General features: G+C 40.0%; 1 protein-coding gene and 1 pseudogene across 5 annotated transcripts; one reads left to right on the forward strand and one right to left on the reverse strand.

Annotated features, from left to right (window-relative positions):
- The first annotated feature begins 1824 nt into the window (after positions 1 to 1824).
- AKAP7 (A-kinase anchoring protein 7) lies at positions 1825 to 144755 on the forward strand. 5 transcript variants are annotated; one of them, XM_087444119.1, is made up of 10 exons: positions 1825 to 1897; positions 5814 to 5945; positions 19046 to 19185; positions 26848 to 26984; positions 33316 to 33476; positions 56668 to 56780; positions 83500 to 83647; positions 108755 to 108823; positions 142744 to 142858; positions 143614 to 144755. In XM_087444119.1, exons 1-10 carry the CDS (start codon positions 1879 to 1881, stop codon positions 143819 to 143821), a joined length of 1242 nt encoding a protein of 413 aa, XP_087300245.1. In that variant the 5' UTR covers positions 1825 to 1878; the 3' UTR covers positions 143822 to 144755. The 5 variants fall into 5 exon arrangements, with proteins under 5 accessions (XP_087300245.1, XP_087300243.1, XP_087300242.1 ...); XM_087444117.1 differs by lacking the exons at positions 108755 to 108823; positions 143614 to 144755 and having other exon boundaries at positions 142744 to 143609; XM_087444116.1 differs by lacking the exons at positions 108755 to 108823; positions 142744 to 142858 and having other exon boundaries at positions 1827 to 1897; positions 143616 to 144755.
- Positions 144756 to 280785: 136030 nt separating this feature from the next.
- Positions 280786 to 281663, reverse strand: LOC101405733 (small ribosomal subunit protein uS2 pseudogene; annotated as a pseudogene).
- Between the last annotated feature and the right edge of the window lie 6695 nt (positions 281664 to 288358).

Below are 288358 nucleotides of genomic sequence, written 5' to 3' on the forward strand. Positions count from 1 at the left end.
GTTTAGTAAGGTTTGTTATGCAGGTAAGAGTTACTTTCCTCTTCTTGGTCTGGGAAGAAGGGAAAACTTTTACAAACGGAAATTTGTCAGCTTTACAAAGGGAAATTTATGCCCTTTTAGGCCAAACGAGGGGGGCGGAGTTCTTCCAGTGTCTGCTGCTACTCACTCACCTGCTACCAGCTCAAAACAGTCCTCGCGCCAACGGGGCGTGTGTCAGGGTGGCATATCCTGATCCCCTTCAATATTAATACGGATTACTTTCTTTTTTGCAGTTTTTAGTTCACTACTTACTGCAGTTACTCACGTTTCTTTCTCTGCTACTAGGAGCAGCTCCTTAGGAAAAGGACCTGTCTGATTCACCTGCACAACCTCAGGACAGAGCTCAGGCCTTAAATAAACGTTAGGGGACCCTGTTGTCCCTCTCTAATCAGCCCATAATTGCTATGGGTGTGCAAACCAAACACAACTTGAGAGAATTATTTTAAAATCAGAGCAACAAGCTTTAAGACTTCTTGGGTTCAGTCTTTATATCAACTATCCAGAGCTGGTGCAGAGGTCTGCTCCCATCCCCCTTCTAGTGTCACCTACTAATTGCCCGTGGGTTCAGAAGCATTTAACTGTTCAGGAGGTGCAATCACCAACCACCAGGAACCAGACCAAGCCTCACCCCAAGAGCATGCCTATGACCTTTGCCTTATTTTTAATGCTAAGACCTCCTCTCCTGGGAGGAGCTTAGGCCTTATTACTATAACTGGCAGCATAGGTGGAAGCATGTTTTCCAACTGAGCCTGCGCAAGGGAATACCCACCTCTCCCTTTTGAATGTTCATTCTCCATCCTAAATAAAAAGCCCCTGCTTTCGCCTGTCTGGGAACTCCACGACTTTGGAAATGATTCCATGTGGCCTCCTATTTGCTGCAAATATGTTCACTTCTTGTGACAACTATTCTGGTCCCGAGTCTGATTTTAACTCCCCATTTTTGGTTCGGTAACACTAGGATTCACTCACTCAACATAAACCAAGTGTTACTATTGGCAAAAGAGGCCAGATTAATTTGTTGAGAGATGGAACTAATTTTCTTACTGCACAGTTTCTTTGCACTTGAAAGAAAAATCCAGGAGAATTCTGTTCCAACGTCAACAGGTTTGTTTTTTTTTTAAATTAACTAAATTGCTTTTTCTCCCATTTTATTCACATCAGTGCTTTAACCTGCAAAAACCAGTAGCTGGTTTCCATTTAATTTCTAGGCATAAAACTATTGTTAAAAACTTGAGACTTCGCCGCAATTTGGCTTTTTTAAAAAAGCAAAGTAAATAAAACATCTAATTACACAGACGGACAAGGTCTGCTTCCTGTGCCTCTTGCTCTTTCCAAATATTTTGTAATCAGAACTCTGGGTTTTGAAGCTCTTGGCGAAAGGAAACACGCGGATCCTCAGGCGCCCCCGGGCGGGGCGTGCGCTCGGCGGTCCCCATGTCGCCCCTGCAGCGTGGGCCGGGCGGAAGGCCGCGCCCGGGAAACGACCGCGGGCTGCAGGGGCCGCAGGCCGCCGGCGCGGGAGCGGAGGGCCCGGGGCGCCGGGCGCGGAGCAGCCGCCAGCTCCCCGCGCCCGCCCCGCGCCGCTCGCCGGATCCGGTCCCGCCGGCGCCTCGGCTCGGCCCCTTCCGCCCGCTCGGGCGCCCGGCCTGGCATGCAGCTCCTGCGGGGCCTGCGGCTCGCGGGGCTCGGCGCCCCCGCAGGCCTGCTCGCCGCGGCCCGAGCCCCCGCCGCCCGCCGGCCCCGCCCGGCCTCCGCCGCCGCCCCGCGCCCAGCCCCGCGCCGCCGCGCCGGCCGCCGCCGCCCGCCCGCCGACACGCGCCGCCCGCCAGCGCCGCCGCCATGGAGAGCCCCGGAGCCGGTGAGCCCGGGCGGCCGCGCGGGCCGGGAGGGGCGGCCGGAGCCGGGGCCGGGGCCCCGCTCAGCGCCCGGCCTCGGGAGGGCCCGGCCCCGCCGCCCGCCGCCGCCCGCCGCGCGCAGCCGCTCCGAGGAGCCCGGGCCCCCGGCGCCATCGGTGCCCCGCGCCCTAGCGCGCGCACGGGCCGTGAGCTCACCCCAAGTTTCACTTTTGTTTCCCCTTTCTGCTCTTGTGACCTTTAGTACAAAGTTCATGCCCACATCCCCGCTCCGACAGGGATTGTGTGGTCAACAAACCCCAGAAACTCTCAATAGTTATCCTAGGTCACCAACTTGAAAGATCTGAATCGCTACACTGTTTCGTTTAGGATTTTATTCTAGGTTTAGAATGACCTCTTTAAACTGGCGCCAAATCTATAGGACCGCCCAGAATTAATGTCCAGCTGAGGTCAGCATTTACTGTGAACTGAACTTTGTGGATAGAGCGAGTTAGGGGTTGGATTTTGGGTGAAAGGGATCAAAAATCTATTAGAGAAAAAGTGCTTTTCTGCGAGATTTTTGTAGTATAAACGCATAAAAACATAAAAGAAGCATTAAAATGTTAAAGTGTGTTATAATAGCTGTTGCTAGTGTAAATGTGTTTACAATTGTTATGGGAATGAAATGAATAAGACCTTGTGGGTGGGTGGGTGCGGAGGGCGTGAGTTTTTGAGCGGCATTTATAAAGGAGAAAGAGGGTTGCCAGAGAGAAAGGATTCACACCCCAGTTCCTTGCCTTAGTGTGTGGCCTTGCCATTCAGGATGCTGATAGCATCTCTAGGTCTTTTCCTTGCTCATATTTACAAAGATGTTTGTGAAGGCTACTGTCTTCTTACATCCCTTTTCAGATATTAACTTATTTTGTCCATTTCTCTCTAGTAATTTGGATTGTACTTCTTTTCTCTTTTTATGATGAGGAAACCAAAGCATGGAGGTCAAGTGACTTGTTGATTATCACGCAACTCTCAACGTTTATCCAGATGTAGGACGTTTCCATTTTTGGTAGCTAAGGCAGGAGGAGCATGGGTGGCATTGACCCTTTCCATTGGTTCTTGGGGAATATACATACTATATGCCTAGTAGAGTGAGTAGAAGAGAGGCTTGCTTAATAAAGTCATATTTTATTATCCACATAGGAAACTTGCATTTTCTGTGACAAAGGGCAAATTGTCTATCTGTGTCTCCTCTACTGGGCTGTATTTGATGAAGTCATTTGCAGAAGTGCCCATATATTTGAATATTAGCATATGTTTAATGTAGGGTTTTATTATATAATTAGATGTATGTGTGAATTGTTTTCTTATAAAAGTAGCATTAATTCCATTTAAAATATTTGAATAGCAGAAATGGGAAAAATACAAAAATACTGAGTACAGCTATGTCAGCATTTAGAAATAGTTTATATCCTTTAGCCTTTTCCTGCATGTTTGTAATCAGAGCATATGCAGTGTTATATCTGCTTTTTAAAAAGTCAGTATTTGCTACAAACTTTTTTCGGTCGTTGGAGTCTTATTCTTCGTTGTCTAGACTGAGTGTGCTGTGTTTAACCATTTCTGTTATTAGGCATTTAAGTTGTTCCACGTTTTCTTTTTTGTTTAAGCAGAGCTGTGGTGCATCTATTTCAGCATATAGGATAGATACCCAGATAGCAGTAAGAAGAACATTGTCATGGCTCCTGATCCTGGGGACTGCCTCAGTTTACAGTGCTGTAAACTGTGTGTGAAGAGGCAGCAAGGCGTGTGCTGGAAAGGGCAGGTTTTGGCAGTAGGGTCACTGGATTCAAATTCCAGCCGCAAGACCTTCTAGCTGTAACCTTGGACAAGTTACTTAATGGGCTAGTCTGTAAAACGAGTATAATAACAGTAGCTCCCTGATGGTGTGGCTGAATGAGTTACTATCTGTACAGCGCTTCTGGCTGTGCCTGGCGTGGGGTTGGCTCTCCAGTGTTAGTGCTTCTGTTATTATTAGTGTACTTTATCAGCTTCACCTCATCTTTATGCTGTTAATGCACTTAGCAGCCTTTTTTCTCCCCTCAGCTTTATTGAGGTATAATTGACAAATAAAATTGTATATATTTGAAGTATACAGTGTGGTGATTTGATAAAAGTATACATTGTGAAATGATTCCCACAATCAAGTTAATTAACTCATCTATCACCTCACATAGTTACTTTTTTTTTTTCTTGGTGAGAATGATTAAGATCTATTCTCTTAGCAAATTTCAAGTACAACAGTATTATTAACTATAGTCACCATGCTGTACATTAGATGCTTAGAACTTATTACTAAGTTCTTAGAGTAAGAATAAAATAGAGAAGAACAAAAGTTGGATTTATTTCATTTTGTTCTGATTTTTATTTGGCCTTGTGCATATTTAATTGCACAAATACTCATTGTTGCTTACTTTTCAAGTGTAAGCTGCCTGGTCAGTGATGAGCCTTTATGTGTAGCTGCAGGTGCCTGACGGTACAAGATATGTATTGATCTCTTAAAACTTCTGTTTGAGTAGAAGCTGCATTTGTATTTTTCAATGCAAGCATAAAAATAGAAGGGAAACCTTTACTTGGTCTCACATCTTTCAAATAGTTGTGAGTTTATGATGAGACTAACATTTGTTGAACACCTGGGTGCCAGGCACTCGTACTTAATAAAGTTTAAGCTGTAATATAAATAGCAGCGTTATTAAGAATGTACTTTTCCTTTTTTTTCTTTGGTTTTGGGATTGAACACGACTAATTGACATACAAAAAAACAACAAAACAAAAGTTTTGTTGTCGTTTTTTGCTTTTATCTAGAAGATAGATGTGTATGTGTGGTGCGTGTATGTGTGAACAATAGTAGAGAGTGTTCAAATTGCAATAAAAATTAAGATTTTTTTGGTATATATGTTAACTGTGACCTATCATGATGGTTATTATGTTGTGTGTTGTAAACTATATTCTTAATGGAATGAGTTTTTTAGGTATTATATTTGAAAACAGAGGATTACAGAAGAATGGAATAAATGACTTCTTTAATATCTTCAATGGAAAATTAGTCTTTAATAAATGCATACAGTAAAAATTATATAAGTATCCCAAGATTTTGTTCAATCCTAGTTTAAACAACGTTTGCTTCTGTCAATAAAAGCATGGAGAATAATGGTATTGGAGAGCCCACCTACTGATAAATTTAGCAATTAACTTTATCAATTTAAACAGACATTCTTTCTCTTAACCTCCACCCAAGGTGTATGATTGTTCCACCCATAACAAGAAAACAAAACAAATCAAAGACCAAATGTGAAATGTGGCTTTAATATAAGTACATGCCAAGGGAGGGCTGTCATAAGATCTTTTGCTTTTTAATCACTGAATTTCCAGAAAAGCATATTTAGAGCCGTGTATTTTTAACTGAATTTCCAATGTTAATATAACAATGGAGAGAAAAAATTTAAAAGTCTTTGTTGAAAAAAAAAGGTCAGAACTTGTACAAATGAGAACACATAAGTGATATTGTTAAAAATATACATGACAAAGACTGACAAAGTCTTGTTGGTTTGTTTTCAAAAGTTATGTGAAAAACCTGTAGTTTTAGAATTAGGAAAATATAGCTATAAAAGATCTTGAGGATTGTTGATTAACTCAGTCTTCATCTAACCCTGAGTCAAGTACTGTGCTTCAGAAAATTATTAAAGCTGTTTAACATAAAAATGCATTTGTAAAAATGTAGAATATTTTGCAAATAGTATTTATATAGATAGCTTTATAATATATCTGAATACAATTTCTTAAGAGATGTTAATTTATATTGAATTCAGTTAGTTGAGTTGTTTTAGTTTAGGATATGCGTTAAAAAAATAAGTTAAATAATACATTTTTTCTTTTTGCGATACGTTAAAGGAGGAATAAATTCCAGTGAGTGTGAAAATGTGTCAAGAAAAAAGGAAATGTCCGAAGACATTGAAGCCAATGCTATGGATTCTCTGGCAGATATGCCATTTGCTACTGTAGATATTAAAGATGATTGTGAAAGTAAGTACTTCATTAAATAAATATGTATTTAGATGCAATGAATAGTAAATTTAGTGATATATATATATTTTCTTAATAAATGACTTCACCTTAAATACTTGTCATGTTTTTGAGTTTTGGTTGTTAATTAATAGTTATCTTTTGGTATTCTATTGTCAAAAGTATCACAGATATTATTAAGACATGTCTCACGAAATTTTGGGCCAGATCATTCTGTAGTTTATAAGCTACTTCAGAAAATAATGGGTCAGAACATTCCATGGTTTATAACCTCCTTCTTCAGTTATTCTGGAACCACTGCTAACGTTGGCAGTACCCATTCATCTGACGAGTGTTGACTGGCCTCTTGATATGAGCCAGGCACTTCGCTAGGCATTGGGAGGGTGACCAGTGAACAAGACGGACATTGTCCCTGCTTCGTGGAGCGTAACAGGCTGGTGGTGAAAACAGTTAAACTTTTAGTCTATTATATGTTTATTTGATTGATTCAGTCTTTGAGAGCGCCATTTACAAACTTTAGAGAACCGATGCTTACTTGATTGACATACTGCTGGAACTACGTAGATATCTAGATCTGAATTTCATGTCATTGTAAAAACAGTACTGTACATGATATTTGGGGCTACCTCCACTGAAAAGGTGACAGATTTGCCTATTATCTGCCTATTATCTGCCTATTATCCAGGTTACTTGTGAATAGGAAAAAGGAGGAGCACCTGTGTATACCACAAATGCTTATTGACCGCGTGCTCTGAGCCACTCGCTCTGCGGTCTTATATGGAACCCTGCTGTGATTTGATATAGTTTTCTCTTGACTGGTGTTCTATAACTGGAGGCTCCATAAGAAATTACCTAGTTCAGTCTCTTCGTTTTTCAGAAGAGAAAATAAGACTCAGAGAAGTTAAGAAAACTAACTAAATTCACACAATTGAAAAGAACTGGTTATAGAATCTGGGATTTCTGATTTGTTCGTCATTTCTTTGATGAACATTGATTGGATGCCTAACGGTTACCAGGTTTTGGCACCAGATAGTGGGACTGTTGAAACACATGACAATATTGAAACATGTGATCAAGAAACTCACGGCTTCCTTGGGGAACCAATTCGTTAACAGCTATAATCCCATAGACGAATGCCATACAGGATGCTGTGGGAGTACATGGGGCGAGGGTGTGTCGGGGAGGCGTCTAACCTGGATGTCCTGGAAGGCTTCCTAGAGGTTTGGCAAGAGTAGAGGCCTGGGGATAAGTGTGAACTATCCAGTGTTCTTTCCTCAATACTAACTGTCCTTGAACTTAACTAATCATTAGAATTTTCTGTGGAGTGATGTAAAAGTACAGATTCCTCTTTTCCACCTTTGTGTCAGGCCAGGGAATCTTTTTTGTTTTTGTTGTTTTAAACATCCCATGAGACTCTGGTGCTCAGCCAGTCTCAGAAATCACATTGCTCTCTATCTCACTGTCTTCCCATGATTTATGTTTTGGGGAGATGTAAGGAGAGAGGGATACTTACAATGTATTAAATCTCTGGTGATTTATTAATCAGTTTTTTCCCATTCCAAAAACCAAGGAGAAAAGGGAGGATTAAGAGGGGTTTGCTCAGGCAGGGTAGGGTTTCCCATCTTTTCCTTCTTAGCTGGCCTTTAGAGAAGAACAGCTTTTGTGGGTTTCACAGCTGTTAGAGAAACCTTCCTTTGAAGAATTAGTATACCTGTTAAATAGAAGAACATACCCTTTGGAAATGATAGGCAAGAATAGGAAGGATTTACAGTCACGCGTCACGTAATGACAGGTATACGTTCTGAGTAATTCGTTGTTAGGTGATTTCGTCGTTGTGTGCACATCATAGAGTGGACTTACGCAAGCTTAGATGGTATAGCCAACTATGCACCTAGGCTACATGGTACTGATATGGGACCACCGTCCTATATGTGATCCGTGGTTGACTGAAACGTCGTTATGCAGCACATGACTGTAATCATGTTTTCCTCTTAATTCCCTAAGTTGCTCAAAAAGCAACTTTCTGAATAATCGTGCCTACATGCCCATGGTGGGTATCCCCTGTCCACCTTTCTTCCCTCTGAGTTCTGTTCCATCTCTGAATCTATCCCATTGGAATGTTCATAGCTGGACTGGAACAAGAGGTGGAAGTTGTTCACCAATCCAGGTATAGGGGCTTCTGACTTATACACTTCTTACACATATCTAATCTGTATGAACAAACAGCCGTACGAGGGGTTGAGAGCGAGATACCACCAGAATCCCAGAGAGCAAATACTGTTTCCGTAGCTGCTGTGTTCTTATATCTCCACTGATGAGGAGAAACAATGGCCCCTGGGACCAGAAAGAAGGAAGAGGATGTGTTTGTGGCTCTGCAGGCCTTTCCTGCTCTGAATGGGGTAGCTGCTTCTTCAGTGGATGGGCATAGGGAAGATTGGCCAGTCCTTCATACGACTGGGATCTTTTCTCTGAGGTACATGGTATGAAATCTTACCAAAGAAGTGACCTTATCCATGTAAATTAGGGGCTGAGATCAGTCTACAGAAGTCCGCTTTTAGCTGTATAGGATTATACCACTTTTCGATAGTTGAGACTTGGTGAGTTAAAAGTCTTTGTGGGTTAGTCTAGACTCCAAACCAGCATGTATAATGTTACTTTTGTGGGAAGATAGATTTCAAATTCCAAGCTCCAACTTATACACAGTCAGTGTGGTATAATGAGAGAAACGGAAAACTTGTGTTTTAAGTTTTGGTTATTTCATTTTCTACTTGTGTGACCTTGGACATTTAACCTCTATGAGCTGGGCTTCTTCAACTGTGAAACACAGATAATTCCCTCCTGCCTACTTCTTAATGTTGTTGTACGGATCAACAGAGGGAATATGTGTAAGAAGGCAATTAAAAATGTGTGTAAATAGTGTACAAAAATAGTGTACAAAATAGTGTACAAAAGCTATTTGTGAAAGCTTTGAAACATATCCCTTGGTTATTTGGGGCCAACTTGTTCTCTTTCATTTTTATAATAGCATTTACTAAAACACTAAGGAACAGATACTAAAATTCTTTGCAAACCAGAAAGTACTGACTAGCTTTTGGGAAGTGAGATTTTTATAGAAATGTGCGAAAACTGGGAGTGTTGTTGTCAACCTTTAAACTTAAGATAGATACAGTAATGGTATTCATGTCCAAAACACAGGATAATTAGTTTGTGGCTTGAATGGTCTTAATGCGGCTTTCTCTTACAGTTAGTAACAAGGAAATTTTCAGTCTACTTGCTCCTTGGTAGACAACAGCCTTAAACTTCTCCAGTTGCTGGTTGTTGTCTTTGGTTCTTTCACAGAATTCTTTGCTTTTTTTAAATTTGTATTTCTTTTTTCTTTTTTGAGGATGATTGGCCCTGAGCTAACATCTGTTGCCAATCTTCCTCTTGTTTTTTTTCTCCCCAAAGCCCCAGTACATAGTTGTATATCCTAGTTGTAGGTCGTTCTAGTTCTTCTATGTGGGATGCTGCCTCAGCGTGGCTTGATAAGTGGGGACTAGGTCTGTGCCCAGGATCTGAACTGGTGAACCCCTGGGCTGCTGAAGCAGAAGGCGCCAACTTGACCGCTATGCCACCAGGCCAGCCCTGCCTTTGGTTCTTTCATTTTCCTTTGGTGGGTGGAAATTGTGAGTTAACTGCGAAGAAATTCTTGCTGATAGAAACCGTGGCAGAGTGATCAGGAAAGTAGCGCTAACAAGGAGAGTGTCATGGGAAGGGTATCTTTGCCGGTAAGAAAACTCCTCCCCGAATGTTTGGTTCAGTGTCTCAGCTGTCAACTGTGTTACCATGGGGGTGGGGGAGTAGTGTCATCATCGGATGTCGTGGAGTCTGGTTGGCTGAAATGGGTCTTTACATTTTTTTGTTAGTTTTGTTTTTAAGAAGAGACAATTTTACTAGAGTTATATGATAGTGTATAAAATGTATTAGAATATTATGTTAAGGTTAAATATGAAATGTATTAGAATTATATATATTAGAAGTAAAATATCCAAATGTATGTACAAAAGAAAATCTTTTAGAAATTTTGAGGAAGCAATACACCCCGAGCCACATCTGGCTCTACAGGTAGACATGTTCAGGGAGAAAATCCAGCACTGGTGAGTTGTTGACCTGCACCTGGGTGGGTCTTTTCTCTTCACAAGGGGAAGTATCCTTGGTGAATTGGTTAGAAACGCAGTAAACTTTCCAGAAAATGTTTGGGATTGCCGTTAGACCTGCCTCTGAGAGTTGAGTGAGAGTTGGCAATGGTGAGTCACTCTGCTGCTGATAGGAATAGCTTAGTATGCTTTCCATGGGGTAAATCTGTGGAGCCTTTAGTTTCACTGACTCTACTCTTTTAAGAGAATCACAGTCCTGAACTATGAAGCCACATTTAAATCAAGATTCAAAATAAAATATTTGAGTAACTTTTTTTTTTTTTTTTTAGTTACATGTGTTTCCTAAGTGTGGAATTCAGTTCTCCTCATACTGAAAATTGTTATAATTCTGTTCTACCTTACATGGAATTCTTTTTTTTTTTTTTTTTTTTGTGAGGAAGATCAGCCCTGAGCTAGCATCCGTGCTAATCCTCCTCTTTTTGCTGAGGAAGACCGGCTCTGAGCTAACATCCATTGCCTAATCCTCCTCCTTTTTTCTCCCTCAAAGCCCCCCAGTAGATAGTTGTACATCATAGTTGCACATCCTTCTAGGTGCTGTATGTGGGACAGGGCCTCAGCATGGCCGGAGAAGCGGTGCGTCGGTGCACGCCCGGGATCCGAACCTGGGCCGCCAGTAGCGGAGCGCGTGCACTTAACTGCCAAGCCACGGGGCCGGCCCCTACATGGAATTCTAACCTTGTAATTATTGGATGTTTTAGAGATATGGGAAATTTTCATTTCGTTACTTATTTATTAGCTAATACTATTAAGATATATTAAATACTTCAGCTCTTAAGTATTTTAAAATATTGATTGAAACTACCTTTACCTGAAAAAAATTTTTTTATAGAAAATGCTGTATCAAATAAAAATTGAATCTCAATAACCGCTGTAGTAAGCGATTATCCCGAGTCAGTTTTAAAAAAGGATAAATTATGTTCTGTGTCCTCTCTGTAATTGATTGGGGAAGCATATAATACATAAATTTTATTATGAAAGGGCTTGAGGCAAATATTTGTCCCAAATACTACAAAGAGTTGATACCTTTAAAAAAGGAAAACAAATAAAATTTAGAAAAGACTAATAGGTACATTAATTCATTCAACACATATTTAGAGAGTGCCTGCTATTACCAGGTGCTGTTATTGGTATTGGGCAAACGATGTACAAGATAAAATTTGGTTAATAAATAAATATATGGAAAGTTATTCAACTGCATAAGTATCAAATGCTGTGCATTGAAATATGATTGTAACTTATCAGATTGGTAATATCTTTAAAAAATAATACTCAATGATTTAATGTCATATCCACATTGCTTCTGACAAGGTACTGTTATAGTCATTTTAGAATGGAGTTGGTTGGGCTCTCCAGCAATGTTCATACTTGGGATAGAGCCACTCAAGGGATTCTTAATATAAGGACATAATCTGACTTGTTGAAAAAGTTTTATTCGTAAACGTGTGTCACAATGTCTTTTAAATGGTAAAAATATTGGGAAAAAAATGAAAGGCCCAAGGTTAGGAATGGTTAAAGCTATACTAGTGCCTTAAATTACATATTATGCATTTTTATATATTATTAAAATAATATTTCTGAAATTTATTTTACAGGGAACATTTCTTATCTAAAATGCAAAGTGAAAAAGTAGGGGAAAAATGTATGTGTTATTTGTTTATGGTTGTGTAAATACTTTATGTAATCTGTCACCAAAATTCATAATGGTTGTGTTCAGATAGTAGGTTTATGAGCAATTTTTTTGTTCCTTTCTCTGATCTTCAAATTTTATGAATGTTCTTCATTCTTTTTATGAAAAAATACAATGAAAATTTTTAAATGTGGTGAAAAGCTTGCTTTTAAGGGTGTAAGCCTCGTTGACTCAGTAAACGGAGAGCTGGATAAAGTGGTTCTTCTTTGATGCTGTCCCCTAAGGTATCACTAATAGTCTTAAACTGTGTGGCTAAGAGTGAGGACTGTGGAGTCAGACTGTCCAGGTGCAAAATTTGCTCCGACACTTTCTTAGTGTGTACTTTGAGCAAGTGTGTAGGCTCGATTTCATTATCTATGAAATTGGCATAATAATTGGTAGCTCTCTCGTAGGATTGTGGGGAGGTTTCAACTCGTTAATACATGTAAAATTCTTACAACAGTGTGTGGCACAGAACTAGCATCTGAAAATTTTTGTTAATTTAATCTCACCCCAACTTTTTGCCTAAATATATTTGCTAAATTAAATATTTAAAAACATTTGCCCCTGAGAGCAATATTTTGTAACAATATTATTAAGTCAATATTTTGTAACAATATTATTGAGTGCTTCCAGCATATTGCTAAATGCTTTATATTTTCTTACTAATCCTCACAGAAACTTAATTAGGGAGGTAAAATTATTTTTTTAGAAAGCTTTAGTAACTTGCCAAAGATTATTCAGATACTAGGGGGAATAATTCTATAAAATGTAGAAGGTAATATTCTAAGTCATATAATTAAGGAGTTTTAAGGATGGTTACTTCAAAGATTTTGGCTGCTTAAGTAACAACAAGAAGAAAGAAAAGATTAAAACAAAATCTAGTTCATTCTCAGCCTTTTGGCTAAGAGCAAGTGTGCAAACAAGCAACCAACAACAACAGACGGATGACCTAATTAAATTAATTTCTCCCATAATTCATTCCCTTGTAGTTTCTTGAAAGAATAAATAAAACTTTAGGAAAAATTAGATAATTTATATGATTTACATAAAATGACGTGGTACTTTAGGTGAAAAAACAAATGCATGGATCAGAGAGTTACAGCCTTTGTCAACAAGACCAGATTCATTAGAGCACATTAAAATGGCTACTGAAATCATTATGAAAATTAACAAGTGTAATCAATTAAGTTTATGAGGTGGGTTTACAAGCTCTACTGCAACTAATGAATTTTTTTTTGCTAAACAATAAAGTTACTCTAAATAACCCAGTGAAAGATCCAGGGCGCAGGGCCGAAGCGTTCTACATTTTGCTTCTGTGGTCAGTGATCTTTCATGTTTTTATTGGTAAACTGATATTATATGAACACTTTGCTCATTATACTTTCATATGAACTAAATAAAAAGAATAATAGCAAATTGTATTTTAGAACTTAGTTTATGATTTCAAAGTAAGAAATAAAAAAGTTCAGTAGCGAGAAAAGGGATTTTGTGTTCTGTTCTGGCTATACAAGTAAACTTTACAATTAAAAGGCAAGAAACATGCAAAAAAGAGAAAAGAGATATTGGAATCAGTGTGTCACAAGGTGATCATAAATCGGCAGGACTCACTGAGTTAAAAAAAACATATTACAAGGGTAAATAAAACTCTACTATAGCAATAAATCTAGGATTCTTTTCCTTTTTTGCCCAGCTCTCATCAGATAGTTTTAAACTTTGCCTTGTCTGTGATGCCCAACAAAAGAAAATTTTATTTATTTTATTTTATTTATTTTTTTTGTGAGGAAGACCAGCCCTGAGCTAATATCCACGTCAATCCTCCTCTTTTTGCTGAGGAAGACTGGCCCTGGGCTAACATCTGTGCCCATCGTCCTCCACTTTATATGGGACGCCACCACAGTATGGCCTGACAAGGGGTGCATTGGTGCGCACCCGGGATCTGAACCCTGGGCCGCCAGCAGCAGAGCGCATGCACTTAACCACTATACCATGGGGCCGGCCCCAAAAGAAAATTTTAGATAAACCGGTTTGAAGAAAAGTTAAATAGTTATTGATAAGATTAGAGAATGCTAAGGGAATTTAGAAGAACCCTGTATTTTTTAATTTTTACCAAGGGGTTGTGTTATGAATTGGGGTTTTACACTATGTCCTTCTCTTGACAGCAGAATTGTTAGAGTTGTTATACATTATAACTAATACCTTCAGAGATTATGATTTTTCTTTCTCTGGATGTCCACAAAATGGACTTATAGAATGTTTGAAATGGCAAAAATAAGTTGCTACAGGCAGGAGGACAGTTTGTTTTAAACAGATAAGGTATAAAACAACTTAAAATGCTGAAAGCTGCAGCAATCTTCTAAATACTGTGTTAGTAAGTCTGTTCCTCTTAGTATTGTTCATATTGAGTAAAATACAGCAAGAGTGATTCTATGTCTCATGTTCACAGTAAGGAATACATTTCACATTGCCACCCAGTATACTTGTGTATGCAAATAACTCGGATTTCATGAAGCATTATTTACAGGAACCATAAGCAATGTACTGTCTCTACTACTTCTGTTCTGTTCTATTCCATCTACCCCACCCCACTCTACTCCATTCATTTCCATTCCAGTTTTTAAAAGCGCTTTTTTATTATCTTCTAAGTTGATTTCGTAACCCACTGGTAGATTGATACTTGTAGTTTGAAAAGAGAAAAACTAGATTATAGGTTCAGGATCTCTTTCTACTATGTTAATTTTGAGATGAACTAAAGGTTATGAAATCAGCTGGATTATTATTCTGGACACCATTCTTTATTCAATTTCACCATGAAATGTCCTCATTGGTACAGGTTAGTACAGTTCAGTTAGTACAGTTAGTTAACCGTTAGTACTTTTATCACAGATCACAGAAAACTAGAACTAGAAGAGACCTCAGATAGAGATTATCTAGCTATCCCTTCCCTGCCCGTGGGTTGTTTTTTTTTAAAAAAATATTTCATTATAGAAACTTTCGAGCATATTCAAAAGTAGAAGAGTAGAACGAGCCTCATATGTTCATCACCTCTTCCTTATTGGATTATTTTGGAGTAAATCCCAGATCTATCATTTTATCTGTAAATACTTTAGTATGTATCTTTAAAAGGTAAGGAATCTTTTTTAAAAAAAGCATATCCAGAATATCCTTACCACCCCCCAAAAATAACAGTAATTCCTAATGTCATCGAATATCCTGTCAGTATTCACATTTCTCTGAGTGTGTCATAATGTTTTAAAAACTAGTTTGCATTAGGAACTGAAGTCTATGCATTATATTTGATTGATACATCTCTTTAGCCTCTTCATCTATAGATCTCGTCCTTTTTTTCCTTGTGTGTGTGTTTATTGTTGAAGAAATCGGATTGTGTAGAAGTACCCATATTATGGTCATTTAACATATTTCTCTGTCCTTTGTGTTTCCAGTAAACTGGTAGTTAGATTAGGAGGCTTGATTAAGTTTTGGAATATTGGCAAGAGCGCTACAAAAGTGTTTTGAATTTCCTCTTGTGTGACATCAGGAGGCAAAAGATGTTTGGTTGTCTTGCCTTTTTGTGATGTGAAGATTGATTGGTGACTTCCCGTCTTGTCACGTGACCCATTATTAAATTCCGCATTGGCTTTCCATCTCATGGATCATCCATTGATAATATTTGGGTTGATCCATACTCTGTTAAGGGTTTCAAAATGCTAATATTCTAACTCTAGCCTTTTGTATTTATTAGCTGAAAATTTCTATAGAGAAGAACTTTACCTTAGTTAACTCTTTCATTGCCTGTGTTACTATTTGGTTGTAAGGAAAAGCAGGATAAATGCATGACTATTTTTTTCCCCTTTATCTTCAGATTTTTAGAATAATAATTCTTTAGACTCCTCCAAAGGTGACCTGTGAGCTTTTGGTTTTAATTTTTCTTTTGAGTGTTATTATGAACTGACGGATTTAAACATTTTTGATGGACTTCACACCATTGAGGTTATTATTCTATTTGATGCTCAAATTATCCTATCTTTGGCCAGTGGAGGGACTTTCAGATTGGCTCTAGAGACCTTCTGACATGGTCCCAGGAGTCTTTGAAACTCCAGGCTCCTCTAGCACATTTTAAGCCCCAGACCCAGAATCAGCTATGTCTCCAAGGATTGCCCAGCTTTTTGAGTTCTCAGATGAAGAAATGAAGTGACTTGATGGAAAGATGCTCGTTGGAAGACTAATCTTTGGGTCAATGCCCTTTTCCCTATCTCCTGCTGCCTCTACAGGACCGAAACAGACATTGCTAGTTGCCTTCCCAGCAGCGGACCCCTCCCCTTTTCCTTTTGTAGATTACTTTTCTCATGTAGGTATAGGTTCTTAACTGCCAGATACTATCCCAGCTTCCTGTGATGCTTGGGGTTAGCCCTGGGTCCTGATTTGGACAATGAGATATAAGAAGGATGCTGGGAGCTTATTTAGAATTAGTTTGTAATTTTACTTTAAGAAATGGGTATTTTTCTTTTGAATTTTTTTTTTTTTTTTTGCTGAGGCAGATTCGCCCTGAGCTGACGAGTGATATAGGTCCACACCCAAGAACCAAATCCCGGCCGCTGAAGGGGAGCGCGTTGAACTCTACCACTAGGCCACGGGGCCCGCCTCTGAAATTTTTTTCAATATTATATTTAATTTTTAAAAAACCATTCAAGACTGCTCTTCATTTTCCATGCTTATGGAGACTACAAGTGGTCTAGATGATGAAAAACAATGGATAGTTTATAAATCATCCAGTTTCTTTTTGGAGTCCTCTAAATGATCTTTGCAGAGACTGATGTATCTCTCTAATGATGTTTAGCCCTGGGTAATATCTAATAATTATAATAGCTAATAAATAGTGCTTACTTTGCACCAGGAAGTAGTCTAAGAGCTTTCATCTATTAACTCACTTAATCCTCAAAATGACCCTATTTGGTAGCTATTATTATTGCCCTCAAATTATAGAGGAGGAAACTGAGGTAGAGAGATTTATGTGACTTATCTAAGATCACACAGCTAGTAAGGGGGAGCCAGGATTCCAAACCAGACACTCTGGTTCCAGACTAGATTAAAATTGGCTTCCATTTCCAGAGGACCAGATAGAAGATCAGATGGAAGTGGGCTAGAAATGTATTTAGAACTGGTTTTAAAATATGTGGTACTTCATTAGCATATTTTGTGGCTTCTGTTTAAAAATAGTACATTTGGTCATGTTGCTACAATCAAATGTAGGACCATTTCTTAGATATTTAAAATTACAAGCAGCTCAACAACATGTTGATTTGATGTTTCATATTGAAAAAATTGCATGGGAAATAAAACCCAGTGGCATCACATGAGGCAATTCAGATAATTTTCCTAATACAGATGAAAATGCGGCATACACTTTCTTAGCAATAGAAATTTGTAAAATTCTGACAAGCTCACGAGTATAAAAGAAGCTAATAATACTATATATTTCAAATAAGTGTTCTCTGTGAAGATATATCATTTTAACCACCTTAACATTAGGCACATTGCTGAGAAATGTGGTAGTGAAATGGATGACAAGCACACCAGGTAACTTTGTCTTAACTTGTAATGATACAGGCAGACTTACGACTCAGGTCACCTTGCTCTTAATTTACCGCTGTCTTCTGGGTCTCACAAATATGTGTTAGTCCTAGAAAGAAGGCATGTCTCTTTCCACAAACCTTCAGTTTTTAAGTTTTAAACATACTCTACTATTTTTCTTAGAAGTTAGCATTAAAATACTATTTGTGGTATTCATTTAAAAATTATGTACTATTAATATTTTCGAGAACAGCAGAATAAGGACAGCTACTTCTGCTCTTTGGTTTTGTGTGTGGTAGTAACTGCTCACGCAGAACCTTGAGAGAGAAGCGTTTTGACCCAGCAGAAAGTAGTGGAAAGAGAGAGTTAAGAGGTCCAGATACCAGACTTGACTCTGGGACACTGAGCAGGTTTTCCAAGTTTTACTGCAGTTCTGTTTCATCATATGTAAAGTAAGGGGTCTGGTCAGATCAGGGTTGTGTACGCACACAGGCCTCATGCTGTAGGTTCAGCTCAGACTTTCCCCACAGTTCTTTTCGAGGCATTGTGTACAGGTGGTGCCCACGGTCTGTTAGGGTTGATCCCAAAGATGAAACCAACCTCATAGGACTGAACGTAAGGTAAGGTGGTTCCTCTCTCCCACCCCTTTCCAAAATCTTACCTCAAAAAATATAATTATATTTGAATTGTTACAAAGTCTCCATGAGGCACTTCATTTTGAACAGTAAGCTGCTGTTCGAGAAGACACAGCCTGAAAACTCAATTAATGGTAGTTTTGCATGCATGTGGAAGGCCCTGAAAGAATCTGTAAAAAAGGAGACAATGGCATTTCGCACTGATTTGGTAATTATTTCTGGGGGCCTAGCTTCATAATCTGAATTGTTGGGTATCATAAATGAGTCTTTTGAAGATGACTTTAAAAAGCGGCAAAAAAGTGGCACGCTAAGGGCTTCTCAAATTATCTATGGTCACGGACCAGTTTTTTTTTTTTTAATTTCCTATTTGTTGCCAAATGATATTTTTGGAAAATACAGTAAAAAATTAATTATTAGAAAAATGTTGTAAAAAAATGACCTACAAAATAGAAACCAAAATTCAATAGACAAAGTTAGTTTGCCTAATTGTTACGAAAGCTTCTAAAATAATCTCTTAATTTTTGCAACAAATAGTTTGTAGTTTGACATTGACCACCAGCCAAACTGAGCGGCACTCTGACAAGTGGTTATGTTGTAGAAGTCACAAATGTACGTATACAGGATGGGGGAAAACGTGATCTTTCCAAGTATCCTGAAAATCATGGGGTGGGGGAGAGGATGGTGGTTAGTTATGCTTTAGAGCAGAGGTTAGTGCGCTGTGGGCTCTGGGCCAAATCTGGCTAACGATCTGCTTTGTAAGTAAAGTTTTATTGGAACACCGCTATACCTGTTCATCTGTGTTTTGTCTACAGCAGACTTGGGTAGTTGCAACGGAGACCATATGATCTGCAAAGCCTAAAACATTTACTGGGAGGTCCTTTATAGAAGAGTTTGACAACAGCTGCTTTACATTTGAAAATGACTATTGTGAATGATCGCTACGTATATAGTGCTTGCTTCCTTTTTGTTTCTGACTAAATTATCTGTGTTTAAATGCATTATACATGTTATTGTTTGCCTTTTTCCCTCCAGTCCCTGATGTACCTCAAATAAGTTTGGAGAGAAGTAAAGAAAATGAACGGATCGATAAAGATCAGAAAAAGAAGAGGAAAAAAAAGCAAAAAGATTATCAACCGAACTATTTCCTATCTATTCCGATTACCAGCAAAGAGGTGCTTTTCTTAAAAACTATTTTTGCTATAAAGTTTTATTCTAAATTATATTTAAGGTACACTAAATGCTTGTGAGCCCATTTGTTCTCGGCTTTTAAGAGTCGTGGTGGCGTTTTAGCTGGGCCATATAGGGAATAGTCTTATTTAAATAATAGAATATATTTAAACAATAATTTTTTTCTTTTTTGAGGAAGATCGGCCCTGGGCTAACATCTGCCAATCCTCCTCTTTTTCCTGAGGAAGACTGGCCCTGGGCTAACATCCATGCCCATCTTCCTCTACTGTATATGGGACGCCGCCACAGCATGACTTGACAAACAGTGTGTCTGTGTGCGCCGGGGATCTGAACTGGCGAACCCTGGGCCGCCCCGCCGCAGCAGAGCACGTGCACCTAACCGCTTGCACCACCGGGCCGGCCCCTAAACAATAATTTTGAAAAACATTGTTTAAACAATCACATTTAAACAATTTTGCAAAAGCCATTTGAAAAAGTGTTGCCAGAGGCATGCTGAAGATTCTAAGCATTTGTTCACCATAATGGACGAGCCTTTCAGAAGCAGAGAGCAGTGACCAGGTAGGAAAAGAGGATTCTGAAATTCCTGCTGAGAAAGTAAACTGGGATTTCTTGCTGCTTAGTCCTGTTTATGGTAATGATTATTGCAACATCGTTTCTGTAAAAATTACTCATTGTACCAACTTAATATTGCATGATAAACTTGGTAGAACTCTATTAAAAATCTGAAAAATTAATGTGGTTTGAATAACAGGAAATGGGAGCAGCCAATTGGCTCACACTAAGAACCCCTCCTATGTGGCTGAGAGAGAAAACTACAGTATCTAATTAAATTTGCAGTGAGGTAGGAATTAAAATGCCTTAGGAAAGAACTCCTCACTTGAAAGACTCTTTTTACATCTTGGCCCAGTTTAAGATCCAGATCTGAATTCTGTTTGATTGTGGGCTGTGATCTTTTTTACTAGGCACATTTTCAGGTTGCTTCTCCCCTTAACTAGAATGTTCCTATGGAATGCTGATGAATTTTTAAAAATCAAAGCAAACGAAATTGAAATCAAAGAAAGAAATATCAAAAGAAAAAAAATAAATTCCATTGGAGCATTCTCGGAAATAATCTAGTGTGTGAGATACAGTTTAGCTGGGGAGAAAAGATACATGGAAAGAGAAATTGTGTTACCTAGCAATACCAGATTTTAGAATTTGTTGCAGTAAAGAGTCATATTCTGGGGCTGGCCCAGTGGCGCAAGCAGTTAAGTGCGCACACTCCGCTGCGGCGGCCTGGGGTTCGCCAGTTCATATCCTGGGCGTGCACCAATGCACCGCTTGTCAGGCCGTGCTGTGGCAGGCGTCCCATATAAAGTGGAGGAAGATGGGCATGGATGTTAGCCCAGGGCCAGTCTTCCTCAGCAAAAAAAAAAAAAAAAAAGGATTGGCAGATGTTAGCTCAGGGCCAGTCTTCCTCACACACACACAAAAAAGGCATATTCTGATTTTACTGGTACGTTCGGGTTGGCTAACAGTAGAATAGTCCTTAAAACTGTTTGGGTGATACAAATTTTAATGTAATCAGCAATTATATATTATATTAAAATACTTGTGAGTTGTTTGGACAGATTTTCTTTGAAGTATAGGGACATGTGTGCATTTGGGAATTAGAAGAGAGCGGAAGGCAGAGGTGGTGTTGCTTAGCTGAGCAGTCAGACGGAGCAGGTCCTGAGGAGACTGGATGTGAAATAGGCCGAGTGACTTCCCCAAGGACACGGGATTTGTGATTGGAAGAGACAAGAGGTTCTTTATTTTGATTTGTTGCGTAGAGATTGTTCCAGTAGAGTCTATCAGTGTAGAAGTTTGGTAGACACTTCTGAGTTGCTGTGAGTAGGCCCTTCTCTGTCTGTCTCCATCACACCTCCATTCTGGCTCCCAGGGTAGTCTCAACAGCAGCTCTGCATCAGTCTTTCAGCCTGCCCCACCCCCTCCTAGTCCTAGTCTCACCTCTTCCAGTGAAGACTGGTGGGGTGATGTGATGGGGTAGGGCAGGTGGGGAAGGGGACTGAAAGGAAGGAGGGTAGAGAAATTCTTTCCTTCCCCCACTTCGTTCAGGATTGGGGCCACAAAGGTGAAGGGAGGAAGGGGATGAGAGAGAACTGTCTGTGACTCTTAGTTTTCTCCCTGGAAGCTGCTGTAGCCTTTGTTTCTGCTTCTCAACTCCTGGGAGGTTGTGTAGAAAGTGGGAAGAGTGCAGGATTTGGAGTCGAGCAGACCTTGTTCGAATACCGGCCTGGTCACAAACTCCACTGTGGCTGTAGGTCAGGTTACCTAATTTCTGTAGCTTCAGTTTCAGGTGTGAAATGGAGGTGATCATGACTATTTTCTCAGCCCAAATCTGGCCATGTCACCTACTTGCTTATATGCTTCAGAATTTTCCCATTGATAGTAGGATAAAGACAAGGCTGTCCCGTGTCTGTGAGGTTCTGCGTGCTCTGGCCTTCTCCACTTCAGCCCTTGTTCCTTCTGCTTGAGCCCCTCTTGGCCTTCCTTGAACTTGCCAGTTCCCTCTGCCCCAGGGAAAGCCTTCTCTGACTGGGAGTTTCCTTTCCTCTCCTCTTGGTTTTGTTAATGCCAAAATCTCAGCTCGAACCTCTCCACCCTGACCAGGTCACCCCCGCCCCCCAAAAAAGACTCATAGTTTTCCTTTTGTCATTTGTCATCCTTGCAGTTTGATGCTTGTTCGTCCTCCTCACCAAGTTTTTTAGCTCATTCCCAGTACCTAGAGCAGAGCTTGGCAAGAGGAGGCACACACACAAAATGCTGTCATTTCAGAGTGGATGATGTGTTTCTGGCACACCAAGTTACAACCAGAGCATTACAGATAATAAATCCAGTGTTACAAATGCTCGTTTCATAATATAGGTTCAATGGCAACTTGTTTTCCGGGCGACAGGGTGACTTGTAATAGTGGGGAATACAGTTTTGAAGTAACCTGGAAACCAAATAATTTAATGTTTCCCTCTCAGAGACTTGTTTGTGGGTAACAGAAAGCTTGGGTAGAAATATGGGAGGAGAGGTAGGAATGAGACAAGATTAGGAGACACAGTTTATATCTTTTGTATGAGAGCCTTTTTTGTTTGTTTTGAAGTATCTGATGTTCATTTGCTTTGTAAACTACTTATGAGCCACTGGGGGAGGGCCTGGGAAAGTAGTGGCATTTATAACATTGTTTCAATGGGAACTGGATTCCAAGTTCCACCAGCGACCTGCAAACAGGCTCTGGGAGCCCGCACACTCACAATGAGCTGCTCTACTTCTGGCTGCCACTCGTTGGCATCTAGTTTTAAAGAAAAAAAGTGTTCAGACTGACATGGGTCTTTGATTTTTAAACACATTCTTAGATGTTTGGAACTCCTTATTAATGGAAATTCGTGATTTTTAAGAAGTAGAATTGGAAAATGAATTATGATGGCTACGTAAAAATATTCGAAGTGCAAATATGTGAACATATTTACGCTCCATTACCTATAATTACCCATTGGTTTAAAAATAAAAATAAGAAAAAAATTTAATGGAGTTATGATAAATCCTAAATGGTTCTTAACTGGCTAGAATTGTTTACTTAGTTCTGGTTGGATTTACTCATATGTTGGTTTTATACGCTTTCTTACGAGAAGTAATAATATAAGGTAAGTCAGTATTGAAAAAATGCACGGGAACAATCAGAAGCTGATTGAAATTAGGAGTGTATTAATTTTTTCTTTAAGATAATGTTGTTATACTAATGGCAAAATATGATTTCCTTTGGGGTTTTAAAAGGCATTTGTTACATTTAATTCTGTATTTTGCTATTTTGTAACGTGAAAATTATTGGTCTTATGAAGATATGAAAGTAGATTTGTGCATTCTGTTCCTTTCTGGGGAATGTAATTGTGAAAGTATTTGATATCATGTAAGCTGAGCACTTTGTAGATATACAAAATTCTCCTCCTATTTCGGGATGATTTTTCACTTTACTCTAGTTATTGCTATATCATCAAGTTTTCAAGTTCTCTTCATGATTGTAGACAAGCAAGAAAAATGAGAGTGTTCAGCTTTGAAGAAAAGTTAGGTAGCAAATTGATGTGATAATTCTATTAAATCTTAATGAGGCAGCAAATTTAGGAACAATATGTGTTAGTTTAGAAGAATTCTAAAAATAATGTCAAAGGATGAAGTCAAAGACATTCTTCTACTGTGTGCTGAAATGAAACGACTCACCCTCAGGCACACTAACTTTAAGCCATTTTCTTTGAATTCATATATGCTTTGAATCAATTAGAAAGCTTAAAAGATAGGAAAATGAATTTTCTTACTGTGTTATTTTTGGGCATGTGGAATATGGCTTAGTGGTGAAGTTTAGCAGATGGGTGTCTGTTTTTATTCTCTAAATACAAAGAAATTACTCAATGAATGAAATATTTAAGATTTTAATAAAGCTTTTATTTTTGAAAGTTTCTGTCAATGTCACATTTAAACGTTAAGTTTTAAAAATGTGCGTTATGCGATACTGCCAATGGCTGGGGATTATGATCACAGATAAGCTTTAATGGCTTTATAGAATTTTAAACAGTGGCTGTAAAAATTAGTTTCCTTTGGCCTTTAATGACAGTGGAACTTTTTAAAATGACATACAGAGAAGACTCTGAAGTAGTTTTCTTTTTATCTTTTAAGCATGTAATTAGAAATAAAAAGCACATAAAAAAATCTTAAGATGATATCAAGGAATATATAAATTAATCTGCAGCATCAAAGCATAATTAGAACTATATTACTTGATTAGATTAGTCTTTAGAATTTTCATAGGTTAAGGTTAATCCTGCATTATAAGTACTGTGTGACTTCAGAGAAATAGTCTTCAAAATGTTTTACAGTTTTTAATTTGCAATTTTATAAGCTAATGGATAATTCAAAGATACGAATGGTCTAAAACTATTTTACCATGTAGAACATTGCATTAAAATGCTGACTATACAAATGGCTGGAATTTTTTGAGCTTTGCCCTGGATTTATATATAGTTAGTATTTGAGCTTAGAATGAAGACTAAGTTTTCATGAAAGTACGAATACTCTACCCACAAGCTGCAAGTATAGCAGACTCCGAGTTGTGACAACCAAAATGTCTCCAGGCATTGGCACATGTCCCCGGGAGGCAGAATTGCCTAGAGTAGAGAACCACTGACTTTAACGATATTGGCCATATTGCATACCTTATATTAGGTAAATTATATTTGTAGAGCTTACGAAGTACTTTCATGTAGCATGTCTACTTTTAACACAACCCTGTACATTTGGCAATGCAGTTTTATTATTCCTGTCTTACAATTGAAGAAACCAAGAATCAGTGAGACTAGAGACTTATATGGGGTCACACCTGTGGCCGACCTGGAATTAAAATCCCAGATTTCTGACACAAGTCCAGCACCCTTAATTTGCATCACTCTGTATTATAGAAAAAAGTTCTAATCCTAAATCACTTTTTCATGATCGGTTACACTGGGATTACCATTTGTACTAGCTAACATTTGAAGATGTAATAACATTGTTTTGAGGTGTGACATTTTTGAGCACCTGTGGTTTCCTTGACACTGGGCTACGTCCTTTCCGTTTGAACCCAGACTGTCTGGCTGCTTTGTTATTCCTGAAAGCCAGTCTTAGCACACTTCATTGCACCTGGAAAACACTCAAAAATTCAGATTTAAAATAATTGCAGAGTAATATAGACTTACAGTAAGGGCTTTTTTGAGAGGGCCAGTGCATTCCATTCCACAGTCTCTAGTCAGACTTCCTAAAAATCTCCGTTAAATGTCTTCTTTCCGTCGACGTTTCATTTCTTGGTCAGTACCCACATCTCTGCCCCTCTCCTTGTCCCCTCTTGAAAGCAAACAGATTCCTTGTAACTCTTACGCCATCGCTCTCTAGCTGCTTCTCCTCCTCCTGCTCTCCCCTCCTGCGTCTTTTCTTCCAGATACTTCCTGCATTTTTTCTCATGTGTTGAATTTATTCTCTTTGCTGTTTTGGGTATATAGTCTTGAAGAGATTTTTTTAGTCTTCTGTCTTTCAGTTTATTTTAGTGGAGATAATACCAGTGTCTACCTCATAGGATTGTTGAGAAGCTTCAGTGAACTAAGATATGTAAAATGCTCACTGTAGTCCCTAGACCCTAGTGACCACACAACAAAGGTTAGTTACTGCCCCTGTTGTTTAAATATTGTTTTTATTTTTATTACCAGGCACTGTGGTGAGTTGGTGGGTAGAAGAGATAGACGTTGCCCTCGAGGAGTTTACAGTTTAGTTTTATCCATATAGAAGAGCGGAAACAATAACTCTATAAGATCTTTGTGTGCTGTTGTGTTAGGAGTGTTTTATTAACAGGCTATCAATATTCTTCTGTTGGGCATCATAGAAGTAACTTCTTGCCTTGGGAAGTATTGTGTGAGGTGATATTGTGTAACTTCCTACCAGGAAAACTGCTGTATGCTGTGTTGCTCGCCTCCAGATGGCCGGGAATAGAGAAACGCTGAGGTTGTTTTGGGTTACGTGGACTTATTGTGGAGACCCATGGGAAATCACATCCAGGACAGCATCTCATGATTTGCCCAGTCACATTCCACAGATAATGGGCACATTGTTCAGGATAAAACAGCTACTGTGGTGTCAGAGCAGTCTGCTATGCTCAGGATTCAGTTTTTTCTCATCTCTGCTGTCTTTTTATGGACTCTGCTTCTATTGCCTGCCCCACCTCTTCTCCTTTTCTCTCTGGCTAATTCTGCTGCCTCTGGGCTTCTATGACCTCAGGGTTCTATTCCCTCTCTTTTCTCTGGGTGTGGCTCAGTTTGCTATTTCATATTCAAACTGTTTTCCAATACACTCACATTTAGAGGTTGACTAGAAATGGATCTCACTGGAAATGGAGAAGGGAAGAGGCCTCCTTCCTCTTGTTGGTTCAGAGTAGACAGGGGAAGGCTGCTGAGGGAGCAGGGAGCTCCCCTTGGATGCAGACTTTAATGGTTTTCCTAACATATGTGTTTGGACTTCTTTGCAACTCTCCATGGTTATTCCGCTCCTCACATGTCTAGAAAAATGACAGGAGTCATTCCTGTTGAAATTATTGCTGTCCTAAAAAATCTTAAAGGCCACTAAGAATGGGTTCTCAGACACATTCACTTGGGGACAAATAAATATTACTTCCAACAGAAAGGGAATGTTGTCTGCTGGTTTGACCTTTCTGTGGCAAGAATAAAGCTTTTTTTTAGGAAAGATCATAATTATAGTGAGTCATACCATGTATTCCAAGGACAAGTTTCTGAAAAGATGCATGGCCATTGAGAGTTTTTCCCATCAACTGGTGACCTAATCTGTAAAATAAGGGTGTTTGGCTCAGTGCTCTTAAGATGGACAAGCGTTGTGTGCCTTTTTATCTTATATGTCCTATCAAGCTTTCCATGTTATCTATTCAGGATATTTGAGAACAAGTAGACAATTAAACATTGTTTGGTTGAAGAATCTTGACATTGTTCTAATTTTGGTTGTTGCTTATTTTTCTTCTTGATTTACATTTTGCCATAAGGAAATTTTGCTTACCTAATCTCTGTTTTGTGTTTTTGTGTGTGTGTGATTAGATTACAAGAGGAATTAAGATCCTACAAAATGCAATAATAGAGCAAGACAAACAACTGGCCAAAGCCATGATCAGTGATGGTTCTTTTCATGTTACCTTGCTTGTGATGCAGCTGTTAAATGAAGATGAAGTATACAAGTGAGTAATATGTTTTTCTTGAGTGTTGTTTTCCAAATTATTACGTTAGTATGAGTAAACATAGCAGAATCCAAAGAGGCACTGAAATTCTAAAGAAGTCTTCTTGATTATAATTTATTCCAGTTGATAGTCAATGTGCAGAATTAGCTATATAAATATTCTTCTTAACCTAGACTTTTTAACTGTGTTGTTACAAATGGTAGCCCTTGCTCATGTGGTTGTTTTGCCCATGTTAATTATGTAAACACTCTGGAGTCTGACCGTTTAGTTCAGGAGTCTAGCATGGCACAACTACCTCATATTAGCTGCCTGATTTTGGGCAAATCATTTACTTTTTCAGTACATGGAGAAAATAATGGTACCAATACATGTAAGAGCTCTTAGTCTAGGGCCTGGCACATAGTAGCCAGTTGATATTATTAGCTGTTAGAAAGCTGCCGTTCCACTAGGCCAGTGGCCAGTTTCAGTTTGATCTCAGTTATCTCACGGTACGTGAACGCCCCGCTGCCGAGTCCAGAGTTGTCCAGAAAGGTTGAATGTAAGTCATTGATTGCTGCTTTTCAACCCAGAGTGGAGACACTTTGCTCCTACCCAGTTCTCTGGGATCCTCCGTCTGTACTCAGGATTGCTCCTTTCCCTGTTACCCTCTGTAGAGCCCTCTTGGTTAAGCTCAAGTTTATGCTCTTTGGAAAACCCAAGCTGGAAGGGGCTGCAGTTGCTTCTGTTTTCCATCCTGACGTGTATGTCTCCTAGGGAATGAAGAACAAGGCTTGAGTTGGGAAGGGGGTAGGAAAAGGGAAAATAAAAGGGAGAAAACAGTACATTAGTACCTTGACATGTACAGCCACATTATGATTCTTGTAGTTATGTCTTTTAAATGGTAGAACCTCCTGTCTTTAGAGATCAGTCTTCTGGTCTGTCCCAACCTGATCTCCCCAAGAGCAGGTCTGGAGCACTCTGCAGTGCCAGAGAGGGCTAGAAGATTTTACTTGACTCACTTTCACGAATCACTTTGCCAACCAGAAGGAAAAAGAAATACTCTGATGCTCTTTGAAGAAGAGAAGCCAAAGAAGACGTGACACAAGAGGATGAAAGCCTGGGAGAAAGGAGTGGTGCCCTGTGTGTGTTAGAATGGTGTATCAGTCAGGGCTCTCCAGAGAAATAGGGCCAATGGGGTGTATATCTACATAGATATGTAGATATATCTATATCTCTGTATAGCTATATCTATAGTTTTAGCTACACTTAGAGAGATTTACATGGAGGAATTAGCTTGCGTGGTTGTGGGGACTGGCAAGTCCAAAATCTGCAGGGTAGACTGGCAGCTGGAGACCCGGGAAGAGTTGATGTAGTCTCAAGTCCAAAGGCCATCTGGAGGCAGACTCTGTCTTCCTCAGGGTACCTCAGTCTTGTCTCTTAAGGCCTTCAACTGACTGGATGAGGCCCATCCACATTCTGGAGGATAATCTGCTCTACTCAAAGTCTACTGATTTAAATGTTAGTCACATATAAAAAATTCCTTCATGGCAACATCTAGACTGGTGTTTGACCAAAACCAGGTATCATGGCCTAAGCTGACAGATGAAACGAACCGACACAGTGGCAAGAGCAGGAGCAGATACTGAGCTGGTATAAGGGGCGGCAAGTCGGAGAGACCGAACCAGCAGTGAATTCAGAAGAACTTCAGTGTGGCCAGAGAAGCACAGACAGCATGGAGGAGGTTGTAGGTGGCTACTCTGAGGCTTGCTGTCCAGTGTGGGAAGGAGGATAAAGCCCCTGTGGTGCTGGGCAGAGTGAGCAAAGGCAGGGGAAGAAGCACAAAGCCAGCGTGAAGCGTGGCTCCCCTTGGGGTTGACTGTTCTCTCCACCCCCGGGCCCACCCGTGTTGGAGCCGAGAACCAGGAATGACAGAGACGCTCACATTGGTTTGGGGTTCTCAGGGTGTTGCTGGGGAAAACCTTGAGCTCTTCAGAAGTTCCTGTTCAGCTGATGCTGGAAGAATGTAGTGCCACCTACGTGGCAGGTCAGAGTCGGGGAAGATTTCTAAGAGATGGACCCGAGGGGGTTCCTTCAATTCCCCGTTGCCTATCAAGACATATAGATGGATCCAGAAATTTCCTTGTGCCCTGGTGGGTGGCCTTGGAAGTTCCGAGGGAGTTGGTGGAGAAGAAGAAGGTGGCTGAGGGACAAGGACACTGCTGAGTATCCGTGCTTGTTGATCAGAGACTCTGGCAGGGATCTGTGCTTCAGCAGAACATGCCAGTACAACGTCCAGAAAGAGGAAGCGTGCTTCCGTGGACGCCAGCGTGGGGCACCCTGGGATACAACCAGACGGTCCCCCAAAACAGGGATCTCTGAGAACCCAAAGAGCAAGCAGACCAAAGACCTTCTCCAGGTCTCTTACAAGAGTGTGCCGGATTCCCTGGGAAGGAGGAGGGAGAGGGAAGGGAAAAACAATCCTGAAAGGAGGTTTGAATTAACTGAATAATGTACCCCAAGAAGACCTTTTTAAAGCAGAAAAGACTGTTACTATTGACTGGTAAATTTAGTTTTTATCTCCATCATCAGAAATGGATCTGGGCCACGGTGCGTATATTTCAGTCCATGCCCCTCAGCCACCATCCCCCACACAAATGTTATTCATTTTACTCCCTTCACAGTGTTGTGAGTCAGCACAGAAATGTCATCTCTCACACATATGAGGAAACCGAGTCCTAGGAGTTAAGCAAATGCCGGTCAGTGGAGAAGCCAGAACTAGTCAGTTTTCTTTGTTACTCCATGGCGCGGGCGCGCGAGTGCGTGTGATGGAGAGGCAGGGAGAGGGGCGGCCTGGGGCCAGGTATGTTTCTGATGTAATGTTTACATTTCTCAGTGGAGGTGGGACTGCCTTTTCTAGGAGATTTTTAGAAGATTTGGGGGGTATTTTTGGGGTCACATTACTGATGAGTGCTGTGGGCATCGTATGGGCAGGCGGCAGTGTTGCTAAACCACCTGCTGAGCAGGGGACAGCCCTGGACTGGAAGCATTATCCTACCCTAATTGCAGCCTCACTTGTTGAAGTTCCTGTGTAGAGCACAGGGACTCCCTGAGGTGTTCGGCCTGTGTTCCACCTTGTCTGTCTGCAAATACATTCCAGATTTGTGTAAGAATCTAGATGCTTAGCAAATCTACTTTGTGTTTGAAGAGATCCTGGGAGTAGTGTTTCTACTGAAAAATGATGGCCGGATACTTGCAGTTTAGTAATGACTCTTGACTAAGTTATAATGAAAAATCTAAGAAATAATTAAAGTTTGCTATACAGATAAGATGGTATTTTGCAATTCAGCCAACATTAATTATCAACCATGTGCAAGATATTGAGCCAGATGCTTTGGGGAAATAAAGACGAATCAGGAATGGATCTTGTGCTCGTGGATTGTACAGTTTAGTTGGTGAGATACCATATGAACCCAAATAACTATAGTAGAAGGTAAAAAGTGATATGTTTCATAAGATATAAAATATTAATGGAATTTCAAAAGAGAGATTTGCTTCTAGTTTGGGGAACCAGGGAAGTGTTTGTGGTGTCAACTTTTGAGTGATGGTGAGATTCAATGTGTGGCCTCACTTTGGGTGGATGTGTAGTGAGAGTGACATGGGTTGGGTTTTCTGGTAAGACATTGCTTATATGATGGATTTTCTAAGTCTATTTTCTAAGTTATTATTTTCATAATCTTTTAATTTTATCTTTCATCCTATTCTGTGTAGTATGCTAGATATCTAGAGTATCAGTTTCTTATTCTATATTCTTTTCAAAGTCTAGTATCATATTTTAGGTGTTTGATAAAGTATTGATCAATGGATTGGATATGGTGTGTGCAGAGACATTTAAAAAAAATCTATCGGGCCGGCCCTGTGGCTTAGCGGTTAAGTGCATGTGCTCCGCTGCTGGTGGCCCGGGTTCGGATCCCGGGCGTGCACTGACGCACCGCTTCTCCAGCCATGCTGAGGCCGCGTCCCACATACAGCAACTAGAAGGATGTGCAGCTATGACGTACAACTATCTACTGGGGCTTTGGGGGAATAAATAAATAAATAAAATTATTAAAAAAAAAAAAATCTATTACCTAAGGTCCTTTGTGTCCTCATGGTGTAGAAGACAGAAATAGAAATATATCAGGCCAAACTCAGCTGCTGATTTGAAAAGATGGCTGTCCTGTCTCAATTTGAAATACAACCTTTGGGTCTGAACTCCAGTTTCAGAATTCTTTTTCCCACAAGCATATACTTTTTAGTCGTTTGATCATAAAGAAGTCTTTCTATAAACTGCTCTTGAAAAGATGTTTTATTCACAAGAATTTGAAAGTTAGTGATACCAGTAGACACTATGACTCCTTCTCACTCTGTGATCAATGATGTCTCCTTAGGACAAATGTGTTGATTTATGCTACTAGAGAGCTGAAAAACTAGACTGAGTTTTAGATCATCTATATTTCTTTAAAGAAAAATGGGATATAGAATTCACTGTCTCTGAAAAGCCCTAACCTTTAGCATGGTCTGCTTTAAGTATATAGTTTCATTTAAAATGAACATCTTGAATTCCCCTAGTTTTTTTTATTTTTTAGGATTTCTTTTTTTTTTTTTTGAGGAAGATTGGGCCTGAGCTAACATCTCTTGCCAATCTTCCTCCTTTTTTCCTTTTTTCTCCCCAAAGCCCCAGTAGATAGTTGTATGTCATAGTTGTACATGCTTCTAGTTGCTCTATGTGGGACGCTGCCTCAGCATGGCTTGATGAGTGGTGTGTAGGTCTGCACCCAGGATCCGACCCGGCGAACCCTGGGCCACTGAAGCAGAGCATGTAAACTTAACCGCTGCACCACCGGGCTGGCCCTCCGCATCCATTTTTGACAGATGAGCCAGAAGTGGCTGTTCTGTTTTCACATGCTTTAACTCATAGTACATACTGAAGGACAGTACTGCAGTAGAAGTGTGTACACTGTGTCTTTTCAGATGAACATAAATATAGTTAGGAAAGATTGGATTTAGGATGTGGATTTGGAGGTACAATGAGAAATGTTGACGTTTCCAAAGCTATTTTGAAGTATTGTACATTATATTATAACAGAGAATTGAGACTCAGTATGGAAGCTATGGATGAAAATCAGTTAAAAACTTTATATAAAGACTAAATTTAGAAATATGAAAGATCTAGAAAAATACAGAAAATTTTTTTTCACACTTTTGACATATATTTACTGGTGAACAAGTGATTGATCAAGATAATTTAAATTAATGGTGGTTTACCAAAAGGGTGTTTTAAAGCCATCTCCATAATGTAAGAATGTATTTATTTCTTTTTTGAGTAATTGCTGCCCTCTAGTGAGATTTTAATTTTTTGCTCGTAATAAAGTACCTATACCAAAATTCTCTTCAAGATGGAAATAACTGATCCTAATTTTCAAATATTTCAAACCTGATAATGTCTAATTCATTAATATGGTAAACATTTGGTTTTATAAAGAAAAATAATGCATTTGAAACACACAGTAGCCCTGTAGTCTCATAGGCTAAACAGGTATAACAGACTTACATAGCTGCAGTTGGCAAATATAAATGTGTTTTATTTGAATCCAAGTATAGTAAATTATCTTATTATGGAGACTTTTATATGTATATATATTTTTGGGGGGTAAGGAAGATTGACCCTGAGCTAACATCTGTGGCCCATCTTCCTCTATTTTATATGTGGGACGCCTGCCACAGCATGGCTTGATGAACAGTGTGCAGGTCTGTGCCTGGGATCTGAACCCTTGAACCCCGGGCCGCCGAAACGGAACAAGCAAAGCCAACCACTACGCCACTGGGCCGGCCCCGAAACTTGTATTTTAAGAGATGACGTATATTAAGTTTTAGTAGAGTGCCTCGCAAATAGTAAATACTGTATAATATTAGTACTTTTAGCAAGAATCTAGAACTTTCCATATAATCTAAGCTCTTGTAGGTATTAGGTTTTTTGGAACGTATTATCAGTAATTTTTTTTTAGTTGTCCATGCGGTGTTTCCTTGGTTAGAAACTTCCTGGTGAACTATAAAATAGTATCTTCTTTCATGTCTTTAGTATAAGTTATAATTAGGTAAAGATGTAATTCACTTCTCCCATAGTTTTTGTATAAAAATGAATATTAGTTTAATTTTAATCATATAGATTAGATTTTGAAGGTATTTTGAGCTTTAAAATAGTACAAATATCAAAATTGAATTATCTTTCTAAAACTGATGACTTTGTTTCTTGCTTGGTTTTGTATATCTTATGACTTAATATTTTACCGAAAAATATATTATCTCTTCACAGTGGTATTGATGCTCTATTGGGATTAAAACCATTCGTAGAAGAAATCCTCCAAGGAAAACACCTGACTTTGCCTTTTCAAGGGGTTGACACTTTTGGGAATCAGGTTGGATTTGTGAAGCTGGCAGATGGAGATCACGTAAGCCCGCTCTTGCAGATAGCAGGTAAAACAAACAGCAACGCCCTCAGCAATGATGAAATCTCATCATTGAAGAGGCAATATTTTTTTTTCCAGTTCTTGTAATAGAGATTTGACTTCTTTTGATTTTTTACTCTATAATTGAGCTGCTTCAGCCTTTGCCATGTATGTAAGTAGCCACATAAAAGGCCTGAAGAGTTACCTTGATTCTTAGGTCTGAGGACTGTGTTGATCCCAGGGCTGTCTGGAAGGTGATGGGCTGGACTCAAGTATTTGTTGAGACTGTCCTACTCATAAGTCTGAAGGATCCCAGTGGTTATCTTGACATACCACATGCAGTTGACATTTGAAAAGTATTGAATGAATGAACAAAAATCACCAGTTGCCCATTCAGAGCCTTGTGGGTATTAGCTTCATCCCAGAGTCAGTCGATGAAGCAGCAACCTTTTCCCCTGGCTACCTTCTTTTCTCCCTGTTTAGGTATCACTCTCTGAGCAGAAGGTCCACTGGTGATGGTAGAAGGTCTCACCTCCATTGGAGAACACATTACTCTGTGCAGTACCATTGAAAGTGTTAGGGAGGTAGAAGCAGAAAATTATGTCACCTGGATGAGTGACTTGAGAGTTTGATCCTGAGAGCATAGTTTGGATGTTAGCCTATATGCTGTAAACAGTTTTTATTTTCATTTCCTTTCATATCCTGTGAAGTCATTTCATGTCATCTCATTTTGGGTTCAATAATCTTTGGTTTGTAGCACACTCTCATCATTGGTCCATGCTTGGTCCACTTTTATCTATTATCTATCTATTTTAAAATAATATAATTATCAGCTAGGAATCCACCACCCCAAACAAAAGCTAGGACCTTGGTAGTAATCTAATCACATTGTCCTTTTTATTAATCTATCCCCTGGCCTTCCTTCATTCAAGCTAACCATTATCCTGAAGTTGGTATTTCTTATTTCCTTGTATTCTCCCCAAATATATGTGTTTTTAATTGGTTTTAACTTTATAAAAAGGGTATCATGTTGTATGTGATCGTTTTAGACATACTTTTAAAACTTAATAATGTCTTTATGCAGTTTTGTAGTTACCCATCCAAAAATACAGCTCTTTTTGGGGTTGGGAGTCATAAGGATCAGGTTTTATTTCATTGTTTGTTAAGTTTTTCTTTTGTGGAGCAAAGTATGCATAAATAAACAGACAAGCAAACAAACAATATTTATGGGTCAAGTAGAACTTAAAATCATTAGTTTGCCAAGGAGAAGGCAACTCTAACAGTTTTGATGGCAAATCATTTGGGAACTGCTGCCCACGTTAACAAAATTAATCTGTTTTTCCTGACTACTCTGGAGAAAACGCTAGATTCAGGTCTTCTTTTGTCATATAAATATCTGTGAGCTCAAGAAACATTTCTAATTAGTCATTCATTCATTGTTCTTTCAAATAGTTCAATGGGTGTTTGCAACATTGAGAATTCCATCCATTCTTAGCAAATATTCTCACAAAGGCAGTTTCCAATATTGATGAAAGGTCCATTGTATGCTGGGGAATGTGAAGTCTCACCAACTTTAATAGGACTGTGAACCCAAGGATGTTGGTTTGTCATTTGAGAAAAGGCCACTGCCCCTGTATGTAATTCCTTTCTTGATGCCAGACTGTCGCTTAAAAATATATATACTTTCCCCCAAATTTAAACAAAACATTACAAAAAATGGAAAATAGGGAAGAACAGCACTGTGTCCTCCTCCTATAATCACTGTTATATTTGCTTTTCATCTTTTATGTGTATATTGTCCTGTTGCTTTTGGTGATAGTTTTTATGCACTTTTATAGGAAATCTAAATATTTGAGTATGTATATGGAAAATTTTCATTGAAGTTTAGTTGGAGCCTCCATTTGTATAGTGTTCAGGTAGTCAGAATGTTCAATACACAGAATTTTTGTCAATATTGTGCTTCATTAGATTTATTTTTAAAAGAATCCCCCAGGATTAGTATTGCTTTAGTCCAGTAGAATCAGTAAAATAATTTAATATTTGTTTTTGTGTCATTTTATAAAGTATCTATTCAGATAATATATTCTAATTTTCAGAAGAATATATTCCATTGACCAGGCTACTACATTCCTTAAAACTTTATAAAAACTATATATATGTATCTGCATATACAGTAGTATTAAAATTGTATTCATTCAAAATAGTGGAGGCAGAGCCAGTTTGATTTAATGGAAAGCAGGAGAATTTTTAAAGAAAATAAATTTAATTATTAAAGTATTTATAAAGAAGTTAAGTTTAAGTACATGTGATGAAGTAAAACTAACTTGAAAAATACTTAAAAATTATAATTCATGAATAGTCTGGCTTTCCTAATTTGCGTAGAGTTTTTAGATTTACAGGTTAAACGAAACAACTTCTTGGCCCAGCCCAGTGGCGTAGTGGTTAAATTTGCCCGTTCCACTTTGGTGGCCTGGGGTTCGCAGGTTCGGATCCTGGGCACAGACCTACACACCACTCATCAAGCCATGCTGTGGGGGCGTCCCATGTACAAAATAGAGGAAGATGGGCACAGATGTTAGCACAGGGCTAATTTTCCTCAGCAAAAAGAAGATTGGCAATGGATATCAGCTTAGGGCCAATCTTAGGGCCAATCTTCCTCACCAAAAAACAAAAAACCAAATTCTTAAAATATTAAATAGTTGTTATGAAAAAAGGACAGAATTTTATTTTATTTTATTTTATTTTATTTATTTATTTTTTTTAAAGATTTTATTTATTTATTTTTCCCCAAAGCCCCGGTACATAGTTGTCTGTCATAGCTGCACATCCTTCTAGTTGCTGTATGTGGGACGCGGCCTCAGCATGGCTGGAGGAGTGGTGCCTCGGTGCGCACCCGGGATCCGAACCCGGGCCGCCGGCAGCGGAGCGCACGCACTTAACCACTAAGCCACGGGGCCGGCCCAAGGACAGAATTTTAGACACTGATATTTAAACTCATTACTGAAAATTTGCAGGATAAAAAGTAATTTAGAATTTTTAATGTGTAAAATTGAAGAAAATTATTGTACATTTTAAACTAATAGAGTCTGAAGTGATGAGCTTTGACCATCAATACTTGAATTATGCATCCGGAAATGCTGCTGTGAACTGTCATTTTTGGTAGATACTGGTGGGCTGGAGACCAAGCCCATCTTTGCACGGCATGTGCATGTAGGTTATGGTGGAGCTGCCCGAGGGGGCGGGTCAGGTGGATGGCATCAGCTTCCTACCTTGACCTTGAGTGATCCTGTTTTTCCAGAGTAAAGCGGCCCCTTCTTCTGTCCCAGCATTACACAGTAGCTCATAGAGCTAAGAAGAGATTGGAAATTATGCATTTATATGGCACTTCTCCACATTTTACAGTGATGAAATTGCACTTAAGAGCTTTTTGCAAAGAAATGAATATGTGATTTCATTCATTTTTTTCAGCGAAATGTAATTTTGTTAAGACGTATGTTAGATCAAGAGATTGCTAAAAATTTAGCCTGCTGGAATTATAATGGTCCTTGCAAATCTTTTTTGTAAAATGAGAAAAGTGCCCTTGGTTAGCATGATAAAAGATTCCAAATGCATTTATCTCATAAAAGGAAAAATGAAAGGTTTTTAGGATGTTCATTTGAGCATTACACTTTCTCTTATTTTGACTGTCATTTCCTCCGAAAGATGGAGAGAATATGCCTTGTGTTTTCTGAGCCTTATGGGCCATCTGTTCGGTTGCTGGTACCTTTGGGCCCTTCTAGACTGCTCGGTTACCACATGAAGTCATGGACCTCTAACCACCACAGGCGGGTGGGCGTCCCAGCAGCCTGTTGACCCCTCCCTTTAATGGCCTGGACTAGGCTCTCTTCAGAGACAGCAGAACACCTTAGCCACACTTCATCTAGAACTAAGCAGAGAGCAGCTTTTCTCCCCGACCAGGATGTCTGAATCACAGTCCTGGACCGTGGAGGACCGTCAGAGCCTCTGTTTCCCGCCCTGCCTCTGTGCAGGCCCTGGGAGGTGCAGGTCCTCCACACTTCCTTCCCTTTCTCACCTCTCTTTTAACCCTTTCCATTGTCCCTGTAGGGGAGGAAAATTGTTTTTCCTTTTACCCTCCTAGCTCTCCTGTTGGGACCCTGTAAAATTAGACTGACAAAAGATTACCAAGAGAACACAAACAATTTGTTAACACGTGCAGCTCACATCACGTGGGAGAAACCTCAGTGAAGAGTATCTCAGTGGGCTTAGGACCTGGGCTAACACAGCGTCTTAACAAAAGAAGGGTACGTTTGTGGAAAAGTGACAAGACGAAGGAAAGGGCTCTAGGCTTTGGAGGGCGTGGCCTGGGGCAAGGTGAGTCTGTGGGGGCTCTAGTGGAGCAGGCTTTGTTTGCACTGGGCCGCCTTGGCCGTAAGCTTCCCCAGAGAGGGCGTTTTTGGTAGTCTTCATTGTTCAGAAGTTTCTGCTTTTCGTCGGGTGAGGCTGCTCCAGGAAGCTTTCTTTCTGCGTCTGTGGATTCCATTTGCCTCTAGCTCAAAATAATTCTCATGCCCAAGTGGCATATTTAGGGGTGGCGTATTCTGATTCCCTACATCCACTCTCTTATTTTACTTTATTTTCAGTCAAACACTTAAATGAATTTACTTGGTGCCAGACGTTGTTCTGATCATCTTACAAATATTAACTCATTTAGTCTTAACAGCTCTCTGAAATAGGGACCGTTATTGTCACCCCCATTTCACAGATAGGGAAACTGAGGCACAAAGAGGCTAAGTAATTTGTTAGTAAGTCGTAGAGCCAGGACTCAAATCTAGGCAGTCTGGCTCCAGATTCTGTGTTCTTTTTCTTTTTTAATTGTTATTATTACTTGTTATAATGCATATGTGTGTGATATATAATATACATAAAGAACAATATTTGATACAGAGTAAATGCTCAATCAACAAATGTTAGCTGTCCTTATCATCGTCATGAAATAGTCTCCAAAAGCATTACTTTTACTGGTTGTGTGATATTCCATTGCATCATAATTTATTTTACTATTCCCCTGTCGTTAGACTTTTTTTTTAAATTGAGGTATAATTGACATATAACATGATATTAGTTTCAGATGTACAACCTAATGATTCTATATTGGTATATGTTGCAAAATGGTCACCACAATAAGTCTAGTTAATATCCATCAGCATACATAGTTACAAAATTTTTTTCTTATGATGAGAACGTTTAAGATTTATTCTCTTAGCAAATATGCTATACAATTCAAATATGCAATACAATATTATTAACTATAGTTACCATGCTGTATATTACATCCCCAGGACTTACTTATTTTATAACTGGAAGTTTGTACCTTTTGGCCCCCTTCATTCATTTTGCCCACCCTCCACCAGATTCTGTGTCTTAATCACTATGCTTGTCTGTTACACTGTAAATTAGCAGCTGGACCCCTAAACAGTGTCCAGGAACAACCCCTTTCCCTCTTTCCATTGCTGCGGCCTGGCTCTAATCTGAGCTCACAGCTTCCTCTGGGTGAAGGCTGCTCATCCCACCAACCCCTCACGCCCTGGGGCCCAGAGATGTCATCCACATTCTTAGTTCTCTGTTGCTTTGTTCCTGTTCTGCCCTCACACAAAAGCCTTTTCTTCTTGGTGGTTCATGCTATTGGGTTTTATTACTCTCTACCTTTTGCTGTTGTCTGAATATTCCCTCTTGCTTTTTGAGGACTTTGTTCCCTAGCTCACCTTGTGCCCCTTGCTTGCTGCAGCACCATGAGCACAACCATCCAACCATCACGCCACCCCGGCTCCAAGTGAGCTGTGGAGTCGTCAGAACTGACTCTGCATCCCTGTGCAGCCTGTACCAGCTGAGTGACTTTAAGCAATTTACTTAACCTTTCAGTCCTTCAATTTCCTTATTTGTAAAATGAGCATAATAGTAACTGTCCTCAAAAATAAAATGAAATAACGTACACGAAGTACTTAGCATGTATTTGGCACATATACAATGTTAAATAGATGGTAACTATAATCATTAATACCAATAATAATAAATACCCTCCCACCACTACTATCATAACTATTACTTTTCTTAAAATCCTTTGACTTCTTTGATGGTAGCCTCCTACGCCTGTACTCTGCTCCAGCAGTTCGTAAGCATAGTGAAACCTTTGACTATTCATCAGCCAGAGCTATTGTTAGTGAACCAGGTTTGTTTTACTCGCCAAACGATTATGCCAATCACTGAGATGAGTTTGCAGCAGAGAAAGGGTTTATTCACAAGATAGCCAAACAAGGAGACAGGAGGATGAATCTCAAATCTGCATCCTTGAAAATGGGGACTGGGGATATTTATGGGGTGGGGGGTAATGTGGTGTAAAGATGATTGGAGGTAGGGGAAAGTGAGGTAATTGATGATCTGTTCAAGCGCAGTCAAGCTTCACGGCTCTTTGTAGGATGCACGTTCACCAAATGGTGGCATTGCCGTGATCCGAGGGTGGAGTTTTCAGCTCCTTGACATCAGAGTGTCACCTATCGGTCATCCTTGCAGGCCCAGTTGGTGAGCCGGTGGTCTTAAGAAGCCTGAACTGGACAAGGAGTCGACTCTCAGTTCCTGAAAACTGGAGCACCCGTTACCGTGGTGACCCAAGCATCATACATGTTATCTATAAGATGGGCTTTAGTAATGCGTTATCTAACCACTTTTGCAAATAGACGACTAACTGCGTATAGTGAAAGCAACTTGGCCCCTCCCCCCTGGCTTCACTATTCTGTTTCTGAGACCTTCCGTTGGATATAGCCGTCTGTTGCCACAACTTCCCACCCTTCTTCCTATTTCATTTCCTCTCCATTACTACTCGTGCTCTGGAAGCTCATCAAGGCCTCTGGTCTCCTCTTCCTGGCCAACATGGTTTATTCCTTCTTAAACTGGTCAAGGCCTCATGGTACATCACTCTCTTGGTGGCTCTTTCAGGCGTTCTGTCTTCTGTTCTTCTGTTTGACCTGGCTAGCAAACACCAATCGTAGATCAATGCAGTCATTTGCTTTTTTGCCCCAACACCTGGGCAAAATAAAATCCTAGACCCCAGCTTCACTCATTCTAGATATTCAGTCATCAAATGCTGTAAATTTTCTCTCTTACATATCCCTCCCATCCCTTCCCTCCTTTCTGTCCCACTTGCTGTGCTTCAGTTCCAGCTCTTTTCATCTCTTATCTCTATTTCTGAAGTAGTCTTCTTGTCTCCAGTCTGTCCCTTTGCTTCCACGGTATTTTTCTACTGCACAAAATGAATCATTTTTATGTTCCCCGCTTAAAAGAATGTATTGACTTTCTGTTGCAGATAGGATAAAATCCATTCTTCTTACTATGGCATTGACGATTTCAGCTCTTTGACTCTTCCTGTCTCTTTAGCCTTATTTCTTGTGCTGCCTTATACCTCACTCCCATTGTGGATGTGCTGAACTGGTTTGTCTTTATGTCAGTACCATATTGTTTTGATTACTAAAGCTTTGTAGTAAATTTTGAAATCAGGAAGTGTGAGACCTCCAACTTTGTTCTTCTTTATCAAGATTGTTTTGGCTATTTCAGGTCCCTTGAGATTCCATATGAATTTTAGGATGGATTTTTCTATTTCTGCAAAAAACACCATTGGAATTTTGATAGAGATTGCATTAAATCTGTAGATTGCTTTGGGTAGTATTGACATCTTAACAATGTTAAGTCTTCCAGTCCGTGAACATGGGATGTCTTTCCATTTATTTGTCTTCTTTAATTTCTTTCAGCACCATTTTGTAGTTTTCAGTGTAGAAGTGTTTTGCCTCCTTGGTAAATTTTATTAGGATGTATTTTATTATTTTTGATACTGTTGTAAATGGAATTGTTTTCTTAATTTCTTTTTCAGAGTGTATTACTGATCTTTTATAAGGACTCATTTCAAGTGTCACTTTCAAAATAAAGGCTTTTACTCCTTCTTCAAAGTAGAAAGGACCATTTTCTCCTCTAATGCCGCCTGTACCCTACAGATGGTTATCTGCTGTAGAAACTGCAACACTTTACTGCATACTGCATTTGGTTGTTTAGAAGTATATCTTTTTCCATTAGACTGAAAGCTCTTTGAGAGACTCTTTCATCTTTGTGTCCCAGAGCCTGCTACATAATAGAAGCTCAAGAAATATTTTTTAAATTAGATGTATAAGCCAATGAAAAAAATGTGTGCTGTAACATAAGAGTCTGATTGAAAGAACATTTATTCCTAGATAGTCTCTCTTCCCTCATTTACATTCGTGTCTAAATCTTTGAATAAAATGATTTTATGAGAATAAAATCCAGTCCTGATATCTAGAATTCCCTATGGATGAAGTACCAGAACTCTCTCTGAAAGTTCACTTGGACCAGCTGGTTGTTAGGATAAGAAGGGGCCTGAGAGATAATCTGTCATGGCCTTATCACTTTTACTGTCAAAGTTAAGTGTCCTGTCCAAGAACCTAAGTTGAATCGTAGGAGAACTGGGCCGGTGTTAGAGTGCTGAGTCTGGTTCTCTTTCTCCTCAACTGTGGAATGAATGGGATTCCTCTGGTATTGAGGTGTAATTTTAAAGACTTATTTTTAAGAATGAAACGTTTTAAAGTTCTATTTGACCGTTTTACACAGTAATCAATTTGAAATGTCTATTTAACATAATGAGTATAAAAATTTTAAATCGAAGGTGGTTTCAACATTATGTCAGCCTTTATGTTGAAACATATAGTTCAAATGACTCGCTAAAACCATATAAAATGAAGCAGTTTAAGAAGCATAATGAAACAAGAATCTTTCAATAGTAATAACATAGGAATGACAAAAACAGTTGTCATTTCTTTAAAGTTTTTATTTCTTTAAAGTTGTAGATGACTAAAAAGTGATTCTGAAATTTTGTTGAGATTTTTCGTATTATATGTGACATACTTTCTAATACCATTTTAAGTTATAGTAAAATTATCTTCCAACTAGAAAACATGAAGAGAACTTATCACCTGCTGTGGTATGGTGTCTTGTTTAATCACAAATCAGTCTTTTTAAAACTGAAATCTAACTTATTTCTGTTGCGTCCACTTACTGAAATATAATATATGTTTAAAACATATTAGGGTCACTTAATTTATATTTAGTATTCTAGACTGTTCTTATTAATAAACTTCTTTGTGATTATTCTCAAATTATAGATCATGCTACTATATAAACATCCCTTACAATTTTAGAAAAAGGAAGAAAATGGCAAAAGGGAGAAAAAATATTTGCTTTGCAAGAAAGTGTGTATAATTAAAAATACATGATTTTATTAAAATTGATCTGTTACAGATTACTTTGAGACAACTTTTAGTAATTTCTTTACATTTTAGGTATACAGTTATTGTGCTACATATTTAAAAGAGTTCACCTGAAGAAAATGTCTTATATGAAAAGAAATATATATATAAAACTTAAAAAACAGATAAAACTTCCCAGTACCTAACGTGTTTAGTAAATGTTTGTTGAATAAATCCAAAAGACAAAGAAAAAAACAGATAAAACTGTATGTGTTAGGGTTACAAAAGTATTGTTTCTTTATTAAATTATTCATTTCAGTGTTCTTTTATATAGCAAAGTCTTGTAGTGTTTGAAATGTATTTTTAGGAAATTGTTCTTTAGACAATTTGCCTCTTCAGCTATGAGGTAAATGATACTATGTAGGAAGCATTCTTAGCTGACTTTTGAAGAGTATTGGATGTATTTCTCTTTAGTGCTTGAGGAATGTCCATGGTACTAGGAGGAATTCAGCAGTCTCTTAAATTATTCATAAGCTTCTCTTCCAGAACATAAGTTAACAGAGATGAAAAATGACATGTGGTTTTCACACTAGCAAAAACTCTTCTTATCTCAAGAAGGGTATTTCTATAACCATTACCTAGTCGTCTGGCTGAGCAAGAGATTGTACTGATATTAGGAATATAAAATCAATACTAAGAAGTACTTTTCAAAAAGAAGGCAGCATTTTCTTCTTCCTTATTTCTGGGTACTTAGAGAATATACTGGACTGGAAAAACACATTAATAAAAATTAAATGAGCTTTGTGACAAATATTTAAAACACTATTGTGAATAGATAGCCATCATCAAAGATTTCAGGCCTAGGGAATAATGAGAACTGGTTGGGTCAAAATTTTATGTAGCTGAAACCAGTATATTTAAAAATGTTGTTTTTTTTTAGAATCAATTGATAATAAGATTGTTATATCAAATAAGATAATATGTAAAAACTAATATAGATAATAATGAACAGTACACATGCCTATTATTTTAGTTTCTGTTAACAGAAACTATATCTTATATCTTATATCTCTTTGATTTTTTGATAACTTGAACATTGTTAAGTCCTTCTCCTTATTGGGCTGAATTCTGTCCCGTGAGACTGTAAGCTCCGTGAAAACAGGGAGGCGTTTGCTGTCTGCAGGTAATGTGCCTGCCACATACTGGGCACATTTGCTCAGTAAATAACTGAGTAAATGAATTTTTGCTTTCATACCTTCATGCTATTTCTGTTTTCTGGGTTGGTATCCACATGTGGCTAAGTTGCAACCAGAAGCTCTTCTAGGTGATAATTCTTCAAATGCTTGAAGACTTAGAAAATATGCCCTAATCCCTTCAGTTTCATCTTATGAACTTAGTAAGTTAGTCCACCATGGTATGTGTTAAACCATCAGACATTGCCAATATTTGACTGTTTTTGAACCATAAAAATGACAGTCTGGTATGATTCAGCCTAGTATTTTAACTCTAGGTCCATTTAAGACAGTTGAGAATATGCCAAAATAGAGAGGGCCAAAGCTGGGTTATGACAGGGTAGTTGGGAAAAGATATACCTGTTTGTAATTTATATGAGTTAAAAGTTGATATATAATAGTACTTGTTATGAATACACTCCTATGCTGGACTGTTGTCTTTCTTTTTTGGCTGCCCAGCATCTAAACTCTTCCCCACCATCTCATGTCAGATACAGTCTCTCACAGATTCCTGTGCTGTAAGGGCAGGGGAGCACAATGTTGCTTTGACCCAGACTTTGAATCAGAAACTAGAAGTTTGAACAAAAAAGGACCATGCAGAATCCATTCTGGGGATAGGTTGTGTCATCAGTGGTAGCTGCCACCAATCTAAGGCTGTTGGCAGCAGTTCTAGCCCTTTCTGTGCTCTGCGTGGTTTCAGTAATGCCAGCTGGAAGAGGTGGTGGTGTCACTGGATCTGTTCTCCACTGTAACTTTGGATGTCTCCTTGGCTTCACAGCCTTCAGCCTGGTACTCTAGTCCTCCCAGTGTTCTTATATAAATTCCTTTTCTGCTTCACTCAGCCAAAGTTGTCATCTGTTGCTTGCCACGAAAAACCAGTGTTTTCTTGTTGTTTCAATGGTCTCTTGCTTAGCTTTCTTTACCGTAGAAGAGAGAAGGAAAACCTTTTGGTGGTACTGACTAGCAGCGAAAGGTTTTTAGGACATGCTCCAAATTTACAAATTGTGATTGAAGTGTCATATTTAGCACATATTAGCATTTGGTGGATATTACAAAAGTAAAATAACAAAGTAAGATTTTGAAAATGTAGTGGGATAATATATTGAGACACTGAGTTTTTTCTTTGTATTTCTTGTATCCCTTGTTCTATGCCCAGCCTCCTTCCAGGCAGTGGTACCCATGTTCTCAGAAGAAAAATAATACAGCAGAAAAAATAGAAGGCTTTGGGGTTTCAACAGCTAAGCATAAGGATAAGTTTTCCTGCCGCAATGCTAGAAAAGATTCCCTGGGTTGGGTGAAGAAGAGAGTTAGAGGCCAAGCCAGAGTGTGAGTTCTTGCCCCTCCATCATCCCATGAATGAAACAACAGAAAGCCACATAAGTCTGACAGCAGGAGCAACATGTGCTTCATTCCTGAGAAGTGTCTGTAGAGGCAGCCAGGCCAGAATGTGTGCTCCCAGAGTGGCAGTGGAGTCCAAGAGAAGAGAGGATGGTGTCGTGTAGCCTTATAGTATTCTGACGCTTTCCACTTTGGCTAGAAATTGCTATTTCTGTGTGCTCAGGGGTAGCAAGGAGATGGTAAAGGACCTCAGCAGCTCCATTGAGTTCCTGCTTGCCCTGGTATGATGTGGGGAGCAATAGAATGAAATCCTGTGTACCTGAGAGAGCACCAAAGTTGCAGAGAGTCATTATATATGGGAACAAGGGGGGACCCAGCGGCAAAAACCACGCATGTTGCATGTCTCAGGAGATGCCAGATGGTGACCCAAGACCTAGGTGCCACCCCCTCGACCCCCCACCATGTAAAACGCTATGATGCTCTGTGAGCTGCATTCCCCTTCAACTGAAATACAGTCCCAGGGAAAAAGTTCAAATTGCCTGACAGTAAATTTCTTCCACCAGGAAGAAATGTATATTCTAGTTGATATATGAGTAGAGAAAGTTACTCTCACACATAAATTTCCCCTTGCTTAAAACCCTCAAAATTTCCCACCAGACATAGAATAAAATCCAGAGGTTTTGCCATGCCCCATAAGAGCCTGCATACTTCTCTGAACCCATTTCTTACTTCTTCCCCAAATCCCCACTCACTCTGCTCCACTGGTCCTGCCCTTTTGCTGTGTTTGGATCTACTGAACACTCCGCACCTTAGGAGACAGACGTTCCTTCTGCCACGAGTCCTCTCCCCCAGACACGCACTCCATTCTCTTCTCCCCCTCGTTCAGGGGGGCTGCTCAGACAACTCATCTTCTGAGCAGGATTCCCAGACCACCATGTCTAGGAGAGCACCCCCTTTTCTTCCACATCCCTTTGTGTATCCTCACATCCTGCTTTATTGTTCTTCATATCACTGATTGAGACCTGACATTATTTTATGTATTTGTTTGTGGCACCCCGCATATGTGAAGGCTCCACGAGGGCAGGGGATTCGTTTTGTTCATTGTATCCCAGCACCTAGAACAGTCCCTGGTGTATAGTAGGCTCCGGATAATTACTAGCTGAATGAATGAATGATCAAATCTGGGTGTGTCAACTGAAATGCATATCTGCTATACAAGTTTTAAGATAATATAACCACATTTTACCTTTTGTTTGAGAATATTTCTTAGAAGGGAGAAAGAAGATTGTGGGTTCTTTGTGTAGGAGGCAGCATGAACTTTGTAGTCACTCAGATTTGAGTTCAAGTTCTAACCTCACCACTACCTAGCTGAGTGATCTTTGAATAAACTATTAACATTTCAGAGTCTCAGTTTCTTAAATTTTCCAAATAGGAATAATAACTTAATAATGCAGACGATAAAGGATACATAAAACACCTAGCACAAAGGTGATGTGCAATTCAAATTCAGCTGGTGCTGTTGAGCACCCAGTAGATCCAGGCATGTGCTGCAGGCACCTGGGCACTGAGCTGGTTGATGCACCTGCTCTGCTCAAGGGGCCTCTTCTGTGACCGCAGACCCTCTTCCCGGCTCTGTGTCTTTCATGCCAGCCAGTGCAGTAGCCCCCACACCAGGTATAACTGGCAAGACTTACAGTTATGTCATTGGTAAATAAAATGCAGCCATTTAATTCTTGTCTTGTGCAGGTATTTCCATTTTGAAACTCTGCTCTTCTCTGTGAATTATATTCATGCTATTTTATTCTTTTCATACAGATCAGTCATTTTAGAAAAACCCTTCATTTTCTCAGAAAGGATAACATGATATCTTTGTTCTGTTCATTCCCCCATCTTTTCTTTTTTTTTTTGGTTGATTTATTTTTTCATTTTTTTAATTGATGTTTTAATAGTTTTTAACATTGTGAAATTTTGGGTTGTACATTTTTGTTTGTCCATCACCATATATATGACTCCCTTCACCCCTTGTGCCCACCCCCTACCCCCATTGCCCCTGGTAACCACAATACAGTTTTCTCTGTCCATGTCTTGGTTTATATTCCACATATGAGTGAGATCATACAGTGTTTGTCTTTTTCTTTCTGGCTTACTTCACTTAACATAATACCCTCCAGGTCCATCCATGTTGTTGCAAATGGGACGATTTTGTCTTTGTTTTATGGCTGAGTAGTATTCCATTGTATATATATACCACATTTTCTTGATCCAGTCATCAGTCGAGGGACACTTAGATTGCTTCCACTTCTTGGCTATGGTGAATAATGCTGCAATGAACATAGGGGTGCATAAGCATCTTTGGATTGTTGATTTAAGGTTCGTTGGATAGATTCCCAGTAGTGGGATGGCTGGATCATAGGGCATCTCTATTTTTAATTCTTTGAGGAATCTCCATACCGTTTTCCATAGAGGCTGCACCAGTTTGCATTCCCACCAGCTGTGTATGAGCGTTCCTGTTTCTCCACATCCTCTCCAACATTTGTTGTTTTTTGTCTTGGTGATTATAGCCATTCTAACGGGCGTGAGGTGATATCTTAGTGTTGTTTTGATTTGCATTTCCCTGATGATTAATGATGTTGAACATCTTTTCATGTGCCTATTGGCCATCTGTATATCTTCTTTGGAGAAGTGTCTGTTCATTTCCTCTTCCCATTTTTTGATCGGGTTGTTTTTTTGTTGTTCAGTTGTGTGAGTTCTTTATATATTATGGAGATCAACCCCTTGTCAGATGTATGTTTTGCAAATATTCTCTCCCAGCTGGTGGGTTGTCTGTTCATCTTGATTCTGGTTTCGTTTGTCTTGTAGAAGCTCTTTAATCTGATAAAGTCCCACTTGTTTATTTTTTCTTTAGTTTCCCTAGTCTGGGTAGGCATGTCATTATGACCAATGTCAAATAGTGTGTTGCCTATATTTTCTTCTATGAGTTTTATAGTTTCAGGTCTTACCTTCAGGTCTTTGATCCATTTTGAGTTAATTTTTGTGAATGGCAATAGCAGATGGTTCACTTTCATTCTTTTGCATGTGGCTGTCCAGTTTTCTCAACACCATTTATTGTTTCCTTTCTCCATTGTATGTTCTTAGCTCCTTTGTTGAAAATTAGCTGTCTGTATATGTGTGGTTTTATTTCTGGGCTTTCAATTCTGTTCCATTGATCTGTGTGTCTGTTTTTGTACCAGTACCATGCTGTTTTGATTACTATTGCTTTGTAGTATGTTTTGAGTCAGGGATTGTGATGCCTCCTGCTTTGTTCTTTTTTCTTCGGATTGCTTTAGCTATTCGGGGTCTTTTGTTGCCCCATATGAATTTTAGTATTCTTTTTTCTATTTCCGTGAAGAATGTCACTGGGATTCTGATTGGGATTGCATTGAATCTGTAGATTGCTGTAGGTAATATAGACATTTTAACTATGTTTATTCTTCCAATCCACATGCATGGGATATCTTTCCATTTCTTTATGTCATCATCAATTTCTTTCAATAATGTTTTGTAGTTCTCATTGTATAGGTCATTCACCTCCTTGGTAAGATTTATTCCTAGGTATTTTATTCTTTTTGATGCAATTGTAAATGGTATTATCTTTTTGAGCTCTCTTTCTGTTAGTTCGTTATTAGCATACAGAAATGCAACTGGATTTTGTAGATTGATTTTGTACCCTGCAACTTTGCTGTAGTTGTTGACTATTTCTAATAGTTTTCCAATGGATTCTTTAGGGTTTTCTATATATAAAATCATGTCATCTGCAAATAGTGAGAGTTTCACTTCTTTGTTACCTATTTGGATTCCTTTTATTCCTTTTTCTTGCCTAATTTCTCTGGCCAAAACCTCCGGTACTATGTTGAACAGGAGTGGTGAGAGTGGGCAGCTCTGCCTCGTTCCTGTTCTCAGAGGAATGGCTTTCAGTCTTTCCCTGTTGAGTATGATGTTGGCTGTGGGTTTGTCATAAATGGCCTTTATTATGTTGAGGTACTTTCCTTCTATTCCCATTTTGTTGAGAGTTTTTATCATAAATGGATGTTTTATCTTGTCAAATGCCTTCTCTGCGTCTATTGAGATGACCATGTGGTTTTTATTCTTTGTTTTGTTGATGTGATGTATCACGTTGATTGATTTGCGGATGTTGAACCATCCCTGCATCCCTGGTATAAATCCCACTTGGTCATGATGTATGATCTTTTTAATGTATTGCTGTATTCGGTTTGCCAATATTTTGTTGAGGATTTTTGCATCTATGTTCATCAGCGATATTGGCCTGTAATTTTCTTTCTTTGTATTGTCTTTGTCTGGCTTTGGTATCAGGGTGATGTTGGCCTCATAGAATGATTTAGGAAGTGTTCCATCTTCCTCTGTTTTTTGGAATATTTTGAGAAGGATGGGTATTAAATCTTCTTTGAATGTTTGGTAAAATTCACCGGAGAAGCCATCTGGTCCTGGACTTTTATTTTTTGGGAGGTTTTTGATTACTATTTCAATCTCTTTACTTGTGATTGGTCTATTCAGATTCTCCATTTCTTCTTGGTTCAGTTTTGGGAGGTTGTATGAGTCTAAGAATTTATCCATTTCTTCTAGATTGTCCAATTTGTTGGCATATAATTTCTCATAGTATTCTCTTATAGTCCTCTGTATTTCCGTGGTATCCGTTGTAATTTCTCCTCTTTCACTTCTAATTTTATTTACTGGAGCCTTTTCTCTTTTTTTCTTAGTAAGCCTGGCTAAGGGTTTGTAGATTTTGTTTATCTTCTCGAAGAACCAAGTCTTTGTTTCATTAATCCTTTCTACTGTTTTTTTGGTCTCAATTTCATTTATTTCTGCTCTGATTTTTATTATTTCTCTCCTTCTGCTGACTTTGGGCTTCGTTTGTTCTACTTTTTCTAGTTCTGTTAGGTGTAATTTAAGGTTGCTTATTTGGGCTTTTTCTTGTTTGTTAAGGTGGGCTTGTATCGCTATGAGTTTCCCCTCTCAGGACCGTTTTTGCTGCGTCCCATATGGTTTGGTATGGCATATTTTCATTTTTGTTTGTTTCCAGATAGTTTTTGATTTCCCCTTTAATATCATCAATGATCCATTGGTTGTTCAGTAGCATGTTGTTTAATCTCCACATTTTTGTCACTTTCCCAGTTTTTTTTTCATGGTTGATTTCCAGTTTCATAGCATTATGTTCTGAAAAGATGCTTGTTATGATTTCAATCTTCTTAAATTTATTGAGGCTTGCTTTGTTTCCCAACATATGGTCTATCCTTCAGAATGTTCCATGTGCACTTGAGAGGAATGTGTAGTCAGCCGTTTTGGATGGAGTGCTCTGTATATGTCTACTAGGTCCATCTCGTCCAGTTTTTCATTTAAGTCTGCTATTTCTTTATTGACTTTTTGTCTGAATGATCTATCCATTGATGTAAGTGGGGTATTAAGATCCCCTACTATTACTGTGTTGTTGTTAATGTCTCCTTTTAGGTTTGTTAATAGTTGCTTTATGTACTTTGGTGCTCCTATGGTGGGTGCATATATATTTATAATTGATTTGTCTTCTTGGTGGAGTGTCCCTTTTATCATTATATATTTCCCTTCTTTGTCTCCCTTAACCTGTTTTATCTTGAAGTCTACTTTGTCTGATATGAGTATGGCAACACCTGCTTTCTTTTGTTTGCCATTGGCTTAGAGTATTGTCTTCCATCCTTTCACTCTGAGCCTGTGCTTGTCTTTAGAGCTGAGATGTGTTTCCTGGAGGCAGCATATTGTTGGGTCTTACTTTTTAATCCATCCTGCCACTCTGTATCTTTTGATTGGAGAGTTCACTCCATTTACATTTAGGGTAATTATTGATATATGAGGGCTTAATGTTGCTGTTTTGTCACTTATTTTCTGGTTCTTTTGCATTTCCTTTGTTTCTTGTCCCATTTGTTTTGGGCTGCCAGTTCAGTTTGGTTGTTCTGTCTTATGACTCTTACTAGTTTTCTCTTTGTTTATCATATGTGATTTTGTTTTGGTTATTTGTTTAGTGGTTACCTTGAGGTTTGTGTAAAAAATCTTGTGTATGAGATAGTCCATTATCTGATGGCCTCCTATTTCCTTATACTAAGTCAATTCAATCACTTTCCTCTTCCCCTTCTAATTCGTTCTTGTTATACCTTATTCTATCTTGTGTTGTAAGTGTATGTTTACAGTGATGAGGTTAAATTTATTTTTGGTGAATTCCTTCCTTTGATCTTTGATTTTGGTATTTAAGTGGTTGCTAACCTATTTCGGTAAAGATCTACTATTTTTCTCCTTGCTCCAAGCTTTGTATTCCCTTTCTCTTCTTTTTTTCAGGCCTGAGGGCCTTCTTGAGTATTTCTAGTAGTGGGGGTCTCGTGGCCATGAACTCCCTTAGCTTTTGTTTATCTGGGAAAGTTACTATTTCTCCATCATATTTGAAGGATATTTTTGCTGGATAGAGTATTCTTGGCTGAAAGTTTTTGTCTTTCAGTATTTTGAACATGTCATTCCAGTGTCTCCTAGCCTGTAAAGTGTCTGTTGAGAAATCCGCTGAGAGCCTGATTGGAGTTCCTTTGTACGTTATTTTTTGTTTTTGTCTAGCTGCCCTTAATATTGTTTCTTTGTCATTGACTCTGGCCAGCCTTACCACTAGATGTCGTGGAGTGGGCCTTTGTCTGCTAATATATTTAGGTGATCTGTTGGCTTCACTTACTGGTATTTCCTGCTCCTTCCCCAGATTCGGAAAGTTCTCAGCTATTATTTCCTTGAATAGGCTCTCTGTTCCTCTTTTCCTCTCTTCTCCCTCAGGAATACCTATAATTCTTATGTTACATTTCCTAATAGAGTCATATATTTCTCGGAGACTTTCTTCATTTCTTTTTAGTCTTAGTTCTCTTGCCTCTTCCATCTGGAGCATATCTGTATGCTTATCTTCTAAAATGCTAATTCTTTCCTCCATATTGTCAGCTCTGTTCTTTAAAGATGCCAGATTCTCCTTTATCTGCTCCATTGTGTTCTTCATCTCCATCAGCACTGATTGGTTTTTCTTTATGATTTCAATCTCTTTTGTGAAGAAACTCCTAATCTCATTGAATTGTTTGTGTTGTCTCGTATTTCGTTGAGTGTTTTTATGATAGCTATTTTGAAATCTCTGTCGTTTAGGTTATGGATTTCTGTGTCTTCAGGGTTGGTTTCTGGGCGCTTGTCGTTTTCCTTCTGGTCTGGTGATTTCATGTATCTTTGCATTGTGGTTCCTGTATTGGCTGTTTTTCCTCATCCTGGAAATCTCTGGTTGCAATTTCCACCCACCACCACTGTGTGGGGGTAAAGGGCTGTGTAATCTGAGCCCCCTGTGCTCTGTGGTGGTTTTTCACTGCAATCCGCTGGTGGGATCGCTTGGTCTGGTCTGGTTGGCTGAGCTGCAGGGTCCTGTTTTCGGGGAGGGGGGCTCTCTCTTTTGCCCGCTGGGTCCCTGGCGTGGAGGGCTTCTCCTTCACCCCTCGTTATCCGCTCTCTGGGGTGCACAGATGTTGATGGTACCCCGTAGCAGTTCTGAGTCCTCTGTGTGGGAGTTTCCCACTGGCTGAGAGAGCCCGAAGAGCTACGGTTTCCCGCAGAGGGCCACCCCTCCCCCCTCTCTGGGAGCCGCGTGGATTGGAATAGCTGATCTGATGGGGAGGGAGAGGAGTTCTCCTTACCTCTCCTCACTTCCTCCAGGGGCCCAGCATGTTCCACTCTCAGATGTGCGGCAGTGTGGATCTTTCCGATCTTGCTTTTCACTGTCTAGGATTCCGTTGTAGGTCTGTGACTGTTCCTTTTGTTGTATCTTATCGGGGGAAGAGTTCATGGGAAAGCTCACTCCGCCATGACGCTGACGTCACCCTCATTCCCCCATCTTTTTAATTTTAGGTTCACATGCAAAAAATCTGAAGTCATAAAGTATTAAAAAAATTCAGGTGTGATAGAAATATATTTGTTTTCAGCTAAGTATTTCTGGTTATAATTATGTACATCATCAGTAATGTACAGATTCCAGTAGAATTGTTGGTTAAGACTAAAGCATTCTTATGACTCTAGTATTGCATTAAAACATCTTTTATTTTTAAGGACAGATTTTCTGGAAACATTAGATAATCTTTTATTAGGTTTATGGTTTTTAATTGTTAGAAAAATTGGACATGTAGCACTGATAAGAAATAACTAAATTTAAAAGGGACAATTTCTCACTAAATATTTCGATTGAATATGGTCTTATTTGAGATTCGAAGTCCTGTCCTGTGCTCTCTATATAACAAGTTTCTATTTTTTTTGTGGACAGTATTAGTGAGATTATTACTACTGAAGGGACCCTATATACGTTTTTTGATCACTAGTTTTTAAACTTTTTTTGGTAAGTGTTGGAATCCTTTTAAAAAATGAAATGGTACTCAGAAGCTCAGTGTGTAGAACAGGGGAGCTTCTCTGACTGAAGCTGATGTGTGTGTGGACCTGGCCGGAAGTGGCAGAATTCTCTGCCTTCCTCTTCCTCATTGAGTTGTTGAGGTAGCTCTGTGCCCTTCACTGACCCCAGGGGTCAAGCTGGGGTCTCAGACCTAGAATTGAGGAGTGAAACATGGCCAGAGTAGAAGTGAGGGCACCTGGATTCCAGGTCCTTCTCTACTACCAACAAGCAGTGTGACCTTGAGCATCAACTACTTATATTTCATTTTTCTTATCTTGAGAGTTGACTTACGCATTAGCCCTACCTGATTTTGAGATAAAGAGACCAGATGAGGAGCTGTTTACCAAAGGCCTTTGAAGTGAATTGTTCACATAGATGGCCAAAAATTCTGTCCTCCTATTTGTGCAGTCTAGTATGATGCTCGTGCACTCGTAGCAAGGTCATATTGCTAATGTAGAGTCAGTTTGTTATTGTACTTACTTTATTTTTATATATTCAAAAGTCATATATGCTCATTGTAATCATTCAAACAATAAGCATATGTATAAAGAAAACATTACTAGACTCCCCTGCTTCTGTTCAATCTCAACTCCCATCCTCAGATATTCTATGCTAATACAAACATAAATATAGAGAATTATTTTCTTTCTTTATCTCTCTCTGAAAACAAACCGTGGAATCGTGTTATAGATACAGTAACCATGCAACTTACCTTTTTTTGCTTAATAGATCCTGGACATCTTCTCAGGCCAATATGTGCAGCTCTGAATCACTCTTTATTCTGATAGTCCTTAGTATGGCCAGATGGCAATTTAGCAACCATTTCTTTATTGATGAACGTTATTTCTAGTTTGTGCTGATTCAAACAATGCCAAATATCTTCTATATAGAATTTTATGTGCTAATACTTTTATTTTTGTGCTTTTTACTAGAATTGGAGTTGCTAGTTCAGAATGCTTGTGCAGTTTAAATTTCAATAGTTACCGCCCAGATTATTTTCCGTTGTTGTTGCAGCAACTCTCGTTCCTCAACAGCTGTTGTTTCTTCAAGTATTTTCTCTATTTCCTTCTCTCTCGCCTCTTTTTCAGGGACTCCGGTTACGTATATATGAGGCAACTTGAAGTTACCCCACAGCTCACCAATGTTCTATTCTTTTTTCTATCTTTCTTTCTTTTTCCCTCTATGTTTTATTTTGGGTGATTTCTATTTCTGTGTTTTCAAGTTCACTAATTTTTTGTTCTGCAATGTCTAGTGTGTTGTTCATTCCTTCCAGTTTGTTTTTCTCAGACATTGCAGTTTTCATCTCTCTAGGTTTGATTTGGTCTTTTTCATAGCTTGCATATCTCTACTTAACTTTTTGAACATAAAGAACACAGTTATAACAACTATTATCTGCTAATTCTAACATCTGTGTCAGTTCTGAGTCACTTTTGGTTAATTGATTTATCTCCTCATTATGGGTTGTATTTTCTTGTTTGTTTGCATGCCTGGTCATTTTTGATTAGACGCCAGGCATCGTGAAGTTTACCTTGTTGGATGCTGGATAGTTTTGTATTCCTGTAAATATTCTTGGGCTTTGGGTTTTTTTTTTTTTTTTTTTTTGGTGAGGAAGATTGGCCCTGAGCTAGCATCTGTTGCCAATCTTCCTCTTTTTGCTTGAGGAAGATTGTCCCCGAGCTAACATCTGTGCCAGTCCTCCTCTATTTTTTGTATATTGGACACTGCCACAGCGTGGCCTAATGAGTGGTGTGTAAGTCTGCACCTGGGATCTGAAGCCATGAACCCTGGGCCCCTGTAGCGGAGCACGCAAAGTTAACCATTACGCCACCGGGCCGGCCCCTCTTGGGCTTTGTTTTTGGACATAATTAAGTTACTTGGAAACAGTTTTTTCCTTTTGGGTTTTGCTTCTAAGACTTGTTAGGTGGGACTAGAGCGGTACCAGTCCAGGGCTAATTTTTCCTACCACTGAGGCCAGACTCTTCTGTCTGTTCTACCCAGTGTCCCATGAATCTTGAGGCTTTCCAGTCTGGCTGATTAGAACAGGCAGTTTCCTGCTGGACACTGTTCTCTCTAATCCTTTCAAATGTGTTAGCCCATTCTCAGGTGGTTTGCTCACACTTATGTGCTGGTCAGTACTCAGCTGAATACTGTAGGGGGACCCTTTGCAGATCTCTGGAGTTTTCTCTGTGCAGGTCTCAATTTTCCCGTACTGTCCTGTGAGCTCTAGATGCCTTGGTCTCTCCTACTTTCAACTCTTTTTCCAAAACCCAGTGAGATGACTGGGCTCCATCTGGGTTTCTCCTCCTTGCACAGAGGCCCAGACACTCAATGATGCAAGCTGGGGCAATGAAGGGCTCACCTTGTTTGTTTCTCATTTCTCAGGGATCACTGACCTTCACTGCCTAATGTGCCGAGTCTTGCAAACCATGGTTTCATGGACTTTGTCCTTTTTTTCATTGTTTCAGATGGTAAGAGGGTAAATCCAATTCTTGTTATTCCATCTTGGTCGGAAGCAGAAGTTTTAGATATGAAAGATTACAGATAAGCTAGTCCTTTTTCATACATATGGATATCACTGGGATGTTCAGTGAAAATCACACCATATGAGCCAAACAATTATTTTATTAAATATTCCCTTTTCAAATTATTGCTTTTGTGTGCTTTATCCAAAGTTTAAAATCACTGCAGATTTAACTGTTATAACACGTTTATCATACACATTGTGTTTTTTTCTCACTTTTAAGAAAAATAATATTTCAAACAGGTATATAAAGTAATCTTCATTATAAAATAATTTATTATTTTTTGAATTGCCGTTTTCATAATTAAGGACAACCATGTGTTAAACAGTAGCATTTTTGTGTTTCTTTTCATTTCCTTTAGAGGCTGCAAAGAGGACATTTCAAGAGAAAGGGATCTTGGCAGGGGAAAGCAGAGGTTTTAAGCCTCATTTGACCTTCATGAAATTGTCCAAAGTTCCATGGCTCCGGAAGAAGGTGAGTGGACATTTTTATGACAAGCCTTGTTTTACTGGCCACACCAGCCTTAAGCATGGTCAGGGGCATGAGTGACGTTTGTAGTGGTTTTTCCATACCGTACCGCTATTGCTCCTGGGGTTCCAAGTCAGTTTGGTTCCAATTCCCAAGGACGCTGAGTTGGCTCACAAGCTTCCATGGAGGCTGTTACAGCTGTGCCCTCCTTTGCCATGGTGGCTGCCAGCTGCATACCCGACCATCATTTATTTACTGCTGCTTCATCTGTTGCCACATCTGCTTCATCCTGTGAAGAGCCTCGAGGCGGTGCCAGGGTTCTGTTTTGTTGCTTTCTTTGCTCACGGTTGTTTGCAGCCTGCTGTTCTCAGAGCTTCCTCCACTGGCCTGCATACCTGGTGCTGCTCACTGCGACTGGGGTCTTCAAGGCAGGACAAGCTTTTTTACCCCCCTTTACATAGCTCTTTCAAGGTTTCCAGAAGCTCACCATCCTCTTTCATCAGTGGCCTCTGTTGAGGGCTTGGAGCAAGTGTTCCAGGGACTGGGCAAGAGGGTAACTGAGGGTTCCCCCCACCCCAGGTACTTAAAGAACTTCTCTGAGGATGGTGAAAAGTGACACAAGCCAAGGGACATGTCTCTGGACTCCCCTGTCTCAGGGTGACTTTCTGCCTTCCCGGGCCACCCCCTCCTCCCTCAGAGGTTGGAATAAGTTTAGACTTTCTTCTGGATTCATGAGCATTTCTCCTGGAAGCCTAAGGGCACCCTTCATTGTTTTTCCCATTTCAGCCTAGGGAGTTTCTCATGCCAGTTAAGACCCCTGCCGACTGCTCTGATAGACCACAGTTTTGGCGATGGGCATGCAGATTAGTATTTGCTCCTGCTCTCCATGACCCTTTGCTGCACTTAAGACTGATTTGCAGCTCTATAAGTGAAGGTCATGTTTATTAGTAAGTAGATCTTTTTTCTAAATTTGGCAATTTTGTATTTAATGTCTCTGTGCTCAGAAAGCCTTTTTGGTCCTTTAAAATGTGTGTTTGGGTGATTGACCACCCTGTGGTTATGAGTTTTCTACAAACTATTGTAAATTTCTCCTCAAAAAGATATCTTGCATTTCTTTTTAATAACTATGCCACAAACTCAATAATAACTATATTAGGTGCCATCCAGAAGATTTAGGTAAAAATAATTTGTGTAAATAATGGATTTTGAAATTTGGAATGGTAACAACTGACCAAATTCGTAGACTGACAGTTTACTTTTTTGCTCGTTGTCTTTCCTGTTTTGCTTTCAAATGGATTGTCATCTTCCCAGTGGTTTCAAACTTAATCACAGAATGACAAATCAGTGGTGAAGGTAATATCCGCCTTTCATAATGTTTCTTTGTCTTTACAATATTAACTTTGAGATGAGAGCACCCAAGGACATTTATCAAAGGAGTGTTTAAGCTGCTCTAGGATCTCTATTTCAACATTTCAGACTGCGTTCAGAAGATTCCTAGGCAGTTAATGTCACAGAATCTGCTCCCTTCCTTTATAGAGAATGGAGATGAGACTTGGAAAGGTTAAGTGATGGAATGAGATCACGTTCTCCTCAGTTGCAGAGCCCTGTCTAGAATCCATCTCATCTCAGTCTCAGTCTCATATTCTTCCCTCCCTCCCACTGGCCAAGTCCACTTCCTCCATGTTCGTTTCTATATGTGAGGAGCTCCTGGGCCCAAATCGTATTAATTCAACAAATATTTATTGAGGCCTACTATGTGCCAGATGCTGGATGCTGGGCCTGGAGTGAAGCTCAAAATAGAAACAGTCCCTGCTTGAATGGTGTAGAAAATCTAAATCAGATGGCATTTTGTTTAGATCAGACTGGTTAATCTTTAGAAAATAAATTATGGTCTTACTGTCTTTCAGAAAGCCAAATAAGAATTTTTTCTTTTCGTTTATGGAAAGACTCTGTTCCTGATTACTACTGTGATGTTCAGTGTTTCTGAATACGTGTGAAAGTGTATCTTGAACTTTGGGATCCGGGAGTCGCCTCGGGCGCTTGTTCAAGCTGCAGATTTCCACCCTCTGACTTTAGATCTAGAGTGGGGTCTAAAGACCTTGACTTTGATGTGCGGTCAGTGCCACAGGTGATTCTGATCCAGATGGTCTGCTGAGTAGTATACCCTGAGACTGCAGGCTTAAATAAATATCCAGCATTTTCTTTATGCAGCAAGTCATTAGTTCCATTGTAAAAGTTAAAACCAGTAGGAATAGGTGGCATACAAAAAAGTGGATTTTTATTATGCTTTGTGGTTTGGAATGCAGATGATTCGAAAATGGTAGCTCTTCAGTCTTTTTCTTCTTAATGCTTACATTTCCAACTATCTAGTCACCTCTCTCAGCACTAATTCTATTTTGGGTTTTTATTCTGGGTCCACCATTTACGAGGGAGTGGCCATTGGTAAAGTCAGTAATGGAATGTGTTGCTAGCTTTCAGTGTTATTTAGATTGACAACGAAATAAAAGGAGAAATAATAGGGTTTTTTCACTAAAATATTAGGAAGTTTGTCTCATTTCAAGTACTTTATTTTAAGTTATTTTAATGATAAAAGTATTAGGTGAGTATATGCTCACTGTAAACAATCCAAATACATACAGACGTATAGAGTGAGATACAATTTCTCCCTCATCACCTCCCTGCCACCCCCTTCCCTTCAGTATAATTTCTCTCTGTAGGTAGTCTGTCCTCCTGACCTTTTCCTATGCACGGCAAATATGCATAGACTTAGATACGTGCACATAGTTCCTTTAAGACAGAAATAGTGTGATGTTCTCTATGTTATTTCGATTTATCATAATTTAAATATTCTCCCCTTGATGAATAATTACGTTGATTTCTGTTTCTTTGCTCCCACAAGCAGTGCTGCAGTGAACATTCTTATTCATTTTTCTTTGGGTAGATATGGCAGTATTTCAAAGAACCAGTTCCCATGGGGCCGGCCCCATGGTGTAGTGGTTAAGTGCACACACTCTGCTGCTGGCGGCCAGGGTTCGGATCCCGGGCGTGCACTGATGCACCTCTTGTCAGGCCATGCTGCGGCGGCATCCCACATAAAGTGGAGGAAGATGGGCACAGATGTTAGCCGAGGGCCAGTCTTCCTCAGCAAAAAGAGGAGGATTGGCGTGGGTGTTAGCTCAAGGCTGATCTTTCTCACAAAAAAAAAAAGAACCAGTTCCTTGAAATGGAATTCCAAGGTCAGAGGGTATTGTGCATTTTAACTTTTCAAAGTTAAGTTTTGCAGTTTTCAAAAACACTGCAAATTGCCTTTTTTGGTGGGGGGGGAGATTAACTCTGAGCTAACATCCGTTGCTAATCCTCTTCTTTTTGCTGAGGAAGATTGGCCCTGGCTTAACATCCGTGCCCATCTTCCTCTACTTTATGTGGGATGCCGCCACAGCATGGCTTGATGAGCGGAGTGTTGGTCTGCGTCCGGGATGGGAACCTGAGAACCCCGGGCTGTGAAGGCAGAGAGCATGAACTTAACCGCTACGCCACCGGGCCAGCCCCCGCAAATTGCCTTTTAAAACAATAGTGCCAATTTATATTTCCAACCGTGTTGTATGAGAGGAACATTTCTTAGGATAAATTTGAGGTAGAAGGACCATCAAAGATTATGAATGGTGGCTTACAAATTGGTATTGCCCTTTGAGCTGTGAATTAAGCAATTCACATAAGAAAAATTAAAATATTCATATTCTTTAACTAAGGAGTTCATGCTGCTTACATTATCCTAAAGAAATAATTTAAAAGAAGAAATTCTTTATGTCTAAAAATGTTTACTGAAGCATTATCTATAATAGGGAAAAGTTAGACATGACTTCCATAACAATAAAGGAATGTTTAAGTCAATTATGGTAAATTATATCAATGATTTAAGCAGCTATTAAAATAAATACTTATAAGGACTGTGTAACAACATAAAAAGGTAAATAAAATATAGAATCTATACTATAATTAAAGTTATATAAAAATAGTTTCCTTGGATTTGCCTTGCACACACGTTAAGGTGCTTCAATGTATTTCGGAGGCAAAAAGTGGGTTCCCACAATTGCCCCTGATTTCCTGATTTTTCTGTTTGATCAGTGAATAGAGCTGACCTTAATGTCACCCAGAATATAGTAAATGCCCCTTGACATTCTCAGGATTCCTATCTTGGTTGATTGGGGGTTTGCTGGATTCTGAGGAAGAGTGGAGCCTTGGTGGCCTGAGTGTAGAAGGAAGTGGTGATGGGCAAGTTAGATGCTCCATACAATTCAGGGATGAGGGGAAGCCACTAGATGCAGAAAACCTGAAGGTTTTCCATCATCTTGAGCAGTGTTCCCTGAGTTGATGGTATGGATGTGGGTGCACAGTGAGAGTCTAGAAAAGAGCAAATGATACCTCCTGCTAAGCTGCTTGGTTTTGAAGGCTGGTGCTAGTTGGTGTACTCCTTATATTTTGATTTGACTTGCTAGAGGGTTGTCTGGAAATCATTTTATGTAGTGAGTAGATACTAGTGCACTCCTAAGATACTGGTGGTACTTACTGTTGTTGCGATAGAGATGATAATTATTGGTAAAAAGGGGTATTCTGGGTAGAAGAGTGCTCTGGATTATTGTAGGCAAATTCTGAGACAGTAAGATAGATGATCCATTCATTATTATCTCCAGGAGGTAAAACCAATCATTCTGTAGTAGTACCTCAATTGATATTTTTGTCACCATATAATGTGTCATTTTTAATGACCTAAAAAGCTGTTATTCGTGCTGACATTAAAAAAAAATTCAAAGTTGGAGCCATAATTGGTCTGTTCATGCAAGTAAAACATCTCATTGACTTAAAAGATGTGGACAACCGTCTGGTGCAGGGGAGGAGTGTTCACCACTACTGGGGTGGTCGTAGAGATCTAGTGTGAAGATTTCCCAGTGATGTTCAGTGTTGGCTACAGGAGTCCTTGGCTTCTGGGGTACCATCCTCTGGTAGGCACCTGTTTGTGGGTAACAGCGTTCAGCAGAGGTAACCAAAAGCCCAGTGGAGTAATGGAAAGTTCTATAGATTGTGTTCAGAATTTTGAAAGTATAGAAACTGTCCCTCAAATTTCCTGATGTGGAACTTCCTTGGCCACAGCATGATATTCTGCTTCCCACGCTAGAGAACTGAGTTCTCTAGCTTAGATTCTGGGAAACGTAAGAGTCTTCTTGGCAATTCTACATTTTTCTAACACCAGGAGGCATTTAGTCAACGTGTCAGTTTTGCATATCCTTAGTTTCATGAAATTATAGTGGGGTATATTGCATAAGGATATTGAAAGTGGTTATTGTATATTTTAAAGCTATTTTGATTATCACTGTGCTTCAAAGTTATAGTTTTTTCATCAAATGAATGAAGCCTCAGAAAATCTTAAGTTACTATGTCTCTGAAAGAGAAACTGAAATTCAAGTTATTTGTACAGTTTCCTTAGAATGTATTTGTTTCGCACGGCGAATCTGCTCCTTGTGCAGCCCCATGCTTTTTATAGTGCATTCTTTTCGATTTATTTTTCTCCTTGAGTGACCTTGTGTTTCTGTGATTTAAACATTGCAGAAGCCGGTTGGTTAGAAGTGTGTGTTAACACTTGGTGGCAGAAGAATACCAATTTCAAATCAAGCAAGCATCTTAATGCAGATCTAGATTCCTCAAGGAATAAATGTTTCATGGATAGATCAGTTGTTTTTAAGCATAAATTATTTTCTGGGCTTCTTAGATATCTTTCCTGATTTATGACTCTTTTCAAATTACTAACACAGCACTTCACTGTCAAAGCTATGGTTTATTAATTGACGCTTCCTTGCAACAGCTTTTCACAGAGACAGACAATGAGAGAACTTTAGAATGAAAGAAATGATCTTGGAAATTGTTAGCTACTGCTTTCACTTAGACTGGTTTGTTTGAGTGCGGAATTTGATACGTACATAGCCCGGGTGGAGAGGTGGTTATCCGATCATGTGATGGTGAGTCTAGGGGAGGTAGGGAGTGGATATAGGGCACTCATCAGTAGGAGTAGCAATGGGAAGTGGAAAAGGAGAGCACTTGCTGAAAATTCTGTTCTGATGGTACAATTAAGGGGAATCGCAGGCCTTGAATTGTTTGGTGATTGAATATACAGGACCAAGACTGTAATTACTAGGTTGGCCGAATCCCAACCTTCCTCTATGCCCTTCACCAGCCAGGAGCCCCTACTGTCATCTTTCCTCATCCACTACCATTATTTACTCTAATATATCTATCAGGTAGCACATTTTCTCAGGATTTTGTTAACTGGCCTGTTATAACTTGGCTGCCACTCACTTTCTTGGGTCTGCATGATAAGTGGGCACTTATAAACCATTTCAAAACTCAGGAGTACTAGACTATTCCTTCTCAAAGGAGTCTCTGTAATAAATTTGAAGGAGTGTGAGTTTTCTTGTTTTAGCTCTATTGTTTAGCCCTGGACAAATCTCATACCTCTCTGTTTACTCGTAGTGAGAGGACGAAACTGGTCTTAATGCCTCTTGACTCCTGTGCTATTCTGAAATGTCTGTATGGTAAGCATTTTGAGTCATTAGGCTAATTTGGCTTCACATAGAGAATTTTTTTTTTAGACCGTAGTTTGGCTTTCTTGTATAGATGGAAGGAGAAGGACAGAAAGCAGAAAGATCTTTAAGTCCTGATAGGAAGATGGTGGCAATTTAGCTCCGAATCTTTCCAACTTCCCTCCTGGAAACCTACAGAGCAATGAAGACAATGGGGAAAATATCACAAACGACATCTTTAGTGAAACTAGGAGATAGAGACATCGGTAAAGACCAAATTATGTGCAAGTGTGGCCAGCAGGACTTGCATGAGAAGCTACTTCAGGGTGGGGAGGGCTGTAGAGAGAGGACCGGGCCTATGAGGACAGATCTGAGAAATCACCAGCAAATTATTGTTCCCAGCAGGTGAGGGCTCTGCTGTAAGAGGGCACAGGAATGAGAAAGGGGGCCAGGGAGATGTAAGCACCAGCTCAGAAAGGGAGGGGAGGGCCTCTGCAGCGGGGAAGGACGTCAGAGCTGGTGGTGGAGAGGCAGAGCGGGCCACCTGTCACAGGGGCTCATGTTTTAAGGAATGGTCCATCACTGTAGCCGAAGAGAAGCCTGCAAGACTGCCCTGCACTTCCTTTCCTCCAGCCCTAAAGAGGCTGCTTTAGATGCCCTTGGTATCAGTGAGCCTTTATTATTCCAGACAAAAGCTTGTCTCAAAAATACCCTTGGTAGAAGATAAAGCAGGCTGTTTCAGTGACCCATTTCTCAGTCTCCCAATGCCAAATGACTTAATTGCTCACAAGTTTTAGTTGTTTTTGAGTCTCCTTTCATATTACCAGGTGCACCTAGATCTAAGGCTGGGGTATAGAATTCTCCTTGGATTTTTCTTACTTAAAAATCAGTAAATAAAACACAACAACATATCTCTTTTTATTTTAATGATTTTTTTAAATTGATGTCATACTAGTTTATAAGATTGTGAAATTTTTTTTTGTGTGTGAGGAAGATCAGTCTTGTGCCAACATCTGCCAATCCTCCTCTTTTTTTGCTGAGGAAGACTGGCCCTGGGCTAACATCCGTGCCCATCTCCCTCCACTTTTATATGGGACACCACCACAGCATGGCTAGACAAGCCATGCGTCGATGCGCGCGGGATCTGAACCGGTGAACCCTGGGACGCCGCAGCAGAGTTTGCGCACTTAACCTCTTGCGCCACCGGGCTGGCCCTGAGCATTGTGAAATTTTAGTTGTACATTATTGTTTGTCAGTCACCATATGAATGCATCCCTTCACCCCTTGTGCCCACCCCCGCAAGCCCTTCCCCCTGGTAACCACCAAACTGTTCTCTCTGTCCGTGTGTTATTTTATCTTCCATATATGAGTGAAATCATGCAGTGTTTGTCTTCCTCTGCCTGCCTTATTTCACTTAACATAATACCCTCCACTTCCATCCATCTTGTTGCAAATGGGACGATTTTGTCTTTTTTTATGGTTGAGTAGTATTCCATTGTATATATATATACACACCACATCTTTATCCAATCATCAGGTGAGGGACACTTAGGTTGCTTCCACTTCTTGGCTATAGTGAATAATGCTGCAATGAACATAGGGGTGCATAAGCCTCTTTGGATTGTTGATTTCAGGTTCTTTGGATAAATACCCAGAAGTGGGGTAGCTTGATCATAAGGTATTTCTATTTTGAGTTTTTTGAGGAATCTCCATACTGTTTTCTACAGAGGCTGCACCAGTTCGCATTCCCACCAGCAGTGAATGAGTGTTCCTTTTTCTCCACAACCTCTCCAACATTTGTTATTTTTTGTCTTAGTGATTATAGCCATTCTAATGGTGTAAGGTGATATCTTAGTGTTGTTTTGATTTGCATTTCCCTGACAATCAGTGATGTTGAACATGTTTTCATGTGCCTATTGGCCATCTGTATGTCTTCCTTGGAAAAACGTCTGTTCATGTCCTCTGCCCATTTTTTGATCAGTTTGTTTTTTTGTTGTTAGTTGTGTGAGTTCTTTATATATTATGGAGATTAACCCCTTGTTGGATATATGCTTTGCAAATACTTTCTCCCAGCTGGTGGGTTGTCTTTTCATTTTGATTCTGGTTTCATTTGCCTTGCAGAAGCTTTTTAGTCTGATGAAGTCCCACTTGTTTATTTTTTCTTTTGTTTCCCTTGTCTGTGTAGACTTGAAATTCAAAAAAATCCCTCTATGACCAATGTCAAAGAGTGTACTACCTATATTTTGTTCCAGGAGTTTTATAGTTTCAGGTCTCACCTTCAAGTCTTTGATCTATTTTGAGTTAATTTTTGTGTATAGAGAAGGAAGATGGTCTACTTTCACTCTTTTGCTTGTGGCTGTCCAGTTTTCCCAGCACCATTTATTGAAGAGACTTTCCTTTCTCCATTGTATGTTCTTAGCTCCTTTCTCAAAAATTAGCTGTCCGTAGATGTGTGTTTTTATTTCTGGGCTTTCAATTCTGTTCCATTGGTCTGTGTGTCTGTTTTTGTATCAGTACCATGCTGTTTTAATTATTATAGCTTTGTAGTATATTTTGAAGTCAGGGATTGTGATGCCTCCAGCTTTGTTATTTTTTCTCAGGACTGCTTTGGCTATTCGGGGTCTTTGGTTCCCCCATATGAATTTTAGTATTCTTTGTTCTATTTCTGTAAAGAATGTCGTTGGGATTCTGATTGGGATTGCATTGAATCTGTAGATTGCTTTAGGTCGTATGGACATTTTAACTATGTTTATTCTTCTGGTCCATGTGCATGAGATGTCTTTCCATTTCTTTATGTCATCATCGATTTCTTTCAATAATGTCTTATAGTTTTCATTTTATAGGTCTTTCACCTCCTTGGTTAAATATATTCCTAGATATTTTAGTCTTTTTGTTGCAATTATAAATAGGATTGTATTCTCGACTTCTCTTTCTGCTAGTTCTTGTTAGTGTATAGAAATGCAAGTGATTTTTGTAAGTTGCTTTTGTACCCTGCAACTTTGCTTTAGTTGTTGACTGTTTCTGATAGTTTTCTGATGATTTTTTTTGGGTTTTCTATGTATAAAATCATGCCATCTGAAAACAGCGAGAGTTTTACTTCTTCATCGCCTATTTGGATTCCTTTTATTCCTTTTTCTTGCTTAATTGCTCTGGCCAAAACCTCCAGTAGTATGTTGAATAAGAGTGGCAAGAGTGAGCACCCTTGTCTTATTCCTGTTCTCAGAGGAATGGCTTTCAGTTTTTCCGCATTGATTATGATGTTGGCTGTGGGTTTGTCATATATGGCCTTTATTATATCAAAGTACTTTCCTTCTATACCCATTTTGTTGAGAGTTTTTATCATAAATGGATGTTGTATCTTTTCAAATGTCTTCTGTGCATCTATTGAGATGATCATGTGGTTTTTATTCTTCGTTTTGTTAATGTGGTGTATCACATTGATTGATTTGCGTATGTTGAACAATCCATGTGTCCTTGGTATAAATCTCAGTTGATCATGGTGTATGATCTTTTTGATGTATTGCTGTATTTCGTTTGCCAAAATTTCGTTGAGGATTTTTGCATCTATGTTCATCAGCGATATTGGCCTGTAATTTTCCTTCTTTGTATTGTCCCTGTCTGGCTTTGGTATCAGGGTGATGTTGGCCTCGTAGAATGTGGTAAGAAGTGTTCCATTTTCCTCTATTTTTTGGAATAGTTTGAAAAGGATAGGTATTAAATCTTCTTTGAATGTTTGGTGAAATTCTCCAGAGAAGCCATCTGGTCCTGAACTTTTATTTTTTGGGAGGTTTTTGATTACTGTTTCAATCTCTTTACATGTGATTGGTCTATTCAGATGCTCTATTTCTTATTGACTCAGTTTTGGGAGTTTGTATGAGTCTAAGAATTTATCCATTTCTTCTAGATTGTCAAATTTGTTGGCATATAGTTTTTCATAGTATTCTCTTATAATCCTTTGTATTTCTGTGGTGTCCATTGTAATTTCTCCTCTTTCATTTCTAGTTTTATTTATTTGAGCCTTTTCTCTTTTTTCTTAGTTAGTCTGGCTAAGGGTTTGTCAATTTTGTTTATCTTCTCAAAGAACCAGCTCTTTGTTTCATTGATCTTTTCTATTTTTTTCTTGTTTCAATTTCATTTACCTCTGCTCTAATTTTTATTATTTCCCTCCTTCTGTTAAGTTTCGTCTTTGTTTGTTTTTCTTTTTCTAATTCTGTTAGGTTTAGTTTAAGCTTGGTTATTTGGGATTTTTCTTGTTTGTTAAGGTGGGCCTGTATTGCGATGAGTTTCCCTCTCAGGACTGCTTTAGCTGCATCCTATATGAGTTGGTATGGTGTATTTTCATTTTTATTTGTCTCCAGATATTTTTTGATTTCTCCTTTAATTTCTTCAATGATCCATTGATTGTTCAGTAACATGTTGTTTCATCTCCAGATCTTTGTCACTTTCCCAGTTTTTTTCTTGTAGTTAATTTCCAGTTTCATAGCATTATTGTTGGAAAAGATGCTTGTCATGATTTCAATCTTAAATTTGTATAGGCTTGCTTTGTTTCCCAACATATGGTCTATCCTTGAGCTTGTTCCATGCGCACTTGAGAAGAATGTGTAACCTGCTGTGTTTGGATGGAGTGCTCTATCTGTATCTATTAAGTCCATCTGGTCTTGTTTTTCATTTAAGTCCACTATTTCCTTATTGACTTTCTGTCTGTATGATCTGTTCATTGATGTAAGTAGGGTGTTAAGATCCCCTACTATTATTGTGTTGATGTTGATATCTCCTTTTAGGTTTGTTAATAGTTGCTTTATGTACTTTGGTGCTCCTGTGTTTGATGTGTATATATTTATAAGTGATATGTCTTCTTGGTGGAGTGTCCCTTTTATCATTATATATTGCCCTTCTTTGTCTCTCATTACCTGTTTTATCTTGAAGTCTACTTTGTGTGATATAAGTATGGCAACACCTGCTTTCTTTTGTTTGCCATTAGCTTGGAGTACTGTCTTCCATCCTTTACTCTGAGCCTGTGTTTGCCTTTAGAGCTGAGATGTGTTTTCTGGAGACAGCAGATTGTTGGGTCTTGTTTTTTAATCCATCCCACCACTCTGTGTCTTTTGATTGGAGAATTCAATCCATTTACATTTAGAGTGATTATTGATATATGAGGACTTAATGTTGCTATTTTTTTGCTTATTTTCCGGTTCTTTTGCATTTCCTTTGTTTCTCGGCCTGTGTGTTTCGGATTGCTGATTTAGTTTGGTAATTCTCTATGGTAGTTTTCTTAGCTTTCTCTTTATTTATTGTATGTGTCTCTGTTCTGTTTATTTGTTTAGTGGTTACCATGAGGTTTGTATAAAAAATCTTGTAGATGAGATAGTCCATTTTCTGATGGTCTCTTATTTTCTTAGACTAAGTTGATTCCATCCCTTTCCGCTTCCCCTTCTAAGTTATTATTGTCACAGTTTATTCTATCTTGTGTTGTGAGTTTGTGTTTAAAGTGATGAGGTTATATTTATTTTTAGTGTTTTCCTTCCCTTAATCTTTGATGTTATAATTAAGTGTTTGCTAACCTATTCTGATAGAGAGCTGCAATTTTTCTGATTTTGTCTACCTATTTTTCCCGTTGCTCAAAGCTTTGTATCCCCTTTTTCTTTTTTTTTGCAGGCATGAGGGCCTTCTTGAGCGCTTCTTGTAGTAGGGGTCTTGTGGCAATGAACTCCCTTAGCTTTTGTTTATCTGGGATAGTTATTATTTCTCCATCATATCTGAAGGATATTTTCACTGGATAGAGTATTCTTGGATGCAAGTTTTTGTCTTTCAGGATTTGGAATGTATCATTCCACTCTCTCCTAGCCTGTAGAGTTTCTACCGAGAAATCAACTGAGAGTGTTATTGGGATTCCTTTGTATGTTGTTTTTTTCTGCCTTGCTGCCCTTAATATCTTTTCTTTATCATTGACTTTTGCCAGCTTTACTACTATATGCCTTGGAGAGGGTCTTTTTCTGTTGATATATTTAGGCAACCTGTTGACTTCATTCACTTGTATTTCCAGCTCCTTCCCCAGGTTTGGGAAGTTCTCAGCTATTATTTCTTCGAACAAGCTCTCTGCTCCTTTTTACCTCTCTTCTCCCTCTGGAATACCTATAATCCTTATGTTGCATTTCCTAATTGAGTTGGATATTTCTCAGAGAATGTCTTCATTTCTTTTTAGTCTTAGTTTTCTCTCCTCCTCCCTCTGGAGCATTTCTGCATTCCTATCCTCAGCAATGCTAATTCTTTCCTCCAGATTGTCAGCTCTGTTCTTTAAAGATTCCAGATTTTTCTTTATCTCCTCCATTGTGTTTTTCATCTCCAACATTTCTGATTGGTTTTTCTTTATAGTTTCAATCTGTTTTGTGAAGATGTTCCTGATTGAATTGTCTATCTGTGTTTTATTGCAATTTGTTGAGCTTCTTTATGATAGCTATTATGATTCTCCATCATTTAGGTTATAAATTTCTGTGCCTTCAGGATTGATTTCTCGGTGCTTGTCATTTTCCTTCTGGTCTGGAGATTTCATATATTTTTCTATACCGCTTGAGGGTGTGAGCTTATTTTTCTTCATTCTGAAAATATCTGGTCACAGTTTCCACCTGCCACCACTTGGTGGGGGTCAAGAGCTGTGTATTCTGAGCCTGCTGTGATCCGTGGGCACTCTGGCTGACTCAACTGATTGTGCTGGGGCACCCAGCGGGTGGAGAGGGGCTCTTTCTTTTGCCTACCCGATCCAGGGGGCTTCTTGTGCTTGCCTCTCTATCTGCTCTCCTGGGGTGTTAGCTTGGTGAAGGCACCCCCACAACAGTTGAGTCCCCTCTGTGTGGGACTTTCCCATAGGCTGTGAGAGAACTCGGAGAGCGATGGTTTTCCTATGGAGGGCCACCCCTCAACCCCTCTCTGAGAGCCTCCCGGTCCCGGTCCCAGGGTTGCTGTTGTTTGGGAAGGAAAGGTGTTCTTCTTACCTCCTTCCACTTCCTTCAGGGTTTCCAGCACCTCCACCTTCAGACATATGGCTGTGTGGGTCTCTCAGACGTCTTTTGCGTTGTGTGAACATCCTCTGTTGGTATATGAATGTCCTTTTTGTTGTATCTTAGTGGGGGAGAGTCTACGGGGAAAGCTCACTCTGCCATGATGCTGATGTTACTCTTTTAATGGTTTTTTAAAATGAAAAATTAAGTGAAATCTGCTGTGACATGGAATTGTAATTTCTTCTGAGGCATTCTAGGTGCTGTTAGTCAACTGTGTCATCTAGTGTGTCTCAAAGAGCACTATTTATAGTAAGTGACTTATGTTTCTAATACATTTTTCAACTTCGTGCTGCTGTGTTATTTCCATATATGGAAAAAAACTAAATAAGTTTACACTTGTTTAATGATTGGAGGTATCTAGAAAGTAAACAAGATGTTCATTTGAAACCTTTTTGTACTTTATACATCTTTAAAAATTGAAACATGTGGGAAACAATAAGCAAAAAGCTGAATTATTTTAAGAGGATTCTGGAAATTGAGTAATGTCAGAATAACAAATGATTTCTGGTTGACCTTGATTCTATTAGAGATTTTGAAAACTTTGAAAAACCGTAGAAGAAATGACACAGTCAAGCTAATATTAAATCTGTGCAGAGTGGAATGGAGACTTGAAGCAAGTATTTTCATTAGCATTTCCTGAAATTTTTCTCTCAGGGTTTTATGTGAGGCAAGGATTCTGTGATCAAATGAATGTTAGCAACGGTGGGTTAAATAAAATTGATCTGATCCTTTATTTCAGGACTTCTTAGGATCTCTGAAATGCTTATGTTTACTGTGACTCTTAAGAGCTTACGACAACAAAGGTTTATTTTTATGCTCATGGACATGGTCATGGGGGGCTCTGGTCCACATTGTCTTTATTCAGGACCCTGGCTGAGAAGCCTCCTTCTAGGACCTTGCTGGTGTTTTGGCAGAAGAAAAAGAGAGTTGGTGAATCACAAACCGATTCTTAAAGCCTCCACTAAGAAGTGACACTACATCATTCCTGCTCGCATTTTATTGGCCAAGTTACGTGGTCCCTTCTGAGCTCAACAGAGCAGGCTGTATAATCCTCTTGCAGAAATGGGCACCACAAGGAGGGGCAGTGAATACTTTGAACAGTTACGTAGTCGACCTCAGCATCGTTTCCCATATGTACGTGACCAGCAAGTCCTTTTTTCATCAGCCATCTTGTCACACTAGTCTTTGGCAGAACGTGGTTTAGGAAATGCTGATCTTGATAATTCAGGCTTAAATGATATTTTTGCTTCAAACATTCAAACTCAGTGCACGTTTTTATTTATTTTCTGGCATACGTATTTACAGACAAAATTCTGATTTAAGTGTAATTTAAGAAACAGAATTTTAGAACTGGTGTTAAAAGATGCAGTAACAAAGTATTCAAATTAAAATTTCATGGGTTTGCCTTAACTAAGTTAAAATATAAATGTTCTATCTCAACTATTACCATAAGTGATGGGAAATTTTTTTTCTCAACAAGTCATTTTTAGACATTTTGAAACCTCTATTAAATTCATTTTCCTAGTCAAGGACAGAATGGAACATAATGATCTTGTGGGAAACTGGCAGGCTCCACAGTGGATTGATTATGGTTAAAGGCAAAATCGAACACATGCTCAAGAAGAGTATACTTTATTCCAAAATAGTGTTGATACAATTAGCTTGTTTAATAAGTGACAGCGGCTAATTCCCGACCCACCTGAATAGTCACATAAAAGCAAACCAGCTAAAATTATTTGGGTGACAGGAAGATTTTCCCTACCACTGGAAAGAGTGGCCGAGCTCACTGGCCAACCAGCTCTTGTTAATTATAATGAACTGCATAATAAAAGAAGGTAAAGTTTTATTTTTCCTGAGAGCTCCACTTAGATTTAAGGGGAAATTAAGGTTACAATCCAAAGCCATAACTAGTTTGCATTGGAATTTTACTTTTATTCCTAAACATGAGCTGATTTATTTGGGCTATTCGTTAGAATCTTATTCTCTATAAGGACAGGTACCTTAAAAAATAGAATAATACTGATTCTTTGAATTTCTAAATTGCTCAGTTCTCTTTCTGTTGGTTACTCCAGTAAATTAAAGAAAAAAATGTTGTTGACCTCTTCCCAGGACCAAACTTCTCATTATCTGTAATTGAAGACTAACGACTTGCTCATATCACCTAAGGGACTAGCCACCCTTGGCTATAGGAACTCCAGCTTGGTTCCCGCACTAAGTGTTCTTTCTCTAAAACCTACCTGGATGACAACATTTTTAATTGTTGGCAAGGTTAGTGACACCATTTTGGAGACCCATCTTTAAGGCCTTCTAAGTACAACTGTATCTGTACAATGTCCTCAAGCTGATGGCTAGAGCATGCAAGTACTTCTCTTCCTTCCTTGGCTACTGCCTTCCCTACAGCTGAATTTGATTATAATATTTTGTTATATAACCTTATTTAGACCAGAACATTTCTTTCATAGTAATTTCACGTTTGGTCTCTAGTACTGCTGTGGGATCTTAATCAGCCAGTACCTGGGAGAATGTTCTCTGTGACTCCCTCTACCGGTCCTGCACCCTTAGCTGCTTCCCCTCCCTGTTCATACTCATTCTATTTTTCATGATTTGGTCCTCTTGGATTCCCTCTTGCTCCTCAGTCTTTCTGCTCCTCCTGAGAATTAGAGAACGGTAAACCGAGTACTTTGTGCTCTCTGACGTCCAGTGCAAATATCTCTAGAACTTAATTTGGTGGAATTAAGTGGGGGGAGTGGTTACCTGGGCATAAGCTAAATAGTTAGGGAAATCACGTCAAATACACTTCTCAGCAGGTTGTAAATTTCTATCACACATATCCCTATGGCTGGTGCCTAAAATATACAAGGTGGGGTGGACACGGAGGGGATGGTGTCAGGTTTGGCTGGTCTAGCTTTTCTGGGGCCCTGCCCACTATGATAGCACATACTTGGAATAGCAAAAGAGGAATATGCCAGTATATATAAATTTTTGCATACTATCATCCTAAAATACCAACTCCTTGCTTCCTGTTAACTTTTCTATTTTTAATTTTTTTTTGCCTACCAAACCCACTGCTTATTTTATTAGTTTAGACATGCTTCTGAAATTTTGAAAAGATCCTTAATTTTTAAAATCTCTAGAAGAGAAAGCTGTTTGAAAATTACTGGCTGGTCTAATATCTTTTTTTACTGTACTTTTTTTTTTTTTTTTGGTGAGGAAGATCAGCCCTGAGCTAACATCCATGCCAATCCTCCTCTTTTTGCTGAGGAAGACTGGCCCTGGGCTAACATCTGTGCCCATCTTCCTCCACTTTATATGGGACGCTGCCTCAGCATGGCCTGACAAGCGGTGCATCAGTGTGCGCCTGGGATCTGAGCCCGGGCCACCAGCAGCGGAGTGCACGCACTTAACCGCTATGCCACGGGGCCTGCCCCTTTACTGTACTTTTTGGAAGCAATATGGAATCTAATATTTGTAGATATATACTGACTCTGAGTTCATTAGAATAATGATGTAATCCCTGTAATTCTGTGTTTCAAAAGTAGTACCAAGAGATTTCACAATTAAATATTTGATTAAGTTTGAAATGTGGACAAAAGAAAGATTCCAACTGCATGTTATATATAAAATTATTTTGCATAGCAATGTGTGTCATATTTAAAAAGAAAGTCTTTGGATATATTTCTTGCTCTGCCTGGAGAGAAACATTCATTTCGAAATTGGTTTAAAGGCTACACCTGATTCCCGGGTCATATGTTTAATGACTGTTCGATATCCAATTAGTGTTTTTTTTCTACAAACCCTCTTTTATCTAAAATGATATCTAGGGAACGTTTCTAACCAAATAAAGTGAAAAGGCTTGTATCATTGAGCACTTTTTTCCTTGTTCCATTTCCTAACCTATAGCACACTCCGTGTAAATCTTAGTGTCATCCTTTCTTTTGCACTCCCTCATTCACTTCTCTAACATCCTTGTTGGGACGCCTTCCTCTGTTGGGTAGGGGCTTCTGTCCTAAGTGGTGTGCAAGGAATATGCCTGGGTAGTTGAAAGAGGGTGAGTTAGGTGAAGTAAGGTGTTCTGTTCAGATTGGGGAGTTGGGGAGAGGAAGGAAGAATGTTGAGGGGAGGGGCCTCAAGGGAATTGATTAGTTCATAAGAAAGTGGGAAAAGAAGCAAGCGCTAGATGCATAGGAGCAGGATGAGCTACAACATGCTCTAGGTCTTTCTTGCTTGTCATTTCAAGGCTACAATTCATGATGTCTGTGGATGCATCTAAAATATTTTGCCCATGTACAGTCTCTTCCACACTGTATAGGTATTTAACTTGCATTTGGATGGTATCTAAGGCTACAGTTAGGTCTGAAATTTTGTCTGTAGATAATCTAACCAATTTAGGTGAATGGCTCCAAGCTTTTGACCTCTAGGCTATAAAAGTAGAACACGTTCAGTCGTAATGTATGTGACAGTATGTAGGCCAGTGTTGTAGGACAAGTTAAAATTGATGTTGGGATTTTTCTATGAACTTATTTCTGAATGATCTGCAGAACAGCTTCACTCTCCTGTTTCATTGTTGGGATCCTGAGAACTTTTTTTTACTAGTGGCTTGCTGGCATTATTGACTTAATGTCGGGAAGTGTTGATTAGAAGGGAAAACTATTGCGTTGAAGGAGGAAAACATCTTAGAGTAAGTTGTCAGTGTTTAGACCATATTTGGTGAGAAATTTGGAGGTGGTGGATATTTTATGTTTTATCTTTAGTTTATAGAACTAAATGGTTACGTTGGTGAATTCAAGAGAACGTGTTGTTATTTGCTCCAAAAAGCAAAATATTAGGAAAACAGATGTGATAGGGAGGAGTAGGCTGTAGTTTGTTTACATAAGTGACCACAGGACTGTGGTGAGCCAAGAACACAGCTGGGGCTTGGTCAAGGGGATCTGAGAGTCCAGCTGAGTTTGAGCTGATAGGAATCATTCTTGGATGCCACCATTAGGAGACCTTTTCTTTGTTTCAGTTTAATGAGAAAAGCCACATGCAAATATGATAAACAGTTATATGGCCAAACAGCATATGATGTTTCATTCTATGCTTGAGAAGGCTTGAGGAGGAGTTGAGAAGAGGGTTGTTAAGTAGACAGAATGAGCTTATATAGGAACAGACTGTATTGTAAGTAAAGGTTTTGTAACGTTCCAGTACTTATTGTATTGACCCTGCAACCTTGAGAACTTCTTGAGTACCATTGACCTGTTATCTCTGGTCAACATGTCATTAGTCAGTACAAATAAACTAAAACAAATAAACTAATTGTGGACCAAAGCCATGTTTCTTCCTTTGTTCTGTTTGATGCCAGCACCTTGTGGAAAGAAACTCCAGGCCCAGGAAGCAATATGGCATCTTCTCTTTTATGAAGTGGCTTGGGCTGTGAGGAGTGGTATGTCACCTTCTCTCTGTGACTGCTTTCCTTGCCACTTGATGCCACAAGAGCATCCAGCTCTTCTCAAAATGGTCGGATAGGTAGAAGGAGGTGTCAACAGTAGATTAAAAACATGTAGCTCTAGCAGCTATGTTTCTACTTATTATTTGCTGGAAGGTGTAATATTATAAATGTTGGATACAATGCTAGGGTAAAGAGATGCTGCTTTTTCTTTCTCTAAAGCCTCAAGATTAATCAAGGCAGTAGTGGTAAAAGCAAGTTTGTAAGTAGAGGGATTAAGGAGATGGCCTACCTAAAAAACCCACGGTGAGCTGTATAGAAGTTCCAGCATTAAGGAAAATGAAGAATTGAGAAATACTGTATACTTGAATAAAGAGCTGCCTTAGAAAATGCAAACAATCTCTACCAGTATTTTACTTGATTTTTTGGATATTCACAGTAGAAGAAGAGTTCTATTTACAGGCTGGATTATTTGAATAATTGTTTCTATGTATAAGTAGCATCTGTGAATTCTTTCTCATCTCCCTCTATGAAATTCATTTACTATGGACATATAATTATCACTTGATTTGTTAATGTTAATGCAGCATATTAAAGGAAGGTGTTTTAGAATGCTAGAGATTCCCAAAGTAATTTTCACATTGCTTTTAGAAATATGATAGTGTATATGGTTCTATCTTAAGAATGATTAATGTTCTTAGAATTTTAATGTTTTCAACAGTGAAGAGCTTGAATGTTATCCATTCTGTTCTTTTCAATTTATCTGTGTTCTCCACTTATTCTGAATCTCAATCCAAGCTCTACCTCTTACTAGCTGTGTGTCCTTCAGTAAGTGACCTAATTTCTCTGTGACTCAGTTTCCTTATCTGGGATAGCAGTAGTACCAATCTCATAGGGTCATTGTGATTATTAAGTGAGTTAATAAAAGTTCTGAGAGCAGAGCCTGTGCATAGTAAATACTGTGTATTTTCTATTATTGTCATTATACCGATGATAGAAGGCATCATTTTTTCAGATTGGTCCAGAATAATGGGCAAAGTACCATTGATTGTCTTTTCTATTTTCCATCACTCCTTCCTTTTTCATCTCTAAATTTACTGACAGGCATGAGGCAGGGTGTCAGGGCTGCAGCCAGGCAGGAAATGGGCATGATGGACAGGGGGACCAGGCAGAGCCCAGCCCCATAGGCTGACGTGAGGGGCAGGAAGAGGAGATGGAAGGCTGCCAGGTGGTTCTCACTCGGGGTTGCTGGTCCTGGATCTTAGATCACCATGCCCTTCTAGGGCCCATTGGCTGCTGCCATGAAGACTCCTCTTTCCACCCCTGTCGGGCACAGGCTTGGGTGGAACTGAGCCTGAATGGGAAGAGGCTCTGTTATCCCAGCTGAGAGGGGCTGAGGGAAGAGCAGCCGACAAGGAGGTGATCAAGGGGTCTGTCCCAGGAGGAAGATGGAAATGAGACAGTGCAAATAACAGCAAAAAATGTAGTTACACCAAGAAAGGAAGGGGTCATTCAGAATTGTAAAGTAACATTTGCTTTTGAGAAGTCCCGCGTCAATATATATATATTTATTTACTTATTTTTTTGTGAGGAAGATCAGCCCTGAGCTAACATCCATGTTAATCCTCCTCTTTTTTGCTGAGAAAGACTGGCTCTGAGCTAACATTCATTGCCAATCCTCCTCCTTTTTTCTTTTCCCCCCAAAGCCCCAGTAGATAGTTGTACGTCATAGTTGCACATCCTTCTAGTTGCTGTATGTGGGACGCGGCCTCAGCATGGCTGGAGAAGCGGTGCCTTGGTGCGCGCCCGGGATCCGAACCCGGGCCGCCAGTAGCGGAGTGCGTGCACGTAACCACGGGGTTAGCCCGCATGTCAATATATAGTCTTTTTATAACTTTCAATCACCAATATATAACTTTTCATTAGGGACAGTGATCATTAAGAATGATTTTAGTTTTTTAACCAATATTGTATCACTAAAGATATGGAATTTTTTTCCATTTATGAAATTGAGTGTAAAAGATTACCATTCCTCTTGAACCAACTGATGCCCCTAATGACAAGCCAGTTTGGTTCGGCTCTTAATTTACATTCTGAATTTTGTCATTATCACAGGAAATGTACATTTCTTTTATAGCCACTGTGTGACAGGAATGAACTATTGGAAGACACAGCAGAGCCGCAGACATGTCAAACTTACCATCCGTAGGACGTATGATTTCTTTGTCTGAGATGCAGCCTTCTTGTATTTTCATCATGGAAGTTGTGATTATTGTAATAAGATAACAAGTCAGGAGAGGAAATCATTTTCTATTATAAAAAAAGCCTTAACCTTCTTAATAAAACTGGCATTTCCTCCTTCCTCTGATCACAATAACTTTGTCATAGTAGTTAAAGATGAATAATAAGTATTTTATCCTTCAGAACCTTAAATGAATGATTTTCACATTCATATTGTTAAGTGATGTGGATTTTCATATTTCTTGGCTCTCTTTACTTCCTATATTGAAAATAGAGTTAGATGCGTGGTAATATAATCTGAGTCCTCTTTGGTACATATTAGATTATACACATCATTTAGCTAAATGAAAATGATATGGTGAGTGCTTCCTGGGTAAATAATTTCCATCGCTTATCAGATGCAGCCATTAGATGATTCTAAAAATACTCAGCATGCTCTCAGTGACATTTTTCCTGTATTGGCTGTTTGGGCTCCAAGTTACAACAGAGAGAGAAGTTCCTCAGGGTTTCATGGTACATTATATCAAAGGTTATCAAGTGGCTTTGAACATCAGTGATAATTCTCCCTAAACTGTGACTAAAACTAGGCTAAAAGGAATTAAAGCTTCAGTCATTTCTGGTGATTAATTAAGATAGTCTTGAAAAGTTTTTCTGTTTGATATTTCTTGCCACTAATTTATTGTTTCAAAGTCTGACATCCTGTATTTTAACTTCCTATTTTCTCTGTGAATGTTATGTTGCATAATGGATAGGTCTGTTGTATTGGATACAATTATAAAGATGAATCTCTTAAAAATATACCCTGTCCCTGTTAGGTCCAAGGCAAGAATAATTTTCAAACCGTACTAGACCATCACCAAGCATATTCAGAAGTCCAGAGTTGCGATACCCTTAGCACGGTTTTGTTGAAGATATCCTACATATTGTTTCTCTCCATTTGAAATAATACCAACTCTCTTACCCTTTACAGGTCAGATTTTCCTGGCTTTAACCATTTTTGTGATTTTCTTTGAGCTCTCTTAACATGTTATACCTCCATCGATCTTTAAATGACAAGGTACCAGGGAAAGAGTCTGGCCCATGAAGAAGGGAACCAGAGAGTAATTTGGGGATCCAAAACCTGGAAATAACGCCGTTACTCGGCCTTTTTACCTTTAAAATATAACCTTGCATGGCGATGCCTCTGGGACTATTTTGGCAACCCAACAGATCCACTCAGAAAGTAGGAGCCTTGGAGCCGGCCCCATGGCTTAGTGGTTAAGTGCGCATGCTCCACTACTGGCGGCCCGGGTTCGGATCCTGCGCGTGCACCGACGCACCGCTTGTCCGGCCATGCTGAGGTGGCGTCCCACATACAGCAACTAGAAGGATGTGCAACTATGACATACAACTATCTACTGGGGCTTTGGGGGAAAAAGGAGGAGGATTGGCAATAGATGTTAGCTCAGAGCCGGTCTTCCTCAGCAAAAAGAGGAGGATTGGCATGGATGTTAGCGCAGGGCTGATCTTCCTCACACAAAAAAAAAGAAAGTAGGAGCCTTCTTAGCCTAACCTAGAGGATACCCAATTTTGATGTACTCATTTATTTTCTTAGAACAATAGTCCTTTCTTTTATTATGAAAGAGAAACACCACCTGCTGCGGCTGGATGGTGAGACTACTTCAGATAGATTTTACTAGAAAAGAAATATATTGCCATGGGACAAAGAGCTTGAAAAAAAGAAAGGAGAAATATATTGCCAAACAAAAAGTTCTCCAGAGAACGAAGATCATAATATTACATATCAGACAAAAGATTTTTCTGAACAGAGCATGTCATTTCAGTGCCTCCTAAGGCCTCATGCCTCTTTGAGCCACAGCTCTTTCTATAAATTGAGTTCAAGAATTAATTCCATTTCACTCTCTAGTAAAAATTAGCTTGTTAAGATTCATATTGGAAGTCAACTGTGAAGAATTCTTGCAAAATAGTTGGTGTTTACTTTTTGTAAAATTAAATTAATTAGCATAACAGATTAGAGTCATTCTTGTTTTTTTTAATTTGTTTGTTTTATTTTATTTATTTATTTTTGTGTGTGAGGAAGATCAGCCCTGAGCTAACATCCATGCCAATCCTCCTCTTTTTGCTGAGGAAGACCGGCCCTGGGCTAACATCTGTGCCCATCTTCCTCCACTTTATATGGGACGCCGCCACAGCATGGCCTGACAAGTGGTGTGGCTGTGCGTGCCTGGGATCTGAACCTGGGCTGCCAGCAGCGGAGGGCGCACACTTAACCACTACGCCACCGAGCCAGCCCCAGATTAGAGTCATTCTTATGTTTCCCTTATTTCTTACTTTAAAAAAGTAATGACATCTTACAAAACTGAAATGGGGATTATAGTGGCTAGCCAGTGCCAGCATTGGTATCTTGAAAACTGAAGGCCCTCCTTTTTCTGCTAAGTTATCACTAATCTTCTCCTGTTTGATCTAAAAGAATTCCGACGCCCCCCCACCCGCAAACACACAGACACACATGAAAAATCATTTAAAAGAGAAATAAGAATGGTCAGCTTCCATTTACTCAGAACTTTTTTTTAATTTCTGAAATCTTATCTCTACGGAAATTATTGCCTAAAGTTCACTAATGATAATTATACACACGCACACGCACACATTTTAGTATTTACTATATTTCAGTGTTTTAAGCACTTCTATAAATTCACTTATTTCATCCACATAACACTCTGAGGTAGGTACTCTCATTAACCTCATGTTTCAGTTGGGGAAACTGAAGTGAAGCCACATGGCTGAAGGTGTCAGAGCCGGGATTTGAGCTCACATTCTGACTGCTCCTCAGCGTTACGCTCTGCTGCCTCTCTTGAGGCGTTCTACTCACCAAATCAAAGGAAATCCACTTGGTTTCGTTCTTGTTGAGTTGTGAATGAACAGCAATTGATGTAAACCATTCTCATCTTGAAAGTCTTCTCCTTTGCGTTGGTGACAATTATTTACTGACCCCTGCTCCATGTTGAGCACTGTCCTAGGCCCGGGGATATTTCAGTGAATAATGATCAGACAAAAATCCTTTCCCGTGTGGAGCTTACGTTCTAATGGGGAGAGACGGATAATGACAGACAATGAAAAATGAACAGAATAAAATAATTACACAGTATGTTAGAAGATGATAAATGCTATGGAAAAATAAACATCAATATATAAAGAGAGAAAGGTAGAGAGGGTCTGGGACTACCTCTTGGGGTAAGAGTACAAATTAAGTGGGGTGGTCAGGTGAGGCCCTATTAACAAAGTACTGTTTGAGCAAGGAATGAAGGAGATGGGAGATGGGCCTGGGCGTCTCTGGGGGAAGAACAGTCCAGGAAGAGGGAACACACAGGACAAAGGCTTTGCACCTGGCATGTTCAAGGAAGAGGGAGAAGGTCAGGGAGTCTGGAGGGGGTGAAGGGGAAAGAGCAGGAGACAGGGCCCGGGAAGTACAAGGGGGCAGAACAGGACCTCGCGGCTGTGCTGGGGAACCTGGCTCTTCCTTGGAGACAAGTGGGGACCCTCTGGAGAGTTTTGAGCAGAGGAGTGACCTGATCCGATGTGTGTTTTATGGGATCACTCTGGCTGTAGAGGAGGCAGAGGTGGGAGAACAGAGGGCCCTGGGATAATCCCGGTGAAAGACTGGAACAGGCGGCTTGGACAGAGGCAGCGAGGGGCTGGTGAGGACGGGGTATGTTTTGAAGGGAAAGCCAACACGATTTGATTGCAGGTGGGGTTGAGAGAAAGAGGGGAATCGAGGATGACCCCAAGGCTCTCCGCCTGATCAGCTAGAATGGAGTGACTGTTAACTGAGATGGGCAAGTCTCAGTGGAGCAGTTAGGAAAGATGAGGGGCTCAGTTTGGACACAGAACAAAAACATATATCAATAAAAACATGTTAAATATAACATTAAAAATCAAGAGTAATGTAAATGTACAGTAGTAAAGAATTGGAAGAATAAATTATGATATCTCCATACAGTGGAGTACTATGGAGACATAAAGATATTTTGCACATCTGTATATTATTTATTGATGTGACATATTAACTGAAAAAAAAAGCTGGTTATCAAATAGTACCCACGGCCCAACGACATTCCTATAAAGAAGAAAAAAGTACTATTTTTTCATAGGAAAAATAGAATACATAACAAAATTATAGTAGTAGCAGTTTGGGGTGATTTAATTTTAGTTTTTTAATATTCATATCTATTTAAAAAGTTTTGTAATAAATTTTTGTGACTAAAAAGGGAAAATACGTATTCTATTATATTTTAGTAAGATATATAAATATAATCTGAAAATAATTTATATGCGCAGAAAAAGACCTAAAGGATACATGTCCCACTGTTAATGTATTTTATGTAAATAGCAGGATCATGAGTGATTTTTATTGTCTTTTTTCTAGATTCTTCATATTTTCTCATTTTTAACAAATGACAAGTATTGCCAAGGTAATATAAAAAAAATTGTAAATTAAAAGGAAAAGTTCGCACATGGTCAGCCGGTAAATTGCCCTGTGAAGTATTGTGCCTTCATCTTACAGACTGTATTTTGGGACTATGCCACTGAGTGCAGGACCATTGTGTAGTAAGGGGAGGGGAGACCTTCTTTCCCCTGTGCTGGAAAACTGCAGGTGTACAACCAGCCCTCTGCCTGCTCTGAAAGGCACTGAGAGTAAGGAGGGGCAGGAGGAGAAGGACTTGGAAGATCACTGACCCCCTATTCCAATTTGAATAACCTTTACTTATCTTTCAGATGGTTCTTACATAAGGAGTTTAAAAGTTGCATCCTTCTTATTAAAACATTCTAGGGCCAGCCCCGTGGCTTAGCAGTTAAGTGTGCACGCTCTGCTGCTGGTGGCCCGGGTTCGGATCCCGGGCACGCACCGCTTCTCCGGCCATGCTGAGGCCGCGTCCCACATACAGCAACTAGAAGGATGTGCAGCTATGACATACAACTATCTACTGGGGCTTTGGGGGGAAAAAAAATAAATAAATAAAATCTTTAAAAGTAAAAAAAACATTTTACACACTATAAAACGTTAGGATCCGTATCACTTTTTGAAAATTCACCCATTTCTCCATTCTTGTTGGAGATGATTACTTTTCTCTTGATATCTCAAATTTTAACTTGATATACTTCCTTATTTCTGAAGCTTAAAGTATATGAAGTTTTGAATGCTGCCAAATTTAACCCAACACTCTTCAATGATTTTTTTTAATACAACTCATCCTAGGCAGAGAGGCTTTAAAAACAACTCTACAACAAGTCTGTGGTATCCAGTTTCAAATGCCAGTAGGCAGTACTGTATACGAAAATGTATTATCAGGTTCTAAGAATGTGATGTAAATATGAACTGACTGCCTAGGTGAAATGATTGATTGATGTGATTTTTGTTTTGTCATTTCAAGGGAGTGAAAAAAATAGACCCCGAACTCTATGAAAAATTTATCAGTCACAGATTTGGAGAAGAAGTGGTACATCGCATAGATCTTTGCTCCATGCTGAAGAAGAAACAAAGTAATGGTTATTATCACTGTGAGTCTTCAATTGTGATTGGTGAGTGCCATTGAAAAATTATTTATTATCTTTATTTTTGATTTCTTTAGCATCATTTTATTTTGGCAAATATTTAGGGCTGGTTATACTTTTTTTTCAATGACATTTTCCTAAATATTGTGTTTTGGGAATAATACATTGAAAATTTTGTGTTTAGAATATATTTAGTATTCATAATTATCAGTCAAGATTTAGAACTATAGTTTTTATACTTTCGTGCTTTAAATATAGTTATAATGAAGTCTTGAAATATTGATTCAAAGTGTATTTCAGTTTAATTTTATTTCATGAATATGAAGAAAGCATTTTCTCCAGTGAAGTCCTGTGTGACCACACCATCCACACCAGGCATTTTCATGTCTGCTGCTTTTAATTAGGAATAGAATGTTCCAGGCAGGAAAGTTTTACTCTGAGAAGAAGCAGCATTTGTAGGTGACCTGCAAAGATTGAAAACCTGTCCTTCAATTTCTTCCCTAAGGGAAACATGTTTTGAGGCGAAACAAAGATTCATACATAAATGCTTCTATCGTCTTCTCAGGGATATGGTGTGTGATAAGAAAGACTCATACACAATTATGTTTCCAAGTGAAAGTGTGTACACCAAATGAAGATTTTTTTTAACCAGAACAGGGCTATTCCCCTCATTCGCAATGTGAATGTATTTCAAAGGAGCCTGATCTGTTGTGATTCAAATTTACTGTTTCAAACCAGGCACTATTCTTATTAAATGTGAACCTCAAGACCACCTGATTTGTATACTTTTGAAGTAACATGAAAATACTCAAAGAAGATAAATACATGTATCTAAATATTTCAAGGTCTTCAACCAAGATATATCTCTCCACATCAGCTTGAAGAAAACCTATGGAAATATGCATCCTGAAAGAATCTTAATACTGAAGTTTATTCAAGCATTTACAAAAATGTTCAAGAGACACAATTTTATTTCCAAATTCTCACTAGAGATCTTCAGAGAAGTCATCATTTGACCCTCCAGAGATATTAGTTATCTTAAACAGAAGGTATTCAGTATGTTGTTTGAACTTTATGTTCTAAAGCATTTCAAGTCTATTTGTAGGAAGACTTTTGTGTTTTCAGAATCTCTGTAACAGAGAGATGTCTTCCATGGAAGCTTTGATGAGGACCAAACATTTCTGCTTAGGTTCATTGTAAAAGGCAAATTTAATCCTTCTTGTGTAATACAGATTTTGTCTAGCTTTCCATATCTTCTCTGTAATTACTTTAAGCCAACCTTGAAGGAGAACTCAGTGCTTCATTGCCTCTCCCACTAAAAATCAAAATAAAGAAAAAAGCAAGCAATGTGTAGATTTTATGGAAGATGCTGTAGGACTGCATTATGCAGCCTATAGCTTACATTATCTGTGCTGCCATTAGACAGCTCTGTTCCGCTTCCCCCAAAACACTATGTTCCAGCCACTGAATTTTCTCTTTTATTGCTCTTTTCCAGCTTAGTCTCTAAAATTCCCCTCATTTTAGTCAATTTCTGTAGATTTTCCCCTCAGGCTTCTTTGTCTCTCACCTTTTCTAATTCAGAGCAATTGAGCTTCTTTCAGACTCCACCAGTCTTGTAGCCCCACACCCATCATTTAATGTTATTTAAAAAAAATGGTTTTTGCCTATTACGAATACTCTATTTTTTTCTGTCGTATGTTGTGATGCCAGTATGAGCTTTAAAATAATATGTGCCACTAAAATGATAATGTTATGATTACCAATTTTATACACACTAGAGTTCTTTTATTTGCTATGGATAACTACTGATTTTTTTGATCTTACCTGAATTTTGTAACAGACAATATTTAGCAGGATTTGGGACTCTTTTCTTTGTGAATTTCATTTCTTAATCAGATTTAATTGGTTTACGTTGGTTTGGCTTCTCTTTGATTGGATCCTAACTCAAATTTAGTGTCTGTTTTCTGAATCTTGAACCAGCGTTTTACTGTATGCGTTAATAGAGGGGGACAGATTTCAGATCATGGGATAGTTTGTAGTCAGAGTGCTAGGGTTGAAGTTGGGTGTCAAGGACTATGGGAACCTCTTGAAATTGTTTATGAAACTTTGTATGTAGGTGCATATGTGAATTTTTCTGGGGAGAGAATTTATTTGATTTGCATATTTCCTATCTCTTAATTTGTTAATGGTGCATTCTTGGAAAGTGCTAGATTCTAAATCACCGATTTTCTTTTCGACTGTCTCAATTATATCATTTAGGGCATCTTTTTTTTTTTTAAATATCAATGACTGTATGCTTCATTTCCAAGATTTCCATTTGATTCTTTTTTGTATTTTCCTGTTCTTTCTTTGCTCCATAGGTACTGTTCTTTCATTTATCTCTTGGAGGATTTCAATATAGTTAATTTTTAATGTTCTTTTATTATTTTTTAAATCTCTAGTTCCTTGGATATGAATTCTTCTATTGTTGGGTCTTTTGTGACACTCAGTTTCCTCTGGTGCTTTTTAAGTTTTTTCAAGAGTGCATCTTATTGTGCTTGTTTCCCCCTCCTAATCCCGTGTGTGGCTTTGCAGCTGTCTCAACCCCAGTCCCACAGGGCACACTGCTTTGAGCTGGGTTAGGGACTGGAACAGCAAGCCGTCCTCGTCCGTCAAGCATTGGAGTTCCTTCTTCTTCTGTCTCTTACCAGTTTGTGAGGTTTTTTTAGAGTAAAGATAATTAGCCCTTTGCTATATTGGCGTCACATATTTTCCAGGTTTTATTTTGCATTTAATTTTGGTCACAAGGTATTTTTCATATTAAATGTTTTAAATTTTTGTTAAATTATGGATTAAAAAATGTTCTCCTGTGATTTCTTTAATTATTATGACTAGAGTCATCTCCAAGCCAAAGATTTGATATGTATTCATTCATATTTTCTTCTTGTTTTTGCATTTGAGCTTTTAATCTACCTGGTTTGTTCATTAATATGATTACTAAGACACAGAGGATTAACACAGAAATCCAGTTACAAATAGTGAGTGTGAAGTAGGGGTTTCGTTTTAGGAATAGATTTTTATAATATTTTTTACACCCCACTAACCTTACTGTGTGTTCCAAGGATTGCAAATTAGCAGCCATTCGTGTTGTACTTGACTTGCACAGGGTTTTTTGTTTGTTTGTTTGTCTAATTTGAATAACTTGCCAATATTGGGCTGATTTTATGTAAAAAAAAATCTGAGTTTCTGCCGCCTTCCAAACAATAGGAAATGTAGCCACATTGATCCCACATTCTTGCCTGGCAGTGCTTTCCTGGATGGGCAGTAGGCACAGTGACCCTTTATCACTCCCCCTTACTCTGTTGTTCTTCTTATACAATTTGCTGGATTTGGTCCCCCTACCTGCTTGGCTCCTGAAGGCATCTGAGTTTGGATGCCCTGATAGCTGTTGCTGTTCCCTGTGCCTACTGCACCTGTCCAGGCTGAACATTTTCCTCTCCATCTGCTGCCATTGTACACCTTGGTGTGGAGTGTTGAGGGAGTTTGCTAGGATACGGAGGCAACATTCATATTTTCAGATACAAGAAAAGGTACTACATTTTAGTTCTCTTATAATCAAAACTTTGGGTGATATTATGCCTACTTAATATTGGGCTACAACTCCTTGCAAACCTAGCTGTACTAACCAGCTAAAATCCCCCCCCCCGCCAAAAAAAGTAAAAAACCAATTCTTCCTGGTGAAACCAGGAATGAAATACGGGTCAGATAGCCTAGAGTGGTGAATGCTGTTCTCTGTGAGCTACTTACTGGAGTTGGGTGAATTACTTTTTCTCAGGCAGCTATGTTCCATTTATATTTCCTTAGGGAGGGTAATTGACTAAAGGACACCGTTTGTAAAATTGATGAGCAATTTACTGCTTGCAAAGACTGGTTTACTGTCAGCTGTCAGACATATCTTATAGGAGGCACTGGGGAATTTGGAAAGGTCTAGAAGGTGCTTTTTTGCAGGCCAGTATATTTCTTTATAACTTTTGCAAGCAGAAGTGGAATGATTTTCTGGGGACCCCAGCTGTTTTTCGGTTTAATAATAATTATTCATCATTAATTTAGTGAATGTTATTGAGTGTGTACGATGTGTGTACTCCTCTCTTGGGTATCATGAGATACAGAGAAGTATAAGATGTAGTCCTTAAGAGTAATGCAGAGTCACTGGGCAGCTAAGACTACATCTGAGAAATGAAGAGGGAGGAGGAATAGATGAGTAGGGCTTTGTCTATAACAATAATGGGCTTTGATAGGACACAGTGGAAGAAGCTTATAGTTTTACCTTTCTAGAAGAGTGTGGGGGTGAGGAATGGCAGAGTTCAGAAGAATAGGATGAGAGTGAGGAGCAGACTGATGGTTAGTAGAGAAAGGACACTTTCCAGGAGCAATAGGTATGATTTGCAGAGGGCAATAAGCAATGGGTTAGGAAGCAGAGTGGAGGCAATATTAGTGACAGGAGGCACCCTACAGAGACTGTAGTGGTTGAATGTACAGTCTGGTTAGCTAAGGAAGCCATGGAGGGGGAGATTGCTAGGTTTGTGTACGAGGAGTTGGTGAGGGAGGTAGGAAAGGAGGTGGGCTCAGTCACGTATACCAAGGCAATGAATATGTCATAAAGGAGACTGAGTGGATAGATGTGGGATAAAAAGAGGGTGAAGTTTAATACTCGACTTAATGACACAGAATTGGATCCTAAAGATAAGACTTTCAATTAGTTTCAGACTGTAGCACAGAGGCAATGAGGGGGTTAGTGTTGGGCCAACCATTGGCTCAAATAGAAGTATACAGGTCTGCACAGATATGGTGACAGAAGAGGAAAAGGGTTGTAGTCAAGTAAGTAACAGTCATTGTACCTATAGTCAATTCAGTCTGTGTCCAATGCCAAACAGCTAGAAACCAGACTCAAGACTTTACGGGCTGAAATACTATAAGATTCTGAGTGACTTAAGTCAATGAATTTGTTCTATCCGAATGTCCCTGCTTTTTGGGACTCACCCTTAAGAGACCTGGGCAGTTTAGACCAATCCTGTCAGTCTTAAGGGCTTGTCCTGGTCCACCCAGGGATTTAAGTAGTTGTATCTAGGTGGTAGTTCAGCCAAAAGGAAAGGACTTTTGGAGTTGCATCTGGGGAAACCCTCAGCTCTGACTTTGGTGTCCGAATCTTCAGTGCTCCTTTACCCTTAGGGGCCAGGGCAGAGCTCTGAGAGCTCTGGATCTTGCCCAGTTTCAGTGTGTAGGCATGAAGGTCTCCTTTATGGAAGATAATACTGTCAATGTAATTGACCCACTGGTGGTTGTGCTAGGAGGGGGTGGAGGGAGAAGGAAGTCAACAATTTTTCTTCATTGGGTGAAAGGCACAGCTAGGACAAAAATCGAGCTTTCTAGAATCCTTAAATCTGAACCTTTGTCAGATCAATGATAAATAATAAATTTTTAGAATGTTTAATTTGAAAATGTTTGTATTGCTTAAATGCCATATGCCCACTTGAGGGTCCACTTAGTGGAGAAGGTTATTGGCAATAGATATGTGCTTGAATGTTTATTTTTCTCAAGTGAATCATTTACTTTTTGCCATAGAAAAATGTCCTTCACAGTGCTTATCTTACGAATTATTTAAGATTCTGATAATTTACAAAATTTACAAGGCTACACTTTTGTTGGGTTTTAAATCCTTTTAAAATATACTTTAGTTCAGTAGTTCTCCAAGTTTGGTCCATGAGTCCCTCGTGGTCCCTGGGGTACTTTTAAGGGTCTGGGAGGGCAAAACTATTTTTATAATATATACTAAGACATTATTTGCCTTTTTCCACTGGGTTAACATTTATACTAATGTTGCAGAAACAGTGGTGGGTAAAACTGTGTGTGGCCAGTATGGATCAAGGCAGTTGCAATTAAAAAATTTTTGTTAAAAAGCCAGTTTCGTGTAAGAATATTCTTGCTGAGTAGTAAGAATTATTAATTTTATCTAATCTGTCTCCACATGTGTCCTTTGATATTCTGTGTAACAAAAATAGGAAATGCACAGGGCGCGCTCTGCTGCATGTTGAAGCAGGGGTCTGGGGAAAAGCACTCGCCTTATTGTTTCAGCTACAAGCTACAGTAGCCACTTGCTTTCATGGAACACCATTTTTTCTTGAAGAATGACTCACAGACTCTCCTTTTCACACTTGGGTATTTGGCAGACAGTTTCTTGAAAATAAATAAACCTGTCACATCAAGGACAACTGACCTTATTTACTACTAATGGTAAAATTCAAGCTTTCAGGCAAAAAATAAGAATTTTGGAAAACTCTAATCTATGACCATGAGTTTGATAGTTTCCTAAAACTTGAAGACTTTTCCCACTTTTTGTTATGGATAATTTTCCATACATAAAATACATAAAATTTTCCATACATAAAAGTAGAGAGCACAGAGTAGAATAATGAACTCCATTTTCCCAGTTTGTTTTTCATCATCACACTACCTGTTTTTACTTTACTGAAGTATAACTTATATGCAGATCCTGCACGTATGTAAGTCGTGAATTTTTAACATATGTATACACTGTGAAACCATTATCACCATCAAGATATGAACATCTCCATCACCTCCAGAAGTGAACTTGTGCCCCTGGGCAATCCATACTTAGAGACTTTCCTAATGAGATGGGCTGATATTAATGAATATTTTTTTGATGTTGCATAATTAAATGTGTCAAAATATGGAAGATCTGGAAAACTTAGTGAATCAATATTTTTTAAATGACCAATATATGTTGTAATAAAGATATGCATGGATGAAAGATCCATTAAAAGTTCGAGATAGACCAAAAGATTTGACTATAAAGAGTTTGAAAAGTTCATTGATAAGTTTTAAGATTCCACATTGCAACTAAACTTTAAGACTATAACTTGTTGAGTTTTGATATAGGATCAAAGAAGAATATCCAAAATTATCTGAAAAGGCTGTTATTCTCCTCCCTTTTCCAACTATATATCTATGTGAGGTTGGATTTTTCTTATACTTCAAGTGAAACAACATATTGCAACAGATTGAATGCAGAATCAGATATGAAGATAAAGCTATCTTTGCTTAAGCCAGACATTAAAGAAAATTGCAAAAATGTAAAATGTCATTCTTCTCACTATAAAATTTTCTAATTTAAAAAGGTAGTTGTTTTACATAAACATTTATGATAATGTTTCATTTATTATTTATTATAAGGGGTTTATTGTTGATATTTGAAATGAATTAATTGATAAACATAAACAAAGGCTCTTGGAGGTGGGGAGATTGTCAGTAATTTTTAAGAGTATAAATCCTAAGCACTGAGGCCTAAATTCTTAAGACCTGCTGCTTGAGTTCAAGGAAACCATGAAAACATTTACTCCTCAGACAACTCTCCAAACTTAATTTTGATCAATATTTCCAGCCGTTTCTTCCAACTAATTAATTTTGATGGCTACTCAGCTATCTCTATATAAAATATAAGCCAGTGATTCTTCTCTCTTTAATTTTTTTCTCCCTCCCTCTTTAATTTCCATTTAGGCATTTTGTGGTATGTGGTCATACCATCTGTCTTGTAGGTATGTGACTCTAGCATATCTATATGAAATGACTCATTTAAAAATCATTATTATGTGACACTGATATTCTATAATATAGGAATGTCTGTTTTGTGGTGGGCAGGACCAAAAAATTTGTCTTGTTTTCTTTCGCGCAGGCTGACAGGGAGATGATTAAGAAAATTTCACCTCTACTTAGACCGATTAAGATGACTCTATTTCAAGCATGTTAGAAGAGGGAAAAGCGAAAAGACAGTGTATCATCTGAGAAAACTGTACATTTTTTTTCAGTTGAAAACTTTCACAGTTGAAAATTTTCTCTGTTTAAAATGATCAAGTAGTTTAATCAGAGCTGAGTACAGGGTATTTAATTATGTATTTTATGACACAGAAATTGAGTGACCATATGATTTATCATTCAGATGGTCCACTGGTAAGTGTACTATGCTGGGATGAAAGGAGATAACCAGGAACATCCTGGTTTAACTGGGACTTATATCTTCCTACCTAGAAGGCATAATGTTCTTAGAAAGGTAGAACCTTGGACATGTTCAAATACTGTATTTCAAATGCCAATCTTGTTCCCTTTTGTAATCTAATTGTCCTCTTTTCAATGTTTCTTTGATGAAACATGTCTTCTAAAAAGAAAGTGTTTGCCATTTCGTTGTAATATGCCCCTAATAAAAATGAAAAGCAACTGATAATTGGAAATCTTAGCTTATTTCTTTACATCTGCTTGAGTTGGAGGAAGCTTCAGGATAGGTAACTGAGAGAATTAATCTTAGTGATGGCTCACTATATTTTAACTGGTGTATCAGCTATTAATCTGGATGCTAACACCAAGTGACAGCTGTGGCTCAGGCTAATTTGAAATCCAACCATGTTTTGGCCTGGTTTCAAACCTTATGATCTATATGATGCCCGAGGCTCCCTACATATTACAGGGCGGTGCCATGAGGTAGATTTCACTATCTGACAAATTAAGCATCGCTGCTAGAATGATGCAGTAATAATTGATGTTATTTCATGATTTATTTGTAGAGCCTTCAGTTTTAAGTGTATTTTAGAAAACATGAAAGTAAATATTGAATTCCAAATAAAAAGAAAAACTACGTGAATGAAATGATTGGCGTGCAAGGTCTGCAGTCAAACAGAGCCATTAGGGTATAGGAAATTAGTGTTAGGAGACCCTTCCAGTTGCCAAAAGTTATGGTGAACTAGCCCATCATATTGCCTGATTGCCTCTGAATACATTTTCCCACCACACTAAAAATGCTTATTAGTGTTTTAAAAGTGCTTAGCACAGTGCCTGACATATAGTGTTATAAAAATGTTAGTTATTAATATATAACAATACTATAATAGCAATACTCATTGTATTAGAATACTTATTGCAACAGTATTCTTACTTTCCTAACATCGGAACACCCATTTCATGTTATTATGGATTTGCATTATTTGTAATGCTTTTCCTAAATTGGCACGTGATTAACGTTGGTGCATTTAAAAAATAAAAATGTGGGGGCTGGCCCAGTGGCGTAGTGGTTAAGTTCATGTGCTCTGCTTCGGTGGCCTGGGGTTTGCAGGTTTGGATCCTGGGCATGGGCCTACACACCGCTTATCAAGCCATGCTGTGGCAAGCGTCCCACATATAAAGTAGAGGAAGATGGGCACAGTTGTTAGCCCAGGGCCAATGTTCCTCAGCAGAAAGAGGAGGATTGGCATCAGATGTTAGCTCAGGGCTAATCTTCCTCAGCAAAAAATAAATAAATAAAAATCAAAATAAAAATGTATATATCTATATCAGGTGCTTTAATTTATGCATTTATGTAGTATTTTATATTGCATATGCATATTTGTATATAATTTATGTGTATAAATTCAATAGTGAAGATAAAAACTTCACTATTTTTTTTTTGGCTATGGGAAAAACATAAAGTTGGCAAATCTATTCTATTTAATGTAGTGTCATTTAAAAAATTGACTTGATAATGTGGAGAAAGCACAAGAGACAAACATGGGAAACTCGTTAAATTCTTCAGCATTCCACTGAAGCCTGGAGGAATTGGAGAGGATGCAGAATAGTGGAGAGAGAGGGAGGGCTCCAGAGAGAAGAGCATAGTGACCCAGAAGTTCCTAGAGTCAGTCAGACCTGTTCTAATGGTCTCTGGCACTTCCCAGCTGGCGACCTTGTGCACAAAACTTAACGACTCCAAACCTGTCTCTAAGATGGGGCTAATAATGGTGGTGACCTCATCAGGATGTTGTAGGACTGACCAAGATAAGCACGAAAAGCACTTAGCATCATGCCTGACACGTGCTCGGTGCTCACTCACCAGTGCCCACTGTTACTGCTGTGTTATTACAAAGTGTATGTAGAATTCTTTTTTTTTTTTTTTTGTGAGGAAGATCAGCCCTGAGCTAACATCCATGTCAATCCTCCTCTTTTTTGCTGAGGAAGACCAGCCCTGAGCTAACATCTATTGCCAATCCTCCTCCCTTTTTTTTCCCTTTTTCTCCCCAAAGTCCCAGTAGATAGTTGTACGTCATAGTTGCACATCCTTCTAGTTGCTGTATGTGGGATGCCACCTCAGCATGGCTGGACAAGTGGTGTGCCGGTGCGCGCCCGGGATCCGAACCTGGGCTGCCAGTAGCGGAGTGCGCGCACCCAACCACTAAGCCACAGGGCCGGTCCCTAGAATTCTTAAGCCCAGGACAGAGAAGGCTAGAAGAGTGACTTAAGGAAGGGTTAGTATAGTAAAAGAAGTCAATTTCTTCTTAATCTGTACTGGGAATACACTATTCTAGGAATTAGGAAATACTTTGGACACTAAAAGATGGTAAACACTGGAACAAGGTGTTAAGGGACTTGTAAAATGTTACTTTTTTTTTTTTTTTGGTGAGGAAGATTGGCCTCGAATTAACATCTGTTGCCAATTCTCCTCTTTTTGCTTGAGGAAGATTGTCCCTGAGCTAACATCCATGCCCATCTTCCTCTGTTTTGCATGTGGGACGCCTGCCACAGCATGGCTTGATGAGTGATGTGTAGGTCTGCACCTGGGATACGAACCTGTGAACTCTGGGCCGCCGAAGTGGAGCGTGCGAACCTAACCACTAGGTCACCAGGCCGGCCCCTGTCTTTACTTTTAAGGTGGAAAAGAGAGTACCACTTATGAGGTCATCTAACCTGCAGGTCTGAGTGACCTCATGAAGTTTCTTCCTTCATTATAATTCACAAATTCTCTATTTTATGTTAAATTGTTGTATTTTAGTTTTTGCCAAAGTTAGACTTTGATTATAATTGCATCTGATTAACTGGAAGAGAAGTGATAAAATCCTCATTATCTAGCTCAGTCTGAAAATCCAATTCCACTGTACGCTTCTTTTGTTATATATTTCCTCTTAAAATAGGAATTGGAGCGGGGAGTGTGATGGTGGTGAGTCAGGGCTCTCGGTTGTGGCCCACTGGCAGAGTGAACTGGGGAGGCATCGATGCTGCCTGAGCTGTTGGGTCACTCCTAGCTCCCTGGGGGCATTTGAGCTGCCAGCTATGCACATAGAGACTCCTCCTTCGCTTTGCAACTTCTGCAGTCTCTTTATGGCTGCTGTAATTTATTTGTGCAATTTATTGAGCAGACATTTATTGAACCTACCAAGTGCCAAGCATTATGCTGTATATTGAAGATCAAGATCAAAAATGGGCCAACAGGCACCACACTCTCCAAGAGTTTATTTTCTGGTGGGAAGTCACGCCAACAGTTTCAATTTAAGGCTGTAATGACTGTAATGAAGTTAATGGGAACCAAGTGAGGGTACTTCTGATTCGGCCTGGGATGGTCAGGAAAGGCTGCACAGAAGAGGTAATAAGGTTTGAGCTGAAAAATGAGAATGTCGGGAGACAGACAAGTGAAAGGGAGGTGTTTTCCAGGCTGAGTAGTGACCCAGAGGAGTGTAAGTGGTTCACTCTGCACATGAATTACTTATCCTTTAGATTTGATCTGAATTCAGATCTTATTTTGTAGGGAATGGGAGCCATGAAAAATTTTGGAGCTTGAAATGACACCATCAGATTTGTACTTTAGAAGGCCACTCCACCAGTCGTGTAAAAGCATGATGGTTGAAAGAGAACAGAAGCCTGAATCAGCAAGATGAGTAAGGAGTCTCTGGTGCTAGTCTGGGCAGGTTCTGGTAATGGCTTGCACTTGGCATTTGCAGTGGAGACAGAGAAGGAGGGGTGCGTTGCAGATCTAAGTAGGCAGGAGAGTCAGTATTTTCAGGGTGGATTGTGAAAGACAAGGGAGAAGTCTAGGATGGCTCCCAGATTTGGGTTTTAGACAGCTAGGTAGACTGTAATGCCCTACACCGAAGTAGAAGATAAAAGAGAAAACAGATTTTGATGACAAGAAGATGATGAGTTCGATTTTGGACGTTTTGAAGCACCTGTGGCCCAATCAAGTGACATGTCCAGGAGGGAAGTCTGGGACGCAGATGATATATCTGAGAGAGAGAAAGTGGGGTTCAGTGGCATCAGGTTAGTAGTTAAAGCTGTGGGTATGAATGAAGTAGCCGAGGGGTACCTGGGAAACCTGGGACTTCAGATTAGTTTTGCACTTAGTTAGCTGATAGATAACCATTGTAGAGGAAGGAAGGAGACCTTAGACAAAGGGGCTCAGAGGGAGAGAAAAGGTTGTGGAAGTTGTTTAAGCAAATGTGACAAATCTGTGTATTGTTTCTTGATCTGTGGGATCTGGACAGCAATGGCATAAAAATGCCCTGGACAATTCAAGTTTGCTTCTTTTACAGAGAAACTTGTTCTGGTAAAAACAGAGGGATAATGAGGGTTAGAAAAACACCGAGTATACTTATTTCCCTTTATGAAGTTTAAATTCTCTGTCGTTTTTCATTAACCAATAAAGATCCTTTGATATTTTATCTGACTTGAGTATGTTTTATATGCAATACCTAAAGCACTGAGTGTAGCTGACCGAGAGAACAATATTGTGTCAATTCATGAACTGTGGTTCTGTTTGCTCTTCTATTGACTAGGGTATTTAGGTGAATATTTTGTCTTGCTTCTGACTCTGAGTAAAGGAAACTTCATTTGATCATCACAGGTTTGTTATTTCATACCAGGGAACCATAGCTGCCAAATATATTATCATCGCTAACAGCTCTGATCAAAGCAAACGCTTGTACTTAAGAAGTCGGTCTTAGCATAACAAGATTTAGGGAAAGGCGGTTCACAGTTTCGCTGCTTGTTCTCCAGCTGTGCATTTAGCAAGAATTTAGTTTATAAGTGTGACATACATTTATCCATATATGGTAGTTTTTTTTAACTAGCATGACGCTCTTTTTCAATCATTTACTTTTGGGGGCTTTTTTCTTTTTTTGCTGAACAAAATAATTTATAGACACTTGCAATCACTTTCCTAATTTTAGTTGACTAAACAGTGGATATCACATTTTTATTAAAAATTAAATATAACACTCTGGCAGACTGTAGTGGCTAGGTGATGACAAGCACATGTGCCGAGTAGGGAAGACTAGGAAAGTGAATCTTCTTTTTTTTTCCAATTATTTTATTGAGGTTGTATTGGTTTATAACCTTGTGTAATTTCAGGTGTCCATTATTATTTATCAGTTTCTGTATAGATTGCATCATGTTCACCACTAATAGTCTAGTTTTTATCCATCACCATATATATATGCCCCTTTACCCCTTTTGCCCTCCCCCCACCCCCTTCCCCTCTGGTAACCACTAATCTGTTCTCTATCCATGAATTTGTTTATCTTCCACATATGAGTGAAATCATACGGTGTTTGTCTTTCTCTGTCTGGTTTAATTCACTTAACATAATACCCTCAAGGTCCATCCCTGTTATTACAAACAGGACGATTTTGTCTTTTTTTAATGGCTGAGTAGTATTCCATTGTATATAAATACCACATCTTCTTTATCCATTCATCGGTTGTTGGACATTTGGATTGCTTCCACGTCTTGGCTATTGTGAATAATGCTGCTATGAACACAGGGATGCGTAAATCTCTTTGTGTTGTTAATTTCATGTTCTTTGGATAAATAGCCAGTAGTGGGATAGCTGGATCATATCATATTTCTTTCTTTTTTTTTTTTTAAAGATATATTTATTTATTTATTTTTTCCCCCAAAGCCCCAGTAGATAGTTGTATGTCATAGTTGCACGTCCTTCTAGTTGCTGTATGTGGGATGCGGCCTCAGCATGGCCGGAGAAGTGGTACGTTGGTGCGCGCCCAGGATCCGAACCTGGGCCGCCAGCAGCGGAGCGCGCGCACTCAACCGCTAAGCCACGGGGCCGGCCCCTATGGTATTTCTATTTTTAATTTTTTGAGAAATCTCCACACTGTTTTCCATAGTGGCTGCGCCAGTTTGCATTGCCACCAGCAGTGTATGAGGATTCCCTTTTCTCCATATCCTCTCCAACATTTGTTGGTTTTTGTTTTGTTAATTATAGCCATTCTGACGGGTTTAAGGTGATATCTCATTGTAGTTTTGATTTGCATTTCCCTAATAATTAGCGATGTTGAACATCTTTTCATGTGCCGCTTGGCCATCTGTATATCTTCTTTGGAAAAATGACTGTTCATATCCTCTGCCCATTTTTTGATCAGGTTGTTCATTTTTTTGTTGTTGAGTTGTATGAGTTCTTTATATATTTTGGAGATTAACCCAGGAAGGTGAATCTTGATAATCTTAAGCCACCAAATTAACCAACCCTAGAGCGACTGTACCTTAGATTATAGGAGACAATGACACTTCTTTATTTTTTAACCATTTGAATCAGGAATTTTTTTTACTTGCCGCTGAATGCATCCTAATAGATATATATTTCAGATGTGAATTAAGAAATGTATCCACAGAAAGTAGACTCAGTGTTTTGGTTTTACGGATGTTTAAATATGGTTCTGATAGTTACCAAAACTTGTTAGAGGTATCCATAAACAGAATGACTACTGACATGGTGTATCAGATGTATGTCAGTCTGGGCCATGGTGGATCATGACAGATCCTGAGACCTGCCAAAACCAATCTTAGTTTAACTGCATTTCATCTGGTATAAGTGAATTTTCTTTTCATTTTCTTGGGGATCCACTTTCATTCTTCCTTATCCCTATAAGTATTATTCGAGGAAAAAAACTTTAATAATAATGTGATGAGTTTTTTTTTTTTTTTGTGAAGAAGATCAGCCCTGAGCTAACATCCGTGCTAATCCTCCTCTTTTTGCTGAGAAAGACCGGCTCTGCGCTAACATCTATTGCCAATCGTCCTCCTCTTTTTTTTTTTCCCCCCAAAGCCCCAGTAGATAGTTGTATGTCATAGTTGCACATCCTTCTAGTTGCTGTATGTGGGACGTGGCCTCAGCATGGCCGGAGAAGTGGTGCGTCGGTGCGCGCCCGGGATCTGAACCCGGGCCGCCAGTAGTGGAGCGCGTGCGCTTAACCGCCAAGCCACGGGGCCGGCCCTGTGATGAGTTATTAAAGCACTTTTTATCTGAAGTCTTCAAATCCTTTACATAGCAGGAAATGCGACTAACCATTGTCTTTTTTTAATTTTAATTAATTTTTTTTACAGTAACACTGGTTTATAACATATAAATTACAAGTATACGTCATTATATTTTGACTTCTGTATAGACTACATCTTTGGCGTTCACCACCAAAAGTCTAGTTGCCATCTGTCGCCATACATATGTGCCCCTTACCCCTTTCTCCCTCCTCTGACTCCCTTCTCTGGTAACCACCAATCTGTTCTCCATTTCTATGTGTTTGCTTGTTTGTTTGTCTTCCACATATGAGTGAAATCACGTGGTATTTGTCTTTCTCTGTCTGACTTATTTCACTTAGCATAATACCCTCAAGGTCCATCCATGTTTTTGCAAATGGCACAGTTTTGTCTTTTTTATGGCTGAGTAGTATTTCACTTTATATAAATATACACCACATCTTCTTTATCCATTCGTCCATTGGGGAGCACTTAGGTTGCTTCCAAGTCTTGGCTATTGTGAATAATGCTGACATAGGGGTTGCATATATCTTTTCAAATTCCTTGGATAAATACCCAGAAGTGGAATAGCTGGATCATGTGGTATTTCTATTTTTAATTTTTTGAGAAATCTCCATACTGTTTTCCATAGTGGCTGCACCAGTTTGCATTCCCATCAGCAGTGTGTGAGGGTTCCCTTTTCTCCACACCCTCTCTAATACTTGTTATTTCTTGTCTTTTTAATAATAGCCATTCTGACGGGTGTGAGGTGATATCTTATTGTAGTTTTGATTTGCATTTCCCTAATAATTAGTGATGTCCAACATCTTTTCATGTTCCTGTTGGCCATCTGTATATCTTCTTTGGAAAGATCTCTGTTCATATCCTCTACCCGTTTTTCAACCAGATTGTTCGTTTTCTTGTTGTTGAGTTATATGAGTTCTTTGTATATTTTGGAAATTAACTCCTTATTGGATATGTGATTTGCAAATATTTTCTCCCAGTTAGTGGGTTGTCTTTTCGTTTTGTTGATGGTCTCCTTTGCTGTGCAGAAGCTTTTTAGTTTGATGTAGTCCGATTTGTTTATTTTTTCTTTTGTTTCCCTTGCCTGGGTAGGCATGGTATTCAAAAACACACTGCTAAAACCAATGTCAAAGAGTGTACCACCTATGTTTTCTTCTAGGAATTTTATGGTTTCAGGTCTTACATTCAGGTCTTTAATCCATTTTGAGTTAATTTTTGTGTATGGTGTAAGATAATGGTCTGCTTTCATTCCTTTGCATGTGGCTGTCCAGTTTTCCCAACACCATTCATTGAAGGGACTTTTCTGTCTCCATTGTATGTTCTTGGCTCCCTTGTCAACAATTAGCTGTTCGTAGATGTGTGGTTTTATTTCTGGACTCTTGATTCTGGTCCATTGATCTGTGTGTCTGTTTTTGTGCCAGAACCATGCTGTTTTAATTACTAGAGCTTTGTAGTATATTTTGAAATCAGGGAGTGTGATACCTCCAGCTTTGTTCTTTTTTCTCAGGATTCCTTTGGCTATTCAGGGTCTTTTGCTGTTCCATATAAATTTTAGGATTCTTTGTTCTATTTTCCTGGAAAATGTTGTTGGAACTTTGATGGGGAGTGCATCGAATCTGTAGATTGCTTTAGGAAGTATAGACATTTTAACTATGTTGATTCTTATAATCCATGAGCACAGAATATCTTTTCATTTCTCTGTGTCTTTTTCAGTTTCTTTCAACAGTGTTTTATAGTTTTCAGTGTACAAGTCTTTTACCTCCTTGGTTAGATTTATTCCTAATATTTTTCTTTTTGTTGTGATTGTAAATGGGATTGTATTCTTGAGTTCTCTTTCTGCTATTTTGTTGTTAGTGACTAACTGTTGTCTTGCCCAAGGTCAGAGGGTGGACCACTTTCAGAGCTAAATATAGATTGAGGCCATTCCACATACAGAATAATTAGGACCTGTGAAAAACCCCCAGTAAATTAGAAACTGTAGAACCAAATTTTGTGTTGTTTACATTGTTAAGCTGCAAATAAAATGTACTCATTGGGTCCTATTGGCTTTTCTGAAATACATTTTTCTTCCTGTGAAAGATGTTGCTTTCTCTCTGTGGCTCAGGCCACTAAAGGATTAAAGGCACTTGAATAAGCAAGCAGCCATGTCACATAATACAAGTGCTGGCCTGCAGATTAAGTGTATTCTTTGCTTTTCCTTTTTTTTTTTTAAATAGGTTTTAACTTCCATGCATTTTAACTTGTCCATGAGTAAGTAACTCATGTCAGTTTTTGTGACTTCGTTGTTAATGCCTGAAAAGAAGGATGGGCTGTAAAGAGCAGGACTGAACGGTATCTTTCTAGAACTGACGACTGTTACTGGCCTTTGTTCCTCTGTTACTCATTGCCTTAATAAAACTGTCGAGTGGGATTTACCACCTCGAGGGTGCTGAGCTCCCTCCTGTTCCCTCGGGGCCTCCCACTCTCCGGGGCCCCGGCTTCCTCTTTCACCTCCCCTGGCTGCGTTCCTCCACTCAAGAGTTGACTTCACCCCAAGAGCGGATGTGATTCTCCTAGTAGCACATACTAAGTGTTTAACAAATAGTGCCTGGAATCGAATTGAATTGATAAAATGGTATAATATAAATTGGAGGTATCCAAATATACGATGTAACTTGTCAGCCCATCTTCCAGGCTCCTACCTCAAGAGCTCTACTGCTATCTGTTCTCTGAACAGGGAAATAAATTCTCCTCCCTAATTTGTTTCTCACCAGTTAAGGAAAAGGCTTCAACTACATACGTTGTTTAAGATTGGTCCAATACATAGGAAAGAACTGACTGAATAATACGCACGGAGGAGGCATTGAAAATTGGCACTAGCAGGAATGCATCCGTAGAGATTTAGGAAAGACTATTCTGGATTGGTAAAGAAGGACTTCTCTTATAATTCTAGTTATCTGCTCGTTTCTTCCCCTTTCCTAAATGCACATACTCTGTATATAGTGCGTTATGTTTTTCTCCTTGTGTTTTATAGGAAAAAACACATTCTCTTTCCAATTGCATACTGAAACTGTATAGCATATTGCAATTGCAAACACAAATACCCGTAACTTTCAGTTTCAGAGAAAAACACCTAAAGTACTGGAAAGAGAAGTAAAGTTTTCATTGAAAATATGGACTAAAGTAGGAATAATGGTAAAAAAAAAAAAAAAGATTCTTGGCTCCCAAATTTCTCAGTTACACCAAGATTTTTTCCCTGGTAATTAAAAAGATGAGTTTAACAGTGAGATTTACAGATAATCCTTAAAGTTTTTCGATTATGGTTTTTTCAACCTCTTTCCCTTATAAACAGGCACTCATAAGAACAGCTTTGGAATATCAGTATTGAATCATGTAGTTTCAGAACTTTGCCCTTTGGTTACAGAACGGCTACAGAGATGCAGGGGCGACTAAACAATGAGGAGCATCTACTGGGTCTGGGATATATGGAAGATATGTGCTTATTGTGATTGATTATTGAGAATGGAGATTGGATTTTGCAAGAACACGGAGAAACAAAATAACAGTATTGGATATGTCCATCCAACCTTCTTCAGGCCCAGAATAATTGTTTGTCTTTTGGCACTCTGATGTCAACATAAAAAATTGAGATATCTTCCAAAACATAAATTGTCGAGCACTTCTTGAACTTACGTATATTTTCATTGAATCTGTGACATTTCTTGGCATAACAGTTTCCATAAGTATGCAACCTGCTGTATAATGAAATCCTGAAGTGTCTCTTTTGAGCTTAAAAGCATGTCTCCCAGGGGTCGGTTCCAGAATTTGGAGGAATAAAGTGATTTCCCCTCTCTTTACTCTTCATGATTTAATGTCCTCTTCCTCTTGACTCTTTTGAATAAAAGAACATTTACTTTTTCTTTTCTTTCTCATATGTTTCCGTAAGTTGTCAAACTCAGCTTTCCTTTAACTAATGAATTGGAGGTCTCGGAAGAGTTGGTAGTCTGTAAAGGTTTATAGTCAGAATCTTACAGTGAGATTTATTCTTCATCAAGTCAGACTTTACAGCGAGGTTGCTCAGAAATCAAAATATATATGTGTGTTCAGTTGTAGGTAGAAAATAATGCCAACCAACAAAACAGCGAATAGCGTTTTTGTCATTGTTAAGGTTTATTTTTTCCCATTAGAGACGGTAATCAGAGCTGATATTTCCAAGCACACGGAGAAGAGGCAGCTGCCACCCCCTCATCTCTTTTAGTTTTATTCCTGCCATTTTAACCATTATAATAAAAATCCAAACTACTGTAGCAGATGCTAATCATGATGTGTCTGTGGCCAGGCCTGTGAGAAAAGGAAACATGAAAAGGTTATGATTTTACATTTATGAACATGATATCATAACAGATATTTTTTCTCACTGAAGTTAACCTTACTTCTTTTTTTAATCTTCTTCTAGTTGTAGTAGATGTCTGTGTATTACTGAAAGGAATCTGTTAAGCCCCCAATAAAGCCCCATAAAACCCCAGGGATTACTTGTGAATGGTTCAGGCTGCTCTTTTTCCTGGAAAATGAATGTTTTCAGGAGCCATTCTGGTATCTCTGTGCTCCCGATAGAGTCTCTCTCTTCGTGGCCTGGCAGGGAGCTCCAATAAGGGGTCTTTCTCTAGGTCCTTTGTTTTAAAATAGGATGATATTACTCTAGCGCCATTAATAAAGAGATTTGGTGACAAAATATGAGAAACCAAATCATTTTAAATATATTACCATAGAGCTTGGTTAAATAACCATTTTTCTGCATGTTATTCTGATACGGTAGTAAGCTATTTCATAAAGTATACACCTGATACCGCACACAAATTGTGTTTAATGATACAGAACTCTGGGATCAGACATTCAGGGTTTTTGCAGCTAGACAAATTGAGTTCAAATTCCGGTATTGTCACATACTGTCTGAGAGATTTTGGCCAAGTTACTTTTCTGAGCTTAAGTTTTTTCTTCTGTAAAATGGGAATGGTAATAGTACCTTCCTCCTAGAGCTGTGGTCGGGATTACATGAATGAACAAATGCAAACGCTTAGCGAGGGCCTGGCGTAGAGCAAGTATCCAGTAAAGGTTAGTGTTTACTTACTCAGTTTACTACTGGATTGTTTTTGTGAGAGAGGAGAGGGTGAGGAGGGGCTTATGTCTTATACTATTCAAGTAAATTACTCACTGTTGTATTCCCAAGTAATTGGATAAAGGATGGCTCCTTTCTAGGTCCTTCTGAATTACCATTCTGATTTGAGGGGGGACGTGGAATGGCAGGGAAGAAAATCAAGTTTTTCCACCAGTATTCCTAACATATATATGGTTTGTTTTCTAAGTGAAAAAATCCAGACACATGAATGTCTCACTTATTTTGAGTTGAAAATTTATATATATGAAAACTTGTGTGAAACCTATAGAAATGAAATCACATTTGATTGTATATTTAATGGATCATCTTTATTGAAAAAAATCAAAACTAAGCAATGTGAAGACTCTTCTTGGAAATCCGGGGCTAGGAGTGGCCATAAACCTACAGTATGAAATTACCGCCTCTCAGGGCTGAGCTAAACCGTAGTGATCATGACATCAGACTCCATCCCCTCCTTGAGGTGAAATGATGTGCTAATTATTGGCACAATTAAAAGCCAGTTTCAAAATTCCTGTCTTGAATTTCTCAATTGTTTTCTAATTTTTTATTATGGTTAATTTACTTTCAATGCTTATGAAAAAAAGTCTCTAACGTTATATAGCCCCCCTTAGATTGCAGAATATCCTGAGATAGACACTGTTATGTAGCCAATGACACATTTTATATATTTTATTCTTAATTGCACGTTTTCAGAAGTAGCGCCGACAGGGACTAATTAATAAAGTGAAGTTGGTAGTGAAGTTCATCACAGATTGTTATCCCTGGACTCTGCATTTGAGTGAGGGGCCTTTTTGCTTGGAGGCCACATGTGTAATATGGGCAGTAGCTCAGATGGCAGCTAGTGGGGCATGAAATGGGAAGAGGAGTTGCTGAGATCGCTAGCTACTGCTGGAAAGACTGAAATGCGTATAGACACAGTACGTGGACAACGTGTTCTCTTCTTCCCTTCCTCCCGAGCACTATCTACTTTGCAACAACAAATTAAAACTTTATAATGAACTTGCCTGATTTATAGATGAAGATAGCAGAACTCTGACAAAGAGGTCAAAGTTTCATAACTGTTAATATCTGACAGGCCTGGGACTCAGACTTCTGGCTTTCTGCTCCTGAAGGTTTTATCGCAACACCAATGTTGGCGATGGGGGAATGCCAGGAGTTACTCGTTTTCCTCAATGAAGAGCGTTCACGGCAAATGTTTCTTTCTTTAACACAAAAAGTAATGTTTAAGATAAAAAAAAACGGACAATTTTTATTATTCCAAACTGCACACTCTGTTCAGACAATGCAAGTCGACATAGTGCCTTCAGAGCCACGGGAAGTTTTCACATCATACGGTGCCCTCTCCAGCCAACTCCTGGTCACTAGGTATGTTTGCCTTGCTGGGGAGTAGAGGGGTAAAGTAAGGATTGGGGTGGGATTTCTGGTACTAAGAGTGGTCTTTCATTCCCCTAGTGTCATAAAGTAAGGCTGCTCCCTATACAAGAGATCAGATCTTGAACAATTACATGAAATCAGTTATCTCATGTCATGAAGTTCAAAATATATCATGTCTTGAAATTCGTTATTTTGCTGTCTGAATTTGCTTCACTCCCTTGTGGTTTCATTCAGAAAGACGCTCTTATTTCTGATCTTTTTCTCAGTGATGCTTCTAGATTTGGGGAATTATCTGGGCTATTGACCTATTTGATGCTATGACTTCAGAATTTATAGTATTGACTTCATGCTTTATAAGAGGAACAAGGCAGTGTTTTCTAAAACAGATATTTAGCTTTAAAAGATGCTGTAAAGTGCAGATCACACTTGATATTCTCCTCCCCACCTCTCCCTGTCAGTTCTAGGATTCATGCCGTTTGTTAGGTAGATAGTGGTACTTCATACGTGTTATGTTTTCTGTGTTCTGCAGTGTCATTTTCCCTATACATGAAACAAACAAAGAAACAAAAACCTCCTGGGGATAAAGGAAAGCTCTTCCTCTTTAAAGAGCAGACAGAAAATAGAGATTTTTTTCCTTTAAATTTCCCTGTGTAATGACTGTATTTGTCTGTAGGAGAAAGGACTCAGAGTGGTCTGATCTTGGTTACCTTTCTTTAAGACACACACAGATACCCACACAGCACACGTGGCACGTCTCTGAGGCCAAGAGCTCCCAGTTTTGTGAGAATTAGGGAGCATACGGCCACTTCCTTGGCTGCAGGCCGGGCCCGGAGCAGTGGCGTGCCGGGCTGGAGGGCGGGCTGGGAGGTGGAGCCTCCCTGCTCACTGCAGCGAGTTCCCTTCTCCCTTCTCCACGGCCGTGCATTGGCTGCTCACGCTCCAGGTGCTGCTCCTCGCAGTGGAGCAGGCAGGCTGTGCTCACAGACCGTGGGATAAACTGCGGCTTCTGTTTGGGGTGCCCCGGCAGAGAAACACCGGGAAGGGAAGACAGCGCCAGTGCCATGGGCCAGCTCTGCTGCTTTCCTTTCTCGAGAGATGAGGAAAAAATCAGTAAGTGTGATGTGGACTGTGCAGAATTCTAAGTGATGGACTATTTTGTGTGGCTGTCTTCTAGGGGTAGTTTTGTGTTTTTCTTATGGGAAAGAGAGCAGCTGTGATTTTTCATGTGCCTGTCTTAAAAGGGTTGGTAGGTGTGTAGTGAATAATTAACTATAAAAGTACTGTAACTCAATAAATAGGCTATGTTAGAAATACAAAATCCCGACAACTTATTTTTGATTTTCTTCTGTTGGTATTCTTACAGCTCATTTTTATCACACTATTTAGGGTCAGAGTTTCGAGTTTCCTTAAATCACGGCATACAATTTGATATATTGTGCAAGCTAGACTTCATTTTTCTTATCTGAAATCAGGATATTTTCAGAGCAATGCTCAATTATAACATATGGAGAAGTAAAGCTGGCTCTAAAATGACGTATATTATGCATTTGCAGATATTTTCCTGTGTCTTCTGCTTTGTTCTCCATAGAGGGGATTCAGGTGTAATCGTAAGACCATCCCAAACAGTGGTGCCGCTTTGCTTCCAGCAAAAACCTCAGTGAATATTTTCAAACAAACGGCAGGCAGGTTCCACATCTGCTTGTGGTCCAGAAAACAGAACTTAGGGTGATGACAGTTGCATTAAAATGTTTTCCTCACTGGCTTCTGTGCATTCACTTACATTTTAGCTCGGTTCAGTCCAGTCCCCACATTTTCACTGGTGTGCTCAATAATTTGCCTTATGCTAGTTGCCCCCAAATATAGAATTTTTACTTCTTTTTCAATAAGATGTTTACAGTCTTACTTACTAAATTTGCAGCTACATTTCTGTCCGGTCAGTGTTTTATTTAAATAAATTTAAATAGATCTACAGAATCTCATGATATCTGCTTCACATCCTTAAAGGTCCACATCTGGCTTTTATTTCCTGCTGCTTGTTCCTCAGGAAATTAGCCAGGGACAGGTTTTAAAAAAAATTAACACATTTCCTATACCAGTTCACTTGGGAAATAAGCCAGTTTTTACAATAAATCTTCTGAGAATGCTTTGGAGTAAACGTCGGGAAACTTGAGAGCTTTAGGTTGTTAACAAGAGCCAAAGAGCTGTGCTCTGAATTTGACTTGTGAAAATGATACTGAACAGTATGCTATGACCCTGATCTTAAAGGCTGAGATGACTTTACAACCAAATCGTTCACTTTCTAACAATAAGCATTGGCATTCATTTGGCAGCCTGAAACTTTTCAGATATTTGTCAGAATGATTTATCTGTAGTTCTGGAGGGTTTTGGTTGGTTGATTCATTCCTTGAGGACCATCCCTGTCTGAAAAACCTTGGTGTGTGGACAGATGTGGGACATTCTTTCCTTACCCGTCCGCACTTCCTAGTCCTCTGCTCTAGGTTTTCACGGGATCACCTGCTTCTGTCTATTCTGTGCCTCCTCCTCCCTGTCAGTAAGCAGCAGTCTTCTGGGCTCTAACTGAAGAAGTCATTTCAACTCAATTAGGAATTTGCTCTTCTCTGTCTTTCTTCTCTGGGATCATTGGAGTGCAAAGCCTTGTGTTTTACATACAGTGCTGCCTAATATTGATTGACAGGAAGTGGTATATACTACTTTTTGGGTTTACTTTCTCAAATTCCAAAATTTTAAAAAGAAAATGAAGACAGGACACTGAGTTTGAAGTGAAGTTCTAGTCCGGAAGTACCAGTTACGGTTGGAATCAAGGCACTCGTGCCCCCTTGTTCTCTCTCATTCACCCCCACTGGACCCCCGGTCTTCCCCATTCTCTCCCCATCATTCTTTCATCTCTTTGCTTTTATCGTTGCTTCACCATTTTTCTCCTCCTATTCTGCTCCACACTCCATTCACATACCTCATCAGCTGTTTTCTGATGCTGAGTTCAATTTCTCTGCTACGGGATGGTCTAAAGAGAAGCTTCTCTGCCAGACGCTGCTGTGCCACTGGTAATACATGTCCAACAGCACTTACAAAGCGGACTTGAAAAAAGTGGCAGAGAATTCATTAGCCAGCCTGCCTCAAGAAAGATGTGAATTAGCCCTCACTGTAGACATCCAGTCCGTAAGCTGTGTTGATAACATGTACAAGAATCCATAATAGACGTCTGGGTGAGGGTGACAGCATTTTTCTGATCTTGCTGCTGGATTGTGTGGTAACCTCCTGGGTCTTATTCATCCCTGTGGCCCCACCTCTGGGCCACGTGCTCACTGAGGACCTACGAGCGGCAGAGCACAAAAATGTGAATGCCTACACCCTTCTAATTCTGCTGTGAAAGGTAGTGGCCCTGGAATGTACCTCCTGAGGGTCACATTATGGAGAATTAAACAAGTTTGTGGTGAAGGTTTAAATGTGTGGATGTCATTCTCAAAACACAGGTGAGTTGGAAAGCCCGTCCTCTGCAGTCCTGCAGAAGTACAGAAAGGACATACCCAGCTGGCCAAGTGGTAAGAGTCCAGTGGCCCCCTCCCCACCCTCTGCTATTTTATTCTGCTTTTCCCGTTGGTGGTGGTGGTAGATAGAAAGGATTCTCATTTAATTGATTTATTAGTGCTACTATTTTAATCTATTGATAGCAAACTAATGATTTTTTAATCAGCTAGTTGTGCAGGGGCCTAAGTTTGTGTGGAAAGTTAACTGTGTCATAGCCAGAAATCTTGATAACACGGTGAATAGCCACATGCAGTAGAACTCATCCTGGTTTATTTATCAGTTAACGCAGCACCAAACAGCTAGGCCTGTATTGTTTAAATCCCAGCAGTTGAACATTTTCTCAAAGCATATGTTTTTTCGCCACAAGAGTATACCGACAATAAATGCATTTTTCTTCAAGAGTAAGCTCTTTCTGTTGCTACACAGGAACATTTGTAACGTTAAACATTACCGTAGATATTGTAGGATTAACAACGTTGTATATATTCTCCTATGTAGTTTTTGCTGAATTCTGTATAACACTTATTTTCCTTGAATTACCTGATTTCTCAGAGTGAGCTTCCTGAAGGCAATGTCCATGAGCAGGAATGTTATTGCACAGGCTTGCTGACTGCTGCAGTTTGTTATCTATCTTGTTAAGTAACTCTCAGAAGAAAACTTAATGATGAAATAGACACCTCTATAACTAATTAGAAAACGTTTCATTTGCTCGTTTCCTATTGCAGTTTTTCCTATTTTGAAGTGCATTGCTTTTAGGTAGAATGAAATAGCTGAATCTCCAAGGATGAACCATACTGCCTCCTGAAATAGTCAGCTTCCTGTCACTGGAGGCATTCGAGCATAGGATGAGAAGCCACTCCTAGGGATGCTGGAGGGAGAATGGAACAGCTAGTGAATGGATACATTGACAGCTTGTTACTTCTAAACCTGATGTTCTGCGATGCTGCAAATAAAATAGTGTTAGTATGTGTTTTAGAAAGACACATATTTTAATTTCAGGAGTATGTATTTTAACAATACACATGTATTTTACTTTTATATATGAAATATGTTTCAATATAGTCTTTTTGTGTGGGATGAGTTAGCAGGACCATTTATAGTATCCATTTCATAAACATGAGTCAAATCCCAAGATAGTTTGTTTCTTATGATTTGGAATTTCATGGTATAACGTTAATATATAAATTGAGGTAAACAGTGTTAATTTAATGTCTGGTGAATACTTATATTTTTGAACCTTAATTACCATGGTGGTTATTGTTCAGTTATACTCAGGGAAGTCTGTATTTAGATTTTCCAGTTCTCCAGAAGGCTTCCTAGAAATCCTATCGCCTTATACGTTGCTCTTCTTGTTTGTGCTTAGATACACCGACTTCGAGGCTATCTTCCGTGTGTGCTCTATCTCATTGCACAGACTTCAGGCACCCCGTGTGCAGCACCCAGGTCGTATGCCTCTCTGAGTGGCACTAGACCCTAACATGGTGTCTTACCCGGAGGAAGCATGTTCTAAATGTTTGTTAGTGAAGAGAATGAAACACATTTCCTGTTAGGTTATGAGTATGGGAGAACTTCAGGATAAATCAGCCTATCAGGGGACAGGATTTGGAATGACTCTGGTTACTGTTGTAACCTATAAAGAACTTGGGTTACTAAATGTACTAGAGAAACTTTTTAACAGGTTTTCACTTAGATGCTACCGAATGGGCGCCAGGAAATGTGTGATGGGGAACCTCCCATCAGTGGACAGTAGCATTCATTTTCCTTCCTTGCCTGTAGAGATGTGTTTGTACACAGGGGACAGAGCGTGACCTGGCTCTGCTGCTGCGTACTGAAAACAAATGGCCCATCCTGTGGCGGGCAGTTTTTTACTGTAGAAGGAGCACAGGACTGGAGGTAGGGAGACCTGGACCATAAACCCGGCTCTGCCACCAACATCCTGCCTGACACTGGGAAGCTGCTGACATCTCTGAGCCCAATTCTTCATATTTAAGAAGTGGGGGTGAACTACCCCCCCATGATCTTGCAAGTTTGTTCGTTTTTTCCCCCATTTGTCTCTTAGAGCTAGTAGTCTGGGAAATAAATATTAGAGATATGATTTAGTTCCTTCTTCTTCCCCCCTACTCCTTCTCCTCCTCCTCTTTTTCCTTTTCTTCTTTTTAATTTATTGAATGTGTACTGTGTGCCAGGTACTATGCTAGGATCACTTGGAAAACAGCTTATGAAATGAAAGTATTAGAAAATAAATTCTTCCTGGGGCCGGCTCCGTGGCTTAGCGGTTAAGTGCGCGCGCTCTGATGCTGGCGGCCCGGGTTCGGATCCCGGGCGCGCCCCAAGGCACCGCTTCTCCGTCCAGCGCGAGGCCGAGTCCCACATACAGCAACTAGAAGGATGTGAACCTATGACATGCAACTGTCTGCTGGGGCTTTGGGGGGAAAAAATGAATAAATAAAATCTTTAAAAAAAAAAAAAAAAGAAAATAAATTCTTCCCAACTGTCCCATTTAAGAGAGGAAGTGGCTGAAAGCCAGTAGTTTGAGGGAGTTCTTAGTTACAGTCCTTCGGGGGTCCTGTGGGCCCAAGAGCAGGTAGGAGGCTGGGACCCCAAGCAGCTCGTTATCCGCTACCCCCCCCTTATGAAACTCTGAAGCACAGTAAGGTCAGTGGTGCTCTGTGTAACCTGAGACTACATTTTGCACAAGATTTCAGTGGGTAATATTGTGGTAGCAGCAGTAATGTGCAATATAAAACACTTAACTAGAGTCACTAAAGATTAGATTTTTGCTTTATTCAGCAATGTGTACCCAAGAGGTTTGTGACTCTAAAATGAAGGATAGGCACATGAAAGCAAATGCTAATGGTTACTATTCCTATCTTACCTCCCTGGTCCCCTTTGTTAATTCATAGGCTATATGGTAACTGAATTTCCTTTTGTTGCTGTTCTCAGACCTTTTTAGAGTTTGCCTGGATTCTATGATCAAATGTTGAATAACTTTCATCGGGAGTAGCAAGACTGTAGAATTTTCCCCAGCCGCTTGTCCCTGGTTGCTCTGAGCTCCATCCAGATGCCCTGTCAGGCAAGTGATGTGAGCTATCCCTGTGTCTTCTTTGCTGGGGGCCATCTGAAAAAGGAATGGGGAAGCTGATGTACATAAAGGTTTTGGCCAATAAAAGAAAGCTTTGTATATTACCCCTTCCTGGGTCATTTACATTTTTACAAGACTAAATTATCCCAAGTGTTCTTGGGAAGTATTGGTAGTAAAATAGTAAATTAAGCAGCAGTATTGACTTAGTTCAAAATAGTCTCTAATGGAGGAATTTCAGGCAACTAGTAAAACTCTTTCAGGGCATCTGATAAATCACTTCCTAAAGATAATTGCCTTCTGTTTAATTGAGTTGGCACTGCCTCATATGTAGGTCTTGGAGCTTTCATCTGCAAACTTCTGATACCCACAGGAAAGAAACTCAAAAGAGCTCCAAAACTCTCAGTGCTGAAGGCAGGGGATTTTGGAGGCAGATAGACTCAGCTTGCGTCTTTAGTTCTGATATTTACTGTGTAACTTCTCTAAGCCTCTATACCCTCATCTTGAATCACTACTTATTGTGAGAATTAAATAAGCTACTGTCTATAAAATGCCTGACACTGTGGTTTGCATATAATAGACCCAGTAAATATAATTTCTCTGTAACAAATGGAAGTGTGCTGTGTAACTGTAGTCACCTTAGAAGTCGGCTTGGCAGAACTATGGTTTTGTTTCTATCATGCCCGGGAGGGGAGAAAAGGGACTTAGAATTTCAGACCTTGAATTGTTGAGTAGACTTATAAGATTTATCTGTGTAGCATCCTTTCATTTCATAGACATCCTCTACTTCTCTTTGGGGTTCTCTCTTTCATGACGCCTTGCTTCCCTGCCCTAGGAGAGACCTGTGGTCCAAGCAGAGTTAACCAGAGTCTTCCCTAAGATTTGTAGAGGGTCTGTCTTTGGATTTTGAGTGGAAAGGATGTAAGCATAAGATTGCTGGTTGGTAGGGAGTGAGGGAGAGTCTTCCTGACGGTGAAGCCAGCACAGAAGAAACAGGCCAGAGAAAGAGAAAGAAAGAGACAGTCCTGATGATATTGTTTGAGCCTCTGAGTTCAGCCATGGCTAAGACCTTCTCCATTACATGAAGCAGTAAATCCTCCCCTTTTTCTTTGCTTAAACTTCCTTGAGTTAAGTGTTTGTCACCTGCAACCCAAAGGCTTCAGATACTATTCTAGAGGACACTCTGTGTGCGTAAGAGTAGACCTATTCTGGAACAGATATTTCCAAACCTAGTGAAGAAGTGAAACAGTCTGGTTTCTTCTGAACCTTCATGTTCCATTTTAGTGGCAGTGAAATTGAGGCTTAAGTGAGAGCTGTTATATAGAGTAATTCAGTTCACTTCAACTAGTATTGTTGAGCACATCACATCTGGAAAGTTCTGAGCACACCACATTTGGAAAGTTATAGAAGATACCTTGATGATACATGGTCCCTGTCGTTGGAGGATTTCTTTTTAATTTACATGACTTTTTAAAAAGAAATGTGTTGGATCCCAATGCTTATTATGCCCTGAGCAGAAAAAGCCAAGATAGAAGATCTTGATGCTCTCAGTCTCACAAGTGAAGCCACACCCCTTCCATACCAGGGAAGTTACATAGCTAAGTCAGCTAAGTCCAGTGAGAGCGAGTTAATTACCACCAGAGTGGAAGTTACCTTGAGGTCGTATCACAGGCAGTGGTTACAGCTTGACATGGTCAGACAGAGTGTCTACAACAGACATTTTAGCAAATAAAGTTTCCTATAGCAGACATTTATAATGTTACAGGTACAAGTTAACAGACCTTAGAACTATTAAAACCAACCTTTCCATTGTATAGTAAAGTTCTTTGCCCTTAGCAGCCATAGGCAAAAACTGAATGCTATGATGAAAATATGAAGAATAAGTATAATCTTAAAGTCTATGCTAACTAGGATATAAATGACATTAATTTTACTAAAGGCTGAGTCAAAGATATTTGAGGCTTATAATTTTCTCTTTCTACACACTGCTCCCAGAAATTATACATTTAGTCAAGGACATTTGTAAACCTAAGAAATACATACAGAAAAATTATAGCGCCAGGGAGAAAGCAATGTAAGAACCGGATGCTTGGAGTAGATGGAGAAAGAGTTTCACATTCCCAAGAGAGATGGAGCTCAGGCAGTTGGTAAGCTGATGAGAGAGGGAAGAAGGAATCTGATGTGAAAGGGTGATCCACCTTTTTTACGAGTCTCAGCAGCCCCTCCCCTGCTGCTCCTGACTTTGTGGTTAGATAGTTGGTGTTGGCATTTGCCATGTACATGACATCAAGTTTCAATTTTATGTCTCACATCTGACTGTTAGAGCAAAAATAAAATTCACACTTTCTAAGCATTTAAAATATTCAGCTAAAGTTAGCTGTGAAGCTCAGCTTTTCAGAGTTTTGATTGATGTTTATGATAGCTAATAAACTGGCAAGCAGATGATCTGTTAATCTAAGACTTTCTATCTAGATCTGTAGAAGTCAGACCTTATTTAGAATTCTGATGAGTGGGAGTGTGTCCTGGAAAAGGAGGCCAGGATGGAGAGGAGCCTGGAAACCACATCATAAGAGGAAGGCTGAAGGACTCCAGCTGCCTAGCTAGGAGGAGAGAAGGCAGATGAATTAGTTGTCTTAAAATATTTGGAGGATTCTTTAATGTGGAAGGGAATGAAGAATTATTCTCTCTGGCTCCGGGGGCAGAATTAGGACAGTGGGTGTTCGCTTTAACACATTTTCTTTTGGTGATTTCAGAAGCCAAATGGTAAAGGTACATTAAGCTCAGTAGTATTCTAATTATGTTTACAATAACTCTTGTTTTAAATAATGAAAATATTGAAATGGAGTCCTAAAATACAGAGAAGTTATCATAGTCAAATTTTGCATTAATAATTCTTAATACCTTGTCTAAAAGAGGATATTTTCAGGCAGAGATTTCAAACTGTGTTAAGCCACCAAACTCTTTCTTTAAATGGAAGACCAAAATTTTTATGAAAAAAAGTGTATGCGTCTTTATTATTTCTTATTTTATAATGACAATTAAATGACTATTTTAAATTAGGACCTTTAGAATCAACAAACTTGCTTTGAAATAGAAACATAATATACAACTTAGGGCTCTTGTCTAGGTACATTGTTGTATTACCTATGCACCATATAAAATGTTGATTATTGAACTTAGTAGTAACAGGTGGCATTGGTATCAGTAGGTCCTAGAGCTACCAAGCTAAGGTGTATTGCCTATTGTATGAGTGTCTTTTATAATAAAGTTTTAATGAAAATATTTTTCCAAATTTAGATATATTTTAAATTAATTTTCTCTAATATGGGTATAGTAAATTTAAGATAAAAATTCATTGTGATGCTAGTGTGTACCCACTGCTGTGTACTGTGCATTATACTTAATCTTCAATGTAAAATTAGATATATAGATTTTTAGGTTTTATGGAACCTAAAAATGTATATGTAAGATTATATGAAATTTAAATATTAAATTAAAACAAATTGTTTTATGGGGAAGTAAGTTCATGAAATATGCAGTTTTTCTAAAAAAATCAGCCTCCTAGCTGCTCCTAACTTTGTACCCTTTGCTTTTGTCATTCATGTCTTTTTTTTTTTTTTTTTGTGAGGAGGATCGGCCCTAAGCTAACATCTGCCAATCCTCCTCTTTTTGCTGAGGAAGACCGTCCCTGGGCTAACATCCATGCCCATCTTCCTCCACTTTATATGGGACGCCGCCACAGCATGGCCTGACAAGCCGTGCATCGGTGCGCGCTCGGGATCCGAACTGGCGGACCCCAGGCCGCTGCAGCGGAGCGCGCGCACCCAACTGCTTGCGCCACAGGGCTGGCCCCATTCGTGTCTTTTTTTTAAAGCAAAATTTATTCTTTATTTTATCTGGTATTGTTAATCAAAATAATATTAAATTTCCACAGCTTCAAATGCACTTTTATATTTAATTATTCTTTATAAAAAATGTTTATTCTAAAATCATTAAAATTAAAAAATTCATTCAATATATATATTCTTAAGTTTTATTTTCTAAGTATTTTTCTCTTGGTAATAGCAAAATTCAAAGTACGTGTATTAAAATCATACGTCCCACCTAATATTATTTCATATGTATGCATTTTATTTTATTTTTAAAGTTTTTTTATTGAGGTAACATTGGTTTATAATATTATATAAATTTCAGGTGTACATCATTATATTTCGATTTCTCTGGGGATTACATCATGTTCACCACCCAAAGACTAATTACCATCCATCACCATACACATGTCATTCATGTCTTAATCCTCTGTGAAAACAACATTGTGGGGGAAAAATACAGAAATAGTTTGTGTCAGTTACGATCCAGCCAAGAAAATAGGAGTTACACCAGTTATTTTATTTTATTTTATTTTTTTATACCAGTTACTTTAACAGAGAGAATTTAACATAGGGAATTAGTTAAACAAGTTTTGGGAGAATAAAGAGTGGAAAGGCAATACCGAGAAAAACAAAGGTCGTAACCTTCAGGCTGGGGTAGCTGGGGGGAAGGGCCCCATGGAGCCAAGACTCAGACCTTTGAGGAGGAGTTGCTGTCTCCGAGGACGAGCCCCAGACACAGAGAAGGGACGTGTGAAGCCGGGATTAGCCCTGTAAGGACGGCACGCTGGCCAGTTTTGCTGTTATCTCTGAGGGAATGTAATGAGGCTGATTCCAGGAGTGAGGAAAACCTGAAAACTGGAATCAGCTGCGCTGGAACCATGGCAGTCGCCAGGGGGACTAGCCATAGCGGGGGCAGCAGGGACGGGAACAAGGGGCAGATACCCAAGGGAAGTTCCTCTGCTGTTGTGCGGCTGCGCAGTGTGCCTCTGGAGCCCCTTCTTGGAAGAACCTGACAGGGCTCTAGCGGGCAAAGGAGAGAATCTCGTTTGCTGAGCCCCGGCTCCAATATCATAAAGCTGAATAAGGAAGGCTGGGTTCGTAGCTGGGAAACAATAGTTTAATAACTGGTGTGCAGTTGTTGGCTATGTTTTAACAATATCTTTTTTGTTTTTCATTGTTCCAAGGTAAGTGTTTAGTTTATGTGTATTTGTGGTCCTGATTTCTTTTGGGACAAAAATAATAACCACAGTAAATAATGGTGTATAGAATTCCACAAATTTTTATAGATTATATAGAAATGTAAATATTTCAAAAGAAATACAGTTTAAAAAAATAGGGATGCTACAGTAATTCAAACTAATTGTTTATAACATGTTTCTAAGGAAAACCCTTACCCAGATCAATTTAACAAACTTGAACAAATTATTTTAAACTAATTCATAAACAGTTTATGAAAATTCTTTAAAAACAATTTATTATTTTAAAGTTTGTTAAGTATGTGTTCTGCAGTCTTATTTATGGTATGATTTTTTGGTGAATATTTCTCTTTTTTTCCCAGGTTTTATTGAGATATAATTGATATAATTTAGGTGAATATTTCTTTAAACGAGTTCTCTCCGAAATTAATGATGTTCATTGTCAGTGTATGATATAGGGACAGGTTAGGTATGATATAGGGACAGGTGAGGTATGATATAGGGACAGGTGAGGTATGATATAGGGACAGGGGAGTTAAACCTGCAGCCAGGTGGAGATGCACGTTTGGGAAGGATGAGCTGAGCTCTCGTGTCTTCTGGAATTAAAGGGAACCAAAGGTGCAGATGCCAAGAGGCCAAGGCAGTGGTGGAGTGTTCTGAAAAGTCAGAGGAGTTCCTAAATTTTGGACCTGGGAACCAGCCAGAGCAGAAATAGCAAAGGGCAGTGAAAAGAGTCCAGACAGTGAGAAGACAGATGCCGAAGTCACATATATCAAGGCAAATTTATTCTTTTTTTATTAAAAGGGAGAGCTTACTGGCTCACGTGTGCAAGCAGTGAGATGGGTAGAGTTGACCTTGATACTGACTTACAGGCATTGTCAGCCCTCCATCTCTCCTCTCAGCTTCTGTGTTCTCACCCTCTCAGGCTTTACTCAGTGCTGGGGATACGACTTCTGGCAGCTCTGGGGAGCATTTTTACTGCTCAACGTTCAAGTAGGATGAATTTCTCTCACCTAATTCCCATATATAAAATCTAAGGGAAGGTACAGATTGCTAACTACCCAACCCTGGAGTGTACTGTACATATCAAAGACATTGTAATTTACGTGTTATGGCATAAAGTACCTTTATATACTAACAAGAGCAGTGTATTATGAAAAATTTCCAAGAGATAGAAGTGAAGTGTCTTGAGGAAGGGGTACTTTAAAAAAATTTACATGGGGCACCATATGGACCAGTGGTAGCTCTGGTGGACCAGCAGCCCCACTGGAGCCACATAGAATGTGAGCAGTTATCTGAAGGGGAGAAGCGAAGTAGATCCTTTTACCAGAAAGGGTGGATGGTAGGTGAGGAAGGGATTTGGGAACAACCATTATAAAGTGGATATGGCCTGGAGCCCCTGGGGGTGGTCAGCAATGGAGTAATCACTGATCCTAAAGAACCATGATTTGCTCTTGACAAGGAGAACCACCATATGTCCCCTCTCACTCTGAATATTGGGAAGCTCAGAATCCAGTTCATGCCTCTCATGATCTGCACTTCTGTGATCTATATTTCCCTCTATTCTTTACTTGCTATTATAGTTTGTCTTTTCTTGGTCCCGATTTTTACATTTTACTTATAGTGCACCTTTTACTGCAATTTTTTTTTGCCATTAATTATCTCAGATCTTTTTGGGATTGGACAATGGATGGGTGAATGGATGGAAAGAAGCACTGTGACTAAAAGTATGTAATGGCTCTACTAGGAAGACAGTTGCGAAGCTGGGGCTATGAAGGATTGTGACATTTACCACATGTGCATAACACACGTTCTGAAGTAGATATGTTCCTGGAAAGTTGCACATAAACTAAACTTGATGTGACTATTTTTATCAGTTGTGGTTTTCAAATATAGAAAATCACGATTTTCAATGCCTCACATTTCAGTTTGGTGCATCTAGAAACCTAAAACCATCTGTATCTCACTGTTTGAGCTGCGATCTGTTCCTGTCTGCTGGAAGGCCTTCTGCAAGATTACCTAGCAATAGCTCTTCTCTGTACCTAGGAAGGAACATCATTTAGTTACAAAAGAATGTAAATGCAAGCTATCTAGAACAGTGCATAAATTTCTTGTTTGCAGTTATTCCAACATCGTTTCAAGAAACATGTTGTGTAAAGTGAATAGCTTGCCCATATCATGTTTCCTTCCAGAGATGTATAGCAGGGAGCTGATAAACAAATAGCTTTGTAACCTTATAAATTGAAAGAGGATCATAGTATCCCTTTCATTTAAATCAAAACAGTAATAACAGTAGTTAATTTTATTGAATACTTACTGTAAGTGGAGCTCTGTGCTAAGTGCTTTGTATTATTATCTTATTTAATTTTCACAACAGCCCTATGGTATAGAACTATTGTTGTCCTTGGTTTACAAATAAAGAAAGTGAGCCTTAGAGGGAGTAAGCAAATTTCACAGGGATACAGAGCTAGCGAATGGATGAGCTAGGATTCTAGTTCCGGTATTCTGACTCGATAACTTAACAGGAAGCACTATATTTTCTGGTTGGAAGTCTCATTTTAGAGCTAAAAATATCATAGACCGTATGGTAGAAATAGATTTCTAATGGCCAGATATAGAGCAGCATCGCGGTGTAATGGCACAAGTGTGATTTGTCATCCCAACTTTGTCATTTTTTAGTTGTGTAGACTTGGGCAAGTCTCTTGGCTTTTCTGACCTTGGTTTCTCATAGGTAAAAGAGTGATAATAATAGTGAGCTTTTGATTTAAATGGGTGAAAAAAAAGCCAGGCACATAATAGGCACTTAATATTAGGTAGGCTTATTATTATTAGAAACCATTAAAGCATCAATAAAAAAAAAAAAGATAAGAGTAGAGTGAAGTGTAAAATAAACATTCCCTAGAGAGGATCAATCAAAGTTAATTAAATCCAAATTCTAATAAAAATAGAGACATCAGGGCTGAAAAATAGGATATGCCTAAAGATGCTGCCAACATTAAAAAGATATTGTGAAACTCATCACTGTATACATCAAAAATGTACGGCTTTTTAAATATCAATCTTACCTCAATAAAGTGGTTTTTCAAAAAGAAAAAAAAAGATCCATAAATATAATTATTACAACTAAATAAAGTACTGTTATGTTGTTTGTGTTATGAACATGCTGTAAGCGTGCAGAGTCTTGGGACTCGATATGTAGGATGCTGGGTCTTAGAAGAAGCTGGAGATAAAGGAAAGTGGCTCCTCAGCCTGTAAAGCTCCTGGGAAGAGACTCTAAGGAGCTGCCGTGGGGATGGGCTCTGCTTTTATTCTTGAGAGAGAAAGGGTGGACACTATGGGGGACAAGACTGGGATCATCTCTGTTCTCCTTCTGACATCTGTTCGATGCCCTGCTTTCCCCGGGGACATCAGGCTTGCCTTTAGCGCAGCCAGGAGAGGAAGCCCAGCGTGACAGTGATTGCTGTTTGTCTACCCTCTTACCACGTGTGTGCGTTTCTTACTGATACCTGAAATTCCTTTGACTGGGAGCAGTTCTTCCATGTTTAGAGATCAAGAGCTGGAGACGCAAGCATCAAATCCTCAAGAAATGAATTTACCTTTACATACCGCCAGTGTGTTACTCAACAAGTTTAAATGGTAGTTTAATTTCCTAGAGTAAGAATTTACCAAAGACAACTTTAAAACCATTTGATTTTTGTCTGAATGCTTTTTGGAATCCTCTAGTAAATTGATAGTCTTAGGTCACTGAGAAAAATATATCCTAAGTTACTTTCTTCAGTCGTTCTTCCTAAGGCTAAAGCAATAAATTTATGAGTTCACCAAGCTTCAGTTTTTTTTTTCTTTTAAATGTGATGAGACCGTGTTTAATGAACACAAGTTGGCAGCACAGGCGAGAGCTGCAGTGGTTGGGGGTGGGGAGGTGACATTGCCCCCAGCTCCTTTCCTCTCTCTAGGGACTCACGCTGTCCCCCTAGGAGCTGCTCCACAGCCCCGTGGGGACAGCAGAGCAGGGTGACAGGCCCCATTTTACAGTTGGGAAAACTGAGTTCCGGTGTTTGGAACTCAATGCTTGAATGTGTGCTCGGTTCCTTTATTCATTTTTATTATGTGCCCAGAATGGCCAAGGATGACCTTAAATTATCAGTTTTCGCTTGATTTTATTTTACTGATTAATCCTCTTGTCTTCATGTTTTCTTTAGCATCGCTCGTTCTCTACTTGGCTCTCTAGTGTTGCTTTTATAATACCCAGTAGACTCTGTCCGTAGATTGCTTGTATTCACAAGCAAAATACACGAACAATTTGTTCTGTGCACCTGGATGTCCATTGTCAGACTTTAAAAATTAGGTTTTGGAAGCCATCAAAAACAAACGGTGGCATTTTAACCCATGTTGAAATAAGCAATTCCTTGAAGACAAGCCTTAATAATTTGTGTATATCTCAGAATCTGGAAGTGTAATTTGATCATAGTAGGTGCTCTAGAAATAAATGATGTGCAGACTCCTCAGCACGTCACACAGGAGCCTTCATAGTCTCCCCCGGCACACATTTCCAGCCTCGTCATCCTCCTGCCCTCCCACCTCGTAAGCCACTTTACACGAGACCAAGTTCTACAGTCACCCAAACAAGCAGGCTGGTCTTACCTCCCTGCCATACCATTTCGACCCTCGCCTGCCCGAGAAACACTTACTCATTTTACAAAAGCCAGGTCCAGCATCACCTCCTGCACGAAACTTTCTTTTGACATTTCCCCCTGGATAGAATTGACCGCTCTTTACTTTGTGTACCCACTCTATATTGTACGTCTTTCCTTCAGAGCATTCATGATCTCTTATTTATTAACGCGTATTTCTACCTCTACCAAGTTGCGGGAGTCCTGAAGGCAGGGCCATGTTGGATTCATTTATGTATTCATGGCAACAATACTTACCACAATTAGAGGATGCTCAGGGAACGTGCATGGAAGGAAAGAAGGAAGAAAGGAAGGGGTTGTACTGCGTTAATCAGTATCCGCTATTTACTCTAAACATTTCAATCTGAAAATGAAAGCTTCCAAATTTTTCTGTTTTCCAATCAACCAATCATTAAATTCTGTGTTATTTCTCACATGTGTACCTCCGTTTCCTGCGGAGAAGTGTGTTCCAGAGAGCTGTGGAGCATCTGCTGGGGGTGGGTGTCCTGGATGAATAAATCCTCCCGGTTTCAAGAGGGAGCTACAGATTCCTATCACCTCTACTATGTGACCTTAAACAATTGATGTAACCTCTTGCACCTCATTGTTCTCACTTGTAATATGGGAGAAATAACAGCTCTTTTACCTCATAAGGTTTCTGTGGGATCCAAATGAGGTAATGTTTCTGAAAGCACTTTGAAAAGCGAGAAGCATTATCTAAACGAATGCAAGCAAGTATTCTTGTTATTGCCATTAGTGACCTGCACCGTGGGGATTTCCTCAGCCTGTGGAACCTTCTGATCTGGGTGTGGCCTAGTGATATCTACAATTATGATTTATTTCACCAGATTAGATTGATGGCAACATTTATGCTGCTGATCTGCCTTGGTGAACATTGCTTTCAGAACAGGAAAGTGACCTTTATTTCTGCTTGAATCAACTCCTAGCCTAGAATATCAGCCTAGAAAGAAAAGTATATATTATTGTAAGCAGGTATGTTGGCCAAACAAATGAAAATTAATTCCAGATAGTTGTGCTTTTAAATTTTATGTAAAACTCTCTTAAAATAGATGATAATAAATTACTTGAACATAATAATTTTAAGATTCTAAGCAATGTTCATTTTCCAGCCTCCTTGTTTTCCTGCCAGACAAGAACATGATTACTTGAAAATTTATTTTGACATATTTGAAACTGTATTTCTTCTTTGTCATAGAATAATTTTTCAACAATAACCATACTTCTGTTGATACTCCTTTAGACCAGGACTTGTGTCTAGAATGTCTGCTTGTTTTATCACTGCTCAAAATTGCACCTCTCAATCAGCTTTGCACAAAATGACATATACAGTCCTGAGCAAACAGTCAGGGATCCTGAGAACTCGTCACATTCCAACCGGAACAAATGTAGGAATCAAAATCCAGGGAGGAAACACCCATGGTTTCTATATAAGAGAGAGCGGTTTATGATATGGAACAGGAGAGGGGAGCCTGTAAACAACAGAAGACAAAACAAATGAGCAAAACAAGCCACGGTGAGCACTGTGCCCTTGAAATCAATGTCAGCAACAGAGTGATGATGATCACTTGTCAGTCAGAGTACTGGGTACCAATTTAGTTGTCACTCTTTGAGCAGATGGGAGCAAACGATACATGTCTGATACACTGACGGGGAGAATTAAAACCGTTTGGGTCTCATTCATGCTCAGAAACCACCCCAGTCTATTTCACTGGAAATTATTTTTCAGATTTTGATATTGAGCACAAGAGAAAAATATGATTCAGAAGGAAAGCAACTGAGGAGCTGAGGCCTGCAGCTGGGAGAGATTGCAGATATTACATTTGAGTTGTGTATCTTAGAACAGAGAGCGGAGCCGAGAAAGTCATCCTCATTACCAGCTCCATGCCAATTGTAGCGAGTGACAGGCACTCATCCATTCAGCAAGTCCACAAGTTGACCCCCAATAGATCCCTACATGGTCCCTCATCACGGGGAAGAAATTGTTCTCATTAGTATTTTTTTAAATTGAGGTATAATTTACATACAGTAAAATTCACTTCCTTAAATGCACAGTGCTGTGAGTTTTAATCAACAGATGGAGTCATACAACCACCACCACAATCAAGATTGTGAACAGTTCCATTATCCCCAAATCCTCTCATGTCCCTTTACAGTCAACCCCTGCCCTCATCCCCAGCCCTGGCAACCACTGGTCTGTTTACAGTACTGATGGTTTTATTTACCTTGTCTAGAATGTCATATAAATGAAATTGACAGTATGCAGCCTTTGACTCTGGCTTCTTTCACGTAGCATAATGCACGTTAGATCCATCTGTGCCATTGCGTCTATCAGTATTCATTCGTTTGTGTTGCTGAAGACTATCCATTGTGTGGATAGTCTTATTGAGTCATTCACCAGTTGAAGGATATTTGGGTTGTTTCTAGTTTGGGGCAGTTATGAATAAAGCTACTGCAAACATTCATGTATAGGTTTTTGTGTGAGCATATGCTTTCATTTCGCTTGTTTTCAGTTCTAGCTGGAAGTAAGATTGCTGGGTTGCATGGTAAGAATATGGCCAACTTTCATAAGAAAAGCTTTTGTAAGAAATTTCCAAACTCTCTTTATAAACTAGCTATACCATTTTTGCATTGTCACCAGAAACAGGAGTTCCAGTTGCTTCGTACCCCCACCGACACTTGATATTGTCAATCTTTTAATCTTTTTAATTTTAATTTTAGTGGGTAGCAGTATCTCATTATGACTTTAATTTGCATTTTTCTGATGGCTAATAGTGTTGATTTTAATTTTAGTGAGTAGCAGTATCTCATTATGACTTTAATTTGCATTTTTCTGATGGCTAATAGTGTTGATTTTAATTTTAGTGAGTAGCAGTATCTCATTATGACTTTAATTTGCATTTTTCTGATGGCTAATAGTGTTGAGTACATTTTCACGTGTTTGTTGGCCATCTGTACTTTTGTAAAGTAACTTCAATTCTTTTGGCCATTTTTTATTTGGTTGTTTGTGTTGTTAAGTTGTGACAGTTTTTTTTTGTATTCTGGATATACATCCTTTAACACATATGTTTTGCAAATATTTTCTCCCAGTTTGTAGTTTGCTGTTTTTTTCCTTAACAGTATCTTAAGAAGAGCAAAAGTGTTACATTTTGATGAAGTCTAATTTATCATTTTTCTTCTAGACTGTGCTTTTGGTGTCTGATTTAAGAAAGCTTTGCCTAATCCAAGGTCACTAAGAAGTTCTATGTTTTCTTCTAGACACTTTATACTTTTAGCTCTTATATTAGATCTATGATCCATTTTGAGTTAATTTTCATATATGGTGTGAGATAAGGGTCGAGGTTCTTTTTTTCCTATGGCTATACTGTTGTCCTAGCACCATTTCTTAAAAAGATTCTTCTTTCTCTGTTGAATTGTCTTGGCACCTTTGTTGAAAATCAATTGGCCATATGTTTGTGAGTCTGTTTCTGGATTTTATGTTTTGTTTCATTGATCTGTATGTCTATCTTTATGCCAATATCACTGTGTTTCTATTTACATAGCTTCATAGTAAGTCTTGAATTCAGGTGGTATAAGTCTTCTAACTTTGTTCTTTTTAAAAAAATTGTTTTGGCTGTTCTATTTCCTTTACATTTTTATATACATTTTAAAATTAGCTTGTCAATTTCTATGAAAAAGCCTGATGGGGTTTTGATTGATATAGTTTTGCATCTATAGAGAAATTAAGGGAAAATTGACATCTTAATATTGAGTCTCTCGATCAATGAGTATGGTTTATCTTTGTTTATTTAGGTCTTCTTTAATTTGTCTCAGGAAGTTTTGTAGTTGTCAGTATATAGGTCTTACATACATTTTGTTGAATTGTCCCTAAGTATTTCACATTTTGTGCTATTAAAAGTGATATTTAAAAAAATTTTTCAATTTTTAGTTGTTTATGGCTAGTATATAGAAATACAGTTGACGTTTTAAAATTCAGTCCTTGGGCCAGCCCGGTGGCTTAGCTGTTAAGTGCGTGTGCTCTGCTACTGGCAGCCCAGGTTCGGATCCCAGGCGTGCACCGAGGCACCGATTCTCCAGCCATGCTGAGGCCGCGTCCCACATACAGCAACTAGAAGGATGTGCAACTATGACATACAACTATCTACTGGGGCTTTGAGGAAAAAAAAAAAAAAAAAAGGAGGAGGATTGGCAATAGATGTTAACTCAGAGCCGGTCTTCCTCAGCAAAAAGAGGAGGATTAGCATGGATGTTGGCTCAGGACTGATCTTCCTCACACATACACACAAAAAATTTAGTCTTTGTGTCCTGTGACCTTGCTAAATACATTTTTGTAGATTTTTTAGGATTTCTAGGTAGACAGTTATGTCTTCTGTGAATAAAGACAATTTTACTCCTTCTTTGTCAATCAAGAGGCTTTTTATTCTTTTTCTTGCCTAATTGCATTGGCTAGGACTTGTAGTACAGTGCTGAGTAGTGCTGGTGAGAGCAGATATCTTTATCTTTTTCCTGACCTTAGGGGAATATCGTTCAGTCTTTTACCAGTAAGTGTGATATTAGCCTTAGGTTTTCATAGATGCTCTTTCAGCCTGAGGATGTTCCCTTCTATTTTTAGTTTGCTAAGAGTGTTTATCATGAATGGGTATCAAATTTTGTCAAATTCTTTTTCTGAATGTATAGATGATCATATTTGCTTATTTAGTCTGTTAGTATGGTAAATTACACTGACTGATTTTCAAATTTTAACTCAATCTTGCATTTCTGGAATAAACTCCTCTTAGTTATGATGTATTATCCTCTTTATATATTGCTATATTTGATATGGTAATATTTTCTTAAGGGTTTTTGTGTCTCTCTTCATGAGGGATATTGGTCTGTAGTTTTAGTTTTTCACAATGTCTGTTTGGTTTAGGTATCACCAAATGAACTGGGAAGTGTTCCCTCTTCCATTATCTGGAAGACTTTGTGAATTGGTAAAATTTCTTCCTAAAATACTCAGTAGAATTTACTAACAGTGAAACTATCTGGGCTACTTTGTTGAAAGATTTTTAAGTACGATTTCACTTTCTTTAATAGATATAGGACTATTCATGTTATCTATTTCTTCTTGAATACAGTTGGGTAGTTTGTATCTTTTAAGGAATTTTTTCATTTCGTCTAGTTTGTTGCATCTATTGACATAAAATTGTTCATAATATTTCCTTATTATCCTCATAATGTCTGTACAATTGATGGTGATGTTCCCTCTCCCATTCCTGATATTGGTAATGTATATCTTCCATTATTTGTTCCTGATCAGTCTGGATAGAGATTTATCAATTTTATTGATTTTTTTTCCCAAAGAACTAGCCTGTGGTTTTTTCTGTTGTTTATCTGTTTTCCATTTCATTTTGCTATTATCTTTATTATTTGCTCCTTTCTGCTTCCCTTGGGGTTAATTTCTCCTCTTATGTTCTTAATGTGGCAGGTTTGATAACTGATTTGAGACCTTTCGTATTTTCTGATATAAGCATTTAATGGTATAAATTTCCCTGTGAGTATAGCCTTAGCTGTGTTCCACAAATTTGATATGCTGTGTTTTAATTTTCATTCAGTTCTAAATATTTTCTAATTTCCCTTTTATTTCTTCTAAAGTGGTTTAGACAATTTTATGTCTTTTATGATTCTCAAGAAGGTGAGTTTAAATCTCCCACCTTGCTTGTTGTTCTCTACTTGCCCCGTCTGCTCTTTGTTCCTTTCTCTCCTCTTTTCCTGGCTTATTTTGTATTAAGAAGTTACAGGATTCCATCTCATGTCCATTATTGGTTTATTAGTTACTGCGTCTTTTCCATTTTTACTTTAGTGGTTGCTCTAGTGTTTTAAAATATACATCCTTAACTTCTGATGGTGGGCTTTCAAATAATATCGTGCCACTTCACATTTAGCATAAGAACCCTTCAACAATTGTTTCTATGTTCCCTCCCAGTCTTTGTGCTATTGTTCCCATATACTTTATTTCTACATATTTTATAAACTCCATTTAAATAGTTATTTGTCTTTTAAAGAGATTAAGAATGAGAGAAAGTCTTTTATTTTTACCTTACATGTACAGTTTTTAGTTCTCTTCTTGGCTTTGAGTAGATCCGGATTTCCGTCTGGTATCATTTTCCTGCTGCCTGAAGCTTTTCTCTTAACGTTTCTTGCAGTGCTGGTTGGCTGATGGTGGATTAACTCACATTTATATGTCTGAAAAAAATCTTTCTTTCACCTTCATTTTTGAAAGATAACGTGTCTGGATAGAGAAGTCTGTGTTGCCTTTTCTTTTAGTACTTCAAAGATCTTGTACCATTGTCTTTTGGCTTGCATTCTTCCATTCTTATCTTTGTTCCTTTATATGCAATGCATCCTTTTTCCTTTGGCTGCTTTTATGATTTTTCTCTTAATGCTGGTTTTCAGCAGTTTGATCATGGTGTTCCTTGGTGTGATTTTCTTCACATTTCTTATATTTCTTTGATATTTTTTGAGATTCTTGAATTTTAGGGTTATAGTTTTTATTGAATTTCAAGCATGTTCGGTCATTATTTATTCACATATATATATATTTTGCACTCCCCTTCCTCTTTCCTTAAACACCCTCTCCTAATTAAACTGGCCCTGTGGTCCAGTATTCCTGTTTCTTAACTCTGTAATGTGCCCCTTACTTTCCTACCTCCTCCACCGTGGTTCAGGCTCTCATTGTTTCTCTTTTTGTCTCTTGCAAAAACTTGTCTCTATTTTTGTGCCTTTCTCGTTCTTCTTCCATATTCCACATAACTATCACAATGATTTTCTAAAATATGCCGTGCTTGCAATCCTTCAGTAGCTGCCAATTGCCTGTAGAATGAACTTAGACTCTGTAGCGTGGTACACAGAGCCCTTCACCCCTTCCTGCTCCCTCGCCTCTTTCCCCCTACACCACCCCCAGCCTGCCCACGGTGCTCTGAATGCTTTATTCCAGTTCTACAGAAGGACCTCCAGTTCCCCAAATGCGTGGAGCATTTCCGTTCTTCTATGCACACGCTCGTGCCTTTGTTATGTGTGGAAAGCCTTCCCGCCCTCCCTCACCCCCATGCCTGGAAACTGCTATTCATGGAGCTGAAATATCTCCTCTGTGAAACTTACCTTGTGATTCCTTCCCCACCCCACTGGACCTTGAACGTGTCTGTTACAGCACTTGACCTGTTGTTTGCAGCCATTGTTTATTGGTCATCCTCCCAGACTGACTTCTGTGTGGTCAGTCAGAGACTATATCTTATTTGTTTTTAAATACTTAGTAATGGCACATAGTAGGCACTTAATAAAGTGTTTGAGTAGATTAATGATTGGCATTTATTAGGTATTGAACACATTCTTCTTAAAATAAATTGAACTCAGATTATAAAATGTACTACCAAAATAACAACGATGTTTTGAGAGCATACTGTGTTCCAGACAATGTTAGGCACTTTCCGTACCTTGTCTCCAACACGTACAACAGCAGTGTGAGGTGTGCTGTCCTCACGAGGGGCCCATTGCAGGGAAGTTTAGGTTTGGGGAGACTGTGATCAAGGCTGTGCAGACAGACTTGGCAGAGTTGGATTTCAGACTCGTGTGTATCATGTTTTCCTCCTTACACACACATATCAGGAATTCTGTCACATCACCACTGGTAGTTCCATCACGTCACCAAGGTTTCCAATAAGAAATGACGGCATCACAGCAGAAATCATACAGGGAACAGTGTGGATCATAGTGTAGACTCAGAACTGATGTTACAGACTGAAGAAGAGACTCTCTAGCGGGCTGTTAGGTGATGTCTGGAAAGAGTTCTTTGGTAGGCTGGTTGGCCTACAAACATCCAGTGAAGATGTCTTGTCTCATCTCTGACGTGACTATGTGAAGAACAGTCTTGAGGGTACAAGTCACAGGAATCATTCTGTTGGGGAAGAGGGAGAATCCCCCTCTGCCCTTTCCCTTAAGGTTCTCATGGCTGGCCAAATAATTAAAAGACAGGTTAGCAGGCGAAAATAATACCAAGTTTAATAACATGTATACATGGGAGAAACCAGGGAAACTGAGTTTCTCGACAAATGGCGAAGATTTTCACCTTAAATAGCGTATTCAGGTAGACAAAGGAGGATGTTGGGGGTGGGGGAGAAGACAGCTATAGGAGATTACCAGAAAGCACGGCAATCAAGGGTATGCAGATTTAAGTCCTCTCCTTCCGTCCTAATAAAAGTTTCCAGAGATAAGGTCATCCCTGCCCCTTCCCAGTATAGAGGGTGCTACCTTTACAAATGTAAATATTTGGTAAACAGAACTGTGAAAGGAATGGGCTTAGCAATGGCCCTGCTAGTCTGTCCATACCCAGAGTTAAATTCCTTTAGGCAATTAGTGGGGGAGGTCAAATGTCCCTCAGAGAAAATAATCAAGGTAAAGAGACATATTTTGGGGTGGCCAAATTTTGATCTCCTACAATTCTAAGCCATGTGATTTGGGATTGCCTAAAAGTGATACGGATCCTAAGTTGTTAGGCTCTCTGTGTAATAGAAATTGACGCAAGTCCCAACCAAAGTTTCAGACAGGTTTTATTGGAACCTATGCTCCAGCACAAGGGAGACAGGAGAAGAGGCTCTCTGGCTGGCTCCCCGAAGGGAGCCATCCTGAGTCTTTTATGGGGTGAGGGGAGCTGATTGGTGTCACGATTCTCCGCTTCCAGAGGCGTTCTGCTTCCCTCTTCCTGGTGGTGTGGCTGCGCGTGCCCCCTCGGGGTTGCAGTCCCTGCGCCTGCCTGGTAGGCCTAACATGGCGGTGATGCTCAGTGCTGCCTCCCCAGGAGAGGTCGTTTAGTGGTCATCTCCAGGCTTTGGGCGCATGCGGGAGTCGGGGTGGACTGCTTGGGGGACAGTTTGCGGTTGGAAGGTTGCTTGACTTTCAAAAGAGCTGGGTGGGGAGGTGCCGGATCTGGTGGCTAAGGGTGAGGAGCAGAGTCCTGTCCCTATTCTGTCTCACAAGGGTGTGGATCAGGGAGCTGGCTTGAGGCAGCGACTTGAGGAACAATGGAGGGAGGTGAGGACTCTGGAGGTTCCAGTACCAGCTGTGTTCACAAAAGACTGGGGGGCTCATACCTCTTTGTCATCGGGATAGCTCTGGCTGAGGCTGCCTGGATCACGTCCCGCCCACTCAGGCTGCGGGTCCACTGCGTGTTGGGGCCTTCTCTCCCCTTTGTTTCCCCTCGAGGCTACTATTGATGCTCATTTTACCTGCGTTGCACCCCCACCCCATATAAAATAGTGTGGGTGGGGCGGATGGAGGGACACACAGGATAGTGGTCTCCAGAACTCCTGGGGCTTGTCCTTTTTTATGTGAAGCACCAGCATTTTTCTCTTTATTCTGTGGTACTGAATCCAGAATAAAATTTACAAAGGCCTGCTTCTTTCATTTTTGAAATTTATATGCTAGAAAGTATTTAAAATATGGTTTTGGTGTTTTAATTTTAAAATGTTCTGGTGTGTGTGTCGGGGGGAGGTTGGTATTTGACAAGAGGGGGCTTTGTTTATAGGCACTCTGTTTCCTGGGATGTTGCAGCTAATCCTTTTGGCAGACAAGGGTCCAAGGGCAGTGTCACTTTAAATGTGCACTTGGGGACAATGCTTGATCTGTCCCTCGTCACAGATGAGTAGTAGGTGGTGTGCAAGGAAGCTCAGTGTGCCATTCCAACTTTTTGAATAGCCTATGATCTATATTTAGTGTTTCTTTTTATCCAGATAAATGAAAGAAAAGATAAGCTCAGTTAAAAAAAATTCTGCTTCTAAGGAGGACACAGTTATGCTGCAGGAATGAGAAGGGCATGCTGTGCAAGTGATGGAAAGATGCTTAGGAAGCCCGCGTTCGGACACCAAATGAAGTTTTTGATAGCTGGGGTGTCAGCAAGTGAGACTTTTTTTTAAAAATTAAGACATTACTTTTTTAGAGAAGTTTTAGGTTCACAGAAAAATTGAGAGGAAGGTACGGAGATCTCCATATACCCTCTGCTCCCTCAGATGTGTAACTTCTCCCCTTATTAACATCCCCCACCAGAGTGGAACATTTGTTACAATTTGATGAAGCTACACTGACACATCATTATCACCCAAAGTCCATAGTTTCCGTTACAGTTCACTCTTGGGGTTATACATTCTATGAGATTGGACAAATGTATAGTCACATGTCTCCATCATTATGGTATCATACAGAGTATTTTCACTGCTCTGAAAATTCCCTGTACTTCATCCCTTTCTTCTCCACCCCCACCCCTGTCAACCACTGATGTTTTTACCATCTTCATAGTTTTGCATTTTCCAGAATGTTTTATAATTGGAATCATACAGTATGTAGCCTTTTCAGATTGGCTTCTTGCACTTAGTAATATGCATCTAAGGTTTTTTCATGTCTTTTCATGGCTTGTAACTCATTTCATTTTATCACTGAATAATATTCCATTATCTGGATGTACCACAGTTTATTTATTCATTCACCTACTGAAGGATGTCTTGGTTGTTTCCAAGTTTTGGCAATTATGAATAAAGCTGCTATAATATCTGTGCGCAGGTTTTTGTGTGGACATAAGTTTTCAGCTCCTTTGGTTAAATACCAAGGAGCGTGATTGGCTGGGTCGTATGGTAAGTGTATGTTTAGTTTTGTAAGAAACTGCCAAACTATCTTCCAAAGTGGTTGTACTGTTCTGCATTCCCACCAGCAATGAATGAGCGTTCCTGTTGCTCCACATCCTCATCAGCACTTGATGTTGTCAGCACTCCAGATTTTGGCCATTCTAATAAGTGTGTACTGGTATCTCTTTGTTGTTTTAATTTACATTTCCCTGATGACATATTATGTAGGCCATCTTTTCATATGCTTATTTTCCATCTGTATATCTTCTTTGGTGAGGTGTCTTTAAAGTCTTTGGCCCATGTTTTTTAATTGAGGTATAATTGACATACAACATGATATTAGTTTCAGTTGTACAACAAAATGATTTGACATTTATATATATTATGAAATGATCACTGCAATAAGTCTAGTTAACATTTGTCACCATACCGAATTTTTTTTTCCTTGTGACGAGAACTTTTAAGATCTACTCTCTTAGCAACTTTCAAATATGCAATACAGTATTATTAACTATAGTTGCCATGCTGCGCATTATATCCCCATGACTTATTTGTTTTATAATTGGAAGTTTGTACCTTTTGACTCCCTTCATCCATTTCACCAACCCACACTCCCTACTTCTGGCAACCACCTGTCTGTTCTCTGTATCTATGAGCTTGGGGGTCTTTTTTTGTTGTTTTGTTTTAGATTGTACATATAAGTAAGATCATGTGGTATTTGTTTTTCTGTCTGACTTAATTCACTTAGCATAATGCCCTCAAGTTCCATCCATGATGTTGCAAATGGCAAAATTTCATTCTTTTTATGGCTGAATAATATTCCATTGTATATACATACATACATACATACATACATATATATATATATATATTTACACCACATTTTCTATATCCATTTATCCATTTATGGACACTTAGGTTGCTTCCATGTCTTCCTTGGCTATTGTAAATAATGCTGCAATGAACATGGGGGTGCATATATCTTTTCTAGTTAGTTTTTGTTTTATTCAGATAAATACCCACAAGTGGAATTGCTGGATCATATGGTAGTTCTTTTTTTAATTTTTTGAGGAGACTCCATACTGTTTTCCATAGTGGCTGCTCCAATTTACATTCCCACCAACAGTGCACAAGAGTTCCCTTTTTTCCATGTCATTGTCAACACTTGTTATTTCTTGTCTTTGATGATAGTCATTCTGATGAGTGTGAGGTGATATCTCCTTGTGGTTTTGGTTTGCATTTCCCTGATGTTGAGCATCTTTTTTTATGTACCCGTTCAGCTCCTTTTTAAATCAGTTTGCTTGTTTTCTTACTGTTGAGTTTTAAGAGTTCTTTGTAGAGTTTGGATAACAGTCCTTTATCAGATGTGTCCTTTGCAAATACTTTCTCCCAGTCTGTGGCTTGTCTTCTCATTCTCTTGATGTTGTCTTTCACAGAGCAGAAGTTTTTAATTTTAGTGAAGTCCTGCTTATCAATTATTTCTTTCACGGATCATGCCTTTGGCATTGTATCTAAAAAGTCACTGTCATACCCAAGGTCATCTAGGTTTTCTCTTGTGTTGTCTTCTAGGAGTTTGATAGTTTTGCATTTTACATTTAGGTCTGTGATCCATTTTGAGTTGATTTTTGTGAGAGGAGTAAGGTCTGTGCCTAGAATCATTTTTTGCATGTGGATGTCCAGTTGTTCCAGCACATTTGTTGAAGAGACTATCTTTGCTCCATTGTATTGCTTTTGCTCCTTTATCAGAGATCAATTGACTATATTTGTATGGGTCTATTTCTAGACTCTCTATTCTGTTCCATTGATATATGTGTCTGTTCTTTTGCCAATACCACACTGTCTTGATTTCTGTAGTTTTATGGTTAGTCGTGAAGTTGGGTAGTATCAGTTCTCTGACTTTGTTCTTCTCCTGCAGTACTGTGTTGGCTTTTGTTTTTTTGCCTCTCCATGTAAACTTTAGAATCACTTTGTTGATATCCACAAAATAACTTGCTGGGATTTTGATTGGGACAAGTGAGAACTTTTAATGTGGTTGCGCTCTCCCTTGGTCTTCCATGGCATTGTAATGAAGATTTTTTTTGGTTCTCTTTTAAAAACTGTTAGCATGATTTATTCTTGTCCGGACAAATATGCACCTAGATATTGGCAGTGGGTGGGGGGTGGTGATGGTCTCTGGAGCCCGTCTTGTGGCATCAATTAAGCAATTATTGGGTCAGCTCATGCATAAGAACAGCTGAACCACATTAATGTTGACCTTAAATTATCCTAGTAGGTAGAAAATATTCTTGCTACCACAAAGGAGGTCACTTATTTTCTTTTTATGACTACAAAAATAAATTTTATCTCTGTGTTGGGTTGGTATCAGAGATCTCAGGTAATATAAGCAAAAACAGAATCATGGTACATACCATGGATTAATGATGTTACAACTCTTACAGAGAGTAGAATTGCTTACTTGAAGTTTATTGAAAAGTTTCTTAAATCTCTTCTTTTAAAGATGGTACTGTGTTTGATGGACTTAGAATTTTTCATTGCCTTTCTTTTATATTTTTAGTATTCTCCTAAGAAACGGGTTGAAGATATTCTGGGGGGATTTCTAAAAATACAGTGTCAAAGACAAAGGTTAATCTGTCATTTTCAGTAGGTATGATATTAAATAACCTAGGTAGACCAAGAAAGAATATTTTTATCAAGAGTTTGCTGCATACATTGGGAATATTTCTTATATGTACTTTTGTTGAATATCAAAGATAGTCTGTGCTCCTTGCAGTGGCATGTTGAACTGCCATTGTTAACTAGGCTGCAGGTAAAATGAAGGTAGTCGTTTATCTTAGAGGTCACTGTGGGTGACAGATACCTTTATTTAGTAGTGGGCAGAAAAAAACTACCATATAACTTTAACCTTAAGATGCCTCTTTTTAATTAAGTTGAATTAAGTCTGCTAAAAGTGCAAACACAAGTAAGGTCTCACTGGATGAAGATACACGTTTCTTGAATTGCTGCATTCTTTCAGGGCTGTGTGACGAGCCTTCCAATAGGCTCTTGTCTGGGCTAACGATGATGGTCCGAGGATGCTTTGTGGAAATCATAAGGTGAGGCAAGAATCCAGGACAGATCTGGAAGATTCATTTATAAGTTTCTTTTTCGTTGTTGTTGATTGGTTAATTAGTTTGTTATTGTAGGTAGTTAATATTTGCCCCATAGGCTGGATATTTTGGCATACCAACCAGGTTCATCAATCAAAGTAGATGGAGACTTTTCACATGGATATTTGGATTAGTCTGGAATTCTCTGCTCTTGATTTAAATTTAATATTAAACTTAAATTTCTGGCCATGGTATGCTATCCTTGTAGAAAGTAGGAACATTTAAAAAATGTTGCTGCTGCCTACAAGGACTTTAATCAATAATTCCTTGTCTGACAAATATTTATTGAGCTCCTCTTGTGTTCAATAAACTGAGCCATATGTGAGCAGGGCAGGAGATAACTGAGAAGACTTGGACATGGTTTCTGTACTCAAGACTGTGTCTTGAGCAGAGCAGGAATGGACTCAGTAGTTGTTGAATAAATACATTGATAAATACTGCTCATAATTTATAAAGAAATTAAGAAAGGAAAACCAAGGGACTTTGTTTTGTATTCTGCTGTATTGCTATAGGCTAGAATAGCCCAGGTATGTAGTAGGTCCTCAGTGCACACTTGTTGAATGAATGATCAAATGACCATGTACTACACATGCAGTCAGAATGATTGGAAACCAGTGGAAGCTCATTACTTCTCGACAGGTTAGTCAGGGAAGGCTTCATGGAGTAGGTGTGATTTTAATTGGTGAGAGAGAGGGAGGGCCATCTAGAACTAGGGAATGGTGTGGAGGCTCATGAGGAAATGTTGGATGCAGTGGCAGTGGTGGGTGATACCAAAGGTAAATTTTGGAAAGCCTTGGAAGACAAGTTTAAATTTCCCTGTAGAGACCATGGAGAGTAATTAGGAACATTAATCTAGAGGCGTTATACCAGCTGCATGGAAGAAGGGAGAAATTGTGAAGGGCACATTGATAAGGCTGGTGATTAAGTGGGTTGACAAGGGAGAGGAAGGAGTCAAAGACGGCGACAATCTTGTTTTGAGCTTGTTTGACTTGCATGATAGTAAATGCATGAACAGAAATAGGAAAGTCAGAAAGGAAAATGAACTTTTTGTGGGAAGATTTTTGTGTTTTAAATCTCTTCGTGTTTGAAGTCACAGGGACACTTCACTGTGGACTGAGAGAAATCGCAGCAGCTCAGATTATTTCACCTGAGAGGCATCTTGGAGATTGAGTTATGATCAGACTGGAATACAACCCTGTCATCTCACTGATGATATGTGTATGATGAGTAATGTGATGAATGATGTTGTCTTAAAACTGACTAGGTCAGGAGCAGCCCTCAGGAAGGCAACATCTGGCCTAGACGCAGGGCACAAGTAGGGAGGCAGATGTAGAGAGTCATTGACAGTGTTTTTGAAGGTTACTTAAAAAGTATTCCTTCATTTGAAGTTTGATTTTCCGTTTTAAATTTGAAGAGCCATTGTACAAATAGTTCCAGGTAACGCATCTGGAGGTGTCATCTATACAGTATAAACACTGGGTTGTAAGGATAAGATAAAATCCTTCAAATATTAGGCGACATACTCATTCATTCTAACTAATAAAAATAGTCTTAACTTGCCCCAAAATGTGGTATTAGTAATGAATTCTTTATCTCTCTTTTAATACTATCCTGACATGTTTATGTTTAGTACATTCTATACAGACATCACTGAGTTGAAGCTTACTCAATTCTAAGCATATTTTTCACTGCAAGTGTTCAATCTAGAATATTAATCATGGGTCTGGGGTGCCATATTGCCATCTTTGAGGGGAAAGTAGTTGCTAAGGCCTCCACTGGTAGTGTGTCTAGATGGGTCTTTAACCCATCTCTCTTCTGCTTGGGTGTTGCTAGAAATGATGGTTATAAGCAGAATTGGTCCCAGACATGCATTAAATAGAAGTGATGGGGCTCAGAAGGAGGGTCGAGGGCCAGTTCTCACCCTTGGCGTATATGCTTTTGTATTTCAATCCTTGTTACATGTAAGGATAGAAAATAATGTCCATCTGCCAGCTCACACTCTTTGAATTTGTCCCAGATCCAAGAATGCCAGTGCAACATTGGGTTTTTGCCTTATGGGGGCCGTGGGTATTATTCCAAAACTGAGCTGACTTTAATATGTGAGCATTCTAATTATTTCTTTTTTTTTTAGCTTTATTGAGATGTAATTGACATGTAACATTGTGTAAGTTTAAGGTGTACAATGGGATAATTTGATACATGTAGTATATATTGCAAAATGTTTGCCACAATAAGGTTAGTTAACATATCCTTCACCTCACAAAATTATAATTTTGTTTTGTTTTGTTGAAGAAGATTCACTGTGAGCCAACATCTGTGCCAATCCTCCTCTATTTTGTATGTGGGTCGCCACAACAGCATGGCCACTAATGAGTGGTGTAGGTCGCGCCCAGGAACCAAACTTGGGCTGCCAAAGTGGAGCGCGCTGAACTTAACCACTAGGCCATGGGAACGGCCCCACAAAATTGTAATTTTGTTGTTGTTGTTACGCTGAGAACATTAAAGCTCTACTCTCATAACAACTTTCGAGTATACAATACAGTATGGTTAACCGTAGTCACCATGCTGTACATTAGATCCCCAGAACTTATTCATCTTATAACTGAAACTTTGTACCCTTTGACCAACATCTCCTCAGTTCCACGCCCCTTCTCACTCCCTGGCAACCACTATTCTATGCTCTGTTTCTGAGTTCAATGTTTTTAGATTCCATATATAAGTGATATCATACAGTATTTGTCTTTCTCTGTCTAACTTATGTCACTTAGCATAATGCCCTCAAGGTTCATCCATGTTGCAAGTGGCAGGATTTCCTTCTTTTTTATGGCTGAATAATATTCCATTATGTGTATTCAACCATCAGTGGATGCTTAGGTTGTTTCCATGTCTTGGCTATTGTGAAATATGTTGCAATGAACATGGGAGCACAGATGTCTCTTTGAGATAGTGATTTAATCTTCTTCAGATAAATATCCAGAAGTGGGATTGCTGGATCATATGGTAATTCTATTTTTAATTTTTTGAAGAACCTCCATATTGTTTTCTGTAGTAGCTACACCAATTTACATTTTTACCAACAGTGTCAAAGGTTCACTTTTCTTCACATTCTCGTTAGCACTTGTTATTTCTTGTTTTTTGTTTTCTTGTGTTTTTTTTTTTTTGAGGAAGATTAGCCCTGAGCTAACATCGGTTGCTAATCTTTCTCTTTTTTGCTGAAGAAGATTGGCCCTGGCCTAAGATCCGTGTCCATCTTCCTCTTCTTTATATGGGATGCCGCCACAGCATTGCTTGATAAGCAGTGAGTAGGTCTGTGCCTGAGATCTGAACCTGTGAACCCTGGGCCGCCAAAGCGGAGGACACGAACTTAACCAGTACACCACTGGGCTGGCCCCTGTCATGTTTTTTTGATAATAGCCATCCTAATAGGTGGGAGATGATATGTCATTGTGGTTTTGATTTACATTTCCCTGATGATTAGTGATATTGAGCACTTTTTCATGTACTTGTTGGCCATTTGTATGTCTTCTTTGGAAAGATGTCTTTTTAAGTCCTCTGCCCATTTTTTAATTGGATTGTTTGTGTTTTTGCTATTGAGTTGTATGAGTTCCTTATATATTTTGAATATTAACCACTCATCAGATATATGATTTGCAAATATTTTCTCCCATTCTGTAGATTGCCTGTTCATTTTGTTGATTGTTTCTTTTGCTGTGCAGAAGCTTTTTTGGTTGATGTAATCCTACTCATTGATTTTTGCTTTTGTTGCTTATTCTTTTGGTGTCACATCCAAAAAATCATTGCAAAGACCAATATCAAAGAGCTTTTTTCCTATGTTTTTCTTCTAGGAGTTTTATGGTTTCAGGTCTTACATTTAAGTCCTTAATCCATTTTGAGTTAATTTTTGTGAGTAGTGTAAGATAGTGGTCCAATTTCGTTCTTTTGCATGTGGATATCCAGTTTCCCCAGCAACATTTATTGAAGAGACTATCCTTTACCCATTGTGTGTTCTTGGCTTCATTGTCAATATTAGTTGACCATATATACATGAGTTTATTTCTGGGCTCTTGATTCTGCTCTATTGGTCTATGTGTCTGTTTTTATGCATACCATACTGTTTTGATTACTATGGCTTTGTAATATAGTTTGAAATCAAGAGGTGTGATGCTTCCAGCTTTGTTCTTTCTCAAGATTGCTTTGGCTATTCAGGGTCTTTTGTGGTTTCATTTGAACTTTAGGATTTTTTTTTTATTTCTGTGAAAAATGCCATTGCAATTTTGATGGGGGTTGCGTTGAATCTATAGATGACTTTGGGTAGTATGGACATTTTAATAATATTAACTCTTCCAATCCATGAACATGGGATATCTTTTCATTTATTTGTGTCTTCTTCAATTTCTTTCATCAATTTCTTACAGTTTTTGGTGTATAGATCTTTTATTTTCTTGGTTAAATTTATTCTTAAATATTTTATTGTTTTTGATGCTATTGTAAACGAGATTATCTTTATTTCTTTTTCAGATAGTTCATTGTTAGATTATAGAAAGGCAACTGATTTTTGTATGTTGATTTTGTATCTTGAAACTTCACTGAATTACGTTTATTAGGTCTAACAGTTTTTTGGTAGAGTCTTTAGGATTTTCTATACACAAGATCATGTCATCAGCAAGCAGAGACAATTTACTTCTTCCTTTCTGATTTGGATGCCTTTTATTTCTTTTTTCTTGCCTAATTGCTCTTGCTAAGACTTCCATTACTATGTGGAATAGGAGTGGTGAGAGTGGGTGCCCTTGTCTTGTTCCTGATATTAGAGGGAAAGCTTTCAACCTTTCCCTATTGAGTATGCTAGCTGCGGGTTTGTCATATATGGCCTTTATTATGTTGAGATATCTTCCTTTTATACCCAGTTTGTTGAGAGTTTTCGTCATGAAATGGTGTTGAATTTTGTCAAATGCTTTTTCTGCATCTACTGATATGATCATGATTTTTATCCTTCATTTTGTTAATGTGATGTATCACATTGATTGATTTGTATATGTTGAACCATCCTTGCATCTCAGGGATAGATCTCACTTGTTTGTGGTGTATGATCCTTTTAATGTGCTTTTGAATTTCGTTTGCTAGTATTTTGTTGAGAATTTTTGCGTCTAAATTCATGAGAGTATTGGCCTGGAGTTTTCTTTTCTTGTAGTATCCTTATCTGGCTTTGGTATCAGGGTAATGCTGACTTCAAAAAATGAGTTTGGGAGTGTTTTCTCCTCTTCAGTTTTTTGGCAGAATTTGAGAAGAACTCGCATTAATTCTTCTTTAAATGTTTGGTAAAATTCACCTGTGAAGCCATCTTCTCCTGGGCTTTTCTTTGTTGGGTGGTTTTTGATTACTGATTCAATCTTACTTGTTATTGGTCTGTTCAGATTTTCTATTTTTTCATGATTCAGACTTGGAAGATTAAATATTTCTAGGAATTTATCCATTTCTTCTAGGTTATCTAAATTGTTGGCATATAATTGTTTATAGTAGTCTCTTATGATTTTTTGTATTTCTGTGGTATCAATTGTAATGTCTCTTCTTTCATTTATAATTTTATTTATTTGAGTCCTCTCTTTTTTTCCTGGTCAGTCTAGCTAAAGGTTTGTCAATTTTGTTTATCTTTTCAAAAAACCAACTCTCACTTTTATTGATCTTTTCTATTGTTTTTCTGTCCTCTATTTCATTTATTTCTGCTCTGATCTTTATCTCTTTCCTTCTGCTAACTTTGGGCTTAGTTTGTTCTTGTTTTTCTAGTTCCTTGAGATGTAAATTTAGGTTGTTGACTGTAGATTTTTTTTTTCTTAATGTAGGCATTATTTCTGATATCTTCCCTCTTAGCACTGCTTTTGCTGCATCCCTTAAGTTTTGATATGTTGTGTTTTCATTTTCATTTGTTTCAAGATATTTTTTGATTTCCCTTTTGATTTAATTTTTGACTCATTAGTTGTTCAGGAGTGTGTTGTTTAGTTTCCACATTTTTGTGAATTTTCCAGTTTTCCTCTTGTTATTGATATCTAGTTTCATACCGTTGTGGTCAGAAAAGATACTTGGTACGATTTCAATCTTTAAAAATTTGCTGAGACTTATTTTGTGACTTAACATATGATCTATCCTGGAGAATGTTGCATGTGCACTTGAGAAGAATGTGTATTCTGGTGTTGTTAGATGGAATGTTCTGTATGTGTCTGTTAGGTCTATTTGGTCTAAAGTAGAGTTCAAGTCTAATGTTTCCTTATTGATTTTCTGTTTGGATGATCTGTCTGTTGTTGAAAGCGGAGTATTAAAGTCCCCTACTATTATTGTATTGCTGTCAATCACTCCCTTGAGATTTGTTAGTATTTACTTAATATATTTAGGTACTCAGATGTCTTTGCCTTTGATCATCTGCCTTTCTGGGTCCATAGCTTGATGGAAGGAGTTGAGGAACTGAATGGACATGAGAGATGAGCCCCCTTGTTCTTTTCCTCAGTTAAGAGAGACAAGGAAGAGAGTGAAAATATTTCATATTTTATGAAATATGTAGCATGAGAATAGATGAGAACCAGCCCTTTTACAGTAAGATGAAATATAGACTAATTAAACCTTGATCATCACTGGCAGGGAAGCAAAATGACATAAAATGTCAACATCTAGTAACTTACTATCATAATCCTAACTCTTCCTTGAAGAATTTCCTACTTCTTAAATTGCAGTGATAGCACTGAGATTAAAAAGAATATTAGTTTTACAAGCTTGTTTTAAACCAGTTCCTAGCAGTAGTAACTACCTTTGTCTTCATGGCAGTGCTGAAAATTTATTAACAACCAGCCTATGGGCCAAACATTTTAAAATTAGTGGTCCTAAGTAGTTAGCTGGTAGGGAAATCTTGATTACCTGACATTTGGTGGTGGAGAAGGAGATGCAGACACAGATCTAGTTGGTGAATTCACATGTCTGAGGCTCCAGGCAGTGGGCACGTGAACTTTAATAGTGGCAGTTAGCCGTGGATGAGAGAAGAACAAAAATTCCATGTAGAAGTGGGAAACTTCCAGCATTGCTAGGTAAAGTATTTTTAGATTGGGGCTAATTTGGACTTTTCAGCCTGAAGTCTTTAGGAATAGGCAGGAGCTTCTGCAAATACCAAATGAAAAGCCAAGCCGGTATTTTTGGATTTATAGCTCCAATTTACCAGATGGAAGGACACTTGCTCTTTTTAACTAACTGAACTAGCCGGCCCCTGCATGCTGAGTTTCTATGGCAATGTGATCTCAGTGACCTCTCTTCTCTATTGTGGAATGTAGGTGATAAGAATGGAGGTGAGCCTGACGATGCTGAACTGGTAAGGCTCAGTAAGAGGCTGGTGGAGAACGCGGTGCTCAAGGCTGTCCAGCAGTATCTGGAAGAAACACAGAACAAAAACAAGCCAGGGGATGGGAACTCTGTGAAAGCTGAAGAGGCTGATAGGAATGGCACTGACAGTGACAACAACAGGAAGTGAGACCCGAATGCAGGCAGGGCCCCGCTGCTCCAGGAGAAGCATCCCTGCCCCCATCTCCTGAGTCAATGGACTAATCTGCATTGTGCTGTTTAAGTGTCTCTTGTCCAGTCTGTGGAGATTGCCTGATACTTTCATGATCGATGTGTTTGCATATCTGAAACACAACAGAAGAGAAATGGAGAGCTGAGACTAGCAGAGGAAATTGATTTATGAAAGAAGAGTGGCCCAAGTTTCACTTGCCGTCAGCCATGGCCAAGGGAGAGGGGACTTGGGGTTATACCTCGTGGACTCAAAGGCCGTGGAAGGGGCCATAAATGGAATACTGCCATTTATATTGCTTAGCAGGGCATTTGGCTACTGTATGTGAGGCCAAAACACACACAGCTAACAAGTGCTAAATTTAAAATAATCACTGTTGAAATTATTGTCCATAACATTTCGTGTTTGTCCTACGTATGCCGTCGATATGCAGTGATCTTTCTTTACAGTAAATTTGTTTCATGTAAATGATATATTTTTGGCGAAATGCAACCTTTTCTATAAAATGTCGGTAACGTTTTAAAGGTTTCTTTTTAACCCTCTTTTGACTCTCTTTTGATAAGTCAGTGTGCCATATTTAACGTTTTTCCTTGGCATTGGTATGTAAAATGTATTATATAATTTTTTTTTCCGTAGGCAAGAAACCTATTGGAATCCGGGACTTAATTAATGAAGCTTTGCGTCGAGAAAGGATGGGTTTGAAGTCCAAAGTGAAACAGATAAAGGAACTTTTACTAAAGCCTGAGACTCAGGCCAAAATTAGGAGGGAGCTTTTTGAAGGAAGATCCATTAACAGCAGTAATCAAGGAAATGATGTTGATGTCAGTGCAACTTTGACATGAGCTCTACATTGCTGTCATGGTACCATCGTTTATGAAATCTTTTCAGCTTGTTAAATAGCTCTTTGGTAAAAACCAAAGAAGTGATAGTGTCTGCACAGCAGCAAACCAACATCTGGTAAGGAATTAACAATTTCTTGCCAAAGAAGACTGATTCTGCCCTGTTGTTTTTTAAGCTAAACTTGTGTTTTGGAATGTTTGTTTCTGTAACGTCGAGAGTTATTTTACAGAAAGGACTTCTTAATTAGCTGTTGTGAGATGTTCCTTGGGTCCTGCAGATAAAATATACAGACTGTGAAAAATCATTTACAGACAAAAGAAATACAGTATTTTAAAGGTCACTTGCCTCTTGTTGACATGATTTTTTTTCTTATTATTAAATCAAAAGAAGCATTGTCCACACGTGTCTATATCTAGGTTTACTTTTAATGGGAATTTGAATGTTTATGGAACACTAGTACTTGAATGAACATTTATAGATGTAATTATCGCAATCACTGGTTAAGAATGTTTTATAATATCCATATGTATTATTTTCTAATGATCAAAATGTAGTTTGCTTTTTCATTTCTTAATGAATAAATGTTTAGAATTTTTACTTTCTACTTTTCTGAAGATAAGCCCCAGGTCTTACCGTATCCCTTATAATCTGAATTTGTTTGCACTGGTTCATTTTTAAAGAAAATTCTTGAAAAACTTCCCCCCATATGATAATCATTGGTACAGCTTTTTCTATAGTCATTGTAAAATTGCTGCTGCCAAGAGATCACGATGGAGGGGAAGTTATTGGAGATCAAATATGTAATCATTTCAAATATAAAATCCAGCTTATTCATGGATTGTAGCTATTTTTTCACTGGGTAAATTATACGACATTTATTTATAAGTGAGTTTATGCATTTTCATGCCTCTTAATAAACGTATTGTTTTCCTTGTTGCCTTGGCTCATTTTTTCCTCGCTCTCGGAAGTTGGTGGGTCTGTGTTGGTGTAATGGCGTCACTAACAGGAGCTCTGGGAGTGTCAGTGTTTCCTCAACCTTTCTGTTCTTATCCTTCGAGCTAACTTAACGCACTTGTCAGAGCACCTTTAACTTTAGGCTGTTAAATCACTTTAAATTGGTCAGCTTCACGGAGAATTAACAACAGAACACTAAATGCAAAGAAGATCTAAATAGCGTCTCATGAACGGCTAATAAGGTGTCCCTGAAGTGGTGTCCGTAGCAGAAATGAAAGGAGCAGGTCTGTCCAGATGCAAAGACCTGGCCACTGCTTACACGGAACCCCTTTTGGTGGTGAGGGCTCTGCTGTTTGCACACGGCTTCCCTCTGTAAACCCCTAAGGTAGGAGGCAAGGATGTTTGGGGGCTTGCTTTGATTTTCATATGAGGACACAGACTCAAGGAGGTTAAGTGCCATATTATCCACACTGCTGTTGGGGAGCTGGACCTGAACTACACCCCAGGCTCCGTGTCAAGGTTCCAGTGCTATTTTCACTCTCCTGTAATCAAAGTTAACAGTATTTCAGGAGAAATAGCACTTCTCAGCATATATCTTTTTTTTTTTTTTTAAAGATTTTATTTATTTATTTATTTTCCCCCCAAAGCCCCAGTAGATAGTTGCATGTCATAGCTGCACATCCTTCTAGTTGCTGCACATGGGACGCGGCCTCAGCATGGCCGGAGAAGCGGTGCGTCGGTGCGCGCCCGGGATCTGAACCTGGGTCGCCAGCAGCGGAACGCGTGCACTTAACCGCCAAGCCACGGGGCTGGCCCTCAGCATATATCTATAAATATCTTTATCCTCCAGGAGCTATTCCTTGAGGATAGCTCTTTGAAAGGCTAAGATAGTATCCTTTTTGCAATCTGGGGTCACGTGTCTTACTGTTACTTTAGTTGATCATAGCTTCCATTTGTTAAATATCTGGCCGTCTGCCAGGTGTTAGGCACATCATTACATTTCTTCCCTTCAGTGACCCTGTTAGGAAGTTACTAGTACTGTTTTACAGATTAGAAAATGGGCTCTAAATGGCCAAAGGGCTATAAAGTGAAAGGGCAATTTATAAAGCTAAAAAAAGGTGAGGCTAAATTTAAACTTGGGTCTGTTCTACTTCAAAGCCACACTCTTTCAACAATGCAGCACTTCTCCTCTTCACCAAGTACAATACATTTCACAAGATAAGGACATGTAACAAAGGGAAAGTCACTTTCTTTTGACTAAGCTGTTCCCTTGCAGTCCTGAAGTTCTATGAACATATATGAGAGTAGTCAGCTGATATGATGGAACTGGAAATAAATAAAACCCAGATGTTGAATTTAGAGATTAAAGATTCTAATCCTTATCAACGAAATCTTCATTTAAGCAGGTTTATTTATGGAAACTATACAATAAATTTTCTTCATGGTTTCATTTTAAAAATCTAATAAGACATTAATTTGCAAAAATCTAAGTTTGGGATCTGAAATATTCAAAATGACTTTTTCCGCATTAGTCCGAGTCACAGAACAATTGCTCATTGGGTCACATAGCCAGAATATGTTGTCCTAAATTGGTACCTTATGTTATGTAGCCTCGATTTTGACAGGGAGGCTGCATGGTTGGTGAAAGAGCGTTGGTTTGGTCCAGGAGGTGGACTGTGGCTTCCAGACCTGGGTCCACCACTGACAAGTGATCTTGAGCAAACCAATTCACTTTTCTGGGCCTCAGTTGCCAATCTATATTTGAAACAATTTGGCCAGGTGATTTGGCCAGGTAAGTTCCAAGGATGCTAGACTCTTTGTGACTATACCACAATGATACTCGTACTGATGCCACCCTCTCAGCTGGCTACCCATGTGTGAGGCCTTCTTGACTGGGCCACTCTGGTGCATCTGTTGTCAGCAAGAGGCTTAGAATTCGAGAAGACTTTACATGCTGTTTCATTTTTGTTGGTTGTCAACTTCAGTAGGGAAACCCCAGTGGCACATATTCACATTTTTAGCCAGATTCCAACATTTTCAGTCATTGGAAAAATAGTAGCTCCTATATAAATATTTTAAGGGATGTCAAAAAGGTAATATTGTCAAGAGCAGGACAAGCTTCTGTCAGCTTTGAACTTGGTCCCATTTATAGAATCTTAGATTATTATTGTATTAATCTACTTCTCAGTCTAGACTAACGACAGACCTTTGAGATAAACTAGATTTATATCTAGAGCATACTTAAGATTCAAAGTATTCACTCTAAAATCCCAAATGTGCCTTCCCCCAGTCATCCCAGCAGCTGGATGTTCCCATAAGGAGGTAATTAAAGCAGGTTTGACTTCATATTCCGGACGTCATTTCACACATATGACCAATAAGATATGTTTGCACCTCTGCACTGGATCACAGATGCATAAACCAGCTACCCCATATGTAACAAATTAAAAATATACACAATGGAATACTACTCAGGCATAAGAAACGATGAAATCTAGCCATTTGTAACAACATGGATGGACATTGAGAGTATTATGCTAAGTGAAATAAGTCAGAAGGAGAAGGTCAAATACCGTATGATCTCACTCACAAATAGAAGATAAAGACAACAACAAACAATCACATAGAGACAGAAATTGGATTGGTGGTTACCAGAGGGGTAGGGGGGAGGGAGGAGGATGAAAGGGATAATTAGGCACATGTGTGTGATGATGGTTTGTAATTAGTCTTTGGATGGTGAACATGATGTAATCTATGCAGAAATAGAAGTATAATGATGTACACCTGAAATTTATATAATGTTATAAACCAATGTTACCGCAATTAAAAAAAAAGAATTTATTTCATTATATAATCAAAGACAACAAATCTATAGTATCACCAAACATAAACTGAAGAATGGATAATCTATCCTCATCCATTGCTTTATCACTTTCAAATCTCACCTGTAATAATTTTATCTTTGAACAAATTCTAGATGCATTCCTGAATTCCAATTTTTCCAGGCAGAGAGAATTCATATAAAAAATAAAGACAGTGTGCTTAAAAAAAAAAAGGGTTCCAAGTCCCTGCATGAATTTGGTAGTAGCACACATGCTAACAAGACAAATCCCTGGATTATTTCATTCACAGTAAAAATGAATATTAGAGCAATTCGCTGTGAGTCCGTGAATTTAAATTTCTGATACTAGCTACAGCACTTCTTTCCTAGATCACTGTTTTGGGGATAACAAGGCTTGTTCTTAAGGTAATTTGAGAGCTGAAGGAGGGTGCTATTATCATCTCTAGTTTAATCTCCTCAAAACTACTTATGTGCATCCATTAAATATAACTGATAAATTCAGGCAATTTGGGATGATTTTAAAATGCAAATTGCAAACTTATTCCTCTATGTATTCCATCATTAATCACTTATGGGAAGGCCATGAAGTTCTATTGTAGCGTCAAAGATAGGAACAATAAAACTGAGATACCATTCATTGTTTCTGTTAAACTTGTGTTGCTTCCCCTTTACTGGTTCCAATTATTTCTGAAAAGCCACAATCCTATGACAGTGCCCTGTATATTTGTGTGTTATATTCTTTGACCCATCTGCTCGCAGTCTGTCAACTTAAGCAGCTCTGTGGTACATGGAGCTCTGCCTCTTAAGGAACCGTGTAGCAAATTGATACAACTCTTCAGATTACTCCCCACAGTTCCTGCCGAAAGCCACCTGGGCACAATGTCTCCACAAGTGTGTCTTTGAACCAAAGTGCACTGTACTTTCTTTACTTATTACTTTTGTAACCACATATATGTTATCTTATCCATAACTAAAAAAAAAATTTTGTTGCAAATGCTCAGGTGGGACACATAAAATTGTAGGAGGCAGGAGGATGGAGAAATAAGTCTTATAGCTAGACAGCAATCACAGTGCTGAAAAAGAAATAGAAATGATATGTGTGCACCAATCCAAAACATATCTGATATGGTAATTGAAGTAGAGAAAATAGAATGAATATGCAACAGTGGGGAGACACTAAGTATATCTTTTTAAGATTCTGGAAGACAAATTTGGAACTATTTTTATCAGGTCCATGCTTGGGAAGTGTCTTATGAAGGGGAATGTAATGAGGGCTTTTGATGATTTTGTGGACATCTGTCACACTTAGTAGTCACTAAGTGACTACAGCACCTCTACACTAAGTGACTACAGCACCTCTTGAAGACCCTTCCTGTGTTTGGGGAACTTCCTGCCTTGTGAGCCCTGCTTCTCCAGGGTAGAGGCCCTGAGTTAGAGGCTGGGAACCCACAGATCAGCCTTCTTTGTCACTGGGGTTCAGACATTTGACCTGGGCCCCCCCAGGCAAGAGGGAGACCCTACGTGGAATCAATCCATTCCTCGAGGATGGTGGAGAGATATGCAGCTGTCAGAGATGGTAGTGGCAACGTGCTCTCTGGGGTCCCATATGCTGCGTGGGTAGTACGTGCTGCAGAGCGTAGGTAGTGGCGACAGAGTTCCCCTGGAGCAGTTGGCAGTGTCACAGGGCGTTTTTCCTGCTGCTTGGCCACCGAGCCTGATTCTCTGGACCGTCTGGAGATTCTGAGAGCTACTGAATATCATTTACTGTAAAGTTCCTTTTCACTTAAACTAGCTAAAGTTGATCTTGTTGTTTGAACCTGAAAATCCTGATGAATACAGGCTACACTCCACTGCATCAGTGTTTCAACACAGGGCATAATTGGCATTCTGAATTGGACACTTCTCTGTAGTGTGGGACAGTCCTGTGCATTGTGGGAAGTTACCATTCCTGGCCCCCAGGCACTACATGCCAGTCACAGACTCCAGTTATTGTGACAACTAAGTAAGCCCCACACAAATCCCCTCCAGATGGGGGCAACATAGCCCCCAGTTGGGGAGCACACCCTTAAATAGTGCTCTCATAGCACATAACAGAGTTAATGCTCTTTTTATCCCTGTTCTAGCAAGAAGTAATTTAGGTCTTAAAGAGGACATGCTCACTGGGGCTCTGCAGACACATTATCAGGTACCCAGATAGAAGTAGGAAGATGAAACCACCTGCGTATTTTATGTGACATGGATCCAAACAGTTACTACACGTGGAAAATGGCTGAACAGTGGATTAGTGGATCAACTGTGATGGTAGTTGTGATGTCATCATTGCAAGAATTTTCTTGGTTTACTGATTCTTTGGGCAGACTTAGAGATTGAAAAAAGATGACCTTCAAATTCTAAAACAATATGACATGATTAACATATTATTGGGTAATATAATAACAGGGCTATTTCTTGTTCATTTCATAAAAACATAAGTTAAACATTTTACATTACATTCTTAAGAGAAAAAGCTTATGATAAATAGACATAGGAATATTTTAATATAAGAAATATTAGAGGGCCAGCCCCATGGCTTAGCGGTTAAGTGCATGTGCTCTGCCACTGGCGGCCCGGGTTCGGATTCCGGGCGCGCACTGACACACCACTTCTCCTGCGGTGCTGAGGCCACGTCCCACATACAGCAACTAGAAGGATGTGCAGCTATGACATACAACTATCTACTGGGGCTTTGGGGGAAAAAAAAAAAGAAATATTAGAGAAATGTTAGAAATATAGAAATGTTTTAATCTAAGAAAAATATTCATTTCCCTGAGAGGCATGGTAGAAAGATTTCAGCTATAGAAATGGAAAGAGCTATTCCTATAGGGCTCTATGGACACCTGGAGAAAGGCAGCTTCTTGAGTTCAGTGACACGTGGAAATACAGAGAAAAGTTCAGTGGAGCATTCAGATCAAAAGGATGTAATAAATAGACAACAGAAAATGAGCACATCACATTCGTTATAGATTGTGGAGGGTTCGGACTTGATGTTTTAAGAGAAATTACCAGTCCTTAGCACATTTAGAATGTCTGCTTTCCATGCTCATGCTAAATAAATGTTACAGTTTGTTGCTTACCATAATGAAATATTAAAAAAAATAAAATCAATGAATATCCTAGACCTAACTAGACGTAAATGATATAAATAAGGATGTTTAGGCCTGGGGTAGATTGGATTATTGTTTCCAGTTCTTCACCCCTCCCTGTATCCTTTTCCATGTGACTTCCATGTGACTTTATGTTAATCCCACCAAAGGCAGAGTATATTTCTCTGTCCTATGGATGTTGGGTTGGCCATGTGACTTGCTTTGGCCAATGGGATGGACGTGGATGTGAAGCAAGCAAAGGCTTGAAATTTGGAGACGTGGAGCAGAGCTGAACCAAACCTGTAGCCTGGAGCCAAGCCCAGCCATGTGCAGTTGTGGCTAGACCTGCGCCTGCAGACATGCGAGTGAGAGGTAAATGCTTGTTGTTCTATGCTGCCTGGTTGTTTATACACACCATTAGTGGCAGGCGCTGACTAGTGTAGGACCTACAAGACAAACTGAAACACAACAGCAAACTTGAGCAAATTTGTGCTTAAAAAAAAAAGGCCATAGCATCCAGGAGGATGTGCCATTTTGGGCTATATGAATCCCACGTCATATAATTTAGTTTAGTATTATATAGTTTAGCATTTTTATTTTTAAATAATATACACAGTATATGTTTATATATGCATATAAAATGTTAACAGTAATGAGTTCTGAGTGGTGGGATTACAAGTGAGTTTGCTTGCTAATTTGTGCATTTTAGTGTTTTGAAAATGTCATATAATAAACACTTAGTCTTATAAATCAAATGCTATTTTAAAATAAAACTAAACTATTAGATATCAGACAATTCACTGCATTGCAGCCACAAAGAGGTGCAGCACAAAGATTGCATTACTCAGAAATAGAGCCCATTCATTTATTGAGCATTTCCTATTAGCCAGATGCTGGAGTGAGTGCTCAGTATGTAAAAGACCCATCTGTTGTAATGATACATAGCACCTTGATGGAGACGAATTCATTCCTTTCTCTATAATCTGTTTTCCCCCACGGTTCATCTCATTTCAAATGAGACCTTGTCTTTGGTGGAAGGACACACCAAAATAGAAAGAAACAAAGGGGGCTGATTTTCATATTTTTGGCTTTTGAACTCCCAAAGGTCCCATTCTTGGTCCACAGGTTTGGCAACGGACAAGGATGTTGGAACTGGGCTGTGTCTACTGTCATTTCCACCAGGGCACGGGTAAGCTAGATACAGAATACCGATGTGTGTAGGACAGACCCTTCCCCATAGTTGTATGCACAACATGAGTGACACCCAGACTCCTCAGTGAGGACATGAACAGGACAAAGGGCTAAAAAAGCATTCTGTGAGGAGGAGGTGTGTGGAGCAAGCTGTGCTTTCTGTCTTATGCTTTCCACGGTGGGCCGTGTCTGCTGAGAACTGCACAGACTTTCAGCAGGAGTGACTCCGTCCACACACCTGCACTGAGAGACTTGACCAGACTCTGTGTGGCTTCTAGCAGCCTAAGGTTCTGCCCCTGCGATGACCCAGCCCTGCTTTGAGTTCCCATCTGGAAAAGGTCAAGGCTGCCAAAAGAATTTTACCCTTTTTCCAGCCAACACCTGATGGTGGGTCCCTGACGTCTCTTTCTTAGAGCATCTCCTGAGAAAAGCTTACAACTGTAGAGCCTTCCTCTGTCCCTTTGAGAAACATATGTATCACCTACAGCCCAGGAGCATCTTTCTCAAGGACCTGAAAGCCAATCCTTTGAATGTAGCCATCAGGGAGGATGGGGCCTCTGTGTCCCTCCCTCTTAGGGAGGGTGGAAACCTACCTTCCAGAAGGGCCAGGCAGCAGACACAGAGGGCCTAATCCAGTTACACTGACCTACCCTCTTGGCCGCTCTTCGTAATGTTTTACTTCCCTGGCTCTGCTCAGGCCCCTGCTTGCCCCGCCGCCGACTCCCCCATTCTCCCTGTCACACACCCCGTCACCTCTGTGCCAATCGGGGTGCAGCTCAGCTCTCCCCTGCTGCAGTAGTCATTGAATGAAACCTGGGCTTTCTGCTTTATGTCCAGCTTTGTTTATTGTTGACACTGCCCCTTCGCCTCAGGCTTCCTGTGCTTGGAGACACAGAGGACTAAGCCTCAGCATCTGAGACGACCACAGTCCACCGTGGCTGCTGTTGGCTCCCCCTGGGGGAATAAATCTAGAGCGGGCCTTGCCTTGCTCCTCAGGGTGCTGCTGCTGGGACAGGCCTTCAGGCCCATGGTGCCAGACTGCTCCCCACAGGAGAGAGGGCAGGCGTGGGCAAGGAGTGTGGGCCCACTCAGAGCAGAGCTGTATCCTCTGGGGTCAAGGCCTGGACTTAGCAGGAATCCCTGAGGAGCCCACGAAGAAAGGGGAAACTTCCATCACCTGTTTTCTCGCTCGGGAATGCCAAGTTGAAATAAGTGCCAGGTCCTGAGAGCGTGAAGCTACCCAGCTGAGGAGATACTGTTTCCTCCCCTCCTGGCCCCTCCCTGCCTGAGCTTCTGCTGTTACAGGGAGGAAAAGAGCAGTGAGGGCTTCAAGGAGGAGGTGAGGTGGGAGGATCATTTTTATTTTTCCACTCCAGGCCTTCAGCCCCTAGCCACCCAACCAGGGGCCAGGAGAAGAGTCAACGCCTGGTCAGTGGAGTTCGACCGTCGCCAGGAATGGACATTCTGATGACTCAAAGGAGATAGAGTATGTCAACTTAAAGTGACTGTGGGAATGTATACAACACAAAAGAGAAAACACCAAATCCAAGGGACAGCTGGAATCTTTATCTGGTGAAGGGGAAGATGACCTGCGCTGAATACAGTTTAAAGGGATGGGAAACAAAAACAAAGCTGTATTTGGGTAATGTCACCAGTCCTGTTTGTTCAACAAACTGGTCGCAGTAAGACGACTGACCAAATCACACTCCCCTCGCCTCTGCCCAGGCCAGGTGCCCAGAGCCTCAAATGTGGGGGTGGGGAGGAGAGGGGAGAGAGTGGATACCGAGGAGGGGATGGGCAGGGCCGTGTCCTCCATGCCTCCTCTGTCTGGCTCTGGTTGGGGTGATGCTGGGGCCCCTCTCCCCTTTAAGTTTGGGGAATCTGAGAGTCGAGCCATCCTTTGCCCAGTCTCTAGTGGAAGTGCCAGATTGGTGGCCAGCCTAGGATAGCAGTGACCCTTGGCTGCTGTCCTGGAGGTCATCTGTAAGAGCAGAAATGGTGGTGGGGCTGGTTCAGGCTTGAGGAGGCAAAAGAGAGCCTGTGCCCCACTGCCTACTGAGTTTTCTAAAGACTCAGAGAGCCGTGAGAGAAGATCTTAATCAATCCCAGAATGGGCAAAAAACATAGTCTGCAGAAAAAGATATAAGTTGGCCAAAATTATATACCATATACAAAGATATGGACCTCATTAATAATTAAATAAAATAAGTTAAAACAATAATGAGGTATTTTTTTCTTACTCATAAGAGAATAAAGATTTAAGTAAAGATTTAAAGTTTGATAATACATGAGCTTGGTGAAGTTGTGCAAATCAGGAACTCTTGCATCCTTTTGGTAGGAATATAAATTGATACGACATTTTGGGAGGACAATTTGGTGAAATTTATGAAGACAAATAAACTGAAAGTGTTGATCCAGGAATTAATTCCACTTCAAAAATTTTTCTATAATTGCATTTGCATGTGTTTGCAAAAACACAAGTACAAGGATGTTCACGGCTCCATAGCTTCTGATGGCAACAACAACAAAATAAAATAACTGAAGCGCCATCAGTAAAGGTCTGACTGTAAGTTATGGTACATATCAATTACGCCACTGTTAAAAGGAATAAAGTGATATATTTATTCTGGAATATAAAGAGCAGTAGATATATTAAGCAAAACGCAAAACATAGGACATTATGAATAATATGCTCCTATTCATAAGTGTGTTTTTCAAAGGTGTGTCTGTGTGTGTGTGTGTAGAGCATGTATACACAGGGAAAGTTCTGGGAGGATACCCAAGAAATCATTGAAGATGCTTCCTTTGGAGAGTATGATTCTGGAAGAACGTTGACTTTCCATCAGTGCACACTGGGAAATGTAAGCAACTCTTAGACCCAGGGACTCAGCCAATGTCAAGGACTAGGAAAGTGAGACAGAAGTCAGAACAGGGAAGTCTTCAGGGAAAGTTCAGAGTCTCTGACGTAGGGGATCAATGGACTCACTGTGATGGACAAGGACAAGACAGCAGGGGATGGAGGGCAACTAGGAGAGGGAGGACTACCCTGCTCTCAAGCGTAGAGATGCAACTAGGAAGCGCTGAGAGCCGGTTATGGAAGGAGTCCAGAGATCCTTAGTGAGAGGCACTAAGACACACCATGAGAGGAGAGCTTCTCCCCCTAAGGTTTACCTTAGGGATCTGCTAGTAGTACAGGATTTACAGGACTTAGCTCCTGTGCCCAGAGACCCAGCAAAACAGAAAATGCTCACCCATGGTAACTATAGTCACCATGCTGTGCATTACGTCCTCAGAATCTACTCATCTTATAACTGACTGTTTGTATCCTTCGACCTACATCTCCCCATTTCTCCCTCCAGCCCCTGGCAATCACCATTCTATTCTCTGTTTCTATGACATTGGCTTTAAGAAAAACATAGATTCCACGTATCAGTGATACCGTATAGCATTTGTCTTTCTCTCTCTGGCTCATTTCACTTAGCATAATGCTCTCCAAGTTCATATGTCACGGCATTATTGACACCCAGTTACAGGACAAACTGTTTCTCAAAAATGTGCAAATAGTAAAATTTTCTTACAGTCTCTGGTTGTTCTTTTAAAGAAGGAAGAGTGAAGGAAAAATTAAAAGAATTGGTGGCGAGGCATATCTTTTGGTACAAGATAAAAATAACCTGTTATTTATGTATCTTGTTAGTTATATATCTTGCTAGTTGTATATTTAAAAACCGCGGCCCAAAAGCTACAGAAACAAAGCAAAAGTCAGGAAAATGGGAAAAGCAGACGATTTGCATCAACCATTAATTACTTTAGTTTGAGTTATATTACTTAGGCAAGAGGCCTCGGAAGCTTACGTGACACTGAGGTTAACAATGTTGTAATGATGCTGGAAATAATAATGCTGTAATAGCATTCTAATGATGCTGAAGTGATAATGCTATATGCTGCTGATTAAGGCTGTAGGTGAGATGCTGCAAGTCCAGCATTATTATAGCAAGGAGGATCTCATTGTTGTATTGATACAAAATAGGCACTCAATTTCTAAACCAAGTAAAAGTATTCTATACAGCAAAATTCACTTTTTTGGTGTACAGTTTTATGAGTTTTTACACGTGTGGATTCTTGTAACCACCACCATAGATAAGATGCAGAATAATTTTAGTATCTCAAGAATATCTTCAAGCTGCCCCTTTGTATTCAGACCCTCCCTCCACCCCGACCCCCTGGCAACCACTTATCTGTTCTCTGTTTCTATATTTTTTGCCTTTTCCAAAATGTCACATAAATGGAATCATAAAGTATGTACTCATTAGAGGCCAAATTCTTTCAGTTAACATAATACATAAATAATTTTTTATTTTTAAAAGAACGCTCATCTTTGCTAAATACAAGATAAACGAATAAGACAGGAGAGACTCAGTTCTGTAGAACTTTCAGGGCTGGCATCTTGACATCCTAAAAGAAATGGAGCAGTAATTGAGACACCGCTGAAACAGTCTGTTGTCCTTCACTGTAGCAAGAGCTTCATCTATTTAAAGCACATGTATTCTGATTTGCCTCTTTTATTTTGGGCGTGTTCAAACATACGTCCTCTAGAGGCAAGATGGAAGAGCACTGACTTCCCCACAGCCTTCCCTTAGTCTCTGCATATGCAAACAGAATTACTCAGTTTTTAATTGAATTTTGTCATTAGTTGGGCCCTTGAGCTTGTGTTCTATTGCTGGTGAGATAATCCTTAGCAGCACATTTCCTCGTTCCCTGGAAAACTGCTGACCTTCCAAGCTGTCACGGGGCTTGTTCAGCGCGGGCTGTGCTGCACAGCACAGTTATGTGCAACTCTGAATGCAGCTGGATCTCTAAGAGGTGAGAAGAGCCGTGGCTTATATTTTACTGCCTGAGGGGCATTTCCAGCTTCCATCAATGTGCTCGCACGTCCATTACCAGCTTCCATCAATGTGCTCGCACGTCCATTATAAGCAACACATTCCCTTTGCTGCTGAGTTCTGCTCTTTCATAGGATGGAAACCATTATTTAGGGAGGGAATTAACATTGTGCTTCTGAATTCCCATTGAGACAAACATATTTAGCAGACAGAGAGTTCCATACCTGCTGAGTACATAGAATCGGCAATCTCTATTTCCAGCTATCCCCTACACACACACACACACACACACACACATGTTCACACTCAAATGTGTGTGTGGGGAGAGGTGGCTTTCAGGGAACAATCTACATTGCAAACTGGCTTGCAGTTGCATTTTTAATGGTATGCTCCCGTAAAGAAGCAGATGTGTTGTGGGAAGTGTAAGATGGACTAGAGCCTAGAGAATGGCTGTAGAAAACTTACTTGGTTTCTTTAAATGGTTAATATCAGGCTGTTTGAATCTATCAAGTTTTCCAATGGGCTCAATTCTGTACTTCCTAGAGTTCTCTTTAAAATGTGATATAATTACAAATGGATTTGTTTTCAGTTTTAATTTTCTATTGCATTTTCTTTGAGGTTGACTGTATTCTCTGTTTGCTTATTAAAAATTTCCTGTTTGAAATAATGGAAAGCTTGTGATCAAGAAGCAAAGTAGTTCAATAACCAAGCAAAGCACTGAAACACGATTTCTATTTATATCACCATTGTTGTGCTGAGCAGACTGGGAAACCCTTCACTGGTTTGTCGTTCACACTGGAGAAAGATAAAGTACTATACTAAAGACTGAAAAACGAGTAGACCGTTGTCTGTACCTCATTGGGCAACTCCAACTGACTATATTTCTTTTGGCTGGGTTACCACCTTTCTTATAATGAAAGATCTCTTTTGGATTGTGTAGGTTTGGCTATTATCCAGACAGCAATAAATGCTTCCTTTTTATGCTCTCATTACGCCTTGAACGCACTCTTATAATCAGCGGCTTAATGCAGCTGTCTCTCCCTCAGGTGTCTTGGAAGTCTTCAATGACAGGAACTTTTTCTTTGTACACATAAGAGCTCATTAAACATTTCTGAGTTAAAATTTACATATTGAGAATAATAGTTTTTCCATTGTTTCTAGACCTAAAAGACAATGTACTATGGCTTTGGAAATGAAGATTTGGAGATTGAGTCTGCTGTAAAAATAAGTCAGTTATTTGCCAGGTCATCCCTCTCTACATTGCAGGAATTTCTGAGAGGGCTTATCCAGCATTTTCTGCCCTAGATGCTGTTTATTGCCATTCTTCTGCCAGGAAGCTGCCCAAACTTCAGCTTCTGAGGCTCTGTCACTCACTCTTTATGTTCTGCCATGCATACCTCTGTTTCCCCTTTGAAAGAATGCTGCCCTGAGCAAGGTAGTGTTGTTTCTTCCATTCCAAAGGTGGAAACCATTGAGCTGACAAATGGTACTGCCTTCCCTTCAGTCCTCACTGGGTCGAGCCATGATTGTTTCTCACAGATATAAAAAGCGTTCCCCTCATCTCAACAAAGTGGCATACTTTATCATGTGGACTTCTAAACACATTGCCTAGCCTCGCAATGTCATTCATGAAAAACTACTCAAAACTTCCACTTTTGGCCATGATGAAACAGCAATGACCAGACATAACTTTCCCCCATAAACAACTTGAAAACTGGACAAAATATCTAACACAACTCTCTTCAGACATTAGAGAACAAGCAGCATAAAGTTGTGACCCTTAGGAGAAGAGAAACAAACACTAAATGTCTCAGCTTTCACCCAAAGGCAAATTCCAGACTGGGAAGGGAGGCCCCCCCAAAACACTGGTGGCTTCACTGAGTTGAAGATGGAGATCAAAGTTCAGGGAAGCTGAAATGGCTGGAAGTTGTGGAACAGAGTTCTGGGAAAGGGGGAACCACACATAAGAAGAGTTCCAGGAATCTGTATAGGGGTCCTCTTGAGTCTTTGCTAAGTGCTAGGCCATACATGGGCAGGCTGAAACTCCACAAGGCAAAGAAAGCTTGGGGTCTTGTAAGCAGAACAATTCCCCGAGCTCACACAGAACAGGAAGATGTTTTAAACTCTGGCCAGGCAGAGTGGAGCTTCCTCAGTGAGGAACTGAGACATCCAGTGGAGATCTCAGAGTGGTGATGGAGCTGAACCATCTCTCGGATGAAGGCTACACTAGAACTACTCTAGCAAAGCTTAAAAACAAAGCTTGTTCTTTTTGATCAAAGGGATCAAACTGACCAACTATCTTAAAAATAAAGACCAATGCTCTTTAAAGGGAGGCAAAAAAACTCCAGAGACTCAACAACCTCATAATTACAAAGTTCAGCATCTAATAAAAAATTGCTAGACCTACAAAGAAGCAGAAAATGTGACCCATGACAAGGAGAAAAATTGCCAAGAGAAATAGACCCCAAAATGATGAAATTGGTAGATAAGATTGTTAAAACAGGAGTTATAAGCACGTAAAGGATGTAAAAGAAAACATAATATAATAAGGAGAGAAAAGGAAGATTAAAAAATGGAACTTCCAGAGATGAAAAATGAAGTATCTAAAATGAAAATTCCTCTGTATAGGATTAACAGCAGATTAGACACTGCAGAAGAGAAGATTGGCAAAATTAAAGACATAACAATAAAATATATCCAAAATGAAATATATGGAGAAAAAGAATTACAAAAAAATGAACAGAGCCTTAGTGACCTATGGGACAATATCAAAGACCCTGGCATACTTGTAAATGGAGTCCAAGAAGGATACTACAATTGGGTGAGGGAACAGAAAAAATAATTGAAAACATAGTGCCTGAAAAATTTACAAATTTGATAAAAGCTATAAACCTCGAAATCCAAGAAACTCAACAAACCTCAGCAAGAATAAATACCCACATAGCCGCACCTTCACACACACAAGCCCATACCTAGGCAAATCATAAATTTCTAAAAACAAGACAAGAATGATAGCCGACTTCAGATCAGAAACTATACAAGCCATTTTTAAAGTGCCCAAAGCAAAATATATCAACACAGAATTCTATAACCAGCAAAAATATGCTTCAAAAGTTAAGGCAAAAAGAAACTTGAAAAAAAAAGCTGTGAAAATTAGTTGCCTGCAGATCTGCATTACAAGAAATCTTGAAGAAAATTATTCAGGTGGAAGGAAAATGATGCTAATACAAACTAAGACCTACTCAAAGGAGTAAAGAATACAAGAAATGATAAATGCCTGCATAAACATAAAAGTTAATTTTTCCAATTACAAGGTGAGTATTATTAAATTTTATAAAAAAGCAAGACTCAATTGTATGCTACCTACAAGAAGCCCACTTTAATTATACATACATTAAAAGTAAAAGGATGAGAAAATGTATACCATGCAAGCGCTATTTAGAAGAAAGCTGAGATGGCTAAGCTATTATCAGACCAAGTAGACTTCAGAAGGAAGATTGTCAGGGATAAAATAGGTCATTTCATAAGAGGGGAAATCTCATAAAAGGTAAAATTTATCCAGAAGACAAAACAATACTAAATATGTATGACCCAATAACACAGCTCCAAAATACATGAATCAAAACTGAACAGAACTGAAATAACACCATCAACCAACTTGACCTAATTGACATTTATAGAATGTCCCACTCAAGAACACCACAATACCGTTCTTTTCAAGTACACATGAAAGATTCACCAAAATAAACCATATTCTGGGACATAAAACAAGTCTTAATAAATTTAAAAGTATTGAAATATTGTAGAGTAGATTCTCTGACCACAGACAAATTAAGCTAGAAAGAAATGAGAGAAAGATATCTGAAAAACACCTAAATGTTTGGAAACTAAGCGACAATCAAAAATAATCCATGAGTCAAAGAAGAAATTACAAGGGCAATTACAAATTATTTAGAAATGAATGAAAATAAAAATAAAACATATTAAAATTGGTGGATACAGCTCAAATAGTGATTAGAGGGAAATTTATAGTTTTAAATGTTAGAGTAGAAAAAAGACAGTCTCATATCAATGATCTAAGCTTCTACCTTAAGAAGTTAGAAAAAGAGGAAGAAACTAAACCCAAACTAAATAGAAGGAAATAATAAAACAAGAGCAGAAATCAATGATGTAGAAAATGGAGAAACAATTGAGAACATTTTAAAAAACAACAAATCCTCATTCTATGAAAAAAACCAATTAAACTGATAAGGCTTTTGCCACACTAATCAAGAAAATAGAAAGAATGTGTAAAATTACGAATACCAGGAGTGAAATGGAAACATTTCTACAGATCTTGTAGATATTAAAAGGATAATAAAGGAAAATTTTAAAATGCATGCCAATAAATTTAAAAACTTACATGAAATGGAGAAATTCCTTGAAAGATACACATTACTAACACTGACTCAAGAAAAATAGAAAACTGAATAGTGCCATGTCTATTATGAAATTAAATTCATAATTAAAGGTTTTGCACAAAGAAAACTCCAGGCTTACTTTGCTTCACCACCGAATTCAAACAAATGTTTAAGGAAGAAGTCATACCGACCTTACAGAAGCTCTTCCAAACAATGGAAGAAAAGGATCACTTTTCAATTCATTTGATGAAGCCCACATAACTTTGATACCAAAACCAAAGAAAATGCAAGGAAAAAAACCACTACTGACCAATAGCCCTCATGAACAGACACAAAATAAGTAACCAAAACTTAGCAATTAAAATCTAGCAATGTATGTGTGTGTGTGTGTGTGCGCGCGCACACGCGCGTACCGAGTATGGCTTACATTGAGATTGAAAGGTTGATTTAATATTTGAAAATCAGTGTAACTTACTACATTAACAAAATAAAGGAGAAAACTATATTATCATTTCAGGAGATACAGAAAAAGCACTTGACAAAATTCAACACCATTTCATTATAAAGAAAAATCTCTCGTTAAACTAGGAGAAGGAGGGAACTTTCTGATAAAGAGCATTTATTAAAAAGCTACCACTAACATCTTACTTAATGGTGAAAGGCTGAATGCTTTTCCTATAGGATCAGAGATAATGTAAGGATGTCCACTCTCATGATGATTTCTATTCGTCATTGTACTGGGGCTTCTAGCCTGTGCAATAAGGCACGGAAAAGAATAAAAGAAATACAGATAGGAAAGGAATAATTGAAATGATTTTAATTCATAGCTGACATGATTATATACATAGAAATTCCTATAGAATCAATTAAAAAGCTGGAAAAACTAATAAATGAGTTAGCAAGATCATAGAACGCAAGGTCAATATACAAAATTCAGGTGTATCTTTAATATATTAGCAATGACAATTAGATACTAAGATTTAAAAAAATCATTTATAATAGCATCCAAAACCATGAACTACTTAGGAAAAAATTTTATAAAATATGTATAAGATTGGTACGGTGAAAACTACAAAACATTGCTGAGAGAAATTAAAGACCTAAACAAACAGAGAGATATACTGTTTGTGAATTAGAAGACTCATGTTGTTCAGACGTCAGTTCTCCCCAAATTGATCGATGGAGTCAATACAATCCTTTTAGGTGGCGTTTGCTTTCACTTTAGACAGAAGGAGTTTTCCCTTGGAGATGGTTCACCTGTATGTTCTGCTGAGCTGGAATGCCAGTGTTGAGCTCACCGTCTCTGGAGTCTGTGCTGCATGTAGTATATGACATTTTTTGCTTGTTCTTCCATTAAATTTGATATTCTGGAAATATGCTTGTCTGGATGGAATGTTTTGTTTGGTAGCAAAGGTGATGATATTTCAAAATTAAATTCTGTAAGATTTTCTGGTTTTAAATTAGTTCTCCATAGAACCCGATCAAGAAATGAAAAGGGTGAGTGAACTAGTAATAAATGTTTGAGCTCAGTTATTTCAAGGTCATTTGTTACACTAATTGCTAACACATACCTTTATTCCTCCTTTTCATAACACAAGTCCAATAACTGAGGTCTCAGTTGGCAGTGGTTAAGTTCACAGTGATTTAAGACTCGGGATACTGTCATTGGAAATGAAGTTGACAGCAATTACTTTTTCTTCTTCTTGCCTTGCTTCTCAAAGGGTAGTCCACGGACTGGAAAAATGGACAACCCCAGGACGCATGTTAGAACTGCAAAACCTCAGACCCCACCCCAGATCGACTAAATCAGAGTCTGCATTTTAACCTGATTAACTGGTGATTCCCATGTACATTAAAACATTAGAAGTGCTGCACATTTATTCTTCATTACAAAGCCCCCAGCTCATCTGGGCTGGCATATTTTGTCCTGGAGAGGAATGAAATAGCAGGGATGTCACCAATAAGGATTATAATCTCACTGGACAACTGTTCTTCTCAAACTTTCTCAAACTTAACACGTGAAACCTCCAATATCTTTGGTTCACTATTTTCCCTGACAAGATTTAGAATCATAAGGAATTATTCCCAATTAATTTATTGTTGAGGTTTCACAAGCCTTACATTTTGGATTTGACTATCTATGTAATTTAAAATTATGTATCCGTTAATGTGGTCTGCACATATAATTGGGACTTAGTGAAAATAATTTTATGACTTGCCTTCTAATTTAGAAAGGAACTATTTAAAAGTTTTTTCAGACATCCTAGGTAGCAGTCCACTCATTCATTCACTCATTTGTTCCCTCATTCATGATTATCTATTCAGTGCCTAGAGTGTATCAGTTTCTATATCAAATGCCAAAGACATGAAGCAGGGATAAGAAAAGGGTTCCTGCTTTTAAGAAGGTAACAGCCAGAAAGGAAGGAAGTGCCATAAAGCAGTGGGTGCTATCATGGAGGCATCTATGGAGTCCAGCGGCTAATAAGAAATTCTGTGTTGTGGAGGTGGTGTTTAGGACAGGCTCAATAGATAAGATACAGCTTGAGTTGACTATTGAAAGATGCATTGGGGAGGGGTCAAGTATGAAGGGAAGGTGACTATATATTTTAAATCCATATATTGTTAGAGTCCACTCGTGAAATAACATGTGTGTGTGTCGAGAGGGTGTGGGAGGGGCTTTATAGGCATAAAGAGATTCATGAAAGATGGTCATCAAATGTTAGTGGTGCTATCTCATAGTGTTGGCATCCCAGGGGAAAATGGGTAGACCCAGAAGTACAACATTTCTTATTTTAAGGGCAGATGAATTTCTTTCTTTTCCTTAATACTTAACAGTTACTACCCTTTTAAAGCATTGCAAACATGTTACTTTTCTTGATTCTCATTTCAATCTGATGAAACCAGTAGCATAAGTATTATTTTATTTCACAGATGAGGAGACAGGCTTATAGACTTTAGTGCCTTATACAAGGGCTCCTAGATAGTAAACAAAAGCTAATGTATACTCTCCTGAAACTCAGCCTAGATAATCTTGTAAGAGTGGTCCCTGACTTGTAGTTAGCAGACTCTTCAGAAGCTGATTCTAAAAATGTCCTATGGGAAAGCAGGGTATGGTATGAAATAATACATGTATGTGCTTGTTAGAATTTAAAGACCACTTTATATACATTATAGGAATCCTGCAAAATAGTTTATTATTAACTAAGTTTTACAGAAGAAGAAATTGAGCATGTGAGAGGTTAAGTGACTGGCCCAATGGATGAAAAATAAGTGTGTGGCAGCCACGAGACCCAATCTTGGTCTTCTCCTGCTCTTTCTGTTACACCATAGTTAAAGAATCTCATTGATCACTCTCAGGTCACAGCACCATGACCCAGTCCTTGGGAATAACCACTCATCCAGGATGAATAAATTTCAGTATGTAGTTTTTCCTTCTTTCTTAGGATTTCCTCTCTTCTGTGTCTCCCACATTTCCTGCAGATCTTTGGATTACATGCTTATTTACATCCTGAAGTATGCAAATTGCTTTTTCTTTTCTCATTTGTTTTCCAACTTTGTTAAGGACTAGACATCTCACACATCACTGTATCCTCCATAGCACCCAACACAATGTCCTGCAAATACAAAGTGCTTAAAAGGGGCCTGTGAAGTGAGCAAAGGAATGGAAGAATGAACGTGTGAATGAACGCTGTGGTAATATGCTGCAGGTCTTACAGAGAGACCAGAGTGAAGCAAAAGCAGAATTAAGGCTCCTGGCTGCAGCTCTTGAGACAAACTGATGCTGCTCAGCTTAATATCAAAATCTTGAGATGAACAACTTCCGACAAATGGCAGTAAAGAACCAAATTTAGACCTCTTGTTTTGTGGATGACACCTGGCTGATTCCATATTTGGAATTCCATTTCCATATAGAATTGAAATTTCATCAAGTTTTAAATCAAAGCAGTCAAAGGAAACGCAAGTGACTGCAAATGCAATGTTTGTGTCAGTATCCCCCCCAGTGGTCCATCACTGAAGTATCATCACGTTTGTGCGTGGTGGACCTAGCCCTGAATGGGCAGCTGGGTTCTAGCTTCAGTTCTGCCACCCAATGTCTATTAGACCTTATGGAATCTAGTTAAATTTCCAGACTGCAATATTCTCCACAGCTGACCAGCAATGTTTGAGTGGGGTGTAAGGTGTATGGCCCTTAGGGATTTTTTAGCTCCAGGGTTTTGACCTTATCCTGCCATCTAAAACCACCATTCTCATTTCAATTGCTCAAAGACAATTTTTGTTAGATTTCATGTACAATTATGGTGATGAGTTTACAAAAACTGAAGAGTTGTGAACAAAGAGGGTGCTGAAAGAATACTGCGAGAATAACACCTCCTGCTAAAAGTGCTATAACTTAACTTAACTTAACAAAACTCTTATGCACAAAAACTTATTATAAGTTAGTGATAAACCCTCTTAGCAGGGGCTAAGTTCAAGGAAGGACAGCAAGTATGAAATGCAGACCTGGAGGACCTGCAGGAAGCCAGTGTGATCGGAACTTGGAGAGTGAAGGAGAGGTCCTGTGGCTGAGAGACAGATCACAGCCAAAAGGACAAGTAAGATGTAGTCTGAATATGTCCATTGGGTTTAGCAAAATTGTTGAGCTCAAGTGAGGCCCCTCCGGAGGAGTGGTGGGGTGGCAGCCACAGCAGAACTGGTGGAGGATCATCCAGGAGTTGAGGCCACAGATATGATGAGAATGGGCGCCATTTTGACAAGTTTGGTTATGAAAAGGAGGAGAGAGAGAGGGAAATAGATGGAGAGGAAATTGGTCGATTTTCTTTTTTGATTTTAATGAGAAAAGACGGAACGGAGAGGCAACAGTTGAAGACGTAGAAGAGAGAAAGGATGGGATTCTCGCTGGTTGAGGTATGGGATAAGAAGCACACGAGGAAGGGTTGGCCTTAGGTGAAGGGGCACACTCTTCTATTGTAACTCATGGCTAGATCATGAGGAGGAGTTGGCATTCTGAGGTTTTCCTAGTGGATTCCTGCAGAAATGGGTTCCCTAGATGCCAAAGTGATGGACTGCATGAATGGTCTGCATGACTCACCAAACCAGATGAGAACTGTGAGATATGCCAAAGACCCTGAGTCTGTAGTACTGCAAGGAATGTTGGGAAATATCTGATGGTGCTCAGGGCAAGCTGCCCCAGGAAGCACCACTCTGGTATGTGGATTATTTCGAGCTGAAGACAATAAGGATATTTGACCTCCCCCACTAACTGCCTAAAGAATCTGACATGGTGGCTCATTCCTGGAACAGATCTTCTATCATGATGGCTATAAAGATAATGTAAAATAGATGTTACAATGGGAGGGGCACCAAGCCCCTTTTATCAAAAAACTCTATCTCTCCCTGACCAAATTATCAATAGATGACCCTGAAAAGAATTGTCCTTCTGCCCTCTGAAGTCCCAGGCCACTACCCACCCCCAACACGTTCCTTCGCCTTTAGCTGCAATACTTAAGCAAGCAGCTTAGACAGAGGGACGAGTTGCTCATTTCTGAGTTTCTCCCATGTATACATGTTATTAAACTTGGTATTATTTTCTCCTGCTAACCTGTCTTGTTGATTATTTGGCCAGCCAGAAGAACCTTAAAGAAAAAGGGCAGAGGGAGATTCTCCCTCTTCCCCGACATATCCATGTGATACTCTGAAAATCTGGAATCTTTGTGAACATAGTTTGTCTTTTTCAGAACATATAATGTTTTGTTGGTTATCAGTCTCCACTAGTCTGGAGACTAGTACACTGTGGGCAGTTTGCAGTAAGCTTTATAGTAAGATGCAGATATTGATTATCTAGTCTCAAGCCAACTGCCTAAACTCAGGTAACTTGTATCAGGGGCCTCTGGCCTAGGGATTACAGGTCTGAATCTGGTGATGTGTGGAAGACGGTGTACTGAGCTTCAAAGATCATCTCGCTACAATTTCCCCATTTCTACCAGATGCTGCTTTCTATCCACCCCCATCATTTTCTTTTTCCCAAGGATGCTCTTTCCTGCTACTTTTGGACACTGGTCTCTGGTGGGCCCTACTTGCCCATATCCTTGGGCCAATAAGTTTGCTCTCAATTCATCTTATTCTCATATATAACCAAGTCTGTGCTAAGCTATAAAAAGACCCTTCAGTGAACTGGGTAATCTTGTTTGCTATTACTATTAGTTATAAAATGTTGGTGAGGCAGAATTTTCTATGTCAACAGAGAATCTTCCAAAAGATACCCCAGAGTTTTGGCAATCTCTACTTCTGTCATGGAATATATATTTTCTATAATGATTCAGTTACCAAGACTCATTTGGCAGCAGGAGTTCCTCAGGGATTGGGTGATGCTAAAGATTATCTCTGAATGATGTCCCCAGTCCTCAGAAGGCTTTAAAGGTCTTCCAAATATTTTCTTAACTCTCTCCACTGACTCCTTAAATCATGGTTGAGGTCTGGATTCTATTAGATTGAGCAGAAACTGGATATAAAATCTTGCACCAGACACACATTTAATGTAATTTCTTTTTCTCAGAATTCCGCTGTCTGTCCAATCTGGTTGTCAATTCCCTTTTTCAAAATTTGACATTAATGTGGAAAAAACAAGTTAGGATGTCCCTCTTCTCTGAGTGATTCACACTGTGTTTACCAAAGAAAGTAATTAGTTTTTCCATTTCCTTTGACAACCTTCTGAATATTTTGATAATAGGTTCCTCAATAGGACACCAAAATTATGTGAATAAATGAATAGAATTCACAATCACCATGTACCATAATACAAAGTAACACAATACCATGTACCATAGATTTTTAACATAATATACCTTAGCACAGACTCAAAAGGTTTAGCACTAGGACTTGACACCAAATTTATAATTTCTTCTATGCTGTAGTAATTAACAAATGACAGTGAAAGTTTGGCCACTTACCAGTCTGTATACTGCTTTCATTATCGTAGCACAAGACAGAATTGGCTTTTTACAGCAAAATTTATGGTAACTACTTTAAACAACAATCTTCCCGGTTGTTTTTTCTTAAAATCATAGAAGAGATACGAAATGTTTATGAACACTATCAGACTACATTTAGATGTAAAGGCTTAGATTTTTCTAAGCATTAGGAAATCCAAAAGTGTTCTGATGTTTCCTTCTACGCTCCTCCTCGCCTGTGATTCAATTTTTAAATTGAAGTGTAATTTATATACTATAAAAATCACCCATTTTAAGAGCATAGTTTAGGTCTTTACATTTTACCAAAAATGAACATAAGTTACAAAGTAAAACTACTTATTAATATTTTTTTTTAAATTGCACAAAACACGAATATGGAATAAATTGAGAAAGCTATCCCTATTCCTCTACAGACTCTAAACTTGGATCGACTTATAGATGTGTTGCTTCCTGCTTTCAAGGATCAGTTGATTCCCACACTATAAAAAGGTATTTGAAATAGAGAAAAACATTAAATATTGCTCACTTCATTTTATGAAATAAAGACAACCTCAATATTAAATAGATACAGACAGAATGCCATGGACCAATCTCACTTATTGAAATATATGTGAAAAATCATAAGCAGAAGGTCAAGTAAAATTTAGTAGTATGTATAATAATAACCTACCATGTGCAATGGGGTTTATTCTAGGAATACAATGATGGTTAAATCTAACATTAGGAAACTTACTGAAATAACAACATTAGTGAATAAATTAAGAATGGAATATGTTCATCTAAAAGTAGGTCACATAAGTATTTGAGAGAATTCTTTCATTTTTTATTTAAATAAAACAAATCTCTTTGTGAAGCAAAAATGGAAGGAATATTCCTTAATGTGACAAAGCTTATCAATTTGAACTCAACAACCTAGAGCCTATATTTAGTGGTGAAACTCATAAACATTCCCTCTAAAATCAGAACTATATTAGGTGATCCCTTATCAATATTATTATTTAATACCACTAGAATTTCTGGTAAATGCTATAAGATATGAAACTGGATTAATAGAAAGACATATTAAAAAGGAAGTCTCAACATTGTTATTTTTGGATGACATTGTTATTTTTGGATGACATTATTACACTCTTATCCTACATTATCATACATAGACAACTCAAAAAATTCTACACAAAACTTCTAGGAATTAATTTTAAATTTCAACGAAATGGCAGGATACATGATAATCACACCAAAAATCAACCTTTATGCCAGACATGAGTTTTAATATAATGAAAAAAGAAGTGGCGCTCACAGTTGCAACCAATCCTTAAAACCCCCCATCAAAAAATTGTAACAACAAATCATCAATTACAGGATTCATAATATTCATAAGATAATCTCAAGGAAACAGTTTAGGAGAAGGGTAGATTGTCCCAGTAATGAGCTCCGGGAGGGGATGGGGTGGCATGGAGTGGGTAACTTCCTCAACATGAATTTATAAGAGGTACAAAAGCAAATTTTTTCTAGGGGTCACTTCGAGTATTCATCAAGGCATTCCAAAATTATAATCAGGCCTAAGGGTAATTTGGTGAAAGTAGTCTAGGAGCCAATCATATATCTCAGATGCACGGTTATCTGATGGTCTAGCTTGATTTAAGGACAGACTAAGATAGAAGCAGCACAGAACTGGCCTGGGATGAGTGGCTGTTGGGATTGGGTGATGTGTAACAAGGAGGTTCATTATGCTATTCTGCTTATTCTTGTCTACTCTTGTATGTTTGAAATTCTCTATAATAAAAGGTTAAACAAACAAACAAGACTAAAACAGCAGTTCTTAATATAGGCTCAACTGACCCACAGAGAGATGTCAGTGGCTCAATAACCCTCCTGGAATTATATACAAAATATTGTATGTATGAGAACACGTGCATTTTTTCTAGGGAGGAGGACCAAGACTCTGATGGGATTCTTAGGGTCTGTTTTGCTAAAACAAGAGCAATTGGAGTAAATAGCTTTCCTAACCTTTAGCCAACCTTCCATGAGGATTATTTCTTGCAACTAATGTTTATAATAGAAATTGGGAAATAGAGATTTTCAGGCCATGATCTCTGCACAGACCCTGAAGTACAAAAGAAACTTGCCAAACCACGAGGGTTCCTGAATTCATTGTGATAGAAGAATTCATGATGGAGGAACCTAAGACCTTATGTGAAAACAGAGTTGGGGGAGTTGAGGCTGCAAGTGCAACCATGAAAGCTGTTATAATATGCTGTAAACTTACTAAAACAACTTAATTGAGGCAACATGTTAAACAAAGCAGGCGAAAGTGATATTTTATAAATCTTGAAAGAGTCATTATGGCATTATAAAGTTAATTTCCGTATTTTACCATTTCTAACTGGAGAAACTTATTCATCAACCCCCACTGAGCTGCTTTCAAATTCATTTGCTTTGCTGTTGATAAAATGCATTCCAGAAAGCTCTCCCCCTCCCTGCCTCCCACTGCCTAGTTTGTCTCATTCTTGGTCCAAATGTTCAAGACCTTTTAAATTTCGTCACTGGAAGTCGTTGATTCCCACCTCTCAAGCCCACGATGTTCTAGAGACAGAGTGAAATAGCACTCCTTAAGAATGTTTTAGATGAAATCCAGCCATTTGTGACAACGTGGATGGACATTGAGGGTATAATGCAAAGTGAAATAAGTCAGAGGGAGAAGGTCAAATACCGTATGATTTCCTTAATTAAGTAGTAGATAATAACAACAATAAACAAACACATAGGGACAGAGATTGGATTGGTGGTTACCAGAGGGGAAGGGGGGAGGGAGGAGGGTGAAAGGCATAATTCGGTACATGTGTGTGGTGATGGGTTGTAATTAGTATTTTGGTGGTGAACATGATGTAATCTATGCAGAAATAGAAGTACAATGATGTACACCTGAAACTTTTACAATGTTATAAACCAATGTTACTGCAATAAACAAAAAATTAAAAAAAAAAAAAAAGAATGTTTTAATTTCCTCTCTTAGAAAAGACTCAGTCTTGTGATGATTTTTTTAACTTTCAATATGTCACATATGGTTTCATTAGAAAACTTCTCTGTCATCCACTTTGTCTCCTTTCCTTTTATAAGTAAATGATTTTTAATTATAAACAAAAGTCCAAAAGTACAGCTGTGATGATGATGATGATGATAGCAGCTAATGATTGCTCTGTGCCAGGCACTTTTCTATGTGCTTTGCATGTATAAACACATGCAATTCTCACATCAACCCTAAGAGGTAGCATCAGAAAAATTATCTGGAGCTTAGAAATAGGTAAACGAGATTAGTGAGTGTCTTTCCAGGGCATTGCTGGGCTTGCAACTTTGACTGATTTTCTCTTGCTTGGACAGACTATTTTACAACTCTGTAGAGGCAGACGTTAACTTGCAGATTTGTGTTGAGATGCAAATAATTTCTATTGGGTGGTGGTGCGGGCAGTGATAATCACAAAGGCTATGCTTTATTGCCCTCTTGGACATTAACCAATTTTGTTTCTAACCCAGCAATCTTATCTGAACATCTGTTGATTAAATTGCTCATAAATCTTACCTTCTCAAACGCCCTTTGGACTAGTTTTAACATCTTACTGTTCCCTCATTAACTAATGAGTTAAATAAAACCTTTGACACTTTAAATTTTTAAAGATCTTTTTAGAAGTCATACTCTAACATGAGGCATATTGCATTGTAACTTTTTAATGTTTGTGTTATTCTATTGAGTGGACTACAATCAATTTACTCAACCGATTCCTCCATTGTAGGATGTTGAGGTTGCCTCCAATATTTTTCCTTTTAAGAAAAAATTGCTATATTAACTGTTTTGTGGCTAAACATTTACATTTTATTCAATTACAATAGTACAAATGAAATTTCTGTGTCAAAACTATTCACATTTCAAAGACTTTTGGTAGATATTGCTCAGTCGCCCTCCAGCAAGTTTGTAGCAGTTTATACTTGAACAGAAATGAGAATATCCACTTCCGTTCTTCAGATTCCTTTTTTCTCTAATGATTCCCAACAGGAATGACTCAAGCATGTAATAAAAAAGGAGGAATTGATGAAAATGTATAGCTAAAATTTTTGGAAAGAGAACTTACAATTGGGGATAAGTTGCTGCATTATGTATTAAGGACGGATTATATCATTTGAGAATCAACTGAGTAGAATTGACAATATTTAAGTTATTTCCTGACTAATCTAGTGAATGTGCCTGGATGGCTGCCTAATTCTGCTCTGCATGAAGACAGGGCAATGGATTATTTGCAGAGAGAACCGAATACTTTTCCACCCTTCCTCCCTTCCTCCTTCCTCCTTCCTTCTTCCTTTTTCCTTCTCTCCTTCTTTCTTCCCTCCCTCCCTCCCTCCTTCCTCCCTTCTTCTTTCCTTCCTTCCTTCCTCCCTTCCTTCCTCTTTCTTTCCTTCCTTCCTGCCTTTCCAGAAAACACATCTGGATGCTCTACAAAACATGAATGGCTAATTAAAGCCACAAATTTTATGTCATAAAGCATGACAACACTAATTTCAGCATGGAAAATATAATATTTATTACGAACACCTAACTGTGGCCTTGTACAAATGAATAACCCAGAGAACACCTGATTTTCAGCAATATTGTTTCCTTTATATAACCATAATCTATTTTTATAATGAAAGTTAAAACTTATTTCCCAAAGTTAAATAAAAAAGAAAAAAAGCTAAGTGAATTTAAAAAGATTTTAGTAAATACATGTTTCGAAGTACATATAACATGGCGATTTCCTTTGTCTTATCCACCTAGAAATTAATTCTACTTTCAAGGCATGAAAAATATAAACTCTTTAAACTTGTGATTTCTTAAAGTTAACTATGAGAACAAGTCCCATAATGTTGCTGTTACTACTTCTAGTTTTACAAACTTTCAGTGCTTTATGAATATTTGTTTTATATTTAATGAGAGATGTCACTACGTCCAGACAAAGAGCAGGTTGCTGGAAATCTATTTGGGGCTCAAAGAACTAAGAGCAGGAGAAAGGACAGATGCAGGGAGGAGAACCCAGTGCTTCCAAAAACAAGTTAAATGTGTTTTCTTCTTGCTACCAAAGAATTTCTAATACACTGAAAGCACTGACAATTTGTCTTGAACACCTCACAGCTTCCCATTTAGGGTCAGAGTGATCTTGAGTTGGGAGGGAAATATATATATCAACTAGCTAAACTCATCAACATACTTAAGCTTGAACACGAGCAGACCTAAGAGTCTGACGGTGAATTAGGCAGCCTTTGCCCCTTCTCTGGGATTCCCCAGGGAGGTAAGAACCAGGCAGAGAGAGGAGAAAGTAAGCCGGGTGGGGGAAGTGTCACTGAAGAACTGGAGAATCCAGGGAGCAACACTCTCATCTCACCAGACCTCGAACCTGATATCAGACCTGTGCTTGGAAAAAACACCCTTATCACATGTTTCTGGGAACTGCGTGTTATTCTTCTTTATTGTGTTTACTGAATTTCCACTAAAACCACTTAGCTCTTTCTGGTCAAACACGGTCCAGGTTTTCATAACCATTAAGGTGGACAAAAGGAGAGGGTTGCCAAAGTCCTTAACCTCAGTGTTCAAATATCCAGATGTTGGGGTATGTTTACCAGAAACTTTCCCCAACGAGCCAGAACACTTTGGAACAGGTTATGGGTGTTGTTAGAAAGTCTTTCTTGGAAATGAGTTCAAGAATATCCTCTTTGGCAAAAGGGCCAGATCTCAGGTCTGAGAAACCAAGATTGATTTCTAATTGAGACATTTTCAAGACAAAAAGACAAATCTGGTCAGAAATTGTAATTGAGTCCTGAGTAAGGCTTAAAAGGCAAAGAGAGGTTGAAGGGTTGAGCTTTCTGCCTGTTATAAGATAAAGTTTTAGGACACATGAGTGCAGCTTTAATGCAACAAACAGATTAGGTCAGTGAGTAAACATGCAGGGAGATGCAGAATTCATACCTTCCCCAGCACGCTAATTGCAAGTACTCTGCATACCTATATTCCCACGAAAAACATTTTACTTGACAAAAGAGGGGCAAGGTATAATGATTTTCTCAAGCTTCTCTGTCTGATTTCCTTCAGGAAATCTGTTTTCCTTGAAGTTCACTGTTCGCAGGAATCTGCCTGATGTGGCACTCCTCACTTCTCTGTCCCAAAGAAATACGTTCGGTGTTCCAGCCCTGCATTTGGGTAGCATCTGGGTATTGACAGGCTCTGGGGGCCCAGAGAAATCCCGGAGCTGCTACGGTTTGGGGTCTGCTTGGTGTCGCTATTGTGGTACCAGCCTGAAGCAGAATTGTAGGACAGCCGCAAGAAGAGATCCTTTAAAGGAGACACCGGGCTAATCCAGACTCCTCAAGGCTTTCTCTGAATGGGATTATATGTCATAAATTTGTATCCTGGGGATTTGGGAATAGAGTTATTTGTCCCAGGGTAGAAGAGCGGGATTTGCCTCTGTGAGAGAGGTGATAAAATTGAGACAGCTTGTTTCAAAACAAGTATCTGAGTATGTTTTCTCCTAGATCAGACGTTGGATTTAACTTTACCCCTAGACAGTTGGACATTTATTTAATTTCATGGTTGCCTTACCCTTGACTGCCTTTCTGGTAATCGAGAAAACAAGTGTGAAGGATGGAAGCTAAATAGTACTTTTCAGATTGGAGTGGTGGAGAAGAGGACTGTGGTCAAGCATCCTCGGCAGTCACAGAAAAGCCCTCCAGGTCGGAGCCAGCAGGGGAAGCAGTGTCCCCAGACAAGGACATGGGAGACAGCGAAGCATCCTGGGTAATGTGAACTTGGACGACCATCTCCAGGTCCTTCCCAAACATCTTCTCTTCAACCTTTTAAGATCTGATGTGACAATCGGCAGAAAATGGCAAAGATGTTTTCTTGTGAGTGGAGGGTTTGATCCAGAGAACATTCTGGGAGCTCTTTTGAAAACTGTGATATTCAAAAGTTCTCAGACGCATTGTTTCCAAATCATATTACTTCAGACCCTGCAGATGTGGTTCTAAAATAAGGCTCTGGATAGGAAGCGCTTTCTGAATAGAAGCACCCTGCCTTTTGAAAAGCTCTTCACCAAACCTAATTTGGTTTTTCTACATGTTCCCTGTGTTCTTTTCATTTCTCAGAAACCAATTTCAGAGATCAACAGTTATCTGTCAACTTCCCTAGATTAAACAAATGTAATATAATTGTATAATTCTTCACTATTTCCCAATTACTGTTCTTCTTATGCCTCAGATTGCTGAAGGAGCACATTTACCCATGACATTAACTTCTGGGTCTAAATCCTAGGCAACTTAGTTTCCAAATAAATTGACATTTATATTCTTTTAATGTGATACTGCAAATGTAAGGCTAAGATTTATCATGGACATAAGTATTTTAAGCACATGGGTTTATTTCCGATATTCTTTCTTCTCATTACTTCATAGGTTATTTTATTCTGATATGTCTCAGATTATTGCAGACTCTTGAAAGAAACTCTTTTCAGATTTAAGTATTTTCTATGATAATTTCTAATCCTGGTCAGAAATACCAAATGATGAAATATAGAGATTTCAGGCCTCATTTGGCATCAGTATGAATGTGAAGGCCAGTGGATATGTCTTTCATACCAGTTCAGAATAAACACTAATAAAGTTAGCTTTAAAATGTATATTGTTAGCCAGAAATTCTTAAGGTTTGAAAAAAAGCTGTTACAATTGTTAGGTGATTGCACAGCTGAACGCCAACAATAACAATAGTAATAATTCTGTGTTCCAGGAGTTGAAATAAGCTCTTCGCATGCATCCTCTCCTTTAATCCTTGCAACGCGTTGTGAGGTGGATAAGGAAACAGAAGTGTAGAGGTGAAGGGATTTGCCTAAATCACACAGTTAGCAAGGAGCAGATTCAAGGTTTAAACCTAAGTTTTTGGTACCCATACCTTATATTCCCAGAAAGTCTCCTCGGCCGGATTTAGAATAACAAATGTATAAATGTAGTCATATCTTTCCTTAAGATTCATTAGATGTCATTCTTTGGTTTGCAAATTTTTCTGATTTCCTAATTTAAAATTATGTCTATATGAATTACCATATATGATGATATTTAGCATCAAGGAAATAGGCTGATAGATGGTGCAAGTACTCATCTCGATATCCATAACTTTTTTAAAAAGTTCATGAATTTGTCTTTGTGATATACCTAAATTCTAATTTGAGGATGTAAGAACATGATTAGAAACTGAAACTACACTTCTGTCTACCTACCATCTAATTATGTTATTCTAGTTCTTAGAGTTTTCAGATGGGGTGAACTTCTTTGTCTTATGCCTGACCCTTTCCTTTGTAATTTCATGCAAAGGACCGGAAATTTTTCTTATGTCTTTGAAATCAAATCTAGTTCAAAGTCCCTCTGACCTTGATGACTTATTCAATGAATGACACACCCCAACCACTTGTGGAAACATGCCCACTAGGTAACACGTCTCCCGAATTCATTGTCGGCATAGACTGGCGATGATAATACAAATTTCTTACTCCTTTCTCTTCACTCCATTGTATTATTCCATCCTGGATATGTATGTCTCTTCTTTGGGACTAAAAGGTTGATTGCGCCATTATTTAGTTTGATTTATCAGCTGTTTGGACTCTGAATGGTCTCATTTACAATGAATCGTGGCTCTACCTAGTTAATGGGATAGTATCAGATTCCAAATATATTTTTATTCCTAATTTTGATCCAGAAATAGAAATTAATACACAGAAGAATAAAATTACCTCAGCCAGTGTTCAGTACACAGCACATTAACCATTATCATTTATTTTGGCTCCTTTGTAGTTTTTTGGATTGTTAGGTACATGATTTTGCTTTCAAGTCTCCCACCAAGACCTGTTCTCATACTATTGAGTCCAGTAACCATTGAAGGCATTCAAAAGATGACCCTTTGACTTTTTATTTTATTTTATAGTATTGTCTTGCAATAAAGTATATTGAAAAGAAAAGCTAATATAGAAAAGAATACCCACAAGGGAGAGCATCAGAATTGAATTTCATGTTCTTTGCAACTTCCCCAAGGCCAGTTTTCAACCTGCATTGTTTTCACAATAAAGCAGCTGATTTCACATAACATCCGTCGCTATGGTGACAATAGGACAATGATAGCTGGAAAAACTAATAGTGTTTTTCTAACACGCCTTCTGGAATGTGTGTAGCGGACTCGGAAGCAGCAGCAATGCGATTACTGAGGGAGGGGTCAATGGGCCCATCAGTGAGGCGTCGTCTCCTCCAAATCGAGAAGGACAAGGGCCTTTGCCAACCACTCCTCTCGACTTCCTGCTTAAGTGTCCAGCCTTTTACCTGTTTTACTGCCTGAATTCCACGAGAAGAAATCAAAAGAATAACAATAAACATTGCTAGGAAGGACATGATGCAAGGAAAGAAAGGGATGGAGAATGGAAACATAAGTAGCACTGTCCTGGCTTCAAATGACCTGAACTGAAGCAAGCCTTGTGAAAAGGGAGGGAAAGGCAGTGGAAACTGCTTCAAGGCGTGAACGGGGAGGAAGAAGGCACAGGGTGTGGCTTGCTGTCATCCATGTGGCAGTTAGCACAGCCTGCGTGGTTAACAAATTTGAAAGCATTAGCTTTTTATATGGTAAGGTACATGTACCTCTGGCTGTAGAGCGTTATTTGAGCGCAGATAAAAATATGGAAGGATACATGATACATGTAAATGGCGTACGTGGGTTACATTGGAGATGGGTGTAGGTGGGGGAGGGACAGGAGAGAAGCAAGTGGGAGCCAAGAAAAGATAAGATGAAGCATGTATGAGATCACAGTTTTGAATGTCTCTGAGATTATAAAAAGATGTATAAAGAAATTAACTCTCCTTCACACTTTTAAGGGGCTTACTTAGCCCAGACAGTCTGCCGGCACTTGCTGAAAGGGGTTTTGCCCTCGTATGTCAAGTGAGGGGCTGATATGGACCAGAAGACAATATACAGGCTGTCCCACGTGCCCCAGGCTGCAGTTCTAGATCCTTTCTCCACAGTTTTCTTATGCTTTTTGGGGTAGGGGCCATGGTGGTAAGGCAGGGAATAATTTTCTGGAAAGGTAGCAGGGCCAGCATTATATCTAAGGGTGAAAAAAATATCACCAAGTGATATGAGGAACATATAAAAACTCTCTGTTTAAAAATATCTCACTTATAGATGCCTAAAATTTCATCTGTAATTAGGTAAGAGATAGTTAATGTTTCAACTCATGAACAACTCCATTCACTCGGTTGTCACTGTCTAGTATGCCATTCTAATTATTTACTGCTGTCTATCAAACCATTCCAAAACTTAGTGGCTGCAAACACAATAAACATTGTATTACGACTCTTGGTTTCTGTGGGTCAGGTATTTGGGAAGGGCTCAGCTAGGTCATTCTGGCTCAAGCTATCCCATGCGGAATGGTCAGACAGTGTGGAGATCTGGAGCAGCTGGGGACCACAAGGGCCTCTCTCTCTCTCTTTTTATGTATATGTGGTCTCTCTGCAAGGCTTCCTCACAGCACGGTGGCCTCAGGGTACTTGGGTGGCTGAGGACTTCAAGGCCACATATTCCACCTTCAAGAGTGAGTATCTCAGCTAAGAAGGCAGAACTGCACCATCTTTTGTGACTCGACCTTGGAAGGCCAGCAGAGTCACTTCTGCTACATTCTGTTGGTTACAAGTGAGCCACAAATCTGCCCAGACTCAGAAGGAGGGGAACTGGACTCCACCTCTTGGTGGAGAGCAGTGAGGTTCTAGAAAGCATGTGGGATGGGAGATATAGTTGTGCCATCTTTGGGAAATATCATCTGCTGTGGGTGCTTTATTGAGAAGGATTTAAAGGCCGCGCCCATGGTGTATGGGAATGCTGTGACGTTTTACCATGTGGGAGTGGGTGTATGTGGCAGGAGGTGACGAGTGATGGGGCCCTGGGTCATGTATTTGCCCTCCTTGCATGACGCACTTCCTTCTCTCTGGCCCTTTTGTAAAGTGAAAGTGCCCATGTTAGTAATATTATTTTCTTCTTTGACAAAATAGATCAAGTCTGCAAACAAAAACAAGACAAAAACAACAAAAAAACCCTTCCTCCCAAATCCAGAGTGGAGCATGGGAGCTCACAGAATGGAGCATGGGAAGAGAGTATGCCAAAGTATGTAGAAAAGGATTTGTGGGAAAAAATAGTCAAAGGCTGGCTCTGAAAGATGTCATAGGAACCCACAGTTGCAAAGGTTACAAAGTGCAGAGAATGTCTGTGTGTTTTTGAGGTGGAGATTGTAGTGGGGGTAAACTTCTTAAGACTGAAAAAAGGAATAAATAATAAAATTTGACAGAATTTTTTGTACAGAAATTAAAGCTTCAGGATGGCACAAGAAAACATTTTAAAAACTCAGAAGACAAACAAATAGGCTGGGAAAAAAATGTTTGCAGTGCACATAACAGAGGATTCTATTTCAAAGAGCTTCTAGCAACTGTGCAAGCAAATTACAAACAATCCAATAGAAAAATGGCCTAAAGATATCAATAAGCAGTCCACAGAAAGGGAAGGGAAAAATCCAATAAATATACAAAACTTCATCTGGGAAATACAAATTCAAACAGAAATGAGCTACCAGTTTTAACTTTTAGATTCCAAAATTAAAAATAATGATAATACCAGGTGCTGGCTGGGAGGTCACATCCATTGTTGGTGTGATTGTAAATTGTAAATTGTGATTGTAAAAAAAAAAAGGCGTCTGCATTTTTTATTAAAATTGAAAATACACGTATCTTTTCTTTTATGCTTTATTGAGGTATAATTGACAAATATTTAAAGTGTACATTGTGGTGATTTGGTATACATATACCTTGTGAAAAAATGCATATATCTTGAACATAGCAATGACATCTTTGAGAATGTATTCAACAGAAAAAAATTATTTGCATATAAATGTATACACTATACAATATTTATTATGGCAATTTTCTTATTTACAAAAACTAGAAAAAAATTGAAGGTCTGTCAATAAGGTAATGATTGAATTTTTTAAATTATAGAATTTTCGTCTATAGAATACTATGTTATTAAGTAAAATAATGAGGTATATCTCTATATATTGTCTTAGACATATAACATATAATAAAGTGAAAAAAGTTACAGAATAATATATACATACTATAGTTTAGAATATGTATAGTATAAAGAAAAAGAAAAATATATGTGCATATGATTACTTGAGTAAAAGAAGTACAGAGGGACTTATCTGAAATTGTTAGGGGGATTAATAAAGGGATGTTAATGCCCATGTGGGGTGAGATGGGAGGGGAAACAATTTTAGTTTATGAACATCCTTAACTTTGGAAATGTTTCTGCAAGCATGTGTTGGTATTTGATTCAAAAGACTAAAGAAAAGGAATGGCCATTACATGCGTTGGCTAGCCCAGCTCCTGGGACAAATAAACGTCTGTTGAATGAATAAATGAGTATCTTGGGTCCGTTGTCTCACTTATGTAAGTCTCTATTTCCTGTTTAGAGGGAGCCTGAGATTTTGACAGTTAAATCCATTTTTTTTAAGTCACAGGGATAATACTTTTTATTTTTCCCATGAGGAAAGTTATTCCAGTAAATCAAGTTTCTATTTTGATAATTCAGGCCTACATAGTATCATCAAAATAATTCTAGTAAAAAAACCCCAAAAAACAAAAACCAAATGTGCATGTCTCTGATGCTGCTTTATTTAGCTGGAGGATCAAAGATTTGCAGCACCGATTTTCTTACTTGATTCAGTTCTCTGCCCAAATTGACTAGAAAATTCTCATTTCATGCAATTATAAATCTTTTTTGCTTTTCATTATGGAGTGTTTTCCTTAAGGAATAGACCATTTTTGAGAAAGGTTAATTTCTGGAGTGATTAAAAAATTATAGCACCTCATCCTTTTGAAAATTGAATTTGAACGAAATCCAAGAATAGTTGAAAATTCCACTTTCTGCTTTGGAGGACTTCATTATAAATTCATGAATACCTACAATGCACCCAGTAAGAGCCCATGTTTCTACTAATGGTGTTATTTTTGCCATCTGATTACAACGATGGCTTAAGTTTTGATGAACATTCTAGTTCTTCCCACCCATATGATTATCTCTATTTGAACCTGGGTGGTTACTAACTACACTCATTCTCAAGAGAGGAGGGGAGGGGCACCTCCTTCAAAATTATTGCCTCTTCCTTACGCATCCAAAGCACTACTATGAATATCCCTGGACGGTGAGTTCTTTATCACTCACACAGTGAACAGGAGTAGGATCTTCTCTGTAGATAACATACAAGCCGGCACCTTACCCCCTGGGCTGCTCCCTGAAGGCAGAACACCCACCAGATTGAAATCTTCCCATGAACTTCTGCTTTTCCCAGTTCCTTCGTACGTGTCCTCGGGTGGGTGCACTGCAGAGAGGCTGTGCCCCTTCAGGAAGGGAGTCTTTTCCCACCTGCAGACAGGTTGGGAGGGTTATGCTGGCCCTGGTAGTGAACCCACAAGACAGAGGCAGGAACACCTTGGGTGACTTTCAGAGTGCTTAGTAACAGGAAATATGATAAAATGAAGAGTTTTTGTGTAGATAGGAAATTTTTCTAGGGGAGGGGGGCTCAATTTAGAAGATCTTCTCACCTGCCAGATTGAGGAGACATGCAGCTCTCCTGTGACTGGTAACCCATGGGAGGCTCAGAGTCGAGGGGCAGACTGCGAACTGCACATTTTTCTCTGGGGACAGACATTTTTCAGAGAGATTGGGACCTAGAGGGAACTGCTTTAATGCTGTGTAACCAGGGAGTGAGAGAGAGCACAGAAATCCAACTGATGCCATTTCAGGGTATAACAGCCAGACCTTGAACAATTACAGGAAGCCTGGAAATGTTGGGATGGTGGCACTAAGTGTCATATAACGAGGAAATGAGCATCCCAATGCAACCAGCCTAAAACAGAAGAGGAGCAGGCTGCAATGCAGGTGGAGACAAAGAAAAAAAAATCCAGACCAGACCAGGAAAAAGATAATTCCTTTAATCGTATCTGACTAATGATTTCACTGATTCCCAATGAGGAGGGATTGAAAGTTAATACAAAAACCCCAGGATATTCAATTTGCAGTTGCAATATATTAGCATAGATATTCATGCTTCAGTTACTTTTTTAATAAGCTTTATGTAATTCTCATTTTTTGTGTGGAATTATGCATTTGTATCTCCTTCCTCGGGTGTCAATCAAATGCAGGCTCAGTGGAGAGGGTCCTGCAGGTACTGAACCCATTACAGAGAAGCCACGGAATCATGCCCATTGGTGCTGCAACAGACTGCTGGCCTCATTCAGCCTGGGTCCTCAGCGCTGCCCAGTGTTCCTCTCAGATGTGGTCACTACAGGCCTTCCTCGTCCATTCTTGACCCAGGTGGGGTCCAGAGAATGTAGGGAAGTGATGAAGTCACAGGCAGTTAGTAGCTAGACCATACTAGCTGACCATGGAGGAAATAAGTCATACTGTTCAATTCAAATCACATGTATACATTTTCTAAGGCAAGGTTTTGAAAAGTCCTTGTTGTTAATTACAGATTCTGATTTATTAGTAGGTCTGCAGTGGGGCCCAGAAATTGGCCTTTTCCAGAAGAACCTCAGGTGAGTCTGTTGCAGGTGGTCCACAGCCCACAATTTGAGAAACACTGCTTTAAGGAAACTCTGGTTCCTGAGCTAAGCAATTTGCAGATTTATTAGAGAGTAAACAATTGAAATTTCACGGCAGACGTTTCCAGTCTGTGTGTGTGGAAATGAGCTGCGATGCGGATCTCATCAACAGCAGCTCTTTTTGCCCAGTGAGCCTGTCACCGTCTGGGCTACTGTCAGCATTTTCCATACTTGATGGTGATTGCCTTCCTGGAGATGCCAAAAAAGAATGCTATAAATACAGAAAGAGGGGAGAAAGGAGAATCTTTCATGCAGATTAAAAATAATACCCCAAGTTCAGCCTCTCCACCAAACCAAGTAAATCAATGAAAATAAAAGCTAAAATAGGCAGAAAAGGGCACTACTGTACAGTAAGAAGAGGCCATGGGAATAGTAGTGAATAAGTCAACAAAATGCTCTGCAGAAAAAGAAGGGTCAGCCTTTTTTGCAGTGAAATCTGAAGGCTCCTAGGACTCCGTTCCCTCCACGAGAGGATTCCTGTGTTAGCCACTTGAATTAATGCCCTATATAAGTACTAGTGTGTTAATTTTATTTTTGAGTATATACTTCCAATACAAAGAAAAATTTCTTTGGTGTGCTGCATAAATAAGACAACAGAGTTCTTCTAAAGAGGCCATGAAAGGACCCAAGGCAGGAGACTTTATGGAGGTCACACTTCTCCTGGGGCTTCCCTACCGTGGGAATCAAGGAGGTTTGTCCTTCTTGACCTCTAGGTCTATGATGGATGTTTTTAATTGGTGTGTCCTCAAAACAAGGCAATTCAAAGCTGATTTTAATGTTCTTCTCCCACCTCCTTCTTAATATCGTTGTTGGTAAGGCCAGCTCTTGATGGTTATCCTAACTGCGCTGGCTTAGTGACGTCCCACAGATGACCTGAACCTCAGCTGTGGTGGTTTGTTACCAGTCAATACTTAGTTTGAACTTTGTCTCTTCTATTCGCTCTTTGAGGAAGACGCTGGTAGGCCATGAGGAACAAGACACAGTTAAAATGATGCAGGTAGGGGACAGGTGGATGAGATACAAAACGCAGGGAAGTGTTCTGGTTCCTGATCTTGAAGATCTTAGTGACCTACTGAAGGTGCCTCCCTGTCCCCCTCTTCACATCTACACTGAGCGAGCTCATTGCTGCGTACACACTGGAAGTCAGCGTGTAGTCTGTCAGTATTGAGTAATAGGAGAATTATGTCCATCTTTCTTTTTAATCTACCTCACCTCGATCCATGTGTTTATAGTTAGTTCTCCTGTTTGGAATGGGGGAGGGTCCATGTGTACTTCAGGAGAGCACAGCAATTCCAAGCCCCCCTTATTCTCAGTTCATGTCAACAGTCCATGCATGGTGCACCCATTTTAGGTGACTGCTGGCAGCACTTTGGGGTGAGATGAGGATAAAGAGAGAGGAAAGAAATAGAGATTAAAGAGCATTCTATTTGAGGAAAAAAATATCTGTGTTAAAAACAAAACACATGCTACCACTGAATGTGTTTGTGATCATTTCACATTGTTTATTTTTCCAAGCCTCAGTTTCCTCTCCTGTAAAATGGGAACAGTACCTACATCGATGGTTGTCCTTAGGATGAAATGAAATAATTAAGGTTGTCAGATTTAGCAAATAAAAGTAATGTCAATATAAGTATATTCCATGCGATATTTGGGACGTACTAATACTAAAATATTATTTGTTATTTATCTGAAATTCAAATTTACCTGGTGTCCTATTTTTTTCTGGCATCCCTAGAAATAATGTGTGATAATAGCAGCCATTTGCTGAGCGCCTTTCATGCGCCAGGCACCGCTAGGTACTTCAATTCCATTGGCCATCACTCCCACAGCGCTGGAGGCAGTTATTACTCACCGCATTTTGCATCTAGGATGTGGAAGTTTTCCAAAATCAAATAGCCAGTAAATAGCAGAGTCAGGATTCAAATCCAGCATATTGTGCTGCTTCTTTACGAAATGAAAGCATTTTGAAGTTGGAGGGTACCCAAGGGTTTATTATTACAGACGCTCTCTCTGTCCATTACTACTATCCTGGGCACAGCAACGGGAACTGTGGAGAGGGATGGCAATATGGAGATTAAGAGGTGCCATCAAGTGTAGGAAAAAGCCTGTATTTACTTTTCAACTTCCAGGATGATGGTCTCTTGCCAGGAAATCTGTGTTTCTAGGGATACCAAGGCAAGGGCGTAGGGGCTCTGTAACAACATCAAAGTGTGTGATGCAACACATGGGTTATCTTCTGCCAAGCCATGCCAGACCAGATTTATTGATAACTGGGCCTTGAAATAAATTAGTTATTTAAGCAACCATCTTCACATTTTTACCTTCTTAGTAACCTTCCAAATAACCAGAATATACTAAATAATGGGTATCATAGCCTATTATGAATAACAACTAAACAAAACTGCTATCAGGGATTTTCTCAAACTCCTCCCTTCCCACCCTCCCACCTACCATAACTGCCAATCTTGCCGATGAGTAACAACATTCAGCTTTATCACCTATACTCCCAATCTTTCCAGTATAGTCAGAACTCCATTCATTCATTCATTCACAAGCACTTCTATAGCACTTTTCAGACACTGATCTAAGCACTTTACAAACATTAACTTATTTAATTCTGATGATCACCCTATAAGATAGGTATTATTATTACTCCCGCTAAAACATGGAATATAACCCTGGGTTCCCGCCAGGATCTTGTGGTGACTAATACCCACCTACCCAAAAAAAGATGCTCATGCCCTAATCCCTGGAACCCATGAATGTGTTATATTACAGAGCAAAGGGACTTTGTAAATGCAATCAAGGTTATTGATGCTAAAATTAGGAGTTTATCCTGGATTTTTGAGGTGGATCCAATCTCATCACATCAGCCCTTAAAAGCAGAGAGCTTTTTGCAACTGGAGGCAGAAGAGATACAGCAGAAGGAGAAGTCAGAGAGAGTAGAGGCATGAAGGGATTTGACACTGTGTTGCTGGCCTGAAGATGGAGGTCATGGCGTGATGAGTAATGCAGGGGACGATAGGATGTAGGGAGGGGCTCTCATTGACAGCCATTGAAGAAATGGGAACTCAGCCCTGCAGCTGCGAGGAACAGAATTGTGCCAACCACCTGAGTGAGTTTGGAGGCAGATTCTCCTTCCAGATAAGGGAGCTTCAGATGAGCACTTGGGCAGCCTTCTGAGACCCAAAGCAGAGGAACTGACTGAGCTTATGTGAACTGGCCCAAGAAAGGGTGGGATAATACATTTGTATTGCTATATGTTGCCAAGTTTGTGGTAATTTTTACAGAAGTGATAGAAAACTAATTCAGACCTTATCATTTTAGGGTACCAGTTTTCACATTTCAATGTGGTAGCCACATAATCCTCAGTTGACCAAGTATTTTGTTAAGCAGAATATTTCATTCTGTAATGATTGTGCTAACCAAGTTTCTTTGTACCATATAGTTGAAGGGGCTCAGTTTACGGTTGCTTAAATAATGAACCCCCAGCCAATTCTAGGACGCAACTCCTGCGTTATTGATTTGCTTGGAAGGGGAATCAGGTTAGGAGGAAACTGTAGAATGGAAGAGAAAAAGGTTCTTGACATGTTGAATCTGGAAAGGCAGCAAAGTAAGGGAGTTAAGAGCACAGATTCTCAGTCTGAGTCTGGGTTTAAACTCAGACTCTGTTACCTACTAGCTATGTGATCTTGGGAAAGTTACTTGACATCTCTGTGTTTCGGTATATCTTCAAAACGTGGATGATGATAAGAATAGTACCTGGGGTTGGTGTCATGATTTAGTGACAATACATAGAGAGTTCTTGGAATATGGCCTCTTGAAATATGCAGGGTGATCTCGAGTTAGCTGTTATCATTCGTCTTCGTTGCAGGAGGTGAAGGTGAGGAGAAGATGAAACCACACACAATAAAGAAAAGCTCAAAGTGATTTGTAATCTGAGAAATGGAAATTAAAATAACAATGAGCTTGGGGCCAGCCTGGTGGCGTAGTGGTTAAGTTTGTATGCTCTGCTTCAGCAGCCTGGGGTTCTCGGGTTCAGGTCTCGGGTGCAGACCTATGCACCACTCATCAAGCCATGCTGCGGTGGTGTCCCACATACAAAATAGAGGAAGATGGGCATGGATGTTAGCTCAGGGCCAATCTTCCTCAGCAGAAAAAAAAAAAGGAGCTATAACTTTAAACCAATTAGATGAGACAAGTGAGCAAGCTGAGTAACACGGTGCTGGGGAGGATGTGGGACACGGGTGCCACCCTCACCACTGCTGTTGGGAGTGAGCTCTGTGCAGTCATTCTGCTGAACAACCTGCTACGACTTGGCCAAGGTAGATAAGCACACCCCTATGTCTTAGCTTGGGTTCTCCCGAGATGAGGATTTGAGGGAAGTGGTTTATTTGGGGGATGAGCCCAGGGACCTCCGGTAAGGGAATGGAAGAGTGAGAGAGAGAAGGGAAGGCACTCGATAAAGGGTGTGTTTTCAAACAAGTTACCACTGTGGGTAAATGGAGCTTGACTGGGGGATTCCAGGAGCCAGTGCAGAACCAGAGCCTCCCAGTTTTCCCACCCACGGGGTGAAAGAGCTGGAGTATTTTTATAAACTCTCCTCAGGCATTGGTTGAGGGCTGCTAAGAAAGCCCACAGGCAAAGAGATGCGGACGCTGGTGGTGGGCAGTTGAGGAGGCCTATGTGTGTGATGGGGAGACCAAGGCGACATAGGTATGGCACTGATGGAGTCTGCTGTGCAGGATGGCCCCGGAATCCCACTCCTGGCTGTAAGCCTAAAGAAGGATCACAAAGGCTCCATATGCGACATGTATGAGGATGTTCTTTGCAGCATTATATGCGGTGTCAGGGAGTTCTTGGCAAGCTGAGCGACCATCACTGGGGGGGAATAGATACAATGCGAAGAATAGTCACAGGGAGTATTCCACTGCAGGTAAAAGTAACAGATTGGGTTATACATAGCTACGTGACGAAGCTTGAAAATAATCCGAGTGAGAAGAGAAACAATGAGACCTGTTAACACACACACACAGACACACACACCCCCCAAACGAGCATTTCACAGCAACACATTTAATCAAAAAAATATGTACAAGCACATCATAATAGTTTTCTATAAAGAAGTGGAGGAAAGGGAACTGGCTATGAGAACAAGATAAATCAGTGAATAATTGATTTAATTAATTTTTTTTAGCAACACGAAAGGGACACCTTATCTAGATGGTGGATGATAACGTGCTAGGAACCAAGGAGTAGGAAGATTTCAACATCCTGCACCTGACGTCCAAGAGAAAATGTACACCAGCGATTTCTGATCATCTGTTTCTCTAATCAAAGTGCTTGCCTGTTGGTGTCCCAGATTTTCCTTCTCAGCGGTAAGTCCGTTGCATGAGGAGGGCGACTGCAAGGAGAGGGCGGCGGGGGCTGGAGTGCTGAGGCCTGCTCTGAGGGGAAAGGAGAGGGAATTCTTGCAGGGACTGAGGTCAAGTTGGGTGGAGTGGTTGCCCAGACATCCCTTCCCTGAGGGCTAAGCCTAAAGCAAATCGGAAGGCAGATGGGGATAACACCAAGCCAAGGAGAGAGCCCGGGGGAGAAACCGGACATGGCAGCCCCAGGCCAAGGGTGAGACGCAGGCACTCTGTTGACATGGTGGAGTTCTCAGCAGAGGCACATGGACGACACCTCATGCCACTTTCACATGCTTTCATCTGCCATGGCCCCATAATGGGAAAGATTTTTTTCCCTAATGAAACTGTTAGGCGTATTAAAATTCATGTAAAATACTAAATACAATTGAAAGGTGCTTATACTCAAGATGATTTTAATATAGTCTGTATACGAACAGTAGGCTTGAGTTCCAAACGGGGAATACTTATTTTTTCCCTGTTTGGTCTTTTTAAATCTTAATTTTTCGCTTTAAAAATCTGTTTGTACTAGTCAAGAACAATAACCCTTCCTTTGCAATTTCCAGCAAGCACAGTGCAAATATTTAACAAATAAGTATTATGGAGTTGATTATTTTGCAAGGCATGCATGAGAAATTTGTGGATTTAAATTTGATTTGAAAACATAATGAATTCAAGGTACTATTCCCAACACAATTGTGTAGATAACGATGAAATAGTCATGGTCTACAAATCTGATCTATCTTAAGGGTATATTACTCTGTTGTAAGTCAGAGAGTGTCCCGGAAAGAGACAACAAAATTTCCAATAAAGTGGATATTTTTTTATATCACACTTCTAGAAGATATTTAGAAATAGGACTTTTGCTCTAAGACAGCACCTAGAAAAAAAATGCTTTGACCAAGGGCTGGGACACATTAGTATTGTTTTCAGTTGGTACAAAGATCTTCTCTGCTATCACAGCCTGCCTAGCACTCCAGTTGTATTTATAAAGCTTTCTGGTTGATCTACTTAGCTAGATGGATGGTTAGATTATTTCTGGCTTCTTAGCCATGTGATGGTGGCCTTTGATCGATTGAAATGGTTCACTGTGGGAGAATGCCTTCTCGTTGCCAACGCAAAGAATCCTATTTAACGGCAAATTATAAAATCTCTGAGCAACTCCCAGCTCAAATAGTTTGTTTGTATTCTCCATAGTAAATCCTTCCTTTGAAGCAGCTGCTATTTCAGAAGAGATCATAGGCATTTAAAAAATCTGGGTCAATCTTCACACATTACAGAAAGAAATCTGTGGTAGACTAAGGCCTAAGGACCCATCTGACTTTTGTGGCAATGGTGTGTGGTTGTAAATAAAGCTGGTGGGGGGCCCCAAGCAGCTTTCAAACCCTGATCCTCTGCACTGAGATTGCCAAAGACTGAAAACTGTGGGTGGGAAAAAACTGAAAAATGGGGTCTTTATGTAAATATACAATTAGAATGCTAATCATATTCACATTAATAATGAGAATTTCAATATTGAGGAAAGGATGATAAAGGAATTGGGTTACATGAGAGGATCACTGAAACTCAGCAAATAATGATTTTTTTTCGTAACCATTGACCATTCATAAAAGGAACAGTCCCATTGATATTTATTAGAGCAAAAGGTCGTTAACAATGCTTACCTCTGATTGGTCAAGGATTCAAGTGGTAGAAAGTAGGGGTTCACTTTACAGTTTATCAAGGTCCCATAAGTACACACACACAAATTCAGAGGCTCTCTTGCTACCTTTTACTCCTTTATGTTTTTTCAATATTTTCTAAATGTTTTGTAATAAACACATTGTATGGTGAGGCAGCATAGAGTGATGCAGAATAGAGTGCAGATCCAGAGGTAGACTCATAGTTGTAAATCTTGACTCTGCCAGTTAATGGCTGTGTGACCTTGGGAAAATTATCTTGCCTGTCTGTGTCTCATCTGTTTATCTGTCCAAGGGGTTTTATGTAAGGTGCTGATCATATTCACATTAACAATGACTATTTTAATATTGATAGGGTTGTTGTGAGTATTAAATGAGTTAATACAACAAAGTCATAGCATCTAGCACGTTAAAACCTTCAATAGGTGTTGGCTATTAATTCTTGCTCAATGATTTTTTTTTAAATGTACTCCCTGTATCAGAATTTTTAATATTACTTGATGATTATGATTATCAGTGAGCATTGCCGAACTAATTTCTACCAGTTAAACAGTTTCTAGAAGACTATTCCCTCAGGTTGACATTGACCAATGTGGGTGACATCTCCAGTATTTACTGAGCTCCTGCACTCTGCCTCATAAGCTTACAGGCTGGGTACAGTCGGGACACGCTGACGATGCTCTGCACTTCAATGATGCTGATTTAGAGGTGTATTCGTTTGCTAGGGCTGCCATAACAAAGTACCATAGATGCTGGTTTAAACAACAAAAACTTATTTCCTCACAGTTCTGGAGGCTAGAAGTCCAAGGTCAAGGTGTCTACAGGGTTGGTTTCCTCTGAGGGTCTTTTTCCTTGGCTTGCAGATGGATGTCTTCTGTCTTCACATGGTTTACCGTCTATACCTGTCAGTCTGTGACCTAATCTCTTCTTTTCAACCAATTGGATTAGAACCCACCCCTATGAACTTGTTTTACCTTAATTACCACTTTCAAGGTGCTATCTCCAAATCAGTCACATTTTGAGGTACTAGGTGTTAGGACTTCAACATATTATGTGAGGGGAGGCACAGTTCAGCTTCTCACAAGGAGTTTTGCTCTCTAGTTGGGAGGTGGAAGGTAAGGATACAGGAGCGGCCATTGCCTGCAGCAGATTCAGCCCAACCTTGCCTCAGGGTTTGGCATCAATCCTGTTCTCCCTCAGAGGCTTTTACAGAGTTCTAGTTCAATAGCTCAGGTGACTCCTCACATCCCATCACTCCTGCTGTAAGGCTTTCTCTGGCTTTCTGATTCAGTTCTGATAATAACAGCAACTAACATGTGTGGACCACTTACTATGTGCCAGGCACCACGTGAAGTGTTTACTTGTATTTTCATTTGCTTCTTAGTGACTCTGTGATCCACTTGATCCAGTCTTAAGGTAGTGTTGCCAAAAAGAAACGTGGCCCAGCCATCAAAATATAATTTTAAAATTACCATATTCGTTACTAGCATTTTCTAAGTACCATAAGAAATTATATACAATGATGAGATTATGTATGTAAGATTTCTTAAGGGCAATATTCTTTTTTTTTTTTTTTTTTGCGGGGAAAGATTTGCCCCAAGCTAACATCTGTTGCCTATCTTCCTCTTTTTGTTTTCTTCTCCCCAAAGCCCCAGTGCATAGTTGTATATCCTAGTTATAAGTCCTACCAGTTCTTTTATGTGAGCCACTGCCACAGCATGGCAACTGACAGACAGATGGTGTGGTTCTGCGACCCAGAAATGAAACCCAGGCTGCTGAAGCCATGAGAGCACTGAACCTTAACCACTAGGCCATCAGGGCTGGCTCAAGGGCAGTATATATATTTTTTTTCTGAGGAAGATTGGCCCTGTGCTAACAACTGTTGCCAATCTTCCTCTTTTTTCTTTTTTCTCCCCAAAGCCCCAGCATATAGTTGTATATCATAGTTGTAGAGTTGTAGCTCTTCTATGTAGGACACGCCTCAGCATGGTGTGATGAGCGGTGGGTAGGTCTGTGCCCAGGATCTGAAGTGGTGAACCCTGGGCCGCTGAAGCAGAGCAGGCGAACTTAACTGCTCTGCCACTGGGCTGGCCCCCTCAAGGCCAATATTTTTAAAAGCCCTTTCTCTCCCATCCACTTTCCTAGTATCCCCGGATCCTCCAGTCTTTCTTTCCACCAAAGTCCTTGAAAAATTCTTCCCTAGTCCTTGTCCTAACCTAGGCACCTCTTGGGTTGTATCCCTTCTGATCTTCTATCCCAATTCTGTATCACAAAAGCTCTAAGAATGGCTTTGGCAATAACAGAGCCTTCCTTGGAGGACAAGGGAGAACAATGAACTGAGAAGCCACCACCAGAATCTTCTCTACAGACAGGGAGAGGAAAGAGCTGGGCATCCTCAGGGTCATAACTTGTCTCTTCACATGAGCATCACCTTCTTTAATCCCTACACCAGCATTCTGGGCCAGGTTCTATTCTTATCTCCACTTTTCAGTTGAGTAAAATGGGGCTTAGGAAATTAAAGAGGAAGGAAATATTAGACTTTGAACTTGAACTAGGCAGTCTTATTCCAAAGCCCACACTCTGAGTCACCGCCCACACTGGTCTTTAATGAGGTTGGTGTATTTGCCATTATTTTTGGCCACTCATCATTTGAATGTGCTTCTTATATTTGAGAATACTCCACACTATTTCCCAGAGATTGTGTGCCATGATAGAGGCTGACAGTGCCCCATATTGACTGGCACAGCCTCCCTTGCAGCTAGGGATGGGCACATGAACTTGGTTCTGCCAGTCATACTGCCCTCTCCACCCTCTTACCCACCCTCTCCCAATGCCCTTGCTCACACAGACTTCGCTTTGGAAGCTAGTGACATAAGGAAGCGAGGCTGTGCACAATACACCCTGGTGCAGGTGGCAGCTCCCTCTGTTGTCCAGAGTTGGCAGTGTCTGAGGACAGAAGCAGTGCTTGGTGTCTTCACTGGACCAGGTCTGTGTTGTGATTCGGCATGTGGCTCTGCCTGAATGTCCCCCAAGCCTGATTTTCTGGACTACCTGAGAGTCTGAGTTGTCCAACACCATTTTAATAAATGCCCTTTCTGCTTAGGTTGGCTAGACATAGTTTCTATTGCTTGTAAAGATGAACTCAAGCTGATTTGACTGCCAACGAAGATTCTGTCTTTTTGTTTTCATCAAGCTACTACCTTATTCTCCAGTTTCTCCCAAGAACACTCCTTGCCTTATTCTCAAAAGCCCGCCCTCTCACACTTGTTCTCCAGGAGCTAACATTTTGTCCCTGAGATTCCACCCTGTGACTAAGCCTGGCTTACTACCTGCTACTAGACCAACTGATGTCACCGGTTTCTTGATGTTGCCTGTTCTGTCACCACTATGCAGCAGGTGGCTGCTGCAGATATGACTGTGAAGATAAAGAATACCAAAGAGCCCAAAACCCAGAGCTCACTCTTGGGAATGGAGAGCTTGGCCTTGTCAATGAGACACACACACTGATTGAATCCTACAGTTTCTCCTTTCCTCTGCTGCTTACTTCTCAATTTTTTTTTCATATATATTGGATGTGCCAAAATATAAATCTCACTTGACATTTTTATATTATAATCACGGTGAAAATATTTATCATAGAGTCAAAATGCTTTTGGCTGACAGTGACTGAAATCTAGCTCATACCAACTTAAGAATTCCAAGAATCCTGAGGATGAATCTTTCTGGCTTCAGGCATGGTTACATCTAGGTGCTCCAACAGTTTAATCAGGACTCTGTCATTGCCTCCCTTGGTGGACCTCTCCAACTGTCAGGCAAGATGGTTGTCTGTCTATAACTCCAGACTAATATCCCACCAGCTTAACAATAAAAGTACAAAGAGACAGTATTTTCCCCAAACTCTGATATACACCTTTCTGGGGAGGATTCTGATGAGCTAGTGTTGGAAGAGGGTAGGGCATCATAATGGACAGATTCACTGGGTCCATGTTACTGAGTTTGGCATGTGAATCTCACAGGAGGAGTAGGATGCTGTGGCCAGTCAAAGCCAGGAGGTGTCTACACGAAGATCTTGTCAATTAACACAGATGTTTTAAAGAAAATCTACACTGGCAAATAGGGTGGAACCCTATTGCTACAAATGCACAAGGGTTTGCTCCAAGTTCTGGTATCATGTCTCCATCCTTATCTTGCTTGAGCTCTCAGCATCATTCAACACACGGGAATTTCATTTATTCTTTTTTTTTTTTGTGAGGAAGATCGGCCCTGAGCTAACATCTGCCAATCCTCCTCTTTTTGCTGAGGAAGACTGGCCCTGGGCTAACATCCATGCCCATCTTCCTCCACTTTATATGGGACGCTGCCACAGCATGGCTTGCCAAGCGGTGCGTCGGTGCGCGCCCGGGATCCAAACCGGCGATCTCCGGGCCAACGCAGCAGAGCACGCGCACTTAACCACTTGCACCACTGGGCCGGCCCCTGTCATTTATTCTTGAAATGCTTTTCTTCATGAGTTCTGTCACCATATTTGCTTGGTTTTCCTACTCTCAGATCCCTCCTTCTCATTTTTCTTTCAGCTTTTTCTCTTCTAAATGTTGGAGTGCTCTCAGCCCTGAGCTGTCATCTTTTCTTTATTTGCATTCTCAGATGAATGATCTAGGTGATCTTAATCAATCCCCAAATAACAATTAATGTAACAGTCATAATGATGGTAGTGGTGGTGGTAATGATGATGGCAAATGCTTTTTTAACACCGTGTGCTAGACACTTTTTAAGCGCTCTACGTATGTCAAATAATTCAATCTACGACAGCCTCTGTGAGATAGGTGGTACTAGCCCTGTGATGGTTAATTTTATCTGTTCACTTGATTGGCCAGGGGCTGCCCAGATTAAACATTATTTCTGGGTGTGTCTGTGAGGGTGTCTCTGGATGAGATTAGCATTGGGATCGGTGGGCTCAGTAAAGCAGAGTGCCCTCCCTAGAGTGGGTGAGCATCATCCAATTTGTTGACGGCCTGAACAGAACAAGAGGCAGAGGAAGGAAGGATTCCCTCCATTCTTTCTTCCTGCCTGCCTGGTTGAGCTGCGACATTGGTCTTCTTGTGCCCTTGGACTGGGACTTACACCGTTGGCTCCCTGGGTCCCAAGCCTTCAGACAGGGACGGAATTACACCACTGGTTTTCCTGGGTCTCCAGCTTGCAGATGGCAGATCATGGGACTTTCTAGCCTATATAACCACATAAGTCAATTCCTCATAATAAGTCAATCTCTCTCTCTCTCTATCATATATATAAAATGTACATATATATATTTTATTGGTTCTGTTTTTCTGGAGAACCCTGACTAATGCGATCCCCATTTGACAGATGAGGAAGCGCAGAGAGGTTCAGTTACATGTGACCTTGTCCAAGGTCACATAGCCAGTAAGTGGCAGAGCTGGGATTCACATGCAGATGGTCCAGCGTTCATGGCCTTGAAAGGATGTTGAAGACGTTGTCAGTGACCCTCCTGCATCCCTTGGACCTTTCAGTGAACCTTGGCCAACTTCCTACCGCCAGTATCTGTCGCTCTGGGCCTCGTATCATGGAGTCTGTTCTGCTTACACATGCAGCAGGCCGGGAGGAGACCCTTGAGCAATGGCTTTTGGAAGTTAGTCTTCAGATGGGAGAATTCTGGGCGCTGTGTTTTGTTTTCCCCAGAGTTCCCTTGTCAGCACCCATTCTGGTAACTTGTTTGATGGCGCTTCTTTAAGTGGCTGCCTTCCCTTGCCTGAACAATTTTTCCCTTTCCTACCCGAGTTTCCTGCATTTCCCACATAATCCATTTGCATCCAAATGCTTGTCTCAGGGTCTGCTTCTGGGAGAACTTATGCCAAGACAAATAGCAACTGTACACCCAGGTCCCTAATCAGTGTCTCCAGCCCAGACTCCTCCCCTGAGCTCCTGATTCATACACCCAACTTCCTGGTTGAGTCTCCAGCCAAATGCTTACAAACAGTCCAAGCTTAACCGGGGACCCCAGGATGCATGGGATCTCTCTAACCTGCCTCTCTCCCTGTCTTCCTAGTGGATTCCCATGGTGTGGTGTATATGAGATCCCAAGTCTTCGCTGCAGTTTGAAGAGTCACAGTGATCTCACCTGCCCCCCTCTCCAGACTATCTCCTTCCACTCCTGCCTTGCTCACCGGGCTCTGAGGCCCTGGCATCTAGGTTCCCAAATATGTCATGCTTATTCCCTCCAGAGGCCTTGCACCTGCTCCTCCCTCTGCCTGGAAGCTGTCGTCACAACCTTCAGGTTTCAGCTTAGAAGCCACCTCCTCTAAGAGGCCTTCCTGTGCCACCCTCTCTGAAGGTGCTTCTCCCCTTCTCCTAGTGTTCATATTCTAGAACATCATTCTCCCTTATGTTCTTCATGGCTCTCAGCATCCCCTGGGATGAGTTTGCCTACCTGTTTACATACGTATCTTCAGTCTTCCCTGCAGGACAGAGCGAGAGCTGTCCTGTCCCCAGTCAATCCCAGTGGGGAGACTGAGCCGGCGCTGGGGAGACTGTCCAGGACTGCTTGTTTGCACTCATTAGAATGAGGTTTTTTTTTTTTTATTATTTTTTTTGTGAGGAAGATCGCCCTGTGCTAACGTCTGCCAATCCTCCTCTTTTTTTGCTGAGGAAGACTGGCCCTGGGCTAACATCCGTGCCCATCTTCCTCCACTTTATATGGGACGCCGCCACAGCATGGCTTGACAAGTGGTGCTTGGTGTGCGCCCGGGATCCGAACCTGCAAACCCCGGGCCACCGCAGCGGAGCTCGCGCACTTAACCACTTGTGCCACCGGGCCGGCCCCTAGAATGAGGTTTTTAAACAGGTTATATAACATTCGAAATTTCTGCAAGTGTATTTCACTTCCTATTACATTTCCCTCACTTTCTTTTTTTTTTTTTTAATTTTTTGTTTATTGCAGTAACATTGGTTTATAACATTGTACAAATTTCAGGTGTACATCATTTTACTTCTATTTCTGCATAGATTACATCATGTTCACCACCCAAATACTAATTACAACCCATCACCACACACATGCGCCCAATTATCCCTTTCACCCTCCTCCCTCCCCCCTTCCCCTCCAGTAACCACCAATCCAATCTCTGTCTCTATGTGTTTGTTTATTATTGTTATTATCTACCACTTAATGAAGGAAATCATACGGTATTTGACCTTCTCCCTCTGACTTATTTCACTTTGCATAACACCCTCGATGTCCATCCATGTTGTCACAAATGGCTAGATTTCATCGTTTCTTATGGCTGAGTAGTATTCCATGGTGTATATATGCCACATCTTCTTTATCCATTCGTCCCTTGATGGGCACTTAGGTTGCTTCTAAGTCCTGGCTATTGTGAATGATGCTGCAATGAACACAGGGGTGCATGTACCTTTATGCATTGGTGTTTTCAAGTTCTTTGGATAAATACCCAGCAGTGGAATAGCTGGATCATATGGTAGTTCTATCCTTGATTTTTTGAGGAATCTCCATACTGTTTTCCATAGTGGCTGCACCAGTTTGCACTCCCACCAGCAGTGTATGAGAGTTCCCTTCTCTCCACATCCTCTCCAACACATATTGTTTCCTGTCTTGTTAATTATAGCCATTCTGACGGGCGTCAGGTGATATCTCATTGTAGTTTTGATTTGCATTTCCCTGATAGTTAATGATTTTGAACAGCTTTTCATGTGTCTGTTGGCTATCTGTATATCTTCTTTGGAGAAATATCTGTTCAGGTCTTTTGCCCATTTTTTAATTGGGTTGGTAGTTTTTTTGTTGTTGAGATGCATCAGTTCTTTATATATTTTGGAGATTAAGTCCTTATCAGATGTATGGTTTGCAAATATCTTCTCCCAATTGTTAAGTTGTCTTTTGGTTTTGTCGATGGTTTCCTTTGCTGTGAAGAAGATTTTTAGTTTGATGTAGTCCCATTTGTTTATTTTTCTGTTGTTTCTCTTGCCTGGTCAGACATGGTGCTTGAAAATATGTTGTTAAGACTGATGTCGAAGAGCATACTGCCTATGTTTTCCTCTAGAAGTTTCATAGTTTCAGGTATTACATTCAAGTTTTTAATCCATTTGGAGTTAATTTTTGTGTATGGTGTAAGGTAAGGGTCTACTTTCATTTTTTTGCATGTGGCTGTCCAGTTTTCCCAGCACCATTTGTTGAAGAGACTTTCTTTTCCCCATTGTATGTTCTTGGCTCCTTTGTCAAAGATTAGCTGTCCATAGATGTGTGGGTTTATTTCTGGGCTTTTGATTCTATTCCATTGATCTGTGTGTCTGTTTTTGTGCCAGTACCATGTTGTTTTGGTTACTATAGCTTTGTAGTATATTTTGAAATCAGGGAGTGTGATACCTCCAGCTTTGTTCTTTTTTCTCAGGATTCCTTTACCTATTCGGGGTCTTTTATTGTTCCATATAAATTTTAGGATTCTTTGTTCTATTTCTGTGAAAAATGTTGTTGGGACTTTGATAGGGATTGCATTGAATCTATAGATTGCTTTAGGAAGTATGGACGTCTTAACTATGTTAATTCTTCCAATCCAAGAGCATGGAATATCTTTCCATTTCTTTGTGTCTCCTTCAATTTCTTTCAGCAATGTTTTATAGTTTTCCGTGTACAGCTCTTTCACCTCTTTGGTTAAGTTTATTCCTAGGTATTTTATTCTTTTTGTTGCAATTGTAAATGGGATGGTATTCTTAATTTCTCTTTCTGCTACTTCGTTGTTAGTGTATAGAAATGCAACTGATTTTTGTATGTTGATTTTGTATCCTGCAACTTTACCATATTCGTTTATTACTTCTAAAAGTTTTCTGGTGGATTCTTTAGGGTTTTCTATATATAAAATCATGTCATCTGCAAATAGTGACAGTTTCACTTCTTCCTTTCCAATTTGGATCCCTTTTATTTCTTTCTCCCGCCTGATTGCTCTGGCTAGGACTTCCAGTACTATGTTAAATAGGAGTGGTGACAGTGGGCATCCTTGTCTGGTTCCGGTTCTTAGAGGGATAGCTTTCAGTTTTTCACCATTGAGGATGATATTAGCTGTGGGTTTGTCATATATGGTCTTTATTAGGTTGACGTACTTTCCTTCTATACCCATTTTATTCAGAGTTTTTATCATAAATCGATGCCGTAACTTGTCAAATGCTTTCTCTGCATCTATTGAGATGATCATGTGATTTTTATTCTTCATTTTATTAATGTGGTGTATCATGTTGATTGATTTGTGAATGTTAAACCATCTCTGCATACCTGGAATAAATCCCACTTGATCATGGCGTATAATCTTTTTAACGTATTGTTGTATGCGATTTGCTAGTATTTTGTTGAGGATTTTTGCATCGATGTTCATCAGTGATATTGGCCTGTAATTTTCTTTTTTTGTGTTGTCCTTGTCTGGTTTTGGTATCAGGGTAACATTGGCTTCATAGAATGAGTTAGGGAGCTTCCCCTCCTCCTCAATTTTTTGGAAGAGTTTGAGAAGTGTAGGTATTAAGTCTTTGAATGTTTGGTAGAATTCGCCAGGGAAGCCGTCTGGTCCTGGACTTTTATTTTTGGGGAGGTTTTTGATTACTGTTTCGATCTCCTTACTGGTGATTTGTCTATTCAAATTCTCTACTTCTTCTTGATCCAGTTTTGGAAGGTTGTATGATTCTAAGAATTTATCCGTTTCTTCCAGATTGTTGAATTGGTTGGCATATAGCTTTTCATAGTATTCTCTTATAATCTTTTGTATTTCTGAGGTGTCTGTTGTAATTTCTCCTCTTTCATTTCTGATTTTACTTATTTGTGCCTTCTCTCTTTTTTCCTTGGTGAGTCTAGCTAAAGGTTTGTCAATTTTGTTGATCTTTTCACAGAACCAGCTCTTGCTTTTATTAATTTTTTCTATTTTTTTAAATCTCTATTTCATTTATTTCTGCTCTGATTTTTATTATTTCCCTTCTTCTACTGATTTTGGGCTTTGTTTGTTCTTCTTTTTCCAGTTCCTTTAGGTGCATTGTTAGATTGTTTATTTGAGATTTTTTCTTGTTTGTTGAGATAGGCCTGTATTGCTATAAATTTCCCTCTTAGAACCGCTTTTGCTGTATCCCATAAATTCTGGCATGTTGTATTTTCATTTTCATTTGTCTCCAGGTATTTTTTGATTTCTTCTTTGATTTCTTTGTTGACCCAGTCGTTGTTCAGTAGCATTTTGTTTAATCTCCACGTATTTGTGGCTTTTCTGATTTTCTTCCTATAGTTGATTTCTAGTTTCATACCGTTGTGGTCAGAAAAGATGCTTGGTATTATTTCAATCTTCTTAAATTTATGGAGACTTGTTTTGTGGCCTAATATGTGATCAATCCTGGAGAGTGTTCCATGTGCATTTGAAAAGAACGTGTATTCTTCGGTTTTTGGATGGAATGCTCTGTATATATCTACTAGGTCCATCTGTTCTAGTGTGTTGTTTAAGGCCAATGTTTCCTTATTGATCTTCTGTTTGGATGATCTATCCATTGGTGTAAGTGGAGTGTTAAAGTCCCCTACTATTATTGTGTTACTGTCTATTTCCATTTTTATGTCTGTTAATAATTGCTTTATATATTTAGGTGCACCTACATTGGGTGCGTAGATATTTACAAGTGTTATATCCTCTTGTTGGATTGTTCCCTTGATCATTATGTAATGCCCTTCTTTGTCTCTTTTTACAGTTTTTGTTTTAAAGTCTATTTTGTCTGATATGAGTACTGCTACCCCAGCTTTCTTTTCATTGCCGTTTGTATGGAGTATCTTTTTCCATCCCTTCACTTTCAGTTTGTGAGTATCTTTAGGTCTGAAGTGTGTCTCTTGTATGCAGCATATATATGGGTCTTGTTTTTTTATCCAGTCAGCCACCCTATGCCTTTTACTTGGAGCATTTAGTTCATTGACGTTTAAAGTAGCTATTGATAAGTATGTACTTACTGCCATTTTTTAACTTTTTTCCCCTCAGTGTTTTAGTAGTCCTTCTCTGTTCCTTTCTTCTTCTATACAGAATTGATGGTCTCTTTAGTTTGACCTCTGTCTGAAAGCTCTACTCTTTAACTCCCCTCCTCCCTCCTTTTATGTTTTTGATATCATATCTAACCTCTTTTTTGTGCATTTGTATCCATTACACTCTTATCATGGAAATAGATAATTTTTCCTATTTGTGGTCTTCTCTTTTCCCCTTAAATCATTCCTTTTAACATTTCTTGTAGCACTGGTTTCTTGGTGACAAACTCCTTTAATTTTTGCTTGTCTGGGAAATTTTTGATCTCTCCTTCCATTTTGAATGATAACCTTGCTGGGTAGAGTATTCTCGGCTGTAAGTTTTTTCCTTTTAGCACTTTAAATGTATCATGCCATTCTCTTCTACCCTGTAAGGTTTCTGCTGAAAAGTCAGCTGATAGCCTTATGGGGTTTCCTTTGTATGTAACTTGACTTTCTCTTGTGGCTTTTAGGATTCTCTCTTTATCTTTAATTCTGGACATTTTGATTATGATGTGTCTTGGTGTGGGCCTCTTTGGGTTTATCTTGTTTGGGGCTCTCTGTGATTCCTGTACCTGGATGTCTGTTTCCTTCCTTAGGTTAGGGAAGTTTTCATCTATCATTTCTTGAAATAGATTCTCTGCCCCTTTGTCTCGCTCTTCTCCTTCTGGGACACCTACAACACGGATGTTAGTGCTCTTGATATTGTCCCAGAGGTCCCTTAGACTGTCCTCACTCTTTTTAATTCTTTTCTGTTTTACCTGTTCAGCTTGGGTAATTTCTTCTAGTCTTTCATCCAGCTCACAGATCCGTTTTTCTGTATCCTCTACTCTGCTTTTGAGTCCCTCTAGTGAATTTTTCATTTCCAGTATTGTATTCTTCATTTCTGACTGGTTCTTTTTTATATCTTCCATTTCTTTGTTGACATTCTCACTGAGTTCATCTATTCTTCTCCCCAGATCAGTGAGCATCCTTAACACTCTTAGTTTGAACTCTCTGTCGGATAGGTTGCTCATTTCTGTTTCACTTAGTTCCTTTTCTGGGGTTTTGTCCTGTTCCCTTACTTGGAATGTATTCCTTTGCCTCCTCATTTTGCCTCTTTCCCTGTGCTTGTGTCTATGCATTAGGTAGGTCAGCTACGTCTCCTGCTCTTGGATAGGTGACCTTATGTAAGTGATGCCTTAGGAGGCCTGCAGTGTGCTTCCCTCAGTTCTCAATGTTCCAGGGGTGACCCCTATGTGGGCTACGTGTGTCCTTCTGTTGTGGCCTGTTTGCTCTCCCTGTAGCTGCCCAGGAAGGCCGAGTTATGCTCCTCGCCAGCTGTTGTAATGCTCAGCTGCTTGTAGTTGTTGTGGGCCCTTCAGTGTCTTTATCAGGTGTGGGGAGCCCCAGCACAGTTGGCTGCAAGTTCTAATACCACCTTTGTGTTGCAGTATTTCTTTTAAGTGAGTAGGCCTCCAGCGTGGCAGGTTGTTAGGCTCAGGGCCTTACAATTGCTATAAGCCTTCAGCCTTTAGGTCTCTTGTCAGCTCTGTGAGGATTGCAGCTGGGTGGGGCTGGCCTCAGGCACAGGAGCACCCAATTGTTTCATGCTTTGGAAGGTGGGGGAAACCCCCTATGTGGGTCCTTGAGAAGCACAAGTCTTCTGCAGCTGACAAGCCCTGCTGCCCACAGGTCCACACACACAGTCAACTCAGTCCTGCCCCATGTGTGTGCCCCGACCTCCTGAAGCGGACCCAGTCTCTCCACGGTGGGAGCCTCAACAACTCCACCACCTCCCCACACTATCCACCCACTCCTTGTGCACGCCCTGCCCCACTGAAGTCGGCTCAGTTGCCAGGCTTTGGAGAATCCGGTCACCAATCTATGCAGGCCCACAAGTTGCCTGAGGGCTTGTTGTTGGGTGCAGCCAGTCTCTAGGGTGGGCTGCCTGCCCTGGCTGAGCTGGATTAAATTGGTGCTCTAGCAGGTGGAGCAGACCCTGGGCTAGCAGGCCTCAGGGAGAACTCCAATGGCGTCTGTGTCAGCATGCCCACACCAGGCCACAACAATGGCCGCCGCCAATGTCCCAGTCCCTGGAGAGGTCTCACCTCTCACCGAGATGCACTCAGGGCCTATTAGGTGAGTCTCTTTTCACCAAAGCACTGTGCACCTTTCTTTCTGGTGATTTTAGGTTGCTTTCTGAAACGGGTGAGTTTGCCCCTGGGCCTTTTAAGAGCCAGTTTTAGTTTCTTTGTGAACCGGGTTTTCTGGGGGTACTCCCCAATGTTTTAGTAGCAGGCAAAGTCAGATATTATGCCACTCGTCTCGATTGTGCTGGGTCCACAAAATGCCCACAGCGGGGGCGCTCCCCGGCTCAGGGCCCCACTCCTCCAGGGAGGCTGCGGACCTGTGAGCTGTTCCCGGGCGGCCGTGTGGCGCTGCGGCTTGTGAAGGTGGCATTTTTCCTCTCCAGAAGGATTGTCTGTTGTTGCAGGAGTTCCTCTTATCCAGTTTTCAGTTCTGTCTCAGGGGTAATTTTTCCACGAGTAGTAAATTGGCTGTGTCTGCTGGAGGAGGTGAGTTCAGAGTCTGCTTACGCCGCCATCTTGACTTCCTTTCTACATTTCCCTCACTTTCAATGTTGACCTAACTTTATGGGAAATTTAATTGGAATGTTTTATATTTATATATATATTTTTACCTCAGTTGTTTTTAAGAGTATTTGATCATCCGTTTTTTTTTAACCCTCCTATGTTTCTTGCATGTAAGAATTCTGAAGTGTTTTTCTTGTTAAAATGCTCAAATGTCAGAACTTGAATACAGATTTTTGAATTTCACCAAACACGTTTCTGAATTTATTACTCTTAAAATAAGATCACTTTCGTGTACATAAGAAATGATTCAGAATTATTATGTAATTAATAATTATTATGTAATTTATATCTAGTGTTTAGAAGATTAGATTGTAGATTTAATCACTGTTATGTCAGATTTTCTACTTATTTTAGAGGAAAAATATATTAAATGTGTTCCAAAGAAATTAAAAAGTACTAATGGCCATTATCTTCAGTAGCAAGATGTTATTATTGAAGACTTCAAAGTTTAAACTTTTGGTTCAATTATGTCACTTAAGCAAGAAAGCACCAAGCACAAATCTTAAGTCCTTTGTCTCATTTCTTTTGCCACTTTTCTGAAGATAACTTTGAGTGGCTGATCTTTTAGAGCACACAGTGTCTTCTTCTATAGTGGAGATATTTTAGAAGACGATAATGTGAAATGAGTCTTTAATAACCATTATCTGTGACTTAGTTTAGAAACGAGTCAGGGTCACTTAATAAACAGCAGGATAAGAATGTTTCAGCAGCTTCCTTCTGCTCACAGTGAAGGAAGGTTTTAGCCAGACCCTTTCTGCTGAGCTGGGCACATGGCAGACACTCGACAAACTTCACCAAGATTGTGAGGAAGGATGGCCAAGATAATTGGTTGGGTTTGCTCTAAGTGGGAAGGGGGAAGACTACTGAAAAGAAAAGGGAAAGGGAGAGAAATCCAAAAAGATGGTGGTGGGTGGAACTCAGTTGGGTGAAAATGCCCACCAATGGGTTGAAAAACCTTTTTAAGACTTGTGGTGACTATTCTTCCACTTAAAGTCATTTGTACAGTGGTTTGACAAATTGGCTTTTTGAGTGTTCAAAAATGGATCAAACCTTTTGTTTCCAGGAAGATGAAGTAGACATAGTTCCTCCTATTCCTCCTGCTAAGTACAACTAAAAGCCCTGGACATTATCTATAAAACAAACACAAGCAGACTTGAAAGGTGGAGAGAAGGCCGAGGGACCTCAGGACACAAGGAACAGTGATACAGTGGGGAGCTCTTTGAGTTCTTTTTTTCTTTTGTGAGGAAGATCGGCCCTGAACTAACATCTGCCAATCCTCCCTTTTTTGCGAGGAAGACTGGCCTGGGTGAACATCCATGCCCATCTTCCTCTACTTTATATGGGAGGCCGCCACAGCACGGCTCGACAAGTGGTGCGTTGGTGCACGCCCGGGGTTCTGCACCTGAGAACCCTGGGCTGCCACAGCGAGCGAGTGCACTTAAGTGCTCGCACCACCGGGCTGGCCCCTGAGTTTTCTTTTAGCTTCATATATCCCACACTGGGAGCTGAAGGAGCCATCACCCCAGAAACGCCCATGAGTGCAGCCAAAAAAAAGAGAAAAGCCCCCCCAAAAGCCTGCTCTCTCTAGCCAAAGAACCAGAGAAGGAGCAGCCTTGCAAAGAAGACTAAAAGAAGACTTTTAGACCATAAGAATTCTACTCCAGCTTCCCCCCAACCCACCCAGCAGATTGAGTGGGGAGCCTAGACTCCACCCTTGTTAGGCTGTAATAAGCCAATCCCCTTGCCAAGATGGTGTCAGAGAACACTGAGTAGGGAATCAAGGCTTTTGTCCCCTCTTGGTAACAAGACCCCCTCCTGCCATGGTATCAATGAAGACCACCTAGAGAGCCTAGGCTTCCATCCAGCCCAGCAATGAAGAGGCGCTCCACTTGCTCCCTGCTAGAGTGGTGGCAGAGGAGGCCTAGGGAGAGGCAGGCCTTTCACCACTGTCCAGCGGTAACAAGGCCACCCCTTCCCTGTGATGATGAGCAGTAACAAGGCAATCCAAGCCTGCCAGCCAAGGAAGTGTCAGTGGAGGCCTAGTGGGGAGCTGGGTCTCCAAGCCCTGGCCAACAGTAATGAAGAGACTCCTCAGGTGTTAATGGAGGCCCAGGGGGGAACTTGGACTTCTTCCCCCATCTGGCAGTATTGAGGCCATGCCTCCCCTTCCCACGCTGGAACGGTGTCAATGAAAGCCAGCTAAAACAGAAAGTTTAAATAAGGGCTGGAGTCTCATAACATAATACCCCAAATGAACAGGTGTCAACCGATAGTCACTCATTATACCAAGAACTAAGAAGATCTCAAAACTCAATGAAAAAAGACAATAAATATATGCTGTTGCTAGGGCTGCCATAACAAAATACCAGAGACTGGGTGGCTTAAACAATAGAAATTTATTTCTCGAAGTTCTGGAGGCTGGAAGTCCCAGATCAAGGTGTTGGCAGATTTGGTTTCTCCTGAGGCCTTTTCCCTTGGCTTACAGATGGCTACCTTCTCTCTGTGTCCTTGCATGGCCTTTCCTCTGTCTACATGCATCCCTGGTGTCTCGTTCTCTTCCTATAAAGACAGCATCATATAGGATTAGGGCCCCATCCTATCAGCCTCATTTTAACTTAATCACCTCTTTGAAGGCCCTATCTCTAAAAACAGTCACGTGGATTAGGGCCCATTCATATGACCTCATTTAACTTTAATTACCTCCTTAAATATCCTATTTCCCAATATGGTTACATTTTGAAATACTGAAGGTTGGGACTTCAACAAATGAATTTGGGAGAACATAATTCAGCATATAATAGATGCCAAGATCAAGACATCAAAAATTTTAGAATTATTGACAACAATTGTAATGCGACCATCATAAAAATGTTTCAATGAGCAATTATGAACACACTTTAAACAAATGAAAAAATGAAGTCTTAGCAAAAAAACCTAAAAGTCTCAGCAAAGTAGTAGGAGGTATAAAGAAGAATCAAATGGGAACTTTAGAACTGAAAAATACAATAACTCAAATAAAAAACTCTGTGGATATGCTCAACAGCAGAAGGGAGGGGACAGAGGAAAGAATCAGTGAACTAGAAGACAGAACAATAGAAATTACCCAATCTGAAAAATGGAGAGAAACAGACTGGAAAAAACAAATTCAATAGTCCTCACGGACCTGGTAACTATAACAAAATATTTAACATTTGTTTCTTTGGAGGGCTGGGAGGAGAGGAGAGAGAGAGAGGTTGAAAAAGTTCTCAAAAAATAATGGCTGAAAAGTCCCCATATTTGGCAAAAGACATAGATCTATAGATTCCAGAAGTGGAGTAAATTCCAAGCAGGATAAACCCAAAGAAATTCACACCCAGACACACCCTAGTCAGACTTCTAAATGCTCACTGCAATGGTAAATGGTGAACTGTGCTCTTCTGCACATTTCATTTGTAGGAGGGTGGCAGCATAGTGCTTGGAAAATGCACGGACTGAGGTCAGGGGGACTTGGGTTTGAAACTGGGTTGTGCTATTCCAACACGTTCACCCTGGAGCAAATTCCTGAACCTCTTTGAGTGTCAGATTTCTCATCGGGAAATGGGAAATATATGCCCCCTACCCCCACCCCCATGGGACTGTTGTCGGGATTAAATGGGAAAATATATGTAAGCCCTTAGCACATAGCACACTCAGTAAGTGTTACTCTCTGTCCTCTTCCATACCCCTGACCCCTCTGAACCAATGAGAAGGCCAAGAGCACTCTCTGGCCCCCAGTACCAGAAGATTCATTACACTTTCTAATTCCTTTGTAGTTAAAATGTTTATTTTCCCTTCAGTTGATTCTTCAGCAGACAATGTTCCTTTCTTTCTAGGAAGGAAGTTCTAGCATCATGGTGAAGAGGCTAATTTCTGGAATCAGACAGTCTAGGTCTAGACCCTGGGTCCCCAATTAGGTTGGTAATTTATTCGGGCTCCCTGAGGCTCATGTTCCTCTTCTGTGTTATAGGATACGACTATTTCCTACCTCCACTAGGGTTGCTGTCCTGATCACTGAATTAACATATGTGAAGAGCTCAGAACCATGCCTGGCCCCGGGAGAGTGCTCAGCAGGGGCTGCAGTTATTTGTTGGACATTGATGCATGGATTATCCTGACCCCTGGGGGCTGTACCTAGGAGTTACCTCCTCTTAACAAAGCTTGCCTTTGCCCCCATCCTCAAGCAGAGTTGCTGCCCCCAATCTTACCTTTCTCATCCTGCACCCCACACTCCTCCATTGGTGCAGAGTCTTTCTTAACATCTTCGCAGGTGGGCACTCTTTAAATATTAGTTCAAATTGAATTTCCTAGAGGTATAGTGTACTAGGGTTCTCCAGAGAAACAGGACCAGTAGGATACAAATACACACACATACACATATATATATGAGGAGAAAGAGAGAGAGAGAGATTTATTTTAAGGAATTGGCTCATGCTAATGTGGGGGCTGACAAGTCTGTAGGGCAAGCCGGTAGGTTGGAAATTTAGAGTCAGGGTTGCATCCTCGAGTCCAAAACCTGCAGGCTGGAAACTCAGGCAGGGTTTCAATGTTGCAGTCTTGAGGCTAAATTCCTTCTTCAGGAAACCTCAGTCTTTGCTCTTAAGACCTTCAACTGATTGGATGAGGCCCACCCAAATTATGGAGAGAAATCTGCTTCGCTCAAAGTCTACCCATTTAAATGTTAATTGCATCTAAAACATACCTTCATAGCAACATCTAGACTGGTGTTTGACCCAACAACTGGGAACCACAGCCCAGCCAGTTGACACATCAAAGTGACTGTCACATATGGAGGAACTGATTTTACATTTATTAAAGTTCGATGCCTTTTTTTATATTCAAGATAAATTTATTACATGCAATTCTTGCAAATCAGAGAAACATTTGTGGGCATAGTAAATTGTCCAAACTTGGAATATTAAAGTAAGTGATTCATTCCTGTAAACAGTACAATATCATGGACTGTTATCTTTCAGAATGTCAGCTGACTCTGCCGACCACAGGTACGTGTTCACTGGCTGACTGGTGTGCTGGGGATGCCTGCAGATGGTGAGGCCCACGGTGCAGCCTCTTGGGTGCACTGCAAAAATACTTGATGGGTGATTTTCCTTTTCCTCACATAAATGCACTGTCTACTTCAGTTCCGATGGAGCCAATTTTCATTTCTTCAGGCATGCTGCATATTTCAATTTATTCTGTGATGATTTAATGTCATTTATATGTCAGCGTCCTGGGTGGGTCCCACGTTAACTTGGCCTGTGACTGGCTTGGTTACGATGTACTAGGTTGGCAAGTCTGGCTAACACACAGGGAAAGGAGACTATTGCCTGAGGGATTATTTGTTCTTTCTCTTAGGAGAAGCACCTCTGAACTCCAGCCACACCTGATCCATTTCACACACATCTAGCTGGAAACCCTAGGCTCCTGGTCTGGGCACAGGCAAATGCTTTAGAGAATTGAGAAGAAGACTCTGAGAAGCAATACTTTATTTTTTCCCCATCGGAAGGAGAAAAACCTTTAACAAAATATGAGTTAGGTAATTTTAGTGAAAATTTACAGTGACAAAAAATTATGAGAAAACCAAATCATAAAATAATATACACGGATCAATTTTATGTGGAGCTCATCAGAGTGTTTTCATAGTTAATCAATAGACTTGGAAGCATGTTAGAGGCGCCTAATCCAGTCTCTTTGTTCTTAAATGATGAAGCCAAGCCTGGAAAGGTGCTAGGTTTGCCAATTAATTCATTAATTGCTGGACAGTGGTCAAACCAAGACAAAAACCGAGCACCGTGGCTTCCCACCCAGGACTCTTTCTATCACATGCCGTGTGAAGTTATTCTTCAATATTTTTAGCCTTTTTCTTTATTCCTTTAAGAATTACCTTTAAACGCTTTGCTTCAAATTATAAAACGTTTGCTGGAGGGCAGGAACATACAACCAGGGGAAATACGATATTTGTATTTGTATGTCACTGCTTTTCTCCAAGTGTTGTTATCTTGCCGTGGTTTGGGAGCTTCTGCTGGATCTGTAGGCTACACCAGCGGACACTGAGGATCCTGCCCCCAAACTCGTTCATTCAGCAAAGCACCCACCGTGTGCCAGGCAGGATGCTCGGTACTGGGACTACAGAGATTCAGAAGAAATGATTTTTGCCCCAAAGGGGCTTCGTTTAGTTGGAGAAAAGCACCTGCAATCAGTCACATTGCAAAGATGACGCAGTAAGTGCTGTAATAGTGGCAGAACAGCAATAGAGGGCCCTGGACTCTAAATGAAAAACGTGTGCCTGCAAGAGTTCAAAAGAGTCTCTTGCAAAAGGACCATTTGAAACAGTCTCAGAGGATGAGAGAAGTTTATCAGGCGAGAGAGAGGGAGAGGCCTCCAGGCACGAGAAAGGGCCCATCAGGCGTGCAGAGCATGCGTGGTGGGTCAGGAGACAAGACATTGACGAGGTGGGAGAATAGGGTAGAGAGGGGACTTGGGGCCAGCTTGGGGAGGGTCTCAGGGTACATGCTGAGGGGTACATACCTCTTTTACCATGGAGGATTATACCACGAAGGTAAAAACACATGTAATACAGTGTCCCATCACAGAGACTTTCAAAAAGAGGGGATGGGGTTTGACATAGACTTATTTTTCTGAAAGATGCTGATCCTCAGTTACTTCACCTAGGAATGAGATAAAACCTTCCTGCTATGACATTTGTTGTAGGAACCAAATAGTGCATGTGAAAGTGCTGGTAAATTATACAGCAAGATAGAGACGTGAAATATTTATTAAGGTCACATGACAAAATCAGATAGCGAAACTTTTGTGAGAACAAATGTTGGGCATACAGCACACTTCTGAGCATCCATAGCACTTTGGGATTTAATCCTAAGGATATTTCCACCAGATTCTATAGGTATATGACAAAGAATACATCCCTGAGCCCTCTCTCAAAATTGCCTTAACTAAATTGCACATGAATGTCCTACACTTGGCTTTAAATTAGGGTCCTTACAAGAAACAGCATAGAAACTGCTTCTGCATTTGCTGCAAAACCCTTTTCAAGAACTTTGGCCATTAAATATCTCGTTGTTTTCATGTGAGTAAGTTAATTTAATTAATCATCCATCGTGATCATAATCATTGTTATGAGTTAATTAATTAATTAATACCAACTAAGGAAGTAAGATGCACACAGAAATCTGTATCCTAGAATGTTCATTGGAGTGTTATTTATAAGGAAAAATCAGAAATAACTTAAATGTCTCTCAATGGCAGTGGAAATTAAATAAATTATGCTTTGTCTACATGGTAGAATATTTTGTAGCTATCAAAAATCATGATTTCAAGACTAATATTAAAAAGTCTTCATAATATTAAGTGAAAAAAATTGTAGGGCATACCATCTGCTCCCTAGTCAGAGACTAACAAAAAAAATACTAAAAAAGATTGAAAAGAATGGATCAAATTGTAATACTGAAAATTTCTTCTCCATGAAATTATCACAAAGGGTTTTTCTTTAAAAATATTTTCCAAACCTTAAAATAATTATTACTAGCTCTATAATCAGGAAAAGCTAATAAGTTTTTAAAGGATTTATATTAGTAATCTTGTGATAAGAAATTATTATCCTTGATTATCTGTCTGTGGTTTATGCTTTCATATTTTTGACAGGGTCTCTGCTCCAAATATTAGTGCAGCCTGGGAAATTTTACTCTAGTAACTGGAAGGTTCTGAGTTGCTCAACCCCGCTCTACTTTCTCACCACTCTAATGTCAATTAATTTATTACTAAAAAAAGTAATTTGATTTCACAAACATTTTAATCTGGCCAACAAAAATATTCTGAGTGATATAAAACCAAATGTGCTGAGGACACAAAAGAAGTTTGAAGTGTTATTTCTGCACATAAAGAGCATATGATTTGTATGGGAGGATGAGACAAATGCAGGGAAGGACTAGGACATAAGAATCAGGGTGATTTCATAAGATTAATAGTGATTTTCCAAGATGAGTCTATCAGTTTGATTTGACAGATGAAGAAAATGAAGCTAAAAGAGCATAAGGGATTTTTCCAATATCACACAAGGATCCAGGCATTCTGGTTCCACTGGACTGTAAAAATGCAAAATATTACTCAAATCCAAGAGGAAACCAAGGTCAGCCTCCATTAGTTAAAGAAAGAAGGGATGAGGAGGTTAGTTAATACCATCCCCTGGCTATGACCCCTCTTCAGCAGGCAACGAGTCTGTGGGGGCCTTCAAGCATCAAGACCACCCTCACTGATGGATCCCACTGACCATAGTCATGTCTGTGGCGTCGGACACTAGACTTATCCACGTACATGACTTATACAGAGATAAAAATCAAATGCTCAGTTGGGCTGTGAATTAGGATGCTTTCAATTGCAAGTGACAGAAACCCAATTCAAACCATAACAAAATAAATAAATTAGAGGAGGGGAGGAATTTATTGATGCATAACTGGGAAGTCACTGGCTTTAAGACTGGCAGGTTCTAAGAGCTCACACGTCAGGGCTCTGGCTCAGTCTTTCTGTCTCACCTTGTCTCTGCTGGGCTTCATTCTTTGGACAGGTGTTCCCCAGGTACTTGGCAAGATGGCTTCCAGAAATCAAGGCTCCCGCCCTACTTTTCGGAACTCCCTGGAGACGTTTCTCTAGAAAGCTCTAGCAGAAAAGTCCCTGGGAAGACCCTTATTCCCCAGGCTCTGCCATGTGCCCATCTCTATTGTAAGGGGATCTGGTTCTTTGGAGATTCAGCTCCATCCTAATCGCCTGAAAAGGATTCCCCTGGGGGAAAAGGTGTCCTATTAACAGGAGAAGGGTTGGCAGAAGGGGTGGGGGTGCTCTTCGGGTGTCCACCATGGGAGGTAGTGCCAATGACTTAAGTAGTGACTGCATAATATAGGCGATAAAGACAGAAGGAGAGACAGGAGTAATAACGGGACTGCTCGCACAGTTTCCTCAGAGAAGACTGGTGATGGCACACCCTAGGGTAATATAAAATGCTGTTAATAATAGACTAAATAAAGCCTACCTGGAAAGTAAATCTCCTTTTAAGAAAGTTCACACTATACTCACAGAGACAAATAATTTTTGATGACATATGCTCTTAGGGGTAATTCCAGTGACTAGACCAGTCCACCATGCAGCTCTTAAGAATGAGGAGATACTCTTTTCTGAGCAAACACTTAGCTGGAGTCTGAAATCCAGAGTTGTAATAGCAACATCTCTTTAGATAATGACCTCAGAGACTAATCACTCATACCGTTAATGGAGATCTTAATTAGGCAGCATAATTTCTGAAAACAATGGAGGAAAGGAACCCCACATAGCCTGTATGTGAGAGTGAGATCTCTTATCACCAATGTGGTGGGTGCAGAATCGATCACAGCAATAATTCCTCCTGACATCTGCATCATGCTTTACACTGTCATTTATGAACTTGGCTGATCTTTATAACATTCCCCAGAAGCAGGCATTATAATCATCTACGTTTTGTAGATGGGAAAACTGAGGCATAGAGAGGTGACACAGCTAATGAGAGGTAGACTCGAATCCTCTCACTGGTGTTTTTCAATAGATTTAACAGGAAGAACACCTCTGGTGAGACAGAACTGAGTTTGAATCCGGCCTCTACCACCTACTATCTACGTAACTACGTCCTTTTGACTTAGTGATGATATGTGATTTTCATAGGTGATCATCATACCTAATATAATGGGTGTAATACTGAAAATCATCTCTCCTCTTAGGTCCTCTTATGGGTTCTCTCTCCTGCTCTCCATGTGTCGTTAAGTTTAGCCTTGAGGCTGGAGTGGGGGAGAAGAAGGAAGGGCCACTGCCTGTCCTCCTGGCGTGGGCCCAGTAGGGGAAGAATCTACTCACAGGAAAGGCTTCAAGGGAAAGTGCAGCCTGCACCTTCTGGCTTGAGGAGTAAAACCGGGAAATGGAAGTGGAGGAAAAGGGCAGAATAGAATTTTAGTTTTCTTCTTCCACCTTCTTAGGCATCAATTCAAGAGGAAGGGAAGTGAGTGAGCCCAACAACGGGGCGTCTTCTGCCTCCATTCGTGTTCAGACCTGAAGGAAAAACGCCTCCACCCCTGTCCCAGGCTGGTCCCGCCCTATCCTGAGTAGTCCTATCAAAAAAGCTTGGTGCAGGTGTGATTAGACAGAGGGAGGGGCCCAATTTAGCAACGCTGAGCCTCTAGGTTGCTCACGGTGAGATGAGGCCTGGCTGAGAATTTTGCTAGTGTCCCCCAAACTGAGGGCTCCAGGTGCATGGAAGTACCTGGAAGATACACAGGAGTCAGAGCTGGAATTTAGATTTGGAAATTGTGAGTTGGATTGAATGCATTTGCTTTTCCCTATGAAAATACATTTCTGTTTTTACTAATGAATTCAGCGACTGGAGTTCTCTTTTACAAATTTGTTTTGCAGCCATTATCTGTTTACTCTGAAAGCAAGGAATTCTATAATGTCTTTCAGAAGCATTAACTGGCATGGAATAAATACTAGGTTATAAGCCAGTATAAAGAACACATGTTCTTAAGACAGATGCTGTATGATCTCACTTATATGTGGAATCTAAAAAAACTGAACTCATAGAAACAGAGAACAGAGGTGGGGATAGGGGATGGGGGAAATGGGTGAGGGAGGTCAAAAGGCACAAACTTCCAGCGATAAGACGAATAAGTCCTGGGGATGTAATATACAGCATGGTGACTACAGTTAATACTGTATGTATATTTGAAAGTTGCTAGGAGAGTAGATCTTAAAAGATCTCATCACAAGAAAAAAAATGTGTAACTGTGTGTGGTGATGGATGTCAACTAAACTTACTGTGGTGATCATTTTGCAATTTATACATATATCAAATCATTATGTTCTACACCTTATACGAATACCATGTTATATGTCAATTATATCAGTAAAACTAGAAAAAAAAAGAATACATGTTCTCTACAACCAGCTTTAGTGCTTATTTCCTGTGAAAGGGAAAGTGCTGCTGGTTCAGAGAAAGGCATGACACCGCCACCGCCTGCTCCAATGCTCTCTGTAAAGGCTGATGTGTCCAGGTCCCGGGGGAATGGTCTGCAATTAGAACGTAAGAGTCACCATTTCAGAGGTCCAAACAATTACCAGTAGATGATATTTTAAATCTATATTTCTTTCCAGACTTCACCTTTGCAAAGTACCATCTCTTTGGCCAGACACTGTCATTCACAGAAACAAACAATTCTTCCTTTGGGCGTCCTCTCTCCTCTCCTCTCACTATGTGTCCTTGGAGGGCAGAGTTTCTTAACCTCGGCAGGTGACCATTGGGGCTGGTAATTCTTCCTCATGGGGGCTGGTCTGGATGTTTAGTAGCATCCCTGACCTTGACTCACTAGGTGCCAGTAGCAACAGTCAAAATGTCTCCAGACACTGCCAAATGTCCCCTGGTGTGGCAGAGTGGGGGTGGGGACCAGGGGGAGGGTACAAAGTCCCTCTGGGTTGAGAACCACCCATGCACAGTGACACCTAGGCACTCTTGGTCTCCATACAGCTCATTGGCTCTCCTCTCTGCTAGGGAGCCACCCTTGGCCCAGCCTCAGCCCTAGTGCAGGTTCAGCCAGTAACCCCGGATGTGAGTGGTTGTGGGTGTAGATGCCTGAGAGGAGTTAGATGGGGAAGAGGCTAGCCTCCTAGCCTCCAACAAAGTAAATATTAGCTTCCTTCTCTGCAGAATCCAGTTTATTATCAGTACAATTACCATAATAATCAGGGACTTTTTGTTTCCTTTTTACCTCACTTAAGCCCTAAACACTTACCCCATCTGTGTATCCCAGTGTGCTGTGCAAAGACTGCCATTTGTAGCGTCTGCCGTGACGCAAACAAGTTGGGGAAGCGTTGTGATAGCGATTGAGCAGGACGCCCTTCTCTCTCGGGGAGCTCGAGGCAAAATGCTTGTTTGACTGGGGGCTCCTGGCTCCCACGCTGGGTCTACTACACCAGGATCTCGCTTTAGGAGACCTAGGAATCTGCATTTAAAAAAACCACTGAGCTAGAATTTTCTATAGTATGAAAAAGACACCTCTACTTTCCTTCACAGTCCGGAGAGCAAAACTGAAAGCCCAGGAGAGCGGCGAGCAGAGAGAGGTTCCCTCAGGGGTCTCTCCGCATCCAGTTTCTAATGCGCCTCTCGCTCGCAGGAAGAAGCAACAGCATTTCCTCGTCCCTCCTCAGCTATAGGGCTTCATTATTTCCCAATTAAAACCCGAAAAGATGCGGACTCTTGCCCAGAAATGACATTTTGGTTATGTGACTGAATTTCCACTCCAAAATCAATACCCTGGGCTGTATACATCTGCGGCCCTTTTTTTCCCCTGAAAAATCAATGCGCGTGGCTCAACTAGTTAAAATATGAGAACTGAAACAGCTGGATTCATTTAAGATGTTTCTTTTTCATTTCAACTTGAAATAAACTTTTCAGCAGACTGCCTTCGGGGCAGTTGAAAGCCAACATAAATTTAAACAATGGGTTGCTTGCCTTTAAGAAACCGAGACTTCCTGGTGCTCTGGCCAACAAAACCTTCCTTGGAGCTGGCGAGCTGGCAGGCAGCGGCAGAGCACAGGACTCTGTCAGCCTCCCGCACAGCATGGGGACGCCTGCCCTCGGGAAGACGTGACCAGTTCAAACACAACCTGGCAGGGGGGACTCAGGACCGGCTCACAAGTCGTCAGCTGATATCATATCCTGCTACTCACTGTGGCTCCCTGCCCAGCTGCTGGTTGTTTCTCTCCATTGCATACCTCCTACCCGGGCAATAGCAGATTGCTAATTTTCCAACGGGGAAAAAAAGTGAGGGCGTGCTGTGAAAATTTCTGTCGACTGCACAAAGGCAGTGTTTGTCCCCAGTTCTCAAGCTTCAGCTTTTGTTCAGGTTTATCATCTTCTCAGCGGGAACAAAGCTGCCTAGATTACCAAAGGATTTTTGCCCTGAATCCAATTCAGGTATGCCTGGGATCGTATCTATGGATACCACCCAAGAAAGCGACATGAGAAAGTACAGGTGGGCAAGGTGATCATTTCATTCGTTAACTCATTCAACAAATATGTATGTTGAATATCAGTGATACGCCATACTCTGTGATGGGTGCTGGAGACACAATGGAAAACAGCCCGGGACTCCATGTTCATTGGGCTCACTGACATTATTTAGGTGATCATTCAAATAGATATAAAAACACAAGTGTGCAAGGAGCCATGAAAGAGGGGTGCATGGAACTGTGGGAGACCTTGTCAGGGATTTGGCCAGACCCACGGGTCAGACCATGTAAGTTCACGTTTAGTGTTAGCTTTTTGTCTATGAGCAATGAGCATATTATTGCTGGGTTTACCAGGGATGTTATACAACCAAATTTGTTTTAGTTTATTCTGTGCTTGTGCACTGAAACCTTGGCAGACTCCATGGCATGCTATTTCACCCATGTTTGAACGCAGAAGGTATACTTAGTGCTATAATTAATTACTTGTGTGGACTTGGAGAAACTAAGATAAAAATGTACTTGTAAAAATAAAAATCAGAAATACTGACAGCCAATGTGTTGAGTCCTCTTGACCTCAGCAGGTGAAATGAACTGAAGGCGTTAACTTAGATTCAGGAAATTACTTGGATCTTGGTTTATGTAGGTTAACACTCTACATGCAATATTAGCTAAATACAGATAGCTAATGAAGTTGTTTCATGGACTATAGAGGCTTGAATGGTGTCCTCCCAAAATTCAGGTCCACTCAGAACCTCAGAATGTGACCTTATTGGAAATAGGATCTTTGCAGATGTAATTAGTTAAGGATCTCCAGACGAAATCATCCTGGATTTAGGGTGGGCCCTAAATCCAAAGACTGGTGTCTTTTAAGAGAAAGGAGAGGGAGTGCCAGAAGGTTCCGGAAGCTGGAAGAGGCAAGGAAAGATTCTTCCCTAGAGCTTTTGGAGGGAGTACTGCTGATGCCTTGATTTTGGACTTCTGGCCTCCCGAACCGTGAGGGAATAAATTTCTGTTGTTGAAAGCCACCCAATTTGTGGTGATTTGTTATGACAGTCCTGTGAAACTAATATGTGGGTGCAAACAGGCCTCCCACCCACAAGATTATGCTGTAATTATTGACACTTTTTAAGCTGGCTCTAAAACATTACAAAATTGCTTCGTTGCACAAAGTTTTCTTCTCTTGGTTTCTTTTTTTTTTTTTTTTTTTTAGGAAACCAAAGGTGAATTTCTCATGGTTCTTGCCGCCTGCTTTAACGACATTTGAGGGAGGAATTTTACACATTTGTAAAAAATAAACCAAATCCTATTTTTTTATTTTAAACCTAAGTCATGGACAACTTGGGGTTCAAATTGCGTAGGGTAAGCTAAAATAAATTGTATATATTAACCAACATGAATGTCTTTCTGAAAGCATGGTTATACTGATGTTAGCCTTAACAAAGAGCAAGCAAACAACCAACAAGAACAACCAAGGTCATTCTGGCTGCAACGGGGAGAGCAGGACGGAAGGAGCCAAGACTGGAGAGAAAGCCTTCATTGGAAGGGGTGAGGGTTGTACTGCCTTTGCAGGGAGTCCAGGTTCCGTGTGCAGAGAGAAGCCTGGATGGAGGTGGCGTGGGTCCTGAGCACTATGTCCTGAGTCTGTCTGTGTACTTGAACAAGACCCCCACGGCCAAGGACTGGAGGGAGCAGGGCTGCTCCATGTAAACAGACCAATGGGCATCCCCATGGGGCCATGGCAGCCTGGAGACCAGAAGGTCTTTGTCACACATTCTCAAGCATTCCGTGAAGAGGTATCTTGTGACAATGACAGATCTCAGGCATCATCCTCTAGGCTCAACACTTAATTTAGTTTAGTTTAGAAAAAGAAAATAATGTGATTCTAAACATTGTAGAACAAAATCATCGTGGCGACATAAAGTTTCTCTGAAAAGTTTACACTTTCTGGATTAGATTCTGAATGGTTCCGAGCACAGGTACGGACATAGAAGGACCAAAATCACTCTTTTAGCCTTGGTGGCATCCTCCACTAGCGCTTCTGTCCAGCCAGGATGATCTCTGCCTCCTTCCCCTTCCCTTTCTCCGGCTCCCTGGTGGCAGCATGGTTTCCTTTCTGCCCCGTTTGGTTTGGTGGTAATCTGCTCTTCCTCCAGATGGTCAGTCCCCAAGGGCGAGTTGTAAGAGAGCTGATCACTGTCCTCGCAGTCACCTTTCTAAACCAGCGGTGAGCTGACGAGTTAGACCTGTGCAGTGTAAACACATAGATGTGTGTGGTCACACCGAGCACCCCAGGAAAGGTGCACGAGAAATTGGTAACATTGCGTCTGGGGGGAGATCTAGCTGGCTGGAGACAGGGGAGAAAGGATGATCCTCTTCACTCTGTCTTTTCGAATGCTTTAATTTTTCCGTGTGTATGTATTGCTATTACTCCATAAAGGAAATAAATACTGAACAAATAGCAGAGTTACCATTTAAAAATAGAATCAGGTGACCTAAACTCCCATAACTTTTCCATAAAGTACCATTTCCCAACCATTTTATACGGGTCAACTGATTTATTTCTTCAGCAACCCCATGTGATAGGTGCTGTTTTGATCCTGGTTTTACAGATAAGGATACTGACTTACAGAAAGGTTAAGTGACTTGCCCAAGGTTGCACAGGTCTGAAGTGGCAGCAGCAGGATGGGAACTCGGACAGGCGAGCACAGAGCCCACGGGTGCAGCCACCACACCCAGCCTGGCCTGTGACTGCTTGGATGGCATGCGGGGTTCCATGGTTTTCCCTTGTCGCCTCGATTCCGTCCCTGGGAGTGTCTACAGCTCCGGGTGTGTCTTTTACCTGAGGGCCCAAAGATCCTCTGGGGAGAGAATGTGCAGTTGGGGAAGAACGAGCCATGCTGGTTAGAGGACGGCTGACGGCTGTCTCTCGGGTGACTTCCCGGCCGGCCCCCGCGGCGTCATGCCTGAGCCAGATGGCCAGCCGGCTGCACTCTGTTGTGTGTAAAAATGAAAAGGACTGTGACCTGGGAAGCACATGCACCTCCCTCCGTCGCAGGAGGGGGTGATGGAAGGTTAGGGGCCGGCCCACTCATGTAGGGGTCTCCTGCTCCGTGGGGCCTGGGTTGCTTTGATTCGGGCGTGGTGACACCCGGTGTGGTGGCACCAGCGTGGAGCTGGCATCGACAGCAGAGTCGCAACTTTTCCCGGCAATAGTGACAAGACCCATCTCGGTTGTGAGGTGGAACAGGCAGGAGGAAAAAGACAACTGTCATTGCTCAGGGAATTAGCTTGGGAAACAAGTAGGAGATACTCCTGGAACTTTCTGGAACTATTTGGAAGGAATTCCAGGAGGACTGAAGTGACTGCAGAAGGAGTTGCTGTGGAATTAGGAAAATACTCTTTTGTCTCTGACCTTACTCCCAGGCTGGAGTGGTCGGATTTACAGAGGTTCAACAATGGATCCGGGTTTTATAGTGTCTGCATGTTACACACTCGGGCAGCCTTCTTCAAGGATGGAAGACTACAAATGCAAAATTAGGTGCAGGGCCTCGGAAGAGGCTTCGGCAACGGGCTTCACTGGTTCCAGTACCTCTGCCGCTGCAGAGGTGGGAAGAGTCAGTAACACTTACCCAAATGTGTCATACAGTATAGGTTTCTCAACCTGCTTCGCCCAGCTATGGCTTTTAAAAGGGTCTCACTGTGAGAGAGAAAACAAAATAAAATAAAAATAACTCAATTGCAAACGGTGTTCTCTGCCACCGTGGTGTGTTGAGTAGTGTGGAAAGGATTATTAGCTTAACAGCCACCCCAACAGAATTGTGTCCCTAATATCATCTTTCAGTTGAAAGTGTAGATATACTCTGCTAAGTAGCAGATTGAAGATCAGGCTAAGAGAAAACCAATTATCAAGTGTGAAATGCTTTGCTACTTAATACCTTTTATAGACACAAAGCAAACTGCTCCTGAAAAGACACATTGGCAATTCAAAAAAGCACTTAAAAAGATGACTCCCTGTGGATGCCATCCATTTACGTTAGCTTTGGTCTCTCGTTGAAGAATCCAAAGTTGAAGAAACTGTTCACTGAGCTTAACCTGAGAACTAAAGGCACAAGAATTCTGATTTGGTAACTGTAGATGACCTGTAACTGTGATGATATGAAATGTTTGGTAATTGTAAGTTTAAATGTATCTTTGATCAAATTTGTGTAGCCAAAGGGAAGAAGAAAAACTGTAAACCTGGATTTCAATATTTTTCCCTGTATAGCAGTTTCCCCATATTGCTATTAAATATTTTTGTCTCAAATTTTGGTTCCACTCATAGTACTAATCTAGAGAAAATTCAAGCCAAGAGAAGTTTCTGCTTAGGTTCTGTTTCCTGATTCCCTTCAATCCAGCCTCCAATCTTGTTGCCTGAGTCATTTTTACGATCATATTATCCCACTTAAAATACTTTGGAAGTTCCCCATCAACTGCAGAACATGGAGTGAACTCTTTGTATGATATCCAAGGATTTCCGCACAGGGCCCTGACTTCCAATCCAACCCCAGTCCTCTGACAATCCCCTCTGGAACTCCGGCCCCATCCTTGCTGAATGACCTACAGCTCCATGGCCCTCCAGCAGATTGCTCCCTTGAGCACTGAATGCCCTTTCCCAGCTCCTGGAAAACAATAACTCTCCTTTTAGACTCAGCTCCAGTGACGCTTTCTCTGAAGCTTTTTCAGAAGAATGATCGTGGTTCCTGTATCCCCTCTCTGGCGTGGAGCTCTGCCCAAAGCACATTGAACTCCTTAGGTAATTATTGGTTTACGTGCCAATCTCTCCCTTCCAGTCTATAAACTCCTAAAAGGCAGAGGAGACCTAAGACCACACCTTATGTCACATTCCTTTTTGCAATGTCACTACTTAGCTTGGTGCTGGGTATATAATGGGTGCTTAACAAACATTTGATGAATCATTAAGGAATGCATTGGAGCAGCACTTTGAGATGAACTGTATCTTCCTCCAAATATCCAGATCCTTCCTCAGGTGTCTGCTCAAATGGCACCTTATGTACAGTAACACTCGTCCCCTCACCCACCTGGCCCTTCCCCACCCAGCCTGCTTCCAAAGCTCATGCAGGTTGTTGGCCGAATTCAGTTCCATGTAATGGTACAACCGAGGTCTCTGTTTCCTTGCGGGCTGTCAGTGGGGAAGGGGGCTTTTGTTCTCAGTTTCTAAAGCTGCCTGCATTCCTTGGCTCATGGCCCCCTTTCTCCATCTTCAAAGTCAGTGGTGCACTGAGTCCTTGCCAGGCTTTGAATCTCTCACTTCCATTTCCACTTAACCTCTCCCACCTCTCCCGTTGCTCAAGTGATTAGCTTGGCCCTCACTCCTATAACCCAAGATAATCCTCTTGTCTTAGGCCCCATAACCTTAATTTCTTCTGCCACGTCCATTTTGCCATGAAATGTAACATATTCACAGACATGAGACCAGAGGGTGAAAATCATGGGGGTTCAATCCTGCTTACCACAGCTACCTCTGGCCCTGAAAATGAGAATATATACACGCATTTGCAGAAAGGAACACTTGAAGGGTACAAAAGAAAATAATATATGTGGTTGGGATGATAAAAACGGCATGGACTCAGACTTCCTAGTGTCAAGCATTTTGTATTGTTTTGATTTTTGAACAAGGTGAATGTATTATCTGGTTTAAAAATAAATAAATATCCTCAAAAAATTAAAAATAGAATTACCATATGATCCAGCAATTCCATTTAGGGGTATATAGCTAAAATAGTGGAAAGCAGAGTCTCAAAGAGATATTTGTATACCTACGTTCATAGCAGCATTATTCACAGTAGCCAAGAGGTGGAAGCAACCCAACTGCCTGTCTATGGATGAGTGGATAAAGAAAATGTGGTGTACACATACAATATGATATTATTTAGCCTGAAAAAGGAAGGAAATTCTGACACATGCTACAACATGGCCGAACCTTGAGGACATTATGCTAAGTGAAACAAGCCAGTCACAAAAAGACAAATAAGGTATGATTCCACTTATATGAGGTACCTAGAGTAGTCACATTCCTATAAACAGAAAGTAGAATGGTGGTGGTTAGGGGCTGAGGGGAGAGGGGAATGGTAAGTTATTATTTAACGGGCACAGAATTTCAGTTTTGCGAGATGAAAACGTTCTGGAGATTGGTTGCACAACAACGTGAACATACTTAATATTATGGAACTATACACTTAAAAATGGTTAAGATGGTAAATTTTATGTTACATGTATTTTACCAAAATTAAAAATAAAAAAAAAATTAAGAAAAAAAGCTATGTCACCCCAGAAAGTGGATGAAAATCAAGCAGAGTTGTTGGCATTCCTGTGGCCCAGGGCCATGTCCCCACCCCTCACCCCAGCCCACCCCATGCTAGCAACTGGGCAAATGTGGCCAGTTACTGTTAATCCCACTGGTTAAAGTGAAGCTGCTGGAAAGCTCTTTTTACCAGTGGCTTTGCTCTAACCAGCAAAAATTTTGCTCTAACCGGCAAAAATGCTACAGTGCTTCATCCACGTAGCAGGGTGACTCATCCCAGCCCTGGAGTGTGGCAAATCTGTGTCCATGCTTGAACTTCAGACTCAGTTTGCCTGAGGCTCTCCCAGTCTATGGTTTGCTTCCCTGGATTTCACTTCCTGTTCTACAAGAAATCACTTCCTAGATGACAGTAAGCATGTTCAGTCCCTTCAAGTGAATTCTCATCCTCTGCCCATTGTGACATCTTCTTGCTCAACAGAAAAATTATGTCAGAATATAATGATCTAACATTGGTACATTTTGTCATGAATACCACCACCATTTATAGGAAAATTCCCACTATAGGGAATATCAATTCTCTTTCTCATTGTCTAGATTGAGATGCCATGAGCCTAGTCCAATTCATTTTGCATATATCAGGTGATGTTATGGCCTGAATTGTGTCCCCTGGAATTCATGTCTTGAAGTCTGAACTCCCAGTACCATAGAATGTGACTGTATTTGAAGACAGAGTCTTTAAAGAGGTAATTAATGTAACATGAAGTCATGAGGGTGGGCCCTAATTCCAAGGTGACTAGTGTCCTTATAAGAAGAGGAAATTAGGATGCAGACACACACAGAGGGAAGATCCTATGAAAATATAGAGAGAAGATGGCCATCCGTGAGCCAAGGAGAGAGGCCTCGGAAGAAACCAGTGCTGCCCACACCAGATTTTTAGCCTCTAGAATTGTGAGAAAGTGAATTTCTGTTGTTTAAACGCATCCAGCCTGTGATACCATGTTATGGCAGCCATAGCGAGCTAATACAAGTGAACAACTGAACCTGCCTGGGAACAGGCAATAATTCCACACAGAGAAAACAAGTATTTTCCGGGAGAAGCCAAAAACCAAATCTGCTGAGAGTTAGCTCTGGCCACCATATACAGAAATTAACTTCACCAAAATAAATATTTCCTTTCAGACCACGACATCTGTTCTTCTAGTTGTTTAACAATTCTCTTGAAGACCTATGTGCACTTACTTTAAATTTGTGTAATTAAAGGGGTGGGGTGTGTGTGGAGCAGGAAGGGGACTCCCCAGCATGCTGGGGAGAGGGTCTGCTCCAGCTGTTCCTCCAGCTGAAGCCTGTTGGGCCTCAGCCTTGGCTAGTGGCTTCTCAAGCCCATAAACATGGTGCTTCTGGAATCTTCCATGGGACTCAAAGTGTTACTCAGCTGACTATGGACCCGATTCATCACCATCCTTTATTCTCCCTTCCATTTCATACTGCCTCCCGCTCCCACCCCCTGAGTCAGAGTGTGTGTGTGTGTGTGTGTGTGTGTAGGCTTACATCACTACTGAAGTTGTGCAAAGGGAGAGGCTGCATTGCTAATGGCTACAAAACACACCTGCTCCAGGAGCACCAGGAGAGAAAAGATGATAGCATGCCTGCCCGGAACAGCAAGATTTTCCACGGTGAAACGCAAAGCACAGAAGTGATGTCACGTTTAAGGCCCTCTTTAACTTTAAAATGTTGCGTTTCTGCATGTAATTGTGGGAAGATCCATTCTGCTTCGTTCCTCTCCCCACCCGGTTTGTAGGGAGAATGAATTAGGAGGACGGCAGGTTAGGAAACTGGGCGACATTCTTGTCTGTATTGTTGGAAGAGGGGGCAGAACTCATTCCCAAACAGACTTGCAGGCTGCTGATCCTGAGTGGCAGTGGTGTGCATGGCAGTGAGGATGGCGGCCGTGTCCACTTGGCTGCCTCCTTGAGCTCGTGGAGGAGGCTCTGCTGGGTGAATCTGGGGGTGGGCTGCAACAGACTGGCCTTGTTAGGGTTGTGTGTCCACTCATGCTGCTGGGGCAATGTGAGCAATGAACAAGCAAGCTGTCCTAATAGTTTCTTTATAGACATGTTTAGACCCAGAAAAAAGGCTAAATACCCAACAGGGTGTGAAATGGCTTTTTCTTTCAGCCACAGCGGCTTTCTGCTGCAGTTGCTCACTGAGCTGCAAAGGAAGCATGAAGCCTGAGGGTTTATTTCTGAACACACACACACACACACACACACACACACACACCATGCCTGCAATTTATTTATAAACATGCAGACATTATGGCACATCTCCGAAAACCCTTGAGGCCTCTTCTCATGCTTAGAACTGAAAGGCCAGCTGAAGTTATTTTGAGTGTAAACACTTCGGTTTTTCATAGAATAAGAACCTTTCCATTTGACTTCATTGATCCAAAAGCCAAACAGTTATTAAACCGTGATTGTTGATAATATAAACCAGGAGGGAAAAGGATCTAGAATTACTAAATATTTAAAAAATACAAATCACCTTTTCAAAAAAACCACTGACAAAAACAGAGAGCTGGAATCATCAAAGTTGTTGAGATCTGCTGGACAGAGACTTACCATGAATTCAAACAGGTGAAATCCCGCAAACCCAGACCCGGAGCGCGCATTTCAGCTCCACAGAAACAGCCCCAATACAGACCGACAGGTCACTGGTTGGGTCCGCCTGCGTCTGGGACAATTTTGTCTATTTATACAGAGAGAGCAGGACGTCTGAAGCTCACATTTCAAACACTGAATTGTGAACCGTGTGAAGTCACCCTACGACGGCGGAACGTGCTGCCAGTCTATGTCAGCCGGCAAAAGCGGTGCAGCGTCCGCTGACGGCGCGCGGCACGTTGTCCGTGTGGACGCGGGGCAGCGCTGCCTCTAGGATGAGACACATCACTGCGGGGCTGCGGTTGCTTCTCGCTCAGGGAGCTGGCAAACCAGAGAAGCTAAACTCCGGAGGCCTCAAGTTCTCGTGTGAAAATGAGGAATTTGGACCAGATGGGTGTTTCCTAAAGTATGAGCCCTAAAAATAGGATTCTGTGGGTAACTTTAGAAATGTCTAGGCTCAATAAGTTACATAGGATTCTTTACTTCTATATATTTCTTAGATATCATATATTGATGATATTGTAGCTCCTCCCAAAATGGAGATAAAGTAAATGACGCTGTCCAAAGGTGCTTGAACACGGAAGCCTTCGGGAAATGTTGAACGAGGGGATCTGATTGTCCCTGATTCCGGGAAGAGGATGAGGCACGAGATGCAGGAGTGGGGTAAGAGAGAGACACTCGGCTCTGCTTCCAGAACCCCCTCCCTGCGTGTCCGAGAATGGAGGAAGCTCCCCGAGAAGAAGCTTCTCGTGCAGTACTCGTGGCAATGTCAGGGGTTATAATTTTGCAGAAACAAATGATGTCAGCACTTTATAATTAAGGCGAAACTGGTGTTTAGGCAGAGTGTGTAATGACCTGTGGTGTGTGGGTGTCAAGGTGCTGAAAATTTAGCCCCACCCCCTCAAAATTCTTCAGCCACGACCAATGAATCCTTTAATTCCAGTCATGCCTTTGTGTCATGTTAAAACGCAAATACCCCAGTGGAGAGAGACCCCTAAATCTAATATGTCATATATGTGTATGAAGTTGAAGCTGTCAGATCCTTTTTTGAGGGAAGATTTTGATTTAAAAAAATGAAAGAAAGAAAATGTGGAAAATTTGAATATAGGCTGTCATAGAGGAAAGGCAGCAGAAAGGGGATTGTAGAAATGGCATAGGAGGTCTCAGATTTTACTTGGTTGCACTGTCTTGGGTTGGCTTCCTCAGAAGCAGAGCCTGAGACAGGGATTCTTGTGGAAGAGGTTTGTGGAGGGATTGCTTTTGGGAGAAAGGGGGTTGGGAAAGAAAGATCTGACAGGAGAAGAGCTGAGCAAAGATAAACTCTGCTGTAGCCTGGCTTCAGCCTGGCCCCACAGGGGCACTCTGGGCCACAACTGTCCCGGGCGTTTGTCTCACCCTGAAGCTGAGGCCAGCCTTTTGTACCTATGTGTCAGGCAGTCATTGGTTACCAGCTGTTCCATCTTCCCACCCTGGGGTGGGGCATAACCTTCCAGACCAGGAGACTGTCATTCAGCTGAGGGCACTGCTCCAGCAAAGGGGGCAGGTGTGAATCACGGGGACCAACTCTCACAGCTGGGCCATGGGCACTGCAGCCAGATGATGGGATCCAGGTGGGGGCTGCACCCACCACACACATATTCAGAACTGGCTCAGTTTGCCTAAGAAAATTTCAAGGAACTGGAAAAGCTTATGAAATTTCTCATGTTTCTCCTTCTGTTGGAGTCCTTGGTGTTGATTAAAAGCCTTCTCTGGTGATGAGTCTGACATTTCCTTGGGGGAGTTTTAACAATACTCAGCTCGTCTCTCGGTTCCAGTAATTACACGGGTTAAAGGAATTATGATGTTTTTCCGTCTGTAGAGATTATTTTTCTTTCTTTCTATCAAAAGGGATTTTTAAAGATCATTTGACATGCTCATATCCTTTTGAGCAATACTAAAGTTCTTTATTGCAAAAAAAAGGAGGAAGGATTTATCTTTTGAAAAGAAAAAGCTGGTTTCATGGCATTCATTTTCTCACAAATCTGCCCACAAAAAAGTTAAAAAAAAAATAGAAAAAGAAAAAGAAAGAAAACTTTCTGCCTTTCAGATATTCTTTACCGTAAAGCAATTTTAGGCCTATTTCAAGGAGATTTCAAGGTAATACTTTGTAGTTCTTAGTGTAAAGTAAGAGTGATGTGCTTCTTATTGGAAAGGGAATTTAATTAATTTGCCTAATAATTATTATTTTGCTGCAAAGTCTTTTCTAGCTTGCGCCTTGCAGAACTGTTAAGGGCTTAGGTTTTCTCTTTGAAAAACCTCCATTTCCCTTTTCTAAGTATTTATCACAATAGTGGGAGAAATCCTGTTTAATCCATTTCCCAATGTCTGCTGGTGTTTGGCAAGCTGATTTAGGTGATCTCAGCATTCTGGATATTCCGTAAAGTTACGTTTCTTGTCCTCCTGGAAACTCATCCGGAAAGGTTTATGAGTGTTTCAGGAAGACCTTATCAGAGGCTGTATGCTCTCTGGAAGCCTGAGCACAGAGCAAGGAATCTTAGCACAGTCTGGTTCAGTATGAAGGGAAAGACACTCTTCATGTGTCTCTGTTGAGAGTGTTTGTCCATTGCCCTCATCAGACTAGATGATCGTTTTTCAAAAGGGAATTTTTTTTCGTTCTCCAAGAGCTTTGCACAAAAGAGGCACTTAATGTAAATCACAGAACTCCACATCTTCCTGCCTGCTGGTCAGACTGTATTCTTTGATGGTGTGTGTGTGCGCGCGCGCGCGTCGGGGAGTGCCATGTGGCAAAAACTGCTGTCTTTCGCTTCTCTGTGGCTTATTTACATAATCTCTGCTTTTAATTTTCCAGGCTTTGGCTCAACATTCAAAGTTCAGCCCTTGGAATTCCAAAAATGATACCCACCGCCCTCCAAGCCCTCCTATTTTCCCTCTCAAAAAAGCCTGGCTTGTGTAAATAAAAAGTGCTATAGCTTCCAAGCAATGGGTCTGCTATGAATTTTCAAAATCCATGCAGTGAATCATTTGACTTCAGGCTCCCTCCCCTGGAAAGTAGTGTATGCCCAAGCGTTCTAGTGAAGGCCACTGCAGCCTGAAGTTGGAAATGTGTGAGTAAGAACAGGGAGCAGCAACTTCTATTGCAGCCAAACACTGACCCCAGTACATTAGCATGTTTGTAGAATTAAATTGAATGCTGTGGACATAGCTAAAGGTTTCCAGCAGGTATGGGGATCTGAAAGCCATCCTCACCAGCTAGCAGCACATCCAGGCCTCTCAGGAAGACTGCACAGCACAGTGACTCATCCTTCATCATTCTCACACATCAGAGAGAAAACTGAGGTCCTCAGCTGTAATCGCCACCAACTTTCTTCCCCCGCCCCCACTTCTAAACTGACCTCTGTTAGAGCCCATTCTTTACTTTCCCCTCCTGACTCAAAAGATGAATAGTTCCTACTTCTGTCTAATGCCGATCCTGGAAATGTCTAGTTGTCTGTCAAGACGTGGGGTAAATGTCCCCTCTTGTGTGACTCCTTGACTGTTTCAGCATCTGTCACATCTGTCACCCCACCTCTGTGCTCCTCTGTTCTGGCACCGCTCTCCCTGCTCTGTATCTGTAGACACATCTCTCTCTCCCACTGGATCGTGAGCTGCTCAAGCGTGGAGACTGCGCCTTATTCGTGTTTATCTTCAGAACATAGCACAGTGCTTGCCCACGATACGTGCTCCTTATGGGATTGTAGAATAAGTGACAGAATGAGTCATATGCTTCAAGGAAATTGATATGGGAGTGCTGCATAAAATGGATGGGAGAATGGAAAAATTGTGGGTGGGGGTAACTGCAGGAAAGCTACTGTAATAATCTGGTTGATAAGTAACGAGCCCCTGAATAAGCAAATTGGCAAGTAGAAGGGCCATGATGCAGACTAATCAGGAGGGGAGTGGAGTCAGAAAGATTCCAGTTGTGGAAGCCATTGTCAAATCTTGGTAGTATTCATTCGTTCATTCATTCAGATATAAGTGTCACTTCTCATGCCAGGTACTATTCTAGGGGCTGGAAACACAGAGATAAACAAAGATAACAAACAAACAATAAATAAACATAGTGGAAGAATCAGATTTAAGGAGGGAATAAAAATAATACATCTAATTGTTTTTAGCTTGTCAAGTTTGACAGATAGTGGGCAGTTGGAAATGTAGTACTGAAGCTTTGGAGAGAGTTCAGATATTTAGATAAATATTTGGGAATCATGATGCAAAGGAAATAGTTACTTTAGGATTCCCAAGGGTAATGAGTGCAGGAAGAATTAATGAGAATTTAGAGTCTTGTGAAGTTTTTGAAATACAAATTTTGAAACATGAAGAAAAAAATCCTACAAACATTTGAGCAAGAGAAACAGAGGTTACCTCTTTTGGGGGAGCACAGGCTAAGACACATTAAGGCAGAAGCTAGGAGAGTCCTCAGGACCAGTCACAAATATTCAGTTTTTCAATTCCTTCTGGGAACATGCTGGGATTCCCTGTCCTTAACCCTCTTGGAATGAGGTGAGACTGTGGGACTTGCACTGTGAATGGAGTGATGAGGCTGACTTCCAGCTGGAAGCTCTAAGAGAGAGTGCAGTTTGCCGACTCCCTTTTGCTCTGCGTGCTCATTACAGCACACAGTTAGGTGAAGCCCTCCATTAGGCTCGGTCCCTGAGTGACTACCTGAGCAGGGCCACTCTACTGATCTGTGTTGGACAAGCAGCATGAGTGAAAAATAAATCTTTGCTGTGTTAAGCCAATAAGCTTTCAGGGTTGTTTTTTACTGCAGCATAATCCAGACTATCCCAACTGATACAGTAAACTGCTATAGTTAAGAATAGAATATCTGTATGCCACGTGGTCATTCAGGGCCACAGGTTCCTTCCATTTTATAGCCTCCCAATTCCCCTAGTGTGTTTCCTCCTCCACGTGGTTAAAGATTGTTCACTAGCTCCACATCTGCATGCATTCCAACCTGAGGGAAGAAACAAAGAGCAATCAATTTACTTGTAAGAAAGTGAAGATAAACTTGTGCACATCACTCCTCCTCTCATTCCATTCATGAAAACCTGGTCACAAGGTCACACGTAGCAGCATGGGAGACTGGGAAAGCAGTAACTAGCTGGGCAGTCCTGTGTCCTACTAAATCTGGAGGAGAGTGGAATGAGTTCTATTACTAAGAAGGAGAGAATGGACACTGGGGACAATTTATAGTGTCTGCCACAGGGTACATAGTATGTCCAAAGAATTGAAATAAACGTAACGTAGTTCTGGCTAAAGAATATAGCAAGACATGGAGAAAGGCTCAAGAAGAGGCCGCAGAGATAAGTGGGGCCGAGACCAAGGAGAGACATTCAAGATTTGTTTACACGTAATAGAAAGCCACTGAAGAGTTTTAAGTTGGGGAGCAACACAGACAGATTTGCATTTTAAAAGATTCTTCTGGTTGCAGGAGGGATGATCCATTGAAGGCTAATTAGATAGGATTAATCTTGCAGAATACACATAAGAGCTGGTGGTAATTTAGACTGGGGTGGGGGCACTGGAGATAGGGAGATGAATTCCACAGTTAGGTAGGGCACAGAATCAAGAATACTGAAAGATGTGGGTGAGGAAGATAGGAGCTGAGGGAAAGGGGAGAGTTAAAGATGTGCCTGGATTTTCTGGCTTGAGGATTGAGGTGGACAGTACTGTCATTTTCTGGAGGGAAAATTCTGGCAGAGGAGCAAGTTTCCTGGGGAAGAGATGAGTGTCATTTTGAGCGTGTTGTGTTGAAAGTGCCTGGGGGACATCCAAACGAAGATATCTGGGGTTAGTTATACATCTCTGGACTTGGACAGGAAAGAGATCTAGGATAGGTCTGAAGAACTGCGATGCTAGCATATGGATGATAATTAAATCCAAGGAAGTGGATTGACACGGCCCAGAGAAAGTGGAGTAGGAAGAAAAGGGGGGCTCTGAAGAACATCAACATGTAAGGAAAGGGGTGAGAAGGAGGAGCCAACTTTCAGAATTGAGAAAAAAGTGCCATAAGGCAGGCAGAAAATCAGGAGATATGTGGCTTCATGGGTGCTGAAGGAAGCAAGAGTTCCAAGGAGAGAGTGAGAAAAGTATAAAAACTTGTTGAGAAGTAAAGCAACATCAGTGCAGAAAATGAAATTAGACAAAATGTAGTCCCTACAGCAAAGGCAGAGAGCGAATGAAAGTGCAAGTCAGTACAGAAAAAGAGGAAGTATGTAATACAAGAATTGAATCTAGATCAAGCACAACAGCTATGTCTTGAAAGGTAAAGGGTAAAGCAAAGATTTTCAGATTGTTTTAAAAATCCAAATCCAAATATATGTTTTTTATAGGATGCTTGGCAGAAACACAAGATATCAGTAACAGTTTTTGTGGAATAAGCAAACACTGATTAGAAAACTTGAATAGCAAAATTAACAAATAAACATGGAATGGTCGATTCCACAAAGAAGCCATTCCAGGTTCAGGAGTTCAGACAATGATTAAATTTGAAAATCTGTAAGATAAAAAGTGTTCTGAAAAAAAAAATCATCAAAATGAACTCAAAAGCAGGTTTTCTTTTTCTTTGTTTTTTTTTAAAAAAACTCAACAAATAATCAGCATGAAAGAAAGTGAAAATATTTTTTTAAAAGGATTTGAGGATTGAAAAGTCTTATCTGTTATGTCTCTTAAGTTCAACAAATAGATTACTTTCTTGCTACATAAATGAATCTAGAGCATGGAAAAAGTTAAAACATTTTTCAAAATTGGAAGAAATAAGTTGGACTTTATCAAAATTAAAAACTTTTGTGCATCAAAGGATGTCATCAAGAAAGTAAAAAATGACCCACTGAATGGGAGAAAATATTTGCAAATCACATACCTGATAAAGGTTTAGTTTCCAGAATAAACAAAGGACTTTTATCACTTGACAATAAAAAGACAAATAACCCAATTTAAAAATGAGCAAGGGATGGGGCTGGCCCGGTGGTGCAGCGGTTAAGTGCACGTGCTCCACTTCGGAGGCCCGGGGTTCGCAGGTTTGGATCCCGGGTGCACACCGACACACTGCTTGTCAGGCCATGCTGTGGCAGCCTCTCGTATGAAGTAGAGGAAGATGGACACGGATGTTAGCCCAGGGCCAGTCTTCCTCCACAGAAAAGTGGAGGATTGGCATTGGGTGTTAGCTCAGGGCTAGTCCTCCCCCCTCCCCCCAAAATGAGCAAGGGGGTTGAACAGACATTTCTCCAAAGAAGAAATACAAATGGCCAATAATCCCATGAAAAGATGTTCAATGTCATTAGTCATTAGGAAAATGCAAATCAAAACCACAACGAGATACCACTTCACACCCACTGGGATGGTTAGAATGGATATCTTTCAAAATCATGAACTCAACTTTCACCTAAGAAACTAGAAAAAGAAGAGCAAATGAAACACAAAGTAAACAGAAGAAAGGAAATAGTAATAATCAGAGCAAAAATCAGTAAAATAGAAGACAGAAAAATAATATAGAAAATGAATGCAACATAAAACTGGTACATGGAGGAGATTAATAAAATTGATGTATCTCTAGATAGATTAATTAGAAGAGAGAAAAGAGAGAGAGAGAAGACACAAATATCCACCATCAGGAATGAGAGAGGTGACATGGCTACACATTCTGCACATATTAAAAGGATAATAAAGGGATATTATGAACAACTTTATGCTAATAAATTTGACAACTTATATGAAATGAATAAATCACTTGAAAGACAGAAACTATCAAATGTCATTCAAGAAAAAGTAGATAACTATATCTATTAAAGAAAATGAATTTGTAGTAAAATTTTAACGATGAGGACTCCGATGAAAGAAATCAGAGCTAAATAAATGGAGAGCTATTCCATGTTCATGGATAGGAAGGCTTGATATTCTTAAGATGTCGGTTCTTCCCAAATTGATCTATAGGTTCGATGCAATCCAAATCAAAATCCCAGCAAGTTATTTTGTGGATATTGACAAACGAATTTTAAAGTTTATATAGAGACGCAAAAGACCCAAATAGCCAACACAATATTGAAGAAGAACAAACACAGAAAACTGACACTACCTGACTTCAAGACTTATTATAAAGCTACAGTAATCAGTAAAATGTGACAATGGCAAAATAATAGACAAATAGATCAACAGGACAGGATAGAGAGCACAGAAATAGACCCACACAAATATAATCAACTGATCTTCGCCAAAGGAGCAAAGAAGCAAATTCAATGGAGAAAGGATAGTCTTTTCAATAAATGGTGATGGAATAACTGGGCATCCACGTGCAAAATAATGAATCTAGGCACAAAACCTTACACTTTCACAAAATGTAACTCAAACGGATCACAGATCTAAATGTAAATTGCAAAACTATAAAACCTCTAAAAGGTAACATAGGAGATAATCTAGATGATCTTGGATTTGACAATGAGGTTTTAGATACAACACCTAAAGCAAAATCCATGAAAGAAAAAAATGTCAGACTTCATTAAAATTAAAATCTCCTGCTCTGTGAAAAATACTGCTAAAAGGAGGAAAAGAAGACGTACAGATTGGGAGAAAACCTTTGCAAAACACATATCTGATAAAAGACATATCAAAAATATTAAAAAAACTCTTAAAACTCAACAATAAGAAAAAAACCCAATTAAAAAATGGGCAAAAGAGATGAACAGACACTTCACCAAAGAAGATATACAGATGGCAGATAAGCATAGGAGGATATGTCATGCATGTTAGGGAAAGATGTTATGAAAACAAGTTCAATATCATCTGTCAACGGGGAATTGCAAATTAAAAAAAATAATGAGATACCACTATACATCTATCAGAATGGTTAAAATCCAAAATCACTAATGACAGTGTCTCAGGAAAAATCTTGCATTCTTAAAGAATGCTCATAGCAGCATTGTAATAGCAAAAAAATTGGAAATAACCAAAATGTCTGGCAGTAGAAGAATAGCTCAATACATTGAAATGTATTCACACAGTGGAATATTACAGCACAGTTTAAACAAATGAACTATGGCCATAAGAAACAACAGGGATGAATCATAGAAACAAAGTTGAGTCAAAAAAGCAAGCTGTAGACTATTATATAGTATATGAAACAATTTTCATAAAGCAAATGTGAACAATATATCGTTTAGAGATGGATTCATATGTGGTAAAACAATTTTTGAAAACCTAAGGGAAAATTAAATTCAAAACTGGCTAGTGGACTCTTCAGGGCACCAGGTAGAAGGAGGGGAACCCACAGGTGGGCGTCATCATTGTGTGGCTGTGTCCTGGTTCTTAAGTTAGGTGGTGGTTTTATTTTTAATAAAATCATATTTCAGACCTTACTTATAAGTTTTATATATTGTTTTGTATGTGTCAAATATAATGTAATTTAAACATTTTAAAAAGGGGTCTATACACAACCCAACATTGAGAAACACTGCCCCAGAGAAAGTCTATGATTTTTATGTTTAAAAAAGTTCAAAATCAGTGTTAACAAGTCTCTCACACACCATTAAAAAAAATCCCCAACAAAGTACTTTCAGAAGGCTAAATTTTAACTAATGTTAACTTCTTATTAGCTACTTTTGGTACTTGTAAAATGTACTCAGTGAACTGAATGAGTTGCATTCTCAAAACGTTAAAAGTCATTTTCCAAAAATTATAGCTTTTGCTTTGGAAACATTGAGCTTTTGGCTCTTATTTGTAATAGTACTAAAAATAGCAGGGCTAGGCTCTGTTAAGATAATTACTGTTGTGTGACAATGAATCATGTTGCCTGCACATGGAGGAACACTGATTGTTTTATTCTTTATGCATCTAGCTCATCTGAAAGTGAACTCAAATCCTTTGGGTCCAGGGGACCAGAGCACACCTCTCATAACCCCAGTAAACATTGTTATCAGACACATACATGTAAAGAATGTTCCCACAGGCCCTGACACTCATACTGATAAGGAGCTAGTTCTCTATTAAAATCAATAAATGACTGGGTTATATTTTGATTTCAAAGAGTTTTATTCATACTTGATACCAGCCCATGGCCTCAAAGGCTGAGTAAACATCAACAAAACTGAACAACTTCACTCCTTTAGCAGATTTTTCCATGAGGTGCTACTAACAGGAGAAGAGCCACAGGTATTAGCTTAAGAAGCCCAGATTTACAAATTATTAAGAAGGAAACTGATGTAGACTTTACCTGGAATGTCCAAAGTGTTATTGGTTAAAATATGGGGCAGTGAAGGTTTACTTTTTATTTTTTAAGAAGAAGATAGATTATACTATGTGTTCAGGCAAATAATGGTACCAGAAAGGAGATGCGTGTTCTTGAAAAGGTCTGGTGGCAGGAAACACTTTCTGGATATGTTATTTTTCTAGAGGTTTTTGTACAACCTGGGGAGAATTTCTGAATCTAGTCAGAAAGAAATCATATTTTTAAAAGCACTTTTCAGCATTTCATGAATTTTAGACAATAAACATATTCGTCAAATGCCATTTCCATTTTAACTCAACCTCCCTCAGTTGAGTCAGCATGGGATTTTGACCTGGAAAAAAGCTGAAAATATTTTACAAACTTTGAATGTGTGAAAGGTGGCAGAACAAGAACGATATTCATTCTCGACATCATGAAGGCTGGCGCTTATGGACGCTTCCTATGGGCCTGGCCCCAGGCTGAGCACCTTGCACACTTCTCTCATTCAATCCTCAGATCACTATGAGGTTGGGGCTATTGTTACTCCCATTTTACAGATGAAATTTAGAGCCTTAGAGGTTAAAAATTACACTGCTGAGTCCAGAGCCCGACCTCTTTGCCACCCTTCTAAATGAACAAATATTAAATCTAAATCTGTACAAGATGGTGGATATACAGGAGCCTTGGAGAAATTTAGCTTCTGTCAGTTCTATTAGTAGCATAGTTGACTCCTTCCAAGAACATCAAAGGCCAAAAGAATGGTTTGGAACATTTAGCATCCTCATCCCTTCCTCTTCCGGGTTTTCTCTCTACCTCTGACCATGAGTAATCAGTTGCTACCCAGCTCCTTACGGAGCACTACCCAGCTGCTCAACAATCAATACCATCCCTTCATCGATCTAGCTATTGGTTCACCAAACAACTCAACAAACACATATTGAATTCCCACTCTACATGTAGGATAAGTAGGTAAACAAGGCAGAATGCCTGTCTAGTCAGGAGAGAAGGTGTTAGATAAGTGGTGCATTCAAACACGCTCTAGTGGTGCAGTGCTCCCTCCCTCCTGAACTTGCTTGTGCTCATTTGAGGCTCGTATATGCCTTGTGACATATGCCTTGTGACATATCTTGAAGTATTTGCATTTTCAAGTGTGTGTATCTTTTATTCTCTTAGATGCTGTAAACTCCTTCATGTTAAAACAAACTGATGCTTTACTCCAGGAGATACTTTCTCCAAAGCTAAGCATCTTCACAGACCTGACTACCATGGCATAGTATTTGCAGATATTTATAGCAAAGTCTAGAAATGAAAAGAATTTACTATAAGTTTTTAAAAAGTATCATCTTTTGATATTTGCAGTGTAGGATCCCAAAAAGGGAATCCCAACTCCAGCCTCGGGAAGGCGCGGACCCACAGACACAGAAGACCGAGCTTGATGCAAATGCAAGAGGCTTTATTAAGCGGAGCTCCGGGCCGACACGTATCTCTCGCAGGAGACAGAGGAGTCGACCCCGAACCTTAAGGGGCAAGCTCTTTTATAGGATTCGGAAGCATAAAGCGGGAAAAGGTTGGCGCGGTCTTACATGATTGGCTAATTTAAAACATTTAAACAGTTACATTTTATGGCGCGAATTGCTATGGCGCGAAGCAATTATCAGGTTACACACACGCGTCCCCATCTGGACCCCCTCCACCCCGACCCTCCCAAACTTATCCCTCTGGAGCACTCTCTTGTTCTCAATTTTCCCCGAACAGTTTAGGGCGAGTCTTCTATGAATAGAGTCAGTCAGGATCGATAAACGTTCCCCCTTATACCAGGAATCCTTAGGGTGTGGAGGTGCCTGTCTCTAAGGTATTAACTTTTAAATTTTTAATATAATTTACTTCCTTCAGCAGTACTGAAAACAATTCTATGTGACCAAAGACAACCACAAATCTAAAATACTACATTTAAAACAGAAAATGACACCGATTTGCACTAAATTACAAATCCTAACTAATGTAATAATTTTACTGTATGTCACAGAATGGCTATTTTGGATATTTTTGTTTAAAGAATTACTAGAATTTTTTATGTGATTTTTGTGTGTGTGTGTGGAAGATCAGCGCTGAGCTAACATCCATGCCAATCCTCCTCCTTTTTTTGCTGAGGAAGACCGGCCCTGAGCTAACGTCTATTGCCAATCCTCCTCCTTTTTTTTTTTCCCTTTTTCTCCCCAAAGTCCCAGTAGATATTTGTATGTCATAGTTGCACATCCTTCTAGTTGCTGTATGTGGGATGCGGCCTCAGCATGGCAGGACAAGTGGTGCGTCTGTGCGTGCCCGGGATCAGAACCCGGGCTGCTGGTAGCAGAGCGCACGCACTTAACCACTAAGCCATGGGGCCACCCCTATGTGATATTTTATAAACAGGATGAGTATAAGAATTTTCACTGTTAGACACAGCTAGAAATTCCAGATCCTCAGCAATCAGTATTTCCAGTCCTAAGGAAATAATCAAATATGGGAACAAAAATTTACGTATAAGCATGTTCAACGTAGTATTATTTATATAATACTAAAAAATCTTCGGGATAAAAATGAAATAACCAACAAGAGGAGAATGAACTATTAGGCAAACATATAAAATGTTTTCATGAAATAGTTAATAGTATGAAAAAAATGTTGATAAGTTAAAAAGAAAAGATAAGGACTAGCAGACAACCATGGTAATATCTTTCTGTAATAACCATGCCCCCACCCACATGGATGCCCTCCAGCAGCCATATTTGTTTTCTGTGACCCCGACCCACTACCCAGTAAATTTAGGATTAGGATTGAGATTGACAGATACACTTCTCTGCTGGCCACACATGTAGCCATGTGCACATGGAGCTGGGGTGGGGGAGGGAGGGAGAGAGAGGGAGAGAGAGAGAGAGAGGTTGGTAGATGCCTGGATTCCTGATGGCTTCAAGTGCTGTATCCAGGCCCTCACTGGTACCACTTCAGTTCTTTCCCTTTCCACTTCAGCTGATGTCATTGCATTGAAACAATTACTCACATTACAATTAGATAAGCAAAGAAAATGTAATATTTTCATCTTGAAAAAAATCTGATCTTCCTTACAAGTTCCCCAAGGTAGTGGGAAAACTGTATTTTAGACATATCCAGTAAATGCAGTGCAATCCAGTGATTTAAAGAGTGTCTGCAGATCACTCATTTACTATGGATGACAGTATTTTATATTTTAGATTAGCTCCCCCTCACTGCTCTTTTCCAAAATGGTGTCTGGGGATTTAGAGGGCTTCCATCACTTCAGTGTCCTTCTGGAATCCGTTCCTGAAACACGCAGCTAGCATACCTGGAGGTCTGTTTTCTCATGGGTTAGCTAGCCTGGTAAGCCCTGCCTATTGACCCATCCCTTCCTCAGCCTTGCTCTTGCTGTGGGCCCCTGAAATTTGGCTGTATCTTCTATTCTAGTGGTCCATTCCCCAGCTTCAGGGTCTCTCTGTCCTAAAGATGGAGATCTCCTCCAGCAAATGTCCAGCCAAATGCTGACTCATTTCTGAATACCTTGGGGGAATTTGGGAGATTCTGGGATCCCAACCATGCCATATGGAAACTGAGGATGGCTTGGGAGAGCCAAATTCAGGCCGACTGTCTGTCTATCTCCGTTGGTGGTGGGGACTACCCTTCCAAATGGAAAGTGAGCGATGGTCCCTTCCCTTCGTGGCCCCTCTCCTGCCTCCTCCTTCTAGGACCTTGGCCAGAGATGAGGCACAACATGGTGTCTCACCGTGGACTTGTTTCTCTTTTTCTGTCTTCCTCTCCTCACAAGCCACCAAAATCAGAAGGGATGGGCTTTCTTCCCTTCATCCTTCTTAACATTCTCCTACATCATCTGCTCCATCTTCCAGGAGTCACACACAACCTAGTCCCTTCCCTGGGGCTATGGCAGTGGATGAGGTGGCAGGGGGAGAAAGCAACCTCCTGATAAGGGAGGTGTCAGGATTGGAAGATACATATCAGAATGAGTGATGTGGAGTCTTATTTCTGGGAAACCAAAAGACCAAGATAACAGAATGCATGACTATATGCAGAAGATTATTCTAGATCTGTAAAACACACACACACACACACACACACACACACTCAAAGGCTCTTTTGACCACTATCTCTGCTTTATTTAGACTTGAAGCGTGTGACTACGCTCCTTGTTAACTGAGAGTCTTTGTTATAGAGAGTTCAGCTAAAAAGACCGTAAGGTGAAGCTTATTCATGCTTTGAAATGTACATTTATTCTTTTGAGACCCCCACACATCTGTCTTGGCTAGGACTTCTGCCAGTGTTTTCTTGTAATTACTTGACTCCTGTAGATTAAACAACGACCTCAGCTTCTTCACTGCAGAGAGACAAAAGATTCAGAAAGATGCTCTGAAAGATCTTTACAGCTCCCTTGCCCTGTAATTCTACAAAGGCTGAATCTGGAGACAAGTGGGAGGAAGGAGGAAACTGTCTTTCCACACTCACTTTCATCTTCTTCACAAAGTTTTTCCTGAACCAGTCTGATCAATCTTCCTCTAACTAACTCACAAGAACTTGAAATGCTTTTCTTTCTTTTTTCTTTTTTTGGTGAGGAAGATTGGTCCTGAGCTAACATCTGTTGCCAATCTTCCTCTTTTTGCTTGAGGAAGATTGTCCCTGGGCTAACATCCATGCCAGTCTTCCTCTATTTTGTATATGGGACGCTGCCATAGCATGGCTTGATGAGTGGTGTGCAGGTCCATGCCCAGGATCCAAACCTGCAAACCCTGGGCTGCCGAAGCAGAGCGCCCGGACCTAACCACCATGCCACTGAGCTGGCCCCCTTGAAATGCTTTTCTTGCTCTCTCTTCCTGGTCCTGTCACATTAGGTAAGTTATTTAAACTCTCTTTTGTAAAATGATGATTATAACAGTGCATACTTCAAAGGGATTTTGTGAAGGTTTGACCAGAAATAGAAAAGCCTTCAAAACCCCGAGGGATTCTGGGCCCCCCTGAGTCACTGTGCAGGGCAGGGCTTCCTGCCAGAACCGAAAACTGGACCCTGTAGGAGTTCTCCACCTCACCTTCTCCACGAGTGTCTTAGATAATCTCCCCAGATCAGAAGGTCAAGTACAGTGAGATGAAAAGCGTTAAAATGGATTGATCAGTGTCCTGAGAAGAATAAGTGTTGGGAAAAGGGAAATGGTTTGTATCCAGACACCAAAGCTGAGATCCTGCTTGGGGTTCTCACTAGTTCTATGAGCATGGGCAGCTCACGTGGCCTCTCTGAGCCTCAGTTTCCTGCTAAGTGCAAACAGTAAATCTACTCTTCCTAGGAAGATCATGGGAAGTGAATAGATAGTTTTCAGAAAAAAACAAAACAAGACCAAAACGTGAATGGTGAGTAAACATGTGCACTTATAAGTAAGGAAATGCACTTAAAACAAGAAGGTATGCCTCAGCTTGGCAAAGATCTGGAAGTATGACAATATTGAATATTGGTCCAAATAGGGGAAATAGGAGTTTCATTGATATAATTCCTATGGAGATAAATTTGTTCATATTGAGTAAACTTGAAAATGTGTTCTCCTTGTAACGTAATCATCCCACTTTGTGGATACTCTAGAAACGTCTTTTGCACATGAGCACAAAGAAACACGCCCAAGGATATTTCTTTGAGTAGTTCTCACAATAATAAAAATTTGAAACCCAAAATATATATCAAAGAGGAATAGATAAATTAAATATTCATACAACTGAATACTGCATAGCAATTAAAAGGAATGAATAAGATTGTATATAATATACCTGTAATATATTTCATTTTGACATGGATAAATTTTAAAAACCTAATGTTATTGTCCAGTTACATGCATCCATTACTATTTATGTAAATTAGAAATATTCTTTCACACACAAAAATACTGTATTATATATATATACACACACATATATATATAAAATAGACTGCTAATATACATAAAAATGAAGTGAAATGGTAATGGTTGCCTCTGGGGAGAAGGAGGGAAATGAGACTAGAAGTAGGGATAAAGGAGATTTCAACTATTTGTGATATTTTATTCTTTTAATAAGAAAGAAAAGCAAATATGATCAAATGTTAACAGTTCTGTACTTGGCTGTATTTTTAATTTTCTTAAAATAAAGATTATCATTATTGTTTAGTAGTCATCATTACTACGACCTCAAACAGATTTATTAAGTTAAAGAAAAATAATGCAAGTGAACCAGTATTTACATACTAGTTCTGTGAAAGCAATTTAAATTCCATTTCTAAGGCTTCCTACTGTCAGATTGTCAGGAAGGAGATACAGGGAGACAGGCCTAGCAGAGGTGGGAGCCCTGGTAAGTATCCCATGGTGTCAATCAACAAAGAAGGCAGTCAGGACAAACCTTCCCCAGGGCATCTTTTACAGACTTAAAACTGCTTATTTTGTTTCTTTGTGACATCTTTCCCCTCTTCCTTCTCTTTCAAGACCACTTTGGATGTTCATGTTGAGCGGATCGCATCTGTATAAAAACGTTGACGTTAGGAGGGATGGCCGGAGACCAGCCCTGGCATCTCACATATCGCTGGATAGAGACGGAGCAGCACCACCGTCCACTCTGCCTGCCCCGGCTAGACAACCTCGTATTTATTTTCTTATCATGCTTTCAGTGATCCCTGGTTTGCAAGGTTGTCATCCATTCTACGAACAGAATATTAGCAACGTTTGAACAGGGCAGCACTGAAGCTTGACATGAAATAAGAGAAATATTGAGGCCACGTCCGAAACAAAAACAGCCCTACCAACAGGTCCGTCGTCACCCTTATTAGGCTGTGTGGTTTCCCAAAGTGAATTCTCAACCAAGGCTGTCTGTTACCCCATCGGTGAATCAAGGAGAGGGCATTAAAAGAGGAAGAGAAGAAGTTTGGAGACATTTCAAGTTCTTGAACTTTCTCCTTTCAGTTAGCAGTGATAGGACTGAAGGGATGGAGGAGTTTGGGGAGAGGACAATTTAAAGTCACTGGGACGACTACAGTGACGCAGGCCTCTAGACTTCACAGAAATCACTGAGGTCACTATCCAAATTCACCATGGCCAAAAGGGTAATATGGGAAAGAAATGATCCCAGACCTAAAAGAAAGCAGGTATGAGATGAAAAAGGATCTGAATGGGTATCTAAAGTTGTAGTAATGGTTTCTGTGTTAAGCCTTCCTTCCTTGAGTTACTCATTGATCCAGTCTTGGGGTACGTCATGATTTAACTCAGCAGTTTTTCCATTATTTGTCTGAGATACTTATAAACATGAATCTCACATGGAAACACACTACAGTATTTCATAGTTGCCACACCCATTGGTGTAGATGGCTTGGATTTTATTGGTTGCATCCCTGGCTCACTAGCTGCAACTGTGCTCATTGCTTGTAAGAATGAATACTGGAATGCGTGTAACAATATCATGGGATAACTTTGAATTTGTTAGAAATTATGTTTAAAAGAAATCATTATCCAAACCTGGTATTTTATAATTTGTAACACATTATCCAAAGCTGCTATTTTATAATTTGTAACACTGTATCCAAAGCTGGTGTTTTATTATTGGTGTCAGACATCACAACCGATCATGACAAACCAGTTTCCATCAATAGGAGATCAGTCAAACCTGATGGTTTAGATTTCTGGTTGCCAACTTCAGGTTTTGAGGTAATTAAGGAGAATTTCAAAAGAGTAAAAGAATAACTTCACAAAGACTTATTGTAAACTACAGCCTAGAAAGAAAATATTGCTGCTAACTTGACAAAGAAAAAGTATTTTAGTACATAATATTTTTATAGCAAAAAAAGCTAAAATGGTTTGATGAGAAACACTCTAAGCTTCTCAATACATAACTGAGGAAAAATTTTGGAGAAGAGAAAAGAACGAATTAGAATTAGTAAACAATATGGGATAACTTTAACCTTACTAATAATACAAAAAATGCACATTAAGGGCCTGGCCCGGTGGCGTAGTGGTTAAGTTGGTGCCCTCCAATTTGTCGGCCTGGGGTTGGCAGGTTCAGATCCTGGGTGCAGACATAAGCATCATTTATCAATCCATCCCGTGGCAGGCATCCCACAAATAAAAAGTAGAGGAAGATGGGCGCGGATATTAGCCCAGGGCCAATCTTCCTCAGCAACAAGAGGAGGATTGGCAACAGATGGCTAGCTCAGGGCTGATCTTCCTCACACACACACAAAAGTGCACATTAAAATAACAAGGAGCTACCACTTTATAGTTTTAGAATTAACAAAAAGTTAAAAGACTTTTAAAAAATTAAAGGATAATTCCCTGTGCTTAGGTGAGTGCCTCAAAACTACCATTTTCATAGATTACTTGAACCAGTATAAGTAGATACAACCTTTGGGATAGCAATTTGGCAAATACATATCTAGAGCCTCAAAAATACTCACAACTTTAGGCTCAGTCATTAGTTTGCATAAAGCGATGTGCATGCAGATGTTTATTTTATAATAGAACTTATTATGGTAAAAATTAGGAACTTATGATAATTAAAAATTGGTAATAACAAATTTGGATTTGTTAAATGACCTTTGGTACACTCTAAGGTGGTCTACAATTTAGCTATTAAAATGACATGTATTAAAGACTAGGTAATTAAATAAAAATCATAATAAAATAATATTCAGCACAAAAATTAGATTTGTATTTGGATACACAAACTTGCAACAATTTAGATCAAAAGAAATAAAAACTTTGGCATAGAATAAACAATGAAAGAAAACACCTGAAAAAAATGGAAGCTAGCCAGCACTGAGAAGGTAAAAACTCTGCCATTCGTCAGGCTGCGACGACAGACACAGATCAAGATGACGCCAGCTGCTAAGTTGACAGAAAACATTTCTCCCAAGACCATGCTGCAGCTATAAAGTGTCATCACGGTCCCCTTCGTTGAGGGACTCCTACTCTCTCACTCACTGAAAAATCTTGTTTTCTAACACCTAGACTGTCAGAAACCTTGCTCTTCGAAATCGTGAGAATGGAGCTCCCATTCTTCTTGCTGGAGGATGTCAGTCCTTAGACACGGAGAAGCAGCCTTGATTTCCAACCCACGTGCAGAGCTTCAGGTAAGGCATTTCTGGAAGCCTGCTTTCACATCTATCTTAACTTTGTGGTTTCCAAGGAGAAAGGACTCTGGGTCCACTTTGCAGTCCAGACCCTCAACCCCCAAGGGAGTTACACTACTGAGTGAAGGAATTTTCCAGCTGCAGTTTTGAGGCCACCGTTACAGCCTTAAATCCTGCTGACTCATTCATCCACAGCCCTGCTTTGCTCCGAGCCTATCAAAGCACCATTTCTCTTAAATCCTATAATAACCTCATTTCTTTCTTCCTTTGATGCATCACTCCAGGGTTCCTCTGGTTTGTGGTCTCCCTTCTCGCAAAAGAGTCACTAAAGGTAATTTTTCAGACTACAGCTTTCCTTGCTAGTGGCCTTTGGCTGATTGTGCCACAACACATCAAAATGGTAGTAGGGACTGTCTCCGTGCAACAGGATTGTCCTATGTATATTGCACTTTTCCAAATATTTTTCAATAAAAAACTGCTTCTTTCATAATGTAGAAAAGTTAGGCACTGTCGTTTTTGACTAAAATTAATCATCCAAGTCTCACATTACACAAACGCATCACAGTACTAACCATAATTATATCTGGATGGTAAAATCATGGGTGATTTATTTCTCTTTCCTTGGGCTTTTATTTTTCTTTCTAAAATCATTATAATAAAAACGTGTTACATTTTAAATTAAAAATGTCAGTAGTTACTATTTAAAAACTTTTGACAAAAATTCTGCTTATTAACAAAATGAAAGCTGTTTCTTGACAATTATGCTGCAGTGTGGGAAACTGAAATGACAAATTCAGAGCCTGACCAGGGAGGCAGAAGGATGTGGTACTTCCTCCAGTCACATGGTGGTGGAGGCATCTCCATCACCTCTGACGAGCAAATTTGGCCTCTGTCCTCATTTCCCATTTGGGCTCCAGTAATCCAGAAGCTATGGTTCTGTTTAGGCCTTTAGGAAGCACAGTTTATTTTAGGGTCTTAGCAAGAAAAGACTGGAAGCCTTTGATTTAGGAAGACTGAATTACGATCTGCTCTTCAACTCTGGTGAATGTTCTCATGATTTATTAACATCCCCTGTTTGATAACAGAGGCCAAAGGGAGGTATTCTGGTGCTTTGAACCCAAACCAGAAATGAACATGGCAGAAGTTTTATGGTCAGTCTCAGTCACTGTGTGGTTTTATTCAAGTGCATCTTACTGCCTCCTGCAGTATTTCTGAGGCTCAGTTGACGTCCTCCGTTAAAATGAAATGCTGTGAGGAGGAAGAGCATAAAGGAAAAATTTTTAAAAATTGTGGTAAGATATATAGAACATAAAATTGTCCATTTTAAGTGTACAGTTTAGTGGCATTAATTGCACTCACAATGTTGTGCAACCATCATGACTGTATTTCCAAAACCCTTTTAGCATCCCAAACAGAAACTCTGTACCCATTAAGCAATAACTCCCCATTTCCTCTTCCGCCCTAACCTTTGGTGTCCTCTAATCTACCTGCTGTTTCTATGAATTTGCCTATTCTAGATATTTTATATAAGGACAATATTTTTCCTTTTATGTCTAGCTTATTTCACTTAGTGTTATGTTTTCAAGGTTCATCCATGTTGTAGCACGTATCTGCTTCATTCCTTCTTAATGCTGAATACTGTTCCATTGTTTATCTGCTCTTCTGTTCATAGACACCTGGGTTGTTTCTACTTTTTGGCTATTGTGAAAAATGCTGCTATGAACAAGTATCTATTTGAATCCCTGTTTTCAATTCTTTTGGATATATTCCTAGAAGTAGAATTGCAGGGTCATACGGTAATTCTATGTTTAACTTTTTGAGGAACTGCCCTACCATTTTTCACAGTGGCTGTGCCATTTTGCATTCCATCAGCAATTTACAAGGGTTCCAATTTAGGTCAGCAGGAGGTAATTTATGAGGTAAATTTGGGACCTGATTTCTAATCCCAACTCTTCTAAGGACTTTGTTTATTGTTGAACATACTTAACTCTGAGTGGAATATCTCATTCTTTGATGCTTTGTTTTTTTTTTTTCTTCTATTGAATTACAAACGTCAACTGTCTCTGAGGACAGATAAAGAGATTAATTAATCACTTGCCTTGGTATCTATGCTTGTAGCTTATCTTTGAGTAATTACTCTGTTACTTTAATAGCTAAAATCTTTTGGCTGGATTTCAAGATGGGCCTTACTCATGCCCAACTCCAAATTTACAAATAAGATTACAGTGATATATATAATATTTTATATAATTATAAATTATATATTATAAAATTATATGATATAATATATAATTATAATTGAATTATATTCTGTTATAATAAAAATCACCTAGAAATAAAGGAGACTTTTGCACTACATGTAATGAGATCTGGTTATGCCATTCTCTTGGGAAAAGAATTTGGAAAAAAAATTCCCACTTTGATCCAATACACATATATATATTTTTTTAGGAGAAATTTATGCTTTAATATTAGCTAACTTTGGTTCCAAATGCGAGTACAGGTCACATCCACTTTCTCAAGAAGCATACTAATCCTTCCAGATGGTAGCTCTCTGTTTTACTCCTAATTGTTCTTGGCATTTGGCAGTGAAATGTCTCAAGTGTTAAAATTAGTAAACTCAAATGTCGTACAATCTAATTGGTAGCAAGATGTCTAAGAAGCACACCAAATCTAAATACCCAAGATACCTGCTCTTTGTTTTCTTGGTTATTACTATCTGGTCATCCCAGTTTTGTGAAATTCCAGGAAGGATTTTGGTAAGCTGCATGTTTCTCACGCACTGGCCTCCCTGGAGAATTGTCACATTTCAAACGTGGAATTGCCTGGAAAAATCACCATCCACATTCTCTCGAACTGCCATTTCAAAGGCGAAGTGCCAGAAATCTCCCATTTTCCCTCCAGATTTACCCTCCTCCTGTTCTCTCTGCCCTGAGACCTACATCCGCGACACCTGCAGGTCCCCAAACCCTCTGGCTTCTGGTAGGTTAGGTCAATGGGGAGCCAGCAAGATCAGAGGGAGAAGAGTGAGGATAGAGATTTATTTCTCTGGCTCCCTCCCTAAGCAGTTGCCTCAGGCTGGCTGGGACCCTCAACAAAAGGTCACTCGCAAGGAGTTCTCTTCTAGATAATTCTCTCTTTCTGGCTTTTAGTATCTTTCTCTCTGTTACTAGACCCGGGTTCCTGCACACTGCACAGTTCCTTGTGGTTCTCCTACTTTCGTAATGAGTTCCTTTGTAAATAAACTCTTTCTTAGTTAGTTTAATTTGACTGTTCATCTGTTTTCTGTTGGGACACTGAAAGGTACAGGCAAGAAAAGGATTTTGGTATTGTGGCTTCTTTAAATAAAGCTCACCCTGGCTAAACTAGTAATTTTCTATCTTGGGTCGTGACAGTTCTGGGTGACACTATTTATTTCAATAGGTGACATGAAATTCTCAAAACAGTTTCAACTGTAATTTAAAACCAAAAACTTGACATTTAGCACTTGTAACAGGAGGGAGTGGAGGAGTGTGATTGTTAGAAGCATTGGCTCAGTCATTCTTGAGTTGATAAGTGGCCATTAGAAGAGGTATGTTCCAGGAGGCTGGGCACGAGGCCAAGGAGGGGCAAACACACATGCTCAAGGACAAGTCAGGGGAAGACACTAGAAAATACTGGGTATGGTGAATTAGAGAGTGGATGCTTTGCCTCAAGGCATTCAAATTCAAATTAATAAAAAAACTGCAAAACTAAGCTGTAATTTTTTTGAATGTGAGCACAGGTGTAATTTTTTGGATACAAGAACAAATGCAATGAAAAGTGACAATTTGTTTGCCAATAATTGTAAATCAAGCAAGTGATGATGTATGAGGTGGGAGAAGGAGGGCATTGTCATCAGGAAGGGACATAAGGGTCTTTCTGAGGGTGCTGTAATAGTTTGCTTGGGCTGCCATAAAAAAATATCACAGATGGGGTGGTTTAAATAACAGAAATTTATTTTCTCACAGTTCTGGAGGCTAGAAGTTCAAGATCAAGGTGTCGACAAGTTTGATTTCTTGTGAGGCCTCTCTCATTGGCTGCAGAGGGCTCTCTTGTTGCTATGTCCTCACATGGTCTTTCCTCTGTGCATGCACATGTCTGGTACCTCCCTCTGTGCATCCAAATTTTCTCTTCTTATAAGGACACCCATCATATTGGATTAGGGCCCACCGTAATGACCTCATTTAACCTTAATTACCCCTTTAAAAGCCCTATCTCCAAATACAGTCACATTCTGAGGTACTGGGGGTTAGGACTTCAACATAAGAATGTTCAGAGGGCACAATTCAGCTCCTAACAGGTACTGATGTTCTATTTCTTGACCTGAAGGTAGTTTCACAGGTATTTAACTTATAATTATTTATTAAACTATATATTCGTATATCAAGCATTTTTATGATTTTTATGTTATATTTCACAACTTTAAAAAGTTGAACAAATCAGCATACCATGCTTGCCAAAAGAACAGTTCTGGGCCACCCTTTCAGACTCTTTCTGTAGGCTAATAATATTCATTTCTAAGAAGATCATCAAAAATAAGATATATACTCAGACGAGGCAATTCATCTTAGCACTGTTTTTCCTCCTCAAGAATGTTACGGTACAGAATATTTCAGGATATTATTTGGAATACCTAATACATAAATACTTTAGCTGATTTTATTTTTGACTCCTTCTGAATATTAAAACTGCGCGTGTGTGTGTTTAATACAAATTCTGGTGTCTGTATAATCCCCACTCCCCCAAACCTGCCAGCATGAGAAAGCCTGCCCTCCTGTGAATTATGTTTGAATCTGTCTGTTGGGTTGTGGATGACCTTGTGAAACTGACGGCTCTGGGAATGAAGCTGCTCTATTAAAAGAGAGCATTTCCAAAAGGAGCAGCATGCTACAACTCAGAAGGGGGAGAGGTGTTTTGTTTTCCATGCTCACCAGGGAAAAAGGATGTTTATCACAAAGCAGAAATTTATCCTGGTGTGTTCATTTCTACATTCTGCCACTGAGATAACCTAACATGTAATTGGATTTTGCATTATCTGTTCTTAGTAGGAAGGATTAAAAATTAGGTTGTATAGTATTATTTGAAAGGTACCAAAAAGCCTTTCTTTCCCCCAGGAGAGCTTACTCACCACCTGCTACAGAAGAAGAGATTCCCAATATCCCAGTTACTTATCTATTTATTCTCCAGCAATGTGCTGGGTAATGGAATGCAAAGGTGAAATGGATGCAGTTCCTGTCCAGTGGAGCTCCCTGTATAGTGAGGGAATCAGGTAGGTAAACCACTAATTATGACAGAACATGGTGAAGCAATAACAGGGGTCTATACAGGGGATATAGAAACAGAAGGGGGTACCCAAGCCAGTGGGGAGGTTCATGGAATTCTTCCCAGAACACATTCTGTGCCTTAAAGTAAAGAAGGATTAAAAATGAATCAGGTTATGAGTCAGATGATAATAATAATGTCCCAAGGAGATGGAACCACATGAAAAAGTCACAGGGCATTAGCCATCTCAGGGTACAATTATGGTTATTTCCATGTTCCAAAGGCAAAAATGGAAAATGTCGTTGAAGAGGTGAGAGAGAAAAGAACTTTTATTTTATGTAAAGAGAGATAATGTCATGTTTCTTTTAGATGTATTAATCCTGCTGCTCTATAGATTATGGACTTAAAGTAGAAAGCATGGAAGACAGAATGACCAGTTAGGAGAGATGACGAGAACCAAAGGTAAGTCAAGTCTCCAAATTCTATCTGGGATGCTAATGAATGATAGTGGCACTAAGAGATCGATAACATAGGAAGGTTTGGGGGCACGGTTGATCATTTAGTTTGGGACTGGATGTTTGTGGGAAGAGTGTGACACTGGTGAGTAGCTAGACATATATCCAGGAGAAGTTTAAGAGAAGAATCTTCACTATGGATAAAGGTTTGGAAGTTGTCAGCACACTGGTGCTGCTTGGAATCCTGAGAGTAGGTGAGATCACCCTGTCAAAATTACTGTGTGGAATACGAGCAGCGGACAGGGACGGAATCCTAGGAAACGCCACATTTAAAGAGTCGGCAGAGAAAGATAAGCCCAGAGGACACAGGGAAGGAACTAAATATAAGCGATAGACAAGACCAGTAGAGAGTTTCAAAAAAGAGAGAGCAATCAATATTGTCAAAATAGTGTGCTAATTCAGTACAAAATAACGGGAAAATATCCATTGGATTTGATAATTGGGAGATTATTTATGACTTGAACTAAAGTAGTTCCAGCAGACTGGGGGGGAAGAAGCCCGATTACCAGAAATTGTGCAGTGGACGAGAGATGTGAGCTAAGCTAGAGTTAGTGCTACTCTTTTGAGACGTTCAGGTGAGAAGGGGAAAGTGAAGATTGGTAGTAACTCAAGTAGGACACTGGGTTAGAGGAGGATATTTTGATGATGGGCCATACTTGACATGTTTACAGGCTGAGGGGAAGGAGCCAGTAGACAGAGAAGAGGGGATGACTGAATAAGGACCGTGAAGCGGCAGGAAATGATGGGATCAAAAGAAGGGATGGAGGACGTGTCAGTTTCCTAAGGCTGCTGTAACAAAGTACCACAAACTGCGTGGCTTAAAACAGCAGAAATTTATTCTCTCACAGTTCTGGAGGCTGGAAGTCCAAAATCAAGTCATCACGAGGGCTGTGTTCCCTCAGACTCTGGGTAGAATCCTCCCTTGCCTCTTTCTAGCTTCTGGTAGTGGCCATCCATCATTAGTACCCTTGGCTGTGTGTTTGTGTCTTCACATGGCATTCTTCTGTGTGTGTGTGTGTGTGTAAGTGTGTGTGTATCTGTATTTGTGTCCAGATGTCCTTCTTCTTATAGGGACACCAGTCGTATTGGATTAGGACCCACTCTAATGACTTCGCCTTAACTTGATTCCATCTGCAAAGACTCTGTTTCCAAATAAGATCAATTCACAGGTACCAGAGGTTAGGACATCAACATACCTTTCTGGAGGACACGGTTCAACCCCTAACAGAGGGGTTGATCTTGAAAAGACCCCTAACAGAGTGGTTGATCTTAAGAAAAGTTATCTCCCCCTCTGAGACTAGAGAATGGAGAGGAACGTAGACAAGAAGAGGGCAGGAAGTTGAAAGAATTCATGCCTAACGGCCTCCATTGTCATATGCTGAGAGTAAGTTGGGGCAGAATTGAACAAGGGGCTTAAAGACAGTGGCGGCAAAGATCTAAAAAAGTTATTAAAGGGAATGGACATGATAAATGACCCAGGAAGAGTAAAAAAGCTTGATGGATGATGGAGACAAGGGTCCCCTTAAGGCAGAAAAGTAAAGCGAGTGAACATGCTACCTCCTCTGCCCACTCCCTAAAAAAGGAGGAAAGGATGCTTACATCAGATCAAAAAATCCAGCACATATACTGTTAACACATATACTGTTCTATTTAAAGACAAGAACCACATCTTATACTAATTCCTATGGAACTTAGTACATGGAGGGGCTCAAAATAAATTTGTTTCTTGTGGATTCAAATATTTTACTTGCAACGAAGAACACCATCAATTATGTCCATGACAACAATGGAAATCTGGGGAAAGAATGGGGCATGGGAGATAGAGGGCTAGAAGAGATCTGGTTGGTAAGAGTTGTAAGGTGTAGCAGAAAAGAGCCCGGGATCCAGAGTCAGATACCCCTCTGTTGGATTTCTGATTTTTGTGTGTCTGTGTGAGTGACTGTGGTGGAAGCTCTGAGTCTTAGTTTCAAAACCTCAAAAATGATGACCAAGTTGGCAAACTGCTCCCTGGGAGACTGGGGGTAACCTGAGATGTGTCAGATTTGGCCAGCATGGAGATTTTGTTTATTTATTTATTCATTTATTTATTTATTATTTATTTATTTATTTTTGTGAGGAAGATCAGCCCTGAGCTAACATCCACGCTAATCCTCCTCTTTTTGCTGAGGAAGACCAGCTCTGAGCTGACATCTATTGCCAATCTTCCTTGTTTTTTTTCTCCCCAAAGCCCCAGTAGATAGTTGTATGTCATAGTTGCACATCCTTCTAGTTGCTGTACGTGAGACGCGGCCTCAGCATGGTGCCTTGGGGCGCGCCCAGGATCCGAACCGGGGCCGCCAGTAGCGGCCACATTCTCTTCTATCATCCTCTTAGAGACTCCAAATATATTTTTTATATTAATGTCTCAGATGAAGCCCTCACTAAGAAAGTTGTTTAATTAATGTTTCCTGTACGTACTTGATTACAGTATGCTGTTTCCACATTCTACTTATTACCAACCATAAGAGTAGTCTTTTGAGAAACACACTTTGGAAATGTTGCATGGGTATTTATTTATTGCTTTCAAATAAGCCATGTTTAACTTTAAAGCATTGAAAGACTGTATAATAGTATATTTGCATCTAAATTATTTACGTCTAAATTATGTTCTCTTAGGCTAATGTCAAAATCATCCTTAGCATCTTTATCTCTTGGTGGAGATTATTTTGTAAAATCCTGTGCCAAAGGAAATTGGCTGAGTTTTAAACATTCTCTCCATGAACTACACAAAGTAAATAATCAATAGCAACTCTACACAGACACTTAGAGGACACTTTTGAAGTGCTTTTATGACTTTAAACTGTAATAACTTTGTATAAACATAGGCAATTCCTAACATTTTTCTAGGATGGACTTAAACATAACTGCAATATTATATTATCCATCTGTCAATATGATTTCTTCCCATTATAAATATACGGTATACCATTTTGGCTGCTAAAAAGTTTTGTAAATTGTACTCCTCATTCAGTGAACATCGAATAAAAGATTTATAAACAAATGTTCCATCACAAACACACAAATAAAGAACATGTATGTACATGTATTTATTTTGTATTTGATGCTGATAACGAAATCCTACAATTATCACTAAAAAGAACAATGCTTGACCTGGAATCCTCATTTTCTTGACAGGTGTCATAATGACGTGTCCTGTCATAATGTCAGGTATCATAGCAATTAGAGACAGTCACTTCTTGAGAAGAACTTGAACCTCATATTCGGCAAAATGTTTCTAGGGCCACTAAGGGGAGGACAGAGGACAGAGACAAATCTGGGTCCTGAAGAAGTCAGTGACCTCGTGGGGATAGGACACACCTCCACCTCACAGGTACACAGTGTTCCTCAACAATGCTGACTGTCCACGCCTCATGTATTTTAGATTCATCTCCCTTTTCAGCCATTACAAGTCTTACTGACACCTCAACTAATGGATGCTGATTTTCAAGATAAGTAAGAAAAAAACATCATGGATGGTGGAGTAGGCTGAAGAATGGCCACCCAAAGATATCAAGTCCTAACCCCTGGAACTTGTACGTGACAACTTATTTAGAGAAAGGGTCTTTGCACGTGCAATTAAATCTTCAGATGTAATTAAATTAAGGATTTTTAAAATAAAGAGATTATCCTGGATTATCTGGTAGGGCCCTAAATGCGCACACGAGTGGCCTTGTAAGAGTGAGGCAAAGAGAGATACACACATAGAAGGTTATGTGAAGACAGAGAAGCTACTAGAAGTTGGAAGAGGCAAGGACGGGAGTTTTCACTAGAGCCTCTGGAGGGAGTGTGGCCCTGCTGACACCTTGATTTTGGACTTCTGGCCTCCAGAACCGGGAGAGATTAAATTTGTTGTTTTAAGTCACCAAGTTTGGGTTAATTTGTTACGGCAGCCACAGGAATCTCATACAGATGGGAAGGCCAAAGGCATTCAAAAAATGTGCTGCTAGGATTACCCATGGTGCCCCTCTTCCTTTCTTTCCCTCCTTCCAGGTTACCCATGGTCACACCTCTGTTCCACTCACCCTTCCTCTCTCCCTTCCTCTCTTCTCGTGTTTTTTTATTTTTATCCTCTTTCTTGCCATCTTCCTGTCTTCCCTACACACACACACACACACACACACACACACACACACACGCACACACAAATTTGAGCATAAACTATATGGAGAAAGAAAACAATAAATTAAAAAAAAAAAAAAGGAAAGAAAAATGCCAGATGATGTTAAGTGATTCTGTGAATAATTTAACTAGGAATTTAAATTATTGGATGATCTGCCACGGCCTGCTGAGAAAGTGAAATTTGAACAGAAGTCTAAACAGTCAAAAAGGTCCAACCAAAAGATGATCAGGGGTTGGGGGAGCATTCCAGGGTAGAGGATGCAGATTTTAGGGTGGGAATGACATTAGACCATTCAAGACACTGCAACCTCCCCAGAGTGGCTGCAGGACCACAGGCAATCATTATTTTAACTTCTATGATGGAGGAGGACAGGATGGTGGCTCATTTGGTCTCCATTTCTCCCCGCTCCATCACTCTACTTCTAGCATGGTGATGGGCACATAGTTCTGTGGTTAAGAACATAGGATCTAGGGGCCAGCCAGTGGCGTAGTGGTTAAGTTTGCATGCTCTGCTTCTGTGGCCCGGTGTTCACTGGTTCGGATCCCAGGCTCGGACATACACACTGCTCATCAAGCCATGCTGTGGCGGCGTCCCACATACAAAAATAGAGGAAGATGGGCATAGATGTTAGCTCAGGGCCAATCTTCCTCAAGCAAAAAGAGGAAGATTGGCAACAGATGTTAGCCTAGGGCCAATCTTCCTCACATACACACAAAAAGTCTGAAGAATGTAGGATCTAGGTCTGGACTGCATTTAATTCCTAGGTACTTTCTGTGTGGACTTTGGGCAAATTTCTAACTCTCAGAACCCATTTTTAAAATAGAGAAAGTAATAATAATATCACCATCATAACATGACTAGGAGACTTAAATTCATTAAAGCATGTAACACTCTTAAGCACAGTTCATGGCATATAGTATACAACTCAATAAATATTTGTTCTTATTATGGCAAGACTCTCAGTAAGTGCAAGTTGAATGAAGGGATGCATTTCTGTCACTGAACTTAGCAGGCATCTCCTAAAGTTTAGCGGTAGGATGATAGATAAGGAAGAGGCTGGTCAGAAACCTCAGGAATGGGCTGGATCTGAGCTCCAAGAGCAGCTCACCTCTTCTCCTTTGTATTCACCTCTGTGGGTATCCATCCTAAGGTTCTTGTAGAAGTTGAGCTCCCATCTCTCCTGTGGGGTAAGGAGTTAAGGGAAGGGACTAATCTTGCTTGGAATGGAGCCAGAGTATAAATACAAAGGACCTGTTCCTAGGAAAACATTCACTGGAGAAATCTCGCCCATGCTGGGGGGCCCTAAGATCCATCAGCTGATGAAGGAGAAAAAAGAAATCCAGATCTTGTTGCCCACCACAAATCATGGACAGACAAGTGCAACAATCACGGGGGTACTGCTTGGGCCACTCTCCCACAAGCAGTCTGAAGGCTATACAGGAACATGGACACAATTCTGTTAGGGCTGCCCACAGAGGGGTGGATCCAGGTCTGTGGAGCCCAAAGCATATATAATTTGGGAATGTCTCTCTAAGAAGATGAATGCAAAATTACAAATTCAAAAATAAATGCAAAAGTGAATTTTTAGAAAAATTTTAAATTCTTTTAAAAAAATTTTAGGATTTCTTTTAGTACTTTCTTTTAGTAAAGAAACTACCACAAAACACAAAATTTAAAAAGCTGATAAACAGTGCAGACATAACAAAATCAAGGAAAATAATATAACATCTTCATAACTATCTGACAAACTCTAAATGTATTTGACAACTCTAAATGTATTTTCCTACATTTTCTTGGCTACATTTTCTTTGATCATCTCTTTATAAGACAATGATTTTGTAATATCATTTTTGTAGAGAAAAGAGAAAAATATTTCAGTCTTTCCTCTAGAATAATAGATGATTGAAATTCATTTTTTGTTATTGATAGTTTAGAAAATCTCCCACAGACTAGTTTCCTGTACATTTCAAACTTTGTTTTTCCTCCACTTTTACATCTTTCTGGGACTGAGAGTCATAGGTCACACTCAAAATGGGATTACAGTCCCTGGACTGAATCTTCATGTCTCCATTGTCATGAGTCAACACAGCCGGGGTGGAGTATTCCCGGGAGCTATTCCTATTCTAGGACAGCTAGCAATAATGTAACTACAACTGGAAGTGATTGTGAACCACATAAATGTATCCCACTTATTCATAACCAAATGTAATTCTGTCTCAATTTCCCATTAGTTGCATCCTCAAAACTCCAGTGCCCACTCCAATGCCATGTGACAAGAGGGGAGCGATGGGGGCGATGTCAGAGTGGAAAGAGATAGTGGTCCTAAGCAATTGTAGTTAAAATAGCTTAATTGTGCAAATGTTACAAAACACAGGACTAATTGAATACATTGCTAAAGACTCCCTCAGGTCTTTGGAAAGGGCTGGTGGAAGTGAGGGATGCTCTAGTTTAAGCTTCATTAACTTCCCAGTGAATCCACCTCTGCACCCATGCAATCGATTTCTTCTAATGCAAAGAAGACCTACTTCACCGACTAAGCTTATAAAATGTGATCCAAGACAGACTCCCTTATATAGAATTCTACTCTATAGTTGATGGTGACATAAGGATCTTTGAACCTTATTTCAAGCCATTATTTTCCCTATTTAACAGTAGATTCTAAAGGACTATGACTGATATTTTCATTTGCTTTAGCTTTGAAAAAGGAGATAAAGGTAATGCATCTGCCAGTCTGCACCCTCCACCTTCCCCTCCTCCCCAAAATTGTTTTCTTGGATCTAAAACCACCCTTGTGTGAAGCAGATAATAGCACCATTGGGAGCATTTCAAAACAGAAGCATTTGTACCAAAATGCTTCATACACTAATGAAATATCTGTCATCACACTATTTTCATCTAAAAGTTTCAGAACACTTGGAACATGGATTATGAAATGATGTTTAGGCTGAAAAAATATGCCGTTTTAAAGGACATTTTACATCTCTGAGACACCCTACTGATAAAAACTAAAGGAAGAAAAGCTGTATGCAAATCTGAGTCACAGCTGCAGTGTGTAAGCAATCCATCTTTTCGTTTTGCTCATCATTTTGCTCGGCTTTTTTTCCTTCTTGCTGTTTGAAAGCATGAATGAAATAACGAAATGAAAATTGGGTTCTTTTATCGTTGAATCTGACAAGATGCCAAAGCCATAATATTGCCCAAACATTTAATTAGTCGTGCAAAACTCATGAGAAATTTTAATGACTTTCAAAAATATTGAGATGAAACTGGAAAACAATTTAAATTTGCACATAATACATGCTCAATAAATATTTGTTGATTTATAGTCTAAAAACAAAACTGCTTTTGAGAAATGCACTTTTGGAGTATTTTTTTTGCAGTATATTTTGAAGTGAGGTTACATATAGAAACAAATGTGAAGGAAACATTCTCTATTTTGGCTATTTTGGAACTAACAGTATCTTAAAAAATATCTTGATTTAACAATATTTAGTGATGTAACCACAGGACTAGGAACAGATTTTGCCACCCCAAAATATGCCTCTTTGGCATAAGGATGATTTTGAGCTGATGATTATTAAGAATCAGAAGACGCAGGAAAAGCTCTGAAAACCTAGTAGAAGTTACCCTTTTCGGAAGAGAAATTTACATTTGTAAAAGAAATCTCCATTTGTAAGGGCGTACTCTTCTCTGTGCCAGGAAGAGAGAGATGATTCTAAATTGCTAGAAACTCTTATCAATGGAGAAGGCAATGACTTCAATCTGCATAACAACTTTACCCTCATTTACTGTACTTTTCCTGGTAATCTCCCATAACTGATCCACATCTCAACAACTGAATGTTAAAGCTGTTTTTCAGGGGCAGTGAGTGTGGGAGATCAAGATTTGACCATCCTAAAATATATCTCTTTACCTTGATTGTTTTCTCTGAGGGACATTTGACCTCCCCCACTAACTGCCTAAAGAATTTGACATGGTGGCTCCTTCCTGGAACAGATCTATCATGATGGCTGTAAAGATAATGTAGGATAAATGTTACAATAGGAAAGGCACCAACAAGCCCATCTTATCGGAAGTTCTGTCTCTCTGGCCACGTTCTCTGGATGGCCCTGCAAGGAGTTGCCAGACAAACATTTACATTTATAAGGGAAATCTCCATTTGTAAAGGTATCTCCCTCTCTGTTTTGGGAAGAGGGGGGGATGGCCTCATTTCTAGAGGCTTATCAATGTGGAAGGTGAGGCCTTAAATCTGCATAATAACCTTACTCTTGTTTACTGTGCTTTAGTGGTAATCTCCTGTAACTGACTCCCCCCACCCCCAACATTCTCCTTTGTCGTTGGTTGAACATGGTTTTTAAGACGAGAATTTCTGCTATTGTGTCGAGAAACGCAGTGTCCCTGCTTTCTCCCATGTATACATGTTATTAAACTTGGTATTATTTTCTCCTGGTAACCTGTCTTGTTAATTATTTGGCCAGCCATAAGAACCTTAAGGAAAAGGGCAGAGGGAGATTCTCCCTCTTCCCCTACATGAGCCAGCCAGGAGCATGTGCAGAAGAGAAAATTTTGACCTGACAATCAAAACTCATCCTGCCAGCCCTTGGATACCAGCTGGCCCTCCCTAATCCCTTAAATTTTACCCTACACCTTGGACAGGTGAGACAGATTTGAGAGCTTGGACTCCTGTCTCCTTGCTGGTTGACCTTGCTATAAAGCTTTTTCTTTTCTCAAAAGCCAGTGTGTCACAGTGTCGGCTTCTGTGTGCATTGGGTGGTGAACACTTGCTTGGTAACAGTGGTGTGCAAATTGATTCATTCTATCCCCATTATAAGTTTGAAATCTATTATGGCTAAAATTTTAAGAGATTGAACTTTTAAGATCATCAGTCTATAATTGGCTCTAATTCACCAATTTGTTTTCATTGCATTTTTCAAACAAATATTGAATCAATATGTGATAGCCCATATTAAAATATGAAATAAATAAAAAAGGCATGAAAAATATAAAAAAAAATTTTGTCCAGGAACTCTGAATGGGGAAAGCAAACAAAATGCTACCATTAAGTAGAACTTGTTAAGTAAAAGATGTAAAATAAAAACTGAAAATAAATGGCATTTTTTGAGATATCACCTCACGCCTCTCAGAATGGCTATAATTAACAAGATGGGAAACAACAAGTGTTGGAGAGGATGTGGAGAGAAGGGAACTCTCACACACTGCTGGTGGGAGTGCAAACTGGTGCAGCCACTATGGAAAACAGTATTGAGATCCCTCAGAAAATTAAGGATAGAACTACCATACGATCCAGCTATTCCACTGCTGGGTATTTATTATCCAAAGAACATGAAAACACCAATGCGTAAAGATACATGCACCCCTGTGTTCATTGCAGCATTATTCACAATAGCCAAGACTTGGAAGCAACCTAAGTGCCCATCAAGGCACGAATGGATAAAGAAGCTGTGGTAGATATACACAATGGAATACTACTCAGCCATAAGAAACAATGAAATCCAGCCATTTGTGACAACATGGATGGACACTGAGGGTATTATGCAAAGTGAAATAAGTCAGAGGGACAAAGTCAAATACCATATGATCTCACTCATTAAGTAGTAGATAATAACAACAATAAATAAACACATAGAGACAGGGATTGGATTGGTGGTTACCAGAGAGGAGTGGGGGAGGGAGGAGATCGAGGGGGATAATTAGGCACATGTGTGTGGTGATGGATTGTAATTAGTACTGGGGTGGTGAACATGAGAACATGATGTAATCCATGCAGAAATAGAAGTATGATGATGTACACCTGAAATTTATACAATGTTATAAACCAATGTTACTGCAATAAACAAACAAACAAACAAAAAGAAATGACTTTTTTTTTCAGAACAGGGGACTGTCTTTATGGTAGTTGCTATTTTCCTTTTGGTAACTTGGTGTTTCTCGAGCCTCTACTATTTTAGCCAAGGGCACTTATGCACTTGTACACACTTAACTTACACTTACTTTAGATGAAATAATTCCTTTACTAGAAATCATTGTGAAAGTCATGAAAAATCACCAAGATTTCCTGGAAATGAGGCATCTTGGTTTAATTGCTTGACTTTCAATATTAATTTAATATGCATGCTTAGCTAAGTCATATAATTGCTCGGTATCCAGCTTTCCTATCTGTGAAATTAATAATAGAGAGCACAGCTCAGTCCTGGATGATGATGGTGATGATGATGAACTTCAGAGTAAAATCCAAACTCTGCGCAACATGTAAGGCTGCTTTCCCCTTCCTCTCTCTCACCTGGCATTTTTTTCTGCCACTTCCATCATTATCTTAGACATAAAATAGGAGCTGGCCAGATAGGGAAATTCACCCATTGTTGAGTTGACCCTGAAATTCCCTAACTCTGGTAACCTAGCTACCTGTGTTCATGCTGTTCTAGACCAAAGATTCCCAATCCTGGGTACACATTGGAATCTCCTGAGGAGCCCACACTGCACCTGCAAACCGTTACAATGTTTTGGCATCAGCATTTTTTGAAAAGCTCCCCAATTTGCTTGAAAATACTAACAAAATACAGAAGAAAGTGTGGGATTATGTGAAAGTTTAGATGAAACCAAGTTAGCCGCGCTTTAGTAATTAATTGTTGAAGTTGGGTGATGAGTACATGGAGGTTCATTATATTATTCAGTCTAATTTTGTAAATGTTTTAAATTTTTCATAATAAAATGTTTTTTTTTGCAAAAGCTTCCCAGGTGATTTTAATGTGCAATCAGAATCTGCTTCCTGGGGATCCCAACCTGTAATAGGAACTATGAAACTGGAATCCTCACTCTTTCTTTTTAATCTCTCTATTAATTAATTAGCTAATTAATTAATTAATTAAATGAAGGCTTATAAATGTTTATGCTAGGCTGAAATAGTCCTGTTACTGCCTAAGGGAGAGGGTCATCTGCCCACCTCAAGAAATGCCAATAGTCAAGAGGCAAGGTGGTAGGAGAGAAAGGGTTTTATTACAGCTTGCTAGCAATGGGCAAAGATGGCCAACTAATGTCTGGAAGAATCATCTTACAGAACAAAGACTACAGGCCAGTTATATAGGGGGCTGGTCTCCGGGTGGAGGAGGCAGCTGGTCTCCGGGTTGGGGGCACCCTTCTGATCTCTGGGTGGGGGCAGCCATCTGGTCTTAGTTCCTGACCGTCTTTGGTTTTACTGGATATGCATCAGAGACTGGAGCAATGCCCTCTACCCTGATCTTTCAGTTGTCCTCGATGACGGCTGTCAGCACAGACTCTCTGCCTGGGTGGGGGTCATCACCTTCCTGAGGAACTCTAAAGAACAAGGTTATCAACTTATAGCAGCTGGGAGGGGCCATAAAATCTACAGAGCACGTCTGGGTTAGTTAATCAGAGGTCATTCAAAGTTACAATAGGGTTTCTTTTCTACAATATGGCTTCCCTTATGTCAATCCGTTCTAGCCCCTTGTCAGGCTCTGGAGACTCCTTAAGGGGCTTACAGTATAGTTAGATGAGATATATCTGCAAACAAATAAGCTGTAGGTCTTATGGGAGATGATATGTTCAGGGAAGAGTAGGGCATAAAGGAAGTGTGTGTGGTGTGTGTGTGCGTATGTATGTGGGGTGTGTGTGGTGTGTGGGGGGAGAGGTCAGTTGTACCACAGGGAAGCATCAGGAACTGCTTCATGGAAAAGTGACTCTGAAGGTGAGTTTGGTTAAATGCTACCCACCCTTTAAGATCCAGCTCAAATTCACTTCCTGCATCCTTCATTTCTGTTACCAAACAAAATAATCTCTATTTCTACTTTGTATTGTATGTTCCTCTGTTTCTACGTTTGTTATTTCAATTACATTAGACCTTGTGTTATCATACTGTAAGTTCTTGTTTTTAAACATACATAACTATTTATTAAACAATGTGACCTCAGTGTTGCAAGCTGAGACACTCAGAGGGCTCACCTCATGAGTTTCCTGACTCTCAGGCTTCTCTTCATTGCCTGATGTCCAGTGTCTTGCAAACTGTTTTTTCACATAATTTGTCTGTTTTTTTGCAGGGGGTTGTTTCAGAGGGTAAATTTGGTCTCTGTTATTCCATATTGGTCAGAAGCAAAAGTCCCACCAAACATTTTGCTCATACAATCCAATCCACAAAATAAATTGAACCTACATCCCCATCATATTTATATTTATTTGTAAAATTTATATACATATACATGTGAATATGTACAGTAAATATTAGTCATATTTATTACTATTGCTGTTAGTAACAGTAAAGCTTAATTTCTTTTTTCATTTTTAGATTAAAACATAGATATAAATAGAAGTTAAAATATTTTCTTCTTGTGCTTCCTTGGGTCATCCATGTCCTCCACAGATCTTAGGCATCAGCACGCACTCAGGGACAGCTGGAGGGAAGAGAGGCATAGGGCAAGGTATGGGGAAAGGCCACACCACTCTCCCCCAGTCTCCACAAACTCACCCACCCAGAATCTCCTAGTCTCAGTTTTTTGAGATGAAGAATATTTTTATTTATCTTTGCATCCTTCAAAACCTTCTAGAAAAGTGACTTGAACATTATAAGAACTCAATAAAAATATGCCAAATTAAAGGAAATAGATTATCCTTGTGCTTTATTGCTATATGAAATAATTTTGTCATATCGTTCGACATTACCCATGTGCCTTAATTGGCAATCAATATTTATTTAGGAAAGAGTACTGGTTTAAAAGAAAAATACGTCAAGTTGGAAAGAGAACCTTTTTTTTGTTGGTCAAAAATGGACACCGCTCTTTTCGGAGAGAGCTATAAATAAGCACCCTAATTTTTCTGCTGCTGACAGAGGCACACTATCTAGCCAGGCTCAGCCTTGAATGTTAATTTTGTTCTATTGAAAGCACCTGGGATTCAAAGGCTTTTCCTTCCCTGGCTTGTACAAGAGCTGTTTTATCTGCTGCCTAGAATTTGGAATGACCCAATTCTGTCACTTTTGTGAGAACAAGTAATTAAAAGAAAGTCGGTTGACAGAGATAAAAAGCACAGAAAAATAGAAAACTGAAGTGCAGGAAAAATATCAGTGAGGCACATTCTTGGCACTTTGTAAGTTTCCAATGAGGTACTATTTCTTTTGTTTTAAACTTGATAAATTCAAGGCCATTCCTAACGCTTGGTTTAAAAGTTCTGGCAGAGCTAGTGAAGTGCCCGAAGGCTCACACCAGAGAGGGTAGTAAACCTACTCATCAAGCATGGTGGAAGCCCAGAGAACTACGAGGCTCTGCATGCCTGTGGGTGACTGATTGATCCTTAAGACTGCTGTTCCTTTAACACACAGACCTAACCATTTGCAGCCAATGCACCGAAGCAAGCAATTTAGAAATGACCTCTGCCATGAGAAATTCCTGAATAAGTGTTTCTGCTATCCATAACAGGATTTTTGCTTTTTTTTCCCCCCCAACTCCAGTGAGGACACAACCAGGACATGATGGGTCAGGGTTCAATATAAGTACAATTTACCACATAAAAATTGTTTTTAAACACTAGAAAACTTGTATTTTGAGAAAAATCATGAGATATCACAAGCAACAGGAGGCATTTTTTCAGAATATCTTTTTGAAAGCATCAGAGACCCACCAAGGCGGCTACGGCTTAGGGAGCCAAATTCCAGTGAGAAGAAAAGCTCAATAATGTGAGCCCAGGGTTCAGCCAGCTTTACCTCTTACGGCATTTGACAACCATGAGCAGCACCAAGAAGCCGTGACACAGAACTTCTTGAGGAGACGGAAGTTAAAAAAAAATGGATTCAGAATCTACCAAGGAGGACAGACCCTAGTTTTCAGTTGGGACCTTAAAACTGCTATTGGCCAGGAGCAGAAGAAACTGGAGATGGAGAAGCCCCGACAATGACAGGTCAGCTTTGAAATAGTTCAATCTATGATTAGGTTAAGGTGAGCTGTCTTTCTCCTAATTGTTTGCCAGAAGGAAAAGTACCACCGAGAACCTTAAATTTTATTTAGATTTTTTTCATACCCAATATCCGATGTTCAGTAAAAAATTATCAGGCATAACGGTAAATAAGATGAAAGGACTCAATACCAAGAGAATAAACAGAAAATACAAACCGACCTATAGAAGAACTAGATTTTGGAGTCCTCAGACACAGAATTTCAAATATCTGTGATTAATAAGTTCAAGAAATTTCAGTAGAGAACTAAAAGCCTATATTAAAAAAAATCAATTGTGAAACTGAAAAATGTTTTTTTCTTTTTTTTTTTTTTGTGAGGAAGATCAGCCCTGAGCTCACATCTGATGCCAATCCTCCTCTTTTTTCTGAGGAAGACTGGCCCTGAGCTAACATCTGTGCCCATCTTCCTCTACTTTATACGGGATGCCACCACAGCATGGCTCAACAAGCCGTGCGTCGGTGCGTGCCCGGGATCTGAACCAGCGAACCCCCGGGCCACCGCAGCGAGCACGCACACTTAACTGCTTGCGCCACCGGGCTGGCCCCTGAAATTGAAAATTTTAATAACTGAAATTAAGAATTCGATATACGGATTAATAATATATTAGCCAAGCTGAAGGGGATAGTGCCTACCCATAGGGAATAGGGAGGGGGAAATGATGTGGGGCACAGGGGGTCTTCTGGGGCTCCAGTGATATTCTCTTCCTTTTATCTGGTTACATGGGTGTATTCACTTTATAATAACCCATCAAGCTATAGATACATGATTTGTGTTGTTATGTATATGTGTTAACTTATGAGACTTTTTCATTAAAGTACATGAAATACCCCCACATAGGCTCTGAAATTCTTGAAGGGATGGGGTGTTTCAGGAAGCTGAACTACTGTAGGTGGGGCAAACACTGAGAAAAAATAGATAACATTTTCAGGAGAAAAATGTTAGCCTTTTAAATGACTTCCTCTAAACCGACTTGCCAGACTAACTGGCATTTACCACTCCCTCTGTTTGACCTTCTGACGGATGCTCACAGAATGTTAAACACTCAGCTAGTCCATTCACACACTTCTTGCATTCGTTAGGCTGTGTGATTACAAGAGCCAGTTGTGTTTACTGCTAAACCTGAAACTAACCCTATTGTGCTTGTTCTTTTCATAACAAGATTTAATTAAATATTATATAAACTGATGACATTTGAGTGCAAGAAAAAAATTGTTTCTATGAAAAGTTTAATGCTTCCTCAATAAAGGTGAGTCAGTGGAAAAGAAAATAAAAATAAATAAAATAAAAAGGAAAATAAAAATAAAAGACTGCACAAAGAATAAGGTCATTCGTTGATGAATGAAGGTCATTGAGGAATAATCTTTTTGTGTGCACACACCATTAATGTATGATCCATTGAGAAGGATGTGTGTACCCACACGGAGATACAAATATGTACGTAATAAAGATAACCTAATAATTCCTACTTCATAGAGTTGTTCTGAGAACCAGATTAGGTGATATATCTTAAGGACTTAGAAAACATAGACTAAACGGTAGCTGTTATTATTAGTCATTAATATAGAAACGCCAGAATTTAGATTCAAGTCATTAAGCAGAAATAGCTGCATTTCATGAGGATGCTTTTTTTAAGTTCTACTGTATTAAAAAATAATTTATTGACTTACGTGAAAACTTGTGCTGTCCCGAAAATGGCCATACTCTGGCAATATTGAAATCAAGTGGGCCCGACTAATAATCGGAAATATATGCAAATCATATGGATTAATAATATTTAAGCACATTTTCTCTGTTGGACAGGGACGATCATAGAAAATTAAAAGAGATTGTTACATTTGATCATTGATAAAACTATAAACTGAAAAAGAAAATTCTATGGGTTAAATTGAAAGTAACTATTATTTATCTCCCACTGTCCCTATAAATTCTATGGCTTTGCATCTTCCCTGGCCTGACAGAAATTTAGGGTAAGTCCCACTTAACTTAAAGAGGATCACAGACTTCTCTGATCACATTCAGGTAATAAAATCAATCTTAATTCAGTAATAGTAATTTGCAATGCCTGCACTCCATTCAAAGTTCAGCTTCTCTCTCTTCCCAGACCAGGCTGGCTGTGAACAGTGGGAGAGGGGGCAGGACTGGCTGTTCCACTCTTTCCCTGGCTTGCCTTCTACCTCACCTCCTTCTTGCTACCTCCATTTCTGACCCCTTCAGGATCAGAGTTGTGTGGAGGAGAGGGAGAAAGGGAAAGGAAATCAGTATGGGCTTTCCCTGGGCTTGGGAGGTATTTGAAGCTGTCTCTCTCCTAGGGCCATATTCCCCCATCACTGGGGAAGTGTCAGCTACAGTCCCTGTTGTGGGACATTGTATCTCCTCTGGGTGCTCACCTGTGGTTTCTTTCTTAGCCTCTGGGCATATAGTGGTCCATCCTCCTGTTAGGGTCACTTTGTCCTGCCTTGGACAGGCTCTCTCTCATGGCCCACAGGCAAGGACACACTCATGTAACCATTTCCCCAACCATCTCTGTGAATACATGTAACCTCCAGTGCATAACCTCTCTTTGCTCTAGCATCACAGCAGCTGGACAGCCCGCCTCTGCCCTTTGCATTCATCTGGTACTAGTGGGACACCAGGCTTTGGGTGGCACTCAGTGTGCAGGGGACACTCATCAAACTCCCCAGCTTCTCAGGCTTGATGTGGGGAGAGGTAAGCACCCTTCTTTAGGAGTGGGTCGTCCAGCGCATTAAACATCAGACCCTCAAATCTTTCCGTCTCCAACTCTTCCTGCCTCTCCAACCTCTAGGCTGGAGGTGGGTGGTATTTTTACAAATTCCTTCTCAAATCTTGCATAGTGGTTTCACATCTTACTTTGCACTATTGTGCAAAGATCTTCAACCCAAATGAGACATAAATGATCCTCTCCCCTTGAGTGATTTTTTTGCACAACTAGAAAGACAATGGAAACCTACCTAATTCATTGATTTGTGTGTAAATGTGTAAGTGCTTACTAAATATCTGTGGAATGCTGAATAAATGTGCTAATACAAGTTTCCTATGTGTAGACTTAATTTTACTAAGGGGCTGTGATGGAAGATGGGGAATTTTTCCTCTGAGACTTTTCGGATTCAGTTAAGTTGTTATGTCAGAAGGGGTTGGGGCTACCTTCCCCGAGATCAGTGGTAGGGACTAAGGCCTGTGGCAGCCTTTTCCTCACCCAGGCCTCTAGAACCAATGGTGCTAAACTTGTGAAAAACATCAGAGCTTCACATTTCAGAAGTAACTCTCTTTATCTTACTCAGTTCTGAATTCCATAATTGGTTCATTTAGGGCATTTTAGACTCTGAGAGAAGGGATTCAAAGCCTGACTCACCATTTTTGTTCTGGCTCCCAGCTGCTAAATAATCCTCCAAGTGGTAGATAAAAGGTAAGTTTCACTTAATAATCAGGCTTCTTTGGACCCCTGCTGGAAAAGGGATCCAGGGGCACCACGTCTGCTCCAGGCAAGGCAGACACACAGTCTTGGGAACTGGAGTGGTAACTACCCACTGTTGCCACCAAGGGAAGAGATGAGCTGCTGGGCAAGGAGGAGTAATTACCGACGAACAACTCTCATGCTGGAGAGACAGAGGCTGCTTCCCCACCCCACCATATTGAGAATGGATCCAAAGCCCTTCCTGTGCCTAAAAGTCCATGTCACCATCACCTCCGGCCCTTCCCTGGCTTTGGCAACTCTGGCCACACCGGTCTTCTTCATGTTATTCAAACAAGGCAGCTCCTACGAGCCTCGGCCTCGTCACTCGCTGTTCTCTCTACCTGGAAATGGCTTCCCCCAGATCTGTGCATGGCTCACTCTCACTTCTTTCAGGTCTCTGCTCTAGTACCATTTCTTCAAAGAGGGCTTCCCTGACCATCCTACTTAAAATAGCTCACAGCTCCCCGACCCCAATCACTCTATTCCCTTAACCTGCTGTATTTCAGGGCACCTGTCCCTGTCTGGTGTATTAATTTTTATCTGTCTATTTGCTGATTTTCTGGGTCCCACACTTGAGAGTGAGTCTCATGAGGGCAGGGGCGTTATCCACAGCTGTTTCCCGGCACCTGAAACACCTAGTAGAACACTTGTTTAGTAGAATATAAGAATACTTGTTTCTTGAATTAATGAATATCATCCTATTTTCTTTTCACTTTTGTTTGTTTGTATCAGGTGATGTCTCTCATATGCACAGAAGTCTGAGAGTGTGACTTACAAGCTAAATTATGGAAAAGTCTTACAACCCAATCTTGGACCATCAGAACTGACACTACAGAAACAGCCTCTGACTTTCTTCGAAACTACGTGAGAAGATGACCATGTATCAGTTTCCTATGGCAGCCACAACAAATCACCACAAACTAGATGGCTTAAAACAACAGAAATTTATCCCCTCACAGTTTTGGACACTGGAAGTCCAAAATCAAAGTGTTAGCAGGGCCACACTCGTTCTGGGGCCCTGGAGGGATCCCTTCTTTGCTTCTTCTAGCTTCTGGTGGCTGTTGGCGATCCTTGATCCAGTCTCTGCCTCCATCTTCACATCACCTTCTCTGTGTCTGCATCTCTCTCCTGTAAGGACACTTGTCCTTGGATTTTGGGCCCACCTGGATAAATCAGGACAATCACCTCATCTCAAAATCTTAAATTTAATTACTTCTGCGAAGACTCTTTTTCCAATAAGGTAATATTCACAAGTTCTGGGGAGTAAGACATGGACATATCTTTTTAGGGGCCTACTACAGATAATAGAGCTAAAATTTGAGTTCAGTGTTTCTCACTCATAGGTAAACTTACTAAGTCTGTGATTTCCATTTAGACGTCAACATTTCAAAAACCTACTTTCAAAAGGAAATATAAAGTGCCTTAACCTAAAACACTTGGCACAAATATATTTTGATCTTTGACCAACTGGGGACAAACTTAAATTGACCTTCCACTGCATATAGTGAACAGTCCTCATGACCAGTCCCGGGGGAATGTGTGAGCAGGCAAGGTTGGCCTTTGCCACTATACCTTCTTCCCCTTTGTGACCCTGTTTCTTTGTTAGCAGCACCCCCTTCCCTCTTCTCTACTGTATTAATCTATTGGCAGCTTCTCAGGACAACTTTTCATGTTTTTAACCTTGCCATCCCATTTTCATCCAGAAATTTTCTGCTTTTCTTTTCTCCCTAGTGTCTATTGAAGTAGTATGGCTGGTCCTTGACATACTTTTTTACAATCTAGATTTGTTTGGTACTCATTGACACCCCTGTTATGGGTTGAATTGTGTCCCCCCAAAAAGATATATTGAAGTCTTACCCTCTGTATCAGAATGTGACCTTATTTGGAAATTGGGTCTTTACAGAGGTATTCAAGTTAAAATGAGGTTATTAGGGTGGGCCCTAGTCTAATATGACTATACAGACTCCCCAGGTGTCTGTATAAAAAAGGGCAATTCGGGCACAGAGACGGACATGTACAGAGGGAAGATGGCCATGTGAACACCATGAGGATTGGAGAGATGCATCTACACACCAAGGAATGCCAAGGATCGCTGGCCACTGCCATAAACCGGGAAGAGCCAAGGAAGGATCCTCTCCTACAAGTTTCAGAGGGAGCATAGCCCTGCTTGATTTCAGACTTCTAGCCTCCAGAACTGTGAGACAAGAAATGTCTATTGTTTAAGCCACCCAGTTTGTGGTGGCAGCCCTAGCAAATTAATACAAGCCCTAGACGATACTGTGTCCCTTCCTTTAGCACACAGAATTCAGTCTCATCCTGCCACTGCCCTCCAAATTGCTATCTGGGTCTCACCAGTCTCAGAAAATTGGTGAGATTTAGAATAATGCAACAAAAGGCCAATCCTTTGTTTGAAGTTCCAAAGAAGCCTTTAGGAGAATTGCTCCAACATTTGAGGCAAGTGAATGCATGAGTAATAGTTCAAGATAAGGGCTTATTTATATAATCTCAAATTGGCTAGTGAATATGTTAGTTCATATAAAGAAGCTGCGTAATTATTTATTTAGTTGTTGTTTAGGATTTAAGATGATTAAGAAGACAGGAATCTTGTTGTGAGAATAATTGGACACTGGGCTAAGTCTGGAGTAATTGTCTTGTATGAACTTATGAATTTACTCAGAAGACTCATAGAAGATAGGAATTTTCCCCCTGTCTTCCTCATCTTCCTCCTTCTCTATTGGTATCCACCCAGCCTCCCAGCAGGGCACCATCTTTGCTCCTGCGGGTGTGGCATGTCCCATCTCCAGTGGGAGAGAGCAGAAGGAGCCATTGGTAATGCCCAGGATGCTGCAGCGGGCTGGGCCCTGTTGGGGGAGGTTCGAAGCCTTCCTGTGTCTCTAGCTGGGGAAGGAGCTTCTCAGTGGATGGTACTATTATGGGTTCTCCTCACTATTTTAATATTATTTAGATGGGAAAAGATGTCTACATGAAGTGTAATTGGTAGTTTTATACTGTTTTTAACTCTGAGAAGAAAATTTTCCCTATAACATATCCATTGTTGACATTTGGTCATCTAGCATGCGTGTGTATTCTTATTTCCACTCTATATGAAAGCAAGATACTAATTCAAATTCTTAGAGAAGGGATTACCTTCCCAGAAAAGATATGCATTTTACCAGGGTTCTTTCTGCAAAGACATTAATACCTGTATCTCCTATAAGGTTGATAAGGGTGGATTTTTTTGGCAGGGGACTTGCCTAATATTTCTCAAAGCACCCAGCAGGATGGCTGCCCACTCTGTCTTTACATAAAGCTTATCCTGAAAGCTTGGCAAAATGAAAGTTTGGCACTGTGTGCAAACTCTGATAGTCAAACAGTATGTGGCATCCTAGCTCATGTGAGCAAAACAGGGTCATACAAAGTTCCCAAGAGGAATGCATGTCAAACTTTCCTCATGCAGGACACGGGACCATCATTGCCTCTTGCCCGTGAGACCAGTGTTCTACCACACTCCTGACAGACGACGTTTCCATGACCTTCCTTAAGCAGCGATCAAGCAGTGTTGGGTCAATGTACCATTTGGTGACTAGTGCTGCAAACTATCTAACCTGAAAGTTGTTCACTACTTTCTTGAGCAAATTAGACATAACAAAACCCAACTCCTAATAATCTGCTTTTCCTCAAGTGCCAGCATGCACAGAAAAGAAAATCAAAATTTCACTCCAACTTTTCCCTCTTTTCTCTAGTCATGTAATAATATTTTCCATTGTAAATATATAACATTTTAGATTAAATAATTTTAATTTTAGATTAAATTAAATCTTTGAAGGCCAGTCCGATGATCTACATTCCATGCCTAACATTGTTTCTATGGAGAAATATGTTCATAGTTCCAAACTATTGAGTTATTATTAGACTTGGGCTTTTGGTTTGCAATCTCCCAATAATTTGGAAGAAAAACTTATATATATATATACACACACATGCACACCACCAGATAAATATTTTACTTCAATATCAGAATGCAAAATGTGTCATTTTCTTTCACCCGTTAAATAAAATATTTTTTAAATCTCCATCTTGCTGTAATGGTGTGAAATTCAATCATATTCATTATTAGATCCCTTCCCTCCAGTTCCACCATGGTTATTCAAAGGTCCAAGGAGTCTTGTTCAGGCCAGGTCTTATGTGAAGGGCCCTCTGGTCTTTGGTCTTTGTGGTCACTGCTCATTGTAGTGGCAGCACAGAGGAGGCAGATGGTTCTGCTGGTCTTGTCAACAAAGGGGCAGAGAGGTCTCTGCAGAGCATCGAGACCCCCTTCCCAGGCTCTAGCTTGTCTAGGTGCACCAGACAGGTATTCCTTCCCCAGGGGTCCTGCCATCTGTTCTCTCTCTGTCCTCCCACTGCCCAATACCCAGGTAGAGAGGGTCCCTGCTCCTCCCTCAGGCCCATCTGCTTTCCTGGTCAGAGCAAGCTCTTTCAGTTCAGGACATTCTGTACCCCACCCCCACCCCAAAAATCTCCATTCCTCACCCACCACCCCCACACGGCAGAGATTTTCAAAATCTTTTAATGCTGCGCTTGGAGGAAAGCCACAGATCTTTTGGACTTAAGACCTTGTTTGCCACCAAGGTTGGGGCTGTGGGAGAAGAACAGATACTCCTCATTCTTTCTGATTCTTCTGTAGGCAAACTGAGAAAATAGAGAGCAAGCAACAGTAGCAAAGAAAACAAACAAAAATCTCCACAAAACTACTATCTTAATAAACTTCTCTTCAACGTATGTATATTTGTGATTGAACTCTGGCTTTCTTAATCTTATAAGGTGTTTTCCATACTCCGAGCAGTTAAACGTCACAGTTTAAGAAATTGTCATTGAGTCTTTGAAAAGCCTAATAGAAGATTCTGTTTGGGCTGCGTTTTGTGTGACTCTAAAAAGATAGATCATTCTAGTTTTTTAAATTGGGCTTATTCCAGAAAGGTTCTCCCCTTTGTGTAATGTGTGCACTCAACCCCAAAACATTTAAAAATAATTGTTGAGATGAGAGGCAAGGTCTACTGGCAAGTGCAGCTGCTCCCACATAATGCTCCCTGTAGAAAGGGAGAGATTCAGCACAGACTTGTCTGCTTCCTTGCTCCCCTCTCGGTGCGAGCCTCTCTCTGGAGTCATTAGCATGGTCAGAACGAGTTACATACCTACGAGGAATAAATCTATTATTTATTATCCTCCAAAGAGAATTATTTCAGAATAAAGCTATGAATACTACATAATACATTTAAGAATCAAATGGATTTTTTGTAAATGTCTTTTTTCTCTGAAAACCAACTTCCTTCAGTTTTCTTGGAAAAATGTGAAAACCCTGCAGAGCTGATGATGGTAAATACGGCCCTCGGCCAGCTTTGCCTGTGTTGGAGTTGCTGATATAGTTTCCTTTCTTTAGTTATTTCAGGGAATTGAGCTCATTTAAATTTCACCATTAAAAAAAAAAATCCCACCCCCAAACAGTGCTGTTTCGTGTTGGTTGAATAATTCACGAATGGCAGATGGAAATGCACATATAGCTACAAACTCAGTGTCCCTTAATATAAGCACCCTCTGTTAAACCTTCCCTATTCAGCTTCATCATGGTTAAAGCAGTACATGGGAGGAAGCAACAAAATCAACTTCCTTACTAAAATTCCACATTTATGTGGACTTATTAAAACCCTTCCTATCGAAGTGATGTGTCTCCGGAATCGTATAGAACAAAGACAGAGTAATTAGAATCCAGGCATTGTACTACATAACAAGCATCCTGTCAAAGAATTATGCTCCTGGTTCTGTTTCTTTATTTCTTAAAAAAAAAAACTTTTTTGGAAAAATACAATTACTGTTTTACCCATGCAAAATCATGAAAAAAAGTAGAGCTAAAGCCACAGCCATGTTTTCCTGAGACTTTCAGCCCAGGCCCCCTGCAGAGCAGCAGTGAGGCTGCGTGACTCAGGGAATTAGGCATCAGGCTCGGCTCCTGGGACCTTCATTGAATTTTCAGTGACCTTGTGAAAATTACTTCAAGTGTCTGTGCCTCTGCTTTTAAGAGGTGAAGACAATAAAATGAGCCTCCTACCAAAAGAGTGGGGTGAATAGTAAATGATTTTAATTGAAAACACATTGCTAATACTCTGTGAAGAGCTGTGTTCACCTGCCCCATGATAACCCTACTCAGTGTAGAATGACTGGCAGGTGCGTGATGACAAATAGCCTGCTGTATTTCTAGAGCAACAGTTCAACCACGTGGTCGCTTGGAAGTCGTTTGAAGGCTTTGTTGTGGTCTGAGGGCATGAATAACTTGTTTTAGCTCTAAAGAAATGAAACATTAACGCTTGCATAATCAGGCATTTCAATAAGAATAAAGAAATGTGTCTACTTCTAGGTTAGCCTGAGATCCTAGAGGCCTCAGAAGTCATTCAGTCCACCACTACCCAGGCCCAGTGGTACAGGATCCACATCTCTGAGTGGGGCCATTTCCCATGGAAGACTCTCACCATCTCCTGGTGAATGTGTTAGATGGCAATTCTTCCTGATCCTCAGTTGAATTCTGATACCCTGTAACATCTATCTATTGGCTCTGGTCCTAATCTCTGAAGCAACAAAATCAGTCTATTCCTCATTTCATGTAACAGACTTTCAAATTATTGAAGTCAGAACTCCCACTTTTCTGTCTTCAGCTAAAATATTTCCTATTCTGTTCCTCATATGACATAATACCCATAGCTTCTCATCAGTGCCATCTTGTAATTCAGTCTAGCTTGTTTCTCTTAAAATGTATTCTTCAAAACGGGTCACAACCTTAGGAGATGGGTCTAGTAGTTCAAAGCACAGTAAGGCCTCCTTTATCTAAATTTTAATCAGACATATTTATGGAGTGTCTTCTATGTGTTTGGCACTATGGATGTAATGAGGAACAAAATAGACATCATTCTTGTCCTTGTGAAGTTCATGTTTGGGATGGTGGCAGTATGGGAAGAAAACCACCCCCCACCCCCCGCCCCACCACCAAAAGAAGTTACAAAAAAGCCAATAAAATAATTCCAAGTGTTTAGACGTGTTCTGGTGGATATGGCTGCTTGGCATCTTTCTAGATTGTCTTCCTTTTCTGTGTAGCATGAAAAGCCAACACTACACTTTCCAGATTGCCTTGTAGCTAGGATTCTGGATGAGAATTAGGCTCCACCAAATAAATGCAACTCAGCTAGGCCCTTGTAGAGGAGTTTATTCTAAATGCAATGAAAAGCCATTGAAGGATTTTAAGCAGTATTCTAACATTTATAGCTTTAATAGTTTTAGATATCTGATAGGCTAATCTCCCCTTATTTCTGATAGGCTAATCTCCCCTTATTTCTTTTTGTTTCTGGAAATTTTAAGCTATTTTTTGCTCAGTTATTCTTCTAGATGAATTTTAGAATAATTTCGTCAATTAAAAAAATTCTACTGTGGATGATTGCATTGGGTTAAGCTTTAAAATTAATTTGAGGGGCTGGCCCAGTGGCATAGTGGTTAAGTTTGCATGCTCAGCTTCTGTGGCCTGGGGTTTGTAGTTTCAGATTCCAGGCATGGACCTACACACCACTCATCAAGCCATGCTGTGGCAGCATCCCATATACAAAGTGGAGGAAGACTGGCACAGATGTTAGCTCAGGGACCATCTTCCTCAAGTGAAAAGAGGAAGATTGGCAACAGATGTTAGCCCAGGGCCACTCTTCCTCACATACACACAAAAAATTAATTTGAGAAGAAACAACTTAATTTTTTCATCCTCGACATATTATTTCTATCCACTTATATTAAATTTCTATCTCTGAATAAATTGAATAGTAAACTAAACATATTAAATATTGCTATAATAGGGAAATATTGGGGTACTGTGAGAACTTATAACAGTGGAACCTAAGCCATACTCAGGATTACAGGCAAATGTTTCCAAAACTGACATCTCAGCTGAGTCTTAGAGAATGAATAGGAGATCACTGGGCAGAAAGAGAGGTGAGGGAAGAGAATTCCAGACAATTTGATCAATTTATAAAAAGGTTCAGAGGCAAAAGAGAGTATGCGATGGTGTTTCAAGACACTGGGGAAGTTTGATATGGCTAGGATGTAAAATCCAGAAGGAGAGGGGGACAAAAATGGAGTAATCTAGGTAAGCAATGGCCAAAATAGGAATAGCTTTGTAAACCGTATTTGGGTATTTAGATGCAGATTTGGAGTTTAGATGGCAGAACCAACTTGGTGTGGTATAGAAGAGTAAGGAGGGTGATGGAAAGGGAGGTGTTAAGGAGAATGCCTAGGCTCCTGGCTTGGGAACTGGGAAAAAAGCAGTGCCTTTCACAGAGATAAGGAGAACAAGAGATGAATCACATCTAGGGGGAAAAGATCATTAACTCACTTTTGTACCTGTTGAATTTGACCAAGTGGAAATGTCCAGCAGACATTTGAATCACAACTGAGGAAGACCAAAACCGAGGAAGAGCGATGCAGGCGAAGAGATTGATTTTTGAAAAATCCTGGTAATTGAAGGCATGGAAATGGACAACATCAGCCAAGGATAGTGTGAGGATCAAGTACAAGAAAAGCCACATGTAACTTTGACTCTCTGCTTAGAAGCCCAAGGATGACCTCAGTGAAGTTAGAAGTCCCATTACACTGGTGACTCTACTGCACTCATGTAAACCTTCTGGTCTGTTTCACACAAACTCTAGCTAAGCCATCTGGTTGCAAGTAGCAGATACTCAACTCAAACTAGTTTGGGGGAAAAAAAGGAGCATGGGCTCAAAGAACTAGGAGATCCAGGGTAGACTTCAGACATAACTGCATCCAGGGGGCTCAAAAGCTTATTTCTGACTTGAACATTCTATAGGGAACCTTTGTTTGCATGATAGACAAGATGAACCCCAGCCAACCGAGCTCACAGCCTCAAAGCTTAGCACTATCAGTGGAAAGAATATTGCCTTTTCCAAGAGTACGTATATTAATCCTAGAGAAGACGCTGATTGGCCCTGCCTAGGTCTTATGACCAACCATAATTCAATTGCAGTGGCCAGGATAATGGAACATTGTCATTGCTCAACCTGAATCAGGAGCTCTCAGAAAAATTAAAATTCTTGAGATCCCCTCCAGACCTTCTGAATCAGAATATCTGGGGAAGAATCCCAGGAGTTAGTATTTTTTACAAGCTTCTAGAGTGATTCTTATTGAAGGGGTTCACAGACCATGTTTAGAGAAACACTGCGAGCTCCAGAACTGGCTTGGACAGGATGTGCCGGAGAAGACCTCAAGTCTGCACCCTGTCGGTCTCAGTGAAGTTGGAAGACGTTCAGGCTTTTGAACAGACTTGAATGGACATGGGGTCAAGTCTGGTCTGGATCACTTTATTAAACCTATGACCAAGCAATTCACGGACATTTAGTTCCCTCCTTTCAGCACATAGAGAAAATACTTACCTAGAATGGCTGTGCAAGATTAAACAAAACATCTGTGAGGTCTGACTGCCCAGTAGGTCTCACCATTGCTCAGGACCCTCAACCCCGGGACTAACATCTAGGCCTTCCATTGCTCAGGGGACGGGTCCTGCCTCCTGTATCATCTGCCGTTTGTCACCTAACACAATTCTCAATGTTCAGTCCTTCCATATCCTTTCAGGTCCCTAAGTCTACATTTCCAGGATACTAAGCTCTGCTTGCCCACTTAGACCCTCACTGTCTCTTTTTTTTTTTTTTTAAAGATTTTATTTATTTATTTTTTCCCCCAAAGCCCCAGTGGATAGTTGTGTGTCATAGTTGCACATCCTTCTAGTTGCTGTATGTGGGACGCGGCCTCAGCATGGCCAGAGAAGCAGCGCGTCGGTGCGAGCCCGGGATCCAAACCCGGGTCGCCAGCAGTGGAGCGCGCTCACTCAACCACCAAGCCACGGGGCCGGCCCCCTCACTGTCTCTTTGCCCCACCTTTTACCTTGCATACCTCCTACCTGCCCCAACCTCCACACCCAGCTTGCTCGCTGATCTCCATGTTCCATACTTCTGAACCCAGGCTACAGGCCTGGAACATATTTTCATGTACAACTTGATAGAAGTAGCATTGTCTTAAGGTGAAAGCTAATCTGGGCTTTTAGAGGGTGCCAGATTGCAGGAGAAATAGCAATTATCACTCTTTTTCAGGAGAAAACATTTCATATAAAGGACTTGCTATAGACAGACTCATGAGACTCTGCCTTGAAGAGCCACACTTAGAGAAAAACAGACAAAAAACCACAAATGCCATGTTGCATTCTCCATCTATTTTGTCCTTCATCATTTTTTAATATTCCTTTTTCCCAGCTGCCATCTTGGGAGAAAGAGAAGAGCAGAGAGGACACAGAAAATTGACCACAATTTAAAAAGAAAATGACTCCACTTATAAAAGCCCTGATGGGGTTGACCCAGCACATATTAGAAATGGGACAATGAACGAAATAGTATCAGCACTACATGACCTCACACCACCAGCAAGTGTTTCACTGGGTGAATGGGCAGGCCATCAGAATGCTAGCAAATATGTGCTGGAAAGAGGTTTGTACAATTCTCTTATGTGAGGATGCTGGGAAAGCACAGCTTTTTCAGCTTCTAGTTTTCTTGGATATTAGCGCATTGAGCTGTATTTTGCATATTCTGCCCTTCTGCGTGGTTGTTGGGTTGGTGCCAGAAGCTAAGTTAGTGGAGCTCTTACACAAGTCATCCAATGACCTTTATTCTATACTTCATTCCTTATAGTTAAGTGGCATTTTTCTTCTAAGGAACTCCAAGTGGCAAGATACTATTTTGGTGTTGTCTTATCCTATATTATCCTATTTTTTCCTCCCTGTTATTTCTTTGTTGAAATGCTCATAAATCTTGCCCTCCTCGCCTCCAGAGAGGAGGCGGCAGGATCGACTTGGAAATCCTGGCTTTTGTTTTCCAAATCCAAAGCCCTGGAGAAAGGAGAAAATTTGCGGGCCCAGGAAAAATGACCTAAATAAGCATGGTGGGTAAAGGATTTCATAAGATGAGAAATATTCCCCAGGGCCCAGGGCTGTGGAGAAAGAGATGGGAGAGCTCATGCCCTGCTTTCTGGCAGTGCTATCAGAGGGGCGGCAAGAGCTCTGAGGTCTTAGGTGCCAAGAGCAGAAGGGACTAAGGCAAGCAAGACCATGGAGACTGAAGCTTTGTGGGTTCTCTAACCAGTGTCATAAACTCAATGTGTCCAGGATCCCGGTGGGTCACATAAATGTGAGGTTGGGAGTGGTGTAACTGGGAGACTAGTGGGGCTGGTGCAAAACTCTGGAGTGTGTGCCATGCACAAAGGCAATCTAATTCTACATTGAAAACTACTACAAGAGCAAAAGAACCTGATCTATTGTACTTGACAAGTTTTGGCCCATAGCCTAGGGGCCACATTGGTGGGACAACGGCTGTCTTAGTAGTATCTAGTGTGGACAGATTACTAAAGTCTAAGGCACACCCAATGCCTTGGTGCCACAGAAGCCCCCAAACAATGTCATTAACTCAGAGAGGAATGGGAGGGGTAAAACCTTGAGAACCCCGGTTAACGCCTCAAAAACGTTCCAGGGTAAGGCTTAAAATAGAGATTAAGCTGAGTTATAGAATTTTTCAAAAGTTTCTTGTACACCTGACTTTGTGGGCTGATACTCCTATCATCAGAGAGGTGTCTAGGATAGCTTTGGCTTACCAATGTGAATCTTGATGCTACTAATAACCAGCTGTGTGATCTCAGGAAAGTTACTTTGTGTCTCAAGGCTCAGTTTCTTCATCCATTAAAGGGGATCAATAGTAATACTTCCCAGAATGTTGCTGTATTAAGTGAGACAATGTTGGTCAAGGACCTGGAACAGTGCTTGACTCCTAATAAGCAAGCACTTGAACTGTAACTCTTGGTACCAACGATGCTGATACCTTGTGCTCATTGCCTCATAGAGAATTTGGTGAAATTGTAATTGGTGAACTTTTCTAGGATCAATATTGAAGACATTGATTCTCTTGTCCCTTAAGACGTGTTTCCCTTCTGGCTTCTCTCACTCTCATATAAAGACCTTTCTAGAGTCTTTCCTATCAGTCTTCCAGACATCTTCAGACTCACTTGAGTCTTAGGTTTAACATAGATTAGGACCAACCTAGGGTCTTTACTACAAATGCCAATGAATTTGGGCTTCAATCTATAGGCTAGAAGAAATCAGATTTTTTTTTAGAAAGTGTTTATTTTCTGTCAATCTTATTTCCATTTTATGTTTAAGAGTCTGTGGAAGAACAGCTTAAGACCGTTCAGTGGTTGTTCCCACCCACTCAGTGGCCCGAGCAGTGGGAACTGCAGACCAGTCTTCAGCGGCAGCTGAGTACTCCAGTCTTCAGTAGGGAACTGTGAATAAGCACGGAGGACACCTGCACACCTTCAGACCAGTCTGCGACCTTGAGCTGAGAAGCAGTAAACTTGGGAGCTGGAGCACTCCATTGACCCTGAAACTCTTCCTTGGTGAAGGCCTTTTCAGCAGTGGCCTGCGCTTCCATTTCAATCTCTTCAGGATTCTGTAGAAGTAGAGATCAGGCATGACCTTCCATGGGTCACCATCACAAAAGATGGTAGCGTGCACGCGCAGAACTTCCCAGGCCAGCATCCACCACGTCGGACCCACTGAATGAGCTCTCTTGTTGCTGCACAGGATGGCAACGTCCACAGAGTGTAGACGAGAGTCTGTGTTACACAGAGCCATGGTAGGCAGGTTCACATAAGAGCCTCTGTGAGATGCTGGTGGTCAGCCATGGGGTCAGTAACCACTGGAAGTCTTGGCTCTCGACAGGCTGCCTGGATCTGGTTAGTGAAGTTTCCATGAGTGAAGTGGCCAGCAATAGGAGTGGCTCCAGTGGCAGCAAACTTCAGCACAGCCTGCTGGCCAGTATTCTTGGCGGATGGGACACTGACATCAGCTGGGTTTTCAATGGGCAACAATGACATGAGTGCCAGCAGAAGCTTCTCCCAGGTTCTCTTCAGATTTATGAGGTAATGCCATCACTTTTCCTTTTGTAGAAGTACCTTTCCATTTGGAAGTCAAGGTTGGGGTTACTAGAGGGTTCCTGCTGTGAGGAATTTGAGGATATCTTCATCTTTCATCTGCAGGTCGGGGGCTCTGGACATTGTGAAATTTTCCCTTTAAGTCACAACAGGAACTCAGAAGAACGGACACCTCTCTGGGTAGCTCAGAAAGGCCAGAAAATCTCATTAAAACTTAATGAAGACACTTCTATGAGGGGCTAAGTTCTGTGGTCCATGTGTGTGGTCTTTTGGAGCTCCAATTTGATTCAAGGCCAGAAGTTAGAATATTCACAGAAATGGAAGAATAGATGTCTCTTATACTGAAAACTTTAGATACTACTTCTCTCAGCTGGATTCTGAGTTGTTGCAACTTCTTATTCCTGAAATTTTGTGTTTAGATTTCTACTCAAACTCTTAATACAGCTCACAGATCTTCAGCTGGAACGTTAGTTTTGCCTGGCAATTCTGGATTTCCCTAGTTATCCTTCTCTTCTCCATTATCTATGACTATTCAAACCACCTATCCTGCGGCAGCCTCTCTCACTCTCAATAGATGGTCTTGTTTGCTGCTTACTCTAGATTCTTCCCTCTGGCCTCCTTGGCAGGCATCCTCCATTGGTTAGCCCCACTTGTCCCTGAATCTACAGCTTCTCCCTTTACTGGCTTCTCCTGCTCATTATTAAGCTTGCTCAGAGTTCCTTTATTAAAAAACAAAGAACAAAAAATGAAACTGTCACCCAATCCCAGGTCTCCCTGCAGCTGCCTTGCTATCTCTACCTTTCCCTTCAGAATCAAGCATTTTGAAAGTGTTGTGTCTGCTTCTGTCCCCACTTCCTTACCTCTTTGTCCTTCCCCAGCCCACCAGGGTCTGGTGTACGCCCCTTGCCTTTCTGCAGAAACTACTCCTTTTTGACAAATCCAATGGCAAGTTTTGAGTGCTCGCCTCCATCCAGCGGCACCTTTGACACTGCTGACTCTTGGTGGCCCTCTTACCTGTCTGAGAGCTCCTTCTAAACCTTCCCTGAATGCTTCTGTCTGTTTGCCCAGCCTTTGTACGTCTATGTTCTTCGAGGCTCTGCCTAGGGCCTCTTCTCTCACTCTTCACTCTCTCCCTGAGTGAAGCATCTAATCCTGTGTTTTCAATTACCATCTTAAAAAATATATATCTAATAGTGTAATTGGAATCATTCTTATCTTTCCACCTCCTCAACTCACATATCCAGTCTCCAAGTCTTTTCAAGTCTTCACCTCAGCATTTTTTAAATCATTGCCACTGCCCCAACCTAACTTCAGGCTCTCATCCTTTCTAAGACTTTTTTTTTTTGTGAGGAAGATCAGCCCTGAGCTAACATCCATGCTAATCCTCCTCTTTTTGCTGAAGAAGACTGGCTCTGAGCTAACATCTATTGCCAATCCTCCTCCTTTTTTTCTCCCCCAAAGCCCCAGTAGATAGTTGTATGTCATAGTTGCACATCCTTCTAGTTGCTGTATGTGGGACGCGGCCTCAGCATGGCCAGAGAAGCGGTGCGTCAGTGCGCATCCGGGATCTGAACCTGGGCCACCAGTAGCGGAGGGCGCGCACTTAACCGCTAAGCCACGGGGCCGGCCCCCTCACTAAGACTTTTGAGGTAGTCTTCTGGCTGGGCTTACTGCCTCTCATCTTGGTTCTGTCTAATCAAAATCACAGCCAGGGAGATCTTTCTAAAACAGAGGTCAGCAAACTTTTTCTGTAAAGGGCCAGGTAGTAATTATTTTAGGCTTTGCGAGCCCTACAGTCTCCGTTGCAACTATTCAAATCTACTATTGTAGCATGAAATCAGCCATAAACAATATGTAAATAAATGCACGTGGATGTGATTCAACAAAGCTGGTTACAAAATAGGCAGTGGACCAGATCTGGCCTATGGACCATGGTTTAGTGATCCCTGTTTTAAAACATAAACTTGAACATATTCTTCCCATTGCCTTTAGAATAAATTACAAATTCTTGAAAACAGCTTATAAACCAAGCCAGACCTCTTACCATCCACCTCCACCACAAACTCAGCTCCAGCCACCTTGGAAGACTTGCATTACTGCATTGTGTTTTGATCCACAGCTAAGCTATTTGGGGCTGATATTCTAAATAACACAAGCTTAAGAGACGTGAAGTGATGTAGATTTGAGTTACAGCTGTATCCTCACTAAGACTGTGATCTTAGGCAAGCCTCAATTTCTTTATTTATGAAAATAAATGGGGTTCATTATATTATCTGGGGATAATGATATTTTCTGCCTCTTCCATAATTCATTTGTTAAAAAATGAATAGCATAGTGAAGACAAAAATCATTCATGAACTGTAGGTGTTGTATAAATGTCCGTGTTGCCTCCACAGGCTGGGCCAGTCCCCCGCTCTGCCCTTCCCCATCAGACCCTCTTAGCAGGTCTTCTCTTGCCTCTCGCTCTCTACATCTATCTGGTTCTTGGCAGTGCAGGTCAGCTGCAGCTCAGCAGAGCCCCGGAGGAAGAATTCAGGCCACCTGTGCCCTCCTCAGATCAACTCACTTGTTCCTTTGCCGGAGTAGTCCACCCCCACTTCCCTGCCCAGCCTCAAATCTGGTGACAGGAGACCTGGCCCCAGTCCCAGCCCCATTTCTGGAGCAATTAATCACTCCCATGAAGGCTGATTAGAAGTGACCTCTGTGTCTGTGTGTTGGGAGAGGTGGTGATAGGGAAGAATTAAGCTACTCACTATATCTGGCTTTATTCCCTCACTGTCCCTGAAGGGACCAGTGCATTTCCAAATGGAGGAATTATGGACTGAGCAGATGTGGTAGGTAAAAGCAAATCAAACCAATGCATATTTGCGGATCATATATTCCTTTTGTGAGCCTGGGATCATTTCCACCTATTTGCAGCACCAGCATACAGTCCATACTTAAGCATTAAACAGGACCTTTTATTTTTCTACTTGCTTTTCTTTTTTAAGCTGCTTTACACCTTCTAACTTTGGTTGTCTCATTATTTAAAGATTCTCTGACTCACTCAGGCTTCTTAACTCACCTATTGAAATTTTCTGACAGGCATCAAAAGCACAGGGCACTAATCTTCCATATTCTTTCAAGTTTTGACAAAGCAGCAGCTCTCACGTCTGGGCACTGGGATCAATTACACAGGAGGACGCTATAAAGAAGCAGTAAAGGAAGAGAGCACAGCTGCCTGGAACTAGATCAAATTACTTTTTCATGGTAGAGAACTAGAAAATGCACTTTTTGATACTTTATAGAAGATTCACTCTTTGGATTACAAAATTACTAAGAGCATCGTGACAGGCATTGACATAAATAAAATTCGTTTACTGCGAGTGGTGCCTCTCGCAAAGAATCTGGTATTTACATAAATTGCATATTGTAACATTTTCACAAAGGCGGAAGCTCTGCAGGGGTTTCTATAATTGATTTTCATTTCAGATTTAATTAGAAATCTATTTCATTTTCTTAATCATTCTTTTTTCCTGTTTTAAAAAATTCTATTTAAATTAATAATTTATTAACCATACAAAAGCTTCTAGATCCTGCATTGTAGCACCTACTGTATATACCCCAAATATTATGTTAAATATTAAACTGTAAAACATAAGGTTGCCCAATCTAGTGTTAGGTTACCTGGGCATCTTGGAAAAAAGCTATGGTCCTTTAAGTTTCTGAATGGATACAGAGAAGCTTCAGTATTAAGCAGATATAACAATTATAAACATATACACCCCTGACAAAAGAACTCTAAAATATATGAAGCAAAAATGGACAGAGTTAAAAAGAGAAATAGACAGTGCTACTATAATAGTTGGATACGTCCCTACTCTACTTTCTATAATGGACAGAACAACTAACCAGAAATCAATAAGGGAATTGAGGACTTGAACAACACTATAAACAAACTAGACCTAAGAGACATATAAAAAACACTCCACCCCAAACCAGCAGAATGCACATTTTTCTCAAGTGTGCATGGAACATTCTCCAGGATAGACCATATGTTACAATACAAAACGAGTCTCAATAAATTTTTAAAGTTTGAAATCATCCAAGGCATCTTCTCTGACCACAATGAAATAAAACTAGAAATCAATAACAGAAGGAAAACTGGAAAATTCACAAATTTGAGGAAATTAGACAACATACTCTTAACACAATTAAACCCCTAACAAGAAGAATTATTGTTTTTTTTCCTCAATCCCAGGTAGAAAGCAAACTGGAGACTGACTCTAATGGTTCATCTGGAGGTTAGGTGCTGCCAAGGTGGTGAATCCGGGTAAGAAGATGGCGAGTCCCGCTATAGGCACACAATGGGGTCTGGGCGATTTCCCAGGAACAGGAAGGGGATCTGGTCAAACAATATTATAGGTTGACCACTTTGATAGTGGTTTGTAGAAAGTCAAAACAATTGTAAGGAAACTAATATTTGAGACACACACGGAGAAGGAGGCTGATGAGATAAGGTGTCAGCTATTGCCCTGCTGGGTGAGGGGAAGCTTTGAGCCCAGTTGCCTGGACAACAGTCTCTGCCTCTGGAAGTAGCAATGGCCAGTGAACCTGTGAGTGGGTATCCTTGGCTTTCTAAGCCAGAAAGAGTAGAAGCATATCCAAATGTATCATTAGAACGACATGGCCCGAACTAAACATTGAGAGCTGAGGTACAGAGGAAAATGGGTTGACGAACTTATAACCTTGAAAGATATAAGAAGGAAAGAGGCATAGCTCAGGTAAATACCAGAGATTGAGCTGTTGCCCACAACAGTGTATGTGCACATTTCTGGAAACATCAGCAAAGGGTGGGGTAGGTCCAATAGCGAGACTTGATTTTAAGAATATGTTTTTTCATATGTATTTCATTTCTTTCTTTATTTCTGGAGGTGGAATGGAAAGGCCCTCTACGTTCCGGGAAGAAGGGTTTATACTGTCATTGTCACTTAAAGGAGAAGAGCCGGTATAGGTAACAGGTCCTGTTCTCACTTCGGGGAATCTCCCCGAGTGTTGTTTGCAGTGTCACTCATTTAAAGGTGCTCATCCGCTTATCTGCATGCAGCTGAGTGGCAGAGAGAGCTCCACGAGCAGCTCGGAGCCCTGACAGGCGAGGGGAGGTTTTCAAGGCAGACTTTCCTTTTGTGCAGAAACTGCTGAGCTGGTCTCTGTTGCTGATAATTAACAGACTCTTCTTCACCCTTGTTCAGGGAGAATTTCCTTTTTTTCTTTCCTCTGGCAGTAACCAGTCATACTTCTTAGACGGCTCTGTTAAATCCCCAGGAGAGAAAGGATAAGAATAGCTCTTAGCAAATTTATGGCAAGAGGAAATTCTTTTGTAAGGAGTTTAAATTAGGAAATATATTGGCTTTAAACTATATTTATCCCATTTTGGAAACTTTGCGAAATGTCTTAAAATATTTTAAATTCATTTGGTGCATAAACTATGTGACTTAACTAAAAGAAACCTTCCTGAGTACCCTAAAAATATTTAAAAATTGAACTTATAATATTGGAGAAACTCGAGTTCTCTTAAATGTACTCAAACTGTTCATAAACTTAATAAGATTTCATTCTGGAATCACAAGTCTGAATTAATTACTCAATTATACATTTTAAATTAGAATTACAAGGCTGATCTGTTACTCTAATTGGCCAAATTTTTATGAACATAAGTACATAAAATATTAAAAATGCACAGATTCATTAACACAAATATTAATACTGTGGTTTTGATTATTTATGCATTCCTATGTTTAATTCTAAATCCTTACGGAATTGAACGATGTTTAATCATCAAGGAAATAATTATGCCACTGCAAACAATTTTGAAGGATATCTTCTCTGCTAGTTGAAATTCCTTAAGAGTGGAGGATTTCGCCTGGGACAATGATTGGATTCTTGTTGATGACATTGATGGGACATGTTTTGACCTATCGTATTATGACTCCCCAAATAGCGTGGTCCATAGTCCCTCATGGTCCGTATTCCTCTGTTTAGGTTATCTATTACCCAATTCTTTTGTCTACTCATGGAGTATGAGACCCCCATTCCGCAGCCACATAAATTACTCTCTTATGTTCTTTTTGTTCTTTCAGGGGGTGCTGGCAGAAGGGTCTTGTTCCATGTTGCTAGGTAACAAACCACTCCAAAACTTAGTGGCTTAAAAATTTTTTTAAAATTACATCTTGCAATTTTGTGAGTGAGGAATTTGGGCAGCAATCAGCTAGTTCCTTCTCCTGTTCCACAAAGTGACATCCGTGAACACCACGTGGAAAAGAAAGATCATCCAGCTGAACCCCAAATGGTCACTCCTATGTCTGGTACTTTGGGGGAATGGCTGGAAGGTGGGGCTTAGCTGGGACTGTCAGCTGGAATGCCTACCTGTGGCCTCTCTGGCAATGTGACCTCAGGGTATTCAGATGTCTTGCATCACCCCTCAGCACCAAGAGCAAGTGTTCCTGTAAGCAAGGTGGAAGTTGTGTGGCCTTTTGTGATCTAACCTCAGAAGTCACATAGGGTTCACAGCTGCTTGATTGGTTGAAAAGTCAGAAGCCCCATCCATATTCAATAGGAGGGGATAAAGACCCCTCCTGTCTATGGCGGGAGTGTCAACGAATATGTGACCTTGTTTCAAAACTGCCACAAAGCTCTTAAGATATTTAAAGATCTTTTCCATTTAATTCAAAAGGTCTTTGAATTTGACGTACATTCTTCTCATGTGCTTCCTGTATTTTACAAACACATAACTCTTAGAGATATTAAGACAACCTCTGATTAAATTCTAGATATATTGC

Source organism: Ceratotherium simum, chromosome 19, assembly GCF_057802395.1.
Source record: "Ceratotherium simum simum isolate JZ-2026a chromosome 19, ASM5780239v1, whole genome shotgun sequence".
Classification (NCBI taxonomy): domain Eukaryota; kingdom Metazoa; phylum Chordata; class Mammalia; order Perissodactyla; family Rhinocerotidae; genus Ceratotherium; species Ceratotherium simum.

Bases quoted from the DNA above. Each gene is read 5' to 3' on its own strand.
- AKAP7 (XM_087444119.1), top strand. The intron at 19,186-26,847 runs GTGCTTTTCTTA...GTGTGTGATTAG, and splicing joins TTCCGATTACCAGCAAAGAG to ATTACAAGAGGAATTAAGAT. The intron at 56,781-83,499 runs GTGAGTGGACAT...TGTCATTTCAAG, and splicing joins TTCCATGGCTCCGGAAGAAG to GGAGTGAAAAAAATAGACCC.